We start from the raw sequence: 259,081 nt of genomic DNA, 5'->3' as shown, positions 1-259,081 counted from the left end.
TTTTCTAAAGGCGTTGGTTAGAGTGGAAAATTAGTACGTACTAAATTTGCATTAGATCATATAAAATAAAACTGCATAGAGAGCACCTACCCGCTGGAGCACCTCACAGCCATGCGGCCATGCCTTGAATTTGGATAGCATGCACCAGCGGTATATCATAGTATTTTAGGGCGGAAGCTGTTCAGGGCGCGTCTCCCGGTTCTTCGGTGCGTCGTGACCGCTCTCGGCGGCGTAACATGAAGGACAGAAAAGGAAAGAGGCAGGCAGGGGGGTGCAACAGCGTGGCCTAGTACCTCGGGGGTTCGTGCGCTTCACTGCACAGAGGGCACTACTATAGTGTGCCTTCAAACGGCGTTTTCAGTGCTAAAAAAAAAAAAAAAAACTGCCTCTGAATCCAGCGTTACACGCATGTAGTAGTCAGCGGTCAATTTCTCATCCTTTCTTCTCTCATTCTACCTTTTTTTCCCTTTTTCTTTCCGAGTGTTTGTAAGTCCATATACATTCGGGCGCAGGGAACATTAATTTCACTGTTGTTATGCAGCTTCTGTCTCATCCTGTGCTTGGCCACTGTGTCAAAGGGAACAACCAGCGTTTCTCAGCTCGTTTGCTCCGTTAGTCGTTACACAAGCTGAGGCGAAGGGCACCAGAGTCTCTCAAAGCAGCTTTCAGTGCACATTCATCAAGCAGCTCATCCGATGCGTAAGGCTACCGCCAGGCAGAATAGCTCTTTCATGCGTGCCACGTGGGAACACTTCTATGCATTGCGGTTGGAGCTGCTGCGACTTCAGTATTTACTCGCGACAGCACATGTGGGGGCCGTTATGCCACTGACGTTCCTCGAATGTGGTGTGAGAGGGATGTAGGTAATCATAAATAAAGCGTTGTCCAGATAAATGTCGCAACTAACGCACACCTATTGCTACGTTTTGCCATCGTCTTAACTTTACTGGAAACCTTTCGCCTTTTCTGAAATGCAGATTACAAAAGCGATAAGATTGTTTTGTCATTTCTCCCTTTCGGACGTCGCGTAAGGTTGAGTGTGAGTTGCAGGTAAGATTTTTCTCATGCAAGTATCGCTTTATGTTCGTGGAATATTCGATCCATGCGCGAATGGGACTTTTTATTATTCAAAACAAATGCGAGTATAGTCGGTGCACGGTGGTGTGTTTGGAAGAGCTAGAATTCGTTTCTGAGTGACGTTCTAGATAAATGGCTCAATATGACAATGTTGCGGGCACCGCGCGAGGGACCACGCATTTCCATGAAGCCTTCGAAGGATGATGAAACGGTAGCCATGACGGCGTCTTTCCTCGAAGTGCGGCGGAACAAGCTGCGCGAAAAGCGATCGATTCCTTGCTCGGACAATAAGGAAAAATCCCAGTTGAATGTGTCTGGAGGGCCTAAAGCCGCTACAAGGGAAGATAACAATAAAAAGCAAAAAATAAAATCTCCTAAGCGCGTACTCATGTCAGAGAAAAGTGAGTGAAGAATCAGCACGAAAATTTTCTTCGCATCAAAAGAATAACCGCCACCGGCCAGAATAGGGACACAGTCGAACAAGGCGGTTATCATTTCTCATGCCAACCGCTGTTGAAAGGCATCAGCGCATTTTTCATTTCATTGTTCCAACGGATTTTTTTTTTTTTTTTTGCACCTTGATGAGTTTACCTACTTTCGAGATCCAGTGTGGCGCTCTAGGCCGTCTGTCACACGCGTCACATAACCTGTCGAAGTCATTTTCTCCCCTGAGTTTTGAGCTAAGGTCATAGAGTCAAATTCTCTGATCCCTGATGCTTTTCACCTGCCTTAACGTTACGTCCACCATTTTTTTTTTATCAGCCGATGTACCTCCATGACAGCTTTTTGGTTAGCCATCAAGAATCTACACTGTAAGTGTGTATTTTTCAAATAAATCATTCCTTCGTTTTTTTTTTGTTTTTTTTTTTTTTTGAGAGAGGCACCGGTAAATTTCTTTTCGTTATAGGGGATTCGAGTGTTAGCCTATGGTCTGATACAACTCAAGAAAAAGCAGCCTTTTCCCCTCAAAAAACCTTCGCGCAGCGAATCCCATCGTCCGATTCTCATGGTGTCGTAGATAATCCCATTAGATGTGCTACAGTGACAGCGAAAGGCATGGCAGATGAAAGGGGGTGCACCGAAGCTTCATCGAATCAACCGTGGTATCATACAAACCTGTCGACGAAGTCGGCTAAGGAATCTCCTTTTAAGAGCACCTGTCGCTTTTTTTCTTTTCTTTTTTTTTTTTTTTTTAGTTGCACTCGCGCCTACACTTGAACTTCATATTCTTCCTGGGATAGGAGAGGAAATATTCTCCTCTGCCCACTTGTCTAGTTTTCACTGATGAATTACTCGTTAATTCTTTCGGAGAGAATTATGGCTGAACTTGGCTACACTCCTGGGTGTCCAAACTGCGACCAAGTGCCATTTGTTTTTTTAATTTGCGTGAGCATGCTACTGAAGGTACCTGTATCCAGCGCTCGTATAAGATCATCCTTCGAAGGCGGATGGGAGAGTTTTTAGAAAAACATAAACAATTCGTCAATGCAAAAAGAACAAAATAAGAATAAAATGGTAGTATAGTGTTTCACTCAAGCGGAGGATGTTTTTCACTTTTTTAGAGCGCAGTTCTTTGGCGCCCGTTCCTGCGTTTCGCGTCATCGTCGCCGTCGGCGTAGTCCCTTGTAACCAGCTATAAAGCCGGGGCGACCGCGCCCCCCCACCCCCTCCTCTTCCTCCATGACGGCGACCGCGCGTGATCTTCGATTGCTGCGCGCGCTCCTGCCGCCACCGTTCGCCGCTGCGTGCATCCCCCCCCCCCCCCTTTTTTTTTTTTTTCCTGCGTGGCGGCATCGGTGTTCTCCGATTGCCGAAGCGCCAGCTCGCTATCCGCGGATCACGGTGCGTATATCCCAAGCCGAAATGTAGAGCCTGGTTGACTTGACCCGCTAGCGGCGTCAGCGGCATCAGTCAGTCGCTGCTATCTCCTCGTAGCGCAACGTTCCTACGGGCCCACGCGCTATCTCCAGCAACCTCCCGGTAACTTAATTGCTCTCTTCGTTTCTCCGACCACAAAGATTCCTTCATGAGAATGAAGAACTGTTAGTGGAGTATTTCTTGGAGGAATATGTGTCAAAAATTTAAAAAAAAAAAAACGTTGTCTGTAAATGTTTACATACCTGTCTTGCTCAAAATCTTTGCCTCAATCTATCGAAAAAATGAGAAAGCTGATAAACTGCGCTCTAATTTCGCATTAGGCAGTAATGTAATCGTCGGAATTTTTTTCTTTCATTCATTGTGGATGTTTGCGTACAACGGACAATAACGCCGACCACCGGCTTTTCCGCGACACGGGGTCCTTACGCTCTCACCTAAAAGGAAGAAGTAATTAGGAAAACAATATCAGCCCGCAGGTGAGCAAGCTCACGCAATCAGTCAGAAAGAAAGTTGATCCATGAGGGCATCAGGGTAAGTCATAATTTCTCGCCTCGAAATCATCTGGGTGAGCGTTAGTCATCCAGAGGTATCCCTTTAGTATATATGATTCGAGCTTTAGACTTTCGAAAAACGATTGGAGTCTAGTTCTCTGAGTATCTGCCTGTTATGTGGGATTGGGATGAGTGGGGTTCGATCCCTAGGATCGCCAGATAGCCTCCGGTAGGGTATTTCCTTTGGCTCGGTGCTCGCCTTCTCTGGGGTGAAATATTTGGAAACGGAGTTTCTGATCCCAGCTTGAGCAGACCAAAATACACTGAGGGCCTTAGCGCTCTTTGCTCAAAGCAGTTCTTGTGCCCTTAGAAACCAAATCACCAGCAAGAAAACCTCTCCTTCGTCATCTCCCAAGAAACATTTCAAGAAAAGAAATGGAAACCCTTTCCCAGCGTGCACTAAGAGTCGGCATTTAAATCAGTAACACTTATTGTTGCTCATTTAAATACCACCTAATTCAGACCCAATCAACCAAACTGGTGAACGCGAGTGGTTTTCCTGAAGGTGCTTATTTTCATGGCAAAGTTGGGTTGTAATTAGGGCACGTTGTTTAAGGTTAAAAATAGATTCGGCCAATAATCGCATACCGCGATGAGCTTTTGCGATAATCAATAAGCTAAACCCAATTTTCCGATGAATATACACCATCGAGAAATTGTGTTGCCAGTGGGAAAAGTTTATGCCATCGCACGGAAACTAGGGGATATCGTGAACCTATTCTAGAGTCCTCGCAGACTGTCTCAAACACCAGTCTGACCTTGATCGCCACCTGCAACAGCATGAGGTGGCTATCACTCAAATTTATGCCACATTCAGTCGCCTGGATACTCACGTCAATGCTCATTTCGAACGCACCCTTAATGATGTCTATCTTTCAGACTTCCCTGCAAGCAATCACAGATTCTCTTCCCCCTTCCCCAAAGAAACGCGATGGCGTGTCGCATCGCGATCAAATTAGATATCAACGAGGAGGACCTCAATATCATTCAGTGGAACTGTTGCACTCTTAATACTAACCGCACTCTATTACACCAATATCTCCTTACTCTCCCCTCTCCGCCCCACTTTCTCCTCCTCCAGAAATATCGCTGCTCCGCTAATGTTCCTGGCTACCGGGCATTTCACTCTATAGCTTTCAAACCCCTATATTCTACCTACGTTCGCCGTGACCGCTCGGTAGCAGCCCTTGACATTTTCTCATCGCTCCAATCCTACCTGGTTGGCACGCTCTACTATCTTCCTCAAGCTTACTTCCGCCTGGCACTGTTATCAGTGTGCTCCACACACTATAGAGTTATCTGCAGATTTTTCGTGGCGGCCGCCTACTCCACTCCATGGCCCAGCAAGCTCACCTCACTCCTCAACACACCTGGAGTATCCACTAGGGCAGGCGCATACACCCAGCGCCACACAACCCCTGACCTCACTTACTGCTCTGGTCCTATTTTACCTCAGTGGTCAGCCACTGTCGATACCCTTCTTAGAGACCACTACATTATTTCCATCTCAGTCCTTCTTTGGCTCCCCACCTGCAAGCAGCGTATTCGACATACCGACTGGCATGCCTTTCGCTCTCTCCTCTCTTCATGTCTCCTTTACGACGTATGGGGAGTAGACTAATGTCATTCTCCAAGACTTCCTCCTCTACTTGCACGGAGACCGCTGCATATCCTACTTCTTGCCCAGATCCCATTCTCACCCCACTATGGAAACGTCGCAACGAGCTCCTCGAAACAGCCAGACTGCCACCCGCAACCTCCAGTTGCAGACCTCCCTTTCAAAGCTACGACACGATACCGTGGCATATTGTGCTATGCTAGAGGATTCTCGATGGCATACCCTATGCAACAATCTTGACACGGTGCTCCATAAAAATCAACCTGGAGCCTTTTTCGAACACTCTTTTGTACCACACCTGCCCCGACTATCGCTAAAGCCCTAGCCACAAAAGCGCTCCATGAGGTTTTCGCAACCCTTACAGATCTTTCTCTCTCACCTCCTCCCTCCCCTTTTTCCCTGAATATGCAGGCTATGCAAGCAATGGCCTCGATTCCCCTTTTACAGTGTGCGAGCTTGAAGCCGCACTTCTTGCTAACGCCACTCGGTTGGCTCCCGGTGAAGAAGTAATCACTTACTCCGCTTTCCGCAATCTTCTGGACAACAAAGAGCCCATTCTCGACCTCTATGACATCCCCTGGAAAGAGAGTTATCTGCCCTTGACCTGGAGTTACTCACTTACTTCCCTCATTGCTAAACATGGCAAGTCTCCAGCCCTTTCCAATCTCCGGCTCATTTCTCTGGCCTCCACTGTGGGCAAGACAATGGAGAGAATGGCGCTCACTAGGCTTGGTCTGCATTTGGAGGCTTAAACTCGCTCCCTCATACCCTTATTGGTTTTCGTCCCCGCGTGTCTGCACTGGATCTCTTCCTCATACTTCAGCTACTTTCTTCATCTGTGGTAACTCTCAGCTTCATGCCCTGGCCACAGTCGATGTCCGCAAGGAATTCGACTGCATCTCCCATCACCATATGATTACCTGTCTTTGCAACACTGACTGTGGCTCCCTCATGTATAACTACGTCTGAGCTTTTTTTTTTTTAATCGCTAGTCCCGTTTCCGAGCGCTGAACTTTGCTTCTATACCCCACCGTCTCACCCGCGGTACACCGAAGTGAGCCGTCCTTTCACGTACCCTTTTTAATATCGCCATGGCTCCTCTCGCGGTCCAGTTGTCGTCTATTCCCGACCTTTAGCATTTTTCCTACGCCGACGACATCACACTTTGGCGCTCACGCGGATCTTCTGGCCATGTTCAATACACCATTCAGAAGAGATTGGACATCATTTCTTCCTTTCTTGACCATGTATAGGCCTTTCTCCCGCGCTCGACAAATCAAAACTCCTACTTTTGACTCACTCCGCCTATCAACGAGCTCACAACTCACTGATCTCCCTTACCTTAGGCGGCTCTCCGATCACCAAAGTTTATCAATGTGGCGTTCTTGGCATGCTTCTCCATGCCGCCAAAAATGCCCGGGCTTTCCATTCAGCTGTTTCTACCTGTCAGTCTGTCATCCATTTACTACTCCGAGTCGTAAGGCGGTCCTCCGGGCTGAGGGAAGCTCATGCATGCCTGTCGACTGGCTCACACGCTGGCTCTTAACAAATGTCTTTACTTCATGCCATATATTTCGTTCCTCCAGAGCCAGCTAGAAACACTTGCTACAGCTCTTCACGGCCTTTATAAGGTTGCTTTCCGTCTTCTCATAACCACTTCCAACGATAAGCTTTGTGCCATCGGGCTCTTTCATCCTCTTCGCCGTCTCCATTCCCTTCACCGCGACCGACAGGTGGCTCGCCTCACCGGCACAGTTCATGGAAGCTCACTTCTCAACCAGGCTAATATTCCCCCCATCCAGTCAATCCCTCTGCCAACTCCTTCCCAGCCGCAGGCTACTAGCCTCCGTATACTTCCTCTTCCAGCCAATATGTTGCCGGTCCTGCATGCTGGCCACCGACATGCTGCTACCTCTCATCATAGTCCGCACTTCAATACCCGTGGAGTCGCGTACACGCATGCCTCTTATGTGGCTCCTCGCGGGTCCGGAAGCCACTTCCTCTTTCATCCTCGTCTATCTACCCCGTCATTTACACTAGTGGTCCCTTTCTCCACCCTCTGGATATTATCTCGCTTGAGATCCTCTTCATCATTAATGTCATTCAAAGTTTCCATTGTCTCCCACCTGTGCCTCGGTATATTATCTACAATGACTCCCAAGCGGCTATCAGTGCCATTCAAGCTAAAATTCTCACACCTCATCTGTCCACAGAGCTCGAGGCCGTACTTATTTCGCTGCAGCCCTGCCTCGTCTTCCTCCAATGGATCCCTGGGCCCTCGGGGATCGACGGCAATGAGTTGGCTAACTAGCTCGCCCGTGAAACTCGTAACCGGGCACCGTTCATCCCCTGGCCGAGATCCTTGGAGGGCGGGTCGAGACTGTCTCTTCGCGTCACCATCACAGAATATTATAATGGTGGTCGCCTAGACCGCAAGCTCTACCGCGACACTCATCCTAATCTCTCCGTACGGGAGGCTAATTCCTTTCTACAGATACAGCTGAACATATGCACTCATAACACCTGCACGACTACATCTGTACAGCATCCGCCGCGATCCTCATGCTCCGACTGCTCGGCTCCGTATGCCAATCTTTCCCACTGCCTATTTTTCTGCCCGGTTGCATTGCAATCGGGTTTCTTTCCTACCCCCTTCCATACTATCTGGACCTGACTGAATTGGCTTGGCGCTGAGGGCGAGGAAAAACAACGGCTGCTCGTCCAGTAGGCCATCGATGTATCGGCCGCATAAGTGTAGCGCGTCAGTAGAGTCTTCTGCTACTACTCTAGAGCAATTTTTTTTTTATTTTGACAATTGCAACTGGGAGTATTACCTTGAACTTCTTTTAACACTCGCTCTGTACGGTAGGCGTTTACCTTTCAGTTTAACTTGAGTTAAGTACCACTGGCGTCATCAAGTGCCACCCAAGAACAACGACGTGATTTAGCATGGTTGACCTTTTGTATTTATTATTTTTTTTTTATGTCTGGCATGAAACAATAAAGAGCCCATAGTCCAGATTCCCTCCCGTGTTATGTGATGCTTTCAGTTTTGCTTCGAAGTTGGCCAAAAGTGCAGCATTGCATGTCTGTGACAATGACCAGCCAGACCAATTGTAAACGCTAACAACGCACGGCTATAATGCTTGCATGTGTTTTAAACTGCCACTGTGACTCTGAGGGCATGTGATAATAATGCGTCATGCATAAGAGGGCATATAAAGTGAACACGCGACAACTGTGTGGACAGCGGTGGAATTATAATTGGCAAGCATTTGCAATCAAAGCAAAAAGAAATGTGATTGGTTATTTTCCTCTGGTTACCTTCCATTTGTAGCTTGCTTAGAAAAAGTAATCATAAAGGGGCCATGTTTCTCACCATAGAGATCGCGAATAGTTATTACCTTTGCGGTTTTAAGCAAATAGCAAATAAACAGCTCTTGAATTCGTGCCCAAATTTGTTCAGAGAACACGCTGTTTTTAACTTCCGAATTTTAGAAAGGATAAAATCTGAAAACAAACGGTTGTAGTTGCAATGCTAGTCATTGAGCGGACTCAAAATTGATTTCGATCGCTGAAATCTCTCCAACCTGCACTGATGACGCAGGAGTGCGAGTGCGCATGTCCTTTCCTTCCCGCTCCGCTGGAGAGCGGCCGCCGCAGTAGCCCGCCTGGTAAAAGTGTTTGCTTAGCCTCCCTGCGGAACTACGTCAGTCCCCCCCCCCCCCCCCCCCCCCATACTCCCGCTCCTGAGTCCTGACAGCTTTTTTAAAACGCCTGTGCGCGGCCGACGTGTGTATATTTGCTTACTTGTTTTACAACAGCCCATCCCTTTCGCAAATGGGCGCATAAATTTTTGCTCACGTGCAACGGTCGCGTGAAAATGCCCCCAGCTGTCACGCATATCCTGTCAGTGCTAGCAAGCCCACGATGAAGTGAAGCTTTTATTGCGAATAAATTTGAACAGCATTCTTGACTTTTAATCGGGAAAGAGAAATGTAACCGCTCGTTTTCATTCACTTCAGTTATAGATATAAGTACCCACCACGTCACCATCACAACCAACGTCGCTCCTGGTATTTCGAGCCTTTTTCGGTGGACGAAGCCCCGTTCGGTTTTGGTGCAGCTTTACAAACAAAGATCTCCCACATACTGTTCTAGCTGACCCGGCAAATTATTTAGAGCTAACATATACTAAGCTAACTATGTTTCAAATTCCGCTCCGCCTGTGTGTGCAAATTTCATGAGTCAAAAACTGAGGTATTCATTTTCTAGTGCATCCTTGGGGCGCTTTTCAGTATCGCTGCTTTCAGTGCCTTCTTTTTTTATTATTGAACAACTAACCGTTATGAAAAGACGAAACTGATTCACTATGATCACTATACGATGTTTTAGCCTAACATATTCGTTAGCAGACTGGTACCTCCAATATCTCTCGGCTTTATAAAGAAGCTATCTGTGCCGCGTCCGAGAAACTAGCCTACAAGCGACAGCCGTAATCTCGCCTCCTGCCGTAGAGTGGCAGATGGAAGAAATTTAATTGGTATATTTTCGTCCTCGTTTTTTTTTTTTTTTTTCGGGCGAACTTGCATGTTTTTAGGTTTTAGGGCACTTTTAGGTTGATGCCTCTTGGGCCTCACAGATGAATTCTTCCTTGGCTACAACAAGACTTAAATTTACTCACTAATTGGAAGGAAACCCGCACACTGAGGCAAGTAGGGTTTTGCCGACGCCCTTTAACTTTTCACTGACTTTTGCCTTCCCACCTGTTGCCGTGATGTCTTGCGATCACACTATTCTTGTACGCCTAAAGGGTTCTTCTTGCTTTTTTACCTGTCAGAAAAGGCGGTGCTATAGCCGCTACTGTAGGTACGCAGCACGTCATTGTTTGAATACTACCTCTTCTATTCCATCCAACCCTCTTTCAATACAAAAAGGAGATTTAAGAAGACTTCGAAGATCGAAATTGAAATTGAAAAAAAAAATATATTTATTTCCAGTAATATACAGGAAATGGGCCTCGGGCGAAAAGCTACAACGATAGCTTGAGAGATGCCCGAGGCCCAGTAATGGCAGAGCAACAGGACGTGTGACATTAAGGCGAAGATATACATATATAACATGAAACAGAGCACATATATACAAATGAAACAGCAAGTTAAAAATAAGCACAGTAAATTAACGGCCCACAATAATGTAACAGTATGCACGAGATATGGCAAAACGTAATGAAAATGAAGTGACTATTCTTGTAATAATGTTTAAGGCAAGGAACGGAAAGTACAGAGAGACAGTGCAAAATTTATAAAATATAGCTTAAAGTCCTTAATTGACGCGGTAAAGATGCTTGGGTTGCGTATGCTATAATGATTTTATATGCATGGTAAAGTAAAACGAAGGCTCTGGTTACCGTATAACGTCCTCGTTCGAGGGACGTCCCATATTTGTTTACTTCTGGTGTGAAAGGGTTTTTCGTAAGGCTTAAGTCCAGATATATTCTTCAAGAAGTCAGTTAGGCATTGAGGTGACAATTTAAGGCTGTGAAGTAGACGATACTCAAACATGGTATGCACACGATGAATCCTATATTTCGGAAATAATGTTTCTGTGTGGGCAGTGTAGCATGCACCAGCGATCAGTCTAATTGCCTTCTTTTGGAGACCCAGTATGATGTTTACATTTGTTTTGGATGTTGTACCCCAAACGAGGTGACAGTAGTTTATGTGTGATTGAATTATAGCGCGATAAATAAGGAGCTTATGCTTTGGGGAAAATTCGTTACTCAGTCTCGAGAAGAAACCACCAGATTTAGTGAGCTTGCTTTCAATATACATTATATGGTCAGACCACCTCATGCGAGAGTCGAATACAACACCGAGTGATTTGAACTTGTCTACAATTTCAATAATGTTATTTTCTAAATGCAGAGTATTGTTCACTGTAATATCCAGGCTAAGGGGACGAAAAAAGACTGCTTTGGTCCTGTTAGAGTTAACTACCAAACCATTAACTGTGGACCATTTGTGGCGAGCTCAAAGAACCAGATTTGCACTATTGATTAGTTCATCGGCAGAAGATCCCCTAAGAAAAAAACTTGTGTCGTCAGCGTACTGAATACAACTTGTATGATAGGCTATGCTCGGAAGGTCGTTAGCATAGACATTAAAGAGGAACGGTCCAAGAAGGCTACCTTGCGGGACACCACATTCAATGAAAAGGGAGCTAGACTTGTGATTATCCACCGAAACGACCTGCTGGCACATGTTTAAATAAGAAGGAAAGAGTTGGAGGGAAAAACCACGGACACCATAGCTTTCAAGTTTACAGAGTAGCATTTGATGGTTAAGAAGGTCGAAAGCTTTGGTAAAGTCGATGAAAATACCAAGGGTCAAACTTTTAGCTTCGATTTAATTTAAAATAATTTCATTTTGCAAGTGTAAAGCAGATTCCGTGGACTTGCCCTTTCGAAATCCAAACTGACTGACATTTATTAAGGCATGTTTAGAGAAGAACCCATCGATTCTCTTGAGCATTACTTTTTCAAGAGCCTTTGAAAAAAGAGAGAGAATAGAAATTGGCCTATAGTTTGTCATCTTGTTTCTATCGCCTCCTTTGAAAAAAAAAAAAAGCAGTTACGTTTGCATAATTCATTCGTGCAGGAAATGTTCCTGATGTGAGCGACAAGTTAAAGATGTAGCTTAAGCATGGTGCTCAGAGATCCGCAACAAATTTAACTGGTTTAATTTGGAAGCCATCGAAATCGGTGCAACTTGTAGCTTTTAGGTTCATTACAACACTAAAAACTTCCTCGCTGGTCGTTAAATGAAAAGCAAAAATCTCTAAACCTGTATTTTGGAGAAACCGAAGTGCTTCGACCGCGGAACCACTCGGTCTAAAGCTTGTGAAGAAGTCATTGAATTTTTCTGCCAGCAAAGAGCGGGAATAAGGCAAGACATCGATCACAAGCTGACCTAAGTGCGTATTTTTATTCTTGTTTAGAAACGATTCATTTAAAAGTTTCCAAAATGCTTTCGGACCTTCCCTGCTAGTGAGGATACGCGATTGATAGGCAAATTTAGATCTTCGCAGTTCGTTAGTTAACTTGTTGCGGTGTTTTTTGAAAGCTGTAAGGTGATCAGTGGACATAAAGCGTTTGAAGAGCCTAGATTTATGATTCATCATTTTGACGTGTGTTGGAGTCACCCAAGGTCTACGGAGTTTCATGTCTGATTTCTTTGTTTTCCAGGGAAAACACTTATTGTAAATGTCTTTCAAAGTACTTAAAAAGAGCTCATAAGATTCATCAACGGAAGAACAGGCAAAAACACAGTTCCTATGTGCAACGCGTACAGATTCGCGAAATCAAGCAAGTGTCACATCAGTTATACATTGATAAGCAAAACTATTTGGTTGTGCGTAACTTGGTGAGCAGCCATGTGGCTCGGATACGAAAATGGCACAGTGGTCACTAAGGTCACAAGCAATAGTACCAGCAGAAATTACGGGGGAGACAATGTCTACTATAAAAAGGTCAATTGTACTGATTGACGTCGTTGTTATCCTTGTGGGTGTAGTGATAAGATTTAAAAACCATTGAAAGCAATTGTGTGATTAAAATGGCGATTTATACTAGAAAGTTCAAGTATATTAATGTTGAGGTCACCACCAATAATTCGGATTCGGTTTGTCTGCCACTTCCAACCTATACATAGAGCACTTGAATAGTAAACTACGACAAAAAGGCCTTTGTATACATCATAAATGTAATTTTATAACATTCCATTGCGCAGCATAAGTGTATGCCCCGAACGAGTACATGAAATTCAACGACGAGACATATGCAGCAGACCTGCCGTTGGTCGTTTTCCTGAGAGTGTCTGAGAAACACACTTGCGAAGGTAAAAATTAAAGAGCACTGCAGAATCTGCATTGGAGTAATGCGAAAGCACGGATGCTTTTTTTCTATGTTTTTTTTCCTGTTTGCTGTTTTTGAATTTGGGTTGTTGTTGTTTTTTGCAACTGTTTCGTTGCGTGCCATTCCCGCTTTGTGCCCTTTTTGTCTCTACTTCCGGTTGCGTGACGTCACATACTTGACGTCACCCTAATGGACTGACTTAATTAACTATTTTAGTCTTTGATACATTCAAATTGCGCGCCAATCCCTTACTATGTTATTTTTGTCTCTACTTACGGTTGCGTGACGTCCCATTAATTCAATTCTTATTTACCCGTTTTAGTCTTTGGTACTTTCAAATTCCGCACCAATCCGTTACTGCGCCCTTCTTTGGCTCTACTTTCGGTTGCGTGACGTTACATCCTCTACGTCACATTAATTCACTTCTTGTTTACCAATTTTAGTCTTTGGTACTTTCAAATTGCGCGCCAATTCATTATTATGCCCTTTTTCGGCTCTACTTCCGATTACGTGACGTCACATCCTTGACGTCATCCTAATTGACTGACTTAACTATTTTAGTCTCTGGTACTTTCAAATTGCGCTCCAATCCCTTACTACGCCCTTTTTTTGGCTCGACTTCAGGCTGCGTGACGTCACATCCTTGACGTCACCTTAACTGGCCGATTTAATAACCTATTTAGTATTTGATACATCTTGACGTCACTCTAATTGACTGACTTAAATAACTATTTTAGTATTTGATACATTCAAATGTGGCGCCAAGCCATTTGCTAATGAGACCATTTTTGCCTTTACTTTTACATTTTTTGTCACTAATTAATGACCTACTTAACTTACTGGCCTAATTATTTTCCGGACACAATAATAAGTCACCCTCTATCGATTGACACCACTCATCAACCTCTACCACTTCTCAATTACTCACAACTACTGCGGACACGATCTTTCCCCAAATCTGTGAGAACATAGCGAAGTAATGCTTTCGCATTAGTAAAATAATTACTCCTCCACCCAGTTGCGCTTTCCACAGTTAAATGCAAAGTGTGAACGAGCGACTACTTACAAAAGCTACTACATGGAACCGCATACCCATTATACTCGAATCACACTTTTAGAGAATAAAAGAGTGTAATATATCATCAGCGCACTCCTTTATAAGGGCTGGGTATGTTGCGCAAGCACCGGGGTAGATTGCGGTCACAAAATAGGCGGAATTTTATACTGTTGGCAGCATGGGCTTATTCCCACCCGGAATCACCAATTTAATGCTATTAGGAATGGAGCCAGGCTTTCGCCGTGAAAACAGAGGCTTTGAGGCTAACAATCAGAGGACGTTGTGATCTTGATTGAAATCTTGGCAACTGCAAGAACATGGCATGTTTTGAAGAGATAATGTGCTTCTGTTAACAACCTTACGTATGTGTGTTTTTAGTGACAAAAATAAACCCAAAAGCTTGGGCAGCATACCGTGTTTCATGCATGAGATTGCCACCAAAGAGCGCGACACTCTTCACACTCCGGTAGGATAGTTCATGCATGCCTGCAGCACAGGAGGATCGACCTCCTTCAGGGCTGTGGAACGATAGCCTCGTAATATGAGCTGCACTGCTTGCGCAAGTCGTCCCATGATAAAACATTTTCGAAATTTCGAAGTAAGCCTTCAATCGGATACAGGGAGCCTTGTCGTATGAACGCACGCGACATAAGCAATTGTTGAACAGACTCCGTTAATTTTTTTTTTTTTAGGTAGTCTAATATTGACGTTTTATATCACTGCTGGAACACATTTCGTTCAACTTGAAACTTTTGGCGTGTTTGTGTGCATGTGGCTAAGAGAAATGTGAGAGACTGCACACAAACGCAATACACGTGTGTGTTTGTGTGCATGGCTACACAGATATGCAATATCTGGACCCTACGTAGCCGCGCCCAATCTTCTTAGGAATATAACTCGGCCCAATAACGATCACGTGGTCCGGTTGCATCAGATACCTCTTTAGTGCGAGCATTTGAAAATGCCGCCATGGTTCTCGGAATCTTTCTACGGTCAAGCTAGACGCGTTTTTGTGTCCAGAAGTGCATACGACAGAAACGTCCAGATGAATTGAAAGATTACAGTCTATCTCGCAAGAGCAGCTTTTTACTGTAAGATCTTACTACTGAAAATGCAACAAAGCAAGCCGACCAGAGAACATTATATATATATATATATATATATATATATATATATATATATATATATATATATATATATATATATATATATATAAATATATATATATATATATATATATATATATATATATATATATATATATATATATATATATATTGCATTCCAGTTAAAACGTTTTTGTTTTTTATTATACACTCGTTATTTTCAAGTACGCACGCGGTACCCGACAGGTTTTCATGCACAGTGACCCACACTCGAAGCACACAGTTTTTAACTGATTTTTGTCAACTCCTTTGCCCCTTTATGTATATACATATATTAATTTGCCGGCGTAGCTATTTTTTCTGTCGGACCACACTAGCCTTTGGCTGTAGGCCCACTAAGAGCTTTGTATTGATTCATGCCTTTATGCCTTCATAAAAATAAAAATGAAAAAAAAAAACAACAACTTTTTTGGCACAACTTTACCGCGTGGTAGACCTGCACTGAAAATACAAAACCAAAAGTCAGCCGCTGGCAGAATGGCATTTTTCTCTGCGCTTTGATTTAGGTACCTGTGTAAAATGTCAATCTAAACGCCATAAACAGAGCGCACAAAGCACCTCTACTTTCGAGAGCAAAACGTTTTTCTGACTTTTTTCTAACTTTGATTTGAACGTTTTGCGTGTTCCCCCTTCTTTTTGGCGAAAACACTGTAGAGCTCAGCCTTGATGTGTATTATCTCTCTCTCTCTTGTTTTACCTGGTTCATAAAGGCTAGAAAGGTAAGCGTTTATATAATACAGGCAGCAGTTTTATAATGAAATGAACATCAGCAATTTTTGGAGAAAGGAGTTGGTTGAATGTTGGCGCCTCTGAACAAACCTCTTGTCTAGATTCGGCCCTTTCTCATCAATTGAGTAAACTGCAGCAGAAATGCATCTCCCTATGACAAAATATTCTTCTCTGGAGCCAACACCGGCCAACAAATCTCTCAAGCTCCAAAAAATACTTAACTAATTACGTTTTCCCTCCAACGGCGTGCACTCCGAAATTTTAATAGTGCACCCCTGACCAATTTTGCTCAATACCAGTCTTGCCTGCGCCAAATTTTCTCGCTTTTTATCGAAATAGAATATTATAAACCAACTTTTTCTCGCCAATGAAACCTAATTAGCCTTTCTTGTTCAGTAGAAATACTGCAGGCACCTACTGTTGCCCAAGCAGGAGAGCATTACAGTGCATGAATAACAACGCTTCAAATATGTTCACATTTAAGCGTTCAAAACTGCAAGAAGGGACAGAGTTATACTGCTAATACGTTCGTATTAGTGTGGAATGATTTAACCTCGTGGACTATGTGGAGGTGGGAAAAATAAGCATTCATCACGTGGCAGGCCAATTCTTTCATTGAACAATAAATAAAGGAACCCTAGTCTGGCTATCTATTGTCACACGCGCATTGTTCCAATTTTAGCTCTTTAATATGTAGTCAGTGGATGACATTCGATAACCTAAATTAAAAATGAATCTCTCACCGAGACGCTCAACGCACTCCGCCTTGGCATAATAAGGGTCCCTCACAATGGATTCGCACTCTAGAAATGGACGAACTGTCGAATGGCGCGTCTATTTTTACTTTTAACGAGGCTCTTTTTAGTTCTACGCGGAGGAAATAGAGTTGAGAAACGTTTAGCAGATAGGTTAATAATGTGCTTGTCCGAACTAAGGTTATTTTTAACGCTTAAGTCTAAGTATTTCGCAGACGAGACTGATTGAATATTGTATAACCAGTGTGATAGTAGTAGAGGGCAGCGGGGCTTTTTTTTTTTTTTTTTTTTTTTTTTTTGCGAGTGGCATTGAGGCTGTTATCTGAAAGTTAATTTGCATCTCGCGCTATTTAAATCCCTCTTCAAGTATACAAAGGTCAAGCTCAGCAAGTTTTGGATTCGGGTACCTTTAATAACACTGCAGATTAGATTATCGTCGGCAATAACATAATGCCTGCATATTAATTCATATTTTAGCACTTCCATTCATGTAAATAAAAAAAAAACGCCCGAACACAGACCCCAGCGGAACCCAAAATAACCCTTGCAGCTGATCGATATTGACACACGCTAGTTGTATCGTTTTCCAGATAGGCATAGACGTGATGCCAAGGAACTAGCATTTCAGGAATTCCTGTTGCGCGTATGTTATTTAAAAATAATGCGAGTGATATGCAGTCGAAAGCTTTGGATAAATCTATTAAAAGGCGTTCTTTTGTTCGCAGTTATCTATGACTAAAGCAAAGCTGTGTAAGCTGAGATCAGCTGCAAGAGCGTGAAAAAATTTTCTTGCGGAAGGGTTGCTGAGTTTTAGCGAACAACTCACCGGATTAATGATAGCTGGTAATGTGGTGAGCTATAGCATGAAAGCTAAACATTTCGACAGATTTGCCTGTCTGGTTTGGTTGATAACTAGGTGAAACCTGAAAATTCTCTAACCATCACTTTTTTTATTTTACAAAAAACCCAACGTTTCGGAGCCGGCTCGACTCCTTCTTCAGGGGTGCATGACGCGGGGCTTGGTGCAGATATAAGGCTATAAGTAAAGAAACGAGGGGTGGGGGTAGGGGGGGGGGGGGGGCAGCGGGAGGGGGGGGGGTAGAAGAAGAATGAAGAAAAAAAAAAGGGGGGGGGGGGGGGTAGGTGAGACGATGGGTGCGAAAGAAAGAACGTCGGGCTTTTGTAAAAAAAAAAAAAAAAAAAGAGTGATGGTTGGAGAATTTGCAAGTTTCACTGAGCTATAGCATGTACGAAAAGTTCGTGGCAGTGCTTTTTAAGAAAACATGTCTCTAATTACAAGCATGCAATCTGTCCCTTGATTTAAATGCCGGAACTAATTTAGTCATTGCCAGTCATTTGGTAAGGCGCTTTGTAGAAGTTATGTAGTGAAAACATAAAGAGATTATGACAGCCGTACTGCGTACCGCGCCAGGAAAGCATTTAGTATTCAGTCAGCCTCTGATGTTCTTTTATTTACCGTTTTGTAGGAGGCAAAATGCATCCACGATTATAATAACGTCATGTATGCAGGGTTGGACTCTGAACTGATCTAATTTGACAGGTCGCACACATACTGAGCAGGACCTGATGAAAAAGTACTGTTGAATTCATTTGCGAACCTTTTAAGGTTAGCGCCTGTGCGACCATTAATGTTATGTTGGTTGACATGGTATTTTGCAGTTTGATCGAAGCGTCAGAAACTTGAAGGGAATTCCCTCAAGAAATTAATGAGGGCCTGTTAAGGAAATGTACTGCGTGGATCTGCAAGTTTTATTCGCAATTTCGTTTTGAGAGCAGTCATTTCTGAGGTAATCCTGATCAGTTTTTTTTTTCTTTCTCGCGCGATGTGCCGTTTCAAAATGATTGTCCTGATTAATTTGTAAATCGCATTTTTTTTTATTGTCTTGTGATGTATAGAAATGTACCGTTTTCTGCATGAACAAACTGCAGTTCGCTTCTTCTTTTGCTAATTCTTTTTTTTCTCTCTCTCATTTAGGCGTGCCAGGCAAAATAACTGCAAACTCGTTTTATTCGCTTGTTAATTTGTCCCTGTTGACATGCACCTGTCATAAGATGGCCTAGGCACATGTATTCCCTTCAGTGCTTACAATGCTTTAATATTTTCTGCCAAACAGTTCTTTTTTGCGAAATCGATAAATTTACTTTCGCTTTCGCCTAAAATTCTAACATTATTCTGTACTATATTGTACTCTGCGTATCCCCTTCTTTAAGCAGTTTTGTAATTCATCCACACATTTTCTTAGAAGAATACATTTATCGGGAAATGGAAGGTCAGTAAGGTTTTACCGAGTGCACCCAACATAACGCAGCGAATTCTTGTGGTCGACAGGCTGTTCATTTCAAGGGCGAGGACTGACTCGTGCCCGGCACCGCTTCTATTTTCATAGAGGCACAGTACGAGGTGTGTTCGCGCACTGTGCATTGTCTGTGCTCATTAGTCAATCCGAATTAATCAGTCATAATTTACCTGGACTCATGCTTTATGGCACCTAGGTCTGTCTCGTTGCTCTTGCCTCTGTTTACTTAATCATTCCTCCACTTTATTTTAGGTGTCCGCCTAGATTGAAAGAATCCCCACGCCTCAGTTTTTCCCCTTAAAACATCTCCAGTTTGCAAACGGGCCCACCCGGAACCATATATGTATCTGCGACTTATTCCCATCGTTATCCGGGTCTGGCTGATTCCTGCGACATAGCGACCTTTTTCACGTTGAGAACATTACCCAGCCGTCGTTTCGGTTTGAGGCTGGCTGAGCGGGAAAGAAGAAGCACAGTGATTTATTTTCGTAGTTTAACATGACCCGTGAATTGGATGAAGACTTGCTGCTGGAATTTGAGCCCTTCAGTGCATGCTAAGGTGTTTTACCACCACTATTCGCGATATCATCACCACATAACGTGGCACAATATATTTACGACCAGAGTAGCCCATTATCGATTTAGGCTTCCTCTTTTGTATCATTTTAAGGGGCGCTGAGAGCAAACAGATGGCCATGCACTTATAAGGTACCGAGAACTAATCACAAAGAGGCCACTCTCATCTAAGGGGAAGATTTATTTGAGCTAGAAATGTGCCGCTAAAGGAAATTCGGCTTTCGCCATCCCTGCCGGATTCCGCAAGCAGTATTCTTGCGCTAGCCCAGATTTTTGACGTCGATTGATTGCTATTAGTTTCAAAGCTATGGCGACAAATCCGTATCGGCAGCGACATCATCATTTGTAGTTGACTGACTGAAAGGGTTTGAAATCAAATTTTTCCGACTAGAAATGCGTCTTCTCCTGCCGAACAAACTTCAACTTATCTAGATAGAGCCAGTTAATCCATTCTTACTGATAACAAGTCTTGGAGGAAGCAGTCCTCGGTGTACCTTTATACTTCCTCAATTGTTCAAACTCTGTTCTGCTTCTGTACTTAATTTCGTGTTCGCCAAACTGACTTTTTCAAAATTTATCGAATATGTGAGTTAATTGTGTTGAAAAAAAAAATGACGGAGAAGTTACGGGTTTGCTCAAACTTTGCGACCAGTTAATGAAATTTATGCATTTATAAAAGGCACCTAGAGCGCGCATGGGTATTATTGTGGGATCAATAGTTCAAAGAAAGTATTCTCTTTTTTTTTCTTTTTTTTTTTTGCACAAAAGTATTGGTAAAGCGAATATCAAGTCCACGATAAGAATTTATTTGCTGCGATCAAAATTAATCTGTTTTAAACGTACGTATTAAACAAAACGGCTGTTGATATTATTTTTTTCTTTACTTTGAGGGTGTAGTGAATGTAGCACAAAAACGAGAGCATTGTAGAGCAAGCAAAATTTCCGTAACCCGAAAAATCGGGCGAACAAAGTCGGCAATTATTTTTCTCTCTCTCTCTCTTGTGCCCAAAGCATAACCTGTCAGAAAATGAGCCTCAAAAGCAGGTCACTTATGAACTTCGAAATGTTCGAGCGCAACGTCACTGATATTTAGGAAAATATACTTCAAACATTTGTAATCACCATAAGAAACTGTTGCTACTCACTTCATGCTGACCAGCTTTCGCGGAAACGAATGACGTACAGCTTTCATATTGTGCTTCCCACGGAAGAACATCGCCGAGTATTGTTACCTGAATTCACAATTAACGGTGGTGTGACGTCCCAATACTGGAATGGCCTGACGTGCACTGTCGTTATCATTCAGACTGGTCACAAGAAAAGTTTCAGCAGCATCCCAATTTTGTCGAACAAATATAGCTGCGACCAGTCCAACCGAAACACAAGATTATTTAATTCTTTTCGCAAATAATGGTGCCACGAGACTACATACTGCGGGAAAGTTGTGCTCGTTTAACTAAGCACTTCAGGATCACATCTTTATGCTGGGGGAAACGGTGAGCACAGAGTGGCTTTTTCGGAAAGGCGCAGTTTGAACGCTTCTTTACAAACCGCGTCAGGCTACGCTGAGCTTGAAAGGCTGAGCGATTATTTTGAAACACGGCATTTATTTGCAAATCTCCTTGGCAGCGCTCAGATCAGTAGTCTCATGCACTGGGTGTTATACCTAAGAATGCGTGTAATCTTCAATAGGCCTTTTGAGTGACGAAAACGCTGCTTACAGCTTAGCGCCGTAAGTGGTAGATCAAAAATATTTGTGGTCTTTCATTCTATAGAGTTTATAAAATGCCACTATTATTATGGCAGAAGAATTGGGAAAGCCAAACATTTCCTTGCAGAGCAGCGCTTACGAGAATAGCATTTCGGAATTCTGGGAAATTATATGGATGTTATTTACGAAGCGATACAAGCCTGTCGTTAAATAAGGAGCCTAACAATATAGCTAGAAATGAACGATTCAATATTACTTAACTTTTCATCTACGTATCACGCCTTATAGGTTTGTTCTGATGCATTGCACTCCAAAGATTGACATGCTGTAAAAATTGGTATTTATCTCAAAAAGCCTACTTTTAAATATTGCTGAAAGTGTCAGGTGAAAGACCTTACTCGTATTGCGTTTGTTATTTCAACCAGCGTAGCACAGACGCCATTTTTGCTCTTTTTTAACCTGCACAGGTAAAGGCTTAAATATTACACGAATGCGCTTAAGTCTCCTTAAGAGCAAAAATGGCGAAACCCACTTAACAGGACTGTTTTCATTAACGGAATCGTCATCGCTATCGCTGATATTATCATCACCACTATCGCTACTATCATCATTATCGTTGCTGCTAGGTAGGTTAAACAGACGTAGACGACCTGTGCTGTCGGAATGGGAAAATAATATCATAGAAATCCATTCGCCTAATGCGAATGGTATATCAAATTTCGCTCTCGTTGGTCAAACGAGTCGTCGCCTCAATGATCACCTGAGTGAACGTAACCGCGCAACGTAAAAAGTAAGGCTGAAAAAGATGGATAACCTTAAGGCGAAAGCCTTTAAGCGCTCATCGTTGTCAGCAGAGGGTGCCACCGAGCCTCCATCCCTTGGATCCCCAGCCGAGCGCTTTACCAACTGCGCCACGCCCCGATTTTTTTTTTTTTTTCAGCATGGTATTGATTACACGCGTTACACAGAGAAGAGAGCTATATACATTATTTACAAAGTGAACAAATTCAGTTGAAATATACTACACCACACAACTAAAATACTTCTTAACACAACATTAAACAGTCGCTAAGAAAACGCATCAATACAAAACACCAGCATTAATATGCAACACCGCAAAAATAAAACAAAATTCAACACAATCGCACTAATGTGCTGTTTTTCTGCGCCAAGCCCCGGATTGTGAAACGCTCTTTATAATTACCCTTGTCTACCGTGAGGATGATAGCGGGATTCCGCGATGTGACAGATACTGCGCCTTTCCTTTCCTGTAAACGAATTATAGAACGCCAGTGAACTTTGATTCGTTCAATGAAATGCTGGTTGTTTTTGACAAGGGGCGCGCAATGTACTGTCATGAGAGGTCATGACGCCCCCAGGTGATTCATGCATATACAAAGCTTACCCCGCCGGACGTCCGATCCAGGCGTCCGTGTGGTGCACCTTTCATTTGCCGCTTCCTCGAACGTCGCACCGCACAGCAAACAGAAGCAGACCCAGATGTCTAGGAGGCGTTAGCACAACAGCCATCAGCGGCGTTTGAAATTCATTTACAGGATAGAAAGGGTGCAGTATCTGTCACAATTCTCCGCGGACACATGTACCGCGCCGTAAAGGAAGGGAGGAAAGTGGGAGTGAAAGAAGAGAGTGAGATGGAGGTGCAGTAGTGGAGGGGCTACGATCCACCACGCTTAATGGTTTTTGCCTCATCGCACTTTAGTGGTCGAAAGTGCCCCCTAGAATTTTTCATATAGTGCAACGCATGTAAATGATGTAATTGCTTCTCGATAAGCAGAAAATATAGCCAAACACGGAACTGTCCTTCCCTTGTGTCAGTGCATTAAAAAAGAACTTGCTTATCTTAGTTCCCGTAGATGGCACGAATGTGTCCACATGTCACTGTAGGGCTGCATGTGTTAAAAAAAAGTGTGCGGGTTTCGCAATAAAGTTACTAGTTGTTAGCGCTGTGGGTGTCCTTCTCGATCTCGGTCCCCTGTCTTCTTGTGCTACAGCCACGGCCTATGAACCAACAAGCACAAGTTGCGAACTTACTGCCGAGACCAAACGCTTTGCAGCCAAATTACCTTAGACTACTAACGTTGTGGAAACAGCATGCCGCTGAAAGTAATGCGAAGAGCAGTACAGTGGAATTTGAGCAAACGCTCTTTTTTTTTTTTAATTCAACTCGGTACTATTTAGGCACGAGAGGTATTTCCCGCTGCACGACTCCTCATTGATTCATTTTTGTGAGACTTGGTGCACGCGTACACGGGTGTCCTCGCCTTTACCTGTCCTTAAAATACGAAGGAAATTGTCTGTAATCCACGCAGGCAACTTTGCGGTTAGATGGTCAGTAAACGTCCGCATCCTGGAAACAGACTTTCTGCTGGACCTTCCTTGTTTTGTCAGGATAAATATTTCCCTAACCCAGTCTAGAACTTTCCTTTGAAAACACGGTGGGATCCACAAAATCCACTAGTATATATGCTGAAAACAATAATAACAAACGGAACAAGGAGAAGTAATGAAAGCGAGAGTATAGGGTTAAAACAAAGGCGCTCTCCGTGTGCGAGAGGTCGCGGCTTGGAAGGAAGAAAATTGTGCAGCAGGACCCGAGTGTTGTTGCTGCCCAATGCAAGAAAGAAGGTTTGCTAAACTTCCCTGCGAAACATCAGCTTCTCCGCTCCTGACAGCTCTTCGGAATCGCAAGAGGGGGACCACGTGCGCATCTTTCCGAGTTGTTTCACTACAGCTTTCCTTTTCGCAAGTGCAAGCATAAATTTTTTGCCTTCGCGTAACGGCCGTTGGCAACGCATCTGCAGTCGTCTTGCATGTTCTCTCGGCGCTGACAACGTGTCTTGAAGTGAACTTTTTACAGCCGATAAATCTCGACAGCGTTCTTAAGCTGCAGCCAGAAAAGAGAAATGCGTCGAATGGGTTATTGTTTCTTTCTTTACGGCTGAGAGAGAGAGATAGAGGGAGACGCCATTCTTGCAACCACTGCCATCCCGACTGACAAACAGCCGTTCCTCTAGCAGCCTTAAATCCATGACTTCTTCTCTTAAAGTCCACCAGTTGACCTTGTATGCTTATTTTGTGCAACCTACATTAAACTTAGAAGAACAGAAAGGTCGGCAAGTTGGTTTTTGTTATCCAAACAGCGCGAAAAAGACGAAGACGGAACAAGTGCTCGCGTTTTTGTGCCTGTTCCGTCTTCGTCTTTTTCGCGCTGTTTGAATATGTACCACGTACATTACACAATGCTCTTTTCTGCACGAAACAAATACGCCTTCCTGATTGGGATAGCTGACAGCCCTGCTTGTGAACGATGTGGCGTTGATGAAACGATTGAGCACCTCCTTTGTGATCGCCCTGTTTTTGCAACTGAACGACATACGCTGAGTGCTGCATTGGGTCGTCTGGACGCTCACCCCTTAACGGAAGGCAAAATCTTGGGACCATGGCCACAAACGTCATCTGCACTCAAAGCATACAAGGCACTTCTTCGCTTTTTAAGAGACTAGCCTTACTGACAGACTGTGACTTTCGCACCTCCTCTCCTCTTCTACCCTCCCCCTTTAATCCCCCAATCCCCTTCCCCAGTGCAGGGTAGCCAACCGGAATTCATCTTCCGCCCTCCTTTTCTCCTCCTCCTCCTCCTATTTCACATTCCTGAATACGCCAGGTGCACGCACTAGAAGATAAAAACAGAAACATTTTCCAGTGACTGGTTAAAGATCACATGAAATTTAAGAAGTCCCATTTTATTATATCACGACCAATTTCTGCCCCGCCGGGGGGGGGGCGCAGTGGTTACGGCACTCGACTACTGTGCCCAAGGAAGCGGGATCGAATCCCAGGCCTCGGCGGCTGCGTTTCGTTGGAGTCGAAAAGCAAGGTGCCCGTGTACTGTGTGATGTCAGTACACGTTAAAGAACTCCAGGTGGTCGAAGTTTCCGGAGTCCTCCACTACGGCGTTTTTCGCTCACAGGTTTTCGCTACAGGTTTTTCGCTCACAACGCCAACGCCGATGCCGACAACGCCCAAGCCGGGTTTTCTGGAAAACGGGTCCTTTCATGCTGTCCAGGTAGAATTGGGAGGAAAAGAACTGTTGGTTCATGATGAACTAGTCAGTGTTCTAATACACTCATGAGGAAACCGCTCGCGTTCCCTAGCAGATGGCGGCGTGAAGAAGAGCTGCATGCACAGTGGGCGGGCTAATTATATCAGCGGTTCAAGCAACGCCCAGCAAAGCATCTCTCGCCAAGAAAAGAAACGACCCTGTGCACACAGACGAGCTGCTTGGACAATCAACCCTGTGTGTACGCTTCCACGTATACGATAACCCAGTGCAGGCCGAGAGGTAAGATGGCCGTCATGAACATCCGGCAGGAGCCGGCTAATTCCGCTCCGAGGTGAAATAATGGGCCCAGCTATTGACCGTTGGCATTCGTTTCCCCCTTCTGCGATCCGCCTTTCACACCTTTTTGCATTTGGGCATAAAGGGGCACCGGTTTGGGTCTTCTGTGAAGAGAATCGAATGGATGCTCGAGACAAAGCTAAGGAAGCTGGTTTGCGCCGGCCAGGAAGGTTGGTCATGTTAGTGCTCGACAGGGGTCAGGAGTCATGAATTTTGTTGTAACCTTTTACTTGGAAGCTATCGTAGTATTGAAGTTGAGGCAGCAAGTTTTGCAATAAGTTTCAGCAGACGCTTTGAATGTAAATCATTTTGTATGGGTCTTAATCAACATTTCGGAGAAACCGCTTCAGCTGCGTCACTTACGGGATAGACGAGCAATGTGCACGATACCCGCACATGAATATCGAATGAAGTCGTTGAACAACGAGAGAATAACATAATATCAGTTAAAATATTATCGCGATTGGTTCAGTCGACAGGATCTAGGCGTGTAGAACACCTGTTTTGGAATACGTCTGAAGGCATGGCTATAGCAAACTACGCATGTATCGCACCTTACTTTCCAACAGCACATAAAGGAAGCAGAATAAATGGTACGATGATGTTGATGCATTTGTAAGAAACGAATTAAGATTAAAGTACAAAAAAATTTTGGGAGCACTGAAGAACCTGAGCTGGAGAAATGCGAAAGCCAGAGTGTTGCTGCTGCTTTTGTGGCACTAGACGCATCGGCGACATTTTGTTTTTGTTTTTTCTGCTTCGTCAAGCCTTCTGATGGATTCGTCAGACACTACGCTTGTGGCCCTCACCCGCACTCGCCCAGATGGCGTATGTGCATGGCTTATTTATCTAGGTTAACTGAAGGAGTGGCGCAGGTTATGTCCATGAAGATAACGGTGTTGAAATGACTGGCGGCGCAACAAGGACACTAACAAAAAACGGACACCACATGCACGCGATGCTCAGTGCACAGCGCGAGAGTGCGTTACAGTTGGAACTCGATGAAGACGATTATGTTTACTGCACGGCCCGAGAGTCTGTCGCAGTCTCAAACGAGGCGTGATCGACCGCGTCTATATAATAAGTACTCTCGTGCGCGGGCAAGGAAAGCCGATCTGTTCGTTCTAGCGCTGGTTCGAAGCACAGTCGTGGCAGTGCTTTTCTTTTGTCCGTTCGCACGGACACACTCCGCCAAGAAACTCTGGCAACAGGCTGTGTCCACCCAGTGGTGGCGCCAATCGTAAGACAAGAAAGGCTTTCGCTTTAAATTGCGGCCACGGCCTATGAGCAGTATTGAAAGTTGAAGGCGGGGCACCAAGGAGTGACGGAATTACTGGACGAAGGCGGCGATGATATCCTGCAATCATCGTCGCTTCAAAGAGACGGACACGGCGAGTAAAGGCTGACGAGTGCGAGATTTAAGGGATGTGTAATCAACTTGGGCTTTTACGCACGCGGCGAAAACGCGGTGAGTGGACAACTGCCCCCTCTGATTTCTGCCTTTTGTTGAAAGTAAAGCTACACTCGGATGAAAAAATTAAACAAATCAGTTCTGCAGAAATGAATGAAACTACATGAAAGCGCGCTGCTAATGGGAATCTAAAAGGTGAGGCTGAGTGGGCCAAAAGTAATTTTGGGATCCTCAAGTCACATGTGCACAAGGCCGAAGGGGGACTTTTTTCTTCTCGCCGTGAGCGGAGAGGCCGCACTTTATTAACGTTGTTGACGCGATAGTGCTAAAAGCCTACTCGCGAAAAAAAATCTTATGAAGTCAATGGGTTATACCAAGCACTCAAAACTTTCGAGCTACTGTTTTTCTGTGCTCAGGGCCGTACAGCACGTAGAAGCAGCCAAACAAATTAGAAGCACGTATCCAAATTCCATGTGCCTCGGCCGATTTGTCTATCATTTTGTTTGGTCGTATAAATATTTGGCTTGAGCTCGATTTTTCTCTCTTTCTCTGCCTCTCTTTGCTCTCTATCTATCCATTTACAACTTCCATAATGAGTGACATGTACCATTTCAAACCTTGGCGGTTAATTTCAATTTTATTTGCACCTTTGAAATATTTTATATTCATTAGTTCATGTGACGATTTTTTTTTTTTCCATTTCGTTACTCGATTTGCTGCAAGGTTGCCGCTTCATGTGTTTTATTAAAGTATTCATCGACAAACTAAGCTCTTCTTTTCGCTTTTTTAACCAGTGAGAAAAAGGCGTCCACTTCTCTTTCAGTGTCTGGCTTTTTTCAAGAAACAGGTAAGCACATTTCGACGAAAGCAAACAATATCGGGAAAGCTTACTTGCTTTTAACTCCAGGCAGAAGTGCTGACGGAGCGTTTTAAAACCTTGCCAAATGGCTTCAGGCGAACCTTTACATCCGGAGCTCTCGGCTGCTTCCTGTACACGAGAGGATAATAGTATATTTATTCTTCATTTTTTTAGGGAAGGGGGAGGGGGAAAGTATGGTGGTTCTTGAAATGGCTAGGCATAAAGGTGCTGTAATTAGCGGTTGTTTGCGTTTAGGTACCTTTCAAAATCAAATGGCCTTTAATGCTTTGAACTATCATAAAAATACCGAGATTATACTTCTGTCGAAAAACGGGCGTCATGTGACACCTGCCTGTTTGGCGGCTTAATACCGAAAAATCGGGCCCAATTTGCGTGATATTTTGTGGCTTCGTTAGTAATTTCCAGGTAGGTTGCGGTACAGATGACGAGCTTTTCTGTTGAGGGTGACTTAATCTGAAAGCTTTGTCTGCTTTAAACGCTTTTTCAGAAGTAGCCTATACAATATTGTTACCAGGCGCCAAGGTATAATGAAGAAAGAAGACGGAACATAACCGATGGCGATGGTAATGACGTTTAATGAAAGATGACGGACCTGCCCATGCCAGTGCCCGCTTCTTCTTCCTCGCCCGTAACAACACTAACTTGTTTGTTTTCGTTGCCAGGCAGTAAAGTAGTAAAAGTTTGCTCTGCTACATTCATCCGATAGTTTACCTGGGTAGATAATAACCCTTGCGCTGCTCTGCCATCTATCGCCTGGATGCATACATGAATCAACTTTTTGTCCTTTTATTTTTCAATATAATGTAATTTTTGTCGAGCAGTAAAACAATATTGAGGCTAGGGTAACAGGAGAAGCCGCGAAAAATTGACAACTCTAGGAGAACGAAGGAGGAGGAAAAGAATGATAGATGCAGCTCAGCATCTTTCTTATGTTAGTGCATATGTCCTGGGTAACATAAGAAAACAGATTACAAAAGATATCATTGGGGTCTGTCACATAGCAATTCTAGACGACCTATTCTGGGAAGGTTGGTCGGTTTGTTGGGTTTAACGTCCCAAAGCAGCTCAGGCTATGAGAGACGCCGTAGTGGAGGACTCCGGAAATTTCGACCACCTCGGGTTCTTTAACGTGCACTGACATCGCACAGTACACGGGCGCCTTGCTTTTCGCCTCCATCGAAAAGCGGCCGCCGAGGCCGGGATTCGATCCCGCGTCCTTGGGAACAGTAGTCGCGCGCCCGGTGAACTTTGATGCGTTAAATGGAGTGCTGATTGTGTTCGACAATTGACGCGTGATGTACCGTCACGACTAGTCATGACGTCACCAAGCGATTCATGCATATACGAAACTGACCCCGTCGGGCGTCCGATCCAGGGGTCCGTGGGGCGCCTCTCATTTGGCGCTTCCTCGAACGCCGCACCACACAGCAAACAGAAGCGGATCCAGATGTCTAGGAGGCGTTAGGACAGCAGGCATCAGGGGCATTTCAAATTGATTTACAGGATAGAAAAGGTGCAGTATCTGAGTATCTGTCAATTCTCCGCGGACACATGTACCACGCCGTAAAGGAAAGGAGGAAAGTGGGAGTGAAAAAAGAGAGTGAGATGGAGGTGCAGTAGTGGAGGAGCTACGATCCACCACGCTTAATGGCTTTTGCCTCATCGCACTTTAGTGATCCAAAGTGCCCTCTAGAAGTTTCTTATTTTGACCACCTTAGCTAAACCGGCAACGCCACGGTGGCTCAACTGTTGAACGCGCGGTTTGATTTGGTTTGTTTTGTTGGGTTTAACGTCCCAAAGCGACTCAGGCTATGAGAGACGCCGTAATAGAGATGTCCGGAAATTTCAACGACCACCTGTTGTTCATTAACGTGCACTGACATCGCGCACCACACGGGCGCCTTGCTTTTCGCCTCCATCGAAAAGCGACCGCCGAGGCCGGGATCTGATCCCGTATCCTTGGACACAGTGGTCTGGCGCCCTAACCACTGTGTCACCTCAATGGGGCGCTGAAAGCAGGGACGCGGGACCAAATCAACCATGCCGGCTGCGGCGGCCATTTTTACATAGAGGCGAAAAGCAAGGCGCTCGTGTTCTGCTCTGTCAGTACATGTTAAGAACCCCAGTACAGGAAATTTCCTGAGTGTCCTTCGTGGCCTGGGTATGCATTAATATCTATCAATTATAAACCATTAGATGAATATGCTGTAGTTTCTATTTGCCAATATAAAAGTCCACGAAGCCTATAAAATCCATCTGACAGCGTGCTCCGTGCGCCCGAATCCGCCGTGATTACAGTGCTTACACCCTTGGTAAATCGCTGCAATGTTCTCTCTTCTGCGCTTCTCACAATAGAATTTCGCGAAGATGCTTCTTCCGTGATAAGCGGGGCTGAAGTCGATACACCGGATAAGCATGCCGCCAGCGCCCGTGCTCATGTTCATCGCAACCAGCAGTAAAGCAATGCCCTGTCGAGTGCTGCGCAGAAAACGCGAATCCTGCAGCGCTTTACCAAGTTATAGATGAAGATGTAATTGCGGCGTACTTGCGCGAACGGAGCCCAGTCTCATCTGTTTTTTGTTTTTGTTTTTTTGTTTTTTGTTTTTTTTTTTGTTTTTTTTAACTTATCGCTTTTTCTTTCTTGCCGAATAAAAAGGGCTGCACTAAGGCGACCCCGCCTGGAGCTCTTGTGCGGGTCTCTTTCATGGCGGTCAACAACTTTCCCATTCAGTACTGAGCATGTAAAGTATATATCAAAACGTTGTCAGCCAATTATTGCACTGGCCGGAATGAATAAAAATACCACCCTATATTTTACATCACTCCTAACAACATTCAATTTATATCTGTTCTGAAGAAGGCTTTAGAATTTTAAAAATCGTGATATAAGCTGCCAGCTGCCCCCTCCAAGAGCCGCGATTTCTGGCCCACACTACCGACGCCAGATTTTCTCGGAGAATAGGGCATTCAACACTGTCGCGCAGTCACGAAATCGACGCGCATTTCCCTTGAGTCAGCGCAGCACGAAGGAAGCGCGCGCGTGGCGTCGCGTAGAGGATTCCAGATTATTGGAGAAAGGTCTCCTTTTCCTCGCATGGACAGCGCGTAGCCTTGCGTGCATCGTCGCCACCCCCTCCTCATCACTCGGCGGCGACAATGACTCACCCGACCGGAAAAGTAACCGGATTTCTCAAGAAGGTTCGGTCGAAGTTGTCCAATCACGACGCGCGTCTCGGCGAGAGGAAGAGAGGACGCTTGCAGAGTGAAAGTACGTGCGCGCCAGCCTTGCCGCGTTATGACAGAAACGGCGTGCCCTTTTTATTGAGGTCGCATCGCTTAGGCAGGTTAGCCAGACAGCCAGTGTTATAGCCAGTGTCGAAGCGAGTGTTGCGGCGAGTCATCATGGGCTACGGTTCGGCTCCCGGGTTTACCCGCTACTCGGCAAGCCCACTGATCTGCGAGGGAGCGGCGCTCGTCTACAGGATGGCCACATCGTGACTCTCTTGACATCGGTCTGCATCAATGCCGGGTGAACAATTTGGTCTTTATTCTTCTGACTCTCGTGCATTTTTCATTGATGTCAAGCATCTGTTATATTAGAGCCTCTTCAATTGCATGCTTTGTATTGCCTTTCTGTGACCTCTTGTCTGTGTATTATAAGTGTTAGTGTGAATTCCTCTGTATCGTCTCTTGCTGTGTATAAAATTGTTTGGTTTGTTAACTCCGATTCCGACCCATTCTTTATATTGAACCGGTGAAAGCTGGGCACCAAACGGCCACCCCCTTCTGTCACTACAAGGTAGTTGAATTCCGGCTGAGCTTGCCCCGCAAGTCGAGGGAATCTCTTTTGAGACCGGAACAGCTACCCCCATTTACTCTAAGGGTGTCTGCGACTGTGCGCACTAATAGTGTGCGCATCGTTAATAACTTATAATTATTAACGGGTGACACGCAATAAAACGGGTGCTGCATATTGAACCTGCGTGCATTTATAAACTTAGTAGAGCATAGCGCTAGATGTTCGTCGCGCTTATAGCCACGAACTAGTTTCCAGAATTAAGAAGTTAGGGCATTCTGCAGACTAAGAGAGGTAGTCCCTTTCGTATTTCTTGCATTGGTTTCCGGGATTAGCCACTTTAGAATCTTTATCAACTTTTCGTGCCTGTTTTCACGTTTGTTGGTTAGAGCTGTATACTCCTACTAGTAAGTTCAATCCTACTATTATGGACTCTCCGAGTTCAAAACAGTCGAAGGTGACACTATCACGCTTCCCTTTCTGTCAGGTTGGTGTCAACATAGCGCTTTTTCCCGAAAGACGCTTCGAAAGTGCCATCTTTTCAGCCTACTCCTAGACTTGGAATCGACTGAAGGTCCTCGGGGTGCAACGTACGCCTTGCGACAAGTGGACTTCTTAACCTTGCCCTGAAATCTTTTGTAAAACTTTGCGCAGGATGCCGAGCTACTATTTCTGTCACAAGCACCCGGATACACTTTTGCTCTTCTTAACGCTGCGCGGAAAGGTACAAAAGCAATGCCAAAACAGATAGCATTTTCTTTTTTGGGAGCACCTGCGGCGCGAAATTCCCGTGCTGACTTACAAAACGACAATGCTGGTAAAAATAAAAAAAAAAAGCTCCTCGAAGTTCGCGCTGTTTCACTCTAAGAGAGGGCAGCGAAGATTCGGCACGCACCTCTCTACTTTCTTTTCCACGATGCCATTAAACCCACAGTGAGCATACATTTTGTGGGGAGCCACATAGTAGATTAAATAATCCCGCACGTTTGAGGGCATGTCGTGAGAATGATAATTAAGATCAGAAACATTGCAGAGGGTATGCCTAGAATAACGCACAAAAGCACTAGTTGGGCGTTATTTATTTTGTCAGATGGTAGATGTAAAACAAGTTGCCCGCTTTCCTCTCGCCATCACCTGACATGTAGAGACCCGCTTGTGAGGTAGACTGTGATGCATGTTGCTCAAAGTGTCAAAAAGATGGACCTTCGCAAAACCTTGGAAGTCACCTTCTCTGCACAGCGAAAACCCCCTTCACCATAGCGGCTAAACTAGCTTTGGGGTGCAGAAATTGGGTACAGTGCAGGAGACCTTTATTTGACTAAGAAGTTTTAGAATAGGGGGCCCCAAGGCTTAGGGGACCCAAGAAAATATCGTGCCCTGGTGCAACGTACGAGCCGACCGGCGAGATTTAGAGTAGGGGCTTTCCCACGCAGCGGAACGTTCTTGCGTTCTTCGATTGCAGCGTCCCTACGGTAAAGCATGAATAAGCGTTTGACTATATAAAAGCTAACAAAGCTATTTTATTCGCAAAAAAGTGCTACTATTGTACAAAACTAATTTAAAAGTACCAGCGATATACACCGTTCTCTTCGGACAAGACGAAATGGGCCAATCATAGCTAATCAAGGCTGAGTCGGGAACCTCAATTGAACCTTCCGCGCTATTTGACCCTTTTCCGTAGCAACTAAACAAGCCGACCTCGCTCAGCCTAGCATCTCGGTAAATGCGGAAGCGATAAGCAAATATGGCGCGTTTTATCGCAAAAATTTGGTGGAGCGGGCATCTTTAGACATAGCACAAGCTTCGCACCATTTCGTTTGCCGACAACGCACGACGCCACGCAGAACGGTAAATCGGTGCTGCGGCGAGCGGCTGGATGGATGGACGGACGGATGGAAGGAGGCACGGACGGACGGACGGACGGACGGACGGACGGACGGACGGATGGACGGATGGATGGATGGATGGATGGATGGATGGATGGATGGATGGATGGATGGATGGATGGATGGATGGATGGATGGATGGATGGATGGATGGATGGATTGACGGACGGACGGACGGATTGACGGACGGACGGACGGACGGACGGACGGACGGATGGACGGATGGATGAATGGATGGACGGACGGACGGACGGACGGACGGACGGACGGACGGACGGATGGATGGATGGATGGATGGATGGATGGATGGATGGATGGATGGATGGATGGATGGATGGATGGATGGATGGATGGATGGATGGATGGATGGATGGATGGATGGATGGATGGATGGATGGATGGATGGATTGACGGACGGACGGACGGATGGATGGATGAATGGATGGACGGACGGACGAACGGACGGACGGACGGACGGACGGACGGACGGACGGACGGACGGACGGACGGACGGACGGATGGATGGATGGATGGATGGATGGATGGATGGATGGATGGATGGATGGATGGATGGATGGATGGATGGATGGATGGATGGACTGACGGACGGACGGACGGACGGACGGACGGTGCTAATCGTCCGACGGCTCTCTGATTTATTTCTAATGTCGACTGTACCTTTGATTTTAGACACAAAACCGCATTTCCAAAAGCCCGGGTACCATAATTCCTTTCTAAATATCCCTCAAAACCTCATACCTGTTGTATCCCCACAATACCCTATGCTCCATTACCCCGGCATTTGTTATGACTGTTTCCAAAGCTTTTAACAATCTTTCCTTACTTCTTGGACTGGAGTTCCATCTATTCCTGTAGATGTGTTTTTAGGAATTTTTTTTCTGCCTTTTTCCAGTTTAGATTGGCCAATTCTAAGTGTCTTTGTATTCTGCTATCTTGTGTTGCTTCATGATTTGCGAAAATTACCCTATCGTCGCTCTTAAATGACTCGGCTATAACTGATGTAAAGTAGTTCACTGCGTAGTCTCCCTTTAAACAATTTCCCTCATTATCTTGAATCTGGTCGTGCTTTCTTTCATTCTTTTCACTTAGCCAGCTTATATGGTTCCAGAATTTTCTTTCTCCGCCTCTAGTGGCATCGTGTATGTCAGCCATTCAGCGATAGGTGGACAGCTTTACTTTACTTTGGACGAGGGCCTTTACACCAAGTTTCTTTTGTCGATATGATTCCCATTTTTGACCTATTTCCTCCTGAGATACCTGTGCTTTCTTTGCCTCTAGGTGTTGCCTTGAAGCTGCCCGTCGTTGTTCAATGGCTTCTTTGATTTCCTTATTTCGCCAGCTCCGTGTCTTCCTGTCTCGATTCCAGCGCTTTTATATTTTAACCTCCTTAATTTTTCTTCTTATGAGTAGTTCTACTTATTCATAATCCCAGTCTTCTATGGGGCTTTTCTCTATTGCTTCCTCTATGTCTGCTGCTATCTGCGCTTTTTGATCGTCGTTTAAGTTTGCATTTTCCTTTTGTCGAAGTTCCATTTCTCTTTTAATCCAGGGCCCCATCTGCAGTCTAATACGTTTATGGTCACTTCCCAGGCTGCACTCTCCTTCATCGTCTATTTGCATTTTTGTGACCTTGCTATAAATTCCCTGTCACATTAGACAGTAGTCAATGGTCGTCTACCTGTTGCGGAATTCCCACGTGATTTTTTCCTCGAATTTCGTTTCTCTATTTACAATAACTAGGTCGTGTCGCTCACAGAAATCTAGCATTATCTTCCCGTTACAATCCGTGTATTCATCCAGATCGTGAATCTGTCCGTTCATGTCCCCCAGCAGAATAATATCGGCCCCGTCTCCCAACTGGCTTATATCGTCACTGAGACATTCTACGAGATCCATGTTTTCTTGCCTGCATTGATGTCCTGTTCCTAAATAAACTACCCCTAGCCATGTACTTATGACGGCAATTGTTCCTGATACCCAGATATGTTCTTTGCAAGATGATTTTAATCTTTGCCAATTTGTTCCCTGCTGTATCAACATACCTACCCCTCCCCCCTTTTTTTTTCGTTCTCGTTCTGTTGCACCCTTCCCAGAAGTAGCCTTCTATAAACGGCGGATCTTATAGATCCCTGAGATGAGCCTCGCAAAGAGCGTACACACCTTTTTTGTCATCCTTCAACTGCTGTTCTATCTCTAGCCATTTCGCTCTTTTTCTACCTCCTTGCATGTTTATGTAGCTGATCCTAGTGTTAAATTTCTTTTTTGTACTTTTCTTTCTCGACCTACTCTTTGCCATTTTTGGGGGCTCAGCCTCCGTTATTACACTTTCTTCTGCTTCACTTCTAACTACCTCTGTGCACGGAGTCCTCCCGGACCCCCTAAAAAGGCTACAGTCCTGCCTGCCAGGCGCCAGCCGATCTCTGCTTCCAGCCTTCTGTTAAATTGGATGCCGTCTCGCTGAAAAGCCCTGCCAAAACCTGCTTTATGCACCTCCCTGTTTACCTCAACCACTTCGAAACGCTTCTCCAGGCTTAACTTTCTTATGTCCTGGTTAACTGTCACCACGTCCTTTACAAGTTTTCCGTTCGTTCGCCGGGGCGCCGCCACGTGGCCGTACCCAAACCACCCAAGGCGGCTTGGGGCCAACGCTATTTCCGAAAAATAGGGTTCAACTCAAGCTTTAACCCAAGAGTTCAGGCATGTTTTACGTTCTGTACATGCGCATTTCGAAAAGCATGGAACCCCCTAATAACGACCGCGTCAATTTCCTGCACGTCTCTCCCTTACGTCGCTGCTACGATTAAGGGATTAAGAGCGCGTCTGCCATGCGAATACCTCGCAAATGCTCTTATGTCCCCTCCCCCACCCCTTTACAGCTTTTCAATGGCGAAGGAATGCTGCTCACCTGGTCTGTGCATTGCATTAGGCTCGATATAGAAGTATTGTGCGCTGAACCCAAATTCTGCCCCACCGACCGTGGTAAAGAGCTTTTGCTGTGCAGCAAAGCCGACTTGCGGAATCTTGCAAAGGGTCCATAAAGCCCCGCTTTAACCACTCCGTATGAGAACTTGCCTGCATGAGCTAGATAGGGGTGGCGACTTTAAATGTACTCTGATCTCACCCGCCCTTTTAACAGCGAAGGCCGACTGGGCAGCACCCGTCAATTATTTGGCGACGCACTGAATCGGCGAGCCCGTTATACCTCAAGAAGCGGCGCTTTCGCACTAAAAGTGTTTTTTTTTTTTTTTACTTGCCGTTTGCGCAAAAAAAAATAAAATAAAAGCCCAATGACGTTAGTATACTTAGTAGTGAGCCTAACTAGCCGCTGCGGTGACGTATAATATTGCAAATCAGACCCTCGGCTCGTAGAAGTTTTCGCTTTCACCAATTTTAATTGCTGGGCTGGAGTGGAGACGAATGTAAAAGCTCGACTATCGCTCCGATGTTGCGTCACATTTTAATCTCGAAGCTTTGAACATGACGTCCCTGTTCCTCTCTCTAGGGATTAGTTTTTAGGAGTTCGCTAGATATACGTTCCCGTATATTTGGACAATTGTTAGGCAATTATAAGCCTCTTGCGCGAACAACTTGTACCGCTAAAAGCCACTTAATCCAATGTTTGTGTCCCAGCACTGTAAAGCCTCCGTTGACCAAGAGAAATGACTGACGCAAGATTCTACCATGTCGGCCGCCTTAAGACTTCGAAAGAGCCCCTATTATTGCGTACAATGCTGTTTATTGTAAGATATGAACGATGAGAGAAAGGGACAGTTATAGCGCGCAGCTCTGCAGAAATCTCGTCCGCAAATCGATTTTTTTTTCTTCCCGATGCCTAGCAACAAGTGGGCAGAAGGGAGCAGCAATGCGCCCTTAATTTATAGATTGGGTTTTTAGTTGGTATGCATTTGCATTCTATTGGCAATAGATTTCGTTTTTAGCATAGAGTCAGCAGGAAATCCACAAGGCCTTCGTCATTCGGTCTTTTGGAACACCCTTTGCTGCAGCTTGATTGATTGCAGTAGCCTTTCAGAGCAATCTCCCCATTATATATATATATATATATATATATATATATATATATATATATATATATATATATATATATATATATATATATATATATATATATATATATATATATATATATATATATATATATATATATATAAAGATATACATATATATATATATATATATAAAGATATACATATATATATATATATGTGTGTGTGTGTGTGTGTGTGTGTGTGTGTGTGTGTGTGTGTGTGTGTGTGTGTGTGTGTGTGTGTGTCTGTGTGTGTGTGTGTGTGTGTGTGTGTGTGTGTGTGCGTGTGTGCGTGTGCGTGTGTGTGTGTGTGTGTGTGTGTGTGTGTGTGTGTGTGTGTGTGTGTGTGTGTGTGTGTGTGTGTGTGTGTGTGTGTGTGTGTGTGTGTGTGTGTGTGTGTGTGTGTGTGTGTGTGTGTGTGTGTGTGTGTGTGTGTGTGTGTGTGTGTGTGTGTGTGCGTGCGTGCGTGCGTGCGTGTGTGTGTGTGCGTGTGTGTGTGTGTGTGTGTGTGTGTGTGCGTGCGTGCGTGTGTGTGTGTGTGTGTGTGTGTGTGTGTGTGTGTGTGTGTGTGTGTGTGTGTGTGTGTGTGTGTGTGTGTGTGTGTGTGTGTGTGTGTGTGTGTGTGTGTGTGTGTGTGTGTGTGTGTGTGTGTGTGTGTGTGTGTGTGTGTGTGTGTGTGTGTGTGTGTGTGTGTGTGTGTGTGTGTGTGTGTGTGTGTGTGTGTGTGTGTGTGTGTGTGTGTGTGTGTGTGTGTGTGTGTGTGTGTGTGTGTTTGGCTTTGCGTCTTGTTTGCCGGCGCAAAATATAGACGAAGACAGGGACAAAGTTAGGAACAAGAACTACCGTTCTTTAAGACCGCCACCTTTCTCAGAACGAGCTTTCTTTTCTGGCGAATTTTAAATAACGTTAGCAGTGGTCTGCAGAATGAAGGTAAAGTGTTTTCATTTCACGTGCAATCAGTCCTAACGGTCCGCAATGATAACCAATTCTCTTGAAGGGGCGTTGGAACCAAAGAAAGGAAATATCGTTGGATTTTACCTGTAGCGAAGAAGGCAATGGCGAAGTTCTTTCGAATTGCGCTTTGGTAGCAGATGAATTCACTACAATTTTCGCTAACTCATAAAAAAGTGGCCTTGGACGCCGAGCTCAAATTCTATAAATAGAACCCCGAACACGGCAGCCACGTTTCGCAAAAGGCGGAGCGCAAGAACAATCACGCGCTGATTGACACGAGTGCAAATTAAACAACCTCAACTGGTCCGAATTAATCCGTAAATCTCTGATACGCCCTTTTTTATATCCCCCACGCGGATTCGGCGTGTTAAATCCCGTGTGCCATAAAAACAAGAGGCCGATTGAAGGCGCTTGAATCGTGTATTATGGTAGTCAAGTTCAAAGGCAATCTGAATTTTCGGAAATTAAGAAAGTATACTGGGTTCAGTAGAAATAGGTTCAATTACACGGGGCTATTAACCGTTCTCTAGCCAACCCTGTTATCATTTTCATTTTGATTAAGCAACTGAAATGATCATATTGCTCGGGAGGCGCGTTTAATACAGGACCAAATGTCTAAGCGCGCACATTCGCACATTTATTGCCTCGTTTCAATGCGATTGTAATAAAAAAATACTGTTTTTGTTCTAAGAATTAAACTTTAGAGGGAACCGCTAAATATATACCGGTAATAATTCTCGTGCTCAGCAGCCGCCTTTTCTATGCACCTATGCCGGTTACCCATTTTGTTGCACGTCGTCCACTTGCACTGCACCCATACACCGTGCTATGATTATAATGAGCAAAACGTTATGCACAAAACATTCACTCTCTAGCCGCGGTAAGTACCGGTACGCCGAGGCGAGTTCTGACGTCATACTTTTGCTCGAGGGAATTCTCAAACAGATGTGAAGTATTCCACAGTATTCCTGTAGCTTGAATGTGCTAAAGTATTAAGACTACCGATGCAGCTGCCACAAGAAAATTGGAGTTGCATTTACGGCTCACTTGTAGATCCACTCACATGGTGTACACAACCAGAGTTTGGTCAGAAGGAATAGGGTAAGGTTTTGGGCATCACTATGTCATATGATTTGGTAACGATAGACGCTACTTGTGTCACGTGAGCGCACACTTGATTCTTTCTGGGCCAGCCGCTGTTTCAACGTCACGTCATTCGTCCAAATCGAATTTTAGTGGATCATTTTTTCAACTATTTAGGTGCACATGAAAGCATCGGTAATCAATTTAACGATATTTCAAGAGACTCGATTATTATCGTGACAACGAGAGTTTCTCCTACCAGATCGACGAGAAGGGGGCTTTTATACGGTAAACACCCAACAATGTGTATGAAGGAAGTGATCCACAAAGAGGACTTTAGTGAGAACAGACAGAATGCTACGCCAGTGACTCGGCTCGGTCACGCTACTGTGAAACTGCTCGCCATTAGCCAATGCATTCCGAAAAAAATCCAAAGTAAGGGGCCTTTTCAAGCCCTAGTTCAGCTACTTTTTCAGTACTTTTCTTTAATTAGTACGTCTCGGAAAGGCTTACTACGCCTCTCTTTTCGAGATGTGATACTGTGTAAATTCTCAAGACCGCTACTCGTCCTTATACTCGCAGCGGCTTGCTCGCGCAATCTTTCTAAATTATGTAGGAAGTACAACATTGCTTCTATGTAGAAGGGTAAGAAACATCTGCAGCGTTTCTTTTGTTCGACTATCAAACATAAGCCGAATAAAAGAAGTAAAATGTTTTCCTTGTTCTCTAGACACCCGGAGAAGAGCACTCCGACCACAATACGTTTATAATCTTGTGATGTGGCAGAACCGTTGGCAAGGCTTGGAATCTTGCTGCTCCTATGGAGCGGCTTCTATCTCGCGAGGGGATTTACGGGCCTCTAAGATTGCTTTTATTCCCTTCTTTCTACCTCGGAGCACTTCACTGTTCGTGACATGAGCTCCCCCTCTTGAGAGACATTGATCGCCTTCCTTTTGCTGCAACCTGCCGCTAAAATGAGAGGGCTCGAACTCCGGCGCGATCCATCTTTGGAGGTTGACGGCTGCTGCACAGATAAAAATGGCCGTGCACCTTTTACTACCACTGCCCACAATCGCATTACGACCGGAAAATAATTCCGCACGAGCCCTCGTCTCGGCCACCGCAGCCGCTGGCGTCGGGAAGCCGCCTTTGGCGTGAGGAAGATCAATTATCCCTTGAGTAGGTGAGCCATGTTTCAAAAAAGTAAGCAAAGAAGACACGAGGCTCTTTCGAGGACACGGAGAGACAATTTCTTTTCAGCGCTTCGCCCGAACGCCCGGGCAGTAGATTTTGATACAAGCCATGTGAGGTTTCAGCCGGCAGCTGCGTCTAGTGGCACATCAGCGTCGATGACCTGAAAGAGAAAAGAAGAAATGAATCATTGCAAGAACATACGGCAGCCAGGCTGTGTGCATTAAGATTACGCGTCACAAGCGTTATATATCTAAGCGCCGCACCGCGCAGCGCATTCTTTTCGGAATTATTAGCTGGAACGGAACCTCTGAACTGCCGTTCCTAGAACTCCATCAAATCACTGTGAAGAAATAAATCACTGGGCATCAAACTGGATGAGTCCTACATGGTGTAGATGGGAATAAAGAAATGTGCACAAACCGGAGCCTGCGAGCTCCGCTGTTTAAATTTCTAATCGTCGCTTTTCTACCTGGGTCATAACAAGAAATAAATTTGAAGAAAAGAGCCGCTTTGTCCGCATTTCCTCTTATCGCAATAGTCAGTCAGCAGCAAATATTTGCGTCCTGCGAATGTGAAGACAAAACAATTCAGTACAGAAGTATGAGGGGACGTGCCTGCGCCACTGAAGGATGGGTCACGAGGAAATTCTGCAATAATTACTCGGGTACTCCCAAACGTAAAACGGAGCCCAGATCTGTGGGAAAACTGCGTTTCTTTGTCCGGGCTGCTGATAACGAGGCGAGTATCAAAAGCGCGCCGCTGGTCATCTTGATGTACCACGTGCACCAAAGATGTATGCATACGCTCCCACTGATAGCACGCCCCACGATTTGTTTTTGTTTTTTTTTTTTCGTTGGCGCACTTCGTTTTTCTTTTAGGGCACCTACGTTACGCGACCACTGACGAGTGCACTGTGCCCTCGACAAGTAATAAAGAATTGATACACACGAGCAAACAGAACGCCAAAATTGCGTTTATTACAGCCAATGTTTCATTTAGGGCAAATCCGATGTCTCGTGCCTCGTTCTTTGTTTTGAAGCCTAATTAGGGCAACATGTAATAACGGAGTCTGCGCTAGCATAATGCAAAATCTTTTGCGAGGACTTAATGCGCAGAAAAAAAAAACAGAAATTGAAAATGTGCTTAAGTTTCATCACTATATAGCAGCTCAACTTTTTGATTGCCTTACTGTGGCAGTCTCGGCTATTATTAAGGTGATTTCCCCCATTAGCACTACGTAATCCGGGAACTCGCCACAGACTGCGCGATGGAATCTCGGTAGAAAAGCAGCACCCGCGTGAATGTCTTTTCTCCTTGTCCCAGCTTTCTTCATGCATCCGCTAGGCAACACCATCGGCCCAATATCGTAACGCGTTGTTGTAAATGTATCGGTCCTACGTAGGGCCGGACATACCAACACACCCCCAATATTTGGCGGATTGCTTGTGCTGAGTATAGGCCTTTACTCCACTCCTCAATGAAATATTTCCAACTGGGTGCAGTCTTGGTTAGCCGCACTCTCCTCCCTTCTCTGGGGGTATTATTGCTGACGATGCTCCGGAGACGGATGTTTCTTCTCACTTTTTCCTCGTGCACTGTTATTCAGCCCAAAGAGATTTCTGTGTTGCGTGCCGAAAGGTTTAAAAATGAATATAACCAATGCGCATACAACCCTACCCCAAGCGGAAAGCTGGAAGGTTCAGTAATCATCTGTAACCGCGTCACGTAATGCTGTACAGCCCTAATCTGATGCCGCGATCATATCCGTGATAAAAGTGCTCCTCTTAACAAGAAGACGCGTAAAATAACACTGTAGGTATTTTGCAAGAGCAAGTAATATAAAAATGTGTTGTGCCTAACATACCGGCGCGATTACATCACATACAAATAGTTGACCACAGTATGAGGGCAAGAAAACGGTGCAGCGAAAGCAGTCAATACGAATCTGCCCTGACATGGCCGCATATTGAAGCTACTAGGCAGGTGCGACCTACCATGTGAGAAGCTTACTGCAGTAACATTTTCATAATACTGCCTAATGACGGCTGACACAACCAAAAATCACAAACTAGGGGCCTCGGTGTGAAATACGGTATGTCATAACAAGTGGTGCGCGGCTGCTCGAACGGGGTCGTTGCCAACGAGTGCTTTTCCAGGGTTCTTTATATACGCGTGTCTTTAAGCTTCATTTATATTTCTCTTCTTTTGATCTAAAGCACATCGTACACGACACAGCGATAGGCCTCGTTTATACGGCAATACTCTGCTTCCTTTGGCGAAAGCGAGCGGAGCGCGGTGTTGCGCGCCTAACGAACCACGCTGTTCGTGCGCCTATACGCATCGACACGCCCAGGTTTCCAGCATGCTGGTTTTCCGAACTGTGTTTGATAGCCTCAGGCCCGCTGTGCCAAGCGCCCGCACAGTGTGACAAGAGCTCACTACCTTGATGAGGGCGTCCTGGTATTCGCGGTCCGACAGCTTGTAGCGCGACGGAAGCCGGATGTTTGCCCGCTTCAGCACCAACTCCAGCTCGTCCACGTCGAATATGGGCAGCGGGTCAATGTGGTGCTTGAAGATCAGCTGCCCGAGGTACTCCACGTAATGTATTCTGCGGGAAAACCAGAAGTGGGCCGCGTCCGAAAGTCTTGTTCAAACAGATCCAACTGCAACACAGAGTTTACTTCCACCTTTCCGGCGGCAGTTAGATTTGATCCCTTTTGCTGTTCAAACTTCGCCACGGCCCTGTGTGCCCAGCTTGCAGTTCTTGAAACATGTTTATTAAGAGGTATTTATTTAGCGTGTACACCAGTTCCGTGTATGTACAGAGACCGTTAATGTCATCTTCAAAGAAGTTCTCAGGGCCTGTGTGGATCCACAACCGTTACTGGATTTAGTGCTTACAAACGGCGACCAATTAGGCCTGAACGAACGGCTTGCACATCAAAAAAGGTGGGGGTAAACAAGATACCAAGAATGGAATCATTGAGCTGGTTAACGAGAACGGTGACCAGCCCAATGGAAAGCAGTAAACATCTTCAGTAATGAAGTGGATCGTTAAGCTAGTTAGTCTAACATCATAAAACCGCGAAGGTGTGCAGATCTAGAATAATCAAGTTGTCAGTGCACCATCGTCCTTGTCTGTCTGTTTATTCTGTGTCGTCGTCTCCGCTTCCGTTTTTATGACCTCTTCAGCTTCCATCCTACTGATAAAATGTGTACACGTAAGATGATAACAGATGACTAATTTCACGTGGCACCTGCTCTTGGGAGAGATGCAGACTGCATTTTATTTACAGGCCCTCCTACAGAGAGGCTGGGATGTTAGGTTTGAATTCTGCTAGTTTAAATTACCCAGAGTAGAGTCACTGAACATCCGCTTGGTGATATGAAACTCAAAATTATACAAAGAAATATGATGTGGTATTAGACTTGTAACTCTATACGCTAGTGTCCTAAAATATCGCATCTCAGCTAGCTCAGTGCGCGCGCAAGGCTTCTATTAAAGCGATTTCATTTTTCCGCTCTAGATCGATCTCTTTACACAGATAAGAATCAACAAAACACAAATTTCTAGACTCTCAATTCTCTATATCGTTTTTTTTTCAAAGCTGCAGCTTGCCTTCTAATAAGACTTTGGACAAATACTTAGTCGCTGATGCAATAAGCCTAAAAATGCACCCCGATAACCTGAAGAAAAAAAGGAATTAATGGCACCAAATCTGAGCACACTGATCATATATAGCAACAATTGAAGACAATTTTAGTTCTCCAGTACCAACGGCACCCCATAGCACTGCAGTGATGCTCCCCCTGTGCCAATAAAACCATGTCTAGCAATTCAGTTACTATGAAATGAACACAAGGCGCTTCAACGACCTGTACTCCAAGACAGATCCGCCTTATAGAGACATTTAGCTCACCGTGATCCGCGATTCGCCACCGTGACTCTCTACCGCGCGTGGGCGGAGCCGCTCAAGCTGATTGGTTCCGACGCGGCAGGTCTGTGTGCCGACATCGAGTATGTGGCGCCATCTATCGGCGTCAACAGGGGTCTGGGCATGCGCAGTGGAACGCGGGATGGCGGATCACGGTAGCGGATTGCGGATCACAGTAAGCTAAAACTCTCTATTTTTTTTTTTTTAATACGCTACGGGGGTTTCGATTCCAACCTGCAACGCGGGTCTCTTTTGTACCATTTTCAATGTAATTATCTGCTACTTGAACTATTACGTAGCAAACCACCTCCCCAGCTAACGTGACACCACACGCACTCACACGCACGCACGCACACACATAGAAAAAAAATCCCTTATGCTTTTCCAGGTTTCAGTGATTGCTGGCTTCTCTCAGGTATATCCTAGCGTGTTCATCATCACCTGACTTTTATCTGCGCAATGGCTTTTGTTGGGTTGTTGCAGAATGTTAAATGGCCATAGCTCGTGGAACAGCGGAAAGCACATAGCCCCGCGCGCTGGTCACTCAAACAGTCTAGCGCTTCGCGATCACCCCATTGTTGGAACACTTGCGGAAGGTCTCAGTGGCAAGAAGTTCCTAGTCGACGATGAAACGAATGGAGCGGTGCATGCATGGCTCCAAAGTAAATTGAGTATTTTTCCCCCCGAAATTAACACAACGGTGAGGGGTCGGCGCGCCCTCTTTGAACGCTCTGAAGATATTTGTCAAAAAATGGTCAAATGTCCTCCTACGAGGTTTGAATTTTTGTGAACAAACCCTTTAGCGTTACTCGTTTACAGCCGCACGCAAGTTTGCTATTTACGCATATTTGCTATTTACGCATATTCACGATTTAGACTTGTATCTTGATGACAAAAGTCTACGGAATGAATCATTATTTCTTTAGTTCTATATACTGTTAGGTAAATCAGGTAACGAAGAACATTGACGCATAAGGGGACTCGCTTGCTCCATGTTTTGAAGCAAGTACCAGCTGATTAGCTAGCAAGGAAATACAGTAATCATTTTGTCCGCTGAAACGTAAAGCTTTGTCGAAAGTTCATACTGTAAATCTTTTGAAATACAGCATTGGCGATGCGAAATGGGAAATTGCACAACGCCCGCTGGCGCCGACGAATTTATACAACGTGCTTCTTGACACCCACGGAAGGAAAAGGAAGCCGGAGACAACGAAGAAGTGTCCCTGCTGAGGTGGCTTCTCATCGCTTGAGTGAAAATCTTACCTTTCGGGTAAATACGATCCTTACGTCAAGAATATTGACTTCACAGAGTCCGGGGAAGCTCCGAGAGCTCATGTATCGTCTGGTTGTGTGGAATTCACCACCTAATTACTGCACCTGAACTGACCTCCGAGACTAGGCCTAGTGCCTTCGGTGGAGGTACCTCCGTCGGCGCCGCCTGTGTCGACGGCATTACCGAACGCGCAGTTATTGATATCCAAGCCTGGTTCCCAACTCCTGGTTCCTGCTCCTGGTCCACCCGCTGCAGCATACATCCTGCCGTCTCAAAATGCACATCAAGCCGTGAGTGATCTGTCCCCAGGGTGGAGCCCGGAAATGGCTAACCAGACTCCATTTGGTGATAGAGTTCCCACCAATGTGCGTGAGCAGCTGAGCACGCCAATGGACATGTCTTAAGCGCTACCCTCTGGACGGTAGGTTCAGCGCGGTACTCAGAAGCGTCCTTCAGAGGACAGTGCACCGGGGTCATCTTCCGCAAACAACAGTTCACAAGGCAAGCGCTCCTGTACAACGACTGATCACCCGGTATTTTCGAGACTCGGATCAGCATCCTATAAAGTGACGATTAAGGCTCTGACAACCAAGTGCCTTATTGAGATACCGAACAGAGTTATTCAGGCGAACCTGGACGCATCTCTCAGAACCAAGAGTTTCCGTAGTTTCACAGCGAGGAAGAAGTCAAATACAATTGCTGTGTGCCTCCCGAGTTTGTCTGCTGTTGAGTGACTGCAAACACTTAAGTGCATTTCAGTAATAAGCGAAGTCGCGGTTCCGGTCCAGGTTTATCTTCTTGATGGTTCCGACCTACAACGCTGTATTGTCTACAACGTAGACGTTGAAAATGACCAGGCTGCACTTCAGCGTGAGCTCTACTGCCCTGCCCATCGTGTGGTCCAAGCCCGTCGCACGGGAAAGGGGCGCTCTTGCATCGTCACTTTGCAAGGCCCTCTGACTCCCCCAACTCGCCTATTCTATTATGACTGCATTCTACGCCCTCGACCATATAAATCGAGTGTTGTCTACTGTTATAGCTGTTTCCGACCTGGCCATATGTCCTGCCCTTTCGCAACTCCGAATGAAGCTATGCGAGAAAAAACAATATCATACCGTTGCGGACTTTGCTAGGCTAATGATCATGCGATCACCTCTCCAACTTGTCCAACAAAGCAGACAGCAACTCAAAAGGTCCGTCGTGGGATACAGAGGCAATGGTCTCAACATGTTACTTCACCACCACTTCAGACATCCAACAGATTTGAGGCTCTCCAGTTGGACGACGATGAATGACCACAGCTATATCTGAGACCGAGCCACCGGCGATTTCTACGCCACATGCTTACAGCACTAAAGTGAGCCCACAACGTCGTCACAAACAGGGTACAAACGTGAAGAACATGCCGGAACCTCCGCATGATAATGTAACTGCAGTTCACGATCAAATTGAACGGCTTTTAGCAGAGCTCTCTAAGCTCCGCAAACATCGTGAACTGCTTGCTCGTCGTAGGAGAGCAACGAAATCTCAGACCGCCAATATAAATTTTGCCTCACCACCGATAACGTCCCATACTCCTGTGTCTTTGACTGATTCCCACAAGTCTTCTGCTGCCCTGCCTAATAGCTCTTCGACATCATTACTGAGGTTTATGGTCACTCAGTTATCTAGCCTGACATCCGTGCTTTTGCGACACCTGGACTCATAATCAAGATGGTGGCTGCAAGTTATCGCGGTGTGCTTCAGTAGAACTTTAGAGGGCTCCCCACAAAGGTCGGAGAGCTCAGATCCCGTCTACGCATGAACAAGCTTCATGTATGGGCCCTGTTACGGCAGGAGACCAACGCGTTGATAGCCATTCCTGGTTTCAGCGGATACGTGTCTCCTTCCATGAGCGACCGACGTGTGCACACGGATACTCCTCCGAGTGTATGTTGACAGACGGTTTCCTCAGGTCCGCCTTGTTCTGGAAAACTGGTGCACTCCATATCAGGAGGTAGTTGCAGTGATAGTCAGGTTTATTACGGCAACTGTTGTAGTTATGTCAATCTATGTCCGACCTGGCGGTGGCTCTCCCTCCCGCATAAACATGGGATGGTTACTGAATGTTAGACAACAATACCCGGGATGTCCAGTTTTAGTTGGTGGTGACTTTAATGCACCTCACCCAGAGTGGGGGTACTCCACTTTAAGTCCTCGAGGCAGGCGTGTGCGAGACGCCTTTACGGATGCATTGTTTATTCTCCTGAACCATCCCGATACACCGACGTGGGCTGTGTTTCATACTCGAAGTGGAACATACGCTCCAGATCTTACTTGGCGGTCAGGACCCGGCACTCCCTCGTGGCACTTGGAGCCGGACTCCTGGGGGAGTTACCACCATCCTATCGTCATCGGGCTCTATCCTTCACATTCCCGACGATTACGCCGCAAGTGTTCAGTTGTCCACTGGGACAATTGCCGCGCTATTCTTCAAAATTACTCTCTGGAGTCGACACCATCGCTTCAAGACCACATAAAAAACGCACTAAATGAGGCTACAACCATTACCTTGTTGGAGGTTGGTCGACCAACACCGGATGTGCCTCTGCTCCACTTGTGAGCTGCTCGTCGATAAGCGGAATTGACTGCTAGTACAGACTTAACTTCTGCGCAAGCACGTACAAGACTGAATTACATTAATGCTAAGGCTCGAAGGTATGAGCGTGATTTCTCCTGACGGCAATGGCATCTGCGGTGCGAGCAGTTCTCCACACATTCATCGAATGCTTATCTCTGGCGAACTTTCCATGCCATATAGAATGGTTGTAGTCGTCCTGATGCAGCGGCCACAACATGCCTCTGCAGCAAACTTTGCTCTGGATAACTTCGCAAGACGAACAGCGCGCAAGTTTTTCCCCAAGTACGACGTGTTGCCTGCACCAGTTACAAAAACTGATTTCTGGGGCATGCCAGCCTATGTCGATAAGCTGCCGTCTGCTGCCAACGCCGAGGGAATCGCGAGCCCATTCTGCATGCCCGAATTGATTGCAGCTATAGATGAAGCCAACTGAAAGACAGCGCCTGGTCCGGACTCAATTAACGAGGTTTACAAGAACCTCAGTGTGATGCACTTCCTCAACTCCTGGACACCATAAACAAGGTATGGCTAGACGGCGATGTAGCAGAGATCTGGAAATCGTCTATTGTGATCCCTGTTCCAAAGCCGGGGATAACGCCAACAGACCTTAGCAACTTTCGACCTACATCGTTAACGCCAACAATTTGCAAGCTTGCTGAGAAAATGCTCGCCACACGAATCTCGTGGTGGATAGAACATCATGGTTTCTATCACCCGGCCCAAACTGGCTTTAGATCATCTATAGGCACAGAAGACGGCTTGGCTGTCTTGGCGTCCTCAGTATTATCATCCACCCGCAGCCACAATGTACGCACCGTCCTCGCCATGGATGTCGGAAAGGCGTATGATATCAGTTATGCTGCTATTCTGGTTTCAATTGACATGCTCCATTTACCACATAGAGTACGCAATTTTGCAATGTCTTTCCTTGAAGGTAGACAATTTGCAGTGCGTCTGAGTGGCGATGCTTTAGGATCATTTGTCTCTCTTCGCGGTGTACGCCAGGGATCAGTGTTGTCACCAACATTATTTAATATTGCATTTATCGCCCTTGCATGGCGATTACATGAAATTTCAAATGTTAAATTCTTAATATACGCTGATGACATCACGGTGTGGAGCACACACAACGACCTACTGACTCAATCCGCTGCCCTGCAATCAGCTTTAGATATTACGTCTACATATGCATCTCCCATTGGCCTCGAACTTTCCGCCAGTAAAACTAATTCAAATCAGTCGCCAACCGCTGAGGGCGCCGTAAAATAGCGGCAACACCTATTCGTCCACATCTGTCCGGAACCCCACTTCAGGAAAGTTCAACAGTAAAAATATTGGGTTTAAGAATTCATGAATAAGGAACTGGAACTTCATGGCTATCTCAGGCTAAAAAACAGGCGTTACAGACTCTTGGTCTGTTTAGACGCATTGCTCCAAAATGGGTGGCGCTCGCACAGATGTTGCAAGAAAGTTGGTGAAGGCAGTTGTGCAACTGCGCCTTGTGTATCAAGCCCAATTCCAGCATTTAACAAGGACACAATGGGATCACCTTGAAGCTATAAACCGAGAGGCAGTGATGGTCATCACCATCCTTCCTCGCATCACACTAATTGTGGCACTCCAAGAAAACGCGCAGCTAAACACAACAGATGAACTGGTGGAGCAACGACGTGATGCACGCAGGCTTAAGGCCACCCTCTCTCACGCAACGTGCGCTCTGAGGGCTTATGCTTTCTCACATTCACTTCTACCACCGCCACTGCCAGTTCTTCCTCCTTGGCGTTTTGTACAGTTGAGCGATAACAAGCCAACTGATTTACGACGGCCTAGAACACAGGAAACGGCGTCGTCACTTCGCGAGCGAATTTTGGAACAAGACGCCCGCTTGCTACAAGGATCCATTATATTTACGTCGACGCGAGCATCCAAGCCTGCGAAATGACAACTGCAGTTCACTACCCCAGCAAGCCTCCAATGAACACGACCTCAAAGTTTCAGTTACCGGAACCTCCTTATTCTTTTTGTACGGAACTGATTGCGGTGCAAGAAGCGATTCGCTCTGTGACCGTCATTCCCATGCCTCCCACGGCCCGTATTGTCATACGCACTGATGCCCTCCAAGTGACAAAACTACTTAGACGCGTTAGTCGTAGCACAGAAATCTGCCAAAACATACACAGTCTAGCGGCATGCATACCACAGCCAATTCGTATCGAATGGACTCGGCAACCTTCTAAGTGCTCAAATCGATGCGGATTCTGCGAGCCGCCTTTCCACCTCAACCTCGACATCGCCAAACCTCATAAAATTGGTCAATGTTACCCTGCTTTTAACAAGAAAGGAGCACCTCCGACGCCGTACACGTGCTCTGATACCTCCGTGTACATTAAGCCTCCCCCGCGATCTAACCCGTGCAGAGGAGGTGGCACTTCGGAGGATTAGAGTTGGGGCGGCCCTAACACCGGCAGTGATCAGAAAGTGGACTCAATTTCAACATTGGTATCCACACCCTGGGTGCCCCATCTGCAAATCCAGAAATACAGAAGCTGACATCCATCACTTGCTTTGGGAATGCCCAGCACTCAAGCCAACGTGGACCCGGCATTTGGCGGCTCTCCCCCAATAATCCACAGTCATATGCGGCTTGGACGCAGGGACCACATCATCGTACACTCCTCGACTTCATTGCATCAGCCAACCTTTATTCATTAATTTGACCACACCCTTCATCCTTCATAGCATTTTTATGCCCTGAAGCAATACGCAAAAAAAAAGGGAAGCCCTATTCGAACGAGCTTATAAGTGACTTAGGCCACTTATCATCAAATAAGGTTATTTGACCTCCATTTTATACACTTTGCCTAGTCTATTCATTTACCTCGGACCATAAAACAAGAGGCACCCACGTAACTATTCAGACACACTGAGCAGGTCTTATATACGTTCATCGCAGGACCAAATCACACGATTCAATTATTTCTCATCCAGTTAGTTCCGTAATTCGTTACTTGCTCGCATCAGTGGCATTGTCGTCACTAGTCAGCTGGCAGAGAGATAAAAAAAAAACAGAAAGCTGCAAAACGAACAATAATGGCGTTTCCCACTGCACAGATTTCGGTCGCCATCTCACCTGCACAGTCCTGCCGTGCCTTCTTCCACGGGTCTACCGCAGATGTCGTCCTTGAAGCCGTCCGTGGTCTCCTTTTGCTCAGGCACCTCGCACCGGGACGTCTTTACCCAGTGAGCGGGCGGCGCCCGATTGAACGCTATGTTGCTTTCCTGCAACCAGTTCAGCGCGTAATCTCTCGTTCGCTCTAGAGGCTAACATTTCATTTTTATGTTCCACTGCGACTGATAAAAAAACAAAAAAAAAACATTGATGTTGACTTCAAGTCTACATTTCTGAAACGCCTTATAATTTTGAGGCAACTGTGGTACCTATATCATAAGATACGATTACGCGCATGTTAATATTGGTAGCAAAAATTTGCTCTTAAAGCTTTTCCTATCTCACTCCGAGTGGTTAAAACTGTAATGAAGAACCAACGGGGTGAATTTTTGAAAATAATTGTCAGGCAAGCGTGGAATATTGTATCACGCTTTCGTGAACACACTGAGAGAATGGTTGAAGCTTGCGAAGCGTAGCAAAATCTTGCTTCTAAGTTTGTCCTGCGTTCACAACGAATAATTAAGACTGCCATAGAAAACCAGTGGAGAGCGTCTACTACAGGCCTGCCGAAAATGGATCGTCGGGTATGTTGATTGCTATGTTGAAGTTATACGATATGTAAAAAATTATACCCAGAAACTCTTCTCGAGCATTCGTCCAAAATTTATGGGCATGATCATGCTGTGGAAATGCTAAATGAATACTTTCGGTGTAAAGAAACTCGAGTACTGTTGCATGAATTATATTTAGCAGTAGATACTATTTGTAGCTGTCATAAATCATAGAAGTAAAGCTAATTCAAATATAAAGAGAGTAGAAGTTTTTAAAGGTGTTCAGTAGCTGTGGAAACATGGAAAAGATTATTTGCCAACAACACATATAGAAAAAATGGTAGAATCATTGATTAAATTAATAAACAACTGCTGCCGTCCACTCTCTCTTTCTCAAAATAATCTTCCGTCACTGCACGTTTTCTGTTATGAAAGGCACTTGACTCAGTCTTATTCATATCTTCAACAGAACCTCAATACGAACTCAACAGCAATCTAAAGTCCTGTTTGTTTCCTTATTCACCGGCCGGCAATCCGTCTATTTCTTTCTGTCCACTCATCCGTTACCGCGTTCTTTTTTTTATATATCTATTTCCTTTGAATGTGCCGTTCAACACGACAAGCATAACAAACGCCCGGTTCATCGATCACGCAGCAGACGTCTTAAATAAACGTGGCAATCATTCGTGTATATTTGCGCAAACAAGACAAGTTCTGGTTCAATCAACTTTCCCCAAGCACCTATCTAACAAAGCTACCAGAACTACCCACCTCCAGAAGCCTCTGCAAGTCTTCAATATTCTTGTCACGGAGGTAGAAGAGGCAGTTCCGAGGGTGATGAGCGTGCAGGCCCAGCCTGGCGCAGTTCGAAGTCTGGCCGCATTTCTATAAGAGTGCAGCGCACAGAGTTAACGGACACGATCCTATATAGCGAAAGGCAAAACGGCCGCATCGCCTCTGAGCTTACCTCTCCCATTTTGAAAGGCAGATTGCACCCGCAGCAAAAGTCGAAGCTGCACTGATAGCACTTGAAATGCATGCAGCCTCCACGGGCTAGGGCATACCTAAACTTGCAATTCGGGCAATCTGCAAATGCACGAACAGTGATTAAGGCAAATTGTCGCTTTGCATAACATCTTCAGAATCACTCGGGCTGAGTGAGAAAAGTTGGACGCTATATGTAATGTCATGAGAGGTTCAATGATCACACAAGTTGAGGACAATTCAGAGGGCTATGGAAAGGAAAATGGTAGGGGTAACATTAAGAGATAGGAAGCGTGCAGAGTGGGTCAGAGAAAAAACTCAAGTTACTGACATTCTAATGGAAATTAGGAAGAAGAAATGGGCATGGGCAGGACATGTAGTGCGAAGAGAGGATAACCTATGGTCGCCTAGTGTAACAAACTGGATTCCAAGGGAAGGAAAGCGTAGCAGGGGGCGGCAGAAAGTTAGGTGGGCGGATGAGGTTAAGAAGTTCGCAGGGGTCAAGTGGATGCAGCTAGCACAGTACCGGGTTAATTGGAGAAATATGGGAGAGGCCTTCGCCCTGCGGTTGGTATAGTCAGGCTGATGATGATGATGATGATGTTTAATGTAGAGGCGGGATTATTATGTATGACAAAAAAATAAGGGGGGGGGGGGATACAAAAGTTTACTTTTGTGCCATCGGCGATTGGCACCCTCGATAAGTCCGCGGACAATCGCAGAGACAGAGAAAACACTTGAACGCTACAAGCTACCGGCAAATGCAAAAGTTTTAGGGGAAGATGGAGACGAACAGTATCACCTGCCGTGGGCAGCAGAATAGCCAATGATCACTGTACCAGCAAACTGAAGGAAAAGGCAAGTATAATACTAATTTTCACAAGTTCGTTTGAGATGCACGCTGTAATTGCAGGACCGGAGCCATTCACGGTCAAAGTATCTGTTTATTGGAAATCTTCAAAGTAATGCGTTTGCTTTCAGGCACTCGTCGTCGCCCTGCGTTGTCGCTCGAGTCAGCAAAGAATGTAAAAGCGCAATAATGGAATTTGCCCGCACTGGTTAGGGTGATATCTTGACAGACGATAGTACTCAGTGATTCTTAAGAGATTGATATTTTACGAATATTTAGTTCCTCATACACTACAGTTACAACACGCCAACAAACTTGTAGCTAATAAGCAAATTTGGTTAAATTACATCCAAATTAATAGATAGCGCGCAGTTCAGGGCTGATTTGAGCACGCTTCGGCCACTTGGAATGCGTTTTCCAGCCTTGAACTTGTTGCTCTCAAATGTTTTAAAGCCGCCTGCAATTTTATTTGAACGTGACAAGTAAACTTGCTCGATCGTTACGTACCTTGCGGGTGAACATGAGCGTCAAATATGGCTCCCCCATAATCTTGTTCAGGAAACTGTTTACCGCTTCCTGAACCTTTTTCCAAATCCCCGCTAATTGCACGTCGCATCCTGAAGCCGTCACGTCATGGCGGACAGATGACAGTTATCGGCCAGTTTCCTCCTCTGGCACGAACGGTGGGCCTCATTGGGAGCCGAGTGGCAGAAAAAGCAGGCCGAGCGACATCTGCGCGTCAGGCGCGGCTGTAAGCTGGCAGTGACTGCATTACGCGCGTGAAAAAATTGTGGTGCTTAAGGCTGCTCAATAGGAATGGCTTCACGATACTCCTGTGCATTAGGAAAGAGCCCACCGCCCCCTGAAGGCCCTGTGGGGTAATTTTGGTTGCTGAAAACAACTCTGATACAAATCGCCGTCGAAAAATTCCCGCGGTAGGCGATTCCATGAAATGAGGACGTTCTTAACCAACAGACTTCGCAACTTTGAAAAAAAAAAAAAAAAAAAATCTCAGGGCCACTTCGCGCTACAACTTATGTCATCCAAATATAGGTTTCTACTTGCGTCCATCGTAGACTTTTTCGCCGCGAAAAACAAATCCTATCGACCTTAGTTGTTGTCGAGGAAGGATTTTCCCTATTCGTATCGGTATTAGCCGATTGAGAATGACTACTACGTGGAGCTCCTTCGAATCATTCTGTTGAGCATACGAGCTACTCATCAGTGTACTAATTAGTACAGTTTAAACCATCCATAGGCATACCCAGTTACAAATAACCAACTCTTTAAAGAATACGAAGTGTCCTAGCCTATAGTTAAAACATCTGAAGGTTGCTCGGAATGGCGTACGTGGCCTGGCCTGCAGTGCTTTTTCTTCCCAAATTTTGATTAATTCGTAAATGCGGATGTATCAGTTTATAAGTTGTTTAGATAATTTTCAAAAACACTAAGATACCATTAACGCAGCGTTGTTACCGCGGCCTCAAAAGAAAGCTACCAGGTGACAACTGCTGCCGCCTTTCTCTCGAACAGTGCACACGCAAAGCTCCCGTCGAAAGCAGCTCCCCGCAGAAAAGCGGATTCATTTCTATGAGAAGCGTTTTGGGACGCTCAAGTAGCACCGCTGTCACGTGGAAACGTTTGTACTGTGTGAGTGATCTTTTCATGTCTAGTATTAAAGGAAAGCTACTGTGCATAAGTGGTGCCTTGGAGCGAACATTTCAGGAGGTTGCTATTAAAGACGATCTAGAGCGTCCCAATGAACGTCCTGCCCCTGAAGCCAATGACGAAACACTCATCTAGCATTTCTCAGTGGGCTAAGACGCTCCGCGTTTTCTAAAAGACAGGCTGTCTTGTTTTTCGTTAAATGTGATCTGTAAAAATAAAAAGATCAGAATGCATCAAGTCTGAAATGGGAACTGATGAGATGTATGACCATACAGATGTAGATCATAGATGTATGATCACTGCCAATATGGTGTGCTAAGTACCCCTTTGTCATTACATATTCTACATGTGAAGTAAGAAGGGTGACTTACCAATGCCATTTTCGGCCAAATATCGCGCGATGCCCTCAGCCTGACTTTCAGGATCATTATCTTGCTGCCATTCTTGGAACTGCTCGCAGGTGATTCCTTCGTGTTGTTTTTGCCACTGAACAAGAAAGGAAAGCAGAAATAACGCCACTATTCATGGCATCAGTGAACTATGGTCGTCGACGCCGACACCGACGAAGATGACGTCGGCTCTACTGCCAGAAGGAATCGTTGCCGCAATTCCATCAAAACGCCGACAAGTTACGAATGTTGATGAATAGATTAGTGCTAGAAATCTACCTTATACGGAAGGGCCTAATTCAACTTTTTGAAGATAATTCGCCACGCTTAGGACAAAAAAAAAACGAAAACAAAAAAAGCCTCTTTCTAGAGCGTATATGAAGAAGGAATCACTTACAGGTTTTCGACAAGACGCACAGGTGACTGCCTTGCAGTCTGGACAGACAAGACGTGTCTGATTTGGGTATGTGATGAAACCGGAAGAACACTGCAAAAAAAAAAAAAAATGAAGCCTGGTAAAGCTACCCTAATAAAAGAAGCGTTCATCTTTATCTTTTTGGGTTAAACACGCTTTGGTGCACGCTTTTTTTTTTTTTTTTGGGGGGGGGGGGGGGGGTTAAGCACCGCAGCCCTTTCAGTATTTATTTTATCTGTAAATGGCGATAAACTATCACCTTGTCATGCTGGGTGCATTTATCCGCATGCTTATTCTTTCCCTCTTTAAAGGCTTGCGCAAAACATTCAGTATTCCTGCATTCAACTAGTAATATTTCGGTTTCGCAGTATACTGTGCCCTGTTCTCAACTCTGGCATCCCAGCTTCTGCACGTGTTTAAGCATGTGGGTTTGCATGCTTTTCTTCCCCTGCGGCTGCGTTTTAATAAAAAATATTAGTTGTGGTTTAGCTCTGGTTAACCCTAGTTGAATTGCGAAAGCAACGGCGGAAGCTTCTTTTGACTGCTACATTATTCCCATATCATGCCCTATCGACGTAAGGTGCTACATTATTGGGGACACTGAAGCTCATCCTTTATGGGTTATGACGGGAGAGCATAAGCTACCAGCCCACATGTAAAGTCACGCTTCAACCAAGCCGTATGGACGTGCCTGCGTGTCGTAGGGGTAACGAGAATGCAAACGGTTCTGGCAGGCTGATTCTGATATCACCCTCCCATATGAAAGGAGCAGCCCGAGTTGGTAGTTCCTGCCCGTGGCATAGGGGTAACGTGAATTCAAATCTCGTGGCAGGCTAATGTTTTTATAAGGAGACCGTAGCTACGCCTCTTCACGGCGTAGCTGCGGTCACCCGAGGTCTCGCTTTGGCTGTCGTAGTATTGCTTTCGCAATAATAGCGGGACAAGTGCATATTGAACAAAATTAACAGACCTCATAAGGCTATTAGCATGCGAAGCGCAGGGCTAAAACGACGTTTCAAAGTCACTTACCTGTGAACACCATCGAAAGTTTGGATCTTTCATCAACGCTCGGTCCCGCAGCTTTTGTTGAAATAGGTCGTAGACATCTGTCTCAACTAAGCTTTTTAACTGCAAAAACAATAAGTGCCATAGTCATAACTAAGTCAAGCTTGTACTACCAGAATGCAGTTCTCCCTCACTAATAAATTATCTGTAATAAACCTCTATCACTGAAGAAATTCTCCACTGGTACCAAAATATGAACGAAACATTTCTACTTTCTTTCCAATAAATTCGGCAAGCACGAATTTACTCACCAGAATGTCTAGGTTATTAAAGTAATTAAGCTCGACGTCTTCGTCACTCAAGTCGGGCTCGTTGCAGAAGGGGCAAAGAAGTTCCATGATATTTCTGTCCCGGATTTGAATGGTAAAATAAGCTTTGAGGCATTCTTTGCAAGCCCTGTGGACGCAGTTCAGCAGGGAGACCATCTGCAACGACATAAATCGAAGCAAACGGAGCAAGACTGTTGTTTTGATAAGCGCTTTCCCTGTCCCTTTGCAAAACACCCCTAGAAAAGACAACCACGTTTGATGCAATCTTCAGTATGATATAATTCAATACGATTTCGTGATAATTGCTATGTACAGATCCTCTTTCACAAATCTCCACGAAACTGCTGACCGAGCAGGAGTGTTTGTGTGTTTTGTATTTTTTATTAAGTAATGAAAGGGAAAATAGTACGGGACGTACGCCCTGCATGACTACCTTAATGGACCTCATACTTTGCTGAAGCATCGCACTGACGCGGCATTCTTTAAAGGACACAAAGAACAACTTGGTGCAATTAATTTTCTGAGTAAAACCAAATATGTGAAACGTTCTGGAGTGTGTTCACGTTTGTCCGACAGCAGAAAATGTATTTTCTCACGAGAAAATTTTATTATATATATACACACATAAACAGAGCTTTTAAAATCTTCTTTTTCAGTAAGATTCGTCTTTTTGTAGTTATAATGTCGTCAGTGTCAACACAAATTTCTTCTCAGTGTTCGTTTTGAGTAGCACAACGCTGCTAATACAGTTATTTCTCCACCTGTCGACAATGAGCGCAGACTGGTTGGTTGCTGGGGCTTAGATAGCTTTTTGTTTTTGTTTTTTTCTAAAAATTGCGAAACACGATGTTGTAAATAGTCTGATCTCTCATTCTTACGTCGCTTCAGAATCGAAGGACACCCCGAAAAATTCGGTTTCACGCGATTCTCGCCTCTTGTTTTTTTTTTTTCTTATTTTTTATACGTTATAAAAGAAGCACAACACGCCAGTAAAAAAGGGGTCAAAGTAAAGATGGAGTGAAAAATGTGGTCAGAGTTGTCAGGTGAGAACAAACAGCATTGCGGTTTACACAGTCATTTATAGTAAAGAAAAGAGATGAAGAGCAGCTTGTACAGCCAAAACAAAGCAACTTCATTTCACAAAACGCAAGACGCACAGTTGTTCAGCAACACGAACAAATTTCTCGTGCATTTACGTATACTTCTTTCTGGCAGTACACAACACACCAGTCTAAGAGCAGTTTTTGCAACTAATCATAACCTCTTTATTGCGCCCTGTCGTAAAACATTCTTCCCTAAATAAGTGAAATAGTCAGTATGAATCACGGCGTTGCTGCAGCGGGGGATAGCCCACAGCGCTCTTGTAAATGACTGCCTAAATACGAATGCCGACCGGACAAGGGTCGCAAGATGCGCTTGCTTCAGTTTATTATAATTTTTTTTACTTTGTCATGCACTATCACAGCATGAAACGCCTTAGGCCTAAACTATTGAATCAAATAGTTACAATTCATTTTGCAGTTATCGTCCCCTGTGTCTATATGAGCCGAACTGAGGTGCAGCATGTGCACTGCTCGGGTGTTGAGAACGTTTGTCTGCTCCTTTACGTGGGATCCTATTAGTTAATGATAAAGGAGCGAGAACCTGCTCCTTCCAAGCGCCAAGTATCTTGCTTGTTGGCGTGAACATAGAGAGGAGCGGGCGTTGCGAAGTAATGAACAGTAGCTGGCAAAGCTGGCCTGCTGGCGATCGATACGGCGCCGCGGCTTACGGTTGTGTGTAGGTAGTTTCACGGTCCACTCGGTCCTGATTGGCTACTCGTGTTTTTCTTCGGATGGCACTTTAATAGAAAGCGCGATGACTAAAGTTGCACGGCCGTGGGAGGCAGCAGGAGTAAATACAGGCTAAAAAGGTGCCTGTGTGACCTCATCTACTTCATAGTCTTGCTGCAAGGCTCATAATATAAGCAAAGTAGTCCTTGTATATTTCTTCATTTTTCTTTATAGAGGTGAGAAAATTGCGGGTGTCCGGGCATAATTTATGCTGTCGCTAGCCACCCTGTCCTCAAGCACAGAGAGCAACGCTGTGTTCCCAAGAACCAATTTTTCAAACATCACACGTTATCTATGAAACATCAGGACCCGGTCTTGCGTTCCTCTCCCCGAAGTGCCGCAGCCCTGCTCTATAGACCAAATCGGAGCAGTTATTTAAAGACTTCTGTGTTACCTTAAACTGTGACCGCAGCCTTAGCTTAGCGCATCCAGAAACAAGAAAGTTCTTTTCCCGTCATTATTCTATCGGCAACGGGTAAGGGGAATGGCGAGTGACTGACCTGGCTGATGGGGTAGTTGGCCGCGCATAGCTCGCATTCCTGCTGAAGAAAGTTGACGGCCTGGTAGATGCTTTCGCACTGCTCGGCCGCCAAGATGGCGTCTTCTTCATCGAAGCTCATGTCGATCAGTTCGGCCACCAAGTGCGCGTGCACCATTGTGGGGCAGCGACCCTCCAGGACAAGCTCCTCGGCCTTGGCCTGTAGACACGTATCAGACGAACGTGAGTGGGCAAAAATCTCGGCCTTCGGCTCCTGCCACTTACTGAACATTGTTCGGAGGTTGCAATGCTAAGCACCTAAGTATACCCGTCTGCCATTCGGCTTTAGCCTAACTTATTAATGTTTATGCTATGCTGTTCTCGGTGCTTCTTCTAGTTCTTGTCACTTTCGAGAAGGCTTTGTACGCCACTTCAAGCGATAAAAGGAGAGTACAGAGAGTATCGCCACACAATGAAGCTTCATCCCCTTCCGTGCAAGTTTCGTGCTCGACAAAAAAAAATGAAAATAATGTTTAAGTAGTAAGTCCGTTTCTATCAATATAAGCATTATACTTTTCTTATGACAGGTTTTGGCTAATTGTGAGTTCCTGTAAACAACTCTTCATGCCCTCGATTTTAGAACTGCACATCCTCGGCGCGTTCTCGCATAGATCTAAAAGGAAAATAAGAAAAAGAAAAGCAGCCATAAAAACACGAGGTGTTTTTGGGCTACCCAGCAGGAACTGTGGGCAGATTTACCGATAGCATTTGTCATGTCATCACTTAGCAGTTCTAACAATAAACTGATAGTCATTTTCACTGCACTCATATGCTCTATGCAGGAGTTCTGTTTTCTTTTTCTTTTTTCTTTTTTCGTGGGTTCCGCGAGTTGGCAAGCCACCCCCCCCCCCCCCCCCCCCACACACACACACACAAACACACACATACGCACACGTCTCCAACTCTTCCTAAAAGAGCGAAAAATGCCTGTCTCATTAAAACCTAATTTAGTGCATTACTTTTCTTTACCCTAGCTCATTTCTCAGTTTCACGTCGTCAGCGTAGGCACCGTCCGCATTTCGAACCTTGGCAACACACCAAGATGCAACGCGCCGCCGGCACACTCATGCGCGTGGGGACTGAAGGCGCGGACCACGCAGCCGAATTATCCAAGCTAACAACATAGAAAAGCGTGCACGTCTCACTGGGTGGTTTTTCGAACGTTTCGATGGCACTTCCAGCCAGCCTATTTACGCCCCCCGCCCCCAAATAAAAAACAGTATCTGCCAAAAAATGGTTATATGAAATATATGCTTACGCCATAATGCCGCAAGAGCAGGACGCGAATCCAACGCCTTTAGGTGGCGCCGAACGAGCAAGCGAGTGAGATGGAATGGGGGTCTTGTGAGTCGTGCCTGTAAATTCCTCCTTTTTTTTTTTTTTTTGCATCAGTGAGATTTGCGTATTTCATAAAGAGCTGATTAGCAAAAGCAAGAAAACGAAAAAAGACTGACAAAAGTGAGCTAAAATGAAAAAAAAAAAAGTGTAGGCCCACGCACAAGCAATATCGCCTAATGGTGTCGCCGGGGATGGGAAGGGGGGGGGGGGGGGGCGGACACTGGCAACTGTCGATAAAATTTGGAAACTCCTGCTAATTGATCGCAGAGTTTTAAAAACTGCCCTATATACTGAGGGGTCACTGATTTATATATTACGAAAGAGTTCTGGGCACCAACAGGCAAATAGGAAAATGAAATCACCGATACCTTATACTGTTTCTGCTTCTCCGTGGGGAGCTTGCCCGCCGGCCGGGGTTGCACCACCTGCTTGCGCTTCTTCGGCGGTGGAGCGGACCGCAGCTTGGCGATGTTAGCCGCCACCGCCTTGGATATCTGGAGACCGGGTCGGGCGTTGACGCTACCGCGGCGCTCAATCGGTTTCTGGGGCTTCACGATTAAGGCATTGCCGTCGCGGTCTCTGACCACACAGTCATCAGAGTTCTCACGACTGGTCCGCCGCAGTGAAGGTCTGCGATTCGGGCCGCCCTTGCCTACAGCTGGGGGCTTCAACGTCTCCTGCTCTACACTCTCGGCAGTCCCGTTAGTGAGCACGCGTTCCCTCCTCCTAGGGGTAGCCGCTTCTGGAAGACGATTTCCCAACTTTCTGGTAGCTGTGGCACCCGAAGCCGCAGCCTCGAATTCGGTTCCCCCGGCTCGCGTTTTCTCTTTGTTGTCTTTACCTTGGTGGTTCTCTGCCGACGAAGCTTGGGCAGTTTTGGAATCGTTGACGGAAGTGCTCTGCTGGCTACCGTTTATGGGCTTCTGGGTATGGGATCCACTATTGCTGCTACTGTCATCAGGTACTGCGGAGTCAGATCGGTTTTCCGAGGTGTCAGCCGAATATACAACTACGCTTGGCGCCTGTGACGAAGCCGTAGAGAATTCACTACCTTCGGACATCGCCTCCTTGTGGGCGGGCTCTCCGTTGTAAGTACTTGCGGCAGTTGTTTCTTGTGCAGCAGGAGGCTTTAAATTCTTAGAGGCAGAATTGGTACTTTCACTACCCTCAGTTGCCTTTGTAGATGCTTCAGGTTGATTTCCTGTTAACGAGCTACTAACGTGACTAGAATTCAAGGAAGTGGCATGGGTGTCACTACTCTTCTCTTTATTTTGGGATTCTACTGGCTCATCTCCTTCGACCTCAGGTTTAACTTTACTATCTGTCATTTTCCCAGTGGATTCTGGAGATTTTTCTGCTGCTCTACGTTCTACCGCTGTCGCTTCCCCATCAGCAAGTTCGGAATCTTGTGGCGTGTGCGTATTAGTTGCAAGTGCAGAGGCATCTGCTAGCGGGTTATGGACGACGGGCCCCGGTGCTGACGCCATAAATGAAAGTTTCGCCGCATGAATGCTTTGCTTAATGTTTTCAATGGCACTGCGATTAGCAGAAAAAGGCGCATTGTCAATGGGAGTGTCCCCTATTTGAGATGCGTCATGAGAAGGCGATGTCTCAACACCAACTTGATTTGTTTCTAGTTTTGTCGCACAGTTGCTGCTGGGATCATCTTGAGAGGCTTCTCGCTTAAGCGGCGCGCCTACCACATCGCGAATAGGCAAAGTTTTTAGAAAGCTTCCTGTACTGCCCGGACCAACGGCTTCGGCTGCTCTGCTCTCTTTTTTTCTGCTCTCATTCCTAAAAGATGAAAAACGGCCCAGAAAGGTTTTCGGCTTTGCACCCGTCGCTTCAATAGAGGTCAGGGTTTCCATGGACACAGTAGCCCCGCTGCTGCTGCTGTCGAGCTGCGTGGTGTCAGACGTTAGCGTCGTCTGCGAAGAGGATTTCTCAGTCGACGTCACAACGAACGTGTCCTTTTTGTCCGTTTGCCCGGGCCTCTTCGCATTGAAGACCGAAGCCAAAGTCCAACGCCTCTTGCTGCCGTCGGCGTGCGCTTCCTTCTTTGACTTGCGGCCCTTTTCAAATTCTTTCTGGGCTTCTCGGCGGCGAAGAATCGCCTCGATGCGGGAGCTGGTGCCTTGAGTTGCTGACGAGACACTGCTCACCTCCGAGGTTTCCCTGAGGCTTGAGAAGGACGATGCCGGTGACGTGGAGCGTTCGCGGTGGCTTCCTCCATCCAAGAGCTGCTCGCTCCGGCAGCCGTGGAACGAGTGGCGCTTGACGCGCCTCTCTTCGAGCGTAGATGCGTTGCTGGACGTCAACTGTGAGGCGGCGTCCAGAGATTCGAGCCAGTCTTTGACGCGATCCGTGACGCTGTCCTCTCGCTTGTCGCCAAGCGGCGACGGCCGACGACCCTCGTCGTTGTCGGCCCCCGCTCCGGGGCCCCAGATTCGCATGAGGAAGGGCTTGAGAGTAGCCTTGGTCAACTGCGCATACGCCATGTCCATGTTGCCGTGGTTATCCGTTAGAGCCGCCAGGATCTCTTGCCGCGTGAAATTCCCTCGCGAACTGAGCTCCATGAACTGCGAGGAAACCGAACAGAAAGCACTTTTTGAAAACTGTTACGGAGTTCAAATAAAACATTTGCTTTCATAAACTTTAAATCCAGTACTTCTGGAATTTTTAGTCACCTATGGTAGTGCGGCTTTCATAATACATATATCGTTTGCTAAGCGCCCAGAGAAAAGTGTTGGAGAGGAGGCTGAAGTGTCACGATTTGAAGGCGCGCGCTGCCAATCCTGTAGATAAAGGCAGGAGTACCCTCGCTTGTCTCAAGAGCTGGCACAGCCGGGACGTAGCGTGACTGCGAGGTCTAAGGGGGCGTCATATACGCCATTAACGAAAAAGGAAATAACTTCCAGTATTACATAGATGACCAACTAATGTTTGCCTCAAGAGATTATTTGTGAAGTATAGCAGCAGCGTCGTTAACCAGTGCTTGGACAAGAGCTTGCATGCATGCTACCTGTGAACAAATGTGTAGCGTTTTTTTTTTTTTTTTCAGTAATGGCCGAAACTTGCGGTGGATGGAAAACTTTAGTATTATCAGGATAATGTTCGCTTACGAATGTTACCACGGCGACGACAGTGATCTTTTTGGGCGTAACTTATGTGCGCAGAGTTACTTTGCAAGAAAGCCGCCTTGAAAAAAATCCACAGCCCAGCATAGCCCAAGCCCCGCCGCGGTGGTGCAGTGGTTAGGGCGCTCGAAAGCTGTGCCGAAGGATGCGGGATCGAGTCCCGTCCACGGAGGCCGCATTTCGATCGTTATATACATATGTATAAGATTATATGCGTAAGTGTCAAATAAAAAGCGCGGCAAACAGCACTCGTATAATGCGCGAAGCCGCTGGTGTGACTTCAGCCAGTTTGAGGTGGCAAAGCATGTCGGTCTGATGACTGTTTTTAACTTGTCATTGAATTTCCATAAAACGTACATCTGCACGAAACTGCGAAGAACAACTTGTGTTTTGTGTAATTTAGATATCATGGCTCCAGCAGTATAAGGAGCGTCGAAAAAATAATGTCGCAACTTTTTTTTTTTTTGTCATCATTCAATAAATGTATACGAAACTCACACAGAATGCGATCGCATAACTGTTGGCCCTCTATCACGTTTTAATGCAACTTCTTCAAATTACATGGCTTTGCGTCGCAGCAGAACAATATGCCCTTTTCTTTGAACCAGCATTTTCCTTACGCTGTCGCCATCTTCTCGTCGTTATAAAACCTACGTCCGAGAAACAGAAAGATGAAGAAATCAGTCGGTGCCAAGCCAGGACTGTAAGGGGGACGAGGCAGTACAGTCCAGCGAAATTCGGCCATCGTTAAGTTTCAGCTTTCAGTGAGGGCTAACTTTGTCGCCTATGGCGCACCTTCCTGCAGTGCACTGAGATATAGAATCACAGTATTCGGCTTCTGTTCTTCGCAAGTCTACATCCTTATTATGAACACATTCATAGAAATGGCCTAACCTTCCGATGCGTTGCAAAGTGTTCCCTTTCAAGGTCCACCCTACCGTAAAAAAACCATTGAGGTACGTTTTTGTTTGAAAGATGAAAAAAAAAAAAAAGAAAGAAAAGAAAAAAGCGCGTCCCGAGAAGTGACCTCTTGTATACATCGATTGCTATAGGGCGATGCTAAGCTATGAGATGACTGTGTTCATAAACAAGTTCTAGAAAACCTGCGCCTCTCCACAGTGCCCAGAATTTCTTTGTATGCGATGGAAAGAACGCGCACTGAGAAATTATTGAATAAAATGATTAACTACCTTGTAAAACTACCTTATTATGTCAGCGGATCGCCTCTTTCGGAAGCTAGAACTTCCTTCTTTCGCTTCACTATTTTTCGAGGCAATTATCACTACAGATATTCGTAATTACGGGTTTCACGCAACCCATCCTGGTTTCCGCTTAGCCGGCGCATACAATGCCAAATTTTGTTAAGCTAGACGCTGTGCTTTCGTTCCTGAACTTTTTACCAGACGGCAAAAGAAAGCATTAAAGCATCTCTTAACGTAAAGTGCCATCGTATTTCTCGGTAAATTTTAAGATAATGACATCGCGTGATCATTATTTTGGTATCTCAGAATAACCGCTTGAGGGGCGAGTCGGTGCTGCATAGTAACCAGAAATCTGGCACAACGAAGACAATCATGTGAATAGAAAACACAACACAGGCGCACACTACCAACTGTAATAAGAAACTGAACACCCACTTCCTCTTCACCACTCAGCTACAACATTCTCTTCTACACCCAAGTACATCTTTTTCGCGCACATGTTTGCCAAGCAGATAACAACACAATCAGTTAGTAGCACAATCATCTCAGTACAACACTAACATCGTCCAATCATGACAGTCACAAATACCACCACATAGACACACACTACAAAAAACCACGACATCTCTGCGGCTGCCACATATAACGTTCACTTTCACTCATCATGTAGGTCAACCTTCCGAAACATCCTCAGTAAGACAAGACCATCCAAAGCACCTCTAATTAACCCTTACGTAGCCATAAAGCTTTGTTGTCTGGGCCACTAGACGCCATATCTCCTTTAACTTTCTTTCCCCAACCCATGCATGGTGCAATTGCATAACTTCTAGCACGAATCCAGTCTTTAAAGATCCGAATTTGCCTCCGTAACTCTGATTTCCGGTACAACTCGAGAAGAAAAGCGACCGGTGCCCTTAAAGAAAGTCCTTCAGCCAATGGCGTCAAGCGATTTCTATGCCACTGCGGTTATACGATTAATCCGTGGCGAGCCCCTTTTCATCTGCCACACCCTGCGTTGTCACGCTATAGGAGGCCTAAGGAGTCGCTCGCTACACGGGGGCCTTTTGATGGACTATCCGACTATACCGCGACTATAACGCAATAGGCCTGGAAGCAAATAAGAAAATGAGGGTCCCCGCCGCAGTTCTAAAAAAGCATTTGTACTGATCCTGACGTGGGAGTTAGGATGAAAGATCGAATCCCAGCACCGGCGGCCGCTTTTGCCATCTAATGCAGTGTCTCTCATAGCCTGAGTAGCATTGGGGTATTAAATCGTATAAACCAAACCATTTAAGCATATCCTTGTGCGTGTGAAAGGCCCTGGGCTTCGAGACAAGCAATAATATACTCGTACGCAAATCAAAACTCCGGTAACAAAGGGGAGATCTCGCAGTAGATTACTGAAGACCGAAGCAAGCAAAATAGAAAATCAAACTAAAATGTTACGTAATTAAAAATAAAGCACACTCCAACAGTCTGTTGCAGGAAATAACAGTTTTTTATACGCACTGAGGTACTGCAAATTATTAAATTTATCTGGAGCAAGCAGTGACCGCATATCCTGGAAGGCAGATAAGTGGGCGGACAGCATTGGGAACCTACGCCTATGAGTATCCCTCAAGAGGAAAGGAAACAGCAGCTGACTGCGGTGGTTCGTGAAAGGGCATGAAATGTAATCAAGAACTGTCCAATGTGAGAAAAAAATATGGGTAATTAAGAACCTGGTATGTTAATGCGCACTTACTGATCAGACGTGCACTATTGTCAACCCATTTATTCAGTCACTAACGGACGTATTCTATTGGTCGAACCACCACGCGTTCGCAATATAAATTATAAAATCAAACGATAATCAAGAACTGGACCAGAAGGAACCACCGATTTCTATAAATAGTTATGACTCTAGAAGCTCGCGTCACAGGTGGGCACAGCAAGAAACGAAAGCAATATCTAAGCAGGCCTGTGGCCAATAGCGAACAACAAACTCTTAGCTGGGCAGCGTCAGAAGATGAAAGTACAAAAATCAAGGACAAAGACCTCCGCATACGATTAAAAACCATTCGAAACACAGAAGCGTCCCAAGCAGTAACGAATGAAGCGAGCCATGTTGAAAGGTAAAAAAAAATTGAGGGTGACCGATGGGCCGTTCTGATGTAAATGAGTAACATTACACTTTCATTCTCCTTTACATGACACGTCACATCACACATATTTTTTTACATTTGCAGACTTAAGTCTTCCTTGTATTTTCACTTAAATGCTGCAAGTTGTTTCCTTAATCTCGGCTCATCTTCTCAGTTCACTTTTTTCCTCCCCCTTCGCCTTCCACGGTCGCCGCCCACTGGCTAGAGACCGTTGCACACTCATCCGCTTACGCGCTGGCTTGTTCCCGTAGCACGCAGCTGCTTTCTGGCCTCTCCCTCTTTTTCCCTTAGAAATGGAGGACTTGTCTCTTCACACTCTGTCATGTTCTTTCCATTGGCAAGTAGCAAGTCGTTATGGAAGGCTGCAGGAGCACCGGCGGCGGACACATCCCAATAAAAAAAAAAAAATGACAGAATTTCTGCGCGGCTTTAGCATGAACCAGTTATGACTACAGGTTTCTCAGCATTAAAAACAGAATTTTGTTTAGTTACGACATAAAGGCACTACAGAAACACAGACTACAGAAAAGTGCTGCAAACGACAAAACTAAAAGAACAGTGTACTATACAACTAGAAAAAATTTCGTCGTTCCGACAAACCCACAAAATACTTTCTCATGTTGACACAGTTCTGTAGTGTCTATTTTTTTTTTTTACTGTTTTTTTTTTCTACCCCTAAAAAGCCGTGTTGCTCGTGTGTATAAATGCAGCGCTTTTAGAACGCAACAGTGGCATGAAAGTTGCCGGGAAAAAATAATCCAAGAAATAGGAACGCCGTACATGTGCCTGTTCCGAAATCGGAGTTCTGCATCGAAGAACTTTTTGATAAAAAAGAACTTATTAGCGGACACATGTACGGCAGCTTTAACTGTTCTTTAGAAGTTGACTTCCCGCTGTCTTTTCAGGGATCTCTTGGGTTCTTGTCTTTTTGATGTAGAGTGATTTATTTGGTGATTTTATTGCGATTTGGCAAGGTTTTGCAAATAATTATTTTTCATTTCTCTAAACAATGTTGTAACTTAGACCATGTTCATAAAGAACATCGTAGAATATTCCGCAGTAACCTGAAAAATATTCTGTAAAACACAGCCCATTGGTTGTCTGTGGCACATTGAACTGCTCTCTGCGAGCGCAGAAAAAACATTGAAAGCAAATTTATGCTCGCATCGGAAGCTTAGACCATTCCCGTCAATGAATATCCCATAGTTGCCGTAAAGTTGAAAGGTGTCCCAGAATCCTAGACCTGGAAGGGCGGCCGCAGTTGTCAAGGGACGGAGTTGACTGGAGAGATGTGGCAGAGGCCCTGCAGTCGACGCAGTTTAGCTGATGATGATGATAACGGTAATGGTTGCTGTTGACGCACGTAAAAAGCTAGCTATCGTTATACAAGAGGACTCATTTAACCGCAAACAAATTGAAGCAGCTTATCACGTTATAGGGGTTTTTTTTCTTTTTTTTTTTTTTTTGCAAGAGCCCTATGGTCGCAGGATAGCGCACAAAAAGAAAAAGACAAACGGCATAGCCCGAGCTAAAACGCAATTGAGCCAAGCGATACAAAGAACGCCGACAGCGCCAAAGAAAGCCAGCGCACCGACATCACTCCGTTTTTTTTTTTATTTCTTTTTCGCCCGTGGCACGAAGTGTAATTTCAAAATCTTTGTTGCCTCAATTCAAAAGGCATGCTTTCTTGGCAGAAAAGGTTGTTGATCCAATGCATAAAGAGCTTGCAATGTATGTATTTGAAGTTGTTTTATCGCTTCCCTTAACTCGTCTTTTCAAAGGGGAACGCAAAAAAAAAAAAAAGCCCACCTCTCTTCTCATATTCTTTCTTGCCCTACTCACCCTTGCATGTCCTGTTTAATTCACTCGCGTTTTGTTTCTATGTACACGTGGCATGGCGCCACGAAAAAAGACAGCACGCGTCAAATTAAAGCACAAAAACTGGCACAGTGACAAGACAGCCAGCAGAGGAACAATATAGAGAAGCGACAAAACAGCACACGAAAAAGCCCCACACCACAGCGCGGCGTAGTGCGGTGCAGCGTTGCTTGTGTAGTGCTACGCACGGCAGAACAGGGACTATGCAATCCTCGCTCGCAGTGCACGAAAAACGATACCATTGGGTATTGTTTTTCGTGCACTGCGCAATCAGAACTTTGGAAATTGAGCGATGAAATTGGACGGTACATGCACTTTCTTTTATTTTTCATTTTTGCTTTCACTGCCTTAACCCCCTCGCCAAGAAATTTTGCTAAACTAATATTTATTGAGAAGGCAGCGCAGTTCTTTGTTTCATTATGGCCGAGTACTCGGAATTGCCGTGGAGTCTGATGCTGGCGCTTCCAACAGAAACAGTGTTTTCCTAAGTAATGTGCCCTACGGCCTGATGTACCTAATCTAGCACCAATATAAGCTCACTTAATCTAAAAACGTCATTGCCGTATCTATTATGCTGTACCGTTTGTGGTTATGATTTCAATGTAGTATACCCCTCCCGCAGCGCTGCACCAAACTGTGCTCAGCTGTTTTGTCGCCGTGTTGCTTTTTCCTATGCTATTGTGTAGTTCTGTTCTTCGTGTGCTCTTTAGCCGCTATGCTGTTTTCTTCGTGCCCTGTCTTGTCGGTGTGCCCCTTATTGTGTGTCGCCCTGACATACGCTAATTTGCTGTGCGTTGTTTTTTGTGTCCCCCCATGCACTTTCAGGGACAAATATCTTTGGACCGCACGTCGGGTGCTTTCGGACTAGAAGCATGATGCGAACGAATTATCACCTTCTTTCTTTAGTACACACGAAATAACTAAAGTCCAAATTTCACATGGTCCGAGACTACTGGCCGTAAAGAAAGTTATTCGCTTTGGTTGCAGTTTTGCATGGTCCACAGACTTTTATCCCCGATATTGCATGTGCGGGACACAATGTAATAGCCCTCTTCTATGTGTCGGTCTCCCTAGTTTTTATATGTGACCTTTTGTAGATCGCTAGACTTTTTAAACATGTTTAGTTACTCAAACGTTTATTCCTCATTTATTATTATTCTCAGCATCTTTGTTTTTTATTTTAGTCCCCTAAAAATGAAACTGCGTTTTTAGATTAAGTTCTGAGAAAATTGCACAGCTTTCCCAGAAAGCTGTATAGCTTTTCTTTGTAGCCGTATGGCTGCGCTTGGGTGGATGTCAATGAGTAATTACTCCCTTATTACAAATTCTACTCCACCTCGGGGCATTCCCCTACACTTTGGACTAACACTGCTCCCCCTTCGAGTTATTGGTCAATTCGCTTTCGCCCTACCGTCTGATCTGCTGACCGTCCTGGTTAGCGCAGTTGGTAGAGCAAAGGCATGATCCCGGGTTCGATCACCGGACCAGGACGAATTTTTCTTTAACTGCGATGTTTCTGAGGAAGCTGCATAGCTTTCCTTTGTAACCGTAGGACTGCGCTTACTCAAATGAGCAAGCACTCCCTCATGACAATGGGTGTGCGGTTACTGCGCCAAACGCTGCCATGCTTCCATTCCACGGCTTTCCTGACAAGCTACACAGTGAGGTTCGGCCGAGGCTGCCTCACTTTGATGAGCCCACTCCCTCACCTAATACGCCTTGGATTGAACAAATAAATGAAATAAAGTACACTACAAGAAAAAAGTTATTTCCGTAAAGGCGAAAAAATGCATGGTGGTGCGCGTCTTGCAAATCACTTGCTTCGAGCAATGATTTTTTACTTCACCCCGCCGGGGTGGCGCAGTGGTTACGGCGCTCGACTACTGTTCCCAAGGACGCGGGATCGAATCCCGGCCTCGGTGGCCGCTTTTCGATGGAGGCGAAAAGCAAGGCGCCCGTGTGCTGTGCGATGCCAATGCACGTTAAAGAACCCCAGGTGGTCTAAATTTCCGGAGTCCTCCACTACGGCGTCTCTCATAGCCTGAGTTGCTTTGGGACGTTAAACCTCCCAAACCAACCAACCATATTTTACTTCTTTCAGACGGATGCTTCACGTGGCGGTGTGTAGCGCGCGGCGTGTCGTAGACTCGCATAGAAGGAATAAAAGACAGCCTTCAACTGCGAAGAGGGTTGTCACACTACACTATAGAGCATTTTCCTTTAAACGGTAGTCATATATCAGCCAACGAAAAACAGCCTTTTTGTTTAAAGCTACTGGAAATAAAGCCCGCAGAACACGCAATTTAGGACAAAGGAATAAGAGTAATTGGCGGAGACAAATTTGTCTTTTCATCAAGAAAAGCTCCTACAGCACCGAAAACAAACCTATCCAGTCAAAGAAATATATTCAATCAGTTATCCGCGTTCTGCTTAATTATGATAGGTTAAGTAAGCCAACTTATGATTTCAATAAGTTAAGCAGCTAACACCTAACGCATTCGATATATACAATTTGATTACCATGCGCTCCCACTGACCACAACTTGACCGAAGAAAACCTACTGAACACGTATCAAAGAAAATTAAACCGTACCTTTACATAATGCACCGCGTTGACATATGGTGGAATTGGCCACCACATTTCGAAAATCTGGTTAACTTTTAGAGCTCTTGGTGTCTAATTTTCACGAATAACTACACCAGAAAAAGTCTGGTGGTTTCTGGTGAACACCCCTTCATGCTGAAATCACCACCTCATCCAAAGGTTTAGCTATCGCCGTCCGTGAACACCGGTACAGACAAAATGTTTGAAGATCTTGACTTGTTACACCCAACGCTGAAGTCTAGAATTTTCAACATGCAATGCTATAGTCTTTTCTTGGGACTTTGCATCTCAGCTTATCAGTGAACTCACCAGGAGTCCAACCGCAATGAAGCTACCGAAAGAGGGTCGAAGAAACACGTACTGCCAAGATTTTCTCACTTGCTTGCAAAACAAAGTGGAAAAATGTTTTCCTGCCAGTCAGGCTACATTACAAGGCATGGTCAGATTTCACCCTTCGCAGGTCTTGACTAAAAACGCAATACTTTCTGTTTTGAGACTTGCATTTCGACATCTGATTTGAAGGAAACCTGCACTTTATTGGATCGATGAGGCTGTCTGTCTTTGATAGTCTCCGCGCTTTTCTAAAACGTTCTGCAACATTCCGAGTCAGACTTTTCCAATACTAAAACGCCGTTGGCAAAAAGCCTTGCAAGGAATTGGCATTGAATGAAAAGGCCTATCTTTTATGCTCAATGTAAAACGCAATGATGGAGCGGAACTCAAGTCAAGTCACAGGCTTGAAGACGAAGTACATAAACAAGGCGATGCTGAAAACTTTGGATGACATTGCACGAATACCCACAACATTGGCCTCCAGCGAGATGTACCGAGTGAAATTTATCATCGCCGACAATGTACTAAGTATGTTCTCATCAGGCGTGTATGTTGCACAAAGTGATGATTAGATTCTGAATGAGACTATTTTATTTTAATAAAATGAGTGTTTATTTCAGCTGATTCTTGGCCATATTTAAGCCTTTTATGGCAGTTGCAATCTCCGGCGATATCTGGAGAATTTCCGGCGAGATTTTGGTGTCACGTAAGGCCGCTTTCCAATCTGGCAACACTGGTAATGCGTACACAATATTAATCAAAACAACTCCAGAATCCGTGTCTGTCTCTACTTTAAGAAAAGCGATTACGTTGCTTTTGCCAACTGTGTAGCTGAATTCTGCGGCTATTGTAAAATTTGCGCCTTGATATCCCAACTTCATCGCTATGCCATCAAGACCCTTTTCTAGGCAAGTTGATATTTCATAATTAGAAAATCTTAGTGCAGCAAGAATACGATTAAAAAAGACGATGGGAGGCCAGGCCTGTGAAATTGGTACCTTGTATCATTTTGTAGCGCTCACGACACGCTAATATTTTCTAACAATTCATTGCTGTGACCTGTACTTTGCCAATGTTGTTTCTTTTAATGCACAATTGTCTCTTAGTTTGTCTGCCCGAGCGATCATTCAGTTCTCAAAGCGTGTTCTTTTGTGACTACGCTGCTGTGTGTGCGTGTGTTTCGATCTTTTGACCACTGGTGCCTGCACATGAAAACCGGAGGCTTCGTCCGGACGCATCATTTGGCTAGCTCTTTTTGCAGGCATATCTTGTGCCCACCGCTGCAAAAGAAAATTTATCCTCTTCCTGAACTCTGCACTGAGAATAGTAGACTCTCCATCGTTGTATGCCAGCGCCCCTACACGTACGTGCTAAATATATGCAGACATCCTCCTTATCTGCCAGAGTGTCTCATGGGCTACGGAAGTCGGCTTGCTGCGTCCCAGATCGCGTACGTCACATTCCAGCTTCATTTCGATGTGGGAGACATGCGAAAATTCCCTCGTGCTGTGCAATTCCAGTGCACGTTAAAAACAGTCAGGTGACCGGAATTACTCTGGAGCTCTACTATACTGGTTCCCTTGTAGTTCAAGCACCTCTTCGGAGCCTTCAACAGCATTTACCAGATTTGCCCTGAATACACCGTATACCATTTTCCCCTTATCCCTTATACAGCTAGGTTGCTGTATAGCAGACAGCGAAAGTATATCGAAGGTTTCCTCGCCAATCTTGAAAACCTCGCCAAAGATATTTTTGAAAAGGACTCGAATCAACCAAACTGCTTAAAGCCCCTCCCCCCGCCCCTATATTTTTTTACACTTTCATCGACTGCTGGCTACACTGCACTTAGAATAAATAATAATAATAATAATAATAATAATAATAATAATAATAATAATAATAATAATAATAATAATAATAATAATAATAATAATAATAATAATAATAATAATGATAATAATAATGATAATAATAATAATAATAATAATAATAATAATAATAATAATAATAATAATAATAATAATAATAATAATAATAATAATAATAATAATAATAATGTTTTATTTCCATCATTGCAAGTTGGTGGAGGAGGTGGGAATAAAAGCGATTAATGCTCGGCTAAGTTCCCACCCCCTTTACAGCAAGTGAACAGCGGCATGCGACGGCACTTATAGAACAATAGCAAAGTGAGTGCAAAATAAAAACAAGGTTCACTTCAATGTAAGCATGAAAAAGCAGTTCGCTTAAAAATAGAAAACACATCAAAACAGCAGCAATTATTGCAACTAAAACCACATTTGTAAAACACTAATTACACAAATGAATGTTTACACGTGCATAATGAATGGACACTAAGAAAGGAAAGAAGAAAATTTCCGCGGAGAAAGGCGTCAAAGAAGTCAGTGTAGCTAATGCATTCTATTTTTATAATCGCATCAATTAGTTTCATCATCATCATCATCAGCCTGACTATACCCACTGCAGGGCGAAGGCCTCTCCCATATTTCTCCACTTAGCCCGGTTCCGTGCTAGCTGCATCCACTTGACCCCCGCGAACTTCTTAACCTCATCCGCCCACCTAACTTTCTGCCGCCCCCTGCTACGCTTTCCTTCTCTTGGAATCCAGTTTGTTACCCTAAGCGACCATCGGTTATCCTCTCTTCGCACTACATGTCCCGCCCATGCCCATTTCTTCTTCTTAATTTCCACTAGAATGTCGGTAACTTGAGTTATTTCTCTGACGCACTCTGCACGCTTCCTATCTCTTAATGTAACCCCTACCAATTTTTTGTTCCATAGCCCTCTGGGTTGTCCTCAACTTAAGTAGAACTCTCTTGGTTAGCCTCCACGTTTCAGCCCCATAGGTGAGTATAGGTAAGATGCAACTGTTGTATACTTTCCTCTTGAGGGATACCGGTAAGCTGCTTGTCATAATCTGCGAGTGCTTGCCAAATTCGCTCCATCTCAATCTTATTCTTCTTGTTATTTCCTTTTCATGGTCCGGATCTGCGGTTACTACCTGTCCTAAGTAGACATAATCGCCTACTACTTCCAGTACTTCGCTACTTAATGTAAACTGCTGTTCCTTCCCGAGGCTGTTGAACATTACCTTAGTCTTCTGCATATTGATTTTCAAGCCTACCTTTCTACTTTTCCTGTCTAGGTCATCAATCATTATTTGCAGTTCATCCCCCGAGTTGCTTAGCAAGGTAATGTCATCAGCAAATCGCAGATTACTGAGGTATTCTCCATCTACCATTATCCCTAACTGCTCCCATTCCAAGTATCTGAATACTTCCTCTAAACAAGCTGTGAATAGTACTGGGGAGATTGTGTCTCCTTGCCTAACACCTTTCCTTATGGGAATTTTGTTACTTTCTTTATGAAGAACTATGGTTGCTGTGCAGCCACTATATATATCTTCCAGCACTTTCACGTACGGCTCGTCTACCCCCTGATTTCGCAATGCCTGCATCACAGCCGATGTTTCAAGTGAGTCAAATGCTTTTTCGTAATCAATGAATGCTATGCATAAGAGCTGGTTATATTCCGAGCATTTTTCTGTCACCTGATTGATGGTATGGATATGATCGATTAGTTTATTTATTAGTTTATTGGTTTAGTTATTTATTAGTTAATTAGTTTATTAAGAAGTAATTGGAGTTGAAATGCAATCATTTTGCGTCCATAGTTTGGTATCGTGGGCGGAAATACCCAATGTGGACTGTAACGGCGATTATATGTACTTTCAAATAACTTAATGTTGGCTAAGTCTGACATGTCGATTATGCATTTTCACTCCACACTAATGGCAGTAGTTTAAATATGAGCGAAGTAATGCATGGAAAAGCAACAGTTTTAACTTTTGCGGGAGACAACTTCTGAAACACGACATAAATCCGATGACTCTAGATGCTTGTAAGGCTACATGGGTTAAGTGGGCGTCCCACAACATATTGTTACGGGTGAGCAAGGAAGAAGCGGACAGTGGCACGGGCAGGAACGATCGCGCTAAGCCCGGTAACATTTCACCCGCCCCGTAACAATATTTTGAGTGAATATTGCGCCAAGCGACCTAAATGACCTTACTATTTCAATTTGTTCGTTGTTATAGAATAGCGGTTCGAGCTCACCACAATTTTTGCTTTTTAGGTGGAAAAGCATTGCCTTAGATTTTACGGTATTTACAGACATTTTTACTGGACCATGTTTGCATTTTTTTGCAAGACTATGTTCGCAATGCTTAATAATATATTACCTAGTATCGTCAGATAAAAACAAACTGATGTCATCGGCGTAAATTGAGAACCGAGCACTGGTATCCGCCCTTATTATATCATTAATGTATAGGTTAAATAGCAATGGTTCCAGGATACTCCCTTGGGGTACTCCGCCGGACACTCTTTGCAGAGTTCACTTATATTAATTTATTTGCAGTGATGCAGTGATGCAGGCATTGCGAAACCAGGGGGTAGACGAGCCGAGCCGTACGTGAAAGTGCTGGAAGATATATATATATAGTGGCTTGCACAGCAACCATAGTTCCGCATAAAGAAAGTAACAAAATTCCCATAAAGAAAGGTGTTAGGCAAGGAGACACGATCTCCCCAGTACTATTCACAGCTTGCTTGGAGGAAGTATTCAGAGACTTGGAATGGGAGCAGTTAGGGATAAGGGTAGATGGAGAATACCTCAGTAATCTGCGATTTGCTGATGACATTACCTTGCTAAGCAACTCGGGGGATGAACTGCAAATAATGATTGATTACCTAGATAGGAAAAGTAGAAAGGTAGGCTTGAAAATCAATATGCAGAAGACTAAGGTAATGTTCAACAGCCTCGGGAAGGAACAGCAGTTTACATTAGGTAGCGAAGTACTGGAAGTAGTAGGCGAATATGTCTACTTAGGACAGGTAGTAACCGCAGATCCGGACCATGAAAAGGAAAAAACGAGAAGAATAAGATTGGGATGGAGCGCATTTGGCAAGCACACGCAGAATATGACTAGCAGTTTACCGGAATCGCTCAAGAGGAAAGTATGCAACAGTTGCATCTTACCTGTGCTCACCTATGGGGCTGAAACGTGGAGGCTAACCAAGAGAGTTCTACTTAAGTTGAGGACAACCCAGAGGGCTATGGAACGAAAAATGGTAGAGGTAACATTAAGAGATAAGAAGCGTGCAGAGCGGGTCAGAGAAATAACTCAAGTTACCGACATCCTAGCGGAAATCAAGAAGAAGAAATGGACATGGGATAACCGATGGCCGCTTAGGGTAACAATTTGGATTTCAAAAGGAAGGAAAGCGTAGCAGGGGGCGGCAGAAAGTTAGGTGGGCGGATGAGGTTAAGAAGTTCGCAGGGGTCAAGTGGATGCAACTAGCACAGAACCGGGTTAATTGGAGAAATATGGAAGAGGCCTTCGCCCTGTAGTGGGTATAGTCAGGCTGATTATGATGATGATGATGATTAAATGCTAAATAAGATTTATTTAAAAGTAATGCTTTTCCTCTTATTCCGTAACATTCAAGCTTTTGAAACAGGATGCTGTGATTTATGCAGTCAAATGCTTTGCTATAATGTAAAAAAATTCTCAAGACAATTTTTCTATTTTCAAAGTTTTTTTTAATATATATTCCTTCTGGTGCAGAAGGGCCAATTCTGTTGAACGGGTTTTCCTGAAGCCATATTGACAGTTGGTGATTACACTGTGTTTATATAAAAAGCTTTCTACTCGTTTAAGAATCAGTTTCTCCGACACGTTTGAGAAGACGGGCAAAAAACTAATTGGTCGATAGTTCCCAAAGTTATGTTTATCCCCTTTTTTTGTATATCACTGTCACTCTAGCAATCTGCATTCTCAAGGAAAAAATGGCAGTTTCGATACATAAGTTATATATGTGCTCTAATGGTGCAGCAATAATGTCGATGACGTGCTTAACTGGACGTATCTGGATATTATCCGCATCACACGAGGTACTGTTCTTCATGTCTCTAACCATTGATAAAACTTCATGCGTAAATAAAATGAAGAAGAAATGAATTTTCTTCAACATTTCAATGCTCCCTGTTATCAAATCTGACGAAGAAATGCTTACCTCACCCCGGTTAAATAATAGATCGCCGATCTTGCCTACGCGCTGCACAACCCTGTTACGGGTCTTCTATATGCCCAAGGTAGTTCCAAGCAGAAAGCATGTCAGAACATCGGCTACTTTTCTGAGAACGCAAAGGCTAAGCATTGGCGTCAGCGAACTTACAGTGTAAAGGCGTGCAAAGTGTGGGCTGCACGACTTTGATGTATGCATTATTTGTTTTTTTTGTTTTCACCTAATGGTTAGGTAAGCTGCTGAAACAGCAAGAACTATTGGAGGCACCCGTTCCCATTTCGTCTGTGGTTAAATAATAGTGAATATTTCAAGCTGTGCGCTTCAATGCCATCCATCGTTTCTAACGGCATGAAATTTATTTTTCTTAGCTGCAGGAAGCATTTTTCTGATTATTTCACCTTGTATGACGTTTTCTAGAGTCCAAATTACTCCTTGTGCTCAAAAATGACACTAATGCGCCTTCTATTCCCCTCCCAATTCCAATTTCATCTAAACAGTCCAAATGTTAGTCATTCTGTAAATGCACAAAAGTACGCTTGTCACCTCCCTCCTCTCCTCGCTTACGAAGCTCAGCGCAAAGCCTGAGGATGCACGTCTGCGCTCATTCTGTGTGTGTGTGTGTGTGTGTGTGTGTGTGTGTGTGTGTGTGTGTGTGTGTGTGTGTGTGTGTGTGTGTGTGTGTGTGTGTGTGTGTGTGTGTGTGTGTGTGTGTGTGTGTGTGTGTGTGTGTGTGCGCGTGTGCGTGTGCGTGTGCGTGTGCGTGTGCGTGTGCGTGTGCGTGTGCGTGTGCGTGCGTGCGTGTGTGTGTGTGTGTGTGTGTGTGTGTGTGTGTGTGTGTGTGTGTGTGTGTGTGTGTGTGTGTGTGTGTGAGAGAGAGAGAGAGAGAGAGAGAGAGAGTTAACTTATTGTTATCTAAACCACTTTGCGGGGAATATGAGGGTGCAATCGGTGTCGTCCGTGCCGGGGGACAGTAAAACGAGTGTGTCAGTGGTACAGCGTAATGATTAGGCGATTCATCAGCGAAAATTATTTTTTCAATGCTTTAATTTAAGAAGCAATAATAAAATGCGAAATTAAGGGTCGTAAACATCAACATTGAACCCAGGTTTTAAATATTATCAATCGTCAATGTCTTCCAGCATGTCATCTTCAAAAAAATGTGCACTTCAAATCTCCGACATTGCGTACTCCCAAAATTTCGTCGCAGCTCACGGTATCGTTGCAAACAATATTTTAACTTTTTTTATATTAGCAAATAGGCAAACGAAGTGTTTGTTTGACGCGGAAAGATATGAGAGACGTGCCCTTTTACAAATATCTGCAAGAGCACGTCTCTCGCAAAAGCTAACTCAACTATAGCTTCGAAATGAGTATTTTTCACTTTACATATTTCAAACAACATTGTTAAATTATTTGAAAAATGCTGAGGCTTAACTTTTCCAAACCTAGCTACAGAGCGAGAGCTCCGTTACCCTTGGTTACACTTGTAGAGGTTTAACTATCCTTGGACCAAATCAAGAGCATAAGGCATCGGTATGCGCCGCAATCGATGCTGCCATTGCTGCCTCTTCGATTTTGGCTCGCGTAAGCTTCTCGGTAAGCTTCTCGGCGACGGTCTATTCTCCGTCGAAGTGGTAGCAGAAGTCGTCGCCGACGCAGCAGCCTCAGACAAGCTCCCTTTAATCTTGGGTAAGAGAGATCCCCTCTCATTTTAACGAGCGGCGAGTCACGTGGTTGGTCATATGGCCACAGCTGGCAGGGCAGGGTTCTGCGTGCGGTGCAAAGATGGCTCAGCGGAAGCAGCTGTGACGCGTCACGTGATATGAATTCACGACACATCCTCGGCGCTACTCCGGCTTGAAGGTCAAATTATATCCGTCTATGACCTTGGCAAAAAAGGACGTAGTGGAGCGTTTCGCTCTAAAATTTTTCAAACTTGTCTCGCGTTTAACGATTCCTGACCTCAATTGCGCGCCGTAATGTTGCCCGTTGAAGTAAAAGTATAAAGTTAATATGGAATTATTGTTAATTACTAATCATTAGGCTCTATTCTATGCACGATGTACTCTTGATATATAGCCCGCCTGCCCAGATCTGCACAGGCATATCTGTCACTGCTTTTAAAACAAACTTTTTTTTATAATAAAGTCTCCCCGCGTGGCGTAAGGCGATATGGATGTTGACACACGGAGAAACAGAGCAACCAAAGTTTATAATGAAAAAATATATAACACAAAGCCATTATAAAAAAATATATAACACAAAGCCATATGTATAAAAAGCTAACAAATAGTGTTTCACTTTCAGCTACCAAAGCTGAACTGCACTTAAGTGTTCAGCTACACAAGCTGCCGCCTTACATATCACCACTTACCATTCGTATTCACGGCTCCTCAAAAAGCCAGGGCTGTCTACTTTCTGAGATGAAACCTGGCTAAAAACCATCTTTTACGGCTAACTTGCTCTTGAATAGCCACGCTTAAATTTTCTATAACTTATCGGAGCACTGAGACAGAGTGCAGACCCCATTCTCGCGAGGCTGTAACCCTCAACCTGGGTCTTTTCGAATTTTTTGGAACCCTCTGTCCGCGCGCACCGCCACATCAAGGTAGCAAGGGGAAGAGAGAGCCTGCAGGACGGGAGACCGTGTCTTGCAACCTATTCCAAAAACGTATTTTATTTCATTTTCGGGGGAAGGCGGGGATAAAACAGCCTACAATAACCAAGGCGGCCTTACACCCGTGTTCCTACGTTTGCATAAACCGAGTTGGTTCGACCGAGCTTGTGCAACAGCATTGATGTCCAGAACGGAGAGGTCAACGGCGACTGCATCTTCCAATCCAAGTCAATCATTCTGCAACTCGCGTTCTATTTCAGCTGAAGCAACAGAGTAAATCAGCTGAGGCATCGCAATGGTATGATATCTGTGTCATGCTGAAGCTAGTTCTATGATGAATGATCAGAAAATGCTTACACTTTCAAAAGGTGAACGCATTCGTTTAATAGTTGACATTAAAACCCCCACGTCGAAGAAATTTGTCCATCCACATCTCCGTCCATCAGCTTGAAGAGTCAGATTAAAGGTTTCAAAGTGGAGAGAGAGAATACTCCATTCTATATTTTGAGAGGGATGGAGCGCTAGGGTAGTGAAAGAAAGAAGACGAAGAGAGGGCGGAGGCGACGGGTGGTTGGTGGAGGAAAATGCAGCAGATGTAGAACCCGCACATCTCAGTCTGAACCCGTCAACGCAAGCCCCATCCGACGAGAATCGTACAATGAAGCATACATTTTCCCCATCAGTCTAATTAACCGTAAATGCGTTTTTTTGTCTTAATTCTAGTGTTTAAACATGAGAACGAAGCTTATTTTACCGCAATATTATGGGACATTAAGGTCGTATTGTCATAATGTATCTGAAGCGAGAACCGTTGGTGTCCTAGAATAGCACGGCTATTTGTGCAGTCCCAAGATATTTCTGCCTGCCTCTCGTCCGTTCACAAAGCCTAGGTCACACCAGTAAACATATTACGAAGCACTGAGAGACACCATGTCTAAGGTGAGAGAACGAGCTTGCTGTGAACATAGTGGCTGGTCTGTAATTCTGCATCCGGTGTGAGCTTTATAGACAACTGCATGAAATCCCACGATTTCGTTTCCAGCGCGTTGACAAGTCAAAATTCAAGTAATTGAAACGCAAGAGTACCAAATGTTTGGGGAGTGTTTATAACAGTCAATGACACTAGTATTTTGCGAATTGGGCAGCGAAGACCAACGGTGCGTACGATTCCAAAAACAGCCTAGAAATGTTTAAACAAATGTGCATACAGTGCGGTACATTACAACGAGTATGATGTTGAAGTGTTTGTGAAAACGGAAATAAAACCTACGGCGAAGTTGGAGAATTGATTTTCTGAGGCATGTCTTCTAGTTAAAGTGAGTTGAAGGATGCTCTGGTTGGTAGGTTTGTGCGATAAAAGAGGAAAGTAGTGTTTGAAGGCTCGTCGAAAGTAGCGCACAGAAAAAATCCATAAGCGACAGCAGATATTAACACCTACTACTCATTGATTCAGACTGTACTGCAACATATATAATAATAGAGCCAAATGCAAACAAGATGGAAAGAGAGTAAAAAAATAATGTGGCATCGTTTTGCATCTTAAGTAATTAAATAATGAGATATCTAGAACGAGCACAGCCATCGACACAATTTCTTACTCGGTCACCTGCTTTCGCCGAAGGTCATTTAATAAATCCAAACCTTGCTAAAATACAGTTACGATAGTACAATTTTGAAAATACTGGTGCTCTGAGCCTTGTTTACGTCATCGGTACCGATACTAGTGTGCACGTGTGAACCTTCGTAGCCAAAAAAAAAAAATAAAATAAAAAACGCGAACGAAAGGAAAGAAATAGGCTACCACTATGCGCTTTATTTGTTGAGCATGGCGTTTGCAAGAGAAAAACAGAGTTAGAAGAGGGAAAGTGCTGCAAATTTCATTATCACCTTGCAAACATACTGAAATAAGGAAACTGCAACAATAAAAAAACGCACTTTTAAGAATCAGAAGTAAGGAAAAAATTGGTTTCACGTACTCACACTCAGTACCGCATTATAACATCATTCGTTTCCTTAAAAGCGACATGAATCGAACGCTGGTACATGTTTTTTTTTCAATTCCAACCCAGATGATTTCAAACAATTGGAACCCAATTTCGTATCATTCATTTCATTTATTCAGCACCGACGCACGGTGAGGACAGAATAGTAATGAATTAAAGCAGAGCGAATGTATTGTACCAACCCAGAACATCCTACTTGCACACTTTTTGTAATGCGCTTTGCTTGGAGCGGTCAGCGATTTAAGAAGAAGAAAAAAATGTGGAACGCTTAAACTTCACCTTTAAGAGTTCAACGTGATGACGCTATCGGACCCCGTTCGCATCGCCTTCTCATGCTCTTCTGCGTCACAATGACATACTTCTCATGACATGCCACTCCTTTATTTATCCAGAGTACGACTTTGTTGTCACTTCATGTTTTGACTCGTGACCTTGTTCACATTTTACAACCCTACTTCACTATTTTCTGTATATTTGTTCCCACGCGTGATGTTCTTCACATGCTACAACGCTACTTTAGTGTACCGCATCGATCGCATACGCGTTCTAAAATGTTCCAGAAGTACGTCCGTCTTTTTCGCTTGCTTGCATACGACGGATAGATGGATGACAGTTGCTCACGCCACATAACTGCATCAAGTACTGTATTTTGTATTTTTTGTATGTAGTTCAGGGTGGGGGGTGGCAGGGGGGGGGGGTTTATTCATGTCTTGATTTTAACCACCTATCAGATAACCCCCGTTCGGTTATTTCTTGCCGCTTAATGTCTGTAGTCTGTTTTTCATCTGTTGTCCTTTAACCCCAATGCTTTGAAGACGATGTATGGATGTAAAGGCTTTGCATCGGGCGGCGGCTCGCGCCATCTGTTGCGGCAACGCCTTACGATCGAAGGAATTTTCCAGTGAACACCGCATCGCAGGTAAGCAAAGCCGAAATGTTCTTTGCTACTCGATTAACTATTACTTCTGTAATTAGTTTCTTTGTAATGAAGCACCTAAACGTTAGTTGACAGATATAAGGCAATGTACACATTAGGTCCACCTTTATTCGTAGAGAAGCAATGCGGTTCTGTGGCGGAGTGGTTGCGTGCTCACTTCGCACTGCGAAGGAACCGGGCTCGACTCCGCCGGTTTCCGCGAACTTTCGTTCCTTCTTTTCTATCTCATGATTTCGCGTTACAACCACAACGCCGACATCGGCTTTAATGCGACACGGGGCCCTTTTACGCCATTGAGTTAAAATGCCAGAAAGAAACTCCGTCGGAGCGGATTGGAACCCCGGAGTTTCTTGTGGGTAGCGAGGGGGTACATGTCTAGGGCGGTGCCGTGTTACATCAATGATAGAGGTGAACCTGGTTTGTCTATGTTAATGAGTGATAGAAAGACAACATCCCGTGATATGAAAGTGATAGAAAAAGATTGAACGGGTGTTGAGATGGTGACAGAAAAAGATAAGCGAGAACAACGGTGTTTGAAATGGTGATTCAAACTATAGTCAAGAGTGAATAAAGGAGGATGTTTGCAATGGCCAACAAAAGGTATTTGCACTGGTTTTAAAGTAGTCAAGGTACTATTCAGTGTATTGCTAGGGCATTGAAATCATGCCTTTGCAGGATGTTTCCTTCTTTTTTTTTTATTTCGGCGCTAGCTGCCGCACACAATGTAGTCGGCACAAAACATTACAAACATATCTAAACACATTAAATCTTAAACGCACCTAAAACCTTTAAAAAGTTACATCAATCGACATTATTTCTTTGTATCTTTATCAAGACAATACGATGATTAGCTGATAACTACGGTCAAAAGCGCCTGGCGCAATCGCAATCGAAAACGAAGGGAAGAAAAGGGACAGGATTACAACGGCGTCGTTACATTGTCCTCGCTATTTTTTTTACTAGTAAACTTGTGTAGACAAATTTGGGTCAATAAATTTTGACAACACGTGAAAAACAAGAGTTTTTCCTGAGCGCTTTAAGTGCAAAGAAATAATAAACCATCTAACTCGATGCGCTATTTTCGACATGGGCATTCCATCAGTTTTAATGTAAGACATCATGTTATAACACCCGATAGAGATTATTTAGAAGAACATGACTCACAATAACGTATGTACCAACATTTCCCATAGGTAGAGCAATTGCGTTCTGACAAGTTTCTACTGTTAGTGTCTTCTGAGAACTTCCTACAATTTACTCGCACTGTCAACTGTTGGCAGAAGTTTAAAACGACCCTACAGAGTAATGTACATACATAACATCGCTAGCATCTGGTGTGGCCAAACGTATGAATGCAAAGGCTGTGATTTCCACGAACATAGCACATCGGAGGTGTTTTATCTAGCGTCATTTCTGGGTCTGAGCGGAACCTCTCGTTGGCCTCGTTTACGTAACCGCAAGACGTGTTGCGAGCGCCCGTGTACGGGCCTGCAGGAGCATTTATGTAATTAGCTTGTTTATATATTTCAGTCACCGACTTCAGGCTCACTGTCTGTAAATGTTGTGCCGATTTGCAAAAAGAGCCGCTTGACACTATTGTACGGACGATTTGGTTTACGCCGGAAAGAGATGTCATAAGCCCGCACAGTAAGAGCGCATCATTAGTATTCGCGGGAAGCTCTCACAACACCCTGTAGCCTCGTCTAGAAGAATGGCGGTCTTAGTGTTGGCATCCGGTGAACAGGGTCATTTTCTCTTTTAACATTATAGGCCTGCTGCAAAACCTACAAGCCAGCTTCCCTATGAGGCGAAAATTCGCGCACAATGGCGGTGCAACCTGACTCGGGGACAATAAATGGGTGCAGCACTAGCATCTATTAAATACACAGGGCATTGAGCGAGAACAGGCAGTCTGGCGAGGCGAGGTTAAAGCGGATGATGTGCAGCGCGGACTCTGCGAGGACGCGAAAGTTGTGTCCAGAGACTGCGTGCAAGGCCTACGACAGTATTGAGCGAGAATTCCTGCCGCACAACGGCTTGTAGGTTATGCAACTGTCTATCGTTTGTTCTCGTCCAAATATCTATTTCATATAAATTCCTTCACAGAAAAACAGACGGAGCGATAATTGACTCATAGGAGTGTGCTGCGAGGTACAAAGCCACTGCCACGGCTAATTGCGACTGGCCACCATCAACATAATCGTCGTGTACGTCATTCCCGCTGCGTCTGCGAGTTTATTTATTTATTTTTTGCAAATGTCACAATCGGCGTACACAAAAGCACTACTATAGACAGACAGCCGGAATTTTTGGGGTCATATTTCAAGCTGGTCTGTAGCAATATTGCAACCTAACTCTCCAGACAATGCCAGAGCGTAAAATTTACCTCAGAGCGAACAAACAAGCCTTACTTCGCTACGACCTTTTTGTGTGTGATCGTGTTTATGTGCGTGTATCATTACTTCTGTGTCAGCGTATACGTTTATCAGTGTGTGAGTTTACGTTTCACTACTTTCTTTACACCATTATCTCGCTGTGTACTGCCTATTGTGCGTTCTTCATTTTATGTGTGCTGTGCCCATTTTTGTCTTTGTTTTCTTGTTTCTTTTGCTATTGAGTGTATTTGCTTGTTTATGCGTTGTTCGTTTGATCGCTCCCTTCTTTTGTTTCCTATTCATTTTATTGGCGCAGCTGAGCCTCTTCAACAAATATTTCGCCTTTGTCTTTTCCTCAACTTTTCCACAGATCAATGTGCCTTGCGAGCGTTGCGAATCAAAATTAAGCGACGAAGGTTAACATAACGCTCACCGATTCTGTTCCCACCAGCCACGAGAGCCACAAACTTTTTGCAGCGACCGCTTTGTGTTCATCTCGACCAAATAGGGGGCCTTCTGAAATATAGCGGGTACAATGGATGCGTACCTTAACTCCCTCCTGTCACACTTCTGCTGCTCTGCTCTAAGGCATTCCACATTTCCAACGTTGAAAATGACGCCTTACAGCTGCGCGCCTTCCTATTTTACCATGTGTTATAAGAAGGCAGTTGTTTAATTTCCTTTTCAAAAGAAATCAAAGCTTGTTTAGGTGCGCCTTATTCTTCGTGCATGAGAAGGAGAACTTGCTTTTTGTGCCTGGGAAATGCAATTTTCCTCAGTGATTAATACCGGCTGCCGACCCCCAAACCAAGCGCAATGGCAACTCTTGCCATCGTAACGTTGCAAGAGCCTAATATCAAAGGCATACATCACTCCTCTGATCTCGTACAGAGTATCACTCGGAACCGACCCCGCTTCAGGGGATATTTCAAGCCAAGGGGAATAACGGAATGCACCAGGGAAGGTGGAGTAAAGTAAATAAAAACAAATATGAGAAGAATGAAACTAAAACACAAGTGGCTGACTTCCCCGCTCGTGCGAGTCAATTCCGAGACACACCCTGGAGCGAGCCAAGGCTAGCAATATAAGCCTTGCACATTTCGTAAGCCGTTTAAGGACTGTGAACTCCTTGCTGCAGCTCAGTTAAGTGCTCAATTACAGGAATTCGCCAAAGGAAATGCTGCGCATACTCCTGTTCTATCCGGAAAAAGGAGCACGTGTTCGTGTTCCTGCCATTGTAGAGCGCGCATGAGACGAATACAGCCCTGCGGGCCTCCCTTTGAAAGACCGAGTTCACGCTCCTCCAGGGAGTTGAAATTTCTAAAAGGGAAACAACTATAGTTAGGAGTCAAATTAAGACCTAAGAATTGCTCCAGTTCGGCTAGAGCCTACTGTTTATCCAGTTATGCCTAGTTTGGACAAGTGCTCCGAGTGATAGATGAGGGATGGTGGAAAACAAGGTTTCAATAAATACTTCCATTTCGACCCGAAATATGCCTGTCCGACAGAGCAGCAATAACTTCGCAGTTTCATTTCCTTTTTATTTTATTTTTTTTACAAATCCACATGCAAAATGGCAATGAAAAGCCACCGCATCTGCATTTTGCGGATATTTAAGCATTGCGCGAAAGGCGGGGTGCACGATGCCAACTTACCATCTCATGTAGTACACGCTGCTCATGCAGCTCTTCTTCCTCTCAACCATTCGAAAGGCCCCTCCTGGCTCCTCGCGAATTTGCACCTAAATGCAAACCGAGCGCGCCCCTCTTGCAATCCAGCATTTTAATTTTCCGTTCAACCCCCGGACCGGCCGCTGAGTTTTCAGCTTGCCAAAATAAATCACACCCCGGAAGGCTGCCGTGGTAGTTGAGATCAGCACTGGGTACGGTGTAGTGTACGGGAGTTAACGGCACTACAGCGCCAATGCCAAAAGAAAAGTGCGGCGCGAGAGGAAAGCCGTGCCGCAGCGCTCGTACCATTCTTTGGCGGTTCTCGACGCACTCGGTGACGGCGGCCCAGATGTTGCCCTTCTGTCGGCGCAGCGCGTTCTGGGCCTCGCTGACGGACACAATGCCGATGTTGTTCTCCCGTCGGTCGTGGCCGTAGTTTGTGGCTAGCGTCACCACGGTCTCCGTCATGTTCTGCCAGTTATCTCGCAGCCAGTTGACGGGGTTGTCGTTACCGCAGTGGTTCATCGCCACTTGCAGGTCGTCGGCCGTGAAACCCCGCTGCTCGGCCTCCTGCAACAGTCAGGAAACGTGCAGTAGCAGCAGCAGCAGCAGCAGTTTTATGAGACAACCCGGAGGTCCCTTCAAACTTTAGCGCCACTCTGCGCGCAGGATGTGGGCGCCCATGAAGGACGAGACGACATGGTCGAGTGCCATTAGAATCGTAAACTGCATAGTCTGTACATTTTTTCTGCTCTTGTGCTCCCTTTAGCCACCCATTTTACTGTTGTTGTTTTTGTTCTGTCTCCCTCTTATGAGGAAATCAGGGATATAATGAGTTAAAATGTTTTATTGCCTAAGTTTGGTTAATTCATCACGGATGTTCATAATAGCTTTAAAGAAATTTCAGAAATCCCTTTGTGAGGGCTGGATACATACTGCACCGATCCTTGGAGCATATGCAGCTTTTTTTTTTTTGTAGAAATGCTAAACTCACCCGGATGAGGCGAACCAGCTCGAGGCCTTGAGTACGCATCTGTTCTTGCTTGCGCTGCTGCACTAGCTCCTCCAGGCTCAGGTAGTAGTCCTGCTTCCTGCCCTGCGGACGGCTATCATCAGCGATGGGCAGGGCTTACGCGTTCTCCTTGTCTATTTATGCCTATATTACTTCACGCATACCCATTAGGACGTACAAGTAACCACGTCATGTTAAAAACCACCCGAGATAGATATAAAACTCCGCTTTAATCAAGTTATATAAAAGCGTGTCTGCGTGGCCTGGGAGTAGTGTGTGTGGGACTCGGGATGCTACGGTAAGGGAGGGTTCCATTCCCATCTCAGCCTCCCATCGCATCGCAGCATCCCGAGTTGGAATTTACTGTCATGTCACGTGGTTCATGACGTCGTATACAGTCCTCGCCCAATGAGCACCCGTGCATGTCACCTGCCATCTACGCCTACCAGAGCCATCGTAATTTTTCACTCCGACAAAGCCGACGCCAGATTTTCTGCAAAACTGGGCCTTTAACGTTATCTTAAAAGTAAACACAACTCTCTTCTTGACGCAGTTCTGTGTTGGCAAGATAGTCCATTATATGCTTGTCAGCGGATTTTCTGGCCAGACGACAAACACCTAGAGCAGCCGTACGTGGTGTGGAAAGGAAAAAAGCGAGACGCGAGGGGCTTGGCGACGGTGGACACTCACACCCGAATCTGAGTTTCTCGCAGTCGTGGGAAAGAAAGCATCAACTCGTTCTTATCAATGAGCTGCCAATTGTAAAAATTTGCTACATGTATTTTTTTTTTCTAACTTGGAAATATTTTCTTTTGACTTAAACTATACGTCCGTCTGCTAGCGCCCCTCTTTGACTACGAAGCTCGAGAATGCGCGATGTTCCATTCATTAGTGCTACGCGCAGCTGTGAAAAGCAGTGTACGTACAAATTATCATCATGTTTTTCTATGGCAGAAAAGCATAAGCCGACGATTACGCGCTCCCAGGACAAGGCCGTATTGCTCAATAAATTGCTGTGTGCACCTGGAATCAGAAAGCGCTCACCGAGGGTCGCTTTACTGTTTGCGCGACTTCTACGCCCCTCTTAATCTATTCCTTTCATTTGAAAATAGGCAAGCAGTAATTTGTAGCCAGAGCTTGTTCACGGTGGCATCCCTGGCGGATTCCATTGCGTAGGCAATCAACGTCTGGTCACGTGTCATCACGTAACCAGCACCCTGTCGACGTCTCGTGGCCCAGTAGCCCTCAGGTTGCACCCTCCTCCCCTCTAGAGGAACCTTCATCAAGAACTGTCACCACAGATAAGAAGCGCTACTGTGATTCCACCTCCGAATACATGAGCACCCGCACATGCAGTCCAAACACAGAGATGCGGCGGTGAGGCAAGTGCGAATTGGCAGGCCGCAGTCTGAATGGCCAGCATGCAATGGCTTCACGGATTACCTCTTCGCATCACGTCACACTTGTTAATTCATCAGTAGTGTCGCCCCAAGGTTCCACTGCTAGGCGCTACAAGATGCGGACTACACGGAGTGGTCCGAAAACACTAACGTCCCGAATGACCGCATAGTAAGACAATAGAGAATACGCAATATTCACCGTCGCGAACAGCGTTCACCAAATCTCGCGTTACTGCCGTCCTGCGGCTTTTTTTCCCATCTACATTCGTGATTTTGTTTCTCGCACGGCTTTAATTCATTGAAGCTTCTCTGTGTGGACAGGACAGTCGATAATGGGGAGCAAGAGTGCACTCGTACTTGAAAAGATTCGCACGCTAAGCGAACCACGTACCTCCGATATGTAGCTGCTGGACGTGGCCCCGACGAGGGACGACGCGTCGTCGTCCTTTCTGCTCTCCAGGCCGAACGGGCGGTCGAACTCCGCCAGGGAGCCATGCCTCGCGATGCCCCTGCGCACCGGCGATGCGTCCGACATGTCGCTGTGCAGGGAGGATCGACTGTGGCTGCGGTACAGGCGGCCCTCGGGCTCCGTGTTTTGCAGAGACGTCTTCGAGAGGGTCCTTGCACGAGGCGCGCAAGCGCAGTTTCAGCAGCAGCCCTCACCTTGCCTTCACGCCGTGCTTAAACGTTTCCGTGCATTCAGCGCCTCGTTGGTGGTATACCTGTCAACGCTATTGGACCCATCGGGACAGGCGCTCAAGTTCGATTTGTAGTCAACCAGATTCACTATTCTGTTGAATAGTCGTTGGATATGACCTCCCGGACTGATGTTATTTTGTGTGTGTGTGTGTTTTTGTTTTTTTGCCGCACTTCTATTCGTGGCCTTTAGTCAGACGAACAAGCAAGCCCTTGCAAAAAATACACTTTTTTACGTGAATTAAGTCTTTAGTTGGAATATCTTAATTTTGGTGGAAGCATACTTCGATTTGATTCCCATTGTCTCTGGTTCAAAAGCTCTCAGGAAGACAACGCTGTATTACGTCAACAACGCATTATTGGACTGCGATATTCTCAGCAAGGTTCGTTACGACTAAATAGCACAAACATACTCGTAGTTATTCGAGCGTTTTATTCTGGTTTCGGCAGCGAAGTTAGTGCAGAGGCCGTTTAGCTTTCTGAAAGCAAGAGGACGGAGTGGTTAGGCTGGTTGTTAATTGCTCAGTTTGGAATTAGTTGTGCCCGCAAAATCAGGGCTGCACACTCAAGTACCTGTGCCGCGCACCTGATAAGGTTACCGATCCGGGTTCCTCTAGGGGCCGCCTGTTCACCCTTTCGCTGCAAAAAGGCCGGCCGAGGCTGGTCCAGGGAGTACGCCTTGGCCTCGGCGAAAACACGACGACGTTCCTGCATCTCTTGCTGCGCGTCCGACAGTGGCGGCGACGTTGAAGGGTCCGTAAAGTCTTCCGTGTCGGTTGCCACGGAAGTCTTATATAAAACCTTGGGTCTGACGGCCTGCGCTGTCACCGCCGCCGTGGTGTCCGGTGGAACTGAGACGCTGCCGGATGGACTTTGTTCGGGGCTGCCAGACATGGTTTGACTGGATGAGTGACACTGCTGAACGCTCGACTGATAGCTCGGAGCTGGCTGCGTGCCGGGACCGGTCGCTGCCTTGCTCACTAACGACGTCGATCCTGCTTCAGCACTTAGAGCCAAGTCCTGCTGCGGCGCCATGCTGGAGCTCTCTGTCTCTGCGTTGTCCCCTTGGAAATGCTGCACTGTTTGACTCTCCTGCACCACACCGGCGGTCTCGATTCGCCGGTTTTCTTCCTCTATCCGCATCTGGATCTCGAGGCGTCGGCGAATTTCCTGTGAGTGTGTTTTGAGAAGAAAAGAGGTAAAATGGATCTCCTGGGATTAGTTCGAGAAATCAAGTTTAGGCGCCAGATTCAGCCATTCGTTCATGAGCGTCAATGGCAGTAATTATTTTCGAACGTGCAACTTAGTTTAGTGCGCGTATAAATATAGAATCTTTAACGCAGAGGAGGAAAGGTGAGGACATGACAACCCTACACTTTCTTAAACCAACTTGTATTAGATACAGTGAGTGGTTTCTTTGTCGCATTCTCGATAATAAAAGGCCTTCAGAATATTTCTAACTAAATACTAGGTAGCCAACGCTGTCGAAATTTCATTTCACTCCTTAGAGGATCAAACTCTCTCAGCCTAAAGTCATGGATACGTTTCGATGTAAACTGCGTAAATATGAGGGTGTCGTTCTGTTTCTATGAACAAGTCAAACATGCTCAAGAGGGGTGGAAGATAAATCCTGGCTATTTCGCAGTGATAATTTGTTAAATCATGGGTTAACAAACCGTAGGACCTTGAGAAAATAACAACTGGGAGCAAGGAAACAGTTTTCTTTCGGAATTTATGCATCTGGCACAGAAATGTATTGCAAACCCAGGGACGTCTCGCTCGAAAGATGAAACGTGAGTTCACTAAGAACTACTTCTTACTTATGTAGTTCATTGCGGGACTACGGCGCTTGTACAGGGTGAACAATCTTCGGATTTCTGTAAGTAAACTCTGTGCTGACAGCTGAAGTTTGTGTTTTCTCTAACGTCGACATAGGCAGGCCTTGTAGGCACTTATCCCCCCGGAGTGCCGGATGCAACACCACTCATAGCAGCAGCCTTATCATACTACTCAGCTTGGGTGAAACTGCTTCTACGAATGAATATGGGACATTCTCATTTGAAAGCTGCGGGGCGTCCCGCTCACCTTCTCCACCTCTTGCTGCTCCTTAATAAACTCGTCCGTGAAGTTCACCTTGTTGTCGTCGTCGGGGGTGTGACTTGGCTTGGCCTCGGCTTTGGCTTCGGGCTGCGGCTCGTCTGGGGTCGCTTCGCTCTTAGCTGGCTCAGCGTCGCTCTTGGTGGAGGACAGCTCGATCTCCTTGTCCGCCAGAGTGTCCTGAAAACCGGCCCTCTTCTTCTGGCGCTCCTCGTCGTCCGAGGCGGCTGCCGGCGGCGACTGCTCGCGGAAGGTGGTCTTACAGCAGATGAGGCAAATGCGCGAGCCGGCCTCGTTAATGAAAGTACAGTGCTGGCAGCGCCAGGGTTTACTAGGGTCCCATTTTGGCTGCGGCAGCGTGCTGAGGTCGGACACCCCCTGCTGGAGTCCTGCTGACGCCTGCTCGGCTGGCGTCTGGGACCGCTGTTGCTGCTCGCCGTGGGCTGCGGCCGCGAGGAGGCGCGCTTGCTGCTGCCTCACGGCGTCGGAATGTTCTCCTTCGGTAGGGGTCCCTCGGGTCTCAGCCTTGCCCTTTTCCGGAGTCTTGGCTTCATCCCGGTCTCGGCTGGAAGGCGTACGGCCTCGGCTCTTGGCCTTTTCACTCGAGTGACTTCCGCGGTCTGTTTGGATTTTTCGAAGAAAGATGCAAGTATTAGCGGAAAATGAAACGAACAAGAAAGCTCGGGAGATTGAGATTCTCACAAAAAGGAAATGTGCAACGCATCCACGCAGGAACACTATTGTTAATTTCAACTTTCAGCTAAGCAACTTGCCTCTGCAATGATGTACACTAGTTTCATTATGTTTTCTTGGTTGTGCTTCTGCCTCGTACTAAAAGCAAAGCTCGCGTGTAGTAAAGGCTTATGCAAAATTCAGCAGATTGTAGTAGCGTAAACAATTCCGATTATAAAGCCCTGCAATCCTGCATCCTTGAAGCCCAGCAACGAACTTTAGTTAGAGACCCACTACGCCTAGTAATCTTGGTGAATGGTGGCCTGCAATGGAGTTTGCAATACGTGTGTTTACTAAGCACACTCGAGAAACAGCTCGCCGATGGCCGATCTCAGCAAACGGCTAGCAGAGGTAAGCGAAGCTGTCATGCGTATCTCGCCTTGAAGCGCTAGTGACAACTTGCTTAGAACCTGCCCTTCAAGCCACAACTCGTGCCTTCGAAGAGACAAATCGGATGAGGCACTCTGCAAACAGGGGAAGAAAAGAGGTACGGGAGAAGAAGGAATACGCGCGCTGCATTGAGCACAGCTCATAATCTGCCACGCGCGTTTACAAAGCGGCCTGCGGGCCGCGAGCCCACCTCTAGAAGAGTCCAAAGAGTCCTGGTCTTCGTCGGAGGACAGCTCCTGCGAGGACTGGCGCCTGGACGCGGTTTTGCTCAAGCTTTTCTTGTGCTTTCTATGGTGCGGCCGATGGAGCCGATCGCCGGACGCGTCCGCCACTGGCAGCGAGTGCTGAGACGGAGACGGCGACGGGGGCCGCATCCACGGGGGAAACAAGGGCGGATAGGCCGGGTACCCAAAGGGGTAGAAAGGAGCTGCAAAGACACCCGCAGTAGCTGAGCAACAGTGCAGCTTCTTCGCATATGCTCTAACGACGACGTGAGTGCGACACCTATTGCCATAAACCATGGCCTCATGCCATGCTCTCAAGTTTTGCGCTAGGTTAGGGGGCATGACCGCGCCTCCTACCACCCCCTTTACTTTTTTATTTTATTAGTATACCCACAGTGTAAAAAATTACAGAGGTGAGTGGGGGTCACTACAACCAATGCTTCAAAAATAAAAAGAAAAAGAAATACAGGTTGTACTAAAGCAAGAAACAAAACTTGGAGAATCTGGCTCTACTGACATCAGCTCAGCATGTAGAATACAGCAGAAGACACTCGGTCATAAGCATCAACGAACAGCAGTGCGCAGTGAGGATCGGAACAATGTCAATGCTGTAATTGTTGCCACTTAAGAGGGAAGCTGGTTTCAGTCCCCAGATATACGAGGTATAAATAAGTCCGAAAATGGTCTGGTGGTACATGAGACTAAGCCAACTTTGTGCGCGTTGTCAAGGCGGGAGGATATATAAATAGGCGGTGTGAGGAATTCGGTGTACAGTATTTCGCGGTGCAATATTTTGTGAAAGAGTCGCAGGCACTTTTGCTTTAGGCGTGTTGCCTAATAAAGGCGCAAAATTAAGCTACTTGCAAAATTTTATTAAGAAGCGGGGAAAAAATATCTAGGCGATGCGGCGTTGCCTAACAAATCCAGTCGAAATGAATGCGCTTGAGGCGCGTGCGTAATGAAGGGGCAAAATTAAGCTACTTGCAAAATTTTAATAAGATGCGGCGAAAAAATATCTAGGTGATGCGGCGTTGCCTAACAAATCCAATCGAAATGGATTCGCCACTGGAACGCAGGAGCCGTCCTATTCGAGCAGAGCTCGGCCAGAGAATGTGATGCTGTCTATAAATACGACACTCGTAAACACTGGGACCATATTATTACGGACGCAATCAAAGCGTTTTACTAAAGCTCTCGTAATCTGCCTACCTGCACTGCAGCCAGCACTTTTTGCTACGCGTCCATTTACTTGCTCCGGCGCCTGCTTACCCCGGCAGCAAAAATGTAACCCTCCACTTAAGCAGCGAGACATTGAACATTGCATTTCCTGGCGAAGCACGATAACCTGTAGGCACCGTAAGTTTCTTCTGTCTCTTTGTACTTTTATTTTGTTTTTCCGTTTGACTACTTTTTATTTTGTTCGTTAATGATGTTTTCTACTGTCTGCTATTGTCTGACTCGTTTTCGATCGCATCAAGTAAAATCTATTTCTTTCCAGCAGAAACTGAATTCTTAGCCACGTGGGGCAAAGAGTACTACTTATGTAAATAAACGCGGCTCGGTTCAAATCAACTACTCCCCCCGAAAAAAAAAAATAGGAATTTGAAAAATATTTTCATATTTATTTTCTAATTGTTTTGCATACCCTACTCAGTTAAAGGTCACAACTTAAAGGGAGACTACATATTCGGCATATCGTCATTACAGAACCGAGTCCAGCGATTTACTAAACCCGAGTAAGCCACTTATCTGCAGCCGGTGTATTTTTGCACCGCTTATCCCAGCCTAAAAACGTAATCCGCCTCTTATGCCGTACGTATATGACTGACCGCTAAATTCACTGATGTAGCAGTACCTCTTGTCCATTTCGTAACTTTCTCTGTTTCATTAACCTTTAATGTTTTAAATCCTGTTTCTCGCTGACCTAGTTTTTTACATATTGCGTGAATACGGGTACAGTTATATACGTCAGCAATGTCCTCAAAGTAAAAATATCTTGTTCTAGGCGTGGTTGTTCGGTACATTTTCAAATGGAGCCGAAGCTGCTGCTGTCGCAAATGCCTTTCTGCTGGTCAGCTAAGCCCTGGAAAAAAAATGCACGTAGCACTTCCAATGGCTTTTTTATGAGAATGTAAGGGAGCCCCCCCCCCCCCCCCATATCCCCCCCCTTCCCCCACACACACACCCAAAAAAAAAATCGTTTGCGTTGCGTAACCTTTTTCAACTCTGTTGTCTTTTCTTTCACGAAATTATTATATCCCAAGTTTGCTCCTTCTCTGTATTGCGTATAATACACTTTAGTCCACATTGCGGTAGCTCTCCCAGAACCTTCGCTTACGTCACTTCATTATTTCGGGCTTGCGTGTACCCGCTGTCCACTGCCGTAAGTTTTTATAGTGCAGTTCGTTCGACACGCCACATTAGCGACCACAATTCCCAAGTGCCTAATCTTGTAAGCCTTTCCAACCCTAGAAATATGCATATATTGAGTAGCCGTGTGACGTGATCTCTTTAGACATTTATAAACATGAAATAATGCAAGCGAGAAACATGTTAATGATCTGCTGCAAAAAGAAATAGAAAAAACCAAGACCCTTTTTAGACGCAGCAAAGCTTGAAGTGGTCCTGCAGAAGCCATGAGAACATGAAATAATGCAAGCGAGAAACATGTTAAGGATCTGCTGCGAAAAGAAATAGAAAAAGCCAAGACCCTTTTTAGGCGCAGCAAAGCTTGAAGTGGTCCTGCAAAAGCCATGAGAACATGAAATAATGCAAGCGAGAAACATGTTAAGGATCTGCTGCGAAAAGAAATAGAAAAAACCAAGACCTTTTTTAGACGCAGCAAAGCTTGAAGTGGTTCTGTAAAAGCCATGAGAAGCATTGCGACGATTCGCACGCAGATTCGAAAACAGTAGCACATGTTGCATGTGTGGTACCGCAGTGGCTATGATGAAGGATGCCGGTTTACTAACGCCGAGCACTTCGCCCGCGACTTGCGTGACACCTGCACACAGTTACTTGACATTTGTGATTAACCGGTTCCAAACACCTTTCTAGAGTAATAAATTAGACCGACCATTTGTTACGACGTATTTACTTGAACTGCGCCGGACGTACGCATCTAGGTACAGCTAGCAACATACATATTTTGAAGCGAAAGCATCCCTACGCCAGGTAGCCGAGCCGTCGGGCATGCGCGGTTTTCACCTTGAGGGAGATTTAGAGGTCAAACTGCTGAGTTAAGCCTGATGGTCGCCATGCGACTGGGGCATAGTCACCACCATATATAGTCACATACATGCATAGTCACATAGTCATAGGCCACCAGGTCACGTGGCCACTGTCAAGGTCAAGGTCACGCAAAATTACGTGAGTGTGACGTGGAAGTAGCAGGCGCTAGAGGAGCGATACGTGTATATAACACAGCATTTCTGTTCTATCAGATTCCTGTTGGCCGCGGTGTCATTCGAACCATATGATGAATAGCTAAAGGAATAAGATTTAAAAAAAAAAAGCATACTAGAAAGAATTATATTACCTCTGTCCTGTAGCAACTCGTACGAGTCGCTGTGGCTGAAGCACCGCGAATAATTGCGAACTGGCCTCGCCATAGCAAGCAGTGTCGCGAATTCAGATCCCCTGTCGCTGTAATTTGATTATGCTCTTACAGCTCTTCATGCATTTGGTAAGCGATGATGAAACCCTTTTGAGTGCGCCGGGCTGAGCCTTCTTGCGGTATTCGTAAGATGAAGAATCGCATAGTTAGGCATCATTGGGAAAAGCTATAGTGTTCGCGCTGTCGGAGAATCACGGCTAATTGCAAGCCACAGGAGACGAAACGGGAAGGGACATCCAGATTCAAGGCGATTTTCGCCTCTTCCGCCATACCAGTGACAAAATAACAGGAAATAACGCACTATTCTCTCTGTCTCCCTCCCCCCTTCCCTTTTTTTTTTTTCCTTTTTGTTCGCGAGGTGGTGCCTTCTGGGTACGCCTGGAAGATTTTCCAACTTCCTTGAAGTGTTGCGCGAGGCCGGCTTCCGAGTGATGCGCCAGAAAAGATAATTAAAAATTGGAGCCAGCGCCAGTTCGGCGCCTCTGAGAGACGAGGCTTCAACGATGCGGGCACAACCTCTTCGGAGGTGGGTTGCAAGACACGTGAGTGCGGGCCGACTTTGCGGGGGCGGAGGTGACGAAATCACCGCAGTGCTGAGAAAAATGAGGATAATAGTCCACATGTAATGACTGCCTTTAAAGTACAGCCTGCCGCTTGAAGCGCGCGAACGGCTATATGGCTGCATCCATTCCGTACTCGCACCAGCTCTCCGAGACGAGACAGGCAGCAAACTTTCTGAACTATAGGCTTACAGCAACGCAAGCGCCTGCAGAGTTGACTAGACACGGTAGGACCGCACATGCTTTTTACTTCATCTCTCCCCTTTATACATTTCTGATACGATAACGTTAGGATTGCAATGGAGGCGAAAACTGTCCGGCTTATCGGTGTCTACACTCTTCAAAAAAAAAAAAAAATCGTCCGGGTTACTATGTAATCTAGAAGCCACAGTCGTTAATATCTTTCTGCGCCTGTTACCATCATGCTACCAATTGTTTACAACCACAAACTCAGCGCAAGTATGTAACTGCAGTCCTTACTAAGCAAGGTAGTTGATGCGGCAGCGGTTACTAGTTACTATGGAACTGAACTAACAGCGGTAACTAAGACTAAAAGATGAACAGAAATTTCTAAAATAATGTGCACAAGGCTCGAATCAAGACGACAGAGCGGACTTTTAAAATAAAAAATATTAGCAACATGATCATAAGCTCATAAAATTTTTTTATTTTTGCCATTTCAAGGGCAAAAATGATTGAAATATCTTCTCTGAACGTGCGAGTGTCACTGGCTTTAAAACAGGGTGACATCATGTAAGGGATTTAAACTCGCTGAAAGTTGTTGTTCTGTGTTCGCGGCCAGAGCGGTGGTGTGCTTCCCTGTAGTGCTTCTTGTCCGACTAATATATATGACCTGATCCGCGGTTTGAATGTGGTAATTACGTGCTCTGTCAAAACATCTGCAGCGTTACCGACTGATATCTGAAGACAATCAGGCAACATTTCGGCAACATTTTACGTTGCATGTGCGGTTACAGGTCAAAAGCTAGTTCTTAATACTAGGCTCCCCTGGATAGGTTTGCTACTGGGGCTAGCTCTATCACCATTCCGTTTACTACGTGCAGTTCCTAAGAACCTAGCGATGTATGTGACAAGCACTTACTAGGTTTACCTTAGTAACTAGCTCGTGTATGCGAAATATCAGTCCAAGTGGGGTCTGTGGTGCGTAGGAGGGAAGAGATTGTGAATAGAAATGCAATGAGAAAAAAAATTAAAATTAGAATAAAATGAGAATATGAATATATTGGCTAATGAAAGGAAAACGCTGTTGCATTTCGTCCTCATCAATCCAATCGGCCACCCCTAGATTCTTAATTTTGAGCGCCGTAGAAAGTTTTGCCAGTAAAATGATGGCAAAAATTTTTTTCTAAAAATCCTTGGTTTTTCTTAAAAAGTGTGGAGGCTTGTAGAGTTAAGGCCTGCTGCTTTTCTTTTTCTTTTATCCGCTCGATTTCTTTGTGTTGAAATGAGATAAATTCCCAGCACTACAGATTTCTGTCATATTGTTAGTATTTGCATATAATCCCTCCGTTCAGAAAACGACCAACATGACTCCATTCAGCCTAGTTTACGGATTAGAAGTGACGGCTAGGCTCGACGTCATGCTACCCCATGTAAACGAAAGTCAAAATGACGATGTCGCCTCTTTTCTAAAGCGCGCCGAAGAGCCCGCCCACTTGTAAGGGCGCGAATCCAGCAGCAGCAAGGCCGAGATGCAGAACGCTACACCCTGGGGAGGCGGACTGCAGAATATCTTTCAGGTGACATTATCTGCGTTTGGTGCCCTATTCAACAACGCGGACTCTTGCGCCGTTATTTCGGTTCCTACCGCATTCTTCGACGCGTTGGTGACCCTAAGGCTACCTTACTCTGAAGCCCTTGTTGTATTCCTCAAAGAACACAACCCAAGAAAATGTGTTGGCTTCAGCATGGATGTCAAGGATTTGTATTATAGCCTCCCTCATGACTGCCTCCTTAAGCGTGTTCAAATGTGCATTACTGAAGACATTAATGAATGTGACTTCATTGACACCACAGGTGTAAGTATTGGAAGTTTCCTTGAACTTTTGAGGTTCTACCTTGAGTCCACATTCATAGGTTGGAAGAACAAGCTGTACACGCAGAAGGCTGGAGTATGCATTGGGTCGAGTGTTGCACCGGTCTTCAATGGCAGCTTCTTAATGTACGTGGATAGACACCTGAAAGATAACTTGGAAGGCTTACATTATTCCACCTTCAGGTATGTGGACGACTTTTTAGTATTCACAGACCGTGAAGGATTCAATCAACGAATGAAGGATATTATGGATGTTTTTACAGAGTGTGGATCCGGGCTGGAATTTACTGTTGAAGAACCAGTGGACGATCGGTTACAGCATTTAGATCTATTGATTCAATTCGGTGAAGATCATATTTGTTGGGAATACAACCCGAGATCGATGAAGCCGTTGCTAAGCTCCAATTCGGAGCATTCCAAATTAGTGAAGAATGGGATGATTAACACATGCTTATTAAATGCGTTGAAGAAATCTTGTTACCACGGCATGGGCAAGAGTTTTGAAAGACAAGTGACAAGAATTGCAAAGGCCGGTTATCGGGAGTCTGTTATTATTGAGGCCAGTTGCCGGGTACTGAAGAGCCTTAAAAGAACGCACAGACTGAAATCCCTGCCAGCATGGGTGAGAGGAAGAGGAAGGTTGCAGTGGTACCGTATGTGCACAGAATTTCGCATAGCCTCAAAAATGTAGACAAGAGGTATGGTGTTGACGTCGCATTGACCGCCCCGCTCAAGATGAAGAGGATCTGCCCGACTATTCAAAGGGAAAGAGAAGCGAAGAAGCAAGAATGTGGGGTGAAACATAGAAACCCATATGTTGGATGCAAGACAGGCGTTGTGTACAGGCTTCCACTCTCTTGTGGAGCCAGTTATATAGGACAAACAGGACGGTGTATTAATAAGAGACTGCAGGAACACCAGAACAACTTGGAAAATGGAAAGGACAAAACGTTTCTGGTATCACATTGCCATTCATGTGAAGTAATGAAGAAGGAGAAGAAGAAGTGCACTCCTAAGTTTGACAAGGTTAGGATTTTGTATCGCCACAAAGAGAAGATGACAAGAGAGATAGTGGAATCATATTTTATTTCAACGGACAATAAGTGTGTCAGCAAGACTTCTCTTGCTCTTTCAATCAAAGAGGTGTCTTATTTAAGTGATTTTTTGTGCAGCAGGTGAACCCAGGGGTTGTTCTGGCTTCTGCGAGCTCGCAGAAGCCTTTTTTATCAAAGAGAGGGGGGGGGGGGGGGGTAAGTGTGTCAGCACGACTTCTGTATCTTTACGCGAAAGTGAACACAGATTGTTAAAAAATACGAGATTATGAGAAGGTTTTTACCTTAGGGTGTTTTTTCTTAATGGTTTTTTTTCCTTCTTACTTTAGGGACATGCACAAGCGTTCACTGTCTTCGGGTTACATATGTGCACATGAATCTTTCAATAAACTTAGTTGGAGTTAGCGCCTGTCCCGTCCGTCTTTCTGTGTGGTTCGTCTAAAACTTAGCGCTGTATTTCCTTTGGTTTAACGCAATGTCACACCAACTAGCCCAGCAAGAGATACTGTTGACTGTGCTGTACTGTCGGCGCATCGTCAAAGATTTCGCTCGACTCGCCGAGCAAAGCAGTCCCGCGGTGACTTCTGACCAGACTTCACCCCGTGACAATATGACGTGCACTGTAGCTTTACCACACGGGCGTCTTAACATTTCTACCTTGTCTTAACGCGACCGCTCCGGGCAGAATTCGATTCCGCGACTACGAGCCACAAGCCTAAAGCCTATATATAGCTAAGGCGCCGCGGCAGTGGGTAATACCATCTCAAAGACGACCCGTGTCGAGCATTACATTCGCAGAATAGACATGGTATAAATATAATGCACTAGCTTCCGAACTTCAAACGTCGGTTATTTTTCAATCATGACAACAGCCTGAGGCCCCGTACCTTATAAAAATAAAATGCAGCTTTTTTTTTTTTTTTTTTTTTTTTTTTACGCAAAGCAGGTTTCTCTTTCCGCAAAAATATAAGTGGTGCTGAGAAAATCGGGACATTTTCTCTTCCAAAATACTTTCGTGCATTTAGCCCCGGAATATTCAAGCGCCATTTTCACAGAAATTCAAAGGATATCGAGCACGAACTCGTGTTTCAAACGCTCTGTATCGCATTACAAAGGCACATTGTGCCTGCTGCTATATACGTCAGATATTATTATTATTCAACTGATCCAGGGCGCTCGAACAAATTGCGACCTGCTTGCCTACCCAGTGCAATCTGCGATAATACCGCATAACCTGGATACAATTTACTCAAGTGGTAGCGGCATCTCGGGTGCGAGTTTTCTGATCGTTTCGGACGAGTCGGTAAACATATAAAGAGGTCAGAACAGCTGTCTAGGACGCCCAAGCTAGTATGCGAGCTCCGTGCTGCGAAAGCGAATACCAAAATCGTGGCGGCTAGCAAAACAAGCAACGACGACGCAATCTGATGAGTTTAACGGCGCACATTTACATTCAAACTGTTTTAAAACGTGTGTTATCTCTAGGTATTCAGTCTAAACGGTCGTCCAGAGTGCGCAGTCAATGTGTTCTATTGGGCTCTGCACGAACAGGAATGAAAAAATCTTACAAAATGCGGCTGGGCACAAGAAGAAAAGAATTATGGTGATGCTCCGTTACCTTGTAAACTGGCATTTGTTCCAGAAAACTAAGGATGTATGTCCCATCATGTTTTCATATTTTTCGGTTAACCGGGTTGTTGGTCCTACAGGAGCAAAATTTGTTCCGCGAGCACGCTTCCAAGCAAACTTGAAATCTAGTGCTTGACGAAATGTCGTCTGGTCCGGTACATTCTTAATCTTGTTCCGCGTACTAAGTGAAACTTTAAAAACTGTTCCACTTATAAGCGGAACATTTTTAAAAGTTCCACTTATAACTGGAACTTATGTGGAACCAGATTAGGAGAGTAGTGGATTCATATGTCAGAAGAAAGAATAACGCCAACCAAAAGGTGGTTGTTAAAAAGATGTTAATGACTGTTCGGCTTCCGTATGGAAGCCTTGTTCACTGAGCAAAAAAAAAAGAAAAAATACGGCCCAGCGAAGTTACGTCCATGACATACGTTCACGCCAAAGAGAATAGGACGCTATGCGGACAGCAGTGATTCGCGAATTATCAGCCGTTCCTTCACGGAGGCGGAGGAGGACTTAGAGCAATAGCAATTTCCTTTCTCCCGCTTTCTTTATTGTTATTTTTTTTTAGTGGATAAGCATAAATGAACGGATTGTGCAAATAGTACCGCCCCTGCAAGCGTTCTCCAAAGTCAACCTCACCTCTGTCACAAGATTGTTATGTAACCCTCACGTCTGAAGTAAACGGAACAGAGTTCTTTGCTGCGGATGAAACGGCTTTCAGACTGTCGGAAGAGCCTCAGGTGTGTTACGTTTTCGTACAAATGGGGCACTGAAACCTTCAGTGGCAGGAACTGTTTGCCTGCTGAGTTTTACAAGGTTCAGCGTCAGTGTGTTTTCATCTCGTAAGAGAACAAACCGTTCCGCCTGCTGACGCCCCCTCGACCTCGACACCTACGCCTTCCAAAACGATCTGTTTAATTACGTGGCTGTGAAGCGTAAATGGCATTTGCTTTTGTTTTGTTTTTTTCTTTTAATAGAAAAACGCGCACAAATGGAGAAAGGAAATCACGGGGAATGTTTCAAGGCACATTTTCCACCCCGTCTACGAGCACTTTCAGGCTCTGTAGGGATTCTATAGATGGCAAGTAAGCGCATATTCACCGGGGTGCATCATGGGGTCGTGCATGCAGCTCTGGCTGCGTTTGATGCGGCGGCAGTCGAGTGTGGAATGGCGCTGAGACTTGTCGTCGTCCGTCTCCTTGCCGTCCTCAGCGGCTGAGTTAACGTTGCTCCAGGAGCCCGTAGAGCCACCCAGGAAGGCTCCTGGTGGTCGGTAGTAGCCCAGTGCAGTGGCCGAGGGTAGCGGATAAGCCAGCGGTGGGTAGCCAAAAGGAGCGCGGAACGCAGGCCCTGGGGGGTAGCCCGGACCTGGAGGAATCATCGCAGCGGCCGAGCCAGGGGGCCCCACGTGCAGCCCGTGGAGGTCCATCATGCTGCTGCTCTGGCGGTTCAATGTTGACGAATCCCCGCTGCATAAGACAGCAGATCGAATTGGTCACTCACCACGTGGGTTGTCTCCTCGAAAAGGCAAAGTATGAGGCGGCAGTACGTAGCAGATCTCGGATTTGGGGCATGCATTCCTTCCTTCTTTCCATCCACGTTTCCTGTCTAGCTAACCCATACAAAAGAAAGAAAGAAAGAAAGAAAGAAAGAAAGAAAGAAAGAAAGAAAGAAAGAAAGAAAGAAAGAAAGAAAGGAAGGAAGGAAGGAAGGAAGGAAGGAAGGAAGGAAGGAAGGAAGGAAGGGAAGGAAGGAAGGAAGGAAGGAAGGAAGGAAGGAAGGAAGGAAGGAAGGAAGGAAGGAAGGAAGGAAGGAAGGAAGGAAGGAAGGAAGGAAGGAAGGAAGGAAGGAAGGAAGGAAAGGGAAGGGAAGGAATACCACCTAAAATCTAACAGAATAAGCATACTACCTAACAAAATGCGCTTCTGTATTGGGAAGCGCTCCGAGAATCCAGACGTTGTGCAAAAGAGGAGCGAACGAGCGAACTACTAGGCAATACGGGGATTAGCGCGTACTCGCACCATATCTTGTTTTACATTTTCTCACTGTTTCTGCGCTTTTGCACACGACCGAGTCTCACCTTGAATGCAGGCATCATAGTTATGCTGCAGCGCTCGTACTAATCGTCGCTGCCCTTTAAACCAGCCTTGCCCCCGTTGTGGGAGCCATTTTCGGCCTTTTACGAACCTATAACGCTATAATTATTCGCCGATGACAGTGCCCATATTACGTTACAGTTTGTGTAATCTTTTTGACTATTTTTTTTTCTTAAGCATCTCATATAGCCGTTGGAGAAAATGTACGAGAAAGGACACTCCCATGGATGCCAGCGGCCCAATCGATTCTTGTGCACGTAACGTCAGATCAGAGAAACAGGCCCACACTTGCATTTTCAGCTTCACTGGCGGGAAATTCGGATAGCGCGCACATTATCACGTTTAGCTATGACGTCATAGGTATATAATACAATCAGCTATGTTTTCATTCTCTATTTAGAATTGTACAGAAAGGCTCAGTACAGAGTAACTGCATGTGTAGAATGATAGCGCCACGCCAACTCATCACTGCGGCGTAAAAAAAAAAAAAAGAAAAAAACGCGACAGTATATAGCCTGTACTCACTCTCCCTGTCGGCGTTTCCAAGCGGTGTTGTTCTAAACACCTGTGTCACCTGTTGTCGAACACGTGACGAGACATCTGATGTGACACGGAATTTCGGGGACAACAGACGCTCATATAATGCCTTCGAGACGAGTGGCAGTTCTGCTAAGGCTTCGAGGCGCTTGTCGATGGTAGAAAAATTCGCCAACCATTTTAGTGCGTAGGCACCGTAGGGCTCTCTCAGTCCGTCAATAAGCCGTTTTCGTGCTTGTCTGAAGCCAGCTAGGCTCGATGAGAGTAATAAAGTAAACATGGCCAAACGGTGCCCGGCCTGGGTTTGGAACCTGCGGCGGCGCGAACAGATCAGCATCGCTGGCCCGTACTGCACGATAGCGCTATTCTTGTGCACAACGTTCTGTGCACTGCATTTCGTCTTCATCAACTTCCACCTGCGCGCAAACGATCCAGCAAATACCTCCATCGCATTGCCCTCTTAAGATGTGTTTAGCGGACCCAAAACTTGTGGGCGATTCCTCTGCCCGAGGGATGCGCACGACAAACACACAGTGGGCCGTATGATAAACATCTTTAATCTCACAGGGATCGGGGATCGTCGAAGTCGGTGTCGTCGTCCGGGTGGCTGCGGGTCGTTGAGAGCGCCGGAACGAAGAGCCAGGGACCAAGGAGCCAGAGACCAAGAGAGGGCGAGACGGCGGCGCGTGCCTTCTTTTATAGCCCCCTCGCGCGGGACCGGTTATCCCCGAACAAGCGGGGAAAGGGAAACGGGCCGCGCGCAGGGAGTATCGGGAAGTGGCGCGGCCTTCGAATGCGCGGCGCGCCACGAGCCCTACAAACTTTATAGCGCGCTGTAAATATAGGTCCCCAATCACCAAGTTTGCCAATCTTTTCCTAAAACCTTACCTTAAAGCTCTAGCCTCGAACCGGACACGAAGTGAAACGCGACTTGCTGGCGTACATATGCATCGCAATTGGACTAAATTGGCTGCAATTTTGAAGCGAAAGCTTCACCACGCTATAGGTAGATCCGGTCTTCGTGTGGGAATGAATAAATCTGACCTTTTTTTGACCTTCAAGAAGCAGGAAAACGAACTGTTGTTATGTCGTCAGGTATCCTTAGAAAATTGTGACAAATACTGTATCCTTTCCTTTCCTATAAACCAACGCACAATGTCAGCGTGCTAGCCATTGACCTTCAAGGAGCCACATAGTGTGACTATAAATATACTGTGCCTTCCTTCCCCAAAATAACCTTGGGGACTACCTTGGTGTCGCACCAATAGGTCATGACCCTTTCATTTTTAGGTGGCATTTGACCTTTCAGAGAGTGGAAGGGGGTGGAGCACGCGATTAATCACGTGGGCGACATCACGTCGTGTCAACGGGTGATGGAAACAGCCATGACGTCAATCGATGGGTACAATAACGACGACCAACCGCACCTCGACTCAGAGCTAGCCATGAACGCCAGTGGCGATTACGTTGGGCTTGGCGTGTCATACCGATGCCAGTTAAATAGGGCTACGAAAGAATTATACCAAGCGTAACCATGCTGTGAAGCCTTCGCTGGTGTTTAAGTATGCTAAACCTTGCTATTTTGTTTTTCAACAAAATGCATTTCATATATATGTTAAAATGGTGGCGTTAATACATAAGATAATTATTCACCGGCAACAAGTTTGTATGCTTAACTATAGCAATTTAATTTTTTACGCTTGCGCCCTCTGACGTCTGATGAAAATATTAGATGCTTGCATAGTCGTGATGCAGAGACCTCGCCAGTCTCCGCATTAACCGGACACCAGGACATGGCATAAAATGGACCGGGAAGAGGACTGCCCACGAGGCCGCTGGCGCGGACAGCCTTGACGTGAGCCAGTCCAACTCGGGCGACCCTTACTGTCTCCCGCCCTCTCGTAATACCCGACTCAGTCATCACACGCCTTAAACATGAGCGGAGGGGTTTGTTGCGGGATCTTGTCCCCGACATTACTTCTCCGAATCTTTATGGTCTTTCTCGCACTGCCCAAGTTCTCATTCACAAGGTGCGAGCTGGTGCAGCGTACACAGCGGACATCTTGAGTCGATGGCGCCAAACCAGGATAATTTCCCCCAACTGCCCTGCTGACTACGTTAATCTGAATCACTTGATCTGGGCTTGTCCTGGAATGGCGAGTCTCCGCGCCCGCTACACCTCTACTCCCCACATCGAGACAGATGAAGACTAGACAGCCCCCAGTACCGACGGCAAGCGCAAGCTCAGTGCCCTGATAGACTTCATTTCGCAGTCTGACACCACACCATCACCAAATCCATTCAGTTCCCCTCTAGGCCACAGGTCATCCTTGTTATTAAATATTTATGAATGAATGAATGAATGAATGAATGAATGAATGAATGAATGAATGAATGAATGAATGAATGAATGAATGAATGACGTATTTTTTGAAGTTATTTTCCGCGTATTGGTCTATTTTTTCGCACTACATCTGCTTTTTTAGATGTGCGAGATTTGTGCGCTGTTCCAGTAATGCTGTGGAATAATAACAAAATAGGCAGCCTGATGCCTCCCCAGGCAGCACAAAGTAGGTTATGAACTGGGGGCCCCAGTGGGACCGATGTAGGCAATACAGGACAGCTCCAGTGAGATCGATGTGGGTGCTGCAATGAGGGCCGACATGGCCTGAAGTTGGGCTGAGCTGACAAACGCGCCGATGGGCCCCACTTGGGACTAATGCAGGCAGCCCTTGTGAGGCTGCCCACATTTTTCGCGCATTGCCAAATGTGCACATCCTGCAAACTTCCCCCGGTGGTCCTACTTTGTAAAGATACGGACAACCGCTCTGGATGAACGTTTAATTTTTATTTCAGTCAGCCCCTCAGATAATGGCATAGGACCGATACGAGTTCTACAGCGGCAAGATGCGCTTGGGCTTGCCCACATTATTCCCATAGGGGTCCGACGCAGATAATTAATGGGAAGCCCTTGTCCAAGTTCTCTTCTGAATATTTACTGACGTAAATAAGCGATTATTGTGTACATGTCTGCACTTTCTAAACGGCGACATCGTTAAATTTCCCAATATTTCGTATCATTAACCTATAATCTAAATTACCTCATGTGCCATTCTGTACAGGTGGTGGAGATGTATGTTCTGAACAGTAATATTGTACTGAAACTTGCAGGCTGTCCACAGCAACGTCATAAAGAGAACCAGTTAGCAATGAATATGTTTGTCTTTTTAGCGCAATTTGCATTAGCGCGAGAACTAAAGCCATGTAATAATTCTAACCGACTAAAAATGCTAACTGTTGTACCATCATCTATAACAGTAATTAAGGGTAACATCAAATACAAGTAAAGGATGGAAAGAATGCGGCAACTCCGGGGTGTTCAGCCCCGCCACAGCCAATATAGTACCCACAGCGGCATTGATTCGACAGCCACGTTTGGGCTCACGCTATTTTTATTTTTGCGACAAGAGCCTGCATTTACGTTGCGTCAGCAATCGTTCTTATCAAATCTGACGAACATGTGTACGCACGAGTTTCTATCCTCACCCAAGGCAAATGTGGGACCTGCAGTGGTTTTATGTGGGTAGCTCCAATTGGGCTGAGTGCTGTTTTTGGACCTATAGAGCCCACGTGCCTTCAAATTCCCCACAAGGAACCGATTGGGGTGTCATGCGAGCACGCCCGCCTTTTACCCCATTGCGGGCGGCCGATGTGGGACCTAAAGCAATTTTGTGTGTGCAGCTTTAGTTCGGCTGGGTGTCGCACTTGCTCTCGCTCGTGAATTGAAATTGTCCACAAGGGACCGATTTTTGGATCATGTGGGCACGCCCGCCTTCCAGCCCCTTACGGCCGATGTGGGACCTAAAGCGGTTTTGTGTGGGTAGCCACAATTGGGCTGGGTGTTGTTCTTGAACCTAGAGCCCACTTGCTGTTGTACGTGCCTTCAAATTGCTCACAAGGGACCGATTGTGGTATCATGCGGGCACGCTCGCCTTTTAGCCCCATTGCGGGCGGCTGATGTGGGACCTAAAACGGATTTGTATGGGTAGCCCCAATTGGGCTGGGTGTTGCTTTTGAACCTAGAGCCCACCTGCTGTTTGCACGTGCCTTAAAATTCCTCACAAGGGACCGATTTTGATATGTGAACACGCTCACCTTCCAGCCCCATTACGGCCGATGTGGGATCTAAAACGGTTTAGCAAAGGCTGACTCATTTGGGCTTCACGAGGCTTTGCCCGAATTAGCTCTCATTCACATTCCACCTGCCCTCAAGTAACCTACAAGGGGCCTAGTGGGGCTACATGTGGGCATCCACCTTTTTCCCCTCTATGACCGATGTAGGTCCCACAAAGATTTAATGTGGGCGGCCACATTTCGGATCTATGAAAGCTTTCCCATAAAAAGCCCACAGTGAGGAAGGATTTGGCCTCAAATATCCGACAAGAGACCCTTGTAGTCTGGATGCAGAATAGTGCTCTGTATTAGACCGAGCAACGCCGCTATGAGACCCATGTAGAAAGAACAGGGGCAAGCCCAAATGGGGCTTGCCCACTTTTGCCCTATATCGAGGACTGATACAAGTATTATGATGGCTGCCACAGCCCTACTTGGCTATATCGGACCTACTGGGGCTCCACATACTGTGCTGCCTGGGTCGCATCTTACAAGGACCTGCAGTATAGTGCACACACTTTATTTATTTATTTATTTATTTATTTATTTATTTATTTATTTATTTATTTATTTATTTATTTATTTATTTATTTATTTATTTATTTATTTATTTATTTATTTATTTATTTATTTATTTATTTATTAACTTATTTATTTATTTATTCCTACTGCACTAGCCCTTTAAGTGGCTGTGACAGCGATTGGGTCACACTACAAAGTGTATATCATAATGACGTTCAGAAGTTCGACGCGTGAAATAAGAATTACATTGCGTATGCCCAAGAATTCATAAAAAAAAACAGATAAGCACTTTGCGCAGTTGAAGCTTGCAGCTTGCAAAAACAAATGAAAAAAAAAAGACAAAGACTCAGGCGAATGCAGGGAGGTACAGAATTCAAAGTGAGTGGAAGGTGGCAATTGAAAGCGATGCGCTCTATTGAGCATATTTTGTATAAGTTATCGCTTGCACACACGAAGTTTTACAAATACATGATCACTTGGTACCACAATATACAACGCTAAATTAAATCGGCAATGTGAGACAGAAATTTACTAAGGAGCTGGCTCATTATAACGTAATCGGGAAGCGCGTTTCGGTCTCTAACACCATGGGAAAGAATACTTGCAAGCATCAGTGTTACAGCGGTATTCTGAAAGGTATCTAGAACGTTTAAAACTTGTGAATCTAGTCCGAGATGGGGTGATATATTTAGTGACGTCTATTCGAAAAGAATTGTTCAGAAGAAGGAAAAGAAGCTTAAGGTGCAAGAATTTCGCCCTATGGCTGGTTGTTAAGAGACCGACTTTCATTAAGAGCTTTGAGGGTGAATTTGGAACAGAACTGGCCGCAATTCGTGCTGCTGTAAAGCATATCTCTGGACAAGATCCTCAAAAATGGGCAGTGTTCTGCGATTCCAAACCTGCCCTAAAATGCCTTCAATCGGTCTTGAGCCATGGGAGACCATGAACAACTTACAGCGGAGGTTCGACATCTGCACCAGCAGGCATTAGAAAAGGGTCACGAAATAATATATCAGTGGATACCAGGCCATTGTTGGCAACAACTTAGCTGACGATGCTGCTCGATTGGCTCTTGATACAACCGGCATTGTCAAGATACCATTGACAAGAGGAGACTCAGCAAGGCATCTTCGACTGATCGCCCGTACTGTGACTAGACAATCATGCTCTACCCCACTTTGACCAGTTACTTCAACTGCAGGTACCACTCGGCCTCCCCCACTATGATGCTACAATGTTTTGTCGCCTGTGGCTAGGAGTGGCGTTTACAAAGCCTATTCCCACCTCATCGGAGTGGGAGACTCTCCAACACGTGAGCAGTGTGGGTACGTTGAAACTACTGCGCACATACTTATTGTGACTGCCCTCAGTTTTAGCGTGAGCTTGCTTTCTGGTTGCTACACTCCGCCGCTTGGACTCCCGCGCTCTTACTGAAGAAAAGATTCTGGGCCCTTAGATGACTCCTTCATCTCAAAGGAAATCGATGAAGGCGCTACTGAAGTTTTTAAAGGACTCGGGGTTGAGTTCAAGGCTTTAACTGCACGCTCTTTACAGCCTTTCACTATAGATCTCTAGACATGTTATAGACTCCTTCCCTTCGCATTCTTTCTTTTCTTTTTCTCCCTTTGTTCCCCTCCCCACGTGTAGGGTAGCCTACTGGGAATCGTCTGGTTAACCTCCCTGCCTTTCTATTCTATTTTCTCTCCCTCTTTCTCTCTCTCTCTCTCTCTCTCTCTCTCTCTCTCTCTCTCTCTCTCTTTGTCGGTGAATCATAACGACTGTACTTATTGTATGTGAATCTCAACGCCTTTCTCTAAATTTAATTTTCCCATTAAGCTTTGTATATGGGAACCATGCCACAGTAGTACACTCTAGCACAGAAAGCGCGAGTTTCAAATATGCTAGCAGTTTTGTCTCAGGGGTATCAAGCCTGAGGGCGCGTCGAAGGGAGCACGGCGTCGAGTAGGCCTTGGATGTAATATATGTCCCAGGTTTATCCTGTTTTTAGTCACATGTCAAAATTATGCCAAGATATTTAAATTCAGTTGCTTATTTAAATCGACATGCAATTTTTTTTTTTAAGAAAAGATGAGCCGTTCTTTTTTTCTAGTTGCAGTCATGAAAGCAGTTTCTTTTTTTTTTTTTCTTCTTTTTTTCAATGTTAAGCGTAATTTTTCATGTTTGACAACACGCTGCAATCTGCGTGAGAGCATTTCCAAGTCCAATTAGGTCGTCACTATTACTATTTACCTTATTATGCAGTCGTCTGCAAACATTCTGATAGCAGCTTTAGTGTTATTAAACATATCATTAATGAACAAAATAGCCAGAACTGGCGCTAATACAGTGCCCTGTGTCACGCCGGAGAGTACATCAGCATATTCTGAGGGTTCTCCTTCATAGAGGACGAACTGGGATCTATCGGATAAGCAATATTGCCACGTGCCTAGCGCCGCGCGACTGTTGTGCTTGGTGACGATGACGACGAAGCGGTTGTTGGCTCGAGAGGTGCGCTGGGGCTGGACTCTGTTATCGGAACTAGAAGCCGACCTTATTCTCGGGTCCTCGTCTACGTGTACCTTCACGGCTCCCTATGGCTTGAATCGTGACAATATGAGCCAACTAATTACAGGCCCTGAACTGAGGTAGTTGAGAAGATTGTAGCGGAGTTTGCAGTGGGACACCCTGTCAAATACCTTGCAGAACTCTACGAAAGTTATACTACGAACTCTACGAAATCTACTTGTCTATGCTTATGAATGGCTGTCATAAGGTCATGGATGGTTTCTATTAACAGAGTCACTGGGGAGATGCGTTTTCTGAAACTATGCAGGTTTTCATGAAGCAGACTTATTTTCAACAAAGGATAGTATACGTTTCATAAGGATGTGTTCCATGGTTTTACAGGCAGTTGAAGTTAAAAGTGGACGGTTCCTCGTTCTCCGTTAGCCTTGCAACTTCGCTTCATCATGACTAAGTCTCCTGTATGCATTCCGTGAGATGAGCCAATCTCAACTTTCACTTCAGTAAATTCTGGTGACAGTTCACTCTCACCAGCCTACGGTGATTTGCCTTTGAGTGCAAGCTCCACCTGGCGACCCCAGTGACCCAAGGTCAGAAGCTAGCAAGGTTATTGTCTAATGCCCTTCCCATTCTCACCCGATAGCAGCGACCCTTTCTTTATGTACTTAATTTAGTCGCTTATTCACTCATCAATGAATCCATTTCCTTTTTTTTTTTTCTTGGCTCTCTAGCGTTTTCAAATCCTACTTGATTGAGTAATCGGTCAAACACTTCATACCTTTCTCTTAGGAATAATAATGTTATTTATTGTAGCAGTAATAGTAGTAATGCTTTGTTTTCAGCAGGTTGTGGCAGTAGTGGAGCTAGTGCTCGTAATAGTAATAGCAAAGTAGTAGTAGTAGTAGTAGTAGTAGTAGTAGTAGTAGTAGTAGTAGTAGTAGTAGTAGTAGTAGTAGTAGTAGTAGTAGTAGTAGCAGCAGTAGTAGTAGTAGTAGTAGTAGTAGTAGTAGTAGTAGTAGTAGTAGTAGTAGTAGTGGTAGTAGTAGTAGTAGTAGTAGTAGAAGTAGTAGTAGTGGTACCAGTGGTTGTTGTTGTGGTAGAAGCAGTAATAGTAGTACCAGTAGCAGCAGTGAGGCCATTGCTGTCAGTAGTAGCAGTAGTAGTAGCAGCAATAGTAGTAGTAACAGTAGAAGCAGAACTAGTAGTAGTAGTAGTAGTAGTAGTAGTAGTAGTAGTAGGAGGAGGAGGAGGAGGAGGAGGAGGAGGAGAAGGAGGAGGAGGAGGAGCAGTAGTAGTAGCAGTAGTAGTAGTAGTAGCGGTGGTAATGGCGGGGTGGAGGGGAGGGGGTGGTAGCGGCGACGAAAGACGATGGTGATGATAGCAGCTAGCACAGCGGCAGCAGCAGTAGGTAGTCTGCCCTGTGCGACAGAGACAGCCATGTGCTCGTCTTTCATATCGCTACTTTTTTCTTTCTTTTGTGCTTTCCTGTGAATCGGCTCTGAAAAATGAAGTTCTCGCAAAATATCTATGACTTGGAGGATATCAGCTGGAGAGACTCTTCATCACTTGCAAGGCCACCGCATAGTGGAGCAGGGTCATCGCGCAATACGGTCCTAACTGCACGCTCTGCAACTGCGGAATGACTCACTAACGATGAAAAATGCCCGTCTCTCGCAAAATCCCAACAACGCTGCTTCCATTTTAAGAAGACGAGAGGCTATTCTGTGCCATTCGGCTGGACCCCAGCCAACTGAGCACAGCAGCTGTGACGTCAAGCGCGGAAATTCAACAAGAAAGCTAATGTAAAAGCAGACAGCAATGATGTCATTTCTGCCCGCTTTACGCAGAGGAGCTTGAAGCTCAATTCTTCTGCACGGACGAACGTCCTCCAACTTGTGCAGTTTAAATCGATTATAAAGAAAAGGCAAAGAAGAAGCAGCCTCTGTCGCACAGTGGAAGCAATAAAAAATTGCGGAAGGTGGCTAGCGGAAGAGAGGCAGGGGTGGGGATGCATTGAATACATCCTTCCTAAATTTTATGAGCCATTTCTTCTTCCGGATTCTCAAGAGAACTCTGCTGTAAACTGTAACTTTCATTCCGGCTTAGACGTAGTAAGCGTCGAAAACAACATCGGAAAGTTTCATCTTTAGGCTACCTACATTGGAATCTATCACGAGCAATTACGCAAAACAAACAACTCTTTTGATCTCTTTCCTTCGTAGGAATTGCATCTTTGCTATACTCCAAGTGAACCGTATAATGCTGTGAGGAAGCACTGATGGTGATTCGCCTTTTTTTTTTTCTTTTAACTAGAAGGCCAATGTTTAGAGTATAGACTGTGGTGGCTGCTTTTCGACGGAAGCAAAATGTAAAGGGTTCACGCGTTGAAATTTTGGCGTACGGAAAGCAAGCTTGGCTGGGCGAAAAGGTCCGGAGCTCACAGTGGTCATGTCGAAGAGTATTTTCCCAAGCATTTCACCCCACGAACTCCGTGCATCGAGTGGGGGGAAAGTTTGCATCCTTCCTCCCCGGCGTGCGAGGCGAATGCTCAAACCACTAGGCCATCAATGACACCACGAAAATCTATTACTAACGAGAAAAGTTCAAATATATGAAGCGCAAACACTTAAGTGCGTCACAACATTCTCCCAGTCATAAAAGCCTGCGAGGACAGTCTCCAAATGGCTGCTTAATGCATTTCAAATAAAACCATTTAAATTTAAAAGACTGACCAGGGGTCACAACATGCCATGAGATTATAGTAGACGCGAGAAGATCTTGCTTCATATATTGTTGGGATTGAGCGCTCCGACGTGCAAGAAAGGAGGATTTAAAATTTCATTTTGTCATTGAAAAATCGCGTAAAACAAACTAAAGTGTCATCTTGAGGCGAAACCCTGCCACCATCAGTGTATCCCACCACATGACCACATCTCGCTAAAATGTCACTTATTTGTTTCGCGTTATCTCTGCCACGAAATGCTCACTTCGCATCGCAGGTACGTGCTTTTAGTATTTGTCATTGGATGCACGGTGCCCCAGTGTTATAAATTCGTTGGGTTAAGCGGTAATCACAGTCCACTAAAACTTTCGTCGACCAAGCGTACGTCAGTGTGCTGAAGCGGCTTTGGGTGTCGAAAGTGAGATGGACTCTTACACTATGCTAAAAATGTGTAATGTATGGGGTGAGCTTTATATTCGTTTTCGGTAAGTCACAATTGCTGATGCGCCATCGCCCACGCTGGTCATGGTTTTCAGAATTGAATATGTAAAAATAGGCGGATGCACTGGTCGAAACATTCATGAGAAAAACCTTCCGCAGCGTTTCTAGCAATACCGTTGGGAAATCTAGCCCCTCATGCTTGCTGGTGCGGTGAAAAAAAAAAAGAAACAAGAAAGAAAACTTGCTGCTTAAAATTCGGCGGCTGATCACTTTAGGTTTCTTCCGTGCATATTATTTATACGCTTGTGTGCAATGGAGATGCTTTTTGACGCTAGTTCTTCTAAACAGCCAATAACTTCATAGAACGGGCTTTTGAAAAGCTTTTCCTTCCAGCGCCGAAAGTTACAAAATAAATGTGGGCGTCAGATGAATATAAAGGATAATGAATTAGGTAAAACCTTCATAAATGCATTTTCCGAAATGGAGCACCGTGATAACGATCGTAATGTACGAATTTCATCACATAATTCAAAATGAAGCAATACATGAACGCCACAGCAGAGAAAATGCATCATTCGTTACCTCAATTTATTACCTCCAGCTTAATAGAGTTCGTGATAACACCTGGGGTTTTTATCATTTTCTTCCAGTAGCCTGTTTTGAACGCGCAAAAAACTGGAGCTCATAAGTCACCTCACTGCTGGAGCTTACAGCTCAACTTTAAAAAGGTTCGCAGTTTATCTACCATCATGCTCAGCACCTTTTTCACCTTTACGCTTTAGCTGTTTTCACCTCGTCGACCTTGTCGGTTATAGTCACCGCTAAGCAGGCAGAGGGGTGTTTTAAATGGTTCCGCGATTCATCTTTATGGGCCCAATTTTCCGGGTCAACGGCAAGAAAAGTGTCTAGTGAGGCCGATCCCACAAATGTCAGGGCAGAAACGTCGCATAGAAGAACTTTTAACGGTGAATTTATCGCATTGTTTTTACATTCGTAGTTATGCTTTTACATCTTGAAAACAAGATCAATGAGCAGAATGGCGATCGCACACCAACATGTCTCAAACCGGAAACTACTGCGTGGTCCTCCCAGCCAAAAGTGTGCAATCTTTCACTTAAAATGCTGTTTGGCATGTACCATCACTATCCCATTACTACCATTATGTATCGCTTGAGAACTTTCTGAACGTGCAGAAGCAAAAGCACACTGAAGCGCTCCGCTATGACGTGGATGTTGTCTCTGTTCCGCAGTGCCACTGATCAATGCAAGAGCAGCGTCGCTTTTAGGCAACAATTTTTTGCACCGGAGATTGCACTGAACACGGGTAGAAAAGCGCAAAGTTGGCAAATAACCATGAAATAATAAACAGACGTTGTTCACTTAACAGCAGCTAGGTTACGTATTTCCATATGTGGTCACGTGGTAGGAAAGTTGGTAACAATGCTTCATCGCATAACGTGGTCTCGTCTAGGTTTGTTGATGTGCGTCGGATTAAGATTCTTTTGACCGGCAATACCATGTTATCGAAACTGTTGCAGTGGCTGAAACACTGACACTTTGGAAGCAGACTGGAGCGATGGGGCTGTAATTACGCAATCCTTCAGCACGGACGCCATGGTCTGCGACCCCCATATTACACTATACTCTATAAAGCCGGCTCCGACTGAGTGTGTTTTTCCGGCGGCTGTTATCATCTACTACTGCTAGAAAAAAAAAAAATGTACGCGAATTTTTTCCAACGAAAGTGCGCGCAGCCCAAACTATGACCGTTTGCCGTCCTTTTCGTCTTCATTACAATCACGTTTCACAATAGGAAATCCCAGAATACACTTGTAAGGATTCGTGCGGCACTGTATAATGAAGCTTAAAACATGTGCAACACGAAAGCCTATTTCGGCCGCGGCCAAAGTTCTGGTTTTAGTACTGAAAGGAGTTTAATCGAAGCTGCTTCACTGCATGCAAGGGCGACTGTCGAGAGACACTCACCTTTTGTGTGCGGTGAAGGCATGAGGCGAGCTGTGTTTGCGGAGTGTCCCGAATGCCGGACGCGCCGCACCCGGTGGTCCGACCTTCTGGAAGGGCGGCCCGTCCCGGTGCTCGGCGCCGGGCCGCCGGTAGCCCTCGGGACCCCAGCTTTCGTCGTCGCTGCCGTGACTGCTGCCCGAGGCCGAGCCGATGTCATCCCAGTCGTCGAGCGTCGTCTGAAAACATCCGAGACCATACCTCTCTGCAGCCACTCTTCCGTTCATGGATTCTGTTTTAATGCAGAAACGCATTCTACCGATTTTTTACGGCAGGTTTTCGACCACTGCCACGTGTGCACTTAGCGGTAGCGTTTACGTGTTCGCACTGTCCAGTCCACCTAGATGCAGTCCAGTTCAAAGGTCACCTACTTGAGTTGCAAGTTTAACCTGCGTAGGTAGGTGGGAAAGTTACCCACATGTTATTTAGGTGAGCTTGGAAGAATGGGAAGGCGGAGAAGTAGTGCGCGAAGGGATGATATAGTCACAACAGAACAGAAGGACTTCTCTGGACATTCCTGCAGCATTTGCATTCGGTGTTTCGTATGTTCTGTGTTCCTTGCCCTCGTAGTTATACCTGGGCCTTAACCTTTCTTGTAGCAAACCTTACAAACTCGCGTTGTAGCCCGGTAGGTTTTGCCGGGCGGCGTATATGGCTTTTGGTGCGCACAGTGCTGCAAGCTCCACTAGGCAATTCTAGTGACATTGTAAAATAAAACCGCGGAAACGACCTCGGTTTTATTTTATAACGTCCCACCAACTGGCCTACAACCAAGCGATTTCAATTCTGGTGATTAGCCTTGAAGAAACAAACGCAGAAAAGGCCACACGTTTAGCTCGCAGTGTAGAGTAAGAGAAAAACAATGCTACTGAATATGCTTTGATAAAACTTTCAATTGAATCAGATGAACGCATTTTTGACTGCTAGAAAATTAATGTCGCCTTTATAGTGCGCTCAAGTTACAGCTGTCATACAACATCTGCTGAAGACTACAAGCATCGCCAACCTCTGTGGCTACGCAAACGTGGTACAATTTATGCTGATGACACATTTTTTTTTTTTTTTTTCAGGTAGATCATGTGCCGATTTGGTTAGTCAAGCCAATAACGCGCTTTTCAAAATTAATGCATGGGCTAAAATGAACTGCCGAAAACTAAACAATAATAAAACGAAAGCTGTTTTATTTCACCCTCGCCACACACATGTACAATTGCCCCATATATTGTTCAATAACACTGAAATCGAAGTGGTTGAAAACTTTAAATCACTCGGAGTGTACTTTTCACAAAACATGACATGGGATGATCACGTGAACTACAGTATTAACAAACTGTCAGGGACGATCGGCAATATGCGCCGCCACTGCTACTTCTTCCCTACCTGTGTTAACATTCTCATATACAATTCTTTATTCTCTTCTTTATTGAGTCACGCGTTTCTGGTTTGGTCAGCAACAACAGCCGGAAACATTAGCAAACATGCTGTCTTACAAAAAAGAGCTTTACGCCTAGCGTGTAAAGTTCTATATTGTTTTCACACAGCAGGTTTATTTAAGAACCACAACATAATTCCAGTTGCATCAGTGTATGATTACAAGCCATGCCGCATGTATAAACTTGCTGTATTAAAAAATAATGATGCCATAACAAGCCTCACACGGCTAACAGAAAACTTCCCTGTTTATAATGTACGCCATCCTGAAAGTTGGCATGTAGCCAAATGTAGAACAAATCATGGGCATCAAATGTTGAAATTCCAATTAGCCCCATTTCTAAATCGAATAATTCAAGAAACTGACACTGACATCTATCGTATATCACCAAGAGAACTGCGCTCAATATTTGTATAATAATGTAGCATAGCAACTTCACTTTCTTTGCATTATAATGTTCCTTTTTTAAACGATGTTCCATGAATCCTATATGATTTCGTCATTATACCGTTTTCCCTTAGTCACACGCTTCTTTGCTGCCTGTGTGGTTGGGGGTCAGGGCCCCTCAAGCCGTTCTGACAGCTTTTTTCCTGTCCTCCGTGTAAACATTGGTTTGCAGAATAAAATTTGAATTTGAACTAGCCGGTGAATCGGTCGTTCAGATATGACTGATGGTTCACGGTTCGAATTTGTTTTTCCCTCGGTGCCTCACGGCTGCAAAAATGGCCACGGGGGACCAAATGGGGTCTTTGCGCAATCGCAGCCATGCACTCGCTGCTCACCATTCGATCGTTCCTGGCGACGCCCATGTGCGCCACTTCCCGGCGGTCCCGGTTGTGCTGCTGTTGTTGCTGCGGCGGTGGCGGCGGCGGGAAGCCGAGCCGTGGTGGCGGCCGCTGAGGAACAGCGGGCGGGTTCGGGTCTACGTTCACTGCAGCAAACCACCATAATCTGTAGCTCAGCAAGGTGTCACATGTGCACTTGTGGCTTGGTTGAGGCCGTGCCTTTCTTTTTCTATCTCGATCGAGGCTGCATTAGGCACTCGGATGAGAGGCCGCGCATTAGTGTACGCTGTTACACTTTTATGTTGGAGCGTATAAGCCCTCGTTTTTTTTTTCTTTATTTTATTTTTGTCGTAGCCTGAGCGCATGTTTCGTTTAACGATGTTGTTTACTGGTGCACTGCAGTACTCAGTAAGTACAGTCTTAATTCTACGTCTTTTGTGTGCGTGTGTTCTTTCCTTTTTCCTACCTCAGCCTTCTTTCCGTCTCTTTCACGTGTTAGAAAGAGCAGCCGTCGAACATTTTCAGAAAAACCTGTCATCCTGTACCCCCCCCCCCCCCTTTTTGGCCTTATTTTCTTACCTATACGAGCTAATGCGGTACCCAAATGAGGTCTAGCATATGCAGTAGATAAGTACTATGCACGTATCATGACGAGTGCTTAGTGAGAAATAGTGTCAACAGCTAAGCTTACATTTCAAGCTCCAAGGGCTTCACACTATCAACCCTTACTCCTTTTGCCTTTAGCTCGCGAAAATCATTTGAGAGGCTTTTAAAGCGTAAAATGAAAACAAAAACTTCGACGTCGGGGCGCTAGATTAACCGCACACACCATACACAAACGCGGAACGCAATTATGTAGTAGTCTGTACAGCAAATGGGCGCCGACGCATTTAGGCGCAGGAATGGCACGAAAAAGTATGGAGGAGAATAGTGTCAGCTGCAACGAATGGCTGCATGGTGAAGAGTGGTTTCAAAACCGTCGCTTTTTGCGGCCATACATTCACAACAAGATTCTACGCTTCACGAAAGCCGCCACTTCTTGGTGAGCATGATGTTATGCGGCTAACCACCATCTGTACTTAAGCGGCCCCTTATGTCGCATCAGCAGATAAAGGACGGAAAAAGTACTACGGTATTAACGACCATAATGATTATAATTGTGGTAATGATGTCGTGAACCGTTAAATAGAGTGCAACGACACTGCGTCGCGCCCCAATTGGACGACACGCGCACAGCAGCGACGCCACTATCGAGGGGAGACCTCAACTGGGCCCTCACATTGCGTAGGTGCCTGTGTGAAGTATTATATGTTTAGGTCCCTGCCGAAATGGCCGGGGTTCGGCGCTGCGGCTTACCCCTTGTTTTAAAGGTTGCCGCCGATTTCTTTTGCAGTGGCTCTAGCGACAACTGAAGAAATACGTGGCCCTGTTTAAAAGGTTGGCTCGTTCAAGAACTCCATCAAGAGTTGCTGTCGGGATGGCTGGCTTGAATCTTGTAATGTCATGAAATGATGTGCAGCACGAAGACATTATAGACAATAGGCTAGTAGTTGTTAGCTTCCGCTCGTCCTGACGTGTCTAATGTCTTCGTGTCATCTTTTTTGCGTATATCCTTTCATGATATTAAAAGACCGCTCAAGAAATTTTCCGCCATCTAAGTCAAACCTCGCAGTCTTCGTGCAGCACGTTACGATAACGCCCCCTGTCGCGGACAGGTCGGCTCGGCTTGTGTCGTAGCACGTTCAGCGATAAACTTAATCACAGCGTGCCCTCCTATCTGCGTTGTCTTGCTGTCGTCACATATACCGATGTTTTATAGGCTGTCTTCGCAGGCGTCGACTAAATATGCAAGTAAACTGCCCTTGCTATCATTTCGTAGTCTAAACAAAAACTCACACAGCATATTTGCTTTATTTATAGCGCTTTTCGCCTAATTAACAGAGAGGTGTTCGTCAGAAACCAATCACGAAGCGGAAATACACGCAAGAGACGCGTATTTACCGATACCCCCCCCCCCCCCTACTTCTCATCTTTTCCCCAGCCCGAAGCAAGGAGAAAGTATTAAGCGAAAATAAAACCTTCAGTACGTGCTTCCGGTAAATCCGCTACACCATACGTAAACACCCGAAAACTTAAGAGCTCGAGAATCCCACAAGCCTGCTTCCTGGATTGTGATGTTGCTCCCCACATGTCCAAGCCATAGACACATCGTTTTATATCCACGTCTGAAGCGTCCAGAATCTTTTTATTTTTGTTTCCATGCCCTGCGAATTTTGTACTCGTGTATTCCAGCTTACGTCGGAATAAATCGTCAACATACTTTTAACTGAATTTTACTCGCACTTCTATCCGGCACCGTGGAGTTCACACCTACTCACGAAGAGCACTGATCCCGCCTTTTACGCGATAGCGCACAGCTCGTTCCGTCAAAAAGGTGTAGTTGTAACCAGCAAAAAAAAAAACAAAAAAAAAAGAACTTGGCATCGTTCAACATATCAGAACAAAAAATACGTACCTGATTTCGTTTAAAAATTGTGACGCAATCGTTCTTTGCGCAGCGTTCAGGGTGACGTCATACCCCTTTGCTTCCCATATGGCATATATCTGCTAGTCAAGATTCGACAGGGGATTCGATAGGGATTTGAATCAACAAAATATGAGCTCCAATTTTATATCGTTAATTGTAAATGTAGATGTCCATCGGAAAAGGATACAGATATTGCGCCTGAGCTTTCCCCGAAAACCAGGCTAACTAAAGGCGTTTAACCCTCTTCCAAACTCTGCGCCAGTCCCTCAATGCCAAACCGCTAAGCGAAACCACATCAAAGCATGCCAAACAGCGCTTTCTCACGTCTTAACTGCCTTAAGCGGAGTTAAAACCCGGCTAATTTTACACGAAAGCGTATATAGCCGGTTCCGCCGAAAAGACGCCGTTGCTGTGACAGCTGGCATTAAGCCAAAACTCGTCAAACCTGTCGGAAAAACATGCGTGCTATCGCACCAACTTCTAGGCGGTGCCTAAGCGTCTCTCAAGACTTTTTCTGTATTGTTTTCTTTTTTTCCACAAACGTATACCGAGCCACGGCCGTTCGATGGAAGCGCACTAGGTGCGGCCTGCTACATCGCCCGAAACCGGCGGGAGGCGCCTACTTCCAGTCGCCACCGCCGCGGCGCCACCGTTCGGGGACAGCCGCGCGCGGAGAGCTGCGCCTGGCTGCGCTTTGAGGGAGGCGTAGGCGTGGTAGAAGTGCTTTATTTTAAGCGTATAAGAGCTCCGCTTCACACAATTTGGTAACAAGAATTAGTATATACTGTCATGTCTAGTGTGACCATGTCAGCACTTAGCGCTTGCTCGGCAAGGATGTACACTGGAGTGTACTCCGAAAAACTTAGTCACGATGGTTGAAGACCGCTCGAATGGAGAGCTCGCATTACCGTGATGTTGCATCGGATACAGTTGTTCGTCACATTAAAATGTGACCCGGCTGTGAACAATTCGAAGCTGTTCAGCTGCCATGGTAGCAAGCATAACCACTTGACTGTGTCGCAAATTCCGTGTGTCATTTTCATACCATTTACTCATTCCTGCATACAGCTTTTATACACAAATTGATGTCAACCTGTTCTAAGCCGCCAGCGCTATCCAATAAAAAAATGTCCTATGAGCAACATCTGTGAAAATGCGGCATGTAACCAACTTTTCTATCTCACTGTGACAAATTTTACGGTGGAAATATGAAGATGTTCATTAGGTTAAATCTAGATGATAACCTGGGATCTTCGACTCAGTTAGAGACCTTAAACGTTGTACGCCAGAACGCTATCCGTCATGGCTTCCCGCATGTTGCATGACCGGACAAAGTAAGCGCGCTTGATAGAGCTGGTCTGCCTCAAGGTGCTACATATATGCGCCGAAAGTTTTTAATAATAGTTTTATTGGCTGCTCACAAACCCATACAATTTCGCTGGTTCGTAATTTTCAATGGAAGAACGCGCATCGAGTGTTGCTGTTGTGAAACTATTAGCTGTGGTCACAATAATGTTCACGCGTCAGAGCGCAACTGCAGCCGAGATTCAGCAAGCAGCCAAGTACGCTTATTTAATGTCCACGCAAAAAAGGAAGAAAATTACCAATCGCAAACGGAAAACCTTTCTTGAGAGAGGTTTATGCCATAGCCATGCACATCGCTCCACTGTTGAGTTGACGTTTCCAGCCCAGCTCGCTATCAGTGGGCGCAGCAACTTAAAGATATCTTGCATAGCGCCTGAGCATGGGCAGGATCATTGTTTTTATAGATTAGCTGCAGGTATTGTGTACAGTGAGAAAACAATGATGAAACCAAAAGTTTACACAGCTTGCTACTTCACCGGACCTCTTCAGACTTCATCATCCTGTTAATGAAGGTGCGCGTAAGCTGACAAAGCTTGATTACTTCCGTTGCGGGGTATATCAAGACTCCATTGTCCTTGGTTTTCATTAACCTGTAACTGGTCCAGTTGACTATATTTCCTGCAACAGGCTCTTGCTCGACTGACATGTCGCCTCAAAATCATTACCAAATATCGCATAAATTAAGCAACAACCTGGTAGTGATAAACAAATCTTGGGGTTCTTAAGTCTCCTTGAGGAGCCTCGTTAGAGTGCCCGCACTTTGCTACCTGCTTATTCACCGTATCCCGTAATTGCTGCCTCTGTCTCATATCATTAGAATGCAGCCTTAAGCCACCGCATTATGTGAAATAGCACCCTACACATAGCTATATAAAGCCCCTCTTTACCGCAGCCGTACGAACGTGCCCTATAGCAGTATAGTGTGCCTGACTTGGGATCTAAGGGTCCTCCCGCTTTCAATAATTCCCATTTCACCCTTACATCTTATTGACTCTCTCTGGTTTAGCAGCTCCTGCCACATTGAACATGTCATGTGTTCTCATTGCGCCAAAGGTGTCTGGCCATATCGCCAACTAAAGTGCCTCTTACCACAGAGGCTTTTTTCCGACTGTCCGCCGACAGAGCGGGCGCCGGATTTTCTGTAGAACGTGGCTTTTCGTTTTATTGCATCGGCTCAAACAGTCTCAACAGTATAAACAAATGTTGTATGCACAGGCTCCTTTACTTGCAAGGCCACTCAGACTAGCGCGGCAAAATTTAGAACAAATTGCATGCTTATATATAAAAAAAAACCTTCGTTGCTTTTTCTGATATGTCCTCGCAACATAACCTGCGAGAAAAGCTTCTGGTGCTACCTCATCGTGTTCATCTGCTTCACAACACATAGTTAAAAATCCTAGTTCACTGGCCAGCTTCCTGGTAACTAAATAGGTTAAACAACGTGACGGGAACACAGGAAAAGAGGACGACACAACTAGCGCGGTTATGCCGTCTTCTTCTCCTGTGTTCCCGCCGCGTTGTTTGCACGGTTAACCTATAATTAATCACCAACAAGTCCAATCTGCTGTCCCTTGTAGCAAATTAAATGGCAGCTGATAGGGCATTATGCTTCAGCATCTGGACTTTTTAACCGCAGCGCCGCTTTCATTTCAGAGGAAGCGAGTGCATTTCCACTCCTCGCTGCTGTCTGACTGAAGCGAGCTCAGCAGATAAAATTAGAGGGTCGTTTAGATGTCTCTTAAGCGCAGGACGGCGAAAGCTACCCTTCTATCATTTGCCTCTCATCGTTTGCCACAGTTCGTCATTTCAAGTCGTCGTTTGATATATTGGCCGTTTCTCAGTCATGATGAGTCTGCCTACGTAGTCATTGCAGCCCTTATCAATCATAACTAAGCAGGTTACTCATTTAGAATCAGCAGTGGTCATTACATGTCGTTTCACATATTGATCATTTCGTTGTCATTAACTGTAATGATGAGTCATGCCTAGCTATTATAGTCATTACCACACACTGTTAAGCACTTTTACTAATTTCTAATCAATTGCGGTCATTACATGTCGTGGATCACTGCCTTGTCGTGGCGGAGGGGCTTGCGAAACTCGATGAAGTCGTGAGCTCTGCTGTGTAGGGCCACCCAAGATAGACAGGTCACGGCAGAGAGTTCTGACAAAATGTGATTCACTGGAGAAGGTAATGGCAACCCACTCCAGTATTTCCTGCCAAGAAAACCCTATGGCCAGTCACAATACCATTATCGATATGGCGCCGGAAGATGAGCCCCCCAGGTTGGAAGGCGTCCCACATGTTACTGGGGATGAACAAAGGGCGATTCCTAGTAGCTCCAGGACGACTGAAGCGGCTGGGCTAAAGCCAAAAGGACGCTCAGTTGTGGATGTGTCGCGAAGCGACCGGAAAGTCCGATGTTGCAAGGAGATATATCACATAGCAACATGGAATGTAAGATCTATGACGCAAGGTAAACTGGATATCGTCAAGCGAGAAATGGACAGATTGAGCATTGATATCTTGGGTATCAGCGAGCTCAAGTGGACCGGAATGGGAGAATTTAACTCCGGCGACCATTATGTCTTTTATTGTGGGCACGAATCCAAGAGAAGGAATGGGGTCGCTCTCATAGTAAACAGAAGAATGGGCAAAGCAGTGCTAGGGTACAACCCCAAAAACGACCGAATGATTTCACTTCGGATCCAAGGTCACCCTTTCAACATAACAGTTATCCAAGTCTATGCACCGACCACTGCTGCTGAAGAAGCTGACGTTGAGAGATTTTATGCGGACCTACAATGCCTTTTAGACCGCACCCCATCATCAGACGTCGTTTTTTTCATAGGAGACTGGAATGCTAAGGTCGGGAGTGAAGAAATATCCGGAATTACAGGCAAGTTCGGTCTTGGTGAGCCAAATGAAGCTGGGAAGAGGCTAGTAGAGTTCTGTCAAGAAAACAACCTGACCATAGCGAATACTCATTTTCAACAGCACAAGAGGCGCCTGTACACATGGATTTCACCGGACGGTCTGTACAGGAATCAGATCGATTATATTATTTGCCGGCAGAGATGGAGAAGCGCTATACAAGCAGTAAAAACAAGGCCTGGGGCCGATTGTGGCACCGATCATCAGCTTCTTGTTGCCAAAATTAAGCTTCGATTGAGGAAAACGCAGAAAACTAGAAGGCCTTTCAGGTATGATCTGGATCAGATTCCATTAGAATATGCTGTGGAAGTGAGGAATCGATTTCAAGAATTAGATCTAGAAGACAAAGAGCCCGAAGAGATGTGGACTGATGTTCGTAATATAATACAAGAAGTTGCTACTAAGGTAGTTCCAAAGCAAAAGAAATGCTAAAAAGCAAACTGGTTATCTGAAGAGGCTTTGCAAATAGCTGAGGAAAGGAGGATGACAAAAGGTATGGGGGAAAGAGAAAGATACAAGGTTCTCAATGCGGATTTTCAGAAAATAGCAAGGAGAGATAAGAATGCCTTCCTGAACATACAGTGTCAAGCAGTTGAGGACAAGAGCCAATTAAGGAACACAAGAGCTCTGTATAAGACAATCAAAGATATCAAAGGAAGCTTCTGTGCTAAGCTGGGTGTGATAAAGGACAAACGAGGCAAGGACCTCACTGAAGCCTCAGAGATAAAGAAGAGGTGGCAGGAATACACAGAAGAACTGTACAAGAAGGACCCGGATGTGCAAACCCAACATAGGACGGTTGTGATTACTGATCTCGAGCCGGGCATCCTGAAGAGTGAAGTTGAATGGGCCTTAGCCAGCCTTGCTAAGAACAAAGCTAGCGGAATTGATGGTATTCCAGCTGAGTTGCTTCAAAACCTCAACCACGACGCTGTTAACACACTGCATACATTATGTCAAAAGATTTGGACAACCCTGCAGTGGCCACAGGATTGGAGGAGGTCAGTTTACATCCCCATTCCAAAGAAAGGCAGTGCCAAAGATTGTTCCAACTACCGCACGATCGCGCTTATTTCGCATGCTAGCAAGGTGATGTTAAAAATCCTGCAAGGTAGGCTGCAGCAGTATGTGGATCGGGAGCTTCCGGACGTGCAAGCTGGGTTTCGCAAGGGCAGAGGAACTAGAGACCAAATTGCCAACCTTCGCTGGATCATGGAAAAAGCAAGACAGTTCCAGAAACCCATTTACTTCTGCTTTATTGATTATGCGAAAGCGTTTGACTGCGTAGACCACAGCAGATTGTGGCAAGCTCTCCAAGAGATGGGAGTTCCAATTCACCTCATCTGTCTCCTCAGGAACCTTTATGAAGGGCAAGAGGCCACAGTCAGAACTGGGCATGGTCTTACTGATTGGTTTCCGATTGAGAAAGGGGTGAGGCAAGGCTGCATAGTGTCGCCCTGCCTATTTAACCTATATGCAGAGTGCATCATGAGGAAGGCCGGTCTGGACGAGTCTTCAGCTGGAGTGAAGATTGCTGGAAAACGTATCAACAACCTTAGATATGCGGATGATACCACTTTAATGGCAGAAAGTGAAGTGGAACTCAAGAGACTTCTGATGCGCGTACAAGAAGAGAGTGAGAAGTTTGGGCTTAAACTGAACATTAAAAAGACGAAGATCATGGCGTCTTGCCCTATCAAGTCCTGGAGCATCAATGGACAAGAAGTGGAAGCTGTGACAGATTTTCTGTTCTTGGGCGCCAAGATTACCTCGGAAGGAGACTGCAGCCATGAAATTAGGAGACGCCTGCTTCTGGGAAAGAGAGCAATGGTTAGCCTTGACCGCCTAGTAAAGAGCAGAGACATTAGTCTGCCAACCAAGATCCGTATAACCCGTGCTATGGTCTTTCCAGTTGTGATGTATGGATGCGAGAGTTGGACTGTGAAAAAGGCTGACCGCCGAAGAATTGACGCGTTTGAATTGTGGTGCTGGCGAAGACTCTTAAGAGTTCCTTGGACTGCCAGAAGATCAAATCAGTCGATATTGTCGACCATAAACCCTGACTACTCATTGGAGGGTCAAATTCTAAAGTTAAAGCTCAGCTACTTTGGTCATCTGATGAGAAGAGAGGAGTCGCTGGAGAAAGATTTGAGGTTGGGAAATGTTGAGGGTCGCCGGAGAAGGGGTAGGCAGCGAACGCGATGGTTAGATGGCATTCTCGAGGCATTGCAGATGAAGCTATGTGATGTTAAGAAGATAGTGAGAGACCGGAAAGCGTGGCGTGACATGGTCCATAGGGTCACGAAGAGTCGGACACGACTGAACGCCTGAACTGAACATGTCGTAGTTTGATATATTGGTCATTACAAATCATTTTAGTCATTATTAACTATTATTAGTTATTAGCATTAGTCATTATCTCTATCAATGTCTATAACTTTTATTGATTACCTATCACCATCAATCATTTTCATTCTTAATCTCCCTCCTTGCACGTCCACTTTTGCGACTGGCACCCCAGTGCACAGATGCGACGCACAGATAACAGACACAGCTTCTGCGCATAGATTTTCGTTCCATGGGCATAGAACGGCTTTCGCCTTAAAAAACAAACGCATCCAGTCTCAACGTTAACGTGCTTGCACACGCGCGCACAAGAAAGTTTGCGTTTACCACGCAGACGCGAGGCGAACGCGCTCAGAAAGGAAGCAAACCGCGCGCTCAGAGCCGGCGACCCCGGTGGCGACGTGTCCCCGAACAGTGGCGCCCTCAGCAGAAATAGCAGGCGCAACTGTAAACTCCCCAAGGACGCGCTTGCCCATTGACGGTGGCGCGACGCAGCAGGCCGCACCCAGTGCGCCTCCATCGAGCGGCCGTGACCGAGCACTCATCTGAAAAGCGGATGAATTACGCAGTGTCTAAACGACTGTTTGTATTGGGGGAGGAAGTTAGCACAAATCGTGTTGACAAAGTTGTGCCTGCGGTGTTGTGTACAATCGGGCTAAGCTGAAAAGCGAAGCACATGCGGTATTTTCGGTACGGAGTAGCAAAGCTATTCCTCTGGAACTTGTTTGTGAACGTATGCCCCGATGTATACAAACATTAATGCCGCTTTAGTTGCACAGTGTAGCTGAAAGTACACAGAAATAATATTTCGCTTTCCACTCATGTGCTGTTCGCGTTTCATTCAGGCCTAGCAGTACTACTTGTGTCCTGTGTCAACAAGCTACTTAGAGATCGTGCTTCAAAGGAGACTCCAAGTGTTTCTCGAAGTTCCAGCAAACGCATCCTAGTTCGTGGAGACGTCAGTCAGCCTATACCTCCCGCTATCGGAGCCGCTGAAACGAGCTCAGAGCTCGTATTTTTGGAGTCGGCCAACTGTCGAAAACATACCCTCTTCGGGGACAGAGATACAACGGAAGCAAATGAAGGATCATATATATAACTCCGACCACTGTGAAGTTTATGAATTGCGCATGTCGCATGATCTCCGTGGTTTTTGGTAGGCCCCAAATAGCTCGATCAGACATGCATAATATTTACGAAAGAAACTTATTTGCGCCTGACGCGCCGCAGCGGTTGTCACGATAGGGTATACCTTTGCGGCATTGAAATTATAGTTTATATGTTCGCGTTTATCACGTCCTGTGGTAGGCCACCCGAAAAGTGAGATATTTTCAGCAACTTCGAAATTGTACCGCCCTGCAGGAGCACACATCCTCGCCCATTCTGGCGCCGCGCTCCGTCGTACGACATTGGCTGACAGGCAGTTCGACCAAAAGTAGTGAGATTGCAGCAGCTGCCTAAATATCTGAACAGCCCACACTAGCTAGACAGCCAGACAGCAATTAACCTTACAGCCTTAAGATATCTACATGGAAGGCAGTTATTTATATACATAACTCTCTTTGCTGCTACTGACCTGAATTAGTACTGTAAATAGTCCATGGGAGAAAGATTTTTCACTACAATATAGAAGCAACGCGCCGATGGTGCCAACCGAGCCCAAGGCCTCCTACTATCGCGTCCAGTGCTAACTGAGCGACTTCGATGGCTGTCCAACCTTCTACTTTCTTGGCTATTAGCATCCGCACCTTCAGAGTTCTGAAGCTTTTCACCAGCGCCAACCGCATCGTGTGTGTGTGTGTGTGTGTGTGTGTGTGTGTGTGTGTGTGTGTGTGTGTGTGTGTGTGTGTGTGTGTGTGTGTGTGTGTGTGTGTGTGTGTGTGTGTGTGTGTGTGTGTGTGTGCGTGTGCGTGCGTGCGTGCGTGCGTGCGTGCGTGTGTGTGTGTGTGTGTGTGTGTGTGTGTGTGTGTGTGTGTGTGTGTGTGTGTGTGTGTGTGTGTGTGTGTGTGTGTGTGTGTGTGTGTGTGTGTGTGTGTGTGTGTGTGTGTGTGTGTGTGTGTGTGTGTGTGTGTGTGTGTGTGTGTGTGTGAAACCGGAAATAAAAAATGCGTTGGATAAAGAAAATTGATACACAGTTTACACTAAAAAAAAGTGCAAAAGAAATATTTGCGCTAACTTTGCCATTCGTAATATGGCGAAGTTATTAGACCAATGTCTGGCTATTACGATCCATTGAACATGAATGTAATATACGACCATGTAATTATTTCTCCTTTTAATATACAAAGCACTCGTTGAAGTGCTCCTCTTTAGGCAAACATTGCACGAAATATTATCAAGATCTGTGGCAATAAAGCTCGAGAGCTATAATCGCCCCTAATATTACCAAGCGTGCACAATCAAATTATTTGAAGAATACGCTCAAGGGTAAGTGAGGGCTGCTCATCGGCAGTAGAGCTACATGACTTGGCTTAAATGAAGCGAGCGCTCCCTTCTTAACATGCTACTTTCTGATGCACGCGCCAGCCATGAAGCAGCGTGATCGGCGTCCCGAAAGTGAAAGCGCTCAACGCCGCGCTCAGCCGTGCGAGAAGCCCGGCGCGAAGCGGCCCAGCGCCAGCGCGAGGGCAAGACTGCGTGTCACGACTTATAAACACGGCATTCGATAAGGTAGCAATTTTCGACACCTCTCTAATTGGAGCAGCGGCCCCCTTATCGACAGCTCGCTCATTCCGGCAAGCGGGCGCAGTTGGCGTCTTCCACCGCGCGAAACCCCGACCTGAGCCCCCCTCCCCCCTCCATCTCGTCCCAACCACGCACTTTTCGCGCAACTGCTGAGTGAGGTCACAGCCAGCAGCTGTGCAGTATTTCCGTCGAACTTCTTGGCAAGGGTTCAATGAAAGGCGCGTCTCGCGATTGCCCCTGCGTCCGGAGGCGCGTCCTCCTTTCCCAGTGAACAGAGGCGGCGTGCGCACCGAGTCTACAACCGCGGTTGCAATGGCCGCTTTGCCGGCGCGCGCCGACTGCGTCAGCTCTGATGAAGGCGCCCACGCGGCCGCGTTCCCCCATGGATGTGCGCTAAGTGGTGCGCCTGATGCGAGACTTATTTTGACGCGCCTGATCCCCCTCGGCGAGCTTAGACACGCTCTTCCGAGCCCCCGCGAGCCCGGCTTGGACAAGCGCTCGGGCCAAGGTCCAGCTCCCATCGCTGGCCCTTGATCCCCCACCGTGCGGATGGACCGCGGGAGGGGCTTTCGACTCCGTCCTCCTCCCATCCCCCGCTGCGCAAGGCTAACGGAGTAGGGAGTGCACACGCGCCGCGATAAGGTAAACAGCAGTGCTGGAAGTCAATAAGTTCAAACGCTGACACTCTCGATATAGCGCACAAGAGATCTGCCGCGAGCCTGGCTTCGTGAACCAAATTAGACTTCGCAACCTAAAGGCAGACCCTTTCGCTTCAGGCGTTGGCAAATAGTTCCGATCAACAGCCGCTAATAAATCGCTTCGACTGAGTTCCACATGTCGTATGCGGCCGAAATGCATTAAGCAGATCTCCGGAGAGTGTTTATCTTAAGGACCAACGCGCTCACAATAGTGTTACTGGGCGGAAGAGCACCGCTTCGACAAACAGCGCCCTGCGGCGTCTTAAAAGACGGCAGAGCCATTGTCCATAATTAGCGTATCTTAAGCGCACCACCTCTTCTCTAAGCTGCCTGGCTGACGGGTAAACACGTACTTGGGGAGTGCTGGAAAACAACCTAGCAGCGTCATCAAAGGCTGCATGTACCGTGATTTCCTGATGGATGAATACGCAGCCGATATCCTGATCCAATTATTGTTCGCGAAAAAAAAAAAAAAAAAAAAAGAAGTGCGCGCTTCTCTCTCAGTGTTCCTGGTGCCCTGAAGAAACCTGGGCGGTATGTGTCGGCGTACTGAAGTATACAAGTTAATCCAGAGAATAAAGTAGGCAGAAGCCGCCAGCAGCAATAACAAAAATGAACGATGGAAAAACACCTTGCTTATTGGTGATGCCTGGCTGACAAGCAAAGCAATGATGCGAAGTTACTGCCTTCCCACTGAAAAAAAGGGACAAAGTGCGCACGCATTCTTCGTCGGAGCGTGCCACTAATCCCTTCCCTTTGGTTCGCTAATTAAGCATCACTTCCTCTTGTGGAGCTTATCGTGCGATGTAGTTCTGACTAAATGTCCTTTTTAACGACGCTAACAAACGAGGAATTTGTTTGACCCACGTAATCCAAATCCAAACGGGATCCGTTTGCAAGCAGCGCCAGTTTAACACTGAAGGAGAAATGCTGCGGCGCTATTTGAGTGACCAGTGTCCGCGGTGTGTAAAGCTGATCTGTTCACGCCACTGCGAAATCCAACCCCGCTCGAGGACATACGTATACAAGACTTTCTTTAGCTTTCTCGGAAGATGGTCACCGGCAGACGGCAGCTGCCATGTTTTCATTCGACTCATCGTTACAATGGTAACGCATTAAAGAATAATTTGACCACAGCACAGATATACACAGCATGGCATAACACTTACGACTAGCCACGTCGCTAAGTCTCATCCACTTGTAATATTTCCTCACATTTTAAGCACAGCAATATTAGCCCTCTCTCGCGCATGCAGCGACATTCCAAAGAAATGAACTTATTTCACAGGTAGTTTTAGTGCGAAAATTTAATTTCATTTTTGAAAATGTGTTATTTATGGCATGGTTCATATAGCGACTTCCCAGTGTATTTTTGTCCTATTACGAGATTTTGTGTAAATATTGCGCTGTTTATTGTCCTCGAGCTTCACCTGTGAAATGCTATTCGTTAGTCATTTTAGTCGGGAAATGATATTTCGATTAGCGAGGCTATACATCTACTTCAGAGCCTGGGGCAGAAGCGTTTATTCTTTTGCCCAGATTGCCTGAGAATTGGAAGAGACATTTTCTTTAAGCATGAAATGCGCACCTCCATGCCGCCACAAGCTGGACAATAACGCGCGAGCCGGCCAAAACACGCCACGCGAAGAAAACGCAGCGAGATATATGATGATGCGAGCTGTCTAATGTTCCCCGCTGGTAACGAACTCAGTTCATAGTTATATCAACTCTAGATTATGGGAGACGTGTTCTTTGTTTTTCTTTCTTTCCCTAGATCCGTGAGCATTAGAAGTTCCGCGTCTAAAACAACTGCCCATCGTCTGTCTGAGGCCATCACGAAAGATGAAATAAAAAGGAACGGCACAGAAATAAGCATAAAAAGGCAAGATATGAATCCACAACGTCCGGGTTGGGAATTACATATTTCACTAACTTACCACTGCATTTTGTTTTAAGCATGTAATGTCTAGCAGTGAAACAAATTCTTCATTAGCGTGAACTCCGCGAAAAGGCCTCTTTTCCTATTTCGACCGCGTGTGCTGTGGTTTCTTATGAAAGTTGTATAAGGCACAGCACCTCTGTCGTGGGAGCAGCAAAGGGATGTCTTTACGTGGAGACGTCGGTGGTTGCCACGGGAACGGATGCGCGCGGCGCCGTTATGCCACCGCTACTGCGCGTACGCGGAACACGCACCGCATGTCCCGTGCTTCACGCCACCGATGTAAACCAAAGAAAATGTCAGCAAAGAGCAAGTCAAGCGATGTAAGAAATGGTGAGGCAATATATGCAGTTGCAACGAGCCATGCTCGAGCATTACCGTCCGATGGACAAATCGATCGCCTCCTAATTTTTTCCGCCTTTCTTTCTGTCACTTCCGTTCACGTTGTCGGGGTCAGATTTTTGTCCTGTTTTTTTTTTTTCTTACTTGCTTCTTCTACCTATTCGTCTGACTAGCTGGTGAATAAGTGGGTGGCTGGGTGTACACGTCAACAAATATTGGCAGCTCAGAAGGAAGTTCTTTTTTGCCTCCTTCTCAAAAAATAAAAACAGGTAGAACCTTTGCAGCTACCATTACGCGCAAGGGCTCGGCTCGCTCTTGTAACCAGTGAAAGGTTTAGCAGTGCATCAAAAGGTGAGTCCCTGACAGCCTGCCGCGTCGAAGTGGGGCTTCTATATATAGAGCATCGTTTCGTTGGGACCTTTTTATCATCTCTGTGGTTCTTTTGCAGCATCGTAACCAGCTAACCCCTACTCCATATGCTGAGAGGTCTCTGGCGAGATTCACCACTCTCTAGTGCAGCGATACTCAAAATGTAACCCGCTTCGTATTTCGCTTAAGCGCCGGATGAATTTTTTTTTTTTTTTGCTATTTCTTTTCTTCAGCTCCGTTACACTTTTCCCATTTCTATACCTAAGCCATTGTCCCATTTCTATGACATTGCCTTGCTGAGCAACTCGGGGGATGAACTGCAAATAATGATTGATGACCTAGACAGAAAAAGTAGAAAGGTAGGCTTGAAAATCAATATGCAGAAGACTAAGGTAATGTTCAACAGCCTCGGGAAGGAACAGCAGTTTACATTAGGTAGCGAAGTACTGGAAGTAGTAGGCGAATATGTCTACTTAGGACAGGTAGTAACCGCAGATCCGGACCATGAAAAGGAAATAACAAGAAGAATAAGATTGGGATGGAGTGCATTTGGCAAGCACTCGCAGATTATGACTAGCAGCTTACCGGTATCGCTCAAGAGGAAAGTATACAACAGTTGCATCTTGCCTGTACTCACCTATGGGGCTGAAACGTGGAGGCTAACCAAGAGAGTTCTACATAAGTTGAGGACAACCCAGAGGGCTATGGAACGAAAAATGGTAGGGGTAACATTAAGAGATAGGAAGCGTGCAGAGTGGGTCAGAGAAATAACGCAAGTTACGGACATTCTAGTGGAAATTAAGAAGAAGAAATGGACATGGGCAGGACATGTAGTGCGAAGAGAGGATAACCGATGGTCGCTGAGGGTAACAAACTGGATTCCAAGGGAAGGAAAGCGTAGCAGGGGGCGGCAGAAAGTTAGGTGGGCGGATGAGATTAAGAAGTTCGCAGGGGTCAAGTGGATGCAGCTAGCACAGAACCGGGTTAAGTGGCGAAATATGGGAGAGGCCTTCGCCCTGCAGTGGGTATAATCAGGCTGATGATGATGATGATACCTAAGCAGCTTCATACCGCAGCCATATCCACAGCAAGGAATGTGGGCTTTCATATTGCCGCTTAGCTTTGTAATTATTTTTTGTTTACGCTCGATGCCACCGGCCCGTTCCTTATCCTTTTTTTTGTGACGCAAGAGACAGCCAGGTTTACCTGAAAAAAAGCGTAGAGCGCCACTGTTTCTACGGTGTTCGAAGTTGAAAATACTTTCCGCGCCTCGCCTCGAAAGTTCTTGGTCACCTCTGAAACGAGTGCGGCTGGGAGCGACGGTGATTCTGTCCATCGACAACCGCTGATTACGCCTGCTGTTATCAGAGCCGCCGAGGTACTTTTGGTAGCGGCACGGGTTAGCCCAATACATATTTCTTTGAAATATCCCAGCTGCCTCTTGCCGGCCCGACTGCATACACCGCGTAATATTCTTACTTTTGCTGCTTTTCGTAAAACGGATTAGCTTTCGCGGCATTTTTTTTTTTTTTAAACAGGCGCATTGGCAACAGAGTCCTAAACGAGGAATGTGGGAAGAATAAATTAGGAATTAAAATAGTGGGCCCTTAGTTCTAAAAAAACAGTGGTGCACTTCAGGTAAGTGATATCAGCGACATGTTAACTGTCGCGTGGCGCGCAAATTCTAGAGCGTTAAGTTCCGTAGGGTGTCCAGAAACAGCTAGTTCATTTTGTTCTTTTCTTTCTTTTTGCAAAGTATATTTCCAACATCCTTCTTTTCTCTGGAATTTAACGAAAACTCGTGAAATATATAAAAAAAAAAATCTGAGTGACTCCGCTCTGGCGCTGCTGCAAATTGCAGTTCTCTCTACTTTTCCAACGAACGAAGCACTCGCTATGGAAATGAGCAGCTGCAATTCTGCCGGCCTGCGTAATGGAACAAAAAAAGACGACCGCAAGAAATACGTCGTTGGTTTCATTCACCTGCGCTGCCTAACTTTCGTTTAGGTTTTGACTCCAGTTAAGGTAAACTGGACAGAACTGGCAAGCTACCTTCTAAAACTGAGAACATCATGCCACCCAGTTTAATGCGCAAATTCTCGCTGCCTGTCATATAAATGTCGAGGGGAACTCTCACTACAATCGTACTGTTTCTCGACTGAGAAATGAATCTGTCTCCAGTGAGCGCATCTCCATGCCGCCATAAGCCGCGACATGCTCATGGCAGACAGCCCGTCCCGCTGCCCGTTCCTGAGTTCTTGCACCAGTCACATTAGATGAGCTTCTTCCAGCCTGCAACATATCGACGACGCAACAGACCGAAAGCTCTTCTAACCGGCCGAGAAGCAACAGCAACACCCACTAGATGCGGTCTTTAGTTCCGCCCCACTGGCTGGGCGCTCCACTCACCGTAATTGAGCGGAACGTGGTCACGGTGGTATCGCGGCGACGGTGGCGGCAGCCCTTCGTCCTCCGGCGGTACTGGGGGCAAAGGCCGGCTCGCCATGAAGCGCTTGATGCTACCAAACTTGTCAGTCCAGGAGAACTCCTTCTTCGGCAAAGCAGGATGCCTCTGCGCCGTAGCAAGTTTTTTTTTTTTTAATCGTCATGCACATGGTCATCATAATCATCATCATCATCATCGACATGGCCAAGCTCGTGATCAAGGCCATGGACTCTCCTAGTGACCTCAACTGCTGTTGCCTGACGCCAGCCGCGGCCAACTCATTTTTGCAAGCTTCCCAGCAGCAAACCATCCTGTGTTATGCCATAAATTCCCCCCTTCCATTGGTGCACGCATTATAAATCTAAGAGGCCACCGGCTGTCTTGACGCGAATTACATGTGAGGCCGTTCCTTCCATCTGATCACTAGAGAGGCGTTTAGTTCCGATACACATCAAACAGTTACCGCTGCAACTTAGCGGTATATAATCATGCATGCTAGGCGGAGATGGTTGCAGTTCTGGTGTGAGGCTGCTAAACGCTGAAGCAATGATTTGTCCCCTCCCTACACTGGTTCAACTCATGAAAAATCGACGACGAACCAAAAGCCGAAAATCCGGCTCAATGTTCTTTTGCGTGTTTGGATGACTGCAGCCGACGGCTGCGCGACTCACCCAACGACGGTACTGTCGAAGTGAGTTTGTTGAGTCTCCACTCATCCTCACTGATCCTCTCGGAGGCGCTGCTCCGCGCCACCTCCGCCTCGACAACTACCATTGAGTTTGACAACAGCCTCATATTGATGCCATCTGTTTCTGGTGGGTTCTGAAAGGGCCTTAGTGAATCGCTTCTCGCAATGCCAGAACAGAACAAAATTGGATCCATTTTGTTCGCTGCGTAAACCCTTTATCCAAATATCTCATTTAAATTTATGCCTCGAGCTACCTGTCCCTTTATACCATCCGTGCTCCTGATGTTCACAAATTTCAAGTACATGAGTATTGCAATCGAGTGAGTGAGTGAGTGAGTGAGTGAGTGAGTGAGTGAGTGAGTGAGTGAGTGAGTGAGTGAGTGAGTGAGTGAGTGAGTGAGTGAGTGAGTGAGTGAGTGAGTGAGTGAGTGAGTGAGTGAGTGAGTGAGTGAGTGAGTGAGTGAGTGAGTGAGTGAGTGAGTGAGTGAGTGAGTGAGTGAGTGAGTGAGTGAGTGAGTGAGTGAGTGAGTGAGTGAGTGAGTGAGTGAGTGAGTGAGTGAGTGAGTGAGTGAGTGAGTGAGTGAGTGAGAATTACGCGGAAGCCCAGCTTGGCTGGCGGCATAACGAGCGGTTCACCTCGTGGTCATCGGCCGGATGAGTGGCCGTAGGACCACGGCTGAAGGCGCTGAAGAGGGACTTCTTTTTCCTTGGTGGCGGCACCGGCATGTGCGAAGGATCACCCTCGACACGCTGCTGCGGCGGCTTGACAGAGGCCGGCCGCCCGCTGGCCACGCTGTCCACCGCGCGCCGCAGGTGGCTCTTGCGCCGCGGGTGCCGGTGGTACATGTCGTCGCACGACAGGCAGAACACTTGGCGGTTGCACTTGTCGCAGCGCACCGAGGGCCGCGTGCACCCGCACAGATCGCAGTGCGAGCCATCCCGGGTGCTGGGGCCAGCCGCTCCGACACCATTGGGCGCTGCGGCGCGAAAACAAAACAGGCGTCATCACACGAGGAACCGCAGCGCAAAACGTGATCGCTTCAAGAAACAGAACCGCAGAACTTCAGAAGGCTAACGAAACTGGGGCTAGAATAAGGCATCTAGTCTTTCCCGACTGCTACACACTTATTTCTCACACACACACTATTTCTCAATTAGGTGCGAATAGTGAAAATTACTAGAAGAAAAATCTTACAAACAGTAAAGGAAGGCGCCTACGGGGAAATTATTTCGTCTCTTTGTCCGCAGGAAAGCTCGAGACGTGAGCTGTTAAGATTGATGAGTAGCATATACTTTCACCGCCAGAATGTCAGCGCCACAATAACACTGAACTATCCGTATCATTCCTTGTGCGCCTCCCATCGCAGTCGCCTCGAGTGGTTCACTCAGACAGAGCCCACCTGCCATGCGTCAATCACGGCCAGCTAATTGGGTCTGCCGCTGCAGACAGCCGGCTTCTCAGAAACCTAATTACCCAACCATTGGCGATCGGGAGAGATCGCGGAAGGAGAAAAAGAAACATGGGTAATTGGCCCCAGATGACAGGCCGCGACTTCAGCCGGTGCTCCAGGTCAGACAGCCTTGAGAGCCATTTCGTAAGGCTGGCCACATTCCCAGGCCGACGACGGGACACGGCAAGTGACCCCTTGCCTCGCGCTTTCAGCGAGGTGATACAGCTGCATGCTTTCACACTATGTTTACAGACTGTTTATATACATTCCGAATGTCTTCTCCCCGTAATTTCTTGGGGCACATCGGCCACGTCAGCTAAAGCTCAGAAAGTGCAGGCAAGCCACTTTCCATTCTATTGCTCGCTGATGGCCTCAGGACTATATTTTAACTGGCAAGGTCCCATTTGTTAAGGCACGTGCCCAGCACGCAATGTGCGAAGCGTGATCGAAGTTTTGAAAGGCCTTTAAAAATAAGACGTAACGAATGAAGAATGTGTCTTTTATTTAAACTCGTGGTTTTCAGCGCAATGTCTGTTGTAGAAACAATCATGAAGAAGTTGAAGCCCAGAACTGGCAAGGAGGCAATACCCCCTCCGCAGGCTAAAGTAAGGCCTCAAGTGACGCCCTATATGCGTGCACAAAATCTGCCATGGCCTCAAAAAGGTGGCAAACCGGCACAACGTGCCGTTGGTCTTTTCAGCCCCTCGGAAGCTTGGTCAGTTGACCCGACGCATCACCGGTGAAAAAAAAAAAAAAAATGTGGGTGTAAAAAGAGGAACGGGAACCGGTTTGCGGAATGCGCCACAATCGTTTTGTACGAAACCTCCTTGACGTGTGGCAGGTCGTACATCGGGCAGACAGGGCGTTACATCAACGACCGGCTCAAGGAGCACGCATGGGAAATAAGGAATAGGGAAGGTGCTGACCAAATACAATCGAAATTAAAACATTTAACGTGGAACTTAAGTCTATCTATAATTATTTTTGTCACCAAATATTGATGTGAAGATTGCTTCGTGTCGTTCTCGCGTTACAGCGTTTCAAAAGCAAATAATAAGGGATCCCACAATGAGCGGTTAAATGCGAAAGCATTACATGTTCCTTTGAGAAAAATGCCGGTGGCGTCATTTAGCATGGTGTCTCCACTGCGCTGCATGCGCCCAGTGGCGACACCTTGTCACAGCAACTCCAGTGCACGTGCGTAGAAGACCTCCGGTAAACCGATATACGTCTACGGTAGTAGCTATCGACTTTGCTAAATGTCTCTGTTAGCATAAAGTCGTAAGATGCCACGTTATGTGCCAGACCACATAACATATAAATCCCTCTTGTTCTCATGCCGTGCAAGCATGCCTTGCGTGGTCTTTTCATTTTGATCAATCCGTCGATCACATCTCCATCCACTGAGGATAATACATCGCTTAAACCAAAGGTAGGCTAGTGATTTTTATGCCTGTATGTAGTTTGTTAACCGACATTTAAAAAAAAAAAAAGTCTTGTCTGGCCTGGTAGGTAGAGTGGACGTTGTTGTTGTTGTTGTTGTTTTTTCTCTCTCTTTCTCTTGTAAAGTTCATTTCATTTCAAACATTCGGCGCCGTTTAATTTGCTTTACTATCAAACCACTTTCGCTCCACGCGTGACGTCGCATTTCACGCGAGGGCTGGGGCTTGTTGTGGCTCTTACGTCGTGACACAGTTGACCAATCAAAACCTTCGCGTCACGACGCCGGACAGCGAATGAACACTCCGTGTGTTGCGCTGAACGTGACCATTAAAGCCATCGATTTAAAAATGCAAAGGTATTCATAGCAGATCAAGGGCAGATGATTGTAAACTGAACTCCAGCTGAACACATTGGAACCAACTTATAAGGCATTTAATACGAGTTCAAAGATGGCGTATAACAGGTTTCGCTAAACTTCGCCCAGCGTTTTTCATGGAGGCACTGAAAACGAATCATGGATTTACGGATCTGTAGACCGCACTGCACTGTCGCCACCAAGCAGCATACAGCATTTTACAAAACTTCCCATTTTAATCGCAATGTCCTCAACATCATCGTTCCGCACCTGCGCGAGCAACCATCGATTTCAAGCTCCGTTGCATTGAGAACACAGTGCAGTGGCCACCATTTGCTCAACAGGGTTGACAACTGAGCGAGTTGGTAAGCATTCATTTTAAACCAGCCAAAAGACAACATACGGAGAATAGAAGCGAACAAGATGAGGCTGGAATAACAACTGAAGATTTATTGAAGAAGACAACGAATACTCGCGCTGAGATGCGCGCACACATTCAAACCAGTGAAAGGGCAAAAAGAATTCAAAGTCATGGTTAACTATCCATTTATCTAACGGAGCGAATTCCATACTATGAAGGTTAACCGACGCCTCAGCCACACTTAACATCTTTAGTTGTTAGTCCAGCCTCGTCTTGTTCGCTTCTATTCTCTGTGTCTTGTCTTTCGGCTGGTTTAAAATGAATGGACACCATTTGCTCTTCTTCGGATGAATCTAACTGCAACTACTGCAAGACGTCAACAGGCGCTAGAGTTCTCACATTTTTTTTTCTTTTTGCATATGAACGCACTTATCATAGAAAGGAAAAAAGAAACTATTGCCTCAAAAATTCGCAAGAACAATTTATCCCCGCTTCTCCGAATACCTATCCAGCACCCCAAAAATAAAGCGCAGTGTCTGTTTGGCTTTCCAATTTCCGTACCCATGTTCCCTCTTCCAGATTTCAGCTGAACCAAGGCATTCATCTTAGTTTACTTTTTTATCCCAACCGCAAAAGCAGCCGCTGAATTCATTTGCATCGTCTTCCGCAGTGGCCTCAGTGGAACGCCGTGTGTGAGAACAATAAGCGCAATCAGCACGATGCATGGAACCAATACTGTCAGCTTAAAGTACCTCGGTTTTCCGATCTCTTTGTACGTCTTTAGAAATCTAAACAATATTTGCATAAAATATTCTAATCAGGGTAGTAGGGCATTGTTTGCATTCAGGTATACTGAGCCACAAGGAAATAGTTTATCAGCAAGATGCAATGAACCACTACTGCTAGCATCAGCTTCGGCGGTTGCCAAAGGTCTTGTTGGGAATTTAGGAAACCGGGGAAAAAAAATGCGTATGGCCGTGTCTAGACTAAAGGGTCTTATAAACGAAACGCTCCCATAGACATTCACATTTGCTTCCATCTGTGTGTATTGCGCCACAAGTTGATGGTCTAAATAAAGTGGTGCTTTTTCAAAAAAGAGCTGACTGTCAGAGCGAATCATATCCTTGAACAATATAGAAGGCCCGCACCCTCTTCCAGAAAGTGCCTGCTAGAGCATTCAGATGCAACGCGCATAGCAGCATAAGTGCCGCCGTCGGCTACTCAAACAGGAATGTCTCTAGGTGGCGTTCACAGCACTGAGAAACAAACAAACAAAAAAAAAATCTCCTGTCACCTCCTTTCGGCCCAAACAGCGCGAAGTGACCGTGGGGTTTTGTTTTTTTCTGTCAGGAAGTTCTTACCGGCGCTGGTGATAGACAACGCCGCAGAATAGTCGCTGTTTTCTTTTTTTTTTTTTTTTTTTTACCAGGCGACTTATTTTTTTGTGCTTCTCAGAGCTCGAAGCAGCAAGCTCGAACCCCGGAGCCTCCGAACTTTGAAGCAGCAAGCTCGGACACCAGTGTGAGGTCGGATAGTTGATTGCAACACCAGTGTTCGCCACAGGAGCCGAGCTCTGGTTACTGCCAATATTGCGAATGCCTCGGCGCTCTGCCTTCTTTTCTGACCGCGTGCTCAGACTGACGGGGTCGCCTTGCGGGCTAGGCTGAAAACTAATACCGGCCAAAGATTACGAAGAGGTGCTTCGGGGTATTTTGGTGTGAAATATATTAAGCACGGAAATACACGTTTCCAGCTTTGCGGCGTGGGCCTGGAAGCACTAGGCAGAGGAGGCTCACATTGACTACATTCTTTCTGAAACAGACGGTGGCGGATGCCAAGAAGACAATCTTCTGATTTTTCTCTTCTGAAATCAGTTATTATGGTAAAAAATAATAATAATAATAATAATAATAATAATAAAATAGCCTCCAGGAAGCAAGTGCCTGCTATTTTTTTTTTTTTTCAGAATAATGTTTAAGCATGCCGTAAACCCTTAAGATATTCGATTTAAATTGCACAAGCTGTCCCATATACTTGAACCAAGGTTTTAAAAATTTAGAGCTCTTCGGATGTAAATAGACTTGAATGCCTAGCTTTAGCTCTAAACATTTTAAGTATTAGCAGCGTGATAGACAAAATTGCACAGCAGCTTGAGAAACCTCCCAGTATTTTTTTTGTTTTCGCTTTCCAAAGAAAGTGAACGAAATATGAAGAAAAAAAACACATGACGGGGGCACATGCGCACCGCCATTGTTCTGCTCTCAAAGGTGCAATGGATGAACAAGGTCGGCTGCAGTGCGCCTGGGGCCACGGGAAAGCGACAGCACTTAGCTCCGGTAGTAGGCGTCTGGGCCTCCGGTTTTCGTCGCATGACGAAAACCGTCGAGTGTTTCTTCTTTGATTCAAAATGAAAAAGTTGTTTTCTTCCTTTCTTTCGTAGTCAGAGACGCTAAGCCTATAGTGACTTGCACAGGGGATGTAATGTCAGCATTTATGGATATAGAGTTGTATGATGCTACTTCTGATATAAATAATTCAGACGTTCTCACGTCGTTCGTATCTTTGGTGATGCATTTATCAGAAGGCGATCCTTCCGTTATTGGCGGCTCTTTTATACAGCAAGAATTGGAGTGAGCAGTACATCAGTTGCCTCTTTAAGAAACGCTCAGTCCTGGCAAGATTTTTTTTTTTTTTACTTTCACAAAGACGTTGAATCTATATTCACTCATAACCTGCTCCCTTCGCGGTTGGTTCTGATGTAGAGTTTCTTCACTAGTATTTTACGAAATGTCACATCAATTCAATTCCAAAGAGAAGATGAAAAGCTTTCCCAGTGGGAGGCGCCAATCACGTAGGCAAATCTCGATTACCAATTTGCATTAAATTTTATCAAATCACGTATAATTCGCAAAGTCGGTTCTCATTTGTCCTCAAAAGAATTAAGTGTGGCTTGAGGCGCCATGCAGAGTAATTATTGTCCATATTTCGAGCATAACATATTATACAATCGTCCTACTATCATGGCCATGTTGCGAAGACGTTTGATCATGCCAGTAATTTATTTATTTTTTCTCCACTGTAGCGAGCGAATGTTGGTCTACGTCACTCAAGCGGGTGCTACGTTGCTACGACAACTATTCGAATCGCTTGACTGTAAACGGTAATCTCTCAAACCCCTTTCCAATACGCTCCTCCGTGAGGTAAGGCTGTCCGATGTCCCCGCGCTGCTTTTCGCCTTTTACCTGAAGCCACTTTGAACGTTCTACACAAAGCTAATATCCATGGCTTCCATGTTTTCGGCAACGATATTGCAGTGATTGCAAATCCCGACCGACTATCTTGCTTGCCTCTCTCTGCATTGGCAAGCATGGCATTGCCAGAACTGTATCCACGACAGGACAGTTTGCAGTCTCTGGCACTCAGATGCATCGCTCCAAAAGTACAGGCCTGTGGTTTGGTTCGTGGGACACAACACCGCCCCTGCGCGCAGGAATACAATGGCCACGTGCATTCCGCTTCACACATTTAGGGCAAGTACGTGCAAATAACTGGATGACATTGCCTTGCTAAGCAACTCGGGAGATGAACTACAAATAATGATTGATGACCTAGACAGGAAAAGTAGAAAGGTCGGCTTGAAAATCAATATGCAGAAGACTAAGGTAATGTTCAACAGCCTCGGGAAGGAACAGCAGTTTACATTAGGTAGCGAAGTACTGGAAGTAGTAGGCGAATATGTCTACTTAGGACAGGTAGTAACCGCAGATCCGGACCATGAAAAGGAAATAACAAGAAGAATAAGATTGGGATGGAGCGCATTTGGCAAGCACTCGCAGATTATGTCTAGCAGCTTACCGGTATCGCTCAAGAGGAAAGTATACAACAGTTGCATCTTACCTGTACTCACCTACGGGGCTGAAACGTGGAGGCTAACCAAGAGAGTTCTACTTAAGTTGAGGACAACCCAGAGGGCTAAGGAACGAAAAATGGTAGGGGTAACATTAAGAGATAGGAAGCGTGCAGAGTGGGTCAGAGAAATAACTCAAGTTACCGACATTCTAGTGACAATTAAGAAGACGAAATGGGCATGGGCAGGACATGTAGTGTGAAGAGAGGATAACCGATGGTCGCTTAGGGTAACAAACTGGATTCCAAGGGAAGGAAAGCGTAGCAGGGGGCGGCAGAAAGTTAGGTGGGCAGATGAGATTAAGAAGTTCGCAGGGGTCAAGTGGATGCAGCTAGCACAGAACCGGGTTAAGTGGAGAAATATGGGAGAGGCCTTCGCCCTGCAGTGGGTATAGTCAGGCTGATGATGATGATGATGATGATGAGCTGGTTTTTCCACCATCGGATTTCAACGTTTGACCGAGTCCAGGCCTGTAGCATCTTTCCGTCAGCAAGCATTTATTATGCGCTAACGGTCCTCCGCTGGCTAGATAATATATCAATCGTTTTCACAGGATGTTAGCGACGTGTATTTGATCATCCAATTTCTGGCCGATGCTGTTTAATAACCTTTTCAGGCTTGTTTGTGCAATGGAACTTGGCTTATAGAGCACATGTACGAGAAGCTCGTTGCCCGTTTCTTTTTTTTTTTTTTTTTTTCGATAATGTTTTCAAACGATTATTAGAGCATTTTGGCAGGTTAACTTCAAGAATCTGCTTCCCGACTTAATGGTTTGTGTCAATTTTAGTGACTGTTCTTATTTACTGGGATTTATGCAGTAAAGTTTAAGCTTCGGCTCGGTTTTTGACAGTCCGCATTCAGAATGAGCACTTAGATTCTGTTTAGCGCAGGAGCCTACACATAGAGTACAAAAGGATGTTATTTCTGCCACCATTGTATCGTTTTTTACACTTTGAACTGAACGGCCATGGTGTGCTCTTGCGGGTGCGAAAAATGCCCATTTCTCCTCACACCAAAACCTCTTTATTGAAATTACGCACCAAAGCGCTAACACCTGTTAACACGTGGTTTCATAGGATATTCTTATCTTCTGTTAACTGCCATCTGTATGGTGTATCAAAAATCACAGAACACTGTTTCGTCGGCTGTAAAGACGTTTTCTGTTTTGGGACGTGCTGCTAAGAGCTCTGAAAAAGCCTTAAATCTAAATTATTGCAATGTGTGATACCACGTACACTTACTCAAGCTGACTACGAGCCCTGTGACAGGATTTTCCTCGTTGAACTCCATAGCTTGTGGAAGACGCGCATACTGTATCGCAACATTTAACCTGTTGTTCTACCCAAATATCATATTAGCCGAATGATGCTCCAACTAAAGTGAATTTTTAAGGAAAATGACTTTCAAGCAGACTGGTTTCCACGATGTTAGCGCGGTGTGTATCTTTCCAGCCACTTTATAGTTAGGTGTCTTTTCTGTCAAGCTAGAGCAGCTCAGCGTTTAGATGAATGTTATGTAAACAGTCTGTGTATATAGTCATCCCTGCACATAACCTCGTTAATTAAATACCATGTATGCAAAACGAAAAGTGTCTCCGTGGCCTACGGGCAGCGTGTCCAACTCGGGATCCAGGGGTCCCGAGTTCGACTTTTATCTCCGTGCAAACTCGGCCACGTCACGTGGTCTCGTGACGTAACACAACCAGCCGACCAATCAGTGCTCGACCATGCCACTAATCAGCTGCGAGAGACATGCCAGTGATTTTTCGCTCACGAAGCCAACGCTATTTATACACCAGATTGTCCCCATAACGGGGCCTTTAACGCTATCGAGTTAAAGTTATTTCATTCACTACAGTTCTATTAGTAGCCATACTTGGTGATTCAGGTCTTAAGCACGTGGTAGTGCACGAAAGAGTTCAGTTAGGTGCAACCAGTAGGGCGTCGAGGCGAACCTCTAAAAGTGAGAGCTTTTTAACGTCAGCTTTACAGCGACAGTTTTTTGCGCTCTGATCAAAGGGCACGAGATCCGAAGCGTTCACAGCAGCGGCACGTTTTAAATGTCCCGAAATTGCAGCGGTGTCTCGGCAGGGAGCACAGCAACCTTGGTCCTTCTCGGAGCTTTCGAGCGCAATTCCTTCGAAACTTACGCATATAAAATGTTCTGATTACAACCGTTGCTTAGTAAGAATTCAGTGTCAGCTATATTTTTTTTCTCGCCTTCAAAATTTTTCATCGAAAATGTTTTCGTTACTAAACTTGCTAAACTAGTCTGAAACTATTGTTTTGACAGAGTGGAAGTAAAACGCGTGCCAGCAGACTGCCCTGGGGACCGCCTGCAATGTTCTATTGTAGTAACCCGCCCCCGCTTTCCTCCTTTTCCTCTTATCCCCACCTCACTGTAGATGGAAAGAAGACCCGGAGCATCCACTGAAATGACACTACAGGCGCCTTTCAGCGATCGCCCAAAGTTGGAAAGCTGCTTGAGACAGCTTTATTTTCTTTACTGCTTCAATTTGGGGTGCTTGCCTCCAGCTCTAGCTTTAATATATATATATATATATATATATATATATATATATATATATATATATATATATATATATATATATATATATATATATATATATATATTGTTGTAACCGTGCATGGTCCGCGTTTGCGCGCACTGTTGTGCGCCTGTGGGCATGGTATTGATATGTGCTGTTTGTGCAAGGGCTCTAAGTGAGCGTGTTCACATGAAGTTTTTTGTGTGAGCATGCTTTGCTTTGTCGTGGCCCTACAACTTCCAAGTTGGCCCTGTCAAGGGAATGTTAAGAGAAATACAAAGAAACGTCGCCCTGTGAGAAATAGCCGGAAGTGATTTTGTTCAACTGTTCGCCCTTCCTGTCGAGAGGCGCTATTGTCAAGTGAGGAATGCCTATTGTCCAAAGGAGACGATCGAAGTGACACGTCCGCTGACGTACAGGAGAAGAAAGGAGCATGAGGATTACGGCCATTAGAGGATTTCCCGTGAATGCAGGAAAGAGTTGCAATTGCCGGAAAGGGACAATAGAGAGATTTAGCTTACCGGAGACGTATTACGTCTCCCGGAGACGTACAGACGTAGACGTATCGGACGCCTACTGCGCATGCGTGCAAATTGATGTAGACGTATTCGGCTGACACCGGGCAAAACACGTTTTAGCTGTACGTATCGCCCATACGTAAGACGTATCGCTAGACGTACATGCAGATGATGATGATGGCTATCCAATAAAAAAAAGATAGAATCTATTTGTAATAAATACTTCAAATAATGTCACAAAAATGTCACATGCAGATCCCCCGAAGTCATCATGTTGACGTGTTAGCTGTGTTTTGAATAATTATAATTTTAGCTCACTTTTAACCACTTTGCCACCTGCAGCAAGCCTGAACAATCCAAGCCTAGTTGCATTTAATCCGTTTGTTTTGGTGCTCGCAGGTGCTCGCATGGAGGAAGGAAACAACTGCTCGTGTTTGCTGGTGTTCGGTCATGTGCTAGAATTTGCTCCTGCTATCGGTGCAACCTGCCCACGTTACGTTACATCATGCCGACAGCATCCTTCACCCTTCACGACAGGCAGCTTTTAAGCACCCTATCATGGGATGAAATTGAAGACATGCGTAGATTTCAACGGGAGCGCGATATTCCAAAGCCTCGAAGGAACTTACGTGAGCGTGGTACCCTTCAACATCGGCGCCAACAACAACACAGTGTTCAACAGGAGTTTTAGATTCTAGAAAGAGAATTTCGGAGAGCTGCAGTTAGCCCTCCTAATTCCAAATGAGGTCATCAGTGCGCAGCGTGTCAGGGTCTCCGGCTCCGAGGCACCTTGGCACAGATCGATTTTTACTTCGGTCATCTACTCTACGATATGACAAGTGGCTTGACCTGCAAGCTCTTCAGCGATTCTCCGAGGTAAGTAGCGCATGGTGTGGTGGCTGTGGTGGCTTGACAGTTACAAGCCAAATTATTGATAGCAGTGCTTTCTGCGTCAAATAAATATGCCCGCCGAAACATGTAAAGCAAAGCTGACTGGCTGTGGCATTTCAGTAGTCATCTTTGAATGCGAATTAGCGCTAATCCTGAGGTTCAGAGCTTATCAAAACAGTCTAACACTATAGCGCTTTCAAATTAAAAGCAAATAAAAAAAAAAAAGGCCGGAGCGGATTTAAAGCGATAAATTCCTTGTGAGAAGCGGGGCGGGATGTCGTATCATCCCGCGTGCACACTGCTACGCACTCTCGCGCTACTCATTGCACATCATCCCCATCAGCTTCCTTGTGTGCATAAACGCTACCGAGCCTTCTACTCGATATAACTACGTCAAAACCCTACCATTTTGTAGTCGAAAGGCACCAGCGCTCATGCTCCTAGGGATGATGGCATGGGGCCAATGCTCTCTGGCGCGTAACGGCGTTGTGTCGTTTCTAGCAGGCGAGCAGTTTTGGATACTGTAAAACATTAACGATTGCAGTTGACTCGTGCCCAGTCACCGAACGTCTGCTGTAATCACTTTTTTTTTTTTTTACATCAATTAACTTAGGCACACTTGTGCAAAGGCATATATATATACCCCTGCTCTCCAACTCGGTTGTAGAGCTTTGGGAAGGTGCTCTCTTGTCGACATCGAATTTAGTGAAACTGTTTAACGTCCCTAATGCAACCAGTGCTATGCTGCTTTTCGATCTTGCCTACTAGCACAGCATAAGGTCATCAACATAAACACTAGCACACTTGCCAGTCAATATTTTTTTTATTAAATTAGGGAAGTCAACGGAAACACAAACTGAGAAATACGCAAAAGGTTGTTATCAGCACAAGTTATTTTTTAATTTGCTTCATGTATTAGAAATACTCAACACAGAAATTTCACAAAATTTTATGCAATAATTTAAACAATGTAAGCAATTTTAGATTTGGCCCTTATCGATATAAAAATCTATATTTGACCCTATTTTGACTGAATGAAATTTTTTTCAGAGTCGTTTCTAGTCTCCTGTAAATGATCATACTGTGAATACAGCTGATGAAGAGTTGTTATATTCATTGTCACACAATCAGCAGCACTGATTTGCTCTAAAGTGAGCAAATAAGTGCTTAGTGGGCTTCTGCTTCAAGCAAAGATGTGAGGCTATTTTCTATTGGTAGAAATTAGTTGGAATGTGTTTAATGAAGAGCTATTTTAATTCAGTGCACCATTGTATTGCCGGGGAATGGTAGATGCACATAGGATGCAAAGCGACAAGACAGCGGCAAATATTGTCGTTTCGGCTATTTACTTATGTTGCTAAATGCAGAAAGCTGCTGCCAACAGGCTAAACTGAATGTAGTCTTTTATAAGTTATTTTGCTAGCTTTATGCACAAACTGCTTCGTCTGCTGCAGGCCTATGTTCCCAGTGTTTTTATCTTCTGGCTTCAGATTTTCCTGTGATCTCTTCGTATCCTAGGCAGTGATAAGGAAGTAGCTATGGAGAAGCAATAATTGAATTTACACTCGCAGTAGTCCACCCTATCATGCTAAAGCTGAGAAAGAAAGCTGTCAAGAATAAAATAGATTTGGCTCATTTCCATCTGCACATCAGCAGAATCTGGCTCATTTTTGATTTGGCACATGATTTCTGCGCAATTCCTGGTCTTTATTTACATCCTTACTGTCTCAAACCGTTTGCAAAAGTGAGATGTATATATGATCTCTCAATTACAAAAAAAAAAAAAAAAAAAAGAAAATAACCTAGCGTAGGTTCTGAATTTCGCTTGCTTTGAAAAAAAAAAAAAATCAAGTGTCGATGATAGTGTTGAAAAAATCAGGGAGCACTGCGGAATCTACACTGCAGAAATGTGAAAATCTAAGCGTTGCTGGTGCACACGGTGCATCACGTTTGCTCTCATCACTATGAATTAAATGCACCGTCATTATCATTGCTAATGTCATCACTGCTGATTCCAACTTCATTGTCATCGCTACTATCATCCTTACAGTAGACAAGGAGAATTTTGATGTGTGTTTCACGATCCCGAGCGTTGCACAGTTGGCTAAAGCGCTCGGATGGGGATGCGAGGGATAGAGGTTCGGCTCCCAGCGGAAACAGGATTTTAATTTTTTCTGATGGCATCATCATGACGCCATTTGATTGACAGCTATAGTGTGACCAAACAAACGAATGCCGACAGTATGAGCCATTAAAGATTTTCACCTTAAAATTGATGGGCCTGTACAAGGTAACGCTAGTGAACTCTTCCAAAAGCAATGCAATAAGTATTATGCTACGGCACAGTAAAGAAGGTGCACACTGAAAGATTATTTTCTCATGACCACTTAATAGGGACTCTATAAGCGATCGTTGCTTGCAGCCTCTTCAATTTTTCCTCCTCAGGCGGTGCATGCAAAGGAAGGCCCCCGTGCTCAACTGCTGGGGCTTCATCATGGCACAGCAAGGCAAATTTGTCGACCGTCTGTGGCTCAGAAGGAGGACTTCTTTGGGCACAAGTGTAGCCTGTGCAGAAATATCAGGCACTAATGTGTACCAATGCCATAGTCTGCCAGTGGGCAATTTAAAGGCAGGCGTCACGATGCAGGTAAGCCTATTCAGTCATGTCTTTATTGCAGTAACTAGCTGTAATATGTTTTTCATATTCAGGGAAGTGCATTTCCAAATTAAAGCCTAACATCTCTGCTGCGAAAATTCCACAAGTACTTTTATATTTTTTGAGTTGGTTTTTGGGAAAGGGTACTCAATGACCCACCTCATGAAAAACAGCATTTCATCTGTAAAGAAATGTGGCACTTAAGTATGTGATGCAAGATTGTGTTAGCATGTGGCATTTTATAAATTTGTAGGAAAAAATTGTATCTAAAAACTTGCAACTGTAATTACATCTCATTATACAAAAAGAACAGAGGCACCTGTGTAGACCCGCATTGGTTATATTTTTCATTCTTGCTATCGTTTAGGGATCCTCAAGGAGACGGTGCACTGTGAGAATCTGCAGAAGATCACCATGGGTCATAAATATGTGATCTATAGTGATGCAGCCTACCCCCGATGGCCTCTACTCTACAAGCTGTTTGGAGGTGCCGTACTGCAGCCTCATCATGTTGCCTTCAACAAGGCAATGAGCAGTGTTAGGAAAGCTGTAGAGGGGAGGTTTGGCAGCGTGGCACGGGATTTTTCTTTTATTGACTATTTCAAGAACCAAACTTTGAGATGGTAGCAGGTAGGGGGCATGTATAAAGTTGTGCAATGAACTGCCGAACATCTTTGTACAGCTGTCATGTGTCTATCTACTTTGTCTTGTGTCTGCCTCAGTTGGTCAGTACCTTGTGCCTTTTCAGACATAAGTGTCGGCCTACGTCCTGCGGTCAAAAAATGTGGAACTTTTTTTTTTTTTTTTTTAGGCTGCCTTTCTCAGTAAAATATGGACAAGCATGGCAAGCAGTGACCATAGTTGAGGCATTTGTCAACAGTCGCAGAATTCATCTCTGTATTCCTTACAGCAATACTTGCAGCATGCAGTGGTGCATATCTTGTAAATAGGGTAAGTGCACTAGGAAACTTGGACACCAGAAACAAGTGGACAGGAGGCTTGCAGACTCACAACTGGATTTTACTAAGTAAAGATGACACATATAAAGTGCACAAAACCGCATGCTCAATGCTATACTTTTGCTTGCTGTATATATGTCCTCTTTCGGTTAGTAAAATACAGTTGTGAGCCTGTGTACGTCCATGTCCACTTCTATTTCTGTTGTCCGTGTTTTCTAGAACAGTTACTCCATTTCCAAGATGAGCATCACTGCATGCAACAATGCTACCCAAAGATTTATGCTGTTCATTTGTTGACGCTGTTATGCCGAGATGCAGCTTTATGAATTTTTTTTTTATGTGAGATGCAGCAATATTTATCTCGATTGATTGCAGCAGTGCATGACTACTTTCTCGTTGTTCTCGTCTCACAGTGTTCAGCATGACATGGTGTGTGCATGGTGGCGTTTAGGGTGGTGTGTGATAGTGTTCGTGTTCAAATCCAGGGGTTTTTGCCTGAGTGTTGTGTGCAGCGATATGACAGCTTCGGTTTGCCATCTCGCTACTTGGCGAACTGAAAGGACGCGATGACTTTGGTTCGGCGTTGTCTCCCATGCTCCTTTGACTGCGTGACCGTCTACCGGTAGACACCTGACAGCTGTGCTCCGGACCAATGGCTTCACTTGTTCCCAACGCTGACTTTGAACTGTTAGTGGCACGAGATGCTTGTGACCGCAAATATGCACTAGACCACCAGTCTGAATGCTGTACTTGAGTTGTGCCGCGTGGGCCGTCTCTAGTGTTTCACCCGAACGGCTGTGTGTGCGTTTGTGTATTGTCTAGATTAAGGAAAGGTGGCATCTGAGTTATAAAAGTGTCTATATGTGTGAAGTGCCATCTGCTTTGGCGAACGAGGCGGCGAACCACCACAGCTTGTCTTCGTCAGGCCGTCTGACGGCTTCAGTGAGAACCTGTGCTACCAGATGCAAAAAGTGATGATGCCATTTTATGGCTTTTCACTTCATGCCGCTAATTCACAGCTCATATATTCATTGATCGCATGTACTGCTAGAGTCATTATTCAGAGTTTTCTGTACACTACTGAATTAATTGTACTCTCATTGAGCTGTCATGTTGTCATCATGCCCGAGACGCTTTGCATTGTAGCCCCACCCAGTAGTGCAGCCAGAGCTCGAGTTTTACCAACGTTGGCATCAACGAATGCCACAGATGCCCTCTCCCTCTGTTTCCGCACTCTTTTTTTTTTTTTTCATAAACTAAAGTCGCCTTTGAATCTGCTAGATTTTAACCCTGCAAAACTGTGTCTAGTCAGGCCGAAGCTATCACGCATATCTTTCTTTTGTTTTTTTTTTGCAGCTGTGGGTTTCATGGATCCTGAAAATCACTTCGTGAGCCCTTATTTGAGAAACACTAATCTATGATATGCTTTTAGCAATTACCACTATGTAACGGGACATTTTGAATTCCTTTTGGTGAAGTGGTGACCACACTAACAGTGTTTTCAACGTTGTAGCTGAGGCTCACTTGAGAGAGGTTGTGCACATATTTTTTTTTTCGAGTCATTGCATATGTTTACAATTCTAACAATGCAAATATTTCTTAAAATATGCAATTTAAAATTAGTGTAATGCCTTTTGCAGATAATTTTGGACCTGTATTTGCGAAACTGTAGCCTTAGCTACTTATGCACCATAAAATGCAAGAACAGAAACACACCGACAGCATTTGTGTTGCAAAAATGTATTTGGGATTTATTTGGCAAAGTGAACATGGTCGAGAGAGTTTTGGAGAAAATAAACTGGTGCTATCTGCAATGTGATATAGTGCCAGCATAAATAACTTTCATTCTTTCATCAGTGCAATCAGCATCTTGTCAACTGATTGCCAAGATTTCACCAGCTGATCTTCACATGTCCATCTTCACACGGGGCAGTGTTCGTCCATAAAACATCCGTGTTGTATTCTTCTACCTTCCTGGAATTAAAAGGTGCAGTGTTCACAGAAATTACTGTAAAATTAAAGCTGTTATGAGAAAGCTGGAGGTTGTTTAATTGTGCTCTCCAGCTGGCATTGCAGTGAATAACTACGCACATGATTATTCATGAAATGTCTGGGCATATGGCATACCCCTATATCATGGCACAGAAGTGCAGCAGTCTCCTTGTGAATGCACCTATCGGGGGTGGGATTGCCGCTCCATTTGCTCCATTCTACTCCAAACTGCTTTTCCTGCTCTATCCTGCTCCAAAATGCAATATTGCTTCAAAACTGCTCCAAACTGGCTGTTTTAATGTTCTACCATCATATTTAGTGCAACACGCAAACAATGTCTTTGCACCAGTAGCAAAGATATAACGCATCTAGCACTGGGCTTAATACAAACGAAATTTTTGTAAGGGAAGGAAGCATGTGGCATAATAAATATTTGTTTGCAAGTAAATTTAATATGAGTCACTGGCGATTGGAGATAATTGCAAAACAAATGCACTGTGCATGTGACGTAGCACCTCCTCTCAGCCTTTTGAATCGCCGGTGGAGAGAGAAGCAAGAGCAGCAAGCGAAGCAAGCGAAGCAGATAGGCGCAAACTACCGTGAGTCGTTCGGAAGGAAGCCGTGAGTCGTTCGGAAGGAAGCTTGTCAGACTGGAAAAACCACATGAGTTATTCTAATGGTTGTGGTCTAAGAACAAGCAGGCACTTATCGAGCCTCTTTTTCAGTAACAAGCTTGCCGGGCCTACAGCAGACAAAATCATACTTGAATCATTATGGGTTGGTACTCCAAAGATGTCACTCACTAGGAAGCGTCTCAAGAGTGTTGGAAAGCCATACAGGGCCTATTGCCAAGATTTAACAAATGAGCCCCAGCATTGCTCAAGCAAAGAATGATAGAACTATTGGAAGGAGGTAGTGAAGTAAAAATGCTGAAGGATGAAAAGGCTACCCTTCAGTGCCATCTACGTTTCCTGAAGGCACTACTGACCACTGCTCAGGAATTTATCAGCACAGGCATAGGATCAAAAAGGGATATGCACAAGATAGCAGAAATGTCATGGCCATTAATCTGAGCTCCAAATTAGTGGCATTGCTTGAGTGCATTGAAGTGGTAAATGTGACATTTGAATCTGTCAAGTCAGAATAGGCAAATGCGTTAGGTCACAAGGTCACACTAGGTGTTCAGTTATAAAGCACACCAGCAAGCATTTTGTTTGCTGCTAGTCTGCTCCAAGTTGTTGGCCGTTGTCTTGTCAGAAATGAGTGCGAAGTTGGAGAGGCATTGAACTTGCATAAAAAGGAAGAGCTCATCTTTTTCTGTCAGAAAGAGAAAAACAATTGCTACAATTATCAGAGGCATTTGACCTTAGGAACCTGCTCCAAAACATAATTCAAATGCTCCAAAACTCTTGTCTCATTGCTCCAAAGCTGCTCCAAAACTCGTCTCGCTGCTCCCAAAGCTGCTCCAAAATGTTTGAGCCTGCTTCCACCCCTGACCTATGTATCAGACCCATGGATGACTGTCTTTAGTGGTAATGGCACATACCCACGGCGGGGAATAGGCCATGGTATATAGCAAGTACAAAAGGTTCATGGACAAGCAATTGGGTATTTTGATAATTACAAATCTTAAACTAGAATTTCATGGAAAAAAATAAAGGAAAAGAAAAGGCAGTGAATTCTCATTGTAGCAATCTACCTGGTGTGATTATATAGTTGTGAACAAAATTGCTCACGGGTTGTAGGGTATATCCCTTGGCACTTGCCCCGAAGGAGAGGAGAATAAACACAAATAGCATGCCTGACTAATCACCATTTGAACGATCTAACAGTCACTAACAGTGTTTCACAAGGAAGCCTGCTTTGGCCACTGTTGTTGAAAGTGTTCATCAAAGACATTGCCCACATCGACATATCCATTAAATTTGTCGTACATATATAGGGTGGATCTGGTACATATGATATGGGCATGTCCAGAAATCTAAAATATAAATCGAGAGACAAAAAATAATTTTGGGAAACTACTGTCGAGCTCACGCCCTGAAACTCTGCTAGGTCTAATCCGACTAGCTGACGTCGCCCATGTCCAATGACTCCAGGCCGTCATCTTTGCGGATAAGTTGCCACCTACCTTGCACCTGTTGGATATTTATTAGTTTTGCCACCACAACATGCAGATGACTGTTCTATTATGACGAGCACAGATGCAGACACGTTGACAAAGCAAAGCAAAGCCTTCCTGTTAACATTATTGTTGTGGTTTCAATCAAACAAACTTAATATAAATTGTTCAAAGACAACGCTAATTATTTTCCCAGAAAAAAAAAATTTTTTTTAATCGTGCTGTCAGCAATGAGAGCCGGAACATTACAATTGTAGGCTCGCAGAGAATACTAAGTGTCACGTTCAACAGCAATCTACACTGGGACTTGCCTGTTGCTGGCATATGCAAAATATTTTCCGTGGTATTTGATGTTATTTTATGTCAGTGAACGCTCCTTCTGATGCACATTGAAAACAAATTTTTTCACATCAACCAATGCATTAAGACCACAGTGGCGGGTGGAGTAAACAATAATATAATTTTGCCATCCTTTTCTTGAGGATAAATAAAATTCACCAAATGGGTAATTGCGGTAGAAATGTCTCTATAAAATATTACTTCTGAGCTTTTGCGTTGATTATGCACATGCACAGCAGCATGCTGCAATGACCTAAGAGCTGGAAATGCATCACGCGTCCAGGCAAACATCACACAAAAGTGTGAAGCCGCAAAAAGAAAACGCATGTGGTAACTTCCCACGCTTTGCCCGATGATGAATACATTCTGGAGAGGGGTGCCTGATGGCACACCACACAGGAAGATACGGTGGCTGTTTGGGAGAAGAGACATGGCCATAAAACCATTACACTGATCCATTAGGAGTTGAGTTCTACAGATGCTGTTTTGATCCGCTGTATGTGGCATCAGACATGCCCTGTGTTTTTCTGGCAGACAGACTCCTTGTTCGACTTGCAACGCTATCGAAATGAAAAGGGAAGTTTCTATGTCTCCTCGCCTGTTCCCAAGGTATGACTGCAGGAACATTGCTTACCAATACCTTTTGATTGACTGGCTGATTGACCCGGAGAGATGTGCCGTGTTTTATTGGCCAAAGTTCTGTAAGAGGGCTGGATTGATTGTTTAAAGGTTTCTTGTGGAGTAAAAAAAAAAACAATAGCCCTGGGCAAGAGGCTCAATAGTCTACCATTGCTATGAACTTGCTTTTGACCTTTTGCTGTTAAGACCTTTGAAGTATGTACATAAGGCTGCAGAAGTGCAATCAAATTTCATTGTTTTTGTTCTCTCATCTTCGAAACGTCATTCTTCTCTCAAACCGAAGACTCAGTCATGCCACCAAATGGAGTGTAGGTTCAAAACAGTCTGAGACAAGCATAACAATACACAAAGCATTGCGATGGTCTCGTGAGTGTGCACCATGAACATGAAAATTTGTGAATAATTTGTTCTCCTACTCATTTATTTAATTTATCGCTGCTTTCATAGACCATTGCATTTTGTATAATGCACTGTTGCTGCTGCTGGTCCGTGCATAGTTTTGGCATGAATGCAAAAGCTAACAACTAGGTTCTAGTGCAGTTGTACTAAGCAGTCTTGAGTTTTAAACTATAGTAAGTTGTTAAGGCATTGAGATAAATAAAACTTTTTACAAATTGGTGCTGCTCAAAATAACGTAAATATGTCCTCACCCCTCAGGGGCACTGACTGTAGGCTTGGTGTTGACGGCAGCGGCTCCACACTGTGCAGACTTGTGGCTGTGCCATGGAAGCAAGCAAACAAATGAAAGAAATAATTATTTCTGCAGCCATGAGATCTTGGGCTGTTTTCCGGTGCATAACAACATGCACGAGCTTACTTTAGCACTCTGGCTACACCTTGTACACTGCAGTAAGAGAATCAAGACTGAACATTGCAGTGCTTTGTAAATAGCTGTAACATGTTCAACAAGAACATCGAAGAAAGTAATATAAGAAGTGTTGTCGCTTACTATTCCGGGAGTTGCCATGATTGCTTTCATCATCATGAGTCTCTCTGGGCACCATGTCATTCAGGCACTTGCAGGCTCATTTCATCTGAAAGGGAATAACCATATGAGGCACAGATTATTGGTAATTAACTTGCCAACATAATACAGGATCTAATTGTGCAGCTGAAAGTTGTGCCAGGACACTAGAACAGTGCCACGACGCAGACACTGTTGCCTTCATTCAATGCAATGGTCCTTAACAAGGATCCTTTTTTAATTTTCAGGTGTTTTTATAACACAATGAGCAAACCAGTTCAGCCTCTGCGACTTGTAAATGCTAATAGGACTTCCAGTGCCTGAATGTTTTGTCCAACAGCATAAAATATTGGCGCACTTCATTTCACGTGCTGACACAGGGACACAAGTTCATAAGCTTGGAGCAAAAAAAAAAAAAATAATAAATGACCTCTTGCAATATTTGGCTTCGGCACTGCATTCAGCATGTGCTATTAGCTAATGGTGCCAGAAGATAAAGTAAATCATCTTGCAAACAATTTTCATTTATTGTGGCTCCTGGTGGCTGTGCACATTTACATGCACATGTAAACAAAAGCAGCTACACGACGTGTATTATATTATGCAACTCGAGCCATGCTTAGGAAAAATGCTGAAATATCATGTATCTAATTCGCACAACATAAGTGGCTTTTGACTTTGCGCTGCTATTCCCCAGCAATCGACTAGGCGGTGTTCAGACGGGCGGGCCGTATGTATCGTGGGAAAGCATCATCCACCACCACTCCTACTCGGAGCGCACGCGATCGGCAGGCGCCGAGTCACTGCCATTCCGAGCTACTCGAAAGTGCCGTTTTCGTCACATGATAACTAATTGTTCCGCTCGGACAGTCCGCTGTCCAGTCCGATAGTCTGAACAGAGAAGGTAGAGGGTAGTGACTTACCAGAATCATTTTTTTTTTTTTTTCTGACGCTGGATGGCTTGCAAAGGCCTTTGCGAACGCCTTCATTGCGGAGCGAGCGCTCGTTCGCCGTCGGCGGATCCCTAGAAATCGTTGCAACTTCTTTCGACGGCGCCTTCTCCCTGCGCTGTACAGTGTATGTACAGGATGGTGGCGATCTCGAGCTACTTGCTGGTCGTCCGCCGGACTGAAACGCTTGCGCATGATGTTTTCTTGGCACGGCCGGGGCAAGGGTATTACAGCATTTGATGACGCTAATGTGAAAACGGAAGAACTATGTGGCCCGTTGCGCACAGCAGCACTCTACAAGCACTCGTAGCACCATCCCATCGGCGCTTGGCGGCTTGGCTCCATGGCTGCTGAAATCTCGTGAGATCTCGCGAGATTACGGCAAGCTGGACGTCACGCGGCATACGTCTCCGGAGTACGTCTCCAGCGCCTGTACGTATCGGCAGTTTTCACGCATGCGCAGTAGGCGTCCGATACGTCTACGTCTGTACGTCTCCGGGAGACGTAATACGTCTCCGGTAAGCTAAATCTCTCTAATGCTGGGAGCAGTATTCGTGGCGCGCACGTACACTTGGGTTTCTCAGAAGGAAATCCACTTGCCGGAACCAATATAGCGAATCCTCGCAGAAGAATCGAAATTTACCTCCTCGCCGTTCCCAAGCTCTACCCGCCAACAAGTGACCACGCCCGGCGAAGCAATACTGGACCAGTCAGTGCATCAGACCATCAGTGCAGTGATGTGATCGATTGGTTGCCGATATCTGAGGGGTGTGCCCTGGAAATGATTGGTCAGCATCTTCAGAGAGGGGCTAGGCATAGGGGGATTTAAGGACGTTGCAGAGCACGAAATGACGCTCTGAGCCCTGGGTAAACGGCTCATCCAGACGCTTCTCGCTATGAACTCTTAACGCTTGCCATTTTGCTGATATACCCTTTTTTCATGTAAATAAGTTTTCTCAAAGTGCCATTAAACCTCCTTGTATATATTTTACAAACTTCGAAGATTCAATCCTTCATCAACTCGAAGTCTCTGCACGCTACCAAATGAAGGCCGGGTCGACTTAGTCCCAGCGTCACGACAACTGGTGACCAGCGTTGGGATCTGAATCTACAAGCCACAACATCTGGTGATTGGAGATGGATCAGAATCTACAAGCCACAACATCTGGTGATCGGAGGTGGCATCTGAAGCTACAAGCCACAACATCTGGTGATCGGAGGTGGCATCTCAAGCAACAAGCAGGAGCAACAATCGGCCCATGTGTGGGTGAGTGCTTGGCTTTTCTTCTGATGTGGACCAGGTTCTAGAACAGGGTTAGATTTTAGAACTGGTAAAAAGTGTTGAAACGCCTTTAGGTTTGGTAGTTTGCACAGTTCTTTTGGAAGTAGCCGACACTCGGAGAGATCATGGACCTACAAAAGCTGCAGAAACCGGAACTGTTGCTATTGTGTGAGGAATTGAGAATTGATACAAGTGGTTTGGCACGAAAACCCTTGATTTTAAAGGCAATCTCTGATTTGGGAACCGATGATGAGGAGCTCAGTGAAGCATGGAACCTCATCGGACAAAAAAAAGAGGAGCAGCTCGGATAGCAGAAAGAGCGGGAAAAAGAGGAAAATAGGCGTGAGCGTGAAATTAAGAGAGAAGCAAAAAGGCTGGAGCAAGAAATTGAGCTCCGGAAATTAGAAGTAGAGTTGAGCAAGAGGTCGGGCAATTGTCCCCAGCTAGCGGTAACTCTTCTCAACAAGGAGGCAGATTTCAAGATGCCAAAGTACATGCAGCCATATGTGATATCTGTATCTGGCTAACGTTGAGCGAACCTGTGAAAAACTGTCCTTCCAGCGAGACACTCGGTCTCAGAGATTATTGACGGTTCTGCCCTGCGAGGCAGCGGAAGTTGTCGCGCGGCTAAGCAAGGAGGACGCGGACAACTACGAGAAGGTCAAGGCTTGCCTTCTGAGAAAGTATAGGCTTAGCGCCGAGGCATTCAGACAACGTTTTCGGAACGCTACTAAGTCCAGGGACGAGAGTTACCCTGAATTCCTGTACAATTTAAGAGTTAATTTGGGCGTGTGGCTAAAGGGCACTGATTCCTACAGTGATAGGGACGCTGTAGTCGAGCGAATTCTTTTGGAGCAGTTTTATAACTGCCTCCCAGAAAAAGAAATTGGTTACAGGACCGAGGCGGCATTAAGTCGGCAACTGAAGCTGCCGAACTCATTGAGGAGTACGCTTCGCGCCGACAATTCAGCAACCCAGCAGTGGATAGGCCCCGCAATCCCATGTTGAGTGTGAATAACCGTCAGGAAAGGCACTTTGCTAGAGTTGCAAACGAAGAAAGGAAGGCTTCTTCAGGCAAACTCCCTAGAAAGGACGGCAGTGAGAAAAGTGGGGAAGTGACCAACGCGCAGAACACAAAGAACAAGCTTCAGGCTAGGAAGCCGCTCACATGCTTTAGGTGTAATGAGCAGGGTCACATTGCCGTCAACTGCCGGAAAGAAAAAAATTGCTTTCTCGTATGTCAGTGACTGCGATGAAAACATGAAGCTTTTGGAACCCTACATGCATGACCTAGTAGTCAACGGGAAGCCTTGCAAGGTACTGCGCGATCCGGCCGCAACGATGGATGTTGTCTATCCGGCGTATGTGTCGCCTTCCGACTATACAGGACAGTGTGCATGGATCCGCCAGGTAGTGGAGGAACAGAGTGTGTGCTTGCCAATCGCGAACGTGGTCATCGAGGGCCCTTTCGGCGAGTTAACAACCGAGGCTGCCGTTTCAGGAAAGCTTCCTAAGTGCTATCCGTATTTGTTTTCCAACAAATCGGACATGCTGCTGCGAAAGAGGGGCATCCTTTTCGGAGACAGAGTTGTGCAAGCCTTAACACGTTCAAAGGCGCGAGAATTAGCTACACTGCTCATTCCAGAAAATTCCACAGCGGAGGAAACGCCAGTTAAAACAGTGGTCGATGCGGAAAATAGCGGGTCAGAAAACTTCGAGAGCGAGGCATCTCAGATAAGTCAACTTGAAAGTGAGCTTGATGAGACGCGGAATGAGGACGTTCTTGAGAGTAACCTCTTGCCGCCAGTGTCTAGTAATCTCACGAGACTTCTAAGTGGAACCCGAGAGGACTTAGCTATGGAGCAAGCCAATGATCCCAAGATACAGGAGATAAGGGAGCGCCACCGCGCCACTAAGACAGCAAAGAATAGTTCTTTCGAGATGAGAAAGGGAGTGCTGTATCGCTTATTCAAGGATAAGCGCGGAGTAGAACGGGACCAATTAGTCGTTCCCCAAAAGTACCGCGAAGACTTACTGCGACTTTCCCATGGCAACTCATGGTCATGTCACCTTGGAATAAGGAAAACAAAGCAGAGGCTGTTGCAAGAATACTATTGGCCTGGATGTTTTAAGGACACGGAAAATTTTGTACGGTCATGCGACACGTGCCAGCGGGTTGGAAAGGCGCAAGATAAGTGGAAAGCTCCGATGGTGTTAGTACCAATCATTACCGAGCCGTTTCACCGGTTAGTAATAGATGTAGTTGGGCCACTTTCTGTGACAGAGTCAGGGTACCGTTATATCCTCACTATGTTATGCCCAGCCAGAAAGTTTCCAGAAGCTGTTCCGCTGCGCGAGGTGACGTCCGAGAGTGTAGTGGATTCGCTGCTGTCAGTGTTTTCACGAGTTGCATTCCCTTCCAAGGTCCAAAGTGATCAGGGTAGCGTTTTCACAAGTGTCCTCACCACCTCATTTCTCGAGCGATGCGGCATTAAGGTAGTGCACAGCTCGATCCACCATCCGCAGAGCAACAGCGTAGAAAGATGGCATTCTGTTCTCAAACGCGTCCTGAGGGGACTGTGCTATGAAAACAAGCGCGAATGGGATACCTGCCTGCTGCAGCACTTTTCGCTTTAGCCCAGCCGAGTTGGTGTACGGAAGGTGACTGCGCTCACCTTTGCGAATGGTGCGCGAAGCCTGGGAGGGGCGCGGAGAAGACCCAACAGTAGTAGAATTTATTCTGAACCTCCTGAATCGCTTACATAACACTAAGGAACTCGTTGAGGCCAGCATGAAGTCAGCCCAGGCTCGTTCCAAAGTCTAATATGATAAGTCAGCCCGTCAAAGGACGTTTCGTATGGGGACCAAGTGATGTTGCTGAGAGGTTCAAAGCAGAATAAGCTCGAAGTACAGTGGGAAGGACCCGCAAAAGTCGTTGCAAAGCTTTCTAACACAAACTACGCAGTGAAAATCCCCGGTAGGCGTAAATAAGTGCGCATTTATCATTACAATCTTATGAAGCCTTATGTGCAGAGGGAAGCCGTGGTAAATCTAACGTTAAACCTTGCCGAGGATATGGGTGACAACTTGATTTGCCTCAGCGGAGAAGAAAGCAACACACAGGAGCTTTTAAGAAAAAAAAAACTGAGCTTTAGAGAGAGGGCTTATTGCGCGTCAGAGAAAGAGTGGGCTTGCATTGTATGGGCCATTCAAAAATTGCAGTGCTATCTTGGAGGGGCCAAATTCACCGTAGAGACGGACCATTGTCCCCTGGCTTGGCTGCAAACTGCGACATCGAAGAACAGTCGCCTTCTGAGGTGGAGCTTGATTTTACAGCAGTACAATTTTGAAATAAGATACAAAAAGGGGAAGTTAAATAGCAATGCGGACGCGCTTAGCCGCTATTTTAAGCGGTCCGAGGTGCTCCTCACCATGTATCCAAATTGATACTCAGGGTCTTTTTTTTTTTCGTGCGCTTGTATATATGGGACTATGTTAAGCAGCACGTTTGGTTTTCTAGGCATACGTGGGTCCTGAGCGTCTTGAGTGTGGGCTTTTCTCGGACAACGATGGCAGTTTTCTTTTGACCTGGTCTCTTCAAACGGGAGCCGAGTGCTTGCTTAGACATGTGGTTGAGTTTCAGAGACAGCTCAAGCAATTTGACCTACGACAATCAAGACAACGCGACAAGCGACAGCGAGCTTCAAGCGTTCATTGTGCAAGCCATTAAGTCGTCTCTTCATGCAGCAGCTGCGACTGCTGCCCTCCGTGACTCTTCTGGCGAGGGAGGAGGCTGTTGTGACCGTGCATGGTCCGCGCTTGCGCGCATTATTGTGCGCCGGTGGGCATGGTATTGATATGTGCTGTTAGTGCAAGGGCTCTGAGTGAGCGTGTTCACATGAAGCTTTTTGTGTGAGCATGCTTTGCTTTGTCGTGACCCTACAACTTCCAAGTTGGCCCTGTCAAGGGAATGTTAAGAAAAATACAAAGAAACGTCGCCCTGTGAGAAATAGCCGGAAGTGCTTTTGTTCAACTGTTCACCCTTCCCGTCGAGAGGCGCTATTGTCAAGTGAGGAATGCCTATTGTCCAAAGGAGACGATCGGAGTGACACGTCCGCTGACCTACAGGAGAAGAAAGGAACATGAGGATTACGGCCATTAGAGGATTTCCCGTGAATGCAGGAAAGAGTTGCAATTGCCGGAAAGGGACAATGCTGGGAGCAGTATTCGTGGCGCGCACGTACACTTGGGTCTCTGAGAAGGAAATCCACTTGCCGGAACCAATATAGCGAATCCTTGCAGAAGAATCGAAATTTACCCACTCCCCGTTCCCAAGCTCTACCCGCCAACAAGTGACCACGCCCGGCGAAGCAATACTGGACCAGTCAGTGCATCAGACCATCAGTGCTGTGATGTGATCGATTGGTTGCCTATATCTGAGGGGTGTGCCCTGGAACTGATTGGTCAGCATCTTCAGAAAGGGGCTGGACATAGGGGGATTTAAGGACGTTTCAGAGCACGAAATGACACTCTGAGCCCTGGGTAAACGGCTCATCCAGACGCTTCTCGCTATGAACTCTTAACGCTTGCCATTTTGCTGATATACCCTTTTTTTTCATGTAAGTAAGTTTTCTCAAAATGCCATTAAACCTGCTTGTATATATTTTACCAACTTCGAAGATTCAATCCTTCATCAACCCAGAGTCTCTGCACACTACCAAGTGAAGGCCGGGTCGACTTAGTCCCAGCGTCACGACAATATAAATATGGAAGCCATTGATACCTGGTAAGAATGGCAGGACTTATTTCTTTTGAAAACGAAAATAAAATGAAACGAAAACTAAAATACGAAGCGAAAATAACGAAAATAAAAAATGAAAATAAAACCAGGGACGGCCCTCGACCTATCGTGCATCTTTTCGTCATCCGTTTGTACGTTTTCCGTTACCCGAACTCCTTTCCCGAGAGCAGGGACGCTTTTCTGGCTTTGCTTATTGGTAATATTTTCTTTTTAAACTTGTCTCAAAGATCACAATACAATGTATGAGGCAGGCAGTAGTCCCATATTTAGTTACTCGGCGGTTTTAAGCGCGCTTTCACAAGCAGTTTCCTTTCACAGTGCGATTACGCGAAATGTCCGAGCGCTTTACTTTCTGAAGCCGGCTTGTCGGTGCGTGCATGACAGCGGGGTCAGACGACAGCCGAAGAAATATGACGGGACAAAATGCGACGCCCCACCGCTTGTCTCCCGCCCGTTTCTTTCCTTCGTTTGACGTCTGGTTGCACTATTCCACCCAACAGCATTTGCTAAGCTAACTTGATTATGCACGTGCCCGCCTCTTGCGAAAAATGCCAGTTCCATGTCGTTTAGTTTAGTGGCTTATTAGATTAACTGCTGCTGCTGTCTATAGGAGCTGTGGGCGGATTAATAGGTAAGAACGTTTCATTTATTTATTTATTTTAGGCAGAATTTGGAGGGGGGGGGGGGGCTACGTCTGCATTTTTTTATGATCAAGGAACCTTTGGAAACGTAGCAGCGTTATTGTTTCGTTCAAGCACCAAAAAAAGGAAGGAAGGAAGGAAGGAAGGAAGGAAGGAAGGAAGGAAGGAAGGAAGGAAGGAAGGAAGGAAGGAAGGAAGGAAGGAAGGAAGGAAGGAAGGAAGGAAGGAAGGAAGGAAGGAAGGAAGGAAGGAAGGAAGGAAGGAAGGAAGGAAGGAAGGAAGGAAGGAAGGAAGGAGGGAAGGAAGGAAGGAAGGAAGGAAGGAAGGAAGGAAGGAAGGAAGGAAGGAAGGAAGGAAGGAAGGAAGGAAGGAAGGAAGGAAGGAAGGAAGGAAGGAAGGAAGGAAGGAAGGAAGGAAGGAAGGAAGGAAGGAAGGAAGGAATAGGGTTACGCTATACATTTAATCACTACAAACACAACATCGCATATAGATGTCGCTTAAAGCCTTATATTACTGGCTCTTATCCATTAGCCATTAACATGCGTACACTAAACCGTTCACGGTATTCAAAGCAAATAGCTCATCTTTCTTTTCGGGCAGCAAATCCGGCTCGACTGCGTTTTCGAGGTATCGCAGCCAGTCATACAAGCATCAAATTTTGTTAAATAATAAAATTTATTTCCTGTCGACTTCAGTCAATCCAGCTGCCTCTTCGACGGAAACATGCATAGCTATAGCCTCGCCGCACGTTTTCAACAGTTCAACGCTTAGTGCGGCCCACGTCGCATCGTTCGTTTTGCTGCCTAAGCAGATAGAGCGCCAAGGGTGCGTTATTCAGGCCAAAGAGGTTATGCATAAGCAGGAAATGCGGCCAAATTAACGCTTCTAATTTGCCAGCTGCCGTCAGGTGGTGCTGCAGTCACTGAAGCCTAGTGTTTCGGTATATGGGACACTGCACTACCAGAGCAATATTGAAGCCTAGGGTGCATAGATGCCCTCGCCTCCTACTGATCGTCTACGTCACTGAAGTGCATTTGTTTTCAACAAGTTTTCACCCACTCCCGAGAGGGCTCCGCATCTGCTCTTCTGGTTGGGAATGCTGGTGCCTGTCCGATCGCTACAAATGGGCTGACCGATAAATCATCATCATCCTCACACAAAATAATCATAGAGAATCGGGATGTTCGGTTCATCGCATTAATGTTTTTCTGCTGTCGGCTGGCGTGAGTGCAAGAAAGATCTCGTGGCTCATGTTCTGCAGCAGTGAGGGAGAGTCACCATAATAATTACCCCGTTCGCGCGCAATCTTTCGGAGGTGTGTATTTCTCAAAATTACGAGCTAAAATATCCCTTCAGATTGAAGCGATGTGGACTATTAACGGCCAGCAGATGACGCTATGCTTACTGAATGTCGCCTTCTCTTTGAAGCTATATGAGATTGTCTTAGAGCGCGAAGCTATAAAAATAATTTTAACCAATGTGATAAAGCCTGTTCTTTGAGTGATAGATGTCCGGAAACAATTGAGCATTTTACACAGGAATATGGCAGTATCCATCCGATAGTCGATGCGGGCACAGTCAATCCCCCTAAGGTCTTAGGAGGATTTAGAGACATCGAAACAAAACCTAAATGAATTTTCATTAGAGGTTAGCGATAGGCGTTTGGAAGAGTGGTAGTAGGGAGGACACATAAATATGCCGAATCAGAACTAAAAATGAGACTTAATAAAAAACATAACGGGGCAAGACGAAAGTTGTTAAAGTTGAAGAATTATTATTATTATTGTTTCAATATAGAAAGGCGGGTTGAGAATGGTGGCGATTGTCACCACCCTGTTTCAAAGGAGTTGCTTTTAACTTCTATCCATTCGTGGTTTATGGTGTACATGTTTTATATGATAACTACGAAAAGAAGGCAACAAGAAAGTAATCTCTTTAATTTGTCGTACAAATTATGCGGAAAAGTCATAGAGCGGCGACTCCCCGGTTTAATGTATGCGGACGATACTGTACTGTTAGCAGACATAGCCGAGAAGATTTGCACCCTTCAGTTAATTTTTGTGGAGATGAAGTGGGCGCACTAGGCCCCAGTTTCAACGCAGTTACGTCAGTTCTGACGATTTTCGATGGTTCAACCGATCAGGCGCTAACAATCAAAGACCGCGAAATGTCCAGAGTAGCAGAATACAAATATCTCAGCGTATACGGGTAAACGAAGGACTGACATACATAGAAAAGCACGAACAGTCGGTTACGGCAAAAGGGCGTAAAGATGCCGGAATAATGAAATATTGCGCGTTGTGGGGTACAACAGGTATTAGGTATACCGGGGGATACTTGGAAAGGAATATTATGTCATGGCTTACTTACGAGAATTGGTTTCGTGCCTACGGGAAGGGGCGTAGACGATATTAAAAATAAATCAGAGAGCTATTGGAAGATTAGCACTAGGTTCCCACGGCAAAACCACAAACGAGGCGGTACAAGGAAATATGGGCTGGGCATTTTTTCGAAGCGTGGGATGCTCATAATAAAATATTGTAGGAAGAACGCCTAAAAAAGTTAGGCAGTAACAGGTGCGCACCTAAGGTATTTAAATACCTATGCAAAAAAAAAAAAGTCCACTCATAATGACGGGAAAGGACTAGGCAACTGACCAGCAAATATGCGGGACAAAATGACAGAGGAATAAAAAGCATCATATAACAGGTTAAAAAGACACAGAAAGTAAAAACTGAATTATTTCAATTAAAAATATGTAAAGCCTACCCCCACATTAAAGTTAGAAAAGGCAGATCAGGAAGATTATCGCTCTGTGATAATTCAAGAGGCTGTGCCCTGCACTTTGAAGCTACGAGATCAGGGTGTCTTAGAATACGCAGCTACAAAAAGAAATTTGACCAAATAGACGACACATGTGCAGTGTGCGGTAAATCCGCAGAAACAATTGAGCATCTTGTACTCCAATGTGCCGGTATCCATCCTGATGTCGATGCGGGCACAGTCACTCTCCCTGAGGCCGTATAGGAATTAGAGATGCCAATGGTCAGGTGAATGAATCTGCGATGGAAGACAGCAAAAGGCGATTGGAAGACTGGTGGCTCAAAAGCACGGAGGTGACATAATTAAGGTTAGAAGTGCAGGGTTAAAATTTACTAAAGAAAATGAGAAATTTAGTTACCAATTTATAAAACTGTTAAACATAGCTGAATAGGCCGAGCACTGTAGCAACTGCCACCACCCCGTTTCAAAAGAGATGCTCCTATATTCCATCCATCCCATTCATAATCTAGTAGTGCGCCCGTATGTCCAGATGCTCAGGAAAGCTGGACATACATTCTAGCGTCCCTGAGACTGTAGGTGCCGCAAGCAAATCAAACGTACGAGCAATGATACCTGGTCTAATTATTCCTCGTGATTACAGATCTGTCAATGTGTTCTAGTGAAAGAAATGTTTCCATCAGAGAGTTTTAGAAAGGTTGACCGTATCAGTTAGGGGATAGGAGAAAGCGGAGGGGAAAGCGGGTCCGCATGAGCAGAAAGCTATTCGGAAGGGCGAAGGATGCGGCTGGGAGGGGTTAGCGTCCCCCTATGCTCCCCGGCGCTATAACTGACCAATAGCTGGTCCAAGCTCCTATGATTACGGACGAGTAAAAGTGTTCTGATAAAAGAAGCTTGCCAGCAATCACAACTGATGTAAGCCCATATATATTTGCACGCTGACATGTTAGTGTGTACTTTACTTAGCTTACACGATTCTCCCGCCATTATTTTTGCATTTCTGTAATAGAAGTATTTTATTCGGCCCGCTCAGATCATGAAAACACTCCTTCGACTGTATAGACTCCTTTGTGTACGGGTTGCTAAACGAGAATGTTCGGATGCATTGACCGCGATCTTATTGTTGAGCCCGGCCAATCAAAGAAGCAGCATTTTTTGGAGTAAAGGTAGCGTGTGAAGCGCAGCAAATATGAGAACGGAGAGAAAGAGGGGAAATACAGATCAATTCGCCTCTACCCCTGGCTGCTAGTCTGTCGAAATTCAGAGCTGACCACTGGCATTCCATTTAAGCGGTACACTGAGCTGTATAAATCTCGGTCGAATCTCGCAACACAGCCGGTCCATCACTCAGACATCTCGGCTGACATTACTTCTATAGTTTGTGGTGTTGTCGTACCGTGCGTCGTTTGGGTGAACAAGTTTGGTGTTGAAACTGCAGCGTCTGCCCGTTACGACATTTACCAGCCAGAAAGCGTGGACGAGGTTTTCTTCATCCGCTCAGTTCACTGGACACTGTACAGCGTTCAAAATCTGGTGAGATCCGTAGTGGCTGATATGGACCTGAAGACTGGACGTTATTTTAGGCGTTGTAACAATGTTAGGGCAAGGCAGAGTGTGGAGGGGGGGGGGGGGGGGCGGTGAAGGAGGGGGTAGCCAGAAGAAGGAGTCGGAAAAATTATGAAGGATATAAAGGGACGATCGGTTAGACTAGCCGCCGTTTGCTACCCGCAGAACGAACAGCCCGAGATGGAGGAGAAAAAAATAGACACGGCGCATGAGCCGAGCCTCCTTTTTCTTTTTCCTGATTACGCCCCATGCTTTCTTTCCTAGAGTGCATTGTGGTCTTCGCCCTCCTTGGAGAAAACGATTCACGTCGACATTTTTTCACATGATTTGAATGTCTACGCTAGGCAGCGATCGAGTTTGAGGCAACAATCGAGCATCTTCACAAAGGCTTGCGGCAGGCGAACTCGCTAGTCAGGCACATAATCCATCTTGTAATGCTTGCTGCGTTTGAGTACATTCTTTCGTCCATCATCGCGGCGAACTAGATGATGGTCGTCTATTCAGAATCACCTCCGCACACCATCCTATTTTTACCAAAGGCTATCCTGCTGCAGCCTTAGCTTTCCTTCAGTCAATGTAAATCTAGCGCCTCCCTTTTGTTATATCCTCTTTGGCGAGCGTGCACCCCTTGAGCAAGTAACGATCTCCTACTGCGCAAGCGTGTAACCTTTAAAAAATTTATTTTTTTTTTCGCGCGGTTCTGGATCTTCATGCAAGTGTGAGGCAATTGTATCACGAAATCGCAACGTTCAAACGCTCTCATATCAGACTACGCCATTCATAAAGGTGGGTTACTGTGATCCCCCTGTATTCAACGATCGCCACAATCCTTTATCTGGCTACGGATGTAGTGCAGCGAGATTTTTGTAACGGCAATTTGCGACTAGCAGCAGACCTTGACAATAAGGTTTGTATGTACATGAATAATTTGCGTTGATTATTTATATGAATAAGCATTTGCGTTCCTTCGTGCTTCCACTCATAAAGTAAATATGTTTTGGTGGCGAACGCAACGATGCAAAACAATTCAAAATGGCGCTGTGTAGGTCACTGCAAATCAAACTCCAAGCTGATATCGATCGGTTTCACGACCAATCATACATTTTAGAGCATCCAAATTCCAGAGTGTACTGAAACGTCATGGTACTGCAGTAACATACTCAGAGGCTGCAAGATGTATGTCTATATAGGTATACCTGGCATCTGAAAGGGAAGGGGACGTGCCTGTCACTAAATAAAAAATATTGATTATTGAGGTAAAAAGGTGACTTTGGTGTCAAATAGATATCAGCTAGTGTTGGCAGACGTCATTAAAAAGGTGAGTCTCATCAACTAGTCAGTGGTTAACTGAATTTTTACAGTTAGCATTTTAACGATTACAGATAGGCACCTGACTGTAATTAGATATTTCGTTTTAAAATTTCAAAAACGTGATTTTCGCAGGCGTTGTGGCGAAGCAAATATTAGCGATTTCTTGCGCAATTCGCAAATCTCGCGTCGGCTGGGAGCGCACTCGGACCGATGTTCATGAAATCTCGGCACTCCATGGCGCATGCTGCCACGTGCCCCTTTTTCGGTTCATTTTTTATTCCATTTGTACTAAACACGACTTTAACTGTTCGATTCGCATTAGATTTGGTATTCTGATCCTGATTAAGTTTTAAAAAGTACTGTCCGCCCACCTCATGATAGTTGAGGGGATTTGGTCACTTCTATTCAGTTCGTTGAACACGAAGACAAAGTGGTTGTTCTTCCTTCTTTTCTTTTTTTTTTTTTTTTGCAAGGGACTAAGGAACTTGCGTGACGGTGGCGTTGACGAAAATCCCATAACCTAGTAGGCTGATACAGGAAAGAGTCTATTCTTAAAAATACAGCGATAGGAGATATTTACTCTTTCAGCAGTGTGGATACAGCTCATACGTTGTTGTTGGCCTGCCTAACGAAGCTTCGGTAAAGCGTAGCAAAGAAAAAATACAGCGAACGAGCGAGCAGCTGAATTAAAGTGCCCTTATTTTCTACTTCACCGGAAACTACACCAGCTTCCACAGTACCGAATGAGTTCGACTGAAGACAAAAGTTTCACCGGGCAAGTGAGATGCGACAAGAATATGTTAGAAATACGAAAAACAGGGTAAGTAAAAAAAAAATTAAATGATTGTCTAAATGTCAAATCAGAGATTGGGATGTTGCGCTCCAGAATCCTGCTCCCTGAGAGACCTAGCGCACCTTTTGTATGGCTGCAAGTAAGCCAAGGTCATCGGAGCGGCAAATTTGACAGGTGCGGCGCGCGGAGCCGGTGGCGCTCGCTGCTGCTTCTACTTAGCCTACCTGCTGTTGCTTCTCCTTCTTCACACACCCGGCAAATTTCATTCGACCGGTACATATCTCCACAAATATACAACATTGCCTGGCACAATGCCGAGAGAGAGAGAGAGAGAAAATAATGTGCGTTTCCAAGTTGAAGAGCACCTTCGAAAACCCCCATTCCAATATTCGCCATAATAGAAACCTTATGTGTATCTTTTTCGGAGCTCGAAAGAAGGCCCGCGAAATACAGAAAAAAAAAAATCACCTGAATAGCGTACGTATTAACGTACCCTACGGTTGTGCTGCTCTCAAACGTGGTTTGAGCGAACGAAATTAGCTGCGGCTGTGACGTTGCAGCGGTAGGCTCATATGTGGCTCATATGTTGGCGATGGTTCCAGCGAACACGCGCGCTCACTACAACTTGCACCGTCATGTGCGCCGGCTGGCTGACGCAGGCGAAGAAATCATCGCAGACGTATCGGCCTACCGCTGCAACGATGCTGTGGATCAATGGCCGCAGTTGATTTCCTTCACTCAAACCATCTTTGAGAGCAGCACTCTGAAACGCCAGTCACGTGATTTTTCCATTTGCGCAGGATCTTTCGAACTCGGAAGATAAACATGAAATTTCTCTTAACGCGAAAAATGAAATTAAGGTTTCTGAAGGTTCTCTCCAACTTTGCAAATCCCACTTATAGTCTAAAGTGAATCTTTAGTCATTTAGAAAAATTAATATTATTAACTAATTAATTAACTGCAAACTAAAATATGCGTGTGGTGCGCAAGACGGCTGGCAGCTGTATGCAACTGGTTTATTTTGTAACCCTTAGCGCAAGGTAGATTTAATATATATATATATATATATATATATATATATATATATATATATATATATATATATATATATATATATATATATATATATATATATATATAATGTGATCATTCAAAGCGACCTCTGCAGAGAGCCTCGACAGTCTCTTGCCGTGAAAAAAGCTGCCCGTGCACCAATCCACGCTTGCAGCCAGCGCAGCAGTGCTGCCACCCTTTAGCTTATCTGCTGCGATGTCGCGGAGACGGCAGTGCCTAACATGTTTTCCCGACCCTTCATCTTCATCGCAAGGAAAGGGCAGGGTAGAAGGGTGACGATTAAAGTGAATAAAGCTACGCACAGAACGGACCCTGTAGCGGATAAGGGCGAGCCCTGAGGGCAGAGCAAAGAGCTTCTGGGTCCTTTGGAGGCATTTCCTTTCCTTTCTGCCCAACTTATCGATCGCGAAAGCACACAACGTTTGGCGCCCTCAGTGTGGCACGAGTCGGCAAGTGGACTTTTTTGTGTGTGCTGGTTCTTCGGCCTCCCGAGCTATATGAGTGCTGGCAGGGAAGTGTTGGCCCTGCGCAAGACGGAAGCATGAGCTCAGCTTTATACTTCAGGGGTTCATTTTGTCTTTCCGCCATTTACCACGCTTCCTTCTGTATCAAACTGCTGTTTGTTTTGTTTGTTTTCTGCGATCGCTTGAATATTCCTTTTATTTCAAGCGAAAAGAGCGAGCTGCGCATTTCTTGGTGGCTAATGTTGCGGCATGGTAACAGTAGGAAAGAGAGCCCGATGTTTACAGCAGCTAGAACTAGTTCGCTCAAAGGTTGAAATCTTATAGCTTGTTTACGCCGAATTCCCCGTGGCCTTGAAATACCACACCGAAGCTTTTGTTGGTGATACCTGCATGGTTTGCTGAGGCCTTGAGACCTGAACTTTTCTTTCTTTTTGATATAGTATGCTCCCTGACAGCAATTTGCGAGAACTTTCTCGAAGAACAAAAACGGCCTACATAGCCTCCCGAGAGATACTGGCGAGTACATCTTCGCTTCTATAGAACTACCTGAACGAGCTTCTAGGAAGCGGCAGCCATGTATCAGTCATGGTTACTTCCATCAGAATAATCAGCTTTATTTGTCGGCTTTTTAATAGCTAGGCAGACACGATCGAGTGCCGGCACAGCATTTGGTGTTTCGACAGTGCGCAAAGTTTCTGTTCTCTTGCTTGTAGATGCTGCAAAGTCAGCGCTACATGCGCAAGATAATCCGCCGCAAATGTAAGCAAAAAGAATGTATACACAGCAGGCGACGCGGTGCTGTAAGTAATGTTCGTGAATTAATGGCGCTTTCGCAGCATATCTTGAATAGGGGCCTTTTCAACTAGTTTTAAACCCGCATGAATGCCTCATTCCATTCCCTATTAATTCGCTTTTTCATTCCCAGACAGGTTCCCAGACTAGGCGTACAAAGTACCGAGAATTGTTTTAGGATTGCCTTCAACCAGAAATAAAAAAAAAAAGAAAACAATGACGTTTATTCCACAGTTCTGAGAATAAAAAGGTTACCCGTATTTTCACCTCGCTGTAATGCACGTTTCCAAGAAGGTTATGAAGCTGGCAGGCTTGGCGCACATAAGCGAACGAAACAAACCGAAAGCGCACATGGATCAAATTACTGCCTGCTCAGTCAATGCACTCATCCTCTTACTCTTGGTCTTGGTCACATCAGCGGCTCTCCTCGCCTTTATTTTTTTTCTCCTTCTTTTCTTCGTTTTCTGGTGCTCGAGGTCTCTCAATCTGCGCAGGTCCTTTCACGTTACACACATAAGTGCCGCCAGGCATTCTTTGTCGGTCCCGTGAGCCTTCTTTCTCTTGCTGCTCATCAAGAAGACTTCGACTTTCTTCCTTTTGCTCCGCTTCTTTGCTGCCCTGGCGGCAATCCCTTGCTTCCGCTTCTTCGTAACGGGCCCTGTATGCGTCGGCGGGCATTATCTTTGACTCGCGTTACAATGTCGTCAACCGCCACCTTCCGGGGCCAGGCGTGCCAACTGTTCGTCGTCGGGTGGTCGACCTTTCCCAGAGCAACGTATTAGACGACTTTCCCGTGAGCAGCATATAAGAGGTTCCCTCCTTTCGGCCGCTATACGGCCCGCCGAAGCATTAACTGTTTGAGTCCTTTCTCTTCGAGGCTCGACGAGACGGTATACGGACAGAACCTTGTCTGGTCGCTACGGAGTAGCAGCAGCGGCTGTCACCTCGAGCAGCAGCCGAGTTCCTTGACATTGGCCATCGCGCAGGCGGTTGCTATAAATACGTCGCTCTAGCTTGGCCCTGGCTGCTGTCGACGAGTGTGTCTGCCAATCAGCGCCAGCTTCGCGCCCTAGAGGCGCGTATCGACGGCTTTTCGGCGGCTTTCTGTCTTTTACGTGGGGTAACAAATCTCACGGTTCGCCCTCCGCGGCTGCATTATTAAGGTCGGTCGCCTGCTGCAAGGCTGAGTTTCTTCACCGACCTCAAGGGGTGCGAAGGTCTAAAGAGAATCTCACGAAAGGAATAGAAAACCAAAAGGAAATTGCTCTTTTGCCGCCCGTTACAATAGAGCTTTTGCGTAACTGGAGTTTGCGAAGCACTGTTTTACAGCCGTGCGGTTGCCTTGTCCAGAATCCGTTGAGCAGGTATAGTAGCAAACCACCGTCCATGGCGTTTCTTTCAACCAAAGACGAAGCGCCACACACTATGCTTGTTAGACAATAGTAAGGACAATAGTAGTGCCCCCTCCACTGGTGGCTTCAAACCACGGCTGTAGACGAATTAATGATGCACTGCAAATTCATAGGCAGGATTATTGAGTAAAAGCAGAAAACTGTCGAACGAGAAAGGAGGTGCCGAACTAAGAGAAAGTTAAATGATTTTATAAACTTTTCACGGAGACCGCAGTCACACCGTTCTTCTCCAACCTGTGATTCTCGCCCAATGACTGCGCCGACAGACGGAAAAGAGCAAGTGACGCGCTTTAAATCTCAGGGTGTGTAGAAGCAAAAAAGAAAAGAAAAAGAAAATGGAACAGAGTCTGTGCGACGGGATCAGTGTCCTAAACACGTGACGTCTATGCGCCCCGACAAGAAATTCCCCATTCTTCTTAAGGAAGCTGGCAATAAGAACGTCCAGTAACTGTCCATCAGCACGCCGAACCACTCTTCTTGTGTGTTCTTTTTATTCAGCGTAAGTGCCATTAATGCCTAGGAGCATCATGAAAACTTTTGCGATGGCCGGCAGGCTGCTTCAACGACCCTGATGCCGCTCAGTCTGCCGTAAAATTTTGCAGCCGTGAGTCACACAATATAAGTAAAGGTATACTCTGAAGGTATGCAACGGGGAACTGAGCGGTACAGTTCTCTTTTTGCGCCACCGACCCGGAACAGCACGCCGCAATTCTCTCGAGAAAAAAAAAATACCATTTTTTCGTTTCCTCTATTTCCTGGACTTCAGCTCACCCTGCCAGAAAGACAGCGCCTTTTGGCAACCTGCCGGCCTTCCCACTCAGGTCAGTCAGTTCGTCATAAACAATTTTTTTTTTTGTAACTATATCAGGCAACACACAGACAAGCTGTGGGTCGGGGAAAGTCCAGTGAGGACAGACACGCATTATCTAAGCAGTTTCTGACAGGGTAAGTGTTCATTTCTAGTTTTTGAAATGATTATTGTGCACAAGAAAGATGGCGCTAAAACTGCACGGTTACGTGAAAATAGCGATGTGTTGCCAGAGCAGAGATAAGCGCCATCTTGAAGTCATATTGATGTTTTTAAAGCTTTTCTGAATGGCATTTCTGAGAAACGAGCCTTTCCAGTGTGTTGAACGCTAGCGCCTTGCGCTGAATAATACAGAACATGATAATGATGATGATTGTGATGATGATGATGATAAAAACGTTTATAAAGATTGCATGGCTTTATTCATCAGGCAGCACAGAGCGCAAGACCGAAACTGCGGCTCAAGTTTCATACCTGCTCAAAAAGTGAAAAGAGTAAGTTACGGCGCATTCCAATAGCAACCTGGAAATAGTTTTCTTGCTCCTCGTAAGCTAAGAGCGTGTTTCAGTGGGCGATCTGGATTCCTATGCTGAGCTTTGAATGGACCGCGATGGTATGGTCCCTAAACTCTCTAAGCCCAGACATATTGCGCCTTCGCAGGTTCGGAGAGCTGCTTCGGAAAACCGATTGAAATTGTAAATAAATTTCAGGGTACAGAGAAATAAATCAAGACCAGCCTAGGTATCTCATATACTGGCGAGAATAATTGATTCATCAGTCGGAGTAACGGAGAAACGAAACAATTGCAATAACGTTAGATGCAGACGAGTGTTTGATGAAAGCTTCGAGGGGTGCCTTGAAGATGGCATGGCTCGCAATGGACGCCGGAGGCTAGCAGAAAAGCACTTGGCTCACTTTATTACCTGTTTGCAGAGTTCGTGCATTGTTATCGTGGGTGCCGCATTGCGTCAGTTTCATTTCGTCGGCGCCAGAAGGACGCTTCTGCAACATTGCGCTGTTTCCAGCAGTCTCGTGCAGTAAATCGTCGTATTTCAAGAGTTCTCATTGCATTACTACAGGGTGGCTTTTTATGCTTCAGTGAACGGGCAGCCTTATTGGGTATCTCGAGCAAGCGTCAAGGTAATTCAGTTCATAGCAATAACGACGACAAATATTGAACAAGGGTAGCTGCGGCTAAAGGGCTTCATGGCCCGAAGCACTTTTCGTCTAATAAGCCGAGAAACGGGCGACAGAAATACCTATACCCGCTGTGTCATCATTGGGTATATAGCCAGCGGCACCGGGGATCGAAGAGAACGCCTCCCGCATGCAAAGAGGATGTATTATTACTAAACCGCTCAGACGGATTTAGCGCAATCGCAGGTCACTCCGTCAGATGAAATATCCGACACAAGAGTGAAATCGGTTCTTTCTAGCCCGGCTTCACTTTTCTCGCGGCCATGCTTTTATTCGGACATGTTTCCTTCCGGTGCAGGCGGCGTGGAAATTTTGCAGATGCACTGCTTAGTACGTATCCTTGCACAAGTTGACTCTTTTTTGCAGATTATTTGAGTACCTGTTCATAAAAGCAAGCTTGTGAAATACTCCGAGGGCCTCAACAGGTGCGTTTTGGAGCAGTAATAAAAACATATTTGATCGAAACTGGTCTTTCACATTTCGGGCAGCGAAGCGCAGTTAGTAAATTCGCGCCAAGCCAGCATCGACAATGAGGACTGCCCGGCCCGGAGTCACGAAGGTGTCCAACCTGTTGAAGCGACAATTAAAAAAAAAAAAAAAAATCTCGATGCTGCCAGTTCCGAACAAATTCTCTGCTTTGATACACTGGATTCTCGGCGCGTGACTTTTTAATGAATTGCATTTCGTATATCCTTATCGGGTATGTCGTTAGACGGGCATTACGTGAGCGTTTCCATAAGCAGAACATTTCGCTAAACAGCGGATATATTAGGGCGCTTAGGAGAAGGTGATTGGCGTCAATAATTTATTAGCAGCTCTCACGGCGCGCCTTTTGTCGTTGATCTCCTCTGACGGTCAGTGGAAGGAGACTCCGCGTAATGGCTGCCATCAATCCGATTTAATGCCTCGATGGAATTTTCCCCTAATAATGTAGTGCTTGAGCGCCAGAGCTTCGGTATTTATTCGATTACCGAAGCGTATCTGATTACCTTGCTCCTACTATAAATAGTTTTGTAAACTTCCTCACCGATGTCTGGCGGTGCTTCCAGCGGCGGCACCAATCCAAACATGTCTTGTTTTTCTTCCCTTAACCCAATCTGGTGTCTAGACTGACCGTGCTTTTATCCTCTCTCTCTTTTTTTTTTCTATACGCTCCTTTCACCCAAAATGAAGAGGAGCAGATCCGCCTCCTGTTTTATTTACCGCCGTTCCCTCGTTTCACTTCGCAGAACATGCGCGGTGAAAATCGGCAAAAATACCGTTTTTTCTTTTTTTTTTCAAAAAATCCTAAATTTTTAGACAAGTTTTTAGATTTACTTTAGCTCTGGGGCTATATTGGGGCTGCGGTGGACCCCAGGTTAGAGCAAACTGCTTCAAATATTCCAATAATTAACTCAATGCGTTAATTATTTTTCTTTTAACTTTCATTTTAGGGGGTATGTTGTATATTTAGAATTAGAGCTCGTCCTCCAAATAATGTAGCCGTAAAACAATATTGCTCAAGAATTTGTAGCGCGCGTTATAATGCCCGAATGCCACCCTGATAGGCAGTTTCACACAGGAGCACAGCGCCTGTGACGTAGATTGGTTCACCCAGGCATTCCGTCACTCTGTTGGCATCCCCTGGGAGCCAGGCGGGCGCATGACGGTTCGTTGTCAATTTCGTTTCAACCTTGCTGATATTCGTACCGCACAGTCATTGCGCTTGTAGTCCGGCCTTGAAACGCGCATAGGTCCAGTGATCGATGCCGGACGCGCCGCTGGCACTGTGTTATTGGGGGGTGAAGCCGCTTATCATGGTCCCATTCTTGGACCTCGTACGCCCACCGCATTTTTCTTTTTGCGATAACATTTTTTTTTTTTCACTGCGATACTATCTGGAGGAGGATCTTCAATTTGGGAAATACAACATACCACCTAAAATGAAAATTTAAAATATATTAACGCATTTAACTAATTAGCGAACTAATTGAAACCTTCTGCCTCTTGCATGGTGTCCGCCACAGCCCTCAATATAACACTAGGGCTAAAACTAAACGGGCAGTGCGTTTTATTTATTCCAAATACGGTCGAACCGATTCGATATCTGAATTAATGGCAGAAAATGGTATTGTCACTCTCCAAGCAAGAAGAAAATTCCTCCGTCTTAAATTTTTATTTCTTTTACTTAATAACAAACTTGCCCTTGATCCTAGCCCTTACGTTTGCCCTCTTACCACTAGGCAGGCACGCCACTCTCAAGCCCTCTCTTTAGCACCTCAATTTGCAAGGACTAACTTATACAAATTCTCCTTTTTTCCCTAATACAATTGCAGATTGGAATAGTTTGCCTGCTCCTTCCCTGCAGTCTTTAGATATGCTTGAATTAAGTATGTGATGACTTATGAAATATTGCCTCCTGTCAGTTCTTGGGTGTCGGTTTTGATTGTGCGAGGGTTTTTTTTTTTCTTTTTTTTTTTTTTTTTACTGTTGTTGTGCTTATATTTTATGTGCAGTAATAACCGCTTCAACTGGTCTACTCGATGTGTCGATGTGTTGGTGTGTTTTGTACCTTGTGCTTTCATGTTTTTTTTTTTTTGAATTTATGTAAATGTATGCCACTCCTGCGTGGGCGCTCAGCCTGCAGTATGTTCAAAATAAATAAATAAAATAAAGCGAGTTATCATCATCTAAAAAGTTTGAACATTTTAAGATGGAACACACGGTATGTGTGTTTCATGTAAGTCGTTTCTTGTTCGCAGGCGACCAGAATGATTTCGGCAGCATGTGCTGCATTACTATAATGAATAAGCATTACCGCGAACTTGAGTGTCTATACGTATAAGGAAGGCTTAGTCGGCTAACCAACGCTTCAGAACAGGAAACCGTATATGGACAGAAAATAATACGCCTGGTCGGAACGCTGGTCGGCTGATAGGTGGACTAAGGTTTCCCTATATTCCCTTCTTAAGTGCTTCGAAGAACAAGCTTCACTACTACTCTTTATTACCTAGTGGATATGCATGGGATACGCGGTAAGGCGCTTAGGGCTCGCAAAATTTTACGCCGCAAGCATCTGAGCTGTAAACTGCGACTTACATGAATGTTCAACCCTGTTAGGCCACGGTTCAAGAAATATGCACCACTACTTGCACAATATAGCATTTCGCAATCAACTATGCCGTTGAGAAACTCCGCGCATTTACTTTCTCGGCGCACACACGCACGAAGCGCACGCACGCACACACACACGCTCACATCCATTGCGAAGCTTCGCACCCTTGTAGGGGACAACAGTCGCACACTGTATAAAGATCAGCAGAGCACAATAATAAGCCGCTGCGTGTGAAACATATCATGCAAAGCTATAGAGACACAAGTAAAGCTTCGCAGCGATCTGAAACGAATCGTGTTTCCCCTTTTCGCCTAATACCACGGAACATGACGTGCCAAACTTTAACAAAAGTCACTATCGTCAGCGACTAGCGAGCTTTCCGTCAAATGGTTGGCACCGTACGCTGGGATTGGCGCGTGCACCAAACTGTACCGGAATTGCGTTGCGTCGTTGGGTCGCGCGCAACAGGCTTTGGGCCACCACCACCTCGCGAGCAAAGCTGCCGCGTCAAAGGGAAAGCCCCGCCGTGGTGTTCTGGTCGAGACAATTACGCCCCAGTCGCCCATTACAACGCTGCCGGTCGGATTGCTGGGTTGCGTACACGGTGCATGCTCCAGTCTGACGGGAAAAATCGATACATCCTGACCCCGCTCGTCCCAACATCCATTTCAATCAGGAACCGACAAGTCCCAGCCAGGGACCTCAGTGAGCGCGTCGACAGGGCGCATGCATGCACTCGGCTCGCGGAAAGACTCGGGGGGCAACGCCGGAGAAACCGGAGCTTCCTGCTGCTCTAAGCAAGTGCAATTATCATCCAAAGCGATGGCTGCGTTATCGCACCTCCGTCGGAATATAAGAACGGCCAGCTCGCAGCAATAACACCAAGTCGGCCCAGCGGACGAGTTCGCTCGCATCGCCAGTGAAGGTACGAGCTCTACGACGGAGGACAGCCAGGCTGACCATAACTGGTCACTGCTCATTGGCCTCCGCTATGCCAGCAGTAAGAATTCAAGGGAGACAAGTGCTTGAAAGCATATTTGACGACGGAGCCAGCAGTTAGGTCGCGCATGAAAAACGCGTACTGTTTAAACGACGCATGAAAATCAAAATGTACAACTTACATCGTCATATCAAGTCTGCAGTGAGGAGACTGTAGTGACATAACAATTAATGCTGTTGGTAAAGCTGTGCTGTGCAAAGTGCTGAATTACGAGCCTAACAAGCAAAATTACAAAATTTAATAAAAGGTCCTCAAGCGTAGCATACAAGTACCTTTTTAAAAGAACGCGACGATTGGACGCAGACCGTCACTATGAACAAGTCTTGATGCGTGCAACGCAACGCACGGCCCCATATGTCCCGTGCGTAGTCCCTTTAAGGTGCGAGAGGCCCGAGGTGCGTGTTAGAGGCCCACTCGCAGCTGACACGCGAAGATATAGCAACGCGGCTTTCGGATTACAGGAGGCAGAGATATCTCGTTTCTCAAGCGACATCAGTTCATAAAGCTCATTCCTGCCGCAGTCATTGCCAAGAGGGACCGGAGTCGTTGAGTCATTCATAAAAGGCCACACGTGTAGATGGTATGATATAGATGCTGACGACTGTGTATGTATATATAGTGTGCAGCTCAAATAATAACGCTCACTTGGAGAAGGCTTTGGCTGCAAGCACGGCAATGAATGTCGGCCTTAAGCAATAAGCTTGATCTGCAGGCTGCACGCAATGGAGTAATTAAAAAGATATGGGCACCCCTTTTATTGTTAACAGACAGCGTTGACCACACAATCTCGAGGACACGTCTTACTATTTAACGCGGGAGAACGGAGGGGTTCTCTCTCATGACCTTAGAGCCCTCCGGCAAAATCGGCGCGGCATTTGCAGTGGCCGAGTCCAAAGCTGTTGCCATCGCAGTCGTTAGCAGAGGATCAAAATTATAATCGCCTGGCTCATTATGCGTCGCCGATGCAGCGAAGGCTCTCATTAAGCTCGACGGCGAAGAAAGTGGTGCTGCGAGGCACTTTAATGCGAACCACCCGCACGTGTCGAGTAGGCAAGGAGAAATCGATTCTCGGGACTCGGGCAACAAGCGAATATCTTGCGAGGCTCGCTCGTTGCATCACTCTGATAACGCTCTCTGTTTTCGTTCACTCACTTTTCATATGCTGACGTATGTAAGAATCGCCAGCCATATTGCGTGGAGTCGCGACAGTGCGACTGTAAGCCGTAAGGCATTAATTAATCACTATAGCCCCTTTATCGCGCGGTGTTTAACTGCCTCTTAGAGGGCCAGCTAATAATGTGATATTTATCGTCTGCATCGTTAAAATTGCGCGTTTTCGGAGTAGTGGAATTGGCTTCATTCAAAGCCGATTCCACTAACTGCATTCTCAGTTTCCCTTTCTTCAAAAACATCGTCTCAGTAGCTTATGAGAAGCTGATAATTGGCATGTACTACATGTACGTTTCTGATTTTACTAAGCCATACGGTACACGAGAAAACTTACTGCGTTTGCTTTATAACCCTGCCGTGCATCCCCTGGGCCCGCATCGAGTGGCCAACTTGTGCGCCTCGATGACTGTCGCGACTATTTGACGTAATTTATATTTACTCTCATTGCAGTGGTGATGCCGGCTTATTCGTGAAATTTCAAACCCGCGATGAGTGTAGTAGGCGGCTTTTTATAACGTGTTCCGAGTTTTATTTTCAAATTACCGATAGATAAGTCGGTGCGGTGTGTACAGGTGGATTTTGCAGTGCAGCGGATATTATGTACGTGACGGACCTTCAGAATTGGACGATTTGATTAACTAATCAAAGTTTTCATTTCTTTCTCTCTCTTTTTTATTCGGGGGGCGGGGGGAGAGGGGGAGGGGGGGAAGGAGAGGGCGCCGTGGTGGTGCAGTGGTATATAACCAGAGTATATAACCGGGTTCGATCCCGACCGCCGGCGGCTGCGTTTCGACGGAGGCGAAACGAAGTGGCGTCCGTGTGCTGTGCCATGTCAGTGCACGTTAAAGATCCTGAGGTAGTCGAAATTACTCCGGAGCTCTCCACTACGGCATCCCTTTCTCTCTTTCTACTTTCACTCCCACCTTCCTCCTTTCCCTGACAGATACTGCGGCTCCCCTGTGGCAGATACTGCACCTTCCCCTCCCTGTGAACCTATTATTATTATTATTATTATTATTATTATTATTATTATTATTATTATTATTATTATTATTATTATTATTATTATTATTATTATTATTATTATTATTATTATTATTATTATTATTATTATTATTATTATTATTATTATTATTATTATTGTTAACGTCCTAGCGTGACTCAAACTACAATGGAACGCAACTCAAGCTACTTGGGGTTATTTTTTAAATGTGCATTGGGAAGGGGGGGGGGGGGGGGGGGGACATCGCAAGCACACTGGTTCCCTGCTTATCACCTCCATCGGAAAGCGTCCGCCGGGGCCAGGATTTGATCCCGAGTATTTGGGTTCATCTATCGAGCGCCATAAGCACTGAGCCAGAACGAAGGGGCATAGTGCGGAATGGGTCCTTAACTGTAAGATAAATGGTGATATTGGCGATTTTGGTGGTAATGACGGTGAGCCAGTTTTTTAACCACTTTCGAGCAGTCTTGCATCTTACAGTCGCCTCTTCGCATCGACCGATGGTGGAAGGTTTGGGAATTTCACCTTCACCTTTGTTCCTCTCAGTGGAAAGGGTGTGATAATAGATGTCACCATAACTTTTTACGTGATATCCCCGCATGTCCGGCGTGTTTCAAAAAAAAGTGTTGACATAAATATGTCGTTATCACACCAAGCAACTACGGAGAGCAGAAAACGATACCGAACTAACAAAAAGTTATGGCGACATCTATTATGACACCCTTTCCACTGAGAGGAACAAAGGGGAAGGTGAAATTCCCAAACCTTCCACCATCGGTCGATGCGAAGAGGCGACTGTAAGATGCAAGACTGCTCGAAAGTGGTTAAAAAACTGGCTAACCGTCATTACCACCACAATCGCCAATATCACCATTTATCTTACAGTTAAGGACCCATTCTGCATTATGCCCTTTCGTTCTGGCTCAGTGCTTATGGCACTCGATAGATGAACCCAAATACTCGGGATCAAATCCTGGAACAAACATATTGAGACTGTATGCTCATCTTCTTTCCGTAACCTTTGTTTTCTTAGACATAAGTTAAAACAAGCTCCTTCCGACGTCAAACAGCTAGCATATAACACCATGATTAGACCTAAAATTGAGTACGCGTGCACTGTTTGGGATCCACACACTAAAACTAACATTAATGTTCTCGAAAGAATTCAACGCAAGGCTTTTCGGTTTATATTTTCTAAATATCGCAGCACTGACTCACCATCTACCCTAGTGCTTAAGCATAACATACAGTCCCTTGAATCTCGGCGCAGAATACACAGGCTAAAATTCCTCTTTCTACTAAAAAATAATAAATTATCAATGGCTCCTGATTTGTATCTTAAACCGGCATCGTCTAGGGCAACAAGAAATACGCACAACGAATCACTAACACCTTACTTTGCCAGAACTAACATTTTCAAATTTTCTTTTTTCCCGCGCACCATAACCAAATGGAATAACCTGCCATTATCGTCCCTTCAGGACTTTGATTCCTTAGAAAAGGCCGTGCATTGATTTGCTGTCTTGCTTGTACTCGTGTATATTTTATGTTCATGTTTTTGCACTTTATGCTTTTCTGTTTTCTTTTCGAATTATTGCCCCTCCTGCCAGGACCCTTCACTGGGTCTGCAGTATGAATAAATAAATAAATAAATAAATAAATAAATAAATAAATAAATAAATAAATAAATAAATAAATAAATAAAATGAATCCAAACCCCTAACCAAGAGGCGGAAAGAAAGTGGGAGATAGGGAAAGAAAATTTCGAAAGTATGGAAAGAACGAAAGTGGAGCACCCTCTTTTCCGGGCTCAGATTCCGCACAAATATCAGCCGCGATTCACCACGATTTAGGGAGAAATCGTGAGCGTACTGCAGTAATGGGATGAAAAAGATACTGGATCATTGACTTCGAAAGCCGCTGCAAACCGAAGCTCCTTCAAACGGCTTCTGTCGACGCGCCCGCAATTTTGTAGTTCACAGCCCAACAGGCATTTTTCAACCGTCTACAAATAGCCTACAAACACGGCCACTTGAACTGCGTCCCATATATGCGATGAGCATCTCGCAGCCCAACGCGCTAACGAGGGAAGCTATAGCTTCCGTAACTGTCGCAAGCCGGAAACAGGCGCGCCGCGCGTCGGGCCAGAGCCGAAATGTTGTGTACACTTTAACCTGTCTTCGCTGGCCGCGTAAAATCGTTTAGCAACGGCGAGGGCGCCGTAGGGCTTCGCGCCGTGCTTCGCGCGCGTGCGAGCACTTTTTTCGTCTAAAGATAGGGCGAGCAAGGCCGGCGGTCTGCAGTTTCTCCTGACGAGCGGCTGAGAAACGAACACGGCCCAAGAGTGGCGGGCCGCAGCCGCCACTACGCTGGCCCGCGCGAGCCGCATTGCGCTTCCCCAAATAACCGGGCTCAGAATGCAGTCACGGGCAGCTTAATGGGCCTGGAACAGGAAGTGCAAGGGAGCTCAACATTCGGCTCCGCTCCCTAGGCGATCGCCTAGCTTAGGACGGCAGCGCCTCACAAATGGGAAGGGAGTTGCACGCGTTGAACAATGGCCTCCATTTCTTTTCTTTTAATCCAAAGGTCGTAAAGAGGGCACACACAAAAAAAAAAAAAATAGAGCGTTAGAGTATACGCCGAACGCGAGCGAAAACGGTGACCTCGCGATCAGCACGCAGGCATTCGCTAACGTGACTGGCCTTTACGCGCTCGTTTATACGTCCTGCACACCGCCTACACAACCTCCTCTGCAGCATTTCCAGCTGATTGAATGCTCACGCTAAAGTATCGCCGAATCACTACCATTCCCGGCTTCAAAATTTCATTATTTGCCCAACCGCAATGTATGGATACAAACCACGAGTACAGAGAGAACGCCTTAAAACTAACCTATATCCACCTCTTAACGGCCGCAATTCGTTTTGTTTTATCTTATTTTTATCATTCAGCTCCAGGGAAATTCACTTTTCGCTGCGGCAACACCAATTACTGCTGAGTGTTTACACAGGCGACAGCTTCTCTGTCTTTCTTCCAGCAGATGTTGCAATTCAGAAGAGCGCAGCGGACAATGGCTGTGCGCAGCGCCCTCAGACAGACAATCAGACTGCACCGCAGGCTCTGCTTTTACAGTCTGGATAAATTTAAACAGCGCTTAGTGAATATAGCCGCATGTGCCAGAAATCTGGTAGCGCCGTCACAATGTCGCTTGTTTAGTCTTTATCTATACAGAAACAATATTGCTTTGAGATGTCAACGTTTATCTTCGTTGTGAAAAGCCTGATTCCTTAATTCTAGGCGTCCCGCTATTATATCTGCGGAATGGAGCGACAATCTCGAGTCACTTTTATGACTTTATGACTTTGTTAGAAATAAGTGTCGAATGATACCGTGAGAAATTGTATACTAGTGAGCACGCGACAGCTTTTAACTCTGGCCATGTTTATTCAGCCCTATAATAAATGGCCTTGTAATTCAGAATGGCGCATCTACTTCGTAAGCAATCACATATACCACCTACGAACAATCGTAGTAATTAGCACCTGATGGATTGATACAATTGTAATGTCCTCAGCTGTAGACGTCTTTCTCGCGCAAGAAGAAAGATGTAAGTGAATAATCGGTGATGCATTAGTGCATACAAAATAATCTAAACTTTTGACTCGACAAAGCGCTGATGCACGCACAAAAAAATACCCGTTTCCGGTCGGTCTTGATAACCATGCCGGATAGAGGCGACGACGTATCAGTGGATGCCACTGGGGGAATATGGAGGCCTAATACTTGATGAAGATTGGTAGAGAACATCTGCGGATGCAGTTGCAATAAGGTGCATCCTTACTGCTTTTTAGCGCGAGGTATCTGGCTACAAACTGTCCATCGCTTGCCCAGACCATGGTAGACGTGATTTCCATGTGTAAGATGTGCCACACGAGTCGTCTGTCCTCGAGATATGTCGGTGTATTGCATTTGCCTCGCTGTTCAACGAATTCCCATTGCGCTCATTTCTTCCTTTTTATACACTTAAAAAAAAAAAAGTCAAAGCATTTAAAACGACTTATTTCATCGTGCGTGATATGCGTACGAAGCACTCGCGCTGACATAAAAAGATAGCTTTTTTTAACAGGCTTCTAAGCTTCTTTTTTTTTCTTTTTTTTTTACACAACGCCTGCCAGGATTAATAACCCATAGCGATGTCTCCAGTATAGACTTACGAACACAGAATGTCTGTCCTAAAACTGCTTCGCTCGCCTGAAGTACGGATTGTGAAATAGTCTGGCGAAGTGCTTCAAAGTGTCACCATTAATTAAAAGCAGCGCTGAGAAGATAAGGCGATATAAGGAGGGGCGACCCTTGTCTCGGTCTTTTTCTTTCATCTCACCATTTGAGCGCCGTTTCTAATTAATTATGCAGACTCAGACTCCCGTTTTCTCCCTGCGAGAGGCGCTTAGCTTGATTGTTACTTATACCATTGTTCTACACACCCCTCTCCCTCCCCCCTCCCCCCTCCCCCTCTCCAGAATTTTTGTCTGCCGCTTAACGGGGATGGTCAAGTAGAGTCTGTCCCCAGCACAAACCGAATCTGTAGAATATTGTTTTCTTTGACAAATGTGGAGCTCCGTGGAGACGAAAAGGGACATGCGTCTAACTCAGGGAAGAGTAACCTCTCCGTCTTCCCACGCATGCATCGCAGGAGCACCGTAGGCAGCACAGCGAAAGGAAGTTCTCTTATAGCCCAATAGCTATAGTGATGCAGCTATGATTTTTTTTTTTTTTCCGCGGCCTAACGTACAGTGGAAGGATCAGGGCCGTGCATAAAATATGAGAGCTTGCTCGCTAAAGTGCATTTCTTAATACCGCACGTCAACCTATACCATGTCGTGCACGAAATAGAAGTAAACCCCGCGAAAATGCCGCTCTCAATACGGCTGGCATAAACAGCTACGTTAAAGGTCATACTACAACGCGTACAACTTCATGAATAATGAACCTTTATGGCAATACAGGATTACGGAGCCCCATTCGTGACGCAGGATTGACTCCGCACCAACCGCAATTCAAATGCGATGGCTGCCACAGGCGCGTCAATGAACTGGCGATAGAATTGGACCCATGCCGCACGGAACCCAATCGGAATCGAACGGGTTCATCTTTTGGCAGGCAACCGCTGAACACTGGCATGAACGCTGCTCTGCGCAAAAAGAATTGTTTTAATGGATGCACCAATTTATTTCCCCATCAGCCATTCGAGCTTTACGCGCGGCAAACCCCGATCAACTCGTCTTCGCCCGCGCCTTGACGCTTCGCTCTTCGACGTCCCCGTTCGCTTAGAATGTTGCGTCTCTTTAGGCATCGTCATCTTCTTCAGTGCGCGTCCATGTGATGCCAACAGGACGTTGTTCACCAAGAAAGATTCAGGTTGCCAGAGTCTGCTGTGGAGCTGTTTCCAACTGTACCAAATAATTACAAGTAAAATATACAGGCTAAACTATAGGTTACCGCTAAGTTAAAAACATCGACGAGGCCATGATGTCTTTCCATTTTCTCTCCCTCCCTATCCTCTTATTATTTTCTCCTCCTCTTCTCTTCTTTCTCCTCAACTTCTTCCTTCTCTTTCCTAACTAGCTCATTGAGCTCGTGGCAAATTTTTACTCATAATAAAATCTGCATCTTGCACAGAACTGCAGATACCACGCACACAAAGTGTTCATGAAAGGTGCAAAGCATATATATATATATATATATATATATATATATATATATATATATATATATATATATATATATATATATATATATATATATATATATATATATATATATATATATATATATATATATATTACACGGGTGTTAGTTCAACGTTCATGGCACGAACATCCCCTTGGCGTGGAGCCATGCCTTGACAGGCAGCATCGATTGTGCGCCTTCTTTAAAGAGGAAGTTTTCGCGGCCGATTTATTGCGCATTCACTTAACACGTTACAAAACGTGTGTGTCAGGGAACCCCTCATATAGGGCTGCTATCACACCGTTACAAAGAATAAAGAATCAGCCTGAGCCTTTTTTGGAGGCTATGCAGGTAATCCGGAGAAAAACGTAAGGAGGGAAATTGAAGATGTCAGCAGCTTCTTTCAGATATCCCCACAGAGACCCCTCACGAGCCAGTACAGTCGGAGCGATTAGGTAACACAAATCAGTACTTAGACGCTCAATGAGCACAGCTTAAAAGGGGTGTTTGGACGATTAAAAAAATAAAAACGTGAAATAATTTGATGCAGGATGAAGGGGATAAAGCCTACACCACCAGATTAAAGAGTTAGCAGCAAGTTGTCACGGCGCATGGGTTTCCGCTGACAGCGCCACACAAAAGTTGCGAGCTTTCTGTGCATTACCTGCTCCTTCTTTCTCGCACAGTGCAAGACTCAGGGGATGTGGGCTAGCTTGGCGGAAAAAAAAAAAAAAGAAAGAAAAGAAAAAAAAAAGAAAACACTGAGATTTCTCGAATTCTATACCCATACGAGTTTCGTATACTATGATGCTTGTGTCGCTTCATATACAAGTTCTGTGAATCCCAGTATAAATTCAACGTTTCGACGCTGACGCAGACGAACTCCCAGCTACTGAGTATTACCACAGTCCCCGCTTGTGCTACTTAAATGGCTTGGTCTCAGACCCCAATGAACCAAGCAAAAACCACCGGATTTATCTAACTATATAGCAGCGCAAGATAAGTCTCAGAGGCAACTGTATTGCCTGACTCACCAGCGCAGGCTAAAACATTAATTCCACATTGAGTCAATGTGAAACCATGGATAGCTTAACTGTAATAGTAATGAGGCAAAGTGCTCGATGTCTCAATATATATAGGGCAAACAACAACGGCGGAAGTGGACAATGTTGGCGAACAGATGATTTCAGGGGTACAGGTTTGGTAACTCCTGGTCAACAATTAGCCTCAACAGCGCAGCCGAATGCCCCGCAGCAAAACATCACTAATATATGTGCGCTCTAAGACCAGATACAAGAAACCGTGACCAACTTTATCAAACGCGTTTGCGAGCTCAATCTCAATAAGTGCTACTTAATTGGCCAATCTCATCTCACATTCTCCACAATGCCGAATGTGCAATTTGGGTATGCGTTTAGTTGCTACGGCCCCTGATAACACATACCTGACGCGAGCCTCTCAAGCCCGTGACAAAGAGCAGCAACCTGAACGAAAAGTTTGTAATCTTCATTACAGACGGATGTTGGAGGACATCCCCGTATATTTTCCAGCCGGCTCGTATCCGCGCTTTTTTGCAATTAACACGGTATATATGCCTATAGAATACAATGTGGAATCATAAAATGCTCGAAAAGCTGCCATCAAAACAGGCGCAAGGCTGGACGAAAAGTTTTTATCTGACTCACAACTAATACCATCACGACCAGGAGTCTGGCATTGCGAGTCAGAAATGGCGCACCTAGCAACATCGTTCAAAGTGATGCCTCTACGATACAGCACGCTCCTCATCGTCAAAGTCCCGAGTAAGCGACTGAAATCAGCTCCCCCGTTTAGTGCGCCAAATCCCCCCCAAGAGCTTCGAATAATGGTCCAAGAAAGCATTGAGAATTCCAGACGTGCAATCGCCATACTCAATTTTCTATATTTCCTTCGCACGGTGATTCTGCCTGTCATCGCTCAGGCGCCGGTAGGATGTTTGCGCATTTGCGGGATCTAGATATATATTCAAGATCACATGATACATTTCAGTTCCAAGTTGTCAAATGTGCGCTTTCATGTTATCCATTTCTTCAATGTAGGCCACCGAGGTAATCCTCTCCCAGCATTAGCCCACTTAAAGCACGCCCGAGTTCACAAAAGTGATCTTGCAGGAACGCGATTACTTGCCCATGCTTCAATATCCAGGTCTTTGCTTCCTTGTTTACATAAGTCCCCACTTTTGAAGAAATCTCCGCACACCAATTTTAAGCAAGCAGATACAACATGTTGAAAGGTTTCTGTATCTGAAAGCAGACAGTTATCCATCCTTCGCAGATCCCATCTAAAAGGTTGAGGTATATGCGCCGGCTATACATCCCTATCTGAAGAGACACCACGCAGGAATCACTGAAAAATATGGGTTTCACCCAGTAACAAAAGACACCTGCGAACCTGTCTGCAGAAACATAAATTATGCCGAGCAGAGCACTACAGGAACAATGAAAAGGAATGCAATGGACACTGCCGCCTCTTACTTGCCTTACACCCTCAAGATGCCAAATCAGCACGTAGAACACTACTACGGCCATAACGTTTACATAACACCGCATGGCATTCACCATTAAAACAGAACTGAAATATCTCAATGATATAATTTTGAGGTCTGCATGCGCACAAATGCTCAGCTAATGACAGAAGGAATGTCTTCAACCTCGTTGCTTTCCAGGTGTATAAACACGAATAGTTCACCACAGCACCCCTCAAATACGGAGGTCAAGAGCATATAAGTCACCCATCACTATGGATACGATGCTGCGTGGCAGTCGCATTCAGTGTTTTGCCCGGAAGCAGTATACACCCTCCAGAAGTACACAAACCACTTGCACGGACACAGCGAACATGTAGCGCAAAAACACGACAGTAGCATGCTCTCTCTCTCTCTCTCTGTTGATGTCTTCAGGTAGTATCGCAAAAACATGCGCCATCTGTTGTCGAACGCGAAAAGAGACATTTCATATTACACCGGAACACCACGTCAATCGACACTTATAATGCATTCGAGACGAATGAAGTTTTGGCTATGGTGTGCAGTGGATCACGAACACAGCGCTGTCGCGTTGACCCCATGAGGTGCGTTAAGCGGTCCAAAGATTTCGTACTGCGCTACCGCTAATGTACCCAGTCACCGAGTTCGCTGATCTTTACCTCAATACCTGAAATGAAACACCACGTGCTAGCGCGCACAATTAAGTAAAGCGGCTGCAATTTTTCTAATAGAACAGAGTCCGCTCTTGATGTACTCGATCTCCCTGCAGTAGGAGCATCAACTTATAACAGGTTCATTGACTGCGCCTCTCACGTAAATTAACGGTTGACTAAGAAGTAGCACTTCACCATGAATGACTATTACCTCTCATCCTATTACTTTGGCATTGTATCAAAATACTTGCTAGGCCAATGCCGGAGTTTAAAAGGATAACAATAAAACATCTTTGTGAGCGCCAAAATGTTTAGCAAGCCAGCGGAGGGTGTTTCAATGCCTTGGTTGCCATAGGATCAGTCATATTACTTGATTTCTTACCGGCAGTTATTTTTGCCGTTGGAATTGAGGCAGCTAATCCGCCATTCACTCCTGAAGTTTTTAGAGGCATAAAATTTAATGCTAAAGTGAAATAGGCTCGCTGCTCTTGCAGTCTTATCAGAAAGCGCCTGCAGCCCGTATTTGCTTCTAAATTCGGAACGGCGGTCTTTTTAGTAAGACGCGATGCTTCTTAGGCTAGTTCATTTAAGCTGAATACGATCCGTAGCCAAAAAAGAACAAAGCAGATAAAGAGAAGCGCTTGCCTCGTCACTCTTTCGCCTACATCTTTCGCTTCTTTTTTTGTATGTGCTATGAAACGACTCCTCCTAAGACGATCTGTCAGACAAGGAGCGCATGGAGAAGCTGTCACGAGTTTGCAATTTTACTTTGTTTATCTATTACACTAGCCGTAAAATGTGTAATCTCGAGTATAGCCCAGGCCCGTTTTGTATTTGTTTTTTATCCTGATGAACAGCGTTGGTGCGCTATAGTGCATTGCACAAACTGCGAATGGCTTCTAGGATAGCTGTTATTGACTACTACTTTCGCATCTCGTTTCAAGAGTCCAACGAACAAGAAATTTGCGGCTTGAAATAACAAGAAAGGCTCACATCACAGGGTTCGATGACCGTGAACCCATAGCCCCAGTTGTTATGCTTGCCACAGAATACCCTCCGCATACGCCAATCTGAACTGCCGAGGGAGGCTGTAAACCTTGTAGATGCTTTTGGTCTGCAAACCTGCATGTTTCATTCGTATTACTCTTGCAATGACTCGCCGTCAACTAGAGCTTTCTGAACTCTGTGGCAATGCGACGTGTAGGAATTACAAAAAATAGACGGCGCCTATTAAAGGTACCGCTGTCTCGCCTAATTTCGCTTCAAACATTGCTCGTAAAGCCTTGGAAGTTAATTAGTTAGTTGTTTAATGGCGCAAAGCAACTGTAGCCATAATGCGCCAAACACAAGGTTAGAAAAAACACAAGGTTGAGAAGTTAATGTGTGAGAGGCATTTTGCGACATGTGCGTAGTGTTTAGAGAAGTAATGTGTTTGTTGCCTATCTGCAGCTTAGCAAGTGCAGACCCGCTTAATGTTGAAAACGTACCGCTCGAGATAACGTGTAAGTATCGTGCAATTATTCATTAGTCACCTGAGTACAGTCATACTGATACAAAGGGATCGTATACGCAGCTCTTTCTGAAACTTTGTAGTCGAATATTTCATCCCTGTTCGGGAATCGATCCCGGTACTACCGCCTGCCCGTGGCACTAGCAGTTAAGCAAACCGGAGCGGCTAACAGATCTCAGGTACATTGTACGTCGATAAATACTTCTCCATTCGATCTGTACAGTTCCGAACGCTTGAAAGAAAGTGTGCCCGGTTCTACTCTTTACGCTTAAGTACGTTAGGCTAGTATTCTCATTTTTTCTGGCTAATGTACCACGTTAGTTTTAAGTTACGAGCTCAAATGAATAGTAATGGAATAAAAAAAAATAAAGCAGGAAACACAGGTGCGGGCCCCAAGAAAATTATTGGTCAATCCCTAAACGTCAGTTGGCATGGGCCATGTTACGGCTCATACTGCAGCGGTAGCCTGCCCGGCGATCTAATCAAAATATATTAGGTCGGGCGAGAACAGGAAAGGCCGCCGTCAGCCGCAGTCTCTACTTACGATCTCCAGCGGACGATCAATTAGCAGGAAGCGCAGGCAGTGAGTAGGCCTTCCAATCGGCAGTTGTCCCATCGAGATTAGACCGGTTGTGGTCTTCACCTACAACTATAGGCACCACAGTGTGCAGTCACCCGGTACTTTGATCCCACCGGCTGCGAAGCTGGTACACATGATACCGCACAGCGGCGCACAATTCGTTCGGCGTTATTTCCCCTGAATTTCAGAAATTTTTGCCGCATGCTTCCTGCTGAATATAGGAATGTTAGATTGTGCTTGGACGTTTTGTAGCATTTTGTAGACTGCTGCTACTGCTGCCCCATCCCCTCTCCCTCCCCAAACACACAATTCAACAGTTTGGTGACGAATAAAGCATACATCGATATTGAAACGAAATCCATGCAGCCGTCGAGCAATAAGGGTGCGCGCATCAAACAGCTAAAAACTGATCTCAAGTTCCCGCAAAATGTCCGTGGTTACAAAACAGTCCCACTCGTGCACCGCCTTGTAGAGGCCACGTGAACCGCACAACGTTGCCCCTTGCGTCTAGCTATTTAATTGTCTGTTCGTGTTTAGTAGTTTCTGTTTACTACAGAGTATGTCCGTTTAAAATTTGCTCCTCCGTGCGAAACAGCGTCGTATCGTTTCTATCCTGCTTTCAGCATGCTTACATGCATATGATATTTCTGTGTCCACGATCACAACACTCTCTTGGAATAAGCTGCGTGAAAAGCATTGCCAATACAAGCAATGTAAATGGAGCAAAGAAAACACACCGTTTGCGGCAATCGCCACTACACGAGAACATAACCACTCGATGTGCGGTGCATTCATTTTAGAGTTCACGCATGTTATGTTTACTGCTTAGAAGCCGTACACGCTTCTTTTTCGCTGAATAGCAGCGATGATCATTAATAAAAAGGCTAGCACATTTACATAGAAGAAGGCAGGACGTCTTCTCTTCTATGTCTGTGTCCGTGTTAAATGCACTAGTCTTTTTATTAATGATGACACACCAACTAGCCCAGCTTTCTGCCTCGACAGCAGCGATGATGCTCGTAAAACTCACAGCTTGCAGACTATCGAACTTTTCCATGGATGTAAAACACTGGACAAGCGCATTTTCTTCAGTGGGAAGCGATATAGGGCTGTAGGTAAAGAAGCAGAAACTATAAATGCTCAGTTCTTCGTATCCTGCACAGCTGCCTGTCTAACTACCTCCGAACCGCGGTCGACAGCCATCCCTTCCATCGAAATAAAGATTTCATTCATTCGACATGGATTTGTTTATTAACGTAAATTTTCTGCAAATTTTAAGATGTGCGATCGTCAACGAAGCCACCATAACGGGGCCGAAACGTTTTCTCTTTTTTTTTAAAAAAAAGGTTGGTCTGTGTTTGAAGTTTTTCCGCCTTTGTAAGGTCGGATTGTAACAATTAATATTGCCACCGTATAGTAGAGGCGAGTCCACGTCCAGCCCCGTTCCAGCCAACGTTCCAGCTCCGGAAGCGCGTGTGTCATTTTCTTCCTTGAAAACTTCCTCGTCTTCAGGTGTCACCTAGTGACACCAGGTGGCATTATTCATAGCGGCCTCTCAGTCAGTCCGAAGCCTCGGCAGCCATGGCGTCTTCCAACCTGTCGCCCCTGGCTCACGGCTCATCGTCCTCGTCAGTGCGCATCGAAACGGCTTCGGCCAGGGCTCCGCAACCTTCCTTCCCGTCGCCGTACATGGGACCTGGCGGCGCTGTCGCCTACGCTGCCTCATACTCGGTTCCACCCGGCTTTGCCCCTGGCGGCGCCATTCCCCAGCCGCTGCCGGCCATGGCGGACCCGTATCCCATCATGGATGTCTCGCAGAACTCCGCCGACGGTTGGGCCCAGCCGGACTCTGCTGAGCCTGTCAAGGAACGCCCGATCCTGTCTCAGCACGGCTACTACATGTGCATCGCCGTAAGCATCGTGGTTGCCATCGGACTGGTCATGGCCTTCTGCTTCTTCGTCATGCAGCGTCGCTTGGCTCAGATTATGCTCCACAAGAAGTGAGCGCCGTCTTTCGCGAAAACAGCCACGGCAGAGCTCGAGTCCTACCAGACTGTTTTGAAAACGCCGCGCGCATCGATGGTTTGTCACGAACGGTACGCGTGAGCAGAGCAAATTTGAGCACAGGTGCTTTCCTTAAGGTCACGACTGTCATCATCTACGGCGGTTCCTCGTGTTTTTGAACTTGCCCGATATTTTTTTTTTTTCTTGCGTGACTCACTGGAGAAGGAACTCTGCCTGCGTTCTTTTCTTTTTTTTTTTTTTTTTTTTCTGGCCCGGACTACCGTACTGAAAATAAAGCAGTTTCTACGAGCTCCTAAAAACATTCGGGGGATGATTACGATACTTCCTTGTGCGAATTTTGAGCGCAGCTATTTGCGTTTTTACGAAATATTCAGGCAAATAATTTTGGAGATGCTCGTAACTTATGTGCACTTCAAAAGCGCTCTTCGTTCTTCCGAGCCAATTTCTCGGAAGAAGAGAAAGAAGAGCCACGAGCGAGCGGCGCGAAGCTCGTGGCTCTTCTTTTTCTTCTGAGAAATAATCTGGCTCGTGGCTCGTGACGTTCTTTAGAAGCTCGGTTACACGAGCACCAACGGCGACGCAACACGACCGTCGAACGGGTGCATAAGACCTGCGCTTTAAAAATATTTCTCGGCACAATAGAGGCGAAGAGGGGGGAGGTTCAGCCCTGTTCCAGCTCCTAGAGTGTGTGCAGTTTTTTCGCTTTCTTCTTTCAAAAATTCATCGTCTTCAGATGCCGTCCGATGACACTAGGTGGCAATATATTGGCAGATCCTTCCTCGGGACGCTTGTAGTTTTCTTTGTTGTCAAAACACTCGCCTTGCTGTTGTTGTTTGATGAATGGTTGAACTATTCAAGCAAGATTTCGCTTCACATCCGAAGGCTAGCCATTCCTAGCAATAAGTTCATATAAATAAATCGCAATATTCAGCAGTCCCTTACCACCCAAAAGTGATGTCCGAAGAAATTTGACCCGTGTGATTGTGAGAGGCATTTTTGGCACTATCAGTGCCAAATGAAATGCGAACAGAGGAGCGCATGTAAAAGGGTCCAGCTGAGGTAGTCAACCTGTCGTTACCAGAGATAGTTGCGTTCTTCCGGTTTGCGACTCTTTTGCTTTTTTCTTCATCGTTCATTTTCTCGTTATGCCATGTTACGCCACACTATGCCGCGTTATGGTGAAGCGAGCGCAATGACGGAAGCTAAATCAAAGCACTGTATAGGCCAGCGAGCTAAGAGCACTCGCATCACTCACGCGGGCTACAGACGCTACCGGCAGTGAAACCGCATGAGTCAATTAAGTATGCAACTGGCAGCCAGGACGGCCGCCAGCTAACTTCCGGTTTCAGTTCTCAGCTTCCGGTCGCGTGTCTCAGCGCAGAAATGCGAAAGCCTGAACGTCGAACACAGCCCCTTGTCGAACACAACCAGCGTTCCGTTGAACGAATCAAAGTTCACCGGAGTTCTTTAATTGGTCTACGGGAAAGGAAAGGCGCAGCATCTGTCACTCGCGGAAATCCCGCTGACACATCTCGCAGGCAACACAGCAAAATGGAAAGTGAACTAGCCCGTGGGAGAAGCACTTCTTATGGGAGGGGGACGAGGAAAGATTTCCAGAGTGTCAAAATAACACCAATATTTTAGAGCATAAATACTAAGTTTAAAACATTTTGTTTGTATTTCTCGGTCACCGCGTGGTGGTCTGCGGATGCGGTGTCTGCTGAGCGCCAGGGCGCGGTCTCGATACCGGCCGCGGCGATTCTGACAAATGCGCGCATTTATGTGCAAGAACCCGTACGTAATGCGGTGTCCGTGCACCTTGAAGGAGCTTATGGTGTCGATATTGATAATAATTCGGTATCCTTCACTACGGTGTAGCTCGTAGTAGGTGCTGTACTTCTACCCGTCGTTATAAAAATTGAAGTTGTCTCGCTAGTTCCGATTTAGGAGAACATGGAAATTTAAGGACTAAGGTCGTACCGGTAACCAATGAAAGTCTTGTGAACCGGGATCGCCTTGCTCGAGACTGAGCTGATGATAAAATGGCCTCCGACTTTAGCATTCGAGATTACAAGCAGAAATGAATGCGCACAGCAATAACTGACCTAAACATGCATAAAGTTAAAGCTTCATTAAGATGCAGACTCTTGATAAGGATAATTCAAAACTGGATTCAGGCGTTAAGATGTCTAGTTTATTCCAGCGCACCAAAATAAAAGTGGAATCTAGAACAAAGTTGGCTAATTCATATCCGCAGCAATGCAAGAAAAGAATATTCTATTTTAAGAATAGTAATAAATTGAAAGAACATTTGCGTAAACCCGTGGTGCTATGAAAAACATCCGCGTCACGGAAAAGCTTTTTAAGGACAAGCCCGTTTCAGAGAGAAAAAAAAAAAAAGTTTTCGTGCTTGCCCCAGAACGCTTTTTGTTGCGAAAGGAAGGCACCGCAGCCTGCGGCCACATGTGCGGCGCGGCCAGGGAGCGCGAAGATGAGAGACGCTCAGACAGTAACCACTTGCGGATACTGAAGGTATGCATGTACAGAGCGCGAGAGCTCCAGTTTCCAAAACGAAGCTGCTAATTAAGGCCCTTATTTAATCTTGAAGCCGTCAGCCAATTTGAACATCCCAGCCAGCCAGCTTCAATTTTCTCGTCTCTGAAACGCGCTTACATATGCTTGATTGCAAAGCACCTTTCATTTGATTGCTATTCAGCAAGCAACGGCATTTCTGCAGCGGCGAGAAAGAACGCTTTCTAAAACGTTATAGGGAGGCTCCTCCTAGCTTCTTCACTGCATCAGCACCATCGGCCGCTTGAAGCTTTCTTAAACTTAAGGCATCCCGTGGGTATAAACCTGTAACAGCGACGCATTTCACTAATCCACTTCTGTGCATCTGCTAAGATCCAATTATCTAATTTCGCAATTTGTAAGTGTTTCCGAAACACGCCCTACTGCTTCCTTCTCTTGTTTCCCCACCCACCGGTTCATAAGTGATGAATGCCGAATGCGCATTAGCAGTTTCCTACGCCTAAAATACCAAAACCATTCTGTTTGATAATGTTGAACTTCCCGACGACCGCATACGGCTTTTACGCTCCTCAAAGTCCAAGAGCCACAAGCTCGAGTGCCGGCCTTTGGACTTACTGTGAACCTTATTTGCTGGTAAAGGTCGAATGACAATGTGGGATGTTCCGTGCTACGAACTCGGTCGAACTTACCTGCTCTTTTTCTTTCCCTTTGCCTAACGCCCAAAATAGAGAGTAAAGACCAACCAAGGCATTCTAGCTCTCATAAGTTGTTGGCTCCTAGCACCAAATAATGCCTTCAGTGCTAAAATGATGATGTCCCCGCGAGAAACGTTGATTCTGCCCGTGCCAATTGGTTGTTCCAAAAAGCGAGAACAGGCCTGCCGCTACGACACGAAAGATAAATGGGGCAACGTTAACAACTATTCACTCACAGTACACGTCCGCGTCTTTCTCATTCTTCCCTCTTGTCACTTCCGTGAATATTTCCTCTAGAAATCACGGTCAGAGCATAATAGACCAGATCTTGATGTCACTTGGTGTAGCCTGTTCTCTTGTCGTTTGCGGCACTGAACATAAAAATTTAACCCTTTGCCCGAAATATTTAAAGTTTGGTTTGTGGGGTTTAACGTCCCACAGCGACTCAAGCTATGAGAGACGCCGTATGAAGGGCTCCGAAAGTTTCGACCACATGTGGTTCTTTAACGTGCACACGGGCACCTAGCTTTTAGCCTCCACCGAAAAGCGGCCGCCGAGGCCGGGATTCGATCCCACATCCTTGGGCACAGTAGTCGAGCTAGCGCCCTAAATAAGGCGCCACCTCGGCGGGCAAATTTTTAAAGGTGTATAAAGGGAGGAAAATTGTTCAGAGAAGCTGAGAGAGGACCCTCGAAGACTCGGCCAAGCACAAGTGTGTTTTGAAAGCTCTCAACGCAAAGGCGCAATTCCCCATTTTTCTGGAGCCGTGCTCTGGAGAAAAACGAGGAGAGGCTTTTTTTTTTCTTTTTTTTTTTTCTCAAGGCGTTTCCCGGTCGCGGAGCCTTTATGTTCTGCATCCCGAATCACGGCACCTCGCATAGCGAGAACCATTTTCTTACATATCCGTAGTCGGCCTGCCCATAGAAACCGAATATAATGAAAGGGAAAGGTGCGGCGGGAAAGATAGAAGCCCGTGCACATCGCATTTCGACAAACAGCGCTCGGATTCCAGCCCACAGCGGTCGTTGCAGTTAAGGAATCCGAAACATGCACTCTTCAACCGTGTTTTTCTGTCCTTCTATTTCATCCCCATTGTCTGTGTGACCCTTCCCTTATCGGCCCAAAGTTCCTTCCAACGAGCACAACGCGGACTGCCAGAGCTCAATTTCACAGCAGAACACGGTTTCCTTCTCGCTAATTCGTTGTCTCGATACTTCCAATTTTGAAAAGGAAAGGGAAAAGAAATGAGAAGGAATTATCAGTTTATTGTCGAGGAGAGGAACATTTTTATTGATGCTTGAGTGTTTGTTGTGACGGGGCACAGATAAAAAGAAATGGGAACCGAACTCCTCTCCTTCAATGGAGAAAAATATTGCAGCAGTTGTTTGTCGGATTCGACGAGACTACGCACCGCCCACATTTTCAATCCGCATTTGTTCTCAGCCTCGTACAAAAGTGCACTCTAGCTAGTAATTTCAACTGTTGCGCTGTGCATATCATGAGAAGGTCCTTACCGGTCTCCGAGAAATTGGCATATAGTCACCGTTCTTCTCCAGCCCCAAAATGTCAAGGGCCAGGCGACGCACAATGCGTGTAGCTATAGCTTCGCATTTCGATAATTATAAAAACTAATTGCTTCAAAGCGTTTTAATTATGTTTTCTTTTGCCGCGAAACAGATGTGCGCGTCATCGTACCAGACGCCTCGCTGACAAGGATCTACGACAAATCCTGATCTTGTCATCCAAGTATACCTACCACATTGACAGCAGCTTTCAAATAACCATTACCTTTTCCACTAGCGCTGTATATAGGGACGCTATGAAGCTGTAAAGAAAAAAAAAAAAGGATAGGTCACGAATCAAAGACACCTGGCTTTCATTGCAAAGAAGCTAGGTGAATGGGCCTTAGTACACTGTCTTTTACAGTGTAGAACAAGAGAAAGAAGGTGGCTACACAATATGAAGCAACACTGAACAAGGATAGAGGGGGGGAGCCAAGCCCAGAAGACTTGTCGAAAATTGACGTTGGCTCGGTGTGCGAACTGAGGATCCCCATCAACCCTTGTTCAGTGCTCTTTGTTGTTACTTAACCACCGTTACTTGACAGAGGGCTTATAGCTGTGACTATATTCGCTTCATTAGGAACTGGCCGTACTGATTCCCAATACGGACGACGCTTTCAAAACAAGAACCTCGTAAAGCGGCCCCAGCTCTATCGGTCTAGCTGCTGCGAAGAACCTATTCACGTAATTCCCTTGCTGGTGTCGAGAAAATGGAAAGCATATCTAACTAAAATATAAGCTCAACACACAAATATAGGGGGCCTGGGCCTCATCATGTCGTGCGCATACGAAGGAAGCCGAAAAGGAAAGCATAGGGGAATAATTTTATATTAGTTTACCTCATAACGAGCCCCTCATTTCCATATATTTGTCTATTGAATAACTTAACGAGGGATTCAATTCTGGTAGTCCTGATGCCGTAGGTAGCACAAGGGGGAAGAGGGGGGGGAGGGGGGGTGGGCGGTCTTGCACAGCTCCCACCCTCCCCGCCAGATAACATTCCACTTAACGCTCGCCGTAATGAAGTATGTATATACCAAGCCCATCGGTATGGACAAGAGTAGTGCTAAAGAACATTGTTATGATTAAGTTATACGCTACATAAATACCAGCCAAAGTAGATAAATGAATAGCCGTCAACATCGCTCAGTTTCTAAGAGCACCGTACGTGAAATTTGGAGGTCGTGAGTCCGGATTTCACCGGCGACATGCGATTGATTTCTCTCCTACTTTCCAATCAACTGTACTTCAGCCACAAAATGACAACGATTTTTATTGCACACGTATCAACACATAAAAGAAAAAAATAATTCTCCTGCGCTTTTCTTGTTTCTCTGGCTGTTGGCTGCCTTCATAACCCGCTTATAGTATTTCGTAGGAATTCGCTGGGGAAACGAAAGTCAGGCATTTACAAATAGCTGTGACCTAAGGCAATTAAATGCACTTATCTGTAAATGTACACTATGAGCTACTGTGGACGCGGCCGGCAGTTAAGGGCTCAGGATTATGTCGACCCCACTTGTATCTTACTGTGCAGTAAAGTATTAGCGCACAAAAGCTTTCGCACTCCAATTGATCAAAATAAGCGCAGTCGCCATACCCATTTACTAGTACTGTTGTTCCGTGTTCAGTACAATGCCTTATCCCAAAGGTGGCCGAACATATGAAAAGAGCCATGAAAAAAAAAAAACATATATATATATATATTTTTTCGGGGGGAGGGGGGGGGGGGGGGGGTCAAGGCCCGCAATAAAAAGTGGGTGAACCAATTGTTCTTTTATTTCGTCGAACAAAACCAAAGGTCGCGACGAATGCCGCTTATACAGCGATTGCCCATGTGCCTCTGCATTGTACTGCCCCGTTTGCAAAGCGAGCACAATTGGCTCGAAGGACGTGGTCATTGTTTCCCTCATTTACTCCGTTCCACACACTATCTGCAACAGCACGAAAGGTAAGGGAAACCTGCATCAATCAGGATGGCTCTCATTATGTGATTGTGTTCCTACGCGCCTGTCAAGCACGGTGTAAAAATGTGGTATACAGGAACACATTGCGCGTCATACTATTCGGTCTGCAGGTCGCCCTTACATTTCGTAGTGCTGCAAACAGCGTGTGGAACGAAGTATGAAATTTCCTCCGTAAGGGTCGCCCGCTGTTTATACTTCGCCGCTTTCATCGTTGAGAAGACTTCCGCACAGCAGTGGGTGAAAACCAATAAAACAAGCTGTCTTTTGAGGAAGGATACGGAGGACGAGGATAAGGGTACAGACACAAGAGAATCGCGAACCGCACTTGAAGTCGCAAGGAGCCGCATGTGGTTCACGAGGAGCAGTGTGGCCACCCCTGCCTTATCCTCTGAACCATCGCTCCAAATAAGCCTCGGTATGTTTACTGGGACGACTAATTCGCATGCATGTTACAGGCTAGCCATGCATCTCAAGACCGAAAGTTTGTTTAAACAAGCGCCTAGGAGCAGGTGGCGGCATCTATCGCATTGAGCAAACAATTATATTGCATGCGATCGATACTTCTCTTTTTCAAGAAACGCTCGATAACGTTGATAAGTGTTACGCACACGCATAAGTCTGCACTGCTGGCAAGCACCATCAGAATATCGAATACAACAATTGAACAATGCAAACGTGTGCTGTGCGATGTGTAAGCACGAAAGCGAGCATATGTCGAGCATACGTCGTGGAACTTGTATTGCAGGACATTTGGATATTTCTGCCGGTCGTGGAAACAGGTGGTCATACTCCGGACATTTTCAACACACAGTGCTTTAAAATAATATTTTGGATGAAGATTTGAAAGTGATCTGCCTCCTAATAAAAAGAAAGGGCTGTATGACGCTTGCCCCGTTGACCATTTGAGCACAAAGCCCCCGTCATCACAATTGCTTATCCGTAGCGCTGCTGCCCACTCTTGCCTACGGCCTTTTTGGAGACTGGCAGTATTGTTGAAACCTATAGTAGTTTTTTTCATAAAAGTTGTTCATTTTCATGCTAGCTTCAGCAGCATGCAGATTGACAGCTGGAAGTAAATGGAGTTGAAGCCGACACTAAAGGTACAGGCAGAGCCAAACGCAGCGTTACTTTTCTACAGCATGCTAGGTGATTGTGTTATTGCCTACATAAAGAAATGACAGTGACAATCATTCTAGTTTCTCAATCATTCATTGTGTGGTGGCAATTTCATTCTAGGCGACTAGACCACATGGGATGTCTTGTAGCCGTCGACATTTATTTCAAACGAAAGTTTCGAACTCAACCGGGCCTTTCTAGCCTTGTGGTCAGAGAAGTGGACACTCCCATTCCATCTCCAAGAAGTACGCTTTTGATTTTTCGAGGCCGTGAAGCTTCAAATTCGGGCTACAAGTGTTCCAATTGTTCGAATTATCATATTTCCCCACTCCGTATGATAGGAGCTGCCCAAGTTGGCAGCTCCTTTCGACTCAACCACGCATTTATTCTCGTGACGTCATACACCCCGCCGACCGATCACACGTCAGGTGACTTTGTGAGCGAAAGACAAATGAGCGCCTGTTTGCAATTTCACCTCTGACTTACCAGTGCCCAGCCATATCCCCTATAAACTACCATCTACCAAGAAGCATGCTCGTGATTTTGCCAGGCTGCGGTGTTAAAAACGGTCGACGCTGGCGCCGACGGACATTTTTTTTCGACATAGGGTTACTAATGCTCTCGCACTGAAGTCATGTCACGAGCATGTTTGTGATCTCTTCTTTTTTTCTTTTTTTTTTTTTTTCAAGGTGACGAGGCTTCAAGCGGTCGACGTCGACGCCGCCAACGACGATGGACTTTTTTTTTTTTTTTTGACACGGGTGCGGTACTAACGCTGTCAGGCAGGTCACCGCCGCTTGCGGCGGGGGCCAGCCTGCCACCGAATTTTTTATCTGTTGTAGGCCGTCATTGCACCCGCCACCGCTTTGGTGGTGGACGACGGCTGTTGTTGCGGCGCGCGTCTTTCTTTCCCTCTTCCTTTTCTTTCTTCTCTATTTTCTCGTCTGTCTGCACGAGGCAGCTGAGGTGGCTCAGCTACAGAGCCAGTATCAGGCCCGTGCATTTTCTTTTCCTTCTTCCTACAGCCACAACTACAACTACTACTTAATAGAGAGAACATTGGTGACGGCGGGATCCAATTGATTAATTGTATAAGGGGTTTCGTACAAAGATCGCTACAGTGAAACGCTGAAGGTCAGGTCTTTTGGAGTATAGACACGTGAACCCCAGCAGAGTTACTTGGCTTGCAAAGTTCTGTTGCTTTTTGTCCAAAGCTTCAAAGCTAGATAACTAACTGTAATCACATCACTCAGTTATCCTGAGTGTTTAATACCGACAAGTGATTTATCTGAAAATAACTGAGACACGACATACGTCTTTTAAAGACTGTTGAACTATAGTCTACATAAGGACATATTTACATTACAAACAAGTACAACGTGATAACGCACATGTTGCGCGCATACAACGCTGGCACGTTCATAACAGGAGTCATATAATGTGTTATTGTGCGATTATATACCAATGCGTTCTCTCCAGCCGCCAGTTTTATGGTATTCAGTAAAGCAGAATATTTCCTCGCAGAGGCCATGAAAAACTTGTCGCCGACGTTTTCGTGTATTTGTGCCTAATGTTGTGCCCGGCAGAGCACATACCGCACGCACAACGCGCGTCTTTTTACGTATGTAGTACACTGGCCCAAGGTATATCACGATTGCTGTGTCCTCTTCTCATCTGCCCTTTGTGGCCTTTCAAAAGCACGTGCAGAGCAGCTAGCTATCGGGCTTAAAGATAGCCGTTTATGAAAATATGTCAAAAAGCGCGCGAGAGTTTTTTACCTGCGAATTAAAATCACCGCATCTTTAGGGAGGACGGTGCATCCATTTCGCTCAATTGGCTCCGCGCAGATAAACCATATGTTTTTATTCACTTCGCGATTTATTATGCACTACGGCGCATAAGAGGACAAGGAAAAAACAGCTGTACTACGGAGTCCCTTCTTAAAGAGAGCAACAGCCGATGGAAACGGATAGGATGAAAGAGCCTTATATTATCACCTATTCGCAAAGGCGCATACGGGAGCGTAAAATTTATAACAGGTGGTTCCAAACATGAACACATGAACACAAACACTCACAAGCACGCTCACCCACACACATACTCATAAGAAACAGCATCCAAAATTGTACAAGAGATTTAAAAAAAAAAAAAAACAGTCCTAGGGCAAGTAACGGCATCCTTAGTGACGCTATTTCCAAAAGGACGCTCCTTGCATTGAACGTCGTAAGGGAGAAGGGGAAAGTGACGCTTTATTTGCAGAAAAAAAGAGTGACGGTATACCTTCAGTGGCAACATGAATCGGCATATAGCTCGTCTCACGCAAAGAAATATAGCGTGGATACGTCCCCGTGCTCCCATGGCATTCAGAAAAGCAGCAGTGAAATTTTAAGGCCAGAAGTGAGCGTGGTAGTCGAGCGTCTTTTATTGAGAGCGGGGCAAAAAGCCCCGCTCTCAATAAAAGACGCAATAAAGATAAAATAAAAGAAAAAACAAAAGCCAGACGCTCCTTTTTCATACAAAGCTTCGCACGCGTTCCCCGTTCGGCCATCGCTGAATGAGATTATAAGACGCCCGCTGTGTGACGCTTTCGTGCGCTAAGAAATCGCTTGCAAAGTTTCTAGAGAGCTTGATACGAAAAAAAAAAAAAAAAAAAAACGTTTATCTGCTCGACTTGCGAGAGAGCCCTCCGGCAGTGGGGGCAAATTTCCTCTATTCTGGACGTTAAAGCACGGCACACTCTATGGCGCCACCATTTACTGAAAGCTCAGAAAGTTCAAGTGTGATGAAATACCAACCACAACGCGTTGACCTGTGGATCAGTGCAGTAGCTTAGCCGAAATGGCGAGGTCTAGGAATTTTTAATTCTCTTCCCATCGCTCTGAGATCGCGTCTATGATGTAGCTCTGTCCACCTCGCCTTTGATATTACCGCGGAGCCCTTCCCGTGCAGCTGACTTACTTTAATCTGCTAATCTAATTAGCTAAATCCGCCAGAGCCTGCAGTGAAGTATGTGGAAATCAAGTTCACCAAACAACTGCTTAAGCGGCGTTCGAGAAGTAGCGGATGAAATTTGCTTTCGTCATATATCATATTTTTAGCTTTACGGCATAAAAGGAGGATGTTTCTACTTCGTACCAATGTCGTAGTGCCCATTCGATGGCCCTGATCTCCAACTTACTCGCCACAAACCTAACCTTCTCGATTTAGAGAGAGAAGTTTCGTGGCAATTGGTGGGTGAATTTTGTTTTTGTTTTGTTTTTTAAATCAAATGATGATAGATAAACTTTTAGAATGTATCAGCTTAAAAACTGAAAAGGAAAGTTCTCAGCTTATTGCTACCTAGTTGGGCACTCCGGAACAGGGCCTGCTGTGACGACAAAGAAGGGCGTGGCACTTTGAGCCCGTCCACTCTCAAATTACTGCTGTCGTGAAAGTTCCGCCATTTTAACCTGAACCTGGCACGCTTAGGAAAGTTGCCAGTCGTGTCATATTGCACCCCATCTCGTGATAATGGAATAATTTTGACCAGCTTACTTGAAGTTGTGTGTCTGTCGTTTTCCGCGCCCTCTTGAGACTTTCTTGCAGTAGGTACCTCTGCTTATAGGACAACGTTTGTTTATTATATTTGCTATATCAGCACGCCAGACCAAAAAAAAAAAATGTGTAGAAACGCGAACAGTCATTTCCTACTGCGCACAAGATTCAGTAAGGCCCAGCATAGCAGTCAGGTTAACTTCGCTCATTATGTGCTCATTTTATCTGCCTGGTGTCTGACTGCAGGCTCTCTTCTTTCGAGCGAAAAGCCGCCCTCATCAGCGTCCGCTAGAACGTTGCTGATTGGCTACTTCAGAGTCGGGTGCCTCGATATTAGCGACGCGGGGTACTGTCGAGGTACCGATCGGTCGGCGCGAAGCATGACGTCACACTTTGATGGACACGCAGGATGGCTCCACGGCGGTGGTTGTCGTCGCGGCAGTAGTCGGCAGCAGTGCTCGGAGACCTACGGAAATCGAGTGCTGTACAGGCGGCGACGAAGGGGGCTATGCTGTCGCATTGACGCACCTAACGTCCGTTGAGCACCTTCGGCAATTATGTTCTGGCTCACCGCCAAAGCACGATTGCTTTCTTGTCTCTTCGTTGCAGTCGGCACAGCTTGTCATCACTACAAACTCCTGAAGTCTGATTTGCGACGTTCGTTGACTTGTCATTAGACATCGCTGAGGTATGACCACTGCCGGGAGAAAAATATTGTCCCAGCCAGTTTCAGCTTGATGCAGTATCCATCAGCGAACAGAAATGTTGCTGTGAGTGAAAAGAATGCTGACGATGACTAAATGTCACTATTCTCACCAGAGCTGGCTATTTATTCCTCTCATTCATTCGGCCCTTACAGCAGACAGCGCCGAGTCATCACTGCGAGATAAATCGGTGTCACTCTGCTCCAAAATAGCCTGGATTTCGTCTCCGTGAAACGTTACAGACAGTACCCAGTTTGGTACATGGAGTTTGAAGTGCTGCCAGAATAAGTTTTCCCGAGAAAATTGTTTGTAACTGAACTGGCACCAGCGTGAACTGTACTTTTTTTCGCAGAGGCAGAATTGGTGGAAGCTCTGAAGCGTCCGTGAAATAGGAAAACTTTAATCACTGCGTGGAAGAAAACATTTTGCGCGAAGCGGACATGCAATGCCCTTTTGAACTGGTGACTGTAATTGGCGCAGGACTAACAATGCAATCTACCTAATAGGGTGATGCGGGTCTAAATGCTATAGTCGATTTGAAAGCAAGCCGCGAGCATTGAAACGAAGGCCACGGAACGAGGGCGGTGGTAAGCTGGCGAAAGTGGGCAACACTATGGTTGAAATGGTCGAGGATTGCTGCACAAGGTGTCCATATAGCTTGAACCAAGACATTTAGGTAAAGCCAGCATGAGGCAAGTACAAAAATAACGCAGTTAATTCGTCGGTCGCCAAGAACAAGCAGCAGCTATATAGTTTACTCGCTAATCGTTTACAAAGTTTAAACGTCCCCCCCCCCCCCTCCCCCTGAGCGTAAATTTTGTAAGAGTTGCAATATGGGGTTGCGAAAGCATTTTTTTTTTTTTTAGTGGTCGGAATGAAGCACGCGGAATCCGAGAACTACACTGCAGCATCCTGCCTGGCAGCGTTTTCTTCAGCCGTCGACAGGGCGTGTCCAAGTTGGCGCAGCCGCTATTAACGCGCGCCAGAGTCAGCAGTTTGGTGTTCCTCTGGGGTTTCGCATAACTCTTTCACAGCGTGTGTAACAGAACTAGCTTTCGAGTAAGTTTTCCATCTGTAGCTCCTTTCGACAGCATCCAAACATAAAACTGCACCTCTCCTACTTATCTGCGTCTGATTCAAAGCTTATTCTTTCCAGTCAGTTGAGGAGGATTGTATAAAGTAAAGCACCCTCCTGCTTGCTCTGCACGACTGTTAACGACTTCGATTATTACCACGTGGACCTTAAACCTTGACTTATGACAACGCCCCCTGACTTAATACGCTGTGAGTCGTAGGACTGGTTGTAACAGTAGCACGCACTGTTTCAATAGGCAGGACAGCGCGCGCGAAAGATGGCCGAGAAGCGATACGCATGTAGAACTTCACCCCCTAGCACGCGCATCAGCGCATTCAGGTGTTCGGTTTTTCAATAGGGCTCTTGGCGGTCGGTTAGCTGGTAGTGCTCTCACCCCATATGGTCAGGCCAGGTATAACACACGCACGCACGCACGCACGCACGCACGCACGCACGCACGCACACACACACACACACACACACACACACACACACACACACACACACACACACACACACACACACACACACACACACACACGCACGCACGCACGCACGCACACAGAGAGAGAGAGACTGACAGACAGACATAGCGCCTCTTAGGCGTTCACTGTGCGCGCGGTGCCGACTATTGAGCGACGCAAGGACCGCGCATACTGTGTTATCACGGCCTATGAATAGGTAAAGAATCCTCCTCGGAATTCTTTATCTATTCGCACCGTTTCGGTGTCTCAGTGGCTAACACGTTCTATTGGTGATCTCGAGAACGCGGATTCAATGCCACCCGCAGCGGCCGCATTTCGGCCGGGGCAAGATGTAAGGCGCCTGTGTCAGTGCACGTTTCATTTCTAATCCGGAGCCCTCCTATAAGGTGTTCCTAACCTTCGTACGCTATACCATATTATTTGCCTGTTTAATTTAAGTAAGTACTGAGTAGGACCTTTCCATTACTCATTACTTGTGTTTGCTTCATAAATGACCCATTCCATGGTATAATAACCCTCAATGACGGAGTGAAGATCAAAAAGTATCAGTAGTGTCATGTACTACAAAAGCATCAACCTTAGGTAAACATCAGCGTCTTCATCAGCGTAATCGATGTGAGACGAGCCGAGAAGCGTGCCTCTGTCGCATCTCACTGGGGGATTCGAAATAACCATCCAACATTATTTCTACTGTTGCAAAATTTACTCATTATGATTCGCTTCTTCTGCATAGCTGACCAAATGTTTATTGTTATTACGACAGAGTTATTCCACTCAAAATGAGATGCAGGCCGCGTTCTCGTGACGGTGTTTTGTTTCGCTCATGATCATGTTCTAAAAGTTTTACGGGACCACAGACGTCATTTGGTCGTCGTTACATCATCTCAGGTTAGTTTGCGACTTCAAGACGGACTACGGGTGTAGAAACGTATCGTAGCTGATATTTTTAATAACAAAGCTACGCATAATTGTTTATTCATTTTTTCAACCATTGCATTCTGTGAGTCAATACCTTTTTTTTTTTTTTTTTTTTTTGGTTTAGTTCAGCTGAAATAAGGTCAATCCAAAACTTATCAAACCTATAGCAGCTTTAAAAAACGTCATGGTATGTTCATAACTATGATATGAGAAAGCCCAACATAGCCAATATCTGCCGATGTGTTGGTCGCTCATATCATCGCAACTCATGAACTCACTCGCGCACTCTTTTCAGATATGAGCACTTGTTCGCACTAACCGAAGCACAGTGGCTTTATATCGAGAAAAATGAGTCCTTTTTGACGACACAAGCCAAGTTTATGCACTTAGGCCATCAGCGGTCGCCTTCTGCCTTGACTCGCCGTAAGTCGAGCCAGAAGTACCGGCCTACTTTGCGAACTATTTCAGAAGTTAGCCTCACAACAATCGGAAGCCCGTTTTAGTGGATCAGTACGGTGTAGCGTTTAATTGGAGCTTTCGTTTTCTCTTGAAGTGCAAAACAAAACGATGAACTGGATTCAACAATTCAATCAGGGTTCAATTTCAAAACGCTAATCGCGAACTAATTCAGTGTCCTCTAAACGACGATACCAACATTAAGGGAAGGCGGAGACGTGTACACAATCGGAGACACGAGGTGGGCATTCGCCAGCGTTAATTTTCCTACCAATAAATGCAAATTCGCGCAAAAGCAGCCGCAAAGGCCACTCTTCGCTGACGGATGGTGGCGCAGTGGTTCGAGATGACCAGCCAGACATCAAAAACACTGTTTTTTTTTAGAGCAGCATAAGGAATGCCCGTTAATATCAAAAAGTTTGCCTAAGTAATGTCCTAAGCATTTGGCGCTTTTCAAGAAAATAAAAGAAAGCCCTCACGACACTAAAGGAGAGCTTATTAAACGCAGTTGTTTATGTTGCTGTTTCTGCATGATTTAGTTAGAAAAAAGGTAACTGTCATGGCGGTCAGTTTCTGCACGACAACCTTGGAGCAAGATGTGTTGCTCTGCTCTGTATTTCTTGATTTAATTATAATATTTAGCTGATGGATAAAAAGTTGTTAAGAAAACGGAAAACGATCGACATGGGGCCTCTTGCCGGATTACCCTTTATATACCTAAGTCCTCCGCTCCGTAATTGAGAGAGCAGTTTAACCGTGCCCAGTTAACCTCGACAAGAAGTCGTACAGCTCCTGATTCCGCGAAACGCTAAGTAAAGGAGTGGAGGTAATCTCTCCGATGCGTGTGACAAGGCCCTCGCTCATAAATGCACGGTAAACTCTCGCTCTCTCTACTTTGACAATCAACTTTTATAAACAGCCGAAAGGTCATCCAACGATCGGAAACTGGCAAATACTGCACGAGAGGAAAAAGGAAAAAAACAGCATCTTGCTTGCTCCATCTACGGCCTAATATTACTGCTGTGTCTACAAATTTTACGCACATAAGCTGATTAGTTGAACTGCTTCTTTTTCAGCACTTGCGAAAAGCGCTGAAAATGTTTGTTTTCACTTCGTCTACTACGAAGGCTTCGGCTCAAAATTCCAGTGCGGCTCCTTTCAAACTGCCGTCGTAAGCCGCATGAATGCCCGCCAAAATAGAACTAGCGTCATTCGACTCAAAAGTAGACATTATTGAGACTCTGAGTTTACTCGATTTTGAGTTCTGCACATATTTTGTGAAGGCGTCATGACATTAAACCTAAGTGCTGCTAGGCATGCCATAGACGGAGGTAGTGTACCTCGGGCGAAAATTCAATGGAGGGCGGAAATTGGGGAAACAGTGGAGAAACGTTGACTCCCTCCTTCCCTCTGCCCTGTTTTTCGACTACAGAGCACTGCGCACGCCTGCACTATCATCTCAATCAGTTGCGAACTGCTTTACCCGAAAGATGAGAATGTTGAGAGAAGAACGTGATGCATTTTGTTGTTGAGAGTAAGGGTAGCGTGATGTCGTCGTTTCTAAGCAGGCGAGCTACTGCCAATAAAATCAGTCCTGCAATTGACTCAGACGTGTGGTTGTAATATTTAATTTATTGTCCCGACTACGGGAAAATGTTATAAGACCAACCGAAAAGTGTCATTCATCAGCGCATTTCTGGCATTCATTTACGTTTTTTCTTATCTAGTAAGTATAGAGCTTGCCTGGCTCTTGTCTTTCAAAAATGCCGCGAGCAAACAATTTACATTGCACAGACGACATTTCACACTCGCGACGATGTTTTTCAAAGGTAGCGGAAATTTTTATTGGCATTCATTTCCACTTTTGTTACTAAAGCTCATCCTGCTAGGTCTCTGAAAAAAAATATGGTACAAAATTCAATTATGCCCTTCAATAACGATCGCTGGTATTTTGGACCAGAATTGTACCGCAGGCCTCAATTTAATTTACTATTATGATGATGAGCCTCCTGGATGTACAATTAGCAACAAGGATAGTGCATTTAACTTTGCTCAAGGTTTCCAGTTAGCATATCAAAATTCTACTATACAAATAAACTTCTACCATTCTTCGATGGCACCGAGGGTCTTACATAGAATAACCTCCTTCGACGAGTAACACCTGATTCCTGCGCCATCATGTCCTCTCGGCCAAACGTAATTCTGTCAGGACTTGCGGAATATTTGCTTAAAGTTCGTGTTCGCAGCCTGCCTACAGACGCAAGAGAGCTACGTGCGTGGCAACAAAGATATCATAACAGGAGCGAGTTCAATTCGTTTAGAAGTTTGTACTGCCCTCTATTCCGCGTTATTATCAGTGGACCGCCAAACAAAGGTTCAAAATTCACATTTACATATTTAAAGCGGCTCGTTTCTGTCATGATTTCGATTGAGCCGGCGCCTAAAATGCATCTGCTGCATCTAAGTTGATTTCACAAAAAGAAAAAAACACAATAATAATAATAATAATAATAATAATAATAATAATAATAATAATAATAATAATAATAATAATAATAATAATAATAATAATAATAATAATAATAATAATAATCCTATAAATGAGAGCGACCAATTTTTGATGCCCTCCAACATATTTAAAATCCAATGATTGAAACAACCACAGAGACCAGGAAACCTAATCTATTCCAAAAGCCCCACAGCTTTAATCACATGCAACAAGAAAAACTATTGGAGGAGAGCGAATCCGCTTTAGTGTGGCTTGTCACCAACAACTTGCAGTCACTGATCGCACAAATTATTGCACTTTTGGTGCACACGCGGACATCACAAGGGCAGAATTTTCCTAACTCTGCACTTGTGATACCGCAGTGGCCGAACCGACACGCGCTACCATAACGTTCCTACCACAAGCATAAACTATAAAACAAACGCATCCGTTTCAAAAGCATCCCAGGTGACAAATAACTGGCATAACAAAAATTCTTACCCCCAACGTCCTTCCTTGCGAACATGTTGACGACTATGCAGTTTCCGGCTTTTCCATGTTTCTCCAATCTCTGCAGAAAACCAGTGGGTTCAGTGCCAGAGTACGTAGACAGGAAAAACAGTCAGTAAAGGCCGTTCCGTGCAGAGTGATTGCCTTACAATGCCAAGAAATAGTTCGCTCTTCATTTGCCAGGATTTAGCTCGACAGGATTGGCTATGAAAAGGTAACAACAAACCAGGTGATTAACATAAATGGCGCATCTTTTTTTTTTTTTACTTCTGTCTGTTCTCGTTATATGCGCATTGATGTACGAACACCTAGACTTCACCTGAGCTCAGGTTCAGGACATTGTCAGTTTCTGCCTCCTCGCACTCGCCTCCGTGCTTCATGTTTTCTATTGTTTTCATTCTGACATGAAGTACAACCTCGTATATAAGAACAAAGAACTCCAGCATTATACCCATGAATACGCTTTCATTTGGCTTTGTACAACCTTTGTTCATAAATCGCCAAAGTGGACTTCTGCTCTTGGTGCTAAATACTCTACTAGTACACAGTTAGCGGTCTCGGTAAGGTTTCTTTTTTAATCACGGTAAAGACAGTGACCTCGCTCTAACAAGGACTCTAGCCGCAATGTATTCAGAAGGAAATGTAGCCGCTTGCTCGGCTTCAGTGACCTTTGAGTCAAAATTCATTCAGGCCGGATTACGCTTTTAATTGCCAGACAGAGCGCATATGCTGTTTAGTCTGAACTAGCAACCCACGCAGAAATTTAATAGCTTTACCAACATCCAGAGATGGAAAATTTTCATTCATGTGATGTTTACTGGAAATCTGAAACTCCATTTATTCATTTCTCATTAAAATTGACGAAAAAGAACGTTTTGCACTTGCCTTGACAAGAACAAATAGTGTTCGGGCGGTACATATCGGATTAGAATCGTATCGTCTGATTATGAGATATGCTGCAGTTCTTGTGGAGCAACATGAGAAGCAATTGAATTAGCTGGGCTGTTAACTTTTCGACACGGCTTTCTACTTTTTCTCCCAGGGGAGTGCATAACAAGGCTAACTGAGTCCACTCCAACGATCGCTTTACACAAAGTGCAAATGAAAATATTCCAGTCATCTGAGCCCAGCAGCTTCAGGGACACGGTGATATTCATTAAAAAATCAAGAGCATAAATCTGGAAGCTGAGACGTATTCATTCTGCTGCCCTCATCAAAAACGTAAGAAGATACAATGACACGGAGGAAACTACTTATTTCAAGAGTGGGAGTATAGAGCAGACATAGATTAGTGAATCCACGTATTAAGTGCTGAAAAAGCAAGCATGGCTACATATCATGCTCTCAAGTGCTCTGTTCACACGCGGGTCTCCCAGCCACATAGGAGTAGAGTCTCAGAGCGCATGTCTTATCGAAACAGAGACAGCTACAACCAATTTTGGATTCTCATCAGATCGCAGGAAAGCCTCTCCCTCGGCCGAGCTGAAAAGCTCCCTTCTTTACCGCCACGTTTCAAACCGGAAGTTGGCTGCCATCTCATGCTGGATATTTGTAAGATCGCCAGCTAAAGAAGACAGAACAAAACATCTTCTCGTGTCTTGTTTTCCTCTCCCTGAAGAAGATAGTGTTCTGCAGAAGCTGTTGCACAAAGTAATTAAACGAATGGCGTCTCTTTCGCGTGGACAGTGTTCCACCACTGACACAGTTGTCATTATATGTGCTCGCAGATATTAACCGATCGAAAACATTTATTCATTTTGGATTGTATGTTAACACTTTCACTAGGAACTGTCATGCTTGCTTCTTTTGCTTTCTTTTCTTTTGCGTAGCAAGATTTGTGTTATTCATAGGCATTACATTCCTTAAGAAAAACGAAAAGCGAGCCAATCTTCCTCCGAGCACTGTGTGCTGCGCTAGCCTCCAGAATCATGGGAGAAAGTGTTGAATATGTAGAAGCATAAGTCACTGTAGATGCCTTCGCGACAAAATCAACCTACCAATAAGATAAGTAAAGCTGGATACATTTGAAGAATTTCGAGAAAAGGCACTATAGGGAGCAGCCATTGGCCGACATAATTTTGCACATCTATTCAGAAGCGATTGCAGAGGAATACGCAAGCCTACGTCTAGGCGTAAAAAGGAGGACGCGGAGTTGGCCGCAACGAGGGCTGACAAGATAGACGGCTCAAATATTTCATCGGTGGCTTACGAAAGGGATGGCTTGAAGTTGATATTTATAAAAATCGTTTTAATTTTTTTTTTAACATTGTTCACATCACTGCAGATGTATGAGAAAGTTAGGGTTTCGAGATGCCTATAATGATTATCCAGAACGTGCGGTCGGAAGCTGGTTTGCAGAAACAGACGATATATAGGAAATAAAAAATATGTGCTCACCTCCGGCTGTCCAAGTACGCAGAACGTGTAGTGTAGCGGGCGCAGTAGCTGGAGGCAACTGCGCTGCCTACAGGTAATGCATGGCTGCCCTCTGAGGAGCGCGTCCTACACAACCGGTGAACTTTCGTCGAGCCCTTCCCGCGTGTTTCCTGCCGAGCGCAAATTTCAACGGGCGTCGCGTGCGTGCCCTGGCGCTGGTTCCGAGCGATCCGAGTTCCGTGAACTTGCTGCAAATCGAAGCACCGCCGCCACCGCTCTGAAGGCAAACAACGTTGAGGGCTTTACATTTTTTTTTATTTTCCGCCCTCCCTCTCTTTCACTTAGTCGTCCGTTTGTTTGTAATTGTTTTTATGTTTGTTAGCTTCTGGTCTTCGTCACCTTTGCACTGCGCATGCTCTTGGAACAGCCAAAAAGGTGCTAATTTTAAAACCCGCCGCCAGTTCCGCCGAGCAAGCAGTATAAATAGCAGCCGACGAGCTCGCGATGTCTGGAACCTCGTAAAGGCAGGCGGCGAAGGTCCCCTCCGAAGCCCGCAATTCGCGTCCACCTTAGCCGATTCCTGAGCTCTTCCTAAAGACTTCCGACGCCGCGCCCACTGGCGACCGTTGCTGGGTTCTGACGCTCGCGCTCCTGACGTCAAGAAGCCGGCCTACGCTTCGCCCCTCCGTGCGTCGGCTAGACGTCCGCGGTGTCCGTGCCTACTGGGTCGAGGGTCGCCAAGAGGTCCCCTGCGAGCCCTTCCGACTCGCGAGAGGCCACGACGAAACCGTGAACCTTCCTGTGATTACCTGCCTCGCTATTATTCATATATCAGGGACAAGGCGAGATGCTGGGCTGCGTGTCACGCTTGGTTATCAAACTATCAGACCCAGTTGCCTCTCCTCGGAAAAATTATGATTTCAAGATTTATTCGCAAATAAATATGCGTAGATGTTTTTAATATAGTAGCCACGAAAGAACAACTCGGTATAAAATGCGAAGTCAAATTCATCGTCGATACCGCGTTTCGTGAAATTAAACGTCACTCAGGTGCGGTATGCCATTTGAAGGGTTCCCCGCAAACGGTATGTTCTAGATGGCGGAACTACTCACCAGGCACTCATCTGCCCCACTGACTTGCCCAATCAATCCACCTGACGACCCAAACGCACTGCCAGCTGTGTGGTATCAAGCTGCCTTGTCCCGCTCCGGACTCGAGGCCAAAAGAACCTTCGCGACACCCTAAGCATAAATGGACGTATCTCTTTCCGGCATAAAGGCGGTAAATATCGTTAACGAATGTCTTAGTACGCCGCTTGTCCGACGCTCCGCTATCCGCAGTGGTTATAGCTATACTGTCGATGTCAGGTGGGACAAGTGGACACTGCCAACGGGCGACAGCAATAGCAAGAATTTACACAACCCTTCAACAATCCTGATGTACCAAGGCAGAATCATTTTGCTGTGGAGCCCAGTGTTCGCTTGGTGATCGTAACCACAGGTTGGTGTCGTCCAGTTGTTCGTGGGCGCAGCTGTCCTCCCATTCCCCTTCGTAGCAGTAGAGAACGCACAGCGCCATTAAATTGCGCGCGGCTGCCTGCCAGAAGAATAAAAAAAAATTAAATAAACGAGTGCTTTTACAAACGCTGCACGCAGCGATAACGCGGCGAAAGACGAGAACGCAATCGACGGTGGCTCTGGTTTCATCGCGTTCTCGTGCTGCGGCGTCGTGAATTGCGCCAGAACTTTCCGAGCGAAAATGGGCTTTTCGCTCGGGTTGTACAAATTATGGACACGATGTGCTTGTTTGCTCCAGTCGCAAAACAAAGGAGCCCATGAATTTTGCCGTGGCACGCTTCGAAGGTTAATGAGAACAGAACAAAAGAGCAGAGTTGCACTGGCGCTTGTTGATGGATAAAAAGCTGTTACTGTAGGGCGCGGAAAACGCAAAAGGCAAGAAAAAAAAAACAAAGGGCCACACATGCTGGCTAAGATTATATCGGGCTATTAGTGTTGTGCGTCTTTTTCTACTGAACCTGTCGTGACACGAAACGTGTAGTACCTAACAAAAGAGAATTGGACGAGCCGCGCTCCATGCTGGCTTCTCTTTCATGTCCCACCTCTCACGCGTGTGTGTGTGTGTGTGTGTGTGTGTGTGTGTGTGTGTGTGTGTGTGTGTGTGTGTGTGTGTGTGTGTGTGTGTGTGTGTGTGTGTGTGTGTGTGTGTGTGTGTGTGTGTGTGTGTGTGTGTGTGTGTGTGTGTGTGTGTGTGTGTGTGTGTGTGTGTGTGTGTGTGTGTGTGTGTGTGTGTGTGTGTGTGTGTGTGTGTGTGTGTGTGTGTGTGTGTGTGTGTGTGTGTGTGTGTGTGTGTGTGTGTGTGTGTGTGTGTGTGTGTGTGTGTGTGTGTGTGTGTGTGTGTGTGTGTGTGTGTGTGTGTGTGTGTGTGTGTGTGTGTGTGTGTGTGTGTGTGTGTGTGTGTGTGTGTGTGTGTGTGTGTGTGTGTGTGTGTGTGTGTGTGTGTGTGTGTGTGTGTGTGTGTGTGTGTGTGTGTGTGTGTGTGTGTGTGTGTGTGTGTGTGTGTGTGTGTGTGTGTGTGTGTGTGTGTGTGTGTGTGTGTGTGTGTGTGTGTGTGTGTGTGTGTGTGTGTGTGTGTGTGTGTGTGTGTGTGTGTGTGTGTGTGTGTGTGTGTGTGTGTGTGTGTGTGTGTGTGTGTGTGTGTGTGTGTGTGTGTGTGTGTGTGTGTGTGTGTGTGTGTGTGTGTGTGTGTGTGTGTGTGTGTGTGTGTGTGTGTGTGTGTGTGTGTGTGTGTGTGTGTGTGTGTGTGTGTGTGTGTGTGTGTGTGTGTGTGTGTGTGTGTGTGTGTGTGTGTGTGTGTGTGTGTGTGTGTGTGTGTGTGTGTGTGTGTGTGTGTGTGTGTGTGTGTGTACTGACTGTAGAACAATAATTACAGGCCGTATTTTAGGTAAATACCTATTTTCTTCTGCGTACCTCCGCGACGTAACTTCATATCAGTACTAATTAGCTGCTGGCAATAGGTTTAATAACATTTTTACTGGTGGGCCACACTCAAAGAAACCAAACAAACTGTCAAGGACACGCTGCCTAACAAGTGAATCACAGCTCCGATGCACCACGCTGTTTCAGTGGAGAATATGCGATAAAACTAGCGAATAATTATTTTTTTTTGTATAACGCCTTTTAAATGCTTTTTAAAACTTACATTAGGTCCGTGCTGGAATAAGTATGTACTGTATGGGATCCGCCGACAAATGTTGATAAGCTCAAATTAGAAAGAGTTCAGAACTTGGCTGCCCGCTATGTTTCAGGAAATTATAGTAATCAAACTATACACTCTAAAAAAAAAAAGAGTGTAAAAGGAGGGTAACTTCGGGATTCATGCTATCTGAAACCGCATGGCTTAAATATACCCTGCGCAATCACCCGCACGGAAGACGTTAGTCTCTTTCGCATGACTTTACACCATTTCGTCCCTGCAGCTCAAGCAAAAAAAAGTTTGCCGCTTGTTTCTTTTTTTTTTTATGATGGTAACCGGTTTCAAGCTGGGTGAGGCTGTTTCTACTTCCCGTTCGATGTCCTTTCAAGAGCTACCACAAAAGGACCCCCCGTTTTTCCCCGGAGGAGGTAGGGAATCGTCGGAAGTTGGGAGCATCTTATCTTCTTACAAAAAGCGGTGCCTCTCCCCTCACCTCCCCCCCCCCCCCCCCCCGACACCCTTTGGTCGTCCCGTCTTTTGACTCCTACGGGAGCTTGACCGTGGAGGGAGCAAGGCCGAACTCAGAACAAGGGCGAGCCCTGTGTACATGGACTCGACAGAGTCGGGTCGAGTAAGCCTGTCGAGTAAAAAACCAGTTGTCGGGTTCATGTATACCCAGTCGGGTAGAGTAAAATAGCCGCGGAGCGGGTCGCGTTAACTCGCTAGCAGGGGGTAGGTTAACTCGCTTGACCCGCTTGTCTAAAAGCATGTAGACGCTGTCGAGTCAGCGAGTCGAGTTATGGCGAACTCTGGGATTAAAATGCAACCGGAGCGGCGAGGAGCGTCAGCGAAGTTGAATGCTTTTTAGCCCTCATCAACGATAAAAAAGAATGATCGAAGCTCTCAATAGTAAAAGGCAACGGAATCAAATACGAGTAAGAAACTTGCACAATAACTACAAATCTCGACGCTACGCGCCGCTACGATACTTACTCGCTAGAAAGCGAGTTCATGTAGACACCAATCGGGTCGAGTAATGGTGACCTCACTTACTCGACGCTTACTCGACCCGGTGCTGTCGAGTCCATGTATACAAGGCTGCGGACAGACAAGTGTGTACGCTGCAAAACAGGGAGAAAGGGGAGGTGAGGGGGGAGTGGTGGTGAGGCGAGAAGCGAAGCTGTTGCTTTTTAGTTTTGTTGCTTTTATTCTCAACACAGCGTCACGTGTTCGTAGTTGCTTGAGCCTGCCTGCGTTCCCTGCGACTCTGCGAGTCCGAGAAGACGACGACGGCGATTGCCGCACGAGTCAGCGTTCGTGCTCTTTGTCGTTGGTACTCATCTGTGTTTTTAGAAAAGTTCGGTTGCTCTCAGCGATTATTTCATCGAGTGCGCTCATCGATGCCTCACTATGAAACGACTTCGTGAAAGTGTGAACTTCGGAATGAAACGGCGGATGGCTGGTCGTCGCGGTGGTGGTGTTCCAACGGATCCTTGGCGCCAAATTTCAGCCGCGCATGTAAGTGACGTTTTACATTTCGTTTTACGTGTTTTTCTCTGCTATTTAACTTGGCCTGAACATGTTTTGTTATTGCTTACGTCCGCGACGCTGCTTGTTTGTCTGTGAAACGGCCTCTGAGCACGACGTCTTGGATCCCAACCTGAGCATACCACTCCCTCAGTTCAGACTGGAGGAGCGGCGCATCCCAAAATTTTCAGATGGTCACGGCCTTTTTGCGGGATGTTAATGGTGCATTTTTAGTCGTCTACGACGCTCACAAGCATATCCCGCGGTCGAAAGTATGCGTTGACGAGCGCTAATGCAGTCCCGGTGATACGCATTGACGTGTTTGCATGCCGCATTATTTTTGCTCGCTGCCTACAATCGATTTTGATCGTCTGTTGTTGCTGCTTTACGGGAACGTTGCCATAAATGCGGGAGAGCATGCAGGGTGATGGGTTAAGTTTACGGTTCTTTTGCCAGCAACCTGTACGTTCGAAGGCAGCGCGCTTGATATCCTAAAGTCACGTTTTCAGAACGCCGATTTAACCCCGCAGTTTTGAGCTGATGGCGTCGAGACCAGAGGTGGGACCGAGCCGATTCGTGTACATGTATACTGTCGCAGTGACGCAATGTGCAGGAAAGACATTTCTCACGCTTTTTTTTTTTTTCGCTGCAGGCTCAAGTCCTTCGTCTCGTCTGCGCAAGAACGTAGACTGTCGTTTCTTCAAAGAATTTGAAACTGGTCTCTGCTATCCGTGCTGGTAAGTCCAAAGCATTGTTTCCGTCCAGAAAGGGGCGTTTAAATTGACACGCGCACTTTTGTGGCACATATTGCTGATCACTGACATCTGCCTCAATGTATACTGCTTGGGATTCTCGTCGGAGAACATTTATGTCGCGTGCCATGTGTGTGTCTCCTTGCGTGTTGCCATTTTCGCTCATGCCGTGCAATATGGTGCACGCCCAGACAGTGACTTATCAATTGAGTTTCATTGTGTTTGAGGGCATGTGCGAGTAAATAGTGTTATTTAACTTGCTGATCACTTATGTTAAGGACTGATAATAAATATTGGACTCGATCAAATCGCTTAACAAGTGAAAAATCTGGGTTAGCTGGTGATCAGATGTCTTCAGCATTGAAGCAAACCATGTGTCACCCCTTCTCTGCTTTAAGACTGACTTTCTTTTTGTAATCGGTACATAAAAAGACCAGCGCAAAAAAAAAAATAATTACGGGGACAAAGGAACAAAAAATGACAGGACGGGCACTGAAATACGTTTTGTGTTCTTTTGTACCTGTTTTCTTTTTTTTTTTTTTTTCGCTGGTCTTTTAGGGTGTAAGTATGAACCAACTGGCCCAAACAGCTATTTTGATTAAATGTGCTAATTTTCGTTAGCGAGGTAAGGAAAATTTTTATATCACTAATATTTTTCATTTGGGGATTTGCTATAGTTTCTACTCAGCTATTTCCATTCTGAACTTTTCAGCCTCCTGACCCATAGAAAGGAGGCTATGCCTGACCAATAACAACACACTCTTTTCCTTCTGTAGTTTCTGTTGTCAGACATTGTGTTATACTCATTACTACAATTCACTGGCACTGAGATATTCCCTCATTGAAGTTAATGAGTATTGTCATTGTGCTAGCAGTTTGTCATAAATCTGCTATTCTAGTTTATTTAAGCAGTTATTTCGACTGTAAAGAGGTGGCAGATATTGTTACAGATATATCTAGGAACAGGAGTTGTAGCTTTTAAGCTCATTGTCAAAATATTTGAGTCATTGTTTTGGCATGTGTGGTGCGATTATTTTTTGTACTATAGTTATGTATGTACTAGTTACGAGTATCATGCTAATGTTATGAATGATACCTTTGCTGCAGCGTACCTGCCAGTAGGAGGAATACGGTGTAGAAGTGCTGTTACTCCTGCTTCTAAAGATCAACCTGCTTTCTTCAGCGCTGGACGACTACTTACGGCAAGATTTGTGTGGTATGTATTTTTCGACATAGCTGTGGCATTGTGGTCTGTTCATTGTTGCTTTATGTCTATCAAAGAGCATATTTTTCTATGCTGAGGAGCAATAGCCCTGGCATTATATTGATTTTGGAACCATTCAGTGCTATTGAGCAAGTTAGCAAGGGAGGAATTTTTTCAGTATGTAATCGATCTGAACATGTTGACATAAGAGCATGTTTGACTCACATGCTCTTATGTTGCTAGGTATGTCCACAATAGAATGAAACTAAAAATGAAGTACTGCAGGTGATATGTAATGGACGGTATTTTAGCACTTTCAGGTTTATTGTTTCTTTTGTGTTCTTTATATTGTTTTGTGCCATTTGTACTCAGCGTATTTTCCTTGTGTTCCACCACTACCATTTAACAAATATATATATATATATATATATATATATATATATATATATATATATATATATATATATATATATATATATATATATATATATATATATGCTCCCACCCCTTATGTCATGTCTATGGGCCTAGAAAGGGAGAATGAATGAAATGAAATTTGCGGTACAATTAGAACTGTATTGTGCAGCACAGTGGACATGTCTGTGGTAGAAGATAATGGTTGAATGGCTAATCAACCAAAATTAACTTAACTTTTGCATTTTAATTTTAGGGGGCAGTATTATATACCAGAAATGAGGGTCCCCAATATTATAGGTGAGCCCAGTTCTTAAATTTTCTTAAAGAGCAATGTAGTTCAGAATATTGAACAAGGAAAGGCATATTTGAAAACTATTGTCTTGCTTTCCCACATTGCATGTAAAAAAATGTTGCTGCACTTGGTATTGTTGCCAGAATCATGTTAGCTTCTTCTGCATCATCAAAAACACAAAATATGTCTATATTATCTGAATAAGAAATGTCAGCAACACCCTTTTTTAGTTATGTAATGTGGAAAAACCAACTTACAAAGCTTTTAAAGGAATATTTTTGATGCTCATTATGTTAGACCACATAGATGATTAGGAGGGTTTTAGGCCTAGGCTCACTCATTAATAGCCTTCAATTTTGCAGTTTTCATATTGCCTCTTATAAACAAAAAGAATAGATAATTAAGTCTAATCCGGAAGCTGTACCAGGTACCCAAAGTCCACATTGCTGCACAACCCACCGGCAGAGACTGCACGGATGTCTCTTCATAGATTATGATTTGCAATCTGTAAAGGTAAAGAACATAATCTTCGAGAAATTTGTTGTAAACACTTTTTAATAATCATTCTTGTATAATATTGGTCAGCATTTACAATTTCGTTAGTTAGGCATCTAAAGAGATAAGCAGTGGACAGTTCTGCCAAATTGCAGTTTATGAGAAATTTTATTCCTGCTGCATGTGCTGCGAGCATTACATGAAGCAGCAATACATAGAATCTCAAGCCTTGTGGTTTGTTCAAGGAATTATAGGGGTATTGAAGTGTATTGTTTTTTGCCTCCTGAGCAAGATAATGTAGTTTTGAAGTGAAACGGCAGTCTTGAGAAGTTTATGGCATCGGCATAAGCTGATGTGTGGTGTGAAACTAGCAATGAACTTATGTAAAAGTTGCATTTTATTGCCATGCTTTACATAATTCTGCATCTGTGACATCACTGCAGTAATGCACATGTGCAGAAGGTGCTTTGGATGTGCCTTGCTATCATTGCTCTTTTAGCATGAAATGTTCCATCTTTCAGAAGTGGTATCCCGCATTTTATAAGGCATAGCCTCTGTGGTATATTCATGCCTTTTTCCAGGAATGTAAACTGCACTAAAGGCAGAAACAATAGAATGGCCTTAGACATACCCCTGCAGGAGCAAGCTCTGCAGGAACAAGCTTCATTCGTTATATTCATAAGAAATGACAACGAATGCAAGAACAAAAGAACCTCCCCCCGTCCCCGTCCCCCCCCCCCCCCCCCCAAAAAAAAAAAAGAAGAGATTTGCAGTTGTCACTTGTGATGGATGATCAGATGACTAAAGACAGTGTAGTCTCAGGAAAACATTAACAATATAGGCAACATAAGATAATGTCATAAAGGACCAGAGACAGTGTTTTCTAGGAGGGTGAGACCATAGTGACTAGAAACAAGACCACTGGTATGGTCAGGTGTGAAAGCAAACTATAATGTTTGGGTGTTGGAGTGGAAACCAGCAAACAACAAAGGTGAAAGTGAAGGCGATAAAACAAAGTTTAACATAAAAAGCTAATGATAAAAAAAAAGGAGAACTGCACATATGAACGAGTAGAGGGAGGGGTTTTTTAAAACATCTTTTGCCTTTATTAGGCTAGCTTCTATTTTATCAATATGTTTTCATTCATATTTCTTTAAATGACCCTCTGGGTAGTCCAACATCAGTGATGCCTATGGCTTGACCCTGCTCCTAGCAAGAATATGTCTCATTGTATATTGGGTCTTATTGAGCATATTGTCAATTTTTTCTGAGATTGCAATGTGCTAGTTGTCTATGTGCGTGTTAGTGGCACAGGTAAAGCTCAGATTTGGAGAATTTTCATTGATCTATATATTGTGTGAGTTCACAATTCTCATTATATAAACACTTGGAAGCCTGTACTGGTGCACTATTTCCATCTGGCTTTCTTTTTACTTGCCCTTTGTGCAGTGTTATTTTTATATGTGAATTAATTACTCCATAAGCATGTTTTGTGAGACTTTCTTCGTGAGTAACCGATTACAAGTTCTCTTTTCTATGCAGGTCAAATACGTGGTACATCCCTGCCTTGACTGTGCGGAGAAGATTATCCAGTCCTTTGTGCAACTTCGGTGTATAATGAGGTGAAATAAACACCATGGTATGTTATCTTAACCGATTGTTCTGTAAATTCTTTTTTATTCACTCTGCAACATAACTTACGGCTTGAACACAACATGACACAGCCTACCTCACCTGAAACATTGCTCACTGTCACACTCCAGATGACACAAAGATATTGCAATGTTTCAACATAATCTTTCCTTCCAGAAAATCTTGAAATGTATTGGTTAGCTTTATTCCTGCTTCCAGTGACCAAGTTTACGATGCAGATTGGTAATAGTACTCTTGTGTGGATAGCATATATATACCACAAGATGATGCTTAGATACCCTATATAATATGGCATTACTTTAAACTGCTTGGAGGGCAACGTTATCCTTCTCCTGGTGGTATAAGCTTGCTCCATAAAGGTGCAAAACTTTGCGCTCTTTGTCATAATATAAATTTATACTCTAAAATGGTAACTTTGCACCTGTACATACAGGATAAGTTTACGTTGTCAAGGTGCAAACTTGCCCTTTTGATGCAAGGGTATGCTTATGCCATCGACAGACTAAAACATAGGCCTTTATGAAAGGTGCAACGTTATGCCTAGGTAGAATACAGTTACACTGCTTGTGAAGGTGCAAGTTTATGCTACCAGAAGCGTAATGTTACACTCAAGACCGACTGAAATACAGACCTGCACAGATAGCACTGCTCCAGCGCGCACCTTCTAGTTCATAGCCTTCGCCGCTAGGGAACGAACACTACGGGTAACCTGGCGCTACTGTAAACCTGTTGATAAGAAGGGTCTATTAGCTATGTCATTTTTCTTCGTCATTATAGTTTATTTATCTGTCCACGCTGTAATGCACAAGCACCTGTTCTGAACTGCAGTGCCGTCGCACAAAGTGGAATCGCGGTATGTCCATGGTATGTCTTCTAGCGAGAGAAAAACATTAAAAAAATAAACACTCTCCGCTAAAATACAAAAAGGCAAAATTTTAGAAGTATAACTTGGGCAAAGATTTTTTTTTTTAATTTGGGTACAGTTTGTTTATATTAATTTATGATTTGATGATGATAAAAATGACAGACGAATAGGTCAACCGAGCGCCCTCAACGACGAGAAAGGTAACGAAAGTTGGCGCACGAGGTCCCATAGAACCCTGTTTTTTGTGCAGGTCTGTATTTCAGTCGGTCTTGGTTACACTACATGCAATGGTATAAATACTTAGTCTTCAAGACACAGCGTAACCTTACCCCAAAAAGGTGTTAGCTCAGCGACAAGCAGTTTACCCCCCAAAAAGACTAAGATCACACCATTTTTTTTTTTTTAGAGTGTAGCATGACCAGCGTAAAACAGAAATTACAATGGGAACCCCTTGAAGCGAGGAAAAAAGTGAGGCTAAAATTATTTCACAATATATATCACCAAAGAACTGCTATTCCTAGGGACAAGTACATTTTCTATCCACACTATAGATCCAAGAGAATCGATCACGATTATCAAGTGCGTGAATTCAGAGCGAGAGCCAACTTGTTTAAATCGTCGTTTTTTTTTTTTGTTTTTTTTTTTCACACACTGTTCGAGAATGGAACGCCCTATCTTCATCCTGCGTTCATATATCTGACAATGAAGTGTTTGCATCGTCTTTATAACTGTTTTTTTTTTTTATGCTTTGTAGAACTGTACCCCCCATTGTAATGCCACATGTGGCGCTGTGGGTAAAAGAATAAATAAATAAATGAAGGTCCTACTTTCGACTTTAGTGCCAATATATTTCTGTTTCCGACGTTTATGTCTAAAATGCGCCTTATTTTTGCTAAAAGAGCCCTCGAAATTCAGCTTAGAAGAACAGATAGCTGGGCATGTTCCTTTAGATCCATACTAAAACAGCTAAAAAAAAAAAAAGACACAACAAAGAAGAGAAGACTCGAGCGCTCGAGTCTTCTCTTCTTTGTTGTGTCCTCGTTTTTTGTGCTGTTTTAGACTGTTTTAGTATGCAATTCACCGCTGTTCCGTTTTCTTATTATGTTTGCTTTTGGTTTTCAGCACCTATACGCTAATGCGTATAGATGCTGAAAACCCACTTGGTGAGGTCGTCTAATGACGACCTCACCAAATGGGTATGATGAACGCTGTTTTGATGCCCACTGTGTAAACAACGGCGACCACGTCAGCCCCGAGCCTTGCGAAACAGCTATCTTCCTGTCTGTGTCTCTATAGCATTTGGCTAATAAAGTGATAGCCAACCTAACGGTGCCGCGTTTCAGAGAGCATATGAAATGAGTTAAAGAGCTGATGTCAAGCTGCACTCCCTTAGGGCGACCTCCAAAAGGACATTGCGTTTTTGCATGCCAACTTTTCTCGCGTGCACTCAGAGCAAGCTGGAATATGTTGGTGAAAGCTTCTCTACATACATCGGCATGGTACAGATTGTACACTAAGAAATTGTTACTCTTAGTCTTAGGGACGTTTCTTAAAATATCTACACGAAATTGCAGTCCCTCTTGAACATATACACCGGGGTTCTCACTTCAAGAAAGTTTAGAGAGGGCTTGCCGGTGAAAATTCTGGGGTACCGAAGAGTGTACAGTCGTCGAATGTACTGAACAAGCACGCTCCTATCATATCTATTGCCGTTGAGCGTTTTTATTTTATTTATTTTTTTTTTACGCTACGAGCTTGTTCTGAGCAAGAAGGTGTATAACCTCGAGCCCATGAATCTGGAGACTGTATTTATAGGTTACTGATTTCATAGTTTTTATGCTGAGTTATAGATCAATGATTTTTATGATGTCATCATCATCATCATCATCAGCCTGACTATACCCTCTGCAGGGCGAAGGCCTCTCCCATATTTCTCCAATTAACCCGGTTCTGTGCTAGCTGCATCCACTTGACCCCTACGAACTTCTTAACCTCATCCGCCCACCTAACTTTCTGCCGCTCCCTGCTACGCTTTCCTTCTCTTGGAACCCTAAGCGACCATCGGTTATCCTCTCTTCGCCCTACATGTCCTGCCCATGCCCATTTCTTCTTCTTAATTTCCACTAGAATGTCAGTAACTTGAGTTATTTCTCTGACCCGCTGTGCACGCTTCCTATCTCTTAATATTCTAAAACCCTTCTAAAAAGCAAGTACCTTTAAATGGTGGTGCAGGTTTGGTCAGCTACACAGCACCGCTAACAGAATTGGCAGCCTATTCATTATTTTTGAAGCATTCCGCACGTGCAAAATAGACAAGTTTCATTTTCGTATGACTGAACATTTTAAACTAACAAATGGGAAACTTTTAAGCCAATGACAATTGTATCAATTTATAAATAAACGCGTCCTGCCAATGCGTTCACTGTTTACTTGGAGTTTTGCGGCATGACAACCATATTTTCTGATTCTCAACAGAGAGGAGCACTTTTTTAGTAAGTACGAGTATTCAGCTGTGATAAGCATAGAGTTAATGTATTTACTCTGGACGAAAGCTGCCCATTCAAAGCTAATGCATTGGAGGGGCGTACGCGTGATTTCCTCCATCGTCGAACTGTCCCACGGTTGCCAGATAAATTTTGCATTATCTATCTGGCCGATGAACAAAGTTTGAACCTAGAAACGTAAATCGCTGGAAGATGGCGGCGTGCAGTTAACTGGCGCCTGGTGTACAGTAAGCTGCTGTGTACAACGACGGAATCGTCATGCATCTGGAACATTCCTGATGATACGCTGCGTCGCGTACCTGTCTTTGGACTCCATCTTACCTTATAACCTCATATAGGCACCAAGCTTCATCTGTGTTGTTATCTTAGGGCCACCTAGCCCTGCGATTGTTACGCGCTTTAAATGCATTTTGTCCATCGAACACACACGCATCTCATTTGTTCCCGATTGCCTACACGTCAAAATTTTGCTTTGGCGCACGAAGACGGGCACAATTTAGGAAAAAAAAAAAACTGACGAATTCCACAGCAGTAGTCCTTGCTAGCTTATTCTGGATGGCCAGCGCAGCATACAGCAAATGTCAAAGGTGTTCGCGTGTGTTTTTATCACTTTATTTGTCCTGCGTTCTTTCATAAATGATGGTTCAAAATGCTACGATCAGAGCAGCGTGTTCTGGTCTAACTGAGATGGTGGCAAACCCGTGGCGCTGAACCACTTGTCCAGCTGTTTCCTATTCCTGTAAGGAAATCAGCGGATAAAAATGTTCAGATCGCTATGGGTGCCATTTGCCTCCGGAAAGTTTTCGTTCACATGCCTTGCAGTCCATAGTTTACGCATATAGCTCTCGTTGTGGAAGGCAAAGCTGTCATGAAATTTTCAAACGCAAGTGAAATGCGGCTCGTTTACTCGCACGTGGGTGAGGCGATATGCCGGATCCTTTTGGAGATTTTGCCTTCCATACAACGCAAGAAGGATCCCTTGCGATGCATGAGAGCACAAGCGACTCTTTGTTACAAAAGGCTTCTTATTTTAATTGATTTGACCTTGCAACTGCAAGCTGAAGCTGGCTGAAGCGACACTCGGAAACTGGAACTTCAAACTGAAATTAAGAGAGCGTTTACTTGGTATGCTCGCGTATATGTTTCACAATCGTTCTATATCAAATCCTTGGGGGTGCCAGACAGTGTTTGAAAGATCACAAAAAATGTTTTAGAGCGTTAAAAATGCGCAAACGTTTCGTAAACTTTTGTTACCTACCGCAGTTTCTAAACCTCCAGTCCAAACCTTGCTCAATTTTGACTTAGCGGGCAAAAGCTATGCTGACCACAGCGGTATGTTTGATGATGGCGGTTCAAGATGGCAGAGCCCTGCAGGCCAAGTGAGCACTTGCTCTGGTTCAGCTTTACCCTCTGGTTATAAGTTGTAATAGTTTCACATTTTGCATTCCGAACTATGGGGTACACGAGGAGAAAAGCAACGCCCGTCATCATCTCGCCTCGGCGGAGCGTGATGCAGAGGAGCAGAGCACGGTGGAGCAGTGTGTCGAAGTCGGTCCAGTGTTGCCAAGTTTAAGGTTTTTTTTTTTTTTTCTTGCTAAATTTAGCGAGTTTTTGCCATATTAAGAGGCGAAAATGTATTGCGGAAGGCGAGATTTTTAGCGGTTTATAGTTCCTATTGGCGTTTTTCTGTTGTTGTTTGTTGTTGTTTTAGGTGGTCAAACGTGTTTGTTAAGCATACGTTCTTTAAAATCATTTAAATTTGTGCAATAGTCACTGTGAGCGCATGATATAAATAAGATGTCAAGGTGGCAAGTATTAGAGCGTGCCCAATAAGTCTTTCATTTGTGTGATATTTCTACCGCAATCGTCGAGTCTGCTGTTGCCGAGCATGTGGTTCGGCGGACTTGTACCTGTCCTATGTGCAGGAGGTTAGGAGAGAGAGCTGCAGGACTATAACTTTCGAGACTAAGTACTGGAAGCACCAAATGCAAATTAACGCTCTTTGTGCAGGATCGAATTCAACAGTTTCACGAGAAATGATCGCTGCCATTCAATTGCGATAGAGAACGCACGCTATTGTCAGCTGAAACACAATGCTTTCCGAGACAAAGTAAACAAGTACAGCGACGCTTCCGACAAAAATCCCTTCTTCAAGCTGGCCAAGTTTCCCCTCATTATGCTGATGCTGCTGTGGAAAAACGTAGAGAATGAGAGGCATGTTCAGCCAACTGAACATTATCGAATGTAAACAAGGAACCTACTGTGAACAGAGATGACACATTCCATTCTAATTATTCGAACCGGACTCTGAAGACAGTAACTGCTTCTCAAACTGCTCTCGAACGTAATCCGAAGGAGCGACAATAGGAAGGTGTACGTCGGCAGCAGCGCTGGAACCCCGTCTTGAACAAGTGTTATAAACAGAGTGTTTCGAAAACCAAAGATGAAGCAAACGTCTTTTTGTGAATGCAGACCCCAGCAAAGAGAAGTTTGTAGTCAGGAAAAGAAAATCTACTTTTACAACCTTAATTTAAACATACAGAAGGCAGGCGGGGTATTCCCGATATTAGATGTATTCACAGTGTGAAGTTTCTAGTCAAAAGTAAAAAGAGTGCTTTCTAACATATTTATGTTGGTTATAATGTTTCCAGACTAAATAACGTAATAAAATGTGTCGAGAATAGTTGTTTGAAGGAACTAATAAATTAAGAAGCTTAACAGGCTTTGCGGCTTCCTACTGAGGCTTTTCAATTTTTTTGAGTTGGCAACAGTGGCAAAGACACACCTGGTGCAAAGCGGAGGATATAAGAACGGGTTGCATGGTGGCAGGCGCAAGCTCGGAAGCGCTGGCGGCTCGCATGAGGTGAACGAGGTGGACAGAATGATCGCTGCACACCGCGGTTAAAGCACGAGTGTGACGACACGTAGTCATGTGTCTGACATGGTCACACGACCACTACAGCTAGAGTGACAGGGCAGCGGTGGCCTACTTGGTTACCGTGTTGTAATGGTCGATAGACTAACGTCCAGCAAGTATTAGTTTTTCATGGATTATGTACAGGATAGTGAAAGTGTGGCGTTGCAGCCACGACGGATTTGAGTCCGCGAAGTGCGCTAGGAGCACATTTGAACCGAAGACCGCGAAAGAAGGCTTAATAAACACAGAGAGTCCGAAATGAGCTTGTAGCACGTCCAAATAGGCAGACAGGCGAGACGGCAAAACAGGAATTTACACTAGACCTTTGGGCCGATATTGCCAATCAGCTTTGCTGATTAAGGCTGGTAATCTTAGCTCTGCTATATTTTTGCCTTTCACTAAGTTCGTCTATATGTTTCACAGTAGTCCTGTAAAACCATTTCTTCTAAAGATTTTCCTAATGCATTCGAATCGTTCATGATATGGTACACCGAAGGATTCTTTTTAGTACTCGCAGATGTTTCCGTAAAAACCTGCGAGAGATATGTCGGCGTGGTCTATGCAGGTGGATTTCACAGCGAGGCGGACATTATGTACACAATCGAGAGCATAATGGTTGCACGATTTATTGACTAATATTAACGAGTCAACATTCTTGTCTTTATTTTAGGAGCGTTTTATACATTTATTTCAATTGCCCTCTTGGCCCAGTGGACATTATAGAGTGGAGTGGAACGTGACATAAAGGGGAAAAAGGGAGAGGAGGGAGGGGTACATTACATTGTAGGTTATGAAGCCGAATGATGTTGACAATACAGAAATCACACAATGAAATGCTAACAGTAGCAAGCAAAAGAAAGATTACAGGCGTAAGTAGCAAACTATTCGATGCGAGAAGCAAAGGACACGGTGAAATTAGGAAAATAAACAAGCAGCAGTGACGCTCAATATATAGCACACATGCAGTAGCGCTCGATAAAAGCAAAGAAAAAAAGAGGAAGCAGATATGAAGTTGCATACAACTCAAAATTATCGCTGATAAGCAAGTACCCACTCTGACCTGCGATAACATAAAGCTAAAAGAAATGATTTAAAACCAACCGTTGTTGCAAATTACACGTAACTTTCTTTTGAATTTCTCGACATCGTCGGCAAGTCTGAGTGTTCAAGGCAGGCAGCTCCACTCCGATGCTGCTTTACATATCGATAAGATAGAGTTCGAAAATGAGGTATCTCTACTAGTACAGCAGAAATGAAGGTCGTTAAAACCAAGGGTGATTCCAGTTATAGATTTTCTAAATCGGCTAACGTGTATAGTGCGAAATATTTAGCGTCAAAAATTTGACGCATTTGAAAGCACGCTGATACAGCTTTCACCCATTGCTCATTTGATAAACGGCGTCACTCGCATTTTTATGCTTCAAGTACAAGCACCGTTCGTGTATTTGATGACGTAGAAGTTCACCTGACTTCGACGGTGATACGACACGCAAGCACGCCATTTTGGAAATGTGCAACGCGCGAAAGAACGTTTAACGAAATTTCAAACGCGCATTTTTTTTTTTTTTCGTTCGATATTTTACTGCGTTGCCAATTCAGCAAGGTAAAAACCTGGGCTAGCATTTGGTGACGACATCCATCAGTTTTGTTATATAATATTCTGCTCAAAATAAAATATAAAGCAGTTGATTAATCGGGCATTTTTGTTAATTAACTGTCTAATATATATGCTCTAACCCAGTCTTAATATCCGCCTTACTGTACAAACAACCTGCACAGATCGCACCTATGTATCTTTAGCAGGTTTTAAAATAAACATGTATAAATACTAAATAAAAACGTCTGGTAATGTTACGGGGCAGCATTACAAAAGCTGCCTCTAAGGTTTGCGCCATTTTTATGATCCTAAATCGCCCTTAATTATTATGTTTTCCGGCGGACATTGTGCACAGACGGTCAGATCTGAAATGATTTGCACTTTCGTTAAAATTTAAAGTGCTTATCTTTACCCTTTGACAGCGTAACGAACTATACAGTTAAAAGCCTACTTGTGGCGCCTAAAAATCCGGCCTCAAGTCATCACACAGGAACGATGAACACGGCACTAGCAGAAGCCCGTCCCTTTCGGGAACGCGAGGGCAGTCTAACAGTTTCTGCAGCGTTGTGTGCGCCGTCGCTAAGCGGCTGTACGTTTGGTTCTCGGGGGCGTAAGAAGCTTAAAAGAAACCGGAAACACTGTTTTGTTACGGGATTAAGCCTATGTTCAAGCGCCACTTCTCCTGGCCTCAAATTCCGCGCTTTCTGCACGCGACAGTGGGGGAAGAAAGACGCGGATGTTAGATTCAGTCCATTCCTCGTCACAGTCAGGTGGGTAGTATTTTTTTTTTTTCCTGACACACCATTCTCAAAGTATAGACGTTTGTCATATGCTTGCGGATAACGTTGAGGACACTGCCACGCACGAAGCTTCGAACTCTGTGCGAATGTATGATCTCGGCATGCAACTCTCGGACGCACGCTACTAAAGAGGACTAAATAGTGAGGCCGAAACTTACGCACTTGTCACAGAAGTCGCACGCACGCCCTGAACATTGTCTCGTTTAGGCACTGGAATCCCCACAATACTGGCGCGACTTAATAAGAATTTGCTGGCAGAATTTGCCAGTGAGCTTAAAAGATTATAGACACCAAATTTTGGCGGCATTCTTCTTGTTAATGATGCATAAGGCATTTTAGGAGAACAGTAAACTGGAGATTTATTTTACATATTTACAACATATATGCAAACGTGCAAGCGCGTTAAATGGAGCGAGATAGCTTTTAATCAACCGAAAGCAGAAGCGATTCACACTAAAGCAGCCCTCGTAGGCTGCCTAAATCCCTTTTTCAGTCCAAGTTCCCTATAGCTGTAGAATCCGCAGCTTCCCAAATGTCCAATGGGCGCTGAGCAGCTACTTTTCGCTCCGCCCAACTGTCCAATCAGCACATCACACACAAATGCGCACACATATATATACACACATACACCTCCTCGCACTTGACCCGGTAAGACTGCAGTCCACTGCAGAAGAGCTATAGACCGCCCCTGTTCTCTATGAAGCGGCGATATCCTCGCTGGCCCCAGCCACAAGTCGTAAATCTTGCTTCCCAGGTGTCGGCCAGGCAATTAGCACACATCCCAAGCAGCACAAACCCTGGTTCAAGCAATCCCCAGCCGCCTCTATGAGAGCAATTCAGGAAGCAATCTTCCGCAGTGCAGTCACAATATGACGGCGTGCAGCTGCTCCGGTTCACCCCGCCAGCCCTGTCCATTGCTGAGATAGATTCCAGCCACAATCCGTAGGTCTTCCTGCAACGGCACCGGCCAGGCGATAGGGCACACATCTCCCCGTCGTGAAACTGAGAGGCCCACACCCAAGACAGTACACCGTAATGACCATCGAGTGACACCAGCAGCATCTTTGAATCCATAGTCGCTTCCCTAAGAACAGCTAAGGAAGCCATCTCCCGCTGCGCGGTCCCAACAATACGGCGTGTCAAGGCTCCTGGTTCGCCCCGCCATCTCGGTCAATTGTTGAGACGGCACCGGCCAGGCGATAAGGCACCCATCTCCCCAACTGAAGCCCGGGAGAACCACACCCTGGTCCAGCAAGCCAGTACGCCTTAATGACAATGGGGTAACACAAGCAGCAGCTTTGAATCCACAGTCGCTTCCCTGGAAGCCACCTCCTGTTGCGCGGTTACAACCCGATAGCGTGCAGCTGCTCCGGCTCGCCCCGCCGCCCTGGTTCATTGTTCGGAGGAGTGATGGAGAGGATCAAAGGACGCCTTTTCCGTTTCCCGACAAAAGCGGTAGACTTTAATTAGCTTGTCGAAGACGCGCCTCTTCATGTTGAAAAGATAAGAATCGGTGCTTCTTTGTACTGATGTCCCCGGCCAACACGCCCCGGTTCGCTGTATATCTCGAAAAACAACAGCTGGCTCTCCAGCGGCCCTCTCCAAATGCACGGACTTTCTGAAACGATTTATGGCCGACTGCTCGGTTATAACAGCATTCCTGTATTCCGCCTACGACCGCTAAATAATTTTTAATTAAATTTTATTTTCTGACCAGTTTCGGTTTCAGCAGCCGAGAGATTCTTGTGACGTCACAGTCAAGTCTAGGTAACGCAGGGTATGAAACAAAAGAAATTCGATTATAAATTATTCAGCGGCCGTAGGTAGATATCACGTGGTGATCCGTGTACAGTAATGCCTTACCCATCATCACAAAGAATAAAACACGGAACCAAAATTTAGGCGTCCATACTCATTTGAGATATGAGGACTGAAATTGTTTCATTATGTTTCCAGTTTTTTTCAGCCACGGTGCCTTTCAGAACGCCCATTAACCTATAACATTACAAATTTGTTTTTGTTTTGTTTTTTTTTTTTTGTTTTTTTTTCGGCAGAGAGGAAGGTGCAAGTGCGAGCCTTCCATAGATGTGCGATTCTCAAAGTCGTCTACTAGCGAAGGCTTGCACGAGCTTTCGGCGCACTGCCGTTGAGATGAAGCAACGATCTCTCCAGGCTGCAGACTACAGTGGATGTCTTAGTTTGGAAAGCATGCTTCCACTCCATAGTCACCGGGATCAAGAAAGGCAGCAGCGGCGGCATGTTTACCTTTGCTGGCGATGCCTGCTTCTTACTATAGCTGCAGTTTACACCTGTAAACAGGGTAGGGATTTATGGATCAGTTTTAGAGGCGGCGGTTGGAGGGCGCGGTCCCATTCGAGCCACGTATTACTTGGCCTTTCTCGATGACAAAAAAAAAAAAAAAAAAAAAAAGGAGAACGGGGCTCGGCGTGTTTTTCCGCATTAAATTTCAGCCTGTCTGTAAACTCACAGCAGTGGGATACAAATCTTTTAAAACGTTTTGAAGCTTTTCGCTTCAAAATGTCGTCATTGCCGAGGAGAGATGAAGCTTGGTTGCACTGTATCCCTCGTGGTTTACATTTTGCTATATTTCCAAAAAATTCTCTTGAAAACTCTTGGGAGTGGACGTTTTGATGCAAGCACCTGAAGTACTGAAGTTTCGCATTCTCAGAAGGTACCCTGTGCACTTTATGAAAAATAGCCTTGCTCCTAGCATAAATTCTGCTCTCTCTGTAGCAGACCTAGAGATCCCAGCTCTCTCAATGGCAGCCCCAACGCCAATGCTTACCATCTAACACTGCGAACTTTCGGCATCAATGGCGGCAAGCTCGAGTCTATGTTTCATCATGAACACCTCAGACCTCAGAAATATTTCCAAAATCTTCAACGTCATCAGCGCACTTCATCCCAAGGAACATGCGGCAGATGTGCAATTTCCTGAAATAGAATCAGAAATAGCCCCCCTCTCCCCCCTCCCCCCAACAAAATGTATCCTGCATCCTTACCAAATAGAACTTTTCCATAGAAACTTCCGTTATTGAGGCGCCCCTATTCAACCTTGGTCACATGCTACCTGCAGCGCGCATTGATGTCTGAACACCTGACGTGCTCTTTAGGGCGGAAAACTGCTCGGCAGTTCTTACCACGGCTGATGCAGGAGGTGGCCCACGACAGCTGACATTTCATTTCATTTCATTTATTCAACATGTTTTCAACAACATTACAGCGTTGAAGGGGATACGTAGCCATAAAGCCAGATTAAAGGCTTGACTAGGGCTACACATCCTCGCCAGGCAGTTGTAAAAGCGAATATTATGTCACAACAAAGTAATGAGGAACGACTGGCACACGCAACGCAAGATTAGATATACATAACTGGTGGGTACTGCAAAAAAAAAAAAAAAAAACGCGATATATGTATAAGAGAAGCAGTAGCAAATACTTATGCAACAAACTAAATGGTAGAAAAGCAGACATGATCACGAAATGCATTCAAAATTCATCGGTAAAATGCATGCGATACACTCAGACAGCGATGCATCTACAAGTAGAAGTAATTAACGAGAAACAACGGCACGTTCGAATTCTATAACACACATGGTTCACGAAACACAGGAGTAATACAAGAGAAATTGAATTTGAAAGATAACGCAGTGATACACTTTAAACATCCGGTTAATCCAAAGACAAACGCAAACTATTTAATAATGACACAGAAAATGCAATATCTAGCAGGTCCAGAGCTCTTGTTTTTCTTTGAGTTGGCCACGTTGAATTGCGAATAACTTGGAAAAAAAAAATAGTAAAGATCACTGACCACAGTTTCAACTTCACTACCTAATAAACAAGTGCGCATAAAAAGGCAATGTGCACTTTGTAATGAGCACTCTCGAATGTCCATCAAGGCGTCATTTCCCTGAAAAGAAGAAAAAAAATTATTCTTGAAAAGCATCACTACAAGGACAAAAAGACGAGGGACACACACAACTGCGCTTACTGTGTGTGTCATTTTGTCCTTATCTGCCAGCGCTGCGACACCATCATGTTTGACAACCACCGCCAACTAGCCCAGCAGCATACACTACGTTTGGACCGTGACTAAAAAAAAATGAAAAAAAAAATTACAAGGATTCAACGCTGCTGAACCAAATATTGAGCGAAAGCATTAGCTAGGTGACCGAGCGTTCTTCTCTTTTTCTTCTTCCTCGGCCCATATATAAAGCCCCGCCTTAACCAAGCCGTATGAACGTGCCTTAATGGCCTATAGGAGTAACGTGAATGCCAGGGTCCTAGCAGACTGATTCTGACATAACCGTCACATGTGAAACGAGAGACCCAAGTTGGCAGCGCCTCGCCGGGGTGGCGCAGTGTTTACGGCACTCGAACACTGTTCCCAAGGACGCGGGATCGAATCCCGGCCTCGGCGGCCGCTTTTCGATGGAGGCGAAAAGCAAGGTGCCCGTGTGCTGTGCGATGTCATCATCATCATCATCATCAGCCTGATTATACCCACTGCAGGGCAAAGGCCTCTCCCATATTTCTCCACTTAACCCGGTTCTGTGCTAGCTGCATCCACTTGACCCCTGCGAACTTCTTAATCTCATCCGCCCACCTAACTTTCTGCCGCCCCCTGCTACGCTTTCCTTCCCTTGGAATCCAGTTTGTTACCCTCAGCGACCATCGGTTATCCTCTCTTCGAACAACATGTCCTGCCCATGTCCATTTCTTCTTCTTAATTTCCACTAGAATGTCGGTAACTTGAGTTATTTCTCTGACCCACTCTGCACGCTTCCTATCTCTTAATGTTACCCCCGCCGGGGTGGCGCAGTGGTTACGGCGTTCGACTACTGTTCCCAAGGATGCGGGATCGAATCCCGGCCTCGGCGGCCGCTTTTCGATGGAGGCGAAAAGCAAGACGCCCGTGTGCTGTGCGATGTCAGTGCACGTTAAAGAACCCCAGGTGGTCGAAATTTCCGGAGTCCTCCACTACGGCGTCTCTCATAGCCTGAGTCGCTTTGGGACGTTAAACCCCACAAACCAACCAACCATCTTAATGTTACCCCTACCATTTTTCGTTCCATAGCCCTCTGGGTTGTCCTCAACTTAAGTAGAACTCTCTTGGTTAGCCTCCACGTTTCAGCCCCATAGGTGAGTACAGGCAAGATGCAACTGTCGTATACTTTCCTCTTGAGCGATACCGGTAAGCTGCTAGTCATAATCTGCGAGTGCTTGCCAAATGCGCTCCATCCCAATCTTATTCTTCTTGTTATTTCCTTTTCATGGTCCGGATCTGCGGTTACTACCTGCCCTAAGTAGACATATTCGCTTACTACTTCCAGTGTTTCGCTACCTAATGTAAACTGCTGTTCCTTCCCGAGGCTGTTGAACATTACCTTAGTCTTCTGCATATTGATTTTCAAGCTGTGCGATGTCAGTGCACGTTAAAGAACCCCAGGTGGTCGAAATTTCCGGAGTCCTCCACTACGGCGTCTCTCATAGCCTGAGTCGCTTTGGGACGTTAAACCCCACAAAACCACAAAACCAAGTTGGCAGCTCCTGCCAGCCCATGTGGGGTGTGATGTCACAGCGTCACCTGGATAAGACATGGCTACCGGTCGCGCTACGCTGAAGGCTCGAAACCTACAGTATTGGCCTCGAGATCGAGCAGAGTCGCCACCTTGCGGCTCAGCGGCGAAACCTACTCAATGTGGATGCGTTTTCGCGTCGCGTGCCAGCCCGCAGTGATTTATGCGCGCGCATGCGGAGTGTACAGGAGTGTTTTTGTTTGTTTCGCAGTTCCTGTGAGCTTTTGCTTACCTATCTGCCTCTTGCCAAATTAATATGAACAGTCTATAAACCCAAGCTTCATTAAAAAATATATATACTTGTCCGTATCGAGCATGTCATGCTTGGATAAGGACATCATCCATCGCGCTCTTCGGCGCTTGAGATCCTTTGACATGCAATGTCTCAAACGAAGTGGTACTGTCGTTACCGCGGTGTCAAAGCAAAACAGGTCGTTGCCGCCAATAAAGGTTAACGCAAACGCTCAGAAATCTCATATTCCCGTTTCTGTTTGGAATACCGCAGCTACTAAAACATATGCCACCGCAGACTGCTTCATATAGCAGAATGCAGTTTGAACAGACCACTCTATGCCTGCTATGCCGTCTGTATGCGCGATAGAGTTGTGTGAGTACGTTTTTTTTTTTTTTTTTTTTTTTTTTTTTGCTTTTAAACCCCTTTTGCGGTGTCTCAATGGTAAGTTCGCTCGACTGCTGATTTCGAGAACAGGGAATTCAATCACAACCGTTTCTAAAGGCGTTCCTCTGCTGTGGGATTTGACTGCACAATAAACAATTCCACGTGGCAAATGTGGTGTTAATAATGAAAAAAAAAAAAACGACACCAAAACCAGCCTCTGCAATCATCCGTCATAGCCGATGCCGCTTTCAGGCGTTAAACCCGGGCCAATATGCATTTCTTTTCTTTTCTTGTTGAAGGCTTCTGTGCATCCGTAAAAGATTTAGTGAGCACATTTTGCTTTAGAGAAATGCTCGAATGCTTGGGAAACATATTCCCTGCACCTAATTGTTACCCTAAATGTTACATAATACACCTAGACGAATGTACTTTACTGGTAGCCTATTATAATCATTATAATCCCTTTTCTTCTAAGTGCTGTATTCCGACAAAACTCGTCATTTCTGACAAGGGGAGTAAAACAGCTTCATGCGGGCTCAAATATCAGTGTTTAGTTCGGGAATAAATACATTTTTATAGTCGCATGATAAGATGACCTCCATTTCTTTCGGAATAGTTTTATATCCGGCATCTGTTTTGGAAGCAACCCTAATATTTTACTTTGCATAAGATTTAGTCACTGCTAAATAATTAGTGATAAAGAAATTTTCAGCCTGTAAAATTGCTTCCCAGAACATGACAGTGCCCATGCGCAGTTTATAACTAAGTCTTCGCAGCGAGCTATTCGTAGCTTGCACTTTAACGTTAGTGAAAATTAATCGCTGATTATTGTAAACTCTGTCAAGTGCGTAAAAGTTCTCTCACACGGTGAAATTTATTCGCATTGCAAAACAAAATAATTACACTACTAATTTACCGTTATATACACACACATCAGAAATCCCTTATACTTTCCTCGGTTGCAGGAAATCATTTACAGTTAGTGGCGCATGCATTAATACACTATCACATTCTATGACAGTGGACGCAAAAAGCACCTCGGCAAACTCAATCGCTGTACACGTGAACAATTAGCTTTCCTGTGCGGTGAGGTTTCCTGTATAGTGTCGGCGTGATCTCATTTTTGCCTGCTTGTCTGGGCCAGAGTTTATGTGCACTCAGTCTAAAGCAACTCGCCATGCAGTGCGCTGCCAATGCTACATTTAACCTGCTTAATCCTCGAGTGAAGTACGATATAATGAACCAGGCTTTCTCGATTCAGTCTAAAGTATTGCAGACATCTGCGTGGGCTTGACACTAAATTCGCCGATCTCACTCGCATGAGACACGTGCAAACTGTTTAAAAGTCGATAAGAAAAACAAAGCTGTCATTAGGCAGGCCCAAACATTAGGCGCGTGAGCGCGGTACAGCGCAAGAAACATGCAAAGTAAATCTAGAAGACTAGTGGTTGCGTGCTTTGTTTTCCTAAAATCCGCTCTTTTTCTGCTGCATTGGCGAAATCCTTGCATTTTTTTTTTCTGCAATATTGCAGAAATACTGCAGAAGACACGTTTTCGTCGCCAACAAACCCGCCGTAAACTCGGAAGCAGACCTACGCAGCGTGCGTTTCTGCGAGCGCCGCCGGCTGCCGATCCACACTACCGCAGTGACGATGGCGCCACCTCTAGGTCGATCTCGTGGCGAATAGTATTGCTTTCGCAATAAAAATATATCCTAATCGAGGAATATTTTCAGCGGCTTCATGCACACATCTCAGATGACATCAGCTGTTGCAATGAACATAGAATGGCGTGTCGTGATGTCTCGTAGACCGAATTTCGAAAAATTGAGTTTTTTTTTGCAGTATTAACCTCGTTATGAATAATTAGGTACAAGTATTTCACCCTTTCTTGTTTCATTCACGACTCTTTTGTCGGAAAACCAGCTTGTGAACAGAGATCGGAAGAAGCGGTACAATGCTGGTATTTATTAAATGTAAACCTACAGCAGCGAGTCACCGTACTTCTAAATATTTTAAATGTTATGTTTTGTGTATGGGTCCCAGACACCGTTTTGCGTATTCTATAATAAGTCTTATTAATGTTTTATATGCTAGACATTTTATTTCAGGGGTTGTTTGATATATGAGTTCCTTCTAAGGCACCTTATCCCGACTCGGGGCCTTAAGACAAGGTAAGGCCTCGTGAAAACTTCAAGGTAATTCGCCGACACCCGGCGAGCTCGGGAGTTGCAGCTATATGAATGAAGCACTGGCTATTACTGCAAGTGGTAGTACTCCAGTTTACGAAAACCATTCCTTTACACAGAACTGTATATTGCCGCGACCCATTCAGATCTTTATTTGTACTTTTTCGACAGCCGCCGGCATGCGGTCTTATCATTGTGAATCTCTCTTTCCACTTTAACTCCCACCTTCCTCTCTTCCCTTACGGCGCGGTTCAGGTGTCCACAGACACAAGTGTGACAGATATGCGCCTTTCCCTTCCTGTGAGCCAATTATTATTATTATTATTATTATTATTATTATTATTATTATTATTATTATTATTATTATTATTATTATTATTATTATTATTATTATTATTATTATTATTAAGGGCCTGAACCATATGTATCATCTACAAAGTGGCAATAAACATTATTTGTATTTGTATTTGTATGTAACTTTTTTGAAATAAATAAATAATTTATATATATATATATATATATATATATATTATTATTATTATTATTATTATTATTATTATTATTATTATTATTATTATTATTATTATTATTATTATTATTATTATTCGCGGATCAATTCTGTATTCTCTGTTTGTTCATGCTCGTTGTCGCGAGACGCGGCATTATTATTTCCTTTGTTGCGGCAGATGATTCGAGATGTATCTTTAAGGATTCCATCCACGCGCTTGTATTTCTACAATGTTACAGGAAGAAAAGAACGAGCACCCTCATTTCCCCTTAATTGATCTGCCTACAATGTTACAGGTTATGCTAGTCACCGTTCGCGGTTTTATCTAGATGTTTCTTCGCCGCTTTTAAATTGAGCGCTGACGAGTGAAACGGGTATTCCCTGTTTGACGACCAGCGAGCATGTTTGTTGCTATTGCCGCCACCAAATTGCTCAGGTGTTTTGCGCCCGCAAAACACCTGAGCACCCAATAATGAATTCATTCCAGTGCTACACCTACCTGTGCGTTCATTTGTGACCTACAGCATTGCCACCACCACGTGACAATATTGCAGTTTGATCTCATTATAAAAGATATTGAAAAGCAGTGCTCGTTGACTGCACGCTAGTGAAGAGGCCACTGATGTGCAGGGTTTTATGATTTCATCATTCACCAATAATTGTCCTAATATTGTTGCGAAGAAGATCGGCCTATAAAATATAATGTAACAATATGATATTACCTACAGACTGAGGGTATCATAAAATGTGAGAGCGCTTTTGTACAGATTTAGTAGCCTGACCCCGCCGGGGTGGCGCAGGGGTTACGGCGCTCGACTATTGTTCCCAAGGACGCGGGGTCGAATCCCGGCCTCGGCGGCCGCTTTTCGATGGAGGCGAAAAGCAAGGCGCCTGTGTGCTGTGCGATGTCAGTGCACGTTAAAGAACCCCAGGTGGTCGAAATTTCCGGAGTCCTCCACTACGGCGTCTCTCATAGCCTGAGTTGCTTTGGGACGTTAAACCCCAAACCAAACCAAACAGATTTAGTAGCCTAAAAAAAAAAAAAAAAAAAAAAAAAAAAAAAAAAAAAAAAAAACAGCTCTTTACTTTCAGTTGCTTGATTTATGGAGTTCCTTAATGCAGCTCGCGGCTTTAACTGCACCTCAGCAACACATATTTGTAATTTTTTTTCCACTACTTCACTGGAAGACGTAAAAACAGAGACACGTTTGAGTTCTGATATATACCACAATTTTCAGCACTCTACACTGCTATTTCGTAATATGTAAGCCTTCCGTCCGATGCTATTTCGCAGTGCAAACTCCAATAGACAGACCTGGCACCTAATTTTGGGGTTATTCCATGACAAACTTCCCTGACCCCAAAACCGACAATCGCCAATTCTTCTGAACGCAATTGGGCGTGTCGGCAACTGTGCGAAAAGTCTTTCATCGAAGTATTTTCCCCGAGAAAAAAAAAAAAATGTTGATGTAAGCACTATTTCAATTTTCCGCGAAAAAGCAAAGGTTGGTCTCAGAAAAAAAAAAATTGTAAATCGTGCTTGAAACAAGATGCAATGACCGAAATTATTTTAGAATATGTGGTTTGCATTGTTCTTTAACGTCATTTAATGAATGGAGCAATATAGGAATTTTTCGCATTTTCTTGGCTCACAAAATGCTAAAAAAACGTGGTCTTTTAGGAATATTTTAGCCAAATAATTTTTGAAGTTGTTAAAGGTCGTGGTTAATGTTAAAAATAATTTCGGCTTGTTGAACGAAGCCGTTTGTATAACAATATGTTCCAAACTCCGCAAAAAGTGACGTTTTCGTTTTATTCAGACCTGATTGGGAATTAAGGCCTTCGAGATAAAACATTTGAAAATGACTCATCATACACATTAACTTCTTAGCTCTTCATCTAGAAGATTCTATACAAGTAAATTTCGTTTCACTGGATTGGAAAAACTTTATTATCGGCGTTCAGTCGATGGTGAGCTTGCAGGCCTTGCTAGACGGCTGTCAGTCGATGCTGGCAGCGACCCCTAGGCTCTGGCCATAGCCTCGTTTTGAGTTTCTAGGTCGCAGCTGGGCAGGAAGGTCTCCTATGGACGCGGTAGAAATTATTTCTTGAAGTGCATAATCAGCCACAGCGGCAGGCTCTGCCGGACTGTGAATTGACTGCAGAACTCACGTCACCGCCTAATATGATTCCCATATGCGCTCGTGCGCTTTGCGCAGCGAAGTGTGCCTATGTGGCTTCGCATCGATGCGAATACATGACAACCAACAAATTTTCGACAGTCGCGCACTTCTCATTTTGAGCGCTCGGGGCAATCGGTCAAGTCAGCACAACACCGGTGTGGGCGTTTTTCAGTGGCAGTCAGTGGCCAGCTTTAATTTTGCCTACAGTGAGGGCAGAACAATTTACTTTCTCTTTCACGGCAGAAATAAAAGTAGACATCACAGCACATTAAAGGACCCCTCATAGCAGGCGATTATCACCTACACACTTGATATTTATTACGATTAATTGTCTCCTTAGCTTTCCATTTTCTCTTCGACCCCGTTGAACTCTTCTACACCTGATTCATTAATGCATTACAAAGTAAGGCCACCCAAGCACTCATATGTATTTCTTTGCGTGAATATCCTGAGCGTTTCAGTACTATAGGATTTCAGCATGAAGTGTTGAAATCGTACTAGTAGCTGGACTATAATGGAGGAGCTGTGAAGAACTAGGGCTGTGATTACCGAAGCGAATTTTGAGGGCACTTCGCTTCTAATCCTCTTTTTGTTATTTCTGGCTCGTGCTAATGCGTCCTCTTGTTATTTTCTCTGGTAATGATATTAGCTTCGCAAACTTGCGCTTGATGCCACACGTTCCACGGTTCCGCTGACAGCGTCCAATGCACTATATTGACAGAGCGCCGTCAGAAATATATATATATATATATATATATATATATATATATATATATATATATATATATATATATAATCAATGGGACCCTCGAGTCACGACTGCGGCTGATTTCGTTCGCTCAAATCCCGACTGAGAGAACCACAATCGTGGCGCGCAAATGCGCAGGTCACGTGACTTTATTTATATTTCGCGGGCTTTTTTTTTAGTCAAAAAAGGTACACGTGAGACTTTCTTTATCGCAATTAACGGAATAGGGATTTCTGAAGGTGCTCTCCAACTTTTCAATTCACATTTTAAAATCAATATTTTGTAAATTTAAAAATTTAACATAATTAGCTAAGTAAGTAATTAATTGCAAAACAGAAAATTTGCTATGGTGCGAAAGATGGCTTGAAATTTTATGCAAATAGTTTCCCTGGCCTATCTTCAATATTTTATTTTTATCCCTTAGTTCAAGTTAGCTGGAGACACCCGGTATTTATATATATATACATTCTCAATTCTACCTTGAAGAAGGACGGTCCACCGTCCGAAACTGTTAGAATAAAATAGATAATCGGGAAAGTTGTGTGACATCCTGTTTGAATTCAACTCTGGCCCATTAGTAACAAGCAATCCATGTCTATATATATATATATATATATATATATATATATATATATATATATATATATATATATATATTGTTACGAAGCGGCAAGCCGATGAAGACAGGAGACAGAACATGACCGATGACGATGGTAGATGACGTTTAATGAATGTTCGCGGGCCTAGCGCGAGCGCTCCTGCCCGCGCCACTGCCCGCTTCTTCTTCCTTGTCGTCCGTAACATGACCCGGGGCCACCGAGCGATCGTCCCGATCGTGGACGAGGAAGTTTATCGATGTTAATGATTTTATGGCATGATGATGGGCGTGTCTGGATGCTTGAAGAAGAAGAGAAAGAAGGAAGAATAGAACGGCTTGCCGGTACGATGTCTGATGCGTGGGTGATCCGCCTCCCTTGGAGCTGTCAACCATCCGTCACCAGAGTCCATGGGACCGATGGCTCGAGGTCACGTCGGGCAGCTTGGGCGGGGGTTGCGTGTTCGTGTCCATCGGTTCCTTCGGGTCCTTCATCTCGGTTCTGATCGGTATGTCTGTTCTCCTTGTCTTCAGGTCATGGCTGGGGGCTGGGCGGTGGTAGTTGTTCAGGTCTGGGCTTGAAGGGCTGGGGCGAAGCTGCTCGGCGATGTCCCTGGGCCCTCGGTGATGGTCCCGGCTTGAAGATGGCGTCGATGCTCCAAGGTGAGGATGGGCATGCCGTACGCCGCACCTCCAACCAAATGTTACGAAGCGGCAAGCCGATGAAGACAGGAGACAGAACATGACCGATGACGATGGTAGATGACGTTTAATGAATGTTCGCGGGCCTAGCACGAGCGCTCCTGCCCGCGCCACTACCCGCTTTTTCTTCCTTGTCGTCCGTAACAATAAATATATATATATATATATATATATATATATATATATATATATATATATATATATATATATATATATATATATATATATATATATATATAGTGTACTGCAACTTTATCGGACACGGTTTTGAAAAATTCTGCCGCCTCAGCAGAAGGCTTATTTACGGTGAAACCGCGCACAAAACTTGCTTGTGTTGACCCTTTTGATGCGTATTAAGTTGGGCAATGGTGCTTACTTGGTCTAGCTGCACATGATGAAAAACCAGATCTCTCTACGTAGAGTTTGAGGCGGCGAAAAACGCCAGCACCGACGCCAGATAACTGCTGGCGCCATCTGTCTTCGACCGGACCGGCGCGTTCAAAGCTAGCCTCGCGCATTGCCCACCATAGTTGTTGTAGCGCTTTCCTCCAGCGAAGATAGATGGCGCCAGCAGTTATCTTCGCAGTTATCGCTCAAGAGGAAAGTATACAAAAGTTGCATCTTACCTGTATTCACCTATGGGGCTGAAACGTGGAGGCTAACCAAGAGGGTTCTACTTCAGTTGAGGACAACGCAGAGGGCTATGGAACGCAAAATGGTCGGGGTAACATTAAGAGATAGGAAGCGTGCAGAGTGGATGAGAAAAATAACTCAAGTCACTGACATTCTAGTGGAAATCAAGAAGAAGAAATGGGCATGGGCAGGATATGTAGTGCGAAGAGAGGATTCCCGATGGTCGCTTAGGGTAACAAACTGTATTCCAAGGGAAGGAAAGCGTAGCAGGGGGCGGCAGAAAGTTAGGTGGGCGGATGGGGTTAAGAAGTTCGCAGGGGTCAAGTGGATGCAGCTAGCACAGAGCCGGGATAATTGGAGAAATATGAGAGAGGCCTTCGCCCTGCAGTGTGTATAGTCAGGTTGATGATGATGACGAAGTAGGAGTGTGAATTTGAAATGTGTTTGTGTGCGAACCATCGTGTGTCTAAAACACCCGATATGTATGCTGCATCAGTTGAACGTCCCTGAAAAAAGCACTGCTGCTTCGACACACGGCCGTTCATTTTTTAGCCAGAGAAGATATTGCCAGGGGGCGCTCGGAGTGAAAGACGACGTTGAAGTGAATCGGCTCCGGACTCGCAGGCCGTACCTAAACCTTGGACCATGTAATTCTAACTTTACCGGCTCTGTTAACCTAGCCCCAGTCGCCAAGACCGTGACAAATCTGGTGGAGGTGCTGGGTAGGGTTTGGCTGTGAGCACCGACCAATCACCGAACCCCGTTACTGACAACTAAACGACGGACGACTAACGACGACGATGAGCGATTTCGAAAAACGGTCTCTTTTACTGCTCACAGAGTTGGGCTTAGAAGGCGCGGGCTCCTTTTCCAAGTCACGAGCCCTGGTAAGCCGAGCACCAGGCCGGGCCGTGGCTTGTACCCATTTGAGAAAACCGGTGGGTGTCCGGCCGGCAGTGGGAGTCGAACCCACTACCTCCCGTAGCCGAGGCGGGTACTCGATCCCGGGGCCACGGCTGCGGTCGCGGCTGCGGCTGCGGGATGGGGCCACGGCTGCGGATGCTGACACGCTCTCCCGCGCGCCTGTCGAGCTCGCTTCACCAGACACGGATGACGCTGGCAGTTTCCTCGGAGCTGTTGATGCTTCAGATATGTCACATCAGCAGCGTGCCGATCCAGATTTACGAGCACTGATTGATTATTTAGAAGGTCAGCCAGCCACCATACCTAAGTGTTTTTCTCGGAGCCTCTCAACTTTCTGCCTGAGAGGTGGTGTGCTTTATAAGCAGAACTCTAGATCCGAGTCGAGAACCTACCTCCTCGTCGTACCCACAGCTCTGAGAGGAAATCCTTTCCGCGTGCCACGATGAGCCAACATCTGGCCATTTGGGCTATTCTCGCACACTTGCTAGGATACGACAGACATTCTACTGGCCCAACCTTGCCACTGTTGTTAAGCGCTATGTCAAGAGCTGTCGGCAATGTCAGCGTCGGAAGGTTCCGCAATCAAAGCCTGCGGGCCTCCTCATGCCCATAATACCACCACGAGCACCATTTGATCAAGTCGGCATGGACCTTCTCGGTCCTTTCCCTCGGTCCTCTGGTGGCAACCGTTGGATAATCATCGCCACAGACTATCTCACTAGTTATGCCGAGACCAAAGCGTTACCTAGTGGTACAGCGTCTGAAGTTGCCCATTTCTTTGTACACCAGATCATACTACGGCACGGTGCTCCTACCTGTATTATTACTGATAGAGGGACTGCCTTTACTTCAAAAATGATGGCCGAAGTCTGTCATCTCAGCGGTACGGCGCATCGAAAAGCTACTGCTTACCATCCGCAGACCAATGGGCTGACGGAAGGGCTTAATAAGACCATCGCGGATATGCTGGCGATGTACGTCGACGCCCAGCACAAGTCTTGGGATGCGATCGTACCATATGTGACGTTCGCATACAATACGGCAGTCCAAGAGACTACACGTTTCATGCCGTTTCGCCTCGTTTGCGGCAGGGAGGTTCGGACGATGCTGGACGCAATGCTCCCTTACCAAACAAATACCGAACTTTGTTCTGACGCCGAGCAGTTTGCCCAAGATGCTGAGCAAGCACGCCAACTAGCACGCGTCCACATCACCCAACAACAGGACAGGGATTCACGCCGGTACAACCTCCGCCACAGACAAGCTTCCTACAACACTGGGGACCAGGTGTGGGTGTGGACTCCTGTTCGACGCCGCGGCCTTTCAGACAAGCTAATTTGCCGCTACTTCGGACCGTATAAAATCGTGCGACGCATCAGTAACGTCAATTACGAGGTGCTCCCGGATGGATCAGAGCACACAGGCCGTCGGCTACCTCTCCAGAGACAGTTCATGTCTTGCGATTGAAGCCGTACTTTGCACGGTGACTGACAAACTACATCTACAAACTTTTTTTTTTTGTTTTTTGAGTGGGGGAGGTTGCTTTCGTACGCTTGTGTGCACGTGTAACTGTGTGCGTTACGCTTAAGGAGGGAGGAATGCCAGGGGGCGCTCGGAGTGAAAGACGACGTTGAAGTGAATCGGCTCCGGACTCGCAGGCCGTACCTAAGCCTTGGACCGTGTAATTCTACCTTTACCGGCTCTGTTAACCTAGCCCCAGTCGCCAAGACCGTGACAATATTTGTGTGTTTAATCAGCCTAATAATTTAAAAATGCCTCAACATAAAAATAGCCAGAAATAATGTTGAGAGTGCTCAACTTCAGCACGGTGGCCACTTCTCCGTTAAAATTCAACCCTGCCTCAATAATGTGCCCACACCCGTCCTGCATGATCCCAACTCGAATTCAACATGGCATGTTGAGTCTGCTCAACAGAACAACAACACGACCTAAAGAACAGCGCTGGGAACGAGACGAAACACGAAGAACGAAGAAGAAAAAACGAAGCAGCAACGCAGACACAGGCGCTGTGTCTGTTTCTTCTTCGTTCTTCGTGTTTCGTCTCATTCCCAGCGCTGTTCTTTATGTATGCAATACCAACTAGCCAGACACCTCGCTCTCTTGAACAACACATCGGGATTTTTTTGTAAGGGGTGTGAGCAGAGGACCGCAAAGAGCGAATTCTGTGCCACTTTTTCCCCAGTTTCGGTTGTCGAACGTTTCAGGAAAGAGCCAGTCGAGCTCTTCCGCCATTGCAAAGTCCGGGCGTCATTGTAAATAATTTATTTTCTACTAGCGCATTCGCGGAATGGCACACGGAAATCGGAAACTATAGCGAAACTATGAAACGACATTCCATGGCAGCAGATTAAGCACGCCATAATTTCCGAGCTTCCGTCACAATCAGATATCCGAGCCTAATAACGAACTTCCTTCCACAGACAAGGATCAAGCCGGGGTAGTCGGCACATTACCTATGGCTCGAGCTTTATAACCACCTATGTATGACGCCGTGCACGCTTCGCCATACGCTTTTCTATACGTTCTATATTTTCGTCACGCCACCTGGACGACGTATAAAGTGCAGACCTGAACCTGAATGAAAAGAGAGAGAAAAAAAAAGAAGTAGAAACTTCCGTTTCACTTTTGAGAGTGTCGTCGTTGACGCCGCCAAGTCCAAGAAGTCGAGTCGTACGCACGAGCAAATCGTGTACGGCCTCACTACAGAAGTTTAGCGCATCAATCGCGATGTCCCAAAACAACAACACCAGCCACACTGCAAATGCCGTGCTCTCCTACACAACGTCAACCAGTTTAGTTTGGTTTGTGGGGTTTGACGTCCGAAAGCGACTCAGGCTATAAAAGACGTCGTGGTGGAGGGCTACAGAGATTCCGACCGCCCACAGTGGACGGGCGCCTTGCTTTCCGCCTCCATCGAAAAGTAGCCGATGCGGCTGGGATTCGATCTCGCGTCCTTAGGTTCAGCAGTCTAGTACCCTAACCACTGAGGCAACACTGCGGCACCCGCACTCAGTCACTTCCCTGTAAGACAAATACTGACAACTGGGTTGGACTGAATTTCATCGCTTGGTGGCCGCATTTTTCGCACAGCTGGCGTCTTAAGGTTGGCGATGGCTAGTTTTAGCGCAAAGACTCAAAAAAGCCCGTTTGGAGAAGCATGCAGCTTTATTGAAATGGCGCAGCATTCACACCACTTCGTAATTTGCGAAAAATACCTTCTCCAGAGATGGAATGGTATACGACAGTAGCGCCAGTGTGCGCCCTTTCGATAAAGCTACTACATGCTGCTCGACAAGGACTAAGGCAAAGGACAGACACGCCTCAGTACGTCTTTGTGTTTTCACGATCAACATATGTTAAACCAACTCGCCCAAACGCGGCCATTATTATTGGGCTTTTTTGCGAAGCTGCGCCAAAACGAACCGTCGCCAACATTGTAGTTGGCGGAAGTTACCGCTGTTACCGCGCTGTGCCCTGAACTAGAGTCAGAAGCATACCGGCCACTATAGTGCTCTAGAATATTCAATCTTCTAGAGCACTATACGGCCACGGCTCTTGTCCGCCATTAATGGCTGAGAAAGTAGCCGATAAAATTCAGTCAGGTCCTCTGTCTACAGCCTTCATCTCCGTGGGACATACTGAGTGAGGGTGTCATTGTTCTCGCTTTCCACCGCGTCTGCAGGAGCAGTTAATCGTTGAGTGGCCTTGGCTTGTGCAGTAAAGCTCTTTAATTCGACCTATATGCTCGAGCGCAGTCCTGGCTGACGCCCATGTAGTCTATGGCGTTGGACATTTAATTCCGACGTCATATCGGGCTCGCTCCGTCTAATTTGGACGAATGGCCTCGTCGCGGTAGACCCGAGCAGACACCTATCACCGAAATGGACCTCCCCGAACCTGCATAGATCGTGCGCGCTATGCTAGGCGGTTCCCCATTTCTGAAAGCTCAGTCGAATAGTTTCGGTATCGCTTGCTTCAGCTTCGTGCCATCACGTGGCTGCGAACGAGCGCGCGCATCGTCCAGTCGCGCCGCTTCGGACGCTGCTTGGCGCGCCACTGACCTTTTATTTTTATTTTCCAATGGCGTCACAAGCCGGCCGGCCGGTAATAGTCCCAACACCTACGATTATGCTCGTGTGCAGGCTGCCTCTGATACGCCGAAATTACGCGCATCACCGCGATATGCTTCTCTGTTTTGATCATGCGGTGAAGCATCCTCAAAACGAGAAGCAGCTGTGTGAATAGGCACCCCTTCTACTGCACCGCACTGCGAAAAGCGTAGCAGAGGCCTTTGCGATTGGGGAGCACCTTCATCAACGTTCCTGACAGTGTGCGTAAAGTAAAACACTTGATGAAAACGGAAAAACCATCTTTCTCACTTGTGCTTCATCTCATATATATGCAGAGAATTATCGAGCTAGGTGTTTCTTAGATAAAAATTACTGCGCTACAAAGTTTTTAATAGTTAAGGCACACTCGATAATTCGAACTTTCGGTTAATTCGAACATTTCTCCTAGTCCCTTGAAGCCGGATTTAACAAGTTTACCCTGGTGTGGCGGTACGCGCTCTCGCACGCTGCAATATTTCTGATCACCATGAACATCATATTCCTGTTGAAGAAGTGCCATAGGGTCTTCTTCGCCACATTTAATGTTCATCTGATGTTCTGTGATGCTTAAATGTACTGTTATGTTTATACAAAAGCTTTTTTTTTTTTTCTTCAGATGCTGCCGTTCGCTACAGAACAGGCGACACATGCTCCGAAACAAAAATTTTCCCTGCTACAAGTCTTGCTACGAAACGATCACTGATTACGATATCCGCGGTTCGCGTTTTCTGCTGGTGGGCGATGACTCAATCAGGATATTAGGGACATATACGTCGTACAATGTGTACAGCCATGCAGCCATTGTATTATAAAATATCCCCCCAATTCCCTGCGGCAAAGGAACGAGAGAGAACCACGCACTGCGGTGCATACGATATATACTCTCAGTGATCGTGAAAGCGCTCAAAAAGAAAAGGACCACAGATAAGACACATTCTGCGGTGCCTGCCTCTTCGAGGGCTTTCACGACCAGCATATGGTAAACCCGCCAATACGCTGCTATTACCGCGGTTCATGGCCGCCCCCGGGTCTCAGTGAAAAAACTGTCTAAATGGGAAATTTCTAATACAACACCTTTTTTACATTTGGAAATTGGCACCTAATCAGACTAATTTGGATTTGATCCAATTCGGCAAAAGAATTGTCCAATTGGAGCAATTTGGACTGCTTGAAGATGCGCTGCTCTGTGCGAACATTTTGTAACAGGATAATTGAAATTATGAGAGCAGTATGATTATGGAACCCAAGCCAAACAAATATGCTTCACACACACCTATAGCCA

General features: G+C 45.3%; 2 protein-coding genes and 2 long non-coding RNA genes across 4 annotated transcripts; 2 read left to right on the top strand and 2 right to left on the bottom strand.

Moving 5' to 3' along the window:
• Positions 1–41,083: 41,083 nt before the first annotated feature.
• LOC146205687 (uncharacterized) lies at positions 41,084–147,044 on the bottom strand. The gene is made up of 23 exons (XM_084607604.1): positions 146,963–147,044; positions 140,642–140,982; positions 139,281–139,443; positions 121,663–121,811; positions 119,413–119,627; positions 105,514–105,881; positions 95,463–95,699; positions 94,139–94,770; positions 92,640–93,223; positions 91,749–91,977; positions 89,940–90,041; positions 89,252–89,515; positions 62,306–64,516; positions 60,562–60,759; positions 58,212–58,385; positions 57,925–58,023; positions 56,878–56,967; positions 56,463–56,577; positions 53,557–53,675; positions 53,361–53,474; positions 52,000–52,148; positions 43,484–43,649; positions 41,084–41,201 (listed from the first exon to the last, which is right to left on the bottom strand). Exons 1-23 carry the CDS (start codon positions 147,042–147,044, stop codon positions 41,160–41,162), a joined length of 6,843 nt encoding a protein of 2,280 aa, XP_084463730.1. The 3' UTR covers positions 41,084–41,159.
• A 3,755-nt stretch (positions 147,045–150,799) lies between these two features.
• On the top strand, positions 150,800–154,699 carry LOC146205686 (uncharacterized). Its single transcript, XM_084590347.1, has 3 exons — positions 150,800–151,464; positions 153,925–154,126; positions 154,503–154,699. Exons 1-3 carry the CDS (start codon positions 151,421–151,423, stop codon positions 154,566–154,568), a joined length of 312 nt encoding a protein of 103 aa, XP_084446473.1. The 5' UTR covers positions 150,800–151,420; the 3' UTR covers positions 154,569–154,699.
• A 1,710-nt stretch (positions 154,700–156,409) lies between these two features.
• On the bottom strand, positions 156,410–161,541 carry LOC146205685 (uncharacterized). The gene is made up of 3 exons (XR_014704240.1): positions 161,136–161,541; positions 160,837–160,902; positions 156,410–157,068 (listed from the first exon to the last, which is right to left on the bottom strand). It is a non-coding gene; the product is annotated as an uncharacterized LOC146205685 (long non-coding RNA).
• Positions 161,542–225,197: 63,656 nt separating this feature from the next.
• LOC146205684 (uncharacterized) lies at positions 225,198–227,521 on the top strand. Its single transcript, XR_014703211.1, has 3 exons — positions 225,198–225,461; positions 226,123–226,207; positions 227,330–227,521. It is a non-coding gene; the product is annotated as an uncharacterized LOC146205684 (long non-coding RNA).
• The last annotated feature ends 31,560 nt before the right edge of the window (positions 227,522–259,081 follow it).

Source organism: Amblyomma maculatum, chromosome 1 (assembly GCF_055883805.1).
Source record: "Amblyomma maculatum isolate TAMU_Amacu chromosome 1, ASM5588380v1, whole genome shotgun sequence".
Classification (NCBI taxonomy): domain Eukaryota; kingdom Metazoa; phylum Arthropoda; class Arachnida; order Ixodida; family Ixodidae; genus Amblyomma; species Amblyomma maculatum.
This window is presented reverse-complemented; position numbering and strand designations above follow the sequence as displayed.

Bases quoted from the DNA above. Each gene is read 5' to 3' on its own strand.
- LOC146205687 (XM_084607604.1), bottom strand. From the start codon at position 147,044: ATGCATCTGAGTGCCAGAGACTGCAAACTGTCCTGTCGTGGATACAGT. The intron at 60,760-62,305 runs GTATCGGTGATT...ACGTGTCTACAG, and splicing joins AGAAGCAGAAACAGTATAAG to GCCAAGGCCGAGGAGCTTGT. The intron at 53,475-53,556 runs GTAAGCTCAGAG...GCACTCTTATAG, and splicing joins TGCCTTTCAAAATGGGAGAG to AAATGCGGCCAGACTTCGAA.
- LOC146205686 (XM_084590347.1), top strand. From the start codon at position 151,421: ATGACAAGTGGCTTGACCTGCAAGCTCTTCAGCGATTCTCCGAG. The intron at 151,465-153,924 runs GTAAGTAGCGCA...TTTCCTCCTCAG, and splicing joins CTCTTCAGCGATTCTCCGAG to GCGGTGCATGCAAAGGAAGG. The intron at 154,127-154,502 runs GTAAGCCTATTC...GCTATCGTTTAG, and splicing joins AGGCAGGCGTCACGATGCAG to GGATCCTCAAGGAGACGGTG.